A 288358-nucleotide genomic window follows, 5' to 3' on the forward strand; every position below is an offset into this window, starting at 1 on the left:
TTGTTGTGACACGTCTGAGAGTCAATGCTGTTGCTGAGTTAATATTTTTCAAAGCCTCAGACATGAGCTGATGCTGATGCGTTGAAACTGAAGAAGAGGAACAGCTTTTCAAGGAAGTCAAACAAATGTACAGCACTCAAGCAGCTTTCTACAGCATTTTTAGCAACCAGATTTAAAGAGTGTGCCGTACAAGGAATCCAGGATGCAAGATTGTTCTCTCTCACTTTGGCTTGCAGGCCATTGTATTTGCCACTCATTGCAGATGCATTCTCATAACTTTAACCGCGGCAATTTCCCAGGTCTAGGTCATGTCTCTTCAAAAATTCCAACAAGGCATTGAACATGTCTTGAGCGCCATAGCCTTCGTTTGCCATGAATGTTACAAAGCTTTCCACAGGGCCATCTTTCTCCATATACCTCAATACAAGGGTTAGTTGGTCAATGTGAGCTGCATCTGGTGTGGAGTCCAAAGAGATGGAGTAGTATTTTGATTTGTTAACTTGAGAAATAATTTCTCTGAGGACTTGTTCACCCTTTACTTTGATAATTTCTTCCATAATTGTAAATGGCAGGTAGTTTGTATGACCCTGGCTGCGATTGGCTTGAGTTTTGATATGCTGTGCAAGAAAGTCGTCGTACTGGGTGATGAGTTCAAGAATGCACCGAAAGTTTCCATTTCTAGGTGATCCAACCAATTCGTTATCTCCTATAAATGCTAAGCCACGCTCGGCAATAAACTGAATAAAATTTGCTACTCTTTTCAATACTGACCTCCAAAAACGCTCCTGAGCCTCGACCTTGTTGTGTTAGCTCCGTATCAATTCGCCCAATTGCTTTTAACCTCATATTGAAAGCAACTGTAGAGTTCAGATTCTGCTGACTGCTCATGACTTTTTATAAGTTCTTGTGAATGTTTCCAATCACAGAATCTATTAGACGAAAGGTAAGAAGTCTCAGATGCTGTAATAAAGCACATCAATCTGCACATGAAGCAGTAAATGTGTCCTTTAGAGGGAGAGAAGTATAACCAATTCCTCGTTATGACTTCTCCATTATGATTTTGACAACGGAAAAGCCCAAGTGTGCACATTCTTGGAATAATGCGGACCTTTCTAGGTTGCTGGACCGAGTCTGCAATGAACAAACTTTCATCACAGTGCAGGATTGTTGATACACCCCTTTTCAGCCATTAATCTTGCATCTGTTCCGAAATAATGGATGGCTAAAGTCCAATGTCATCACCCCCTGATGGGCCCTCATCTTCACCTTCTTCATAAGATGTGCCACTATCAGTCTCCTTTTCTTTGTGTTCTTCAGTTGTACACATTACTATTTCAGTTTTTTCTTTGCCAGGATCAACAACCATTTCCATTGAAGCATTGTCAGGTTGATCAGATTCTACAAGGTCATTACTCCTTTCCGACACTTGCTTTGAATGAACAGTGAAGAACTCGTCCAATTTTCTTGTCTTCGCTATCTCTTCTGTTGATTTCATTGTTGCTTCTTTTGCCTTACGTCCCTAAATTCTTGTGCGATGTCTGTGCCTATCTCCTTCACGATTGTCCATGATGGTAATCTAAAAGTAACAAAATGACCTTGTCAACCCTTGAAGTCCTGAAAGGTAATTAAAGATTAAAATATGTACATATGTATGTATGTATGTATGTATATTGTAGAAATTTGGGCTGCCTATATCAAAGACTGCTGCTGGGCTCTAAATGTCAGTGGCTGCTGCTGGGCTGTATATGTATGAGAGGCTTTTGATGGGCTGTATATGTATGTGAGGCTTTTTCTGGGCTGTATATGTATGAGAGGCTTCTGCTGGGCTGTATATGTGTGAGAGGCTTCTGCTGGGTTGCATATATATGAGGGGCTGCTGTCGGGCTGTATATATTAGAAGCTGCTGGGCTATATATATATAAGGGGCTGCTGCCGGGCTGTATTTCTCAGAGGCTGTTTACCTGGCTGTATATATAAGAGGCTGTTGCTGTGCTGGCTGTATAAAGTGTATACACAGCACTATACTGTAAACAGGTCCACACTATATACATACAGTATACACAGACACACTGTAATGCAGGATATAGTGTGGACCTGTATATACAGTATGGTACTGTGTAGGACAGGAGCTGCAAGAAAGATACACACACAGACACACACAGACAGACAGAGATCATACTCACCGTGACACTGTGAAGACAGAACCACTTGCCAGCACTCGCGGGTGACGTTCACCCCGCGTGTGCCATACCGCCATATTGTACGTCTGCCATTATATAGCAGCTGTTTAACACCTCTGCACGGTGGACCCCGGGCGGCGAATGCACTTTCTGTTATTTAATATTTAGTGCATTCAGCCGTCCCTAACTGCCATCCCAGAAACAACAAAGGTGGGAGGCATGGAAGAAGTCTCTGAAGGTCTAAAGGCCCCGTCACACACAGGGATCTCGCTAGCGAGATCACTGATTTTGCGACGCCACAGCGATCTCGCCAGCGAGATCGCTGTGTGTGACGGGGATCAGCGACTGTCCCCCCGCCGGGTATCGCTGATCGTGCACTATCGTCCTGGGCCATTTTTTGATCGTTGCTCTCCCGCTGGCCAGCACACATCGCTCCGTGTGGCAGTGGGAGCCAACGATCAGCGAAGCTCCCAGTGCTCTAAGCAGTCGCTGGGAGCTGGTATCTAAGGTAAATATCGGGTTAGTAGGCGGCGCGTGTCACTTAGTTACCCGATGTGTACCTTAGAAACCTGCGTGCTCGCAGCTCCCGGCGCGAGAATGCTGGTTTGACCTGCATTTTTCCTACGGATTTCTTCCTTTTTTCTTGCGGTTTTCCCTGCGGATTTGGAGAATGGAGCAGGTGGAAAACCACACAAAAGAAGTGACATGCTGCATATTTTGAACCACAAGAAAACCGCGTGGAATAATCCGCAGCGTCTGCATAGCGTTTTTTTTTTCTATTGATTTACATGCTACTGTACATCACAATGCGGATATGCAGCGTTTCTGCGCGGTAAAATCCGCTGCGGATCCGCTGTATATCTGCATTGTGTGCACATGGCCTAAATACACAGTTTCTGCCAGCCAATTTTAAAATGGAACAATCAAAAGCACAGAAAAGGTGCACCAAAAAAACGGTTTCAGCCGGATAAAAGAAGGCTCTTGAAAGACTTCATAACTGACAGTGACCTTTACTTGACCTCAAAATTCTAAAGAAATGAATGTACTATGGCCTTTGCTGCCATGAGACCCCCCTTTATTTCTGCTCTGCTGCGGGGGCTTACATGGCAACACAAGACCCATACGTACGCAGAAATAAAAACACTAAACAGAATATTGGAAGAAATGGCTGTGATAGTTTATTTAGGGTTACTTAAAAACTTCCATATTAAATAGTTCAAATCACCAGTATGATGTATAATATTGCTGGGTATATACACTAGTTTCCTTAATATTGCGTTGATCCAGGGAGCTAGTCTGATTGCCGTATGTGGAGTCGGGAAGGAACTTTTTTCCCCAATGTGAAGCTTACTGTTTACCACATGGGGTTTTTTTGCCTTCCTCTGGATCAACATGTTAGGGCAAGTTAGGATAGGATATGGGCCCCCCAATAACATCCCAGCCATTTCTCCACCACCGACTGTAAGCCCAAATTAAAGATATCTACACCAACATCAGAAAGGTGCCAGCTCTGGCCGCCTTGGTGGTGGCTCCTATCTTAAAAGAATGGGAAGTTATTCTGAGGTCTTCTTTCTGTAAAAAGATTAAACATTTTTTAAGAACAGCATTAAACTGACAAATAGTGACAGGAGAGTTGTCATGGTGAATAAGTAGAGGCCCAGGATAACTGTTCCTGCTCTGTAGCAACTTCTTGATATTTGAGACTGGACAAATTACTGGGTCCGGATTAACGGCAAGTTTAAGTCTAGACCTCCTGCCCAATTGGTCTGTTTTAGATTTTCTGATAAATATTGTGACATAAAGATCCCCAATTTGTACATCACAGAGCATAATACCGGAAGGAGCAGACCTTTTTGCCGATACTAACTCACCATCCTGAAGGGCACTGAAAAAGGCCAGTGAAAAAGTGGAACGAAATAAAATTGTTTTGTACGAACTGAAGCAAATCTTGTTCAAAGCTAAACAAAGATCTTTTAATAAATCAATACTAATCGGGCGTCTCGTATCAGGTTTAAAATTATTCCGTTTGAACCCTTTAAGAAATTGCTTCACTGGAAATAAACTAGTCAACGGATTTTCACCCCATAATTTCAAAAAGAAAGAGATGCCTGAAAAAGCCTTAGACACAGCAGAAAAGGATAGACCTTTATTAATCAAAATTTCTGCAAAATTAAGACCAGCAACAGGATTAGAAACTAAAAAATTAAAATTATATAAATTACAAAATGTCTTGCACTGAAACCATGCAGCCGAATAAACGGCCCATGATCTGTCGGCCAAAGATTGCTTAATAAAATAAGGTATTAAGTCAGCATTAAGTCCCAGAGAGACTGGGGGCAGGGAGTTGCTTCTTGGTCCGTGTCTGGTGCCAATTGACGAAACAGGGACCACTGGCGATGACAAAGAGAGTTACTGTAACTGTTAAAATTAGATTACTTATGCCCCATTTTGCTTTTAACCAGATGTTAAATTTAAGACAAACCAGCACCAACCGTCTCAAAATTTTAGAAGCAAAAGAATTTTTTGAAGAAAGAGTGTTAATTGAGAAAAGGATTCCATTGTTCGAAGATAATAAGTGTCCCCATAAATGTAATCTTAGCAATAAAGCTCCTGCACCATTGTATTGTCAGTTAGTCGGTTATCAAACCAAAATTCAGGCCAACCTGCTGCTGACCAATGAGACGTGACAGAGACTCCATATCCAGACTGATTATCCATGGCGAAAAGAAAGGGGATAGAATCTGCAGATAAAAACGGTGACTGCCAGTAACAACTCCCAATAAAATCGGAGAGAAAAACTAACTAAACCTTGGCATCCTCTCTCAAATCCGAATTTATCCGAATATGAGAATTCGAGGAGGAGAGGCCTTTCGTTGCATCATAAAGGTGCCTTCAAAAAGGACAGCCCATTGGAATAATCCTCAGTGCAAAGTTTAGCAGGCCTAATAAAGTCTGAAGGTCCCAAAGGGTAATTTTTTCTTTCGAAATGAAATTGGACACGGCGGAACGAAGTTTAAAAATTTTATCTTTGGGTAGTCAGGACTTGAGCTTAGTGGAATCTAGTGTTATGCCTAGGAATTCAATAGTATTAGTAGGAAAAACTGTCTTATCTTGAGCAATTGGGACACCAAAATATTGGCAGATAGAAAAGAATTTATTCAGGGTTTCTAAACAAACATTAGAAGCTGGAGGGCCAATAAAAAGGAAATCATCCAAGTAGTGAAGAATTCCAACGTTCGTGGAACCATTTTCAATTATCCAATGCAAAAATGAAGAAAAGCTTTCAAAATAAAAACATGACATGGAGAAACTCATAGGTAGGCAACGATCAAAATAAAATTTATTATCAAAATAAAAACCCAGGGAATTAAAACCGTCTGGATGTACAGGAAGGAGCCTAAATGCCAAGTTAATGTCTGATTTAGACACTGAGGCATTACTTCCGAATTTTTTCAGTAAATCTATAGCTGAATCAAACGATGAGTAATTTACAGAGCAAGTTGACTTAACAACCTCATCATTTAGGGAAAGCCCATGAAGAAAAGAAAGATGGTGAATTAACCAAAATGAACCTTTCTCTCTTTTAGGGACAATTGCGTTGCCCTCCCAGGGCTGTGGGGTACTCGGTACCGGGCCGGTATCAGTGGGATGTGTCACAGCAGCGTTGACCCGGACCGTGGCCCTGGGCACCCAAGTAATAGGAAAATGCGAATGGGAGAATGTAGGTAGATGAATAGTTCGTGACGCCACCTGTGGTGTTCGGCAAGGGAGGTGTTAAGCCGACGCTGCATGCAGATCCACTGGGACTGATGGTATGGTGCAGCAAAGATGTAAAAGCTTTCCACAGGTGAAGCTATAGTCCCAGGGCAGTGTAGATGTGGTCGGCACGGGGATGTAGTGGTGCCAGAAGGGTAGGAAGCAGACAAGACACAGCGGGGTGCAATTTCTGTACCTTTACTTGGTAACTGCAGTCCAGGGTCCTTATTACAGATGGTATTGGAGCAGGCTAGCCTGGAAGCAATTCAGGGATTCCCTCCCAGCAGAAGGGTTGTGCAGTCTCCTTACTAGCACTTATTCGAATTAAGTACTCCCTGTACTGAGTTACACTGGAGTTCCTCCGGACAGATGTTCTCAAGAACCTCACTTGCGCGGCAGACAGCTGTAGCCTATCTCGGGGACTCCTCTCTCCTGAATCCCGGCTCACTATTCAAGCTGCTGTTGTGCCCTTAAGTCTTAGATGGGAGTAGGGCATTTACTCTGGTGTCTGTTGCAGGACGTTAGTATCCGTACAACTGTGGAGACCAGGCTCCAGTTCATGCACTCTCTCCAGAGATGAGCTCGTCCTCTCTGCTCTATCTCAGCGCTCCTTCCACATGTCTGCACACTTCACCCTCCGCAGACTAACTAACTAACCACCCCCTTCTCTTGGCCCTCAGAGAGCACTCCTCCCCTTAATTCCGGTTCAGAGTTCCCCCTGCTAGCCTGGAGTGGAACTGTGTTGCATGCATAGATTGACTGTGAGAGAGATCCATCATTGCCTCCAAGCCTGTCATTACCCTCCCCTGGAGGAAGGCAAAGCCACTGTGGCGACCATACCCCTGGGGGCGCCACATTCCCCCCTAGTGCAAGTCAGCACTCCTGGCCTGAGCAAAAACATGAAACATATAAACAGTTAAACAATAATAATTGTACAAGAGTAAAAAAATGAAAAAGTTACAAAAACCAAGAGCTTCAAAAATGGTCCTATGATGATAAGTCCAAGCATCAATGTCCATGGTTCATTCCTGGGCAAATGGTGAAATATATACAGATTGGTGACCACACATGTCCTGTGGTACATTGTCCATAAAGCAAAACTGGCACATCTAAAGGAAACTCTTACAGGTTACCTGCAGGCACAAAACTTGAAAAACAGTTACATATATACACATATAATTTCAACATTTACATTTATCTATATACGATATCTGATGGGTAGTGTTGAGCGATACCATCTGATATCAAGAAGTATCGGATCGGATTGGATCGGACCGATATCGGGTATCGCCGATTCCGATACCGGAAACCCCATTCAAGTCAATGGGACAGAAATATCGGAATAAAAAAACCCCTTTCTTTACTTGTACATCCAGTTTGGGAGGTGGGCAGAGTGTGGGCGGTGCGTTGGCAGACACTGTGCGTGTCTGTGTGTGCGGATGGGGTCTGTACGGGCCTCTCGGGAGTCTGTGCGGGCCTGCCCGGGGGTCTGTGTGGGCCTGCCAGGGGTCTGTGCGGGTCTGCCGGGGGTCCGTGTGGGCTGTCTGGGGTCTGTGCGGGCCTGCCGGGGGTCTGTGCAGGCTTCCGGTGGTCTGTGCGGGCCTGCCGGGGGTCTGTACGGGCTGCCGGGGGTCTGTGCGGGCCTGCCGGGGGTCTGTGCGGGCCTGCCGGGGGTCTGTGTGGGCTGCCGGGTGTCTGTGCGGGATGCCGGGGGTCTGTACGGGCTGCTGGGGGTCTGTACGGGCCTGCCGGGGGTCTGTGCGGGCCTGGCGGGGATTGTGTGTGTGTGCAGGCATCGTCCGATGTGACTACGAGTCCCATCGCGCTATGCCTGCTACAATGACAGTGACTGACACATTAGCCAATGATGGGACAGTAGTAGTCCCATCATCCGGCTAATGTGTTGAATGTAAAAAAAAAGCAAAAACATACATACTACATACATACTACATATATACTACATTCATACAACATACATACATACTACATACATACTTCATATATACTACATTCATACAACATACATACATACTACATACATACGTCATATATACTACATTCATACTACATGCATACATACTACATACTACATACATACTTCATATATACTACATTCATACAACATACATACATAGTACATACTACATGCATACTACATACATACAACATACATAAAACATGCTACAGACATACAACATACATACTACATACAATACATTCATACATTCATACAATACATACATATAGACATACAGTTCATATAACAGAGTACATACTCACCATCACTTGTCACTTTGATCCCTGAAGCCAGTGTCATCTTTAAAAAATATTAAAATAAACAACCAATATACTCCCTGATCCGCAGAAATCCACGAGTGTCCCACGACGATCTCCCGTGGAGAACAGCATCATCAGCTGATGCCACCGCTCTCTAGGGGCCCCAGGAATACAATGACGGGAGGTAGGTATCCTTCTGCACTGTATTCCTCTGCCACTGTAAAAAAAATAGTCCCTAGTCTCACTTTTGGCACTGCTGTGTGAGAAAGTTCCCACGCAGCTTTTGCCATAAAGTGAGACCAGTGAACTATAGTAACCTCTCAGTGATGCAGTGCAGGAGATCGTCGTGGGACACTCGTGGATTTCTGCGGATCAGGGAGTATATTGCTTGTTTGTTATTTTAATATTTTTTACAGTGAGATGACACTGGCTTCGGGGATCAAAGTGACAAGTGATGGTGAGTATGTACCCTATGTTATATGTACTGTATGTATGTATGTATGTATTGTATGAATGTATGAATGTATTGTATGTAGTATGTATGTATGTTGTATGAATGTAGTATATATGTAGTATGTATGTTGTATGAATGTAGTATATATGTAGTATGTATGTATGTTGTATGAATGTGGTATCTATGTAGTATGTATGTAGTATGTATGTATGTATGTTGTATGAATGTAGTATATATGTAATATGTATGTAGTATGTATGTATGTATGTTGTATTGTTATGGAAATATATATGTATACGTATTTCATATAGATCTCACTTGCCTGCTATAGGCAATATACTCCATATACTGCTATATACTTATGTACTCTTATATATTCTTATATGCACACAGATACATATTTACAGTTTGAACCTTATAACTAGTTGGTGGAAATAACCTGCTACACAGTCATCTCATTGTCTTGTGACTTGAGAAATATCTAGCAGACATAGGGAATGAGGAACTTAGGCCAGGTGGTCCAGCCGATATTGGAGACTTGCTGACAAGTGCAAGACTCCGGACAGTAAATCACGTGGTGTCTAAATAACCCCAGGTCGGACACCCATATATGTTCATGCATTTAAACTGACCAATTAGCTAAGAAGTAAAGCCTTTATGTTAATGAGTAACCACTCCTTTATACGAACTGATAAAAGACCATGAATATGAATAAAGTTTCCAGAGTTCTGCTGGAATGAGTTGTTGCTAACTAAGTGTAGCTTCCTCTTTTCCTTTGAGCGCTCAATAAGACTCTGTCTAATCAGGACAGGCCACAGTATGCACGGGGTAAATTCACCCAACCAAAAAATCCACATCAATTGGCGCCCAACTCGAGGCCGTGGACGAAAACGCACGGGGATCCTGCTGACCGGAGAGGACAGAGGTGCCGGCCAAGGTCTTGGCTCATGGGAACGGAGATTTGCGCAACTCCATAAGTAAGGTAAGAAAATCTAGTTATCTTACCTGAATGTTCCCTGTGCCCAGTCCGGGTCAGCAAATCTAGCCAGTCAGTGTGGTCACCAAACCCAGGTAGTGTTAAAAAGTCCATGCGCAAATCCAAACCCTGGGATAAGCTAAGTGTCTACTGTGGTCCTGTGTGTCTAAGATCCGGGTGGGAGAGTTGGTGGGAAATTGTGACAGATTTGTGTTTATGGTTGATGGTAGATCGATAACGGGGGAGTTTGACCCACTCAGATAGGTCCTCACAAATACACCTGGACACAGGGGGAGGACAGGTGAAGCCTTGCCCAGGGACAGGTGGTGGGGGCCTTATGGAGATATCACAAGGCAAATCTCACATCAAGCTATCACAACAAACACCCGTGCACAGGAAGGGACAACAGCGCCCACGCCAGGCCACGTGGTGGTGTTAGCTTAGGGGAGATACTGCGAGCCAAACCACTTGACAGGTTGCCACCAACACACCTGGTCACAGGGAAGGACAGGAGAAGCCGGCTCAGGCATCAGGTGGTGGCAACATAGTGGGAGTTATCACATTACTGATACTGACGAGCCAGCCAGGACGTCCGGTACAGCGTGTTAACATTCCCGGGTCACCAGCGCAGTGCACCCAGTGTGGTTGGCAGTTATCAGTTACCAGCAGCTGTTTCACAAACGCGTCACAAGACAAGGGCTTTTGATCTCTCTCCCCGGACGTCTATATGTGAATTCATTGCAGGTTTCCGCAAAGATCTGAAGCAGAAAGAGTTTTGCCTTTTTTATTGTAAACTTCCTCTTTTACCTGCAGGGTGTGCGCCTGATATATATATATATATATATATTTTTCATATTGTTATATTTTGTACTCTGCTTTTCCCTATTTTATGTTTTATTTTGCATTTTTGGTAGTGGTTTTTGTTACTGTAGTATGAGAATTTTTGGGAAAGCTGGGTCATTTTGAGCATACCACCATAGTCACAGTCTGTGTTTTTTTTTTTGGTTTTCCATTGTTCTCAGATTTTACAGAGACGCATGCATAAAAAGAGGAAGTTGGGTGCCTGCATTCTGCATTAACCCTTTTATTATTGGAAGTGTACTCGTATTTGTTTTTTTTTATTTTTCTAAGTGGTTTTTTTTAAAGTTTATATACTTTTTGATTTTATCAATTTTTTGGGTTTCATCCTTTAAAAATCTTTTTAAGGAAAAAAAAAGAAAGAAAAATCATTTTTCCCTTTTTATCGCTTTTTAGTTTTCTTCCACTTTTTGTGACATTTTATCAGTTTTTTAAGTTTAGTTTTCACTTCTTTCTTTCAGTTTTGTTAAAAAGAGAATTTTTACCTGCATTGGGTTATTCACTAAATATTCTTGTTTTGTTCCCTTTTAAGCAGGTTAAAAGGGGTTGCAAAGTGTTTAAAGTTTTAATCACCTTTTTCAGTTTTAAAACAGACATACTACGTGTTTTTTCTTTTGCAAGAACAGTTTTTTTCTTTAAGCTGCAGCATGACATGATGCATTGAAAAGAAAAGGGAAGTAGCTAGTTGAGCTCAATTACTGTCTGCATTTTGTTAAAGTGACAGAGGATTTAACAGCGCAATAGGTGCTAGCAGATAGTGTGAACAAGACAGGATTTTTTTTTTGTTTTACGTGTAGGAAAAAGTGTTTTCAGCGGCATACTAATCTGTGCCATCTGAGAAGGACCACAGGTCTAAGAATGCCTTCTGTGACGGCAGGGGGGGAAGCAGTCCGCCCCCCATCTCCTCTCTCCTCACTCTTCCCTCCTCCCATCTCTCTCCTCCCTCCATCTCCGCTATTCTCACAATCTCCTCCCCTCTCTCATCTATCTCTCCTCCTATTCCTCCTCCTCCTTTTCTCTCTCCTATCTCTCCTCCCTCTCCATCTTCATCACCAACGCCCACCTCTCATCCCTCTCCTCTTCCCTCCTCCTTGTCTTCACCATCTCCTCCCTTTTTGTCTCCTCCCCACTCTCCTCCACTATCTCTCACTTCTCCTATTCCAAATCTTTCCTCCACCCTTCCCTCTCTTTCTTTTCCTCACCCACCTCTCAGTTCATCATCACCTGCTGGCCCAGTGCCAGATCCAGACAATGAAGTGTCCCTAGTTCCACAGGGCACTCTCTCTAAAGAGAAGAAAGTGAATCACTCCCCACACATGACAACACAGGTGCCCTCCCGATACAACGTATAGCAGAAGGGAGGTGTGGGCCATCAGACACTGCACTTGCTGAGACTGAAGATCCTATGTGCCACACGGAGCTGCAGTCTCAGAAGGGGGGAGTGCCCTACACACACAGAAAGACAATCACACAATGGCACAGTTCCTCCTCTGATGAACATGAAGAGGAGATTATGCTGCATAGTACTAGGGGAAACTCACAGACACCAACAAGGCAGGGGCAGATAGAGCCAGAACTCTTACACTATGTGCCCTTCACCCCTAGTCAGGTGTTCAGTATTCTAAAAAATCTGCCAGACCCAGTTATGGACCCCATGCCATTTTACCGAAGAATGCAGCAGAGCCAGCAGACATATGCTGCAACCTGGAGTGATCTCTGGTCCATAATGGAGATTAAAGCAGGTGAAACATTCTGGCCAATCATGAAGGAACACTTCAAGCTTCCATCAGAATTAGATGTGCATTCCTGGGAATCAGGATCAAAGCTAATTGAACAGCTTAGAGAGTGGGCCAACGCCAGACAAGCACTCAGCCTGCATAACATGAGCCAAGCCGAGACAGAGTCTGTAGACGAGTTTCATGGCAGAGTGAGGCAAGTATTCCAAATTTTAGGCTTCACTATTCATGATCAGGTACACGGACAAATGTTGGCACAGGCCTTTGTGCATGGACTAAGAGAACCAATCAAGAAACTACTGATAGTGGCCAGGCCTGAGTACAGGACAATAGCAGTAGATGTCCTGCTTACAGTAGCCAGAAGAATTGAGTCCCTCCCAGGAGTACGGAGGACAGGCCCTCCCGTGATGGCCACTGACGTGGAGGAGCAACCACCCTGCAGAGACAGAAGACCTGTCAGGTGTTTCAACTGTGGCAACCTTGGCCATTTCCGGAACCAGTGCACAGCACCCCAGCAACCCAGGTCATCACGCAGAGGAATAGGCCAAGAAAGAAACACAGAAGACAATGAAGAACCCTGTCCATAGGACAGAGGCAAAACCAGGTCCGCCAGACTTCAGGCCCCTGACATGTGAAACCCTGTCAGCGGACCCAATACCTCAAATCACTGGGGGCTGTCATATCTTTCCTTGTGGACACTGGTGCAGTCAGAAGTGAAAATCCCCGACCCCACCAGTCTATCAGAACACTCTGTGTCTTGTATGGGGATTAAAGGTCAAGACAGACGTTCCCCAGCTTGCAAGCCCCTGAGCATGAGGACACTGCCAGGACACTCCATCCTGTTCCAGTTTACGGTGGAGACCTGCCCACCCCACCTGATGAGCGCACACCTACTGCAGGGACTGAAGGTGACCAAAGTGTCCCATGAAGATGTGACCTTGACCTCTTCTCCACCTCAGACCCAAGAAGAATCAATCATGCTGGTGGCCCTACAAGAGCCTCGCTCGAATAACCGGTGCAAGCCTACCCAAGGAGGTGCTGTACATAGCACCCAGAAGCCTATGGCCCAAGGGAGACTTCAAGTTGCGCCAGTGCGGGTGTCACTCAAGTCTACAACCCTGGACGCTCCGAAGGCCCAGCAACCGCTGCTCATCACCCAGAGCTAAACTGCCTCTGACCAACTGGAGGTCTAAGTGAAACTGCGGTTCAAGAAACGGCCTAAGAACTTTGGCATGGGCCAGGAAAACTCTCAACCCGGAGGGACCATACCCGCTTCGTGAAATGGCTGCACTGCTTCTGGCTACAGCGCCAGAGAATCATCTTGGACAAGATTCTGAAGGTGCTCCCTGAAGTTAATCCAGGCCCTGGACCAGAAGACAGCCATTCAGCTCTTCAAATTGGTTAACAAGATGCTGACCTGAGATCAAGCTGGGTGAAAGGAACTGCTGCTGGCTGGTAAAGAAGACGCCCCAGCAAAAAGACCCCCTGTGAGAGCAAGAAAGCTCAGCTGAACGTCACCTCTGATGAAAAAAAAAGGACCCCAGCAAACGGTTTGGTTTCTTGCCAGCCCTGTGCCAGAAGATGGGAGTCACTCACGGCACTGTGAAGAGCAAGGCCAGATTGATCCGCCTCACCCATGGGAATCATCATGCAGTCCCATCTTCTCTCGATCAAGAGGAAGACTGTGAAAGGAGAACCAGACCAGATTGAATGGTGCATAACCTGAGGACTGTGAGTGAAGCAACCGTGTTTGAAACCCCAGTTGTGCCAGATCTGCACACTCTGCTGACAAACGTTCCAGCCACAGCAAAGGCACTCACGGAAATGGATCTGCCAGAAGCTCCCCTCAATGTTCCCCCTCACCTGGACGACCAGTTCCTGAAAACGCACAAGGGGGTGAGGAACAAATGGACAGTGATGACCAAGAGGGCCCGGAACAGCCTTCCACAGCTCGTCAGAGCATTGTCCTCCATCCCCATCAACTGGATTGCGGAGCATGCAGAAGTCATCGACACCGCTACCCGCACAGCGTTTTCCATGCCTCCTCTACTCTGCCTGACGGAGCAGCAACGTAAGTTCTGCAAAAACAGAGTCCAGTGGTGTCAAAAGCAAGTTCCTGAAGACACCGTATCGCCCACTGGACGAAACACTTGACAGATGACCGGAAGACCGCGGAGGAGAAGATGGCTCCCTCAACAACTCCGAAGATGCAGGCCTTCCTTAGTCTAGTCTCATACTGCAGAACTTGGATTCCTGGTGCTCCAGACTTAATGCTGCCTCTGTACAATTGCATCAATGCATTGCAACCTTCATTTCGTACAGGAAACTGAAAGACTTCATAGTCTCTGCGCCAACTCTAGGCCTCACTGAGTACGAGAAGCCATCCCGTCCTGACCAAACGGAAAAAGAAGGACCAAGATGGAGAAGGTCATGCTACTGGCCAGGCTTAAAACAGACCCACGGAGGAAAACCAGAGGCCTCTAGACTACCTCTCAGCCAGCCTGGATCCAGTTGCAAGGGGGGGCCCTCCTGCATGAAAACAATACCCGCAGCACACGCCCTCCTGACAAGGCTGCTCTCCACCACTATTCAGTGCTCTCAGCCGTTACCTGTCTCTACTCCCACTCCCAAGGGGGGATGCGGATACGGACCCTCAGATGAAAAATCTGCAAGATACCGTACATGGCTCCAGTCTTGCAAATGATGAAGGAAAGTTCCACACGGGATGTGCAGCGACCAGCAATCAAGACATTCTATGGTCCAGAAGGTTGTCAGCCCAAGAGCCCAAGAAACGGAGCTGATAGAGCTGACGAAAGACCTGCCAGATTGCGAAGAACAAAAACGTCCAGATACTCGCATGACATGGCACCCGACTTCGGACCCATCTGGACTGCAAGAAACTTCATCACAGCAAGCGGAACGACCGTGAAGCACCATGGAGCCATCAGAGACCTGCTGGACGCCTTTCAACTACTAAAAGTGGTGGCAGTGTTGAAGGTCAAGGCACATGGAAAACTGAACACAGTAGAGACACGGGGCATCAACATGGCAGACGTGGCAGCCAAAAAAACAGCCAGAGGAAGACAATATGGAAAATGGGAGAGGTCGTAGAGCCGGACGGCTACTACATGACGACTGAAGACGAGAAAACCTGGCAAACAGAAGTCAATGGGAAAACCGTTGAAGGTGCCATCTCTGAATTGGACAGAAGTGCTGCCTCCTCCTCCACCATCCAACAAGCTGAATCACTTCGAGGATGAAGACTCTGACGTGGATATAAATTCTGAGGCAGAAGAATGGTGCCCACCTTTACCAGAAAGGACGTATTTGATGGAGAACATTCCAGAAGATTGTCCTCCACCACCCTCTCGTGGGGAAGCTTCTTCTCCAGCACAGTCCTACGATTGGCAGTCCACGGCAACACTCCCCGAGACGAGCTGCATGAGTACGAAGGCATCCCAAGGCTACAACAGTTTGACTTTCCCCCTCATCCCCGGAGAATGTCGGCTGGATCGGTACCAATGCAAAGAGTCCCAAGTCCTCCTCTGACACAGTCTAACCTGAGTCTTCATACAGAGGGAGGCGCGGACAGAGGCGAAACCTCAGCTAAAATCCCACAATCACCTCAGAGAATGTCAAGTACCACCACCCAGTCACTAAACCTGACAAAATGACTTCCTGAAACCTGTACAAAAAGTAACAGGATCAGACTCGGAAGGAGGAGAAGGAAAGCTGGATGCTGAAGGCCAAAAGCACTGGGCTCCAAGAAACCGTCTACATCAAAAACGTCTACCTCAAGACAGACCTAGTCTACCTCAAACTGTCTACCTCAAAACTTCTACCTCAAGACAGACCTAGTCTACCTCAAACCGTCTACCTCAAGACAGACCTAGTCTACCTCAAACCGTCTACCTCAAAAGGTCTACCTCAAGACAGACCCAGTCTATCTCAAAGTGTGTACCCTACGGTGGTTCAATGGGCACATGGCCCCCACACAGAATTGAAGACACAGATGAATGACCTGATTGGACTCAACTCACACCTCAACAGCAAAGATTCCCAGCAGCTGTTCGGCCACCGACAAATTTAACATCGGACAAGCGGGAAAAGTTCCCCCACATCGTCTGGAATGAAGACTTCCCAGTAAGGAACCAGTTGGCGAAGACTGCTGCAAAGAAGCTACTCTCAAAAATAGTGTGCAGATATGGGGTTTCCAGACGCAATAGCAAGTGATCAGGGACCCGCATACACAGCAAACCTAACACAAGAGACCTGATCAGCAGTAGGGTCAGACTTAGGCCTACACACTACTCACCATCCCACACCATAGACTAGGTGGGACACTTAAGAGCAGCATGCTAAAAAATTTGCGCAAGAGACAGACAAACCCTGGCATTAGACACTCCCGTAGGCTCAGAAAAAAGCTGTTACCAATATGAAACTTTATTTGGGTCCAAACCCAGTTTAGGGGTATTCTTCACTTAGCAGTTGACTATGCAATATAATACTTTGTCTGCATGTGTAATTGAATTTATCAAGAATCTTGCTAATGTCCATTCTCGAGTTTTTCTCCTTCATTGCCAGGTCCAGATTCGGTGCCTGGTATGCACGTCCTGAAGTCAGGAGACTGCTGAGTGTTGGTGAAAAAAGTCCGCAAAGAGAAGCGCTCAATCCCAGATCCGATGGCCCTTCTCCAAGTGCCGACGCCACCGACCTGGAGGGAAAACCCCACCTGGATCCACGCATCGCATTGCACGAAAAGGCCTTCATACCAGAAGATACACCTGAGCTGGAATGATGCTGTGGATGACCTACCAGACTGAATAAATTACCTACCTGACAGAGAATACACATGCACTGACTGCATAGACTGCTAACTAAGAGACTTTGATCACATTGCACCACACCCCCTTTAGGGACAGATCTCCTGACCGCCCATTTGCGAAAAGTCTGTACAGAGGAGGATGTATGCACTAGGCATATGTCAGTCCACTGGCAGCATAAAAGAGTTGCAGCGCTTTGGGCCAGGAACAGGATTTTAGGGCAAGTGATATCTAAGGGGGGATTGTTATGGAAATATATATGTATACGGATTTCATATAGATCTCACTTGCCTGCTATAGGCTATATACTCCATATACTGCTATATACTTATGTACTCTTATATATTCTTATATGCACACAGATACATATTTACAGTTTGAACCTTATAACTAGTTGGTGGAAATAACCTGCTACCCAGTCATCACATTGTCTTGTGACTTGAGAAATATCTAGCAGACATAGGGAATGAGGAACTAAAGCCAGGTGGTCCAGCCGATATTGGAGACTTGCTGACAAGTGCAAGACTCCGGACAGTAAATCACGTGGTGTCTAAATAACACCAGGTCGGACACCTATATATGTTCATACATTTAAACTGACCAATTAGCTAAGAAGTAAAGCCTTTATGTTAATGAGTAACCACTCCTTTATATGAACTGATAAAAGACCATGAATATGAATAAAGTTTCCAGAGGTCTACTGCAATGAGTTGTTGCTAACTAAGTGTAGCTTCCTCTTTTCCTTTGAGCGCTCAATAAGACTCTGTCTAATCAGGACAGGCCACAGTATGCACAGGGGTAAATTCACCCAACCAAAAAATCCACATCAGTATGAATGTAGTATATATGTAGTATGTATGTATGTATGTATGTTGTATGAATGTAGTATCTATGTAGTATGTATGTAGTATGTATGTATGTATGTTGTATGAATGTAGTATATATGTAGTATGTAGTATGTATGTATGTATGTTGTATGAATGTAGTATATATGAAGTATGTATGTAGTATGTAGTATGTATGTATGTTGTATGAATGTTGTATATATGTAGTATGTATGTAGTATGTATTTTTTTTTTTTTTTACATCTAACACATTAGCCAGATGATGGGACTACTACTGTCCCATCATTGGCTAATGTGTCAATCATTGTCATTGTAGCAGGCATAGCCCGATGGGACTTGTAGTCCCATCGGACGATGCCTGCACACACACACAATCCCCGGCAGGCCAGCACAGACCCCCGGCAGCCCGCACTGACCCCCGGCAGGCCCGTACAGACCCCCGGCAGGCCCGCACAGACCCCCGGCAGCCTGCACAGACCCCCGGCAGGCCCGTACAGACCCCCGGCAGGCCCACACAGACCTCCGGCAGCCCACACAGACCCCCGGCAGCCCATACAGACCCCCGGCAGGCCCACACAGACCCCCGGCAGCCCGCACTGACCCCCGGCAGGCCCGTACAGACCCCCGGCAGGCCCGCACAGACCCCCGGCAGCCTGCACAGACCCCCGGCAGCCCGCACAGACCCCCGGCAGGCCCGCACAGACCGCGCATCATGATGACATCATTTCAGCAGCCAGTCACAGCCACAACACTGGCTCATTGCATTATGGGAACTTCCAATTCTGGTATCCGATATTGTAAAAATATCGGTACTCGGTATCGGAATTCCGATACAGTGAATATCGATATTTGCAGTATCGGAATGCTCAACACTACTGATGGGTGGTATCCCTTGTGTAATGTGGGTAGACCTGCGTAATACTGGTGCAGTGGGTAATGTACTGGATACACTACTGGGGGTTCTGCATGGCACAGGGATCCTAGATTCTGTGAACTCTTAGACTCACCAGGGGCATAACAGGTTCACCACTGGCAGGGCGAGGGTTCTCTGGCTCCACTGCTGGTGTGGCATCTGCTGCCTGATTTTCCTGATCCTCAGGATCTCCTTGAGTCATGTCTTCCTGTGCTACAAATTGGGGAAATGTCAACACCGGCACCACTATAGCATCATTTACTTTAGTCCAATTCGCAGGGAATTCCCCAAGTATTGTGCTGACCTTCTCTTCTTCCTCTATGGGTTGGATGTTATCTGGTTCTTCCACTCTTTCCTTCAGCAGGTCAGGACATAGTTTCAGGTGATCTCTTGATATTGCTGCTGAGGTTTCCGCTCCATCTTTGCTAATAAGGCATACCTTGGTGTTATCAAAGTTTGAAGGCAGAATGGTAAAAGGTTCAGCTTCCTATTGATCATCCAATTTGTGCAATCTTCTCTTCCTTTTTAAGACCTGTTCTCCCGGCGACAAAGGAACTGCAGGTGCATTTTGATTGTAAAGCTTTTCCTGATTTTGTCTTGCCTGGGCTAGACTCTTTTCCACGCAATCTTGAACTCTTCTGTACTGTTGTTGTCTTTCTGTATCCCAGTCAGCATCTGGTGACGTTACTGCGGGCGTAAGGACTCCCATGTCCAAATCAATAGGCAGTTTACCAGGTCTTGCTCTCATTAAGTAGGCTGGGGTACAGTTAGTGGAATTCACTGGAATATGGATGTAGAGATCCACCAGATCTGGCAACTTCTCTGGCAACAGATACCTCTCCTCCAAGGGCAAAGTCTTCAGTAGGTCAATCACTACCTGGTTCATCTTCTCACACATGCCATTGGTCTGTGGGTGGTACGGTATTGTCCGGATCTTCTTACAACCATATAAGTTACAGAATTCCTGGAGCACTTCTGCCTCAAAAGCTGGACCTTGATCTGTAAGCACTCTTTCAGGATATCGATGTGGTCTACAGAAGTGCTGTTGGAATGCTCTGGCTGCTGTCCTGGCTGTCTGATCTTTGACAGGCACAACTACCAGGAATCTTGAGTAGTGGTCCACAATGGTAAGAGCATAGATGTAGCCGGACTGGCTTGGAACCAGCTTCACAAGGTCCAGGGCTACCAACTCAAGGGGCTGTTTGGTGATGATTGGCTGTAGAGGAGCTCCCTGGCTATTTCAATCCTTTCTGCGCAGGTTACATTGTCCACACTCCCGGCACCACCTCTCAATGGCTTTCCTCATACCAGCCCAGTAGAACCTCTCCCGGAGCAATGCTTCCAACTTCTTCCATCCAAAGTGTCCAGCTCCATTGTGGTATGCCTCTAGGACCATTGATGCCTCTCTCTTTGGGACTACCACCTACCAAATCAGCTCATGAGTACGGGCATTGATACTCCTCCGACACAGCTTTCCTTCATAGATGAACAGCCGGCCTCTCTCCTTCCACAACTGCTGGGTTTCCTCAGGAGCATTCGACTTTGGGCGTGAGTCAGCTTGTGACAGTAGCTCCTTCGCCAGGCAGACTGCAGGGTCACTATCTTGCATTTCTGCCCAGTCATGATGGGGCAATGGATTCAGGGTGACCTCCTTCAAACCAGACCGTCTGTTTCTCACTCTTTGAGCACGCTGGGCCGCAAGTGGCCGGTGGAAGGGAGGTAACTCTATTTCTTCAAGAGCCTCAGGGTCTTCTCCTGCATCTGGTAGTTTAGGCATTCTGGGCAGCGTATCAGCATTGGCATTCTTGTGCCCTGCCCGATACTTGATGGTAAACTCATAGTTAGATAGCCGAGCCATCCATCGCTGTTCCAGTGCACCCAATTTTGCAGTGTCCAAATGCGTCAACGGATTGTTGTCAGTGAAGATAGTGAACTTGGCGGAGGCTAGGTAATGTTTGAACCTTTCGGTGACAGCCCAGACTATGGCAAGGAAGTCCAGCTTAAAGAACTGTAGTTGTCAGGGTTCCTTTCAGTGGGTCGCAGGTTCCTGCTGGCGTAGGAGATCACTCTTTCTTTCCCATTCTGTGCCTGCGACAGTACTGCTCCTAGTCCCACGTTGCTGGCATCAGTGTACAGCACAAAGGGTTTGTCATAATCTGGGTAGGCCAGAACTTCATCTCCTGTGAGAGCCATCTTCAATCTGGTGAAGGACCTTTCCAACTCTTCAGTCCATTCAAAGATGGAATTTTTCTGTTTGGTCTTCTTGGACTGCCCCACCAGAAGATTTTGCATAGGGGTGGCTATTTCAGTAAAGCCTTTGATGAATCTTCGGTAGTAGCCTATCAGTCCAAGGAATTGGCACACTTCATGAAGGTTGCTGGGCTTCGGCCAGTCCCGGATGACTGTGACCTTGTCAGGATCTGGTGCCACACCTTCTGCACTGACCACATGACCGAGGTACTGCACCTTGGGCTTCAGGAGGTGGCACTTGGAGGGCTTCACCTTCAGGCCGAAATTGGACAAAGCTTCAAACACTTCAGCCAGGTGTTCCAGATGATCTTCATAGGTTTTGGAGAAGACAATGACATCATCCAGGTACAACAGGACCGTCTCAAAGTTCATATGTCCCAGGCAGCACTCCATCAGCCGTTGAAATGTTCCTGGGGCGGTGCAGAGCCCGAATGGCATATAATTGAACTCACAGAGACTTATTGGAGTGGTAAATGCTGTTTTCTCCTTGCCTGCCTCTGCCACAGGAACCTGCCAATTCCCACTAGTGAGATCTAAGGTGGAAAAGTAGTTAGCAGTTTTAAGTGCAGCTAATGATTCCTCAATTCTAGGTAGTGGGTAGGCGTCTTTATGTGTAATGCTGTTCATTTTCCTGTAATCAACACACATTCTCATGGTACCATCCTTTTTCTTTACAAAAACTATGGGAGCTGCCCATGGGCTACAACGGTCTCTGATAACGCCTGCCTCCTTCATCTCCCTCAACATACTCTTAGCACATTGGTATTGTGTTGGAGGTATAGGTCGGTACCTCTCCTTTATGGGTGGATGGTCTCCAGTGGGGATATGATGTTGAACCCCTTTTGCCTGCCCAAAAACTAGTGGTTGATAGCTGAATACCCGCTCATACTCTTGTGTCACTCTATAAGCCCCATTTTTCTGGCAGGAGGGCGTAAAGTCAGTTCCCACCTGCAGTTGCTGGCACCACTCCTCCATCTGCTTCACAGAGCCATTGTCCTCCACCTTATCGGATGAGACCAAGAGCTCTGCTGCCTGCAAAGAGTTGTTATTGACAGTGAGCAGCTTAGCAACTGTGGCGTACCGAGGTATCGTGGCGTACCGAGGTATCGTGGCCTCCTCCTCCCCAGAATTCAAAAGGCGTACAGGTACTCTCCCCTTTCGTACATCAACCACCCCTCTGGCTGTCAGGACAGTGGGCCTGCTATCGGAGCATACTGGCTCTACCAATGCCTGGTAATCTCTCCCTCTAAGACCTATAGCTGCCCGACACCAAACCAACATTTCACATCTGGGGGGTATTGCAATGGGAAAGGGATCACTCACTCTGACACTGCCAATTTCTCCGCCAGATAGTTCCACCTGTTGTCTTTGCATTAGGGTTCTGATCTCCTTCTGCAGGACTCGTTGTTCACTGGAACCAGCAGTCTCAGCCACCTGTTGCAACAAGACAATAACCTCGGACAGACAGTTTTCAATTACATTTGTACCAAGAGTCATCATGGGATTACATTCACGTCGGTCAATATCAACAACTATCAGTCCTTGAGACTCTAGCTCTACCCGACCCACTTTAACAGTAATTTCTTTACATCCTATCTGCGGCAAAGACTGACCATTACTGGCAACTACTGTCAGTTCATCAGTGGGGACACGGGTAAGTCCTGTATCAGCCCAATACCTCCTGGAAAGAATGTATGGCATAGTGGTCACCTGGGAGCCAGTGTCCAGCAAAGCGTTCATGGGGATGCCGTCAATCACCACAGGAATGATCGGTCTCCCACATACTTGGCTCGCCAGTTCCTTGGGCCTTGTGGTCCTACTTCTGGGGGTTGGCCCTCTCCCCAGGGGTTGCTCGTTTAAAGGACAAGATCTTGCAAGATGACCGGCCTTGTAGCAGCGACGACAGATGGGACGTCCGTCCTGGTCATAGCGATCGTTGTTCTTCCCTCAAAGTGGCGGGGCTCTCCTCCTCCAAAGCCACGGGACATCCTCTGGACTGGAAGCAAGCTGGATCTTTTCCTTGGAGGACACCTGCAGGGACTGCACGGTTTTGGTAAGTGCAGCCATCCCTTTGGTCAACTCCTGGACCTGAAGACGCAGCTCTTCAGTTGGATCTTTATCCAGAGTCTGTGCATCAGCCTCTACAGGGAGGGAAGGGAAAGATGTTGCTTCCTGGTGGTAAGTGATTGCTAGGCGCCTAGGGGGCGCTGGGCGGCTGTCACTTGATTCCTGCAGTACCCGAATAGCCCTGTCCTTAAAATCAGCAAAGTCCAGATCAGGGTTTTGCAGGGTTATGATACGCAACTGTCCTCTGTGGGTACTGGATAGGAGTCCTTCAATGAACTGCTCCTTTAACAGCTTATCATCTTCCTTCACACTGTCAGGATCAACTTGCTTAACTGCCCGCAGCGCCTCCTGCAGGTTGAGAGCATAGTCCCTTATACTGTCCTGCGCCTTCTGTTTACAGCCAAAGAACCTCATCTTGATTTCAGCTGCAGTGCGAGTGTCAAAGGTGCTTCTCAGCTGGGCCAGGATCTTTGCAACAGTCTCTTTGTCAGTGTCCTGCCAGGCTTTCACTTCTCTCTGTGCTGCACCCGTTAGCTGTCCAATCAGGATATTCACTTTCTGGCTCTCAGACAGAGGGGAGACTTTAAACAAACTACACAGTCTCTCTTTAAATTCACTCAGGGTATGTGACTCACCCGAGTATTGCGGCAGCCAGGCCGCTCCCGGTATGTAGGGCATAGACAGCGGCATTATGGGGACCGCTGCGGTAGGCGCTCCTCCTTGCGGCGCTACGGGGTTGGCAACGGCATCCACCACTGCATTGCCGTGTGGCGCGAACATTCTCTTCCTCCCCCCTAGTTAACATTAGCCAGGGCCGGGGGTTGTGTGAGCTCACCGGCGACCGCTTCGCAGGCCCGACGCTCCGGGCTGTAGGCCTCAGCTCCTCCTCTTCTCGCGCGCTGTCCTCTCTTCCCGCGTGGCACTTCACTTCTTCGCGCACTGTGGCAGGCTCCGCCCATGAAGGCCTGCCCCTTTTCTTCCCACGCGCGCCAAACAGCGCAGCAATGGCGGCAATTGGCGCCAATTTCACACACAATCTTTTACTCGAACACAGTCTATGGCACACAGGACCCGGGGATACCGGGCTCTGTAATCCTGTTCGTGACGCCAAATTGGGCCGCCCTCCCAGGGCTGTGGGGTACTCGGTACCGGGCCGGTATCAGTGGGATGTGTCACAGCAGCGGTGACCCGGACCGTGGCCCTGGGCACCCAAGTAATAGGAAAATGTGAATGGGGGAATGTACAGTTGTGGCCAAAAGTATTGACACCCCTGCAATTCTGTCAGATAATACTCAGTTTCTTCCTGAAAATGATTGCAAACACAAATTCTTTGGTATTATTATCTTTATTTAATTTGTCTTAAATGAAAAAACACAAAAATAATTGTCCTAAAGCCAAATTGGGTATAATTCCACACCAAACTTAAAAAAGAGGGTGGACAAAAGTATTGGCACTGTTCAAAAAATCATGTGATGCTTCTATAATTTGTGTAATTAACAGCACCTGTAACTTACCTGTGGCACCTAACAGGTGTTGGCAATAACTAAATCACACTTGCAGCCAGTTGACATGGATTAAAGATGACTCAACCTCTGTCCTGTGTCCTTGTGTGTACCACATTGAGCATGGAGAAAAGAAAGAAGACCAAAGAACTGTCTGAGGACTTGAGAAACCAAGTTGTGAGGAAGCATGAGCAATCTCAAGGCTACAAGTCCATCTCCAAAAACCTGAATGTTCCTGTGTCTACCGTGCGCAGTGTCATCAAGAAGTTTAAAGCCCATGGCACTGTGGCTAACCTCCCTAGATGTGGACGGAAATGAAAAATTGACAAGAGATTTCAACGCAAGATTGTGCGGATGTTGGATAAAGAACCTCGACTAACATCCAAACAAGTTCAAGCTGCCCTGCAGTCCGAGGGTACAACAATGTCAACCCGTACTATCCGTCGGCATCTGAATGAAAAGGGACTGTATGGTAGGAGACCCAGGAAGACCCCACTTCTTACCCCGAGACATAAAAAAGCCAGGTTGGAGTTTGCCAAAACTTACCTGAAAAAGCCTAAAACGTTTTGGAAGAATGTTCTCTGGTCAGATGAGACAAAAGTAGAGCTATTTGGGCAAAGGCATCAACATAGAGTTTACAGGAGAAAAAAAGAGGCATTCAAAGAAAAGAACACGGTCCCTACAGTCAAACATGGCGGAGGTTCCCTGATGTTTTGGGGTTGCTTTGCTGGCTTTGGCACTGGACTGCTTGACCGTGTGCATGGCATTATGAAGTCTGAAGACTACCAACAAATTTTGCAGCATAATGTAGGGCCCAGTGTGAGAAAGCTGGGTCTCCCTCAGAGGTCATGGGTCTTCCAGCAGGACAATGACCCAAAACACACTGCAAAAAGCACTAGAAAATAGTTTGAGAGAAAGCACTGGAGACCTCTAAGGTGGCCAGCAATGAGTCCAGACCTGAATCCCATAGAACACCTGTGGAGACATCTAAAAATGGCAGTTTGGAAAAGGCACCCTTCAAATATCAGGGACCTGGAGCAGTTTGCCAAAGAAGAATGGTCTAAAATTCCAGCAGAGCATTGTAAGAAACTCATTGATGGTTACCGGAAGCGGTTGGTCGCAGTTATTTTGGCTAAAGGTTGTGCAACCATGTATTAGGCTGAGGGTGCCAATACTTTTCTCTGGCCCATTTTTGGAGTTTTGTGTGAAATGATCAATGTTTTGCTTTTTGCGTCATTCTCTTTTGTGTTTTTTCATTTAAGACAAATTAAATGAAGATAATAATGCCATAGAATTTGTGTTTGCAATCATTTTCAGGAAGAAACTAAGTATTATCTGACAGAATTGCAGGGGTGTCAATACTTTTGGCCACAACTGTAGGTAGATGAATAGTTCGTGACGCCACCTGTGGTGTTCGGCAAGGGAGGTGTTAAGCCGACGCTGCATGCAGATCCACTGGGACTGATGGTATGGTGCAGCAAAGATGTAAAAGCTTCCCACAGGTGAAGCTATAGTCCCAGGGCAGTGTAGATGTGGTCGGCACGGGGATGTAGCGGTGCCAGAAGGGTAGGAAGCAGACAAGACACAGCGGGGTGCAATTTCTGTACCTATACTTGGTAACTGCAGTCCAGGGTCCTGATTACAGATGGTATTGGAGCAGGCTAGCCTGGAAGCAATTCAGGGATTCTCTCTCAGCAGATGGGTTGTGCAGTCTCCTTACTAGCGCTTATTCGAATTAAGTACTCCCAGTACTGAGTTACACTGGAGTTCCTCCGGACAGACAGCTGCTGTTGTGCCCTCAAGTCTTAGATGGGAGTAGGGCATTTACAGCCTCCTACTCCTCGGGTGTCTGTTGCAGGACCGTTAGTATCCATACAACCGTGGAGACCAGACTCCAGTTCATGCGCTCTCTCCAGAGATGAGCTCATCCCCTCCGCTCTATCTCAGCGCTCCTTCCACACGTCTACACACTTCACCCTCTGCAGACTAACTAACTAACCACTCCCTTCTCTTGGCCCTCAGAGAGCACTCCTCCCCTTAATCCCGGTTCAGAGTTCCCCCTGCTGGCCTGAAGTGGAACTGTGTTGCATGCATAGATTGACTGCGAGAGAGATCCATCATTGCCTCCAAGCCTGGCATTACCCTCCCCTGGAGGAAGGCAAAGCCACTGTGGCGACCATACCCCTGGGGGTGCCGCACAATACCAAGGGGAGAGATTATAAAATCAACAAAAGGAGGGAAAGAGAAAGTGCCAGCCACTCTACCCAATTCCACTTCTTTAACCCCTTTCTGCCATATGACGTACTATCCCATCCATGTGCCCTGGGACTTAATTCCCAAGGACGGGATAGTACGTCATAGCGATCAGCGGCGCTCACGGGGTGAGTGCCACTGATCGCGGGTGGGTGTCAGCTGATTATCACAGCTGACACCCGGCACTATGTATACACGTTAACCCCTGGCACACTGCAATCAAACACGATCGCAGTGTACGGGGGTTTAGGGAAGCATCAGCAGGGAGGGGTCTCCCTCCGTGCTTCCCTGAGCCCCCCGGAGTAGCGCGATGTGCTGTGCTGCTCTGGGGGCCTCCTTCCCTGCAGGTCCCCGGATCCAATATGGCAGTGGGACCTTTGGGGGTCTGCAGGGAGCCGGCTTCCTCACTGCCTGCAGAGCGCAGGCATGAGTAAGCCTTGTGCTGTGCCTGTGTGAGATTGCTGATCTGTCACAGCGATCTGTGATGTGTCAGATCAGCGATCTGACACATGACAGTTATGTCTCCTCTGGGACAATGTAATAAAGTTAAAGAAAAAAAGTGTAAAAATAATTTATAAAAAATCGCTAAATAAATATAAAAAAAAATTCCCTAATTCATTTTTTGGAAACAAAAATACACATATTTACTATCGTCGCGTCCGTAATGACCCGCCCTATAAAACTGTCCCATTAGTTAATCCCTTTAGCGAACCCCTTAAAAAATAAAAATAAAAAACAAAGCAAAAAATAATGCTTTACTATCATACCGCCGAACAAAAAGTGCAATAACGCGCAATCAAAAAGATGGATATAAATATCCATGGTACGGCTGAAAACATAATTTTGTCCCGCAAAAAATGAGCCACCACACAGCGTCATCAGCAAAAAAATAAAAAAGTCATAGATCGCAGAATAAAGCAATGCAAAACTAATTATTTTTTATATAAAATTGTTTTTTCATTACATAAAAGCGCCAAAACATAAAAAAAAATAAATGAGGTATCGTTGTAATCGTACTGACCCGAGGAATAAAACTTTCTTATCAATTTTACCGCACGTGGAATGGTGTAAGCGCACCTCCCTAAAGAAATTCTTGAAATGCTGGTTTTTGTGCATTCTGCATCAAAAGCGATCAAAAAATGTCACGTGCCCGAAAATGGTACCAATAAAAACGTCAACTCGTCCCACAAAAAATAAGACCTCACATGACTCGGTAGGTCAAAATATGGAAAAATTATAGCTCTCAAAATGTGGTGATGCATAAACTATTTTTACAATAAAAAGCGTCTTTTAACGTATGACAACTGCCAAATATAAAAATCCACTATGAATAGTAAATCAAACCTCCCTTTACCACCCCCTTAGTTAGGGAAAAATAATAAAATTAAAAAAATGTATTTATTTCCATTTTCCCGTTAGGGCTAGGGCTAGGGTTAGGGTTAGGGCTAGGGTTAGGGCTGAGATTAGGATTAGGGGTGTGTTGGGGTTAGCGTTGGAGTTAGAATTGGGGGGTTTCCACTGTTTGGGCACATCAGGTGCTCTCCAAACGCAACATGGCATCTGATCTCAATTCCAGCCAATTCTGCATTGAAAAGTCAAATGGTGCTCCTTCCCTTCCAAGCTCTGCCATTTCTCCTGTTACCCTTGGGAAAATAAAAAAAAATTGGAGACTAAAAGATCATGTTTGTGGAAAAAATATGATTTTTTTATTTTCACACCAGGGCGTTATAAACTTCTGTGAAGCACTGGGGGGTTCAAAGTGCTCACCACACATCTAGATAAGTTCCTTAAGGGGTCTAGTTTCCAAAATGGGGTCACTTGTTGGGGGTTTCCACTGTTTAGGTACCTCAGGGGCTCTCCAAAGGCAACATGACACCCGCAGACCATTCCATCAAAGTCTGCATTCCAAAACATCACTACTTCCCTTCCGAGCCCCGACGTGTGCCCATACAGTAGTTTTCTCCCTCATATGGGGTATCAGCGTACTCAGAACAAATTGGACAATAAATTTTGGGGTCCATTTTCTCCTGTTACCCTTGGGAAAATATAAAAATTGGGGACTAAAAGATCATGTTTGTGGAAAAAATATGATTTTTTTATTTTCACACCCTAGCGTTGTAAACTTCTGTGAAGCCCTTGGGATTTCAAAGTGCTCACCACACATCTAGATAAGTTCCTTGGGGGGTCTAGTTTCCAAAATGGTGTCATTTGTGAGGGGTTTCCACTGTTTTGGCACATCAGGGGCTTTCCAAACGCGACATGTTGTCCGATCTCAATTCCAGCCAAAAAAGTCAAATGTCGCTGCTTCCCTTCCGAGCTCTGCCATGCACCCAAATAGTTGTTTACACCCACATATGGGGTATCAGCGTACTCAGGTCAAATTGCACAATAACTTTAAGGGTCCTGTTACCCTTGGGAAAATAAAAATTGGGGGTGAAAAGATCATTTTTGTGGAAAAAAATATGCTTTTTTAATTGTACGGCTGTACGTTATAATCTTCTGTGAAGCCCTTGTGGGTTCAAAGTTCTCACTACATTTCTAGATAAGTTCCTTAGGGGGTCTAGTTTCCAAAATGGGGTTACTTGTGGGGGGTTTCCATTGTTTAGGTACATCAGGGGCTCTCCAAACGTGACATGGCGTCCGATCTGAATTCCAGCCAATTTTGCATTGAAAAAGTCAAATGGCGCTCCTTCCCTTCTGAGCTCTGCCATGCGCTGAAACAGTGGTTCCCCCAATATCAGGTATCAGCGTACTCAGGAAAAATTGCACAATAACTTTTGCAGTCCAATTTCTCCTGTTACCCTTGGTAAAATAAAAAAAATTGGACATGAAGTAATTTTTTTGTGAAAAAAAGTTAAATGTTCATTTTTTTTAAACATTCAAAAAATTCCTGTGAAGCACCTGAAGGGTTAATAAACTTCTTGAATATGGCTTTGAGCACCTTGAGGGGTGCAGATTTTAGAATGGTGTCACTTTTGGGAATTTTCTATCATATAGACCCCTCAGAGTGACTTCAATTGTGATGTGGTCCGTAAAAAAAAAATGTTGTTGCAAAAATGAGAAATCGCTGGTCAATTTTAACCCTTATGACTTCCTAACAAAAAAAATTTTGGTTCCAAAATTGTGCTGATGTAAAGTAAACATATGTGAAATGTTATTTATTAAGTTTTTTGTGTGCCATATCTCTGTGATTTAAGGGCATAAAAATTCAAAGTTGAAAAATTGTGAAATTTTCAAAATTTTTGCCAAATTTCTGTTTTTATCACAAATAAACACAAGTTATTTGAATGAAATTTTACCAATAACATGAAGTACAATATGTCATGAGAAAACAATGTCAGAATCAGTGGGATCCATGGAAGCACTTCAGAGTTATTACATCATAAAGGGACAGTGGTCAGAATTGTAAAAATTGGCCCGGTCATGAACGTGCAAACCACCCTTCTGGGTAAAGGGGTGAAAAAAAATTTCTCTTGCGATATCGGGGAACTTCAAAATAGACAGCAAATTTTTAACAATATGACAGCCCGTCCCTTTAAATGGAGGAATGTAAAAACCCGAGGAAAAGCTATTAAATATTAAATTACTGATCGCCTTGTCTGGGTATCTGTTTAGCCAATAAATTAGGTTTTCCAGTCTCACTGGAATCTGCGCTTTTTCCTGAAGGGTCCCTAAATGGTAATTGTTGGGAGGATTGCTTCTTGAAGCATCTTGTCATAGAATGCGCCCCTCTGCAAAAGGAGCATTGATTACGAAATCTGCAGCTGCTAGCCCATTTGCAAGATGACTTGAATACAAAACAACAACCTTTTTTTATAAATGTCGACACATGCTTTTTGGGCTGAGGTTGATCCAAAGGCCTATATCCTTAGAACCCAATTTAACTTCAGGGTGCACTGCTAGTTTTTTGCCTAAAAGCCTCATCGCAATTCAGCCTGGCGATGCCTACAAAATTACGATAAGCCTCAAGGAAAATATCAATGTGTTGAAACAGCTGGCTACGTAATTTAGGGTGTTTCTCTCCTAGGACCCCTGAATAAATAGAAAAGGCTTGAATCCAGTTATTAAATGATTTGTATGTTCTACGCTTCTTTTCGTCAGCATCAAACCTATCATCTCTCTTTTCAAATCTATTCAGCTGATCCCTCAGAGGAAGTAAGGAAAATAAATCAACGTATTGGTTGTTCCAAATTAGGTCTTTGGTAGAAGCACTCAGGTGAAAGCCAAGAGGAGAAAGCTCGCACCTGAGTGCCTCTTTAAAGGGATTGTTAACAGTTAAATTAGACTGAATAGGGGCCTTATCAGTGATAGGCCTAGCAATGGGGGGTGGAACAGTGCTCACAACATCCCCCAAAGCTTCTGATAACAAAATCCTAATTAAAGATTTAATCTAAGCGGGGTTAACAGACAGGGGAATATTCATTGTCTCACCCCTGTCAAACACTCCAATGACGTTGTCCATGTCCTGTTTGCAGCCAGCCTGTTTCGAGCCCTGCCTGACGGACGAGCACAGCTGATGGGAAGTAGAGGGAGATGCAATGTCATCATCTTCTGAATGCGTTGCTTGAAGATCCACTGCTCCTGATATATGGCAGGAAGCTGAGGCAAAGGCAAAGGCCGCCGCCGCCCGTGATGAAGATGTCGCTGCAGCGCTTTTACGGCTGCGGTGTTCACAGGTTCTGCCAGCAGCCTCAGATGATGTAGCCATCGCAGGTAGTTGATGGTGTGGAGGATACCATGGTGGACTGCAAGATTTCGCGGTCTTGGAGCGGTGGGACTACGACCTCCCTTCCGCCGTGCTGCTTCCTGTCTTTGAAGATGCTGAGCGGGGAGAGTAAGGAGACCGGGGTTTCCGTCTCTGGGACCCGACACTCAGCGACTGAGTCCTGGAGCTGGGGGGAGCTTCTTGAAGGGGAGGGAGAGCATCAGAGGCTGCCAAAGAAGGTCTTATAGCAAGGCAGCCCCTCAGCCACTCCTCTCCGCCTTCCTCACCGGCCCAGGATATCAGCTGCCACAGGAGCTCTTCCATAATCAGGTAAACTTGATGTTCTTTTCTTCAGTGGTGTCTGACATTGAGGAGAATACTGCAACAGCTGGGTTTAAATACACAGTTTCTGCCTGCCAATTTTAGAACGGACCAATCAAATGCACAGAAAAGTGTGCCAAAAAAATGGTTACAGCCAGATAAAAGAAGGCTCTTGACAGACTTCATAACTGACTAGTGACCTTTATTTGACCTCAAAATTCTTAATCCATTACAAATGAAATCTTTTTGCAGAAATTTTAAGCCTTACAAATCCATTAGATTCCATAAAAAATGTTACAAATCTTCAAAGAATTTTCTAAAGTCTCATATTACAAAATTAATGAAACTAGGTCTAAAATTCTGGATTTCCTCCCAAGTAATACGGTAATACTGGATATTAAAAATTGTTCGGATTTTGAGTGGCAGAAAGAAGCTATTACCTTCCTGGGAATCTCCATTACTAGAAATTTTCGTAAAACGGTTGAATTTAACCTACAAAAAAATATTAAAGATACTCAAACGGAGCTGACCAATTTGGCGAAACACAAAGCATCATGGAAGGGTAGGATTATATTACTCAAACTTTTCACACTTCCGAAAATCCTTTACATTTTTAGAGCCATTCCATTAGTTATTCCATTAAAATTTCTTAGAAAGTTATAAAAAATAGTGAACAATTTTGTGTGGAATAAGAAAAGAGCCAGGGCAGCTTTTAATATTCTTTCCAAAAATAAATTAAGGGGAGGTCTTGCTCTTCCAAATGTAATAAATTTTTATTATACTAATCTAATTATACAGTCACTAGATTAAGGCCCGATGCTATCGCATCGAGAGGATAGTGACACACCTCTTGCCATGTTAACCCTCAATACACACACACCTCCTCAACACACACTCCTCTCACCTTTCACCATCTCCACTCACATCCACTCACTCTTTCACTCCACATACGACCCTTTCTCTCACTCCGTCTCTCATACTCACACTGTCATCGTCGCTGCTCCATGATCCCCGACATCTTCTTCCGCCGGCGCCATCCTGGATCCTGACGTTGTCCACGCCGGCGACATGTTCTTGCGGCCATGCCATCTTGAGTATTCTGAAATCCTGCGAGTGGACATTAGTGGCTCACCATTGTCATTTTGAAACACGACTGCTACTTCACTGACAGTGGGATTATTGTAGCGTCGAGGGTCTTGAGTACGATCTTGTTTAATAGCCATAGTGATGTTTGGCATGACAGTTCCGTTTTGTAGAGATTTAATTTTTTCTTGTTCTTCCACATCACGTAACATTTGATAAGCTTCCACAAAAGGATTAATAGTTTGGATTTGAAGGGCAATAATGTTCATCAATGTAGGATGACATTCTTGATTTTCTTTACATCGTAAGCGTTGTTCGTTTGCGGTAGTGGTATCGAGAATGTAAAGTTGGGCAAATGCGCGTTGCTGGTCATCTGAGGGATGTAGTGTTCCAGTTCTATGATAGATCTGGCCATGTATGCGGAAACAGTATGGGCCATATCCAGGAGGTGGTGAAATATTTGCACCCATGGAGGCAAAAGCAAAGGAACTGTTAATACTTCGAATATTATCCATGAAATTTTTGCTAAATTCACTTTGCCCTTTCAGCAAACGTGTAAAGACATCAGGATATTGTAGTATGGGTACATGGACTTTACCCTTCTGACAGCAGAGCGTAAAGTTGTTATCAGAAGGTATCTCTGCTACAAAATGCAAAGCTTCGCAATGCTCACATACATGGGTCATGTCACCACAGCTGTGTTCGGTAATACTATTTTCATCATTAGTGAAAATGTGAGGTTGTAGTAGAAGTGCATGTCCAACCGATGGGGTGCGCCTAGTTTTGAGACCAACGTATATTTGTCTTGGTTGCACTTTCTGCGGGCTAACTGCAGCTTGTATGTGAAGAAACTGTGCGTTGGTATTGACTAATGGTGGTTTTGATAGGGCAGAAACAGATTGCTGATTAGTTATGTCAGTGAACGGCATATAGGATGAAGTGTGGTAGTAACTTGTTCCACATGCTGATGTGGAAGCATCCTGTTGTGAGTCTACTAATAATGATGAGGAAGAAGCCGTCTGTTGTTGGCAGTGATGGCGTGTAGAGGCTTCTTCAGCCAATGTAATAGATTTAGAGTTAGGGGATTCGTGTGTGAGACGACGGCGTTTATAAGCCTTAATCATGTCAAGTCGATGCTGTTTTTCCTCAGGAGTCTCATTAGCATGGCGTTGTTTTTGTCGTAGTGCTAAAGCTGCTTTCCTTTCACTGGCATTGGCATACTGTGCATCGGTATTGAGTAATGGTGGTATTGATAGGGCAGAAACAGATTGCTGATCAGTTATGTCAGTGAACGGCATATGGGATGAAGTGTAGCAGTAAATTGTTCCACATGCTGATGTGGAAGCATCCTGTTGTGAGTCTAATAATAATGATGAGGAAGAGGCCGTCTGTTGTCGGCGGTGACGGCGTGCAGAGGCTTCTTCAGCCAATCTTATGGATTTAGAGTTAGGGGATTCGTGTGTGAGGCGACGGCGTTTATAAGCCTTAATCTTCTCAAGGCGATGGTGTTTTTCCTCAGGAGTCTCATTAGCACGGCGTTGTTTTTGTCGTAGTGCTAAAGCTGCTTTCCTTTCACTGGCATTGGCATACTTTTTGTTATGACTCATGTTGGCACAGGTAAAGGAGTCTATTTGGCAGTTATCTGGCAGTGAAGAAGGCGTCCTGGAGTATTGTAGAGTAAACAGATACTAATTGACCCTGTAATTGCCCAGCAGTAGTTATGAAGTGGTAGTGGCAAATTGGCCCTGTAGTTAGACACCGGCAGAGGAGCAAGGCAGCAGTAGTTATGGCGGTAGAGGCAAATTGGCCCTGTAATTAGACACCGGCAGAGGAGCAAGGCAGCAGTAGTTATGGCGGTAGAGGCAAATTGGCCCTGTAATTAGACACAGGCAGTGAACAGTCAGAGGAGCAAGGCAGCAGTACTTATGGCGGTAGAGGCAAATTGGCCCTGTAATTAGACACCGGCAGAGGAGCAATGCAGCAGTAGTTATGGCGGTATTGGCAAATTGGCCCTGTAATTAGACACCAACAGAGGAGCAATGCAGCAGTAGTTATGGCAGTAGAGGCAAATTGATCATGTAATTAGACACCGGCAGAGGAGCAAGGCAGCAGTAGTTATGGCGGTAGAGGCAAATTGGCCCTGTAATTAGACACCGGCAGAGGAGCAAGGCAGCAGTAGTTATGGCGGTAGAGGCAAATTGGCCCTGTAATTAGACACCGGCAGAGGAGCAAGGCAGCAGTAGTTATGGGCGGTAGAGGCAAATTAGCCCTGTAATTAGACACCGGCAGAGGAGCAAGGCAGCAGTAGTTATGGCGGTAGAGGCAAATTAGCCCTGTAATTAGACACCGGCAGAGGAGCAAGGCAGCAGTAGTTATGGCGGTAGAGGCAAATTAGCCCTGTAATTAGACACCGGCAGAGGAGCAAGGCAGCAGTAGTTATGGCGGTAGAGGCAAATTGGCCCTGTAATTAGACACCGGCAGAGGAGCAAGGCAGCAGTAGTTATGGCGGTAGAGGCAAATTGGCCCTGTAATTAGACACAGGCAGTGAACAGTCAGAGGAGCAAGGCAGCAGTACTTATGGCGGTAGAGGCAAATTGGCCCTGTAATTAGACACCGGCAGAGGAGCAATGCAGCAGTAGTTATGGCGGTATTGGCAAATTGGCCCTGTAATTAGACACCAACAGAGGAGCAATGCAGCAGTAGTTATGGCAGTAGAGGCAAATTGATCATGTAATTAGACACCGGCAGAGGAGCAAGGCAGCAGTAGTTATGGCGGTAGAGGCAAATTGGCCCTGTAATTAGACACCGGCAGAGGAGCAAGGCAGCAGTAGTTATGGCGGTAGAGGCAAATTGGCCCTGTAATTAGACACCGGCAGAGGAGCAAGGCAGCAGTAGTTATGGGCGGTAGAGGCAAATTAGCCCTGTAATTAGACACCGGCAGAGGAGCAAGGCAGCAGTAGTTATGGCGGTAGAGGCAAATTAGCCCTGTAATTAGACACCGGCAGAGGAGCAAGGCAGCAGTAGTTATGGCGGTAGAGGCAAATTAGCCCTGTAATTAGACATCGGCAGAGGAGCAAGGCAGCAGTAGTTATGGCGGTAGAGGCAAATTAGCCCTGTAATTAGACACCGGCAGAGGAGCAAGGCAGCAGTAGTTATGGCGGTAGAGGCAAATTGGCCCTGTAATTAGACACCGGCAGAGGAGCAAGGCAGCAGTAGTTATGGCGGTAGAGGCAAATTGGCCCTGTAATTAGACACAGGCAGTGAACAGTCAGAGGAGCAAGGCAGCAGTACTTATGGCGGTAGAGGCAAATTGGCCCTGTAATTAGACACCGGCAGAGGAGCAAGGCAGCAGTAGTTATGGCGGTATTGGCAAATTGGCCCTGTAATTAGACACCAGCAGAGGAGCAATGCAGCAGTAGTTATGGCGGTAGAGGCAAATTGATCCTGTAATTAGACACCGGCAGAGGAGCAAGGCAGCAGTAGTTATGGCGGTAGAGGCAAATTAGCCCTGTAATTAGACACCGGCAGAGGAGCAAGGCAGCAGTAGTTATGGCGGTAGAGGCAAATTAGCCCTGTAATTAGACACCGGCAGAGGAGCAAGGCAGCAGTAGTTATGGCGGTAGAGGCAAATTGGCCCTGTAATTAGACACCGGCAGGCAAAGGAGCAAGGCAGCAGTAGTTATGGCGGTATAGGCAAATTGGTCCAGTAATTAGACACCGGCAGTAAACAGGCATAGGACCAAGGCAGCAGTAGTTATGGTGGTACAGGCAATGCCAAGCGTCCGCACAGCAAGTCGGCGTGAGGTAAATGACGCAATTTCACGAATGCAAGATGGCGTCGGCGAAATCTCGTGAGATTTCGCCGACGTCGTTAACACCTCTTGCCATGTTAACACTCAACACACCACACCGCCTCAACACACACTCCTCTCACCTTTCACCTCCACTCATGTCCACTCACTCTTTCACTCCACATACGTTCCTTTCTCTCACTCCGTTTCTCATACTCACACCGTCATTGTCGCTGCCCCGACATCTTCCTCCGCCGCCGCGATCCAGGATCCAGACGTTCTCCAGGCCGCCGACATGTTCTTGCGGGACGCCATCTTGGATTTCGTGAAATCCCGCGATATTCAAGATGGCGTCGCCGCAACAACATGTCGCTGGCGTGGACGACATCGGGATCCAAAAAGATGGCGTCGGCGAAATCTCGCGAGATTACGCCGACGCCATTTTGGATCCCGATGTCGCCCACGCCAGCGACATGTTCTTGCGGGACGCAATCTTGGATTTCGTGAAGTCCCGCGATATTCAAGATGGCGTCGCCGCAACAACATGTCGCTGGCATGGGCGACATCGGGATCCAAAATGGCGTCGGCGTAATCTCGCGAGATTTCGCCGATGCCATCTTTTTGGATCCCGATGTCGTCCACGCCAGCGACATGTTGTTGCGGCGAAGTCATCTTGAATATCGCGGGATTTCACGAAATCCAAGATGGCGTCCCGCAAGAACATGTCGGCGGCCTGGAGAACGTCTGGATCCTGGATCGCGGCAGCGGAGGAAGATGTCGGGGCAGCGACGATGACGGTGTGAGTATGAGAAACAGAGTGAGAGAAAGGAACGTATGTGGAGTGAAAGAGTGAGTGGACATGAGTGGAGGTGAAAGGTGAGAGGAGTGTGTGTTGAGGCGGTGTGGTGTGTTGAGGGTTAACATGTGCGTGTGTGTGTGGTGACGTCACCGGTTACAACTGGACGGAAGTTGTTACAACCGGAAGCTGGTTAGGGCATTTATTATTATAGATTACATTGGATTAATGCTAACAATACTCCAGCATGGACAGAGGTTGAAAAATTTTACAAGAATAATGATCCTCTTTCTAAACTAATTTTGAACTTCCTTTTATTTTCAAGTCCAATTACTACTATTTCCCCAACTATGTGGGCTACTCATCCGGCTTGGAAATATTTGGCCAAATCTCAATCTCATAATAAAAAAGTTACGAGATATCTGCAACTTAAGAATGTTTCTTTGAAATTCTTTGGGCTAGTCTTGGGGATGGAAATTCCGAATCGTTGGAATCAGGCAAAGGTCACTTTAGTCAAAGATCTATTTGATGGGAAGGAGTTTATGAGCAACGAATTATTGCATCTCCAATGTAGTTTCTCCTCTCAAGATCTTAAATTATGCCTAATGATTAAAGAATACATACTGAAATTTTTAGGAAAAAATTGCTTATCACAGAATCTACCAGCTTGCTGATTTGCAACCCTAAAAACATGGCACACTGGAAATCAAGAAACATTTATAATTTTCTAAATTCGAATCAGGAGATTGAGAACACTCCATATATGCTTAGTTGGGAAAAGGACCTCAATATTACATTCTCTCTTGAGCAATGGTATTGTGCTTTTAGAACAACATATTCTTCGAATATCTGTGCCTCCGTTCACGAGTCATACTACAAACTCACATCTAGATGGTACTTTACACCCTCTAAATTGGCCCAGATTTTTCCAGGCAAATCTCCCGACTGCTGGAGAAACTGCGGTTTCTCGGGCAACTTGATTCATTTGTTTTAGGAATGCCCTAAAATCAGGCCTCTGTGGATAGAAATCGCCAAAATAGTAAACAAAATTATCAAACCAAACGTAACTTTGACACCTCAGATGGCCTTACCGTCGTTAGAGCTAGATGGAATTCTCCCTTCTTATAAAGCTACAGTAGTACACCTTTTCTTGGTCACCAAAAATGCTATAGCAGCTTTTTGGAGGGACGATACTATTCCAAATATAAGTGACATAACAGACAAAATGACGTTACACAGTCAATACGAGAAGCGTCATGCTACAGCAAATAACTATTATGAAACCTATCATAGAAGGTGGAAACCCTGGTTAGACTTCGCCTCCTGATATGTACTTTGTTATTTCTCTCAATCTCTCTTAAATTCGGAAACCAAATTGTTGTCTCTGACTTTATTGTTTAAGGATAGCACAAAACTGTTAATGTTTTTATAGATAGGCATTTTATAAATATTACTGAGTAATAAGATGTAACACATTACTGTTATATTTTTCTTGTAAACCTTCTAATGCTACAGTTATACAATACTGTTCATTTTAATATAGATAGGTATTTCAATTTTTACTGATCAAAATGATGTAACACATTACTGTTAAATTTGTGTAACCCTTTCTAATATTACTGTAATGGTACATTACTGTTAAATTTGTATTTTATTTTTATGTAAAAATTTAATAAAGAGATTTTGAAAAATGATCAATATATCCTCACAGTCTGAGATTAGGGTATTCTCGGATAAAGAACAGATATATGCTCATAATAAAAAATAGTTTATTTTATTCAACAAAATTAAAAATGACTGCTATGTGAAAAAGCAGAAAGAACCTGCATGAACATTCAAAATGCAGAATCATAAATGTATCACAGTATAGAGAGCCTCATGAGGTCTGTAACTAGCAATAACAGCAACAACTGGATCCAATCTATGAATGTGTAATCGGACAAAAGCAAGGTGAAATGTAAACCCATATAAAGTGCATAGCGCAATTATGAACACCCTTCATTTGTCCGAAACATTCAGCTTGATGTTCACAATTAGTAATGATTATATGGTTTCAACAACTTGAAATAATATTTGAGATGAAACAACCTATTTGTGAGAAGCTTAGTGCAGTGGATAGGGTACTCAGCAAATAAGATGTTAACTGCGTTGCTGAAAAGACATTTAAAGAGAGGAAAACTCAACTTACTTAGGAAAAATGCATCATGCTGGCATGTGAAGAGATGACCCCGACGCCGCCGTTTCGCCAATGCTTTTTCCAAGGGGTGTTAATAGAGAAGAGAAGGAAGCTCAGTAAGTATTAATGTCTCAATATCAGGTAACGAATCATCGCGCAGAGAGTGGGCGGTGCATGGATCACTCACTAGTCACTCGTAGCTAAAAAAGTGACTCTCTGGACTTGGAACGTATGCTTGGAACGCACGCTATCCGGGTGTGCACGACTGGTAGTCATCGAGTGCTGTGCGTGTACATGAGCACGATCTCAGCGTGATGCTTATGTAGCAGGACGGATAGCGTATCCTAGGAGGAGCAGTGTACAAAAAGGAGGAGATAAGAACCCATATGGCTCAATGTTTCCAAAAATGGAAAATGTATATAATTCAGCCTAATAAGAACAGGAAATCTCTTTATTTAGCTTGCAATATAGATTTATTTAGATTTGCAAGCTAAATAAAGATATATTATTTAATTTAAAAAAAAAAAAGAATTGTGATGTCATTTGCTTGTCCAACCTCTTCTTTTACATTCTCCATTGAAGACCATAATACTATTACATACCATGTTCCAATATAATGTTTACACACAAAACAAATATAAAAGAATATAATACAGTCATATGTTAAAGTTTGGGCACCCCTATTAATGTTAACCTTTTTTCTTTATAACAATTTTGGTTTTTGCAACAGCTATTTCAGTTTCATATATCTAATAACTGATGGACTCAGTTATATTTCTGGATTCAAATGAGGTTTATTGTACTAACAGAAAATGTGCAATCTGCATTTAAACAAAATTTGACCGGTGCAAAAGTATGGGCACCCTTATCATTTTCTTGATTTGAACACTCCTAACTACTTTTTACTGACTTCCTGAAGTACTAAATTGGTTTTGTAACCTCATTGAGCTTTGAACTTCATAAGCAGGTGTATCAAATCATGAGAAAAGGTATTTAAGGTGGCCACTTGCAAGTAGTTCTCCTATTTGATTCTCCTATGAAGAGTGGCATCGTGGGCTCCTCAAAACAACTCTAAAATGATCTGAAAACAAAGATTATTCAACATAGCTTTTCAGGGGAAGGATACAAAAAGTTGTCTCAGAGATTTAACCAGTCAGTTTCCACTGTGAGGAACATAGTAAGGAAATGGAAGAACACAGGTACAGTTCTTGTTAAGCCCAGAAGTGGCAGGCCAAGAAAAATATCAGAAAGGCAGAGAAGAAGAATGGTGAGAACAGTCAAGGACAATCCACAGACCACCTCCAAAGACCTGCAGCATCATCTTGCTGCAGATGGTGTCACTGTGCATCAGTCAACAATACAGCGCACTTTGCACAAGGAGAAGCTGTATGGGAGAGTGATGCGAAAGAAGCCGTTTCTGCAAGCACGCCACAAACAGAGTCGCCTGAGGTATGCAAAAGCACATTTGGACATTTTGGAAGAAGGTCCTGTGGACTGATGAAACAAAGATTGAGTTGTTTGGTCATACAAAAAGGCGTTATGCATGGAGGCTAAAAAACACAGCATTCCAAGAAAAACACTTGCTACCCACAGTAAAATTTGGTGGTGGTTCCATCATGCTTTGCGGCTGTGTGGCCAATGCCGGCACCGGGAATCTTGTTAAAGTTGAGGGTCGCATGGATTCAACTCAGTATCAGCAGATTCTTGACCATAATGTGCAAGAATCAGTGACGAAGTTGAAGTTACGCAGGGGATGGATATTTCAGCAAGACAATGATCCAAAACACCGCTCCAAATCTACTCAGGCATTCATGCAGAGGAACAATTGCAATGTTCTGGAATGGCCATCCCAGTCCCCAGACCTGAATATTATTGAACATCTGTGGGATGATTTGAAGTGGGCTGTCCATGCTCGGCGACCATCAAACTTAACTGCAATATATAGAGACGTTTTGGCACAACTTCAAGAGTGGTGGTGCACAAGTAGGATCCCAATCCGTATACTAGTATAGAAGAACTTGGCACACACGTGAATGATTGCAAGTGAAAAAGGGAGTGTTTTAATAAGATACAGTACATACAGTAAACGTTTCGGTCACAACGACCTTCGTCAATGTACTGAAAATAAAAAATTACAAGACTTTACAAAATTTCAAAATAAATTAAACAAAGTATATACAAAATGGATAATCTTGGGTACAAGTATATGCAGAAATTTAAAGTTATGCCGTATACCAATAACAGCTTATAGCAAAATTGTGATACAAGATTTGATAATCACTGACACCCTGAGGACTCAAGATTGTAGATACGCACATACCAATATAATGTACTGACTGCACTTGTATAGAGGGCAACCTGTTCTATAGAGAAGAGATATTATGTAGTATGTGTTTATTATGGATGCCCATACCACAGTCACCATGTGCCCATAATATCAAAGAGGTGCTACATACCATAAGGAATAATGCTAAAGCATGGAGGGTTAATTTGTCTCCTTAGAAGAGACTGAAAATAAGAGGTACTAGAGTGAACTATTCGTGCCATGCTGCTGATCCAGAAGTTAGTAGCAGCAAAAAGGTTTCTTACCGTTGGTGATAACGTGGAACGGTAACTAGTCTGGACGCGGTTTCCATCGCTTGTCTCCCGTGGTGTGGGGAGTGCGCACGGACCGTGTTATATACATGGTGATAATCACCGCTAACCGGAAGTGCTAGGGCGGAAGTGCCTTAGCGTGCGGTCCAGCCATGCCGGCTAGTGTGTTCCACAGGCAGGAAGGACGTAGACAAGGGGCGTGTTCAATGTCCGTCAATCATAGGTTACCAACATAGGCTCTGCTATACTTAGCGTGCTGATGTATCAGGCGGTGACTTAGTGCAGCGGTATAAAGGCTCTCTATCATTGTGCTGATCAAGTGGGAAGGTGATTATTGTGATTCCATGTTTTACTGAGAGTGAGTTCAATTCCGAGGATTCTGTAATGAAGATTGATAATATTAGTATGATGTATATTATAAGCTGTGTCACAATCTCAATGTATACCATGAATAAAATAAAATAAACATCACAATAGACAGCCACTTAATGAGATTAATATCTATGATGATAGAAAGGATTGCACATCATACTCTTTATTTAACCCCTTAGGTGCTAATGTATTCAATTCATGAATCCAAAACGCTTCTCTTCTTTTAAGTAATAAAATGCGATTACCTCCCCTGCGTGGTGTATGGACCTGCTCTATTACTTGAAATTTTAACTGGGCAATGTTGTGGCCTGCTGTGATAAAATGGAATGGAATAGGGAGAAGTAAGTTTTTACACCTGATTGTGGATTTGTGTTTGGAAATCCGGTCCCTGATGGGCTGTGTGGTTTCTCCTACATAGAGTAGCCCACAAGGACATTTAATGAGATATACCACAAAGGACGTGCTGCAGGTATAAAAGTCCTTGATATTATATCTTTTGCCAGTGTAAGGATGAAAGAATTGGTTACCTTTAAGTACATTGTTGCACTGTGTGCACTGTAGGCAAGGAAAGGTACCAAATTTTGGATTCATGAGGAAGCGCTGTTTTTTAGGAGATTGTGATGAGCCAATATCAGCTCTTATTAGATGGTCACGTATGTTACGTGGGCGCCTGAAACAGGGTAAAAAAGGTTCTTTGAATTCCTTAATATTCGGATGTGCCGTGCTAAGAAGGTGCCAATGTCTACGTATGCTTGTGTGGAGGCGGTATACTAAGGGGTGGTAATCATGAACAAAGGGGATACTTTGGTTCATGTTTGATTTAGGTGGGGTGGTGGAAGGGGCCATAGATTTTTTGGGGTATCCCCTTTCTACAAATTTTTGGCGCATCTCCTCCATGCGTTGTTCACGAATTTGTTGATTGGACACTATTCTTTCAACCCTTTTCATTTGAGATTTGGGTATGGCGTCTTTCATTTTAGTGGGATGGAAGCTCTCATAGTGGAGCAGACTATTCCGATCAGTAGGTTTGACATAAATGTCAGTTGAAAGACTGCCCGTTTCATCTTTAATGACAAGGGTATCCAAGAAATTGATCTCCCTGTAACTGTATGACATGTAAAATCCAGACCAGGCCAGGAGGAACGTAGGCGAGAGAAGAAACAATTTAATGTGTTGAGAGTACCCCCCCAAATACAGAATATATATCTTCGATATACCTTTTCCACATCACAACATGTGTGCGGAAAAGGTCATCCATGTAGATTATATCTTCCTCATAATGTGCCACAAAACAGTTGGCATACGGGGGCGCAGTATTTGAGCCCATAGCTGTGCCTTTGACTTGTAAATAGAAAGTGTCCTCAAATAAAAAGTAGTTTTTTGTAAGGAGGACACATAGTATGTCACAGCATAGGTTCACCTTTTCTGGGTGGAAATGTGACAATTCCAATAATCTACGTACTGATCTTAGACCTTCCGTGTGTGGTATTGACGTATACAGGTCTTTAATGTCAAAAGTGACCAGTAGAGCTTCATTAGGGATCTGGCCTAAATTACGTATTTCGTCAAGAAATTCTCCCGTATCCAGTATAAAAGAGGTTGTGCGTCTTATGAGGGGGGGTTAGGATTTTTTCGAGATATTTCGAGACAGGCGAAAAAATAGAGTCTGTGGAGGCCACAATGGGTCTACCAGGTGGGTTGTCAAGGCTTTTATGAATTTTAGGTAGTATGTAAAATACTGGGGTGATGGGATATTGTTTTGTGAGATATTCGCAAGTTTTTTTATCCAGAACTCCTCTGTTGGTATATTTCAAGAAAATTTCTTGAAAGAGGTTTTTTATTTCCTGAATGGGATCGCCCCTTAAAGGTTGATATGTGGATTTGTCCCCCAACTGACGGTATATCTCTTTCAAGTACATAGATTTGTCAAGGACTACGACTGCTCCCCCCTTGTCCGCGGGTTTATTAATTATGTCCCTGTTATCCTGTAAGTTACCTAATGCTTGTTGGTCTAATCCCGACATGTTCCTAGGGAAGTGAACTTTGCCCCTATTTATATCATCCCTCAGTTCCTCAAATGTACCATTAACAAAAGAGATAAACGTCTCTAACGCATGGGAACCTGGAGGGGGCCTATAGTTACTTTTGTTTCTGAGGCCAAGTTCTTCTATACTAGTATATGGATTGGGATCCTACTTGTGCACCACCACTCTTGAAGTTGTGCCAAAACGTCTCTATATATTGCAGTATAACCCTTACGTTGAGCACACTTCATTGGGCAAATGACCTCATTAACGTTCTCATATAATGCCGAAGAAACCTCTAACATTATAGCACAGTCCACTTTATCCTCTGACTTTCTTAAAATTCCCCCCAAGAAAACACGGGGACGGGATCTAGAGAGGGAACTCAGACGGTGCACCAATCTTGAACTTCATTGTGCTACGCTCACTGAGTATCTAAAAGTGCAAAGGATACCTAGGGGTCTACGTGTTCCTTTACGACCCACCCTCTTTAGTGATTCTCAGGATTTTTGCTCACGCTTTGAACAAATTATTAATAAATGTTCTTTTGATCTCATGACCCTCACGGTAGAGCATCTTCATCGAGGAATCTCCAAGTGTAAAGAAGAGATCAAGAACATTGAGAGCCAATTAACCTCTTCCATTCCTATAGAAGAATTCAACACCCTGAAGACCAAGATAAACGGGATTATAGAACAGCACCGGCAGGATACGGAAGCAAGAAAAAGAAGTAAATTTGCCAGAGACACAGAAGATTACGAACTCAATAGGGTCTATAAATGGCGGGAATCTTCCAACTCTGTAAATCTCTTTCCAGGTTCCAACTACAGGTCCTCAACAGATGTCTCCACGTCGGGATCGGACCACGAGAGATACTCTCCTATGAACCGTTTTTTAGGACAAAGACGTCGACCTACCAGAAGAAGAGGACCCGTAGAGGAAAAAGATCCACGGAAAAACATGGACTACAATCGAGTGACTCGCTCCCAGGTAACAACCCGCTTGTAATTAATTTGTCATCCAAAAGTCTTAGTATAGCGGAACATCAGTTACTACAAAAGGGCCTTTCCTTTTGCCCAAGTTATAAATTTAACACTTTTAATCTTGACATGGACCTACAAAGGTTCTACAGACTACTTAGACTGAAATTACAATTTTCTGACAATGATAGTAGTATTGGTCCTGTTACCACCCCATCCAACATGGTGATTTCTTCAGATAGTTTAGGCCTCAGAAATAAAAGTAACTATAGGCCCCCTCCAGGTTCCCATGCGCTAGAGACATTTATCTCTTTTGTTAATGGTACATTTGAGGAACTGAGGGATGATATAAATAGGGGCAAAGTTCACTTCCCTAGGAACATGTCGGGATTAGACCAACAAGCATTAGGTAACTTACAGGATAACAGGGACATAATTATTAAACCAGCGGACAAGGGGGGAGCAGTCGTAGTCCTTGACAAATCTATGTACTTGAAAGAGATATACCGTCAGTTGGGGGACAAATCCACATATCAATCTTTAAGGGGCGATCCCATTCAGGAAATAAAAAACCTCTTTCAAGAAATTTTCTTGAAATATACCAACAGAGGAGTTCTGGATAAAAAAACTTGCGAATATCTCACAAAACAATATCCCATCACCCCAGTATTTTACATACTACCTAAAATTCATAAAAGCCTTGACAACCCACCTGGTAGACCCATTGTGGCCTCCACAGACTCTATTTTTTCGCCTGTCTCGAAATATCTCGAAAAAATCCTATCCCCCCTCATAAGACGCACAACCTCTTTTATACTGGATACGGGAGAATTTCTTGACCAAATACGTAATTTAGGCCAGATCCCTAATGAAGCTCTACTGGTCACTTTTGACATTAAAGACCTGTATACGTCAATACCACACACGGAAGGTCTAAGATCAGTACGTAGATTATTGGAATTGTCACATTTCCACCCAGAACAGGTGAACCTATGCTGTGACATACTATGTGTCCTCCTTACAAAAAAACTACTTTTTATTTGAGGACACTTTCTATTTACAAGTCAAAGGCACAGCTATGGGCTCAAATACAGCGCCCCCGTATGCCAACTGTTATGTGGCACATTATGAGGAAGATATAATCTACATGGATGACCTTTTCCGCACACATGTTGTGATGTGGAAAAGGTATATCGATGATATATTCTGTATTGGGGGGGTACTCTCGACACATTCAATTGTTTCTTCTCTCGCCTACGTTCCTCCTGGACTGGTCTGGATTTTACGATGTCATACAGTTACAGGGAGATCAATTTCTTGGATACCCTTGTCATTAAAGGTGAAATGGGCAGTCTTTCAACTGACATTTATGTCAAACCTACTGATCGAAATAGTCTGCTCCACGATGAGAGCTTCCATCCCACTAAAATGAAAGACGCCATACCCAAATCTCAAATGAAAAGGGTTGAAAGAATAGTGTCCAATCAACAAATTTGTGAACAACGCATGGAGGAGATGCGCCAAAAATTTGTAGAAAGGGGATACCCCAAAAAATCTATGGCCCCTTCCACCACCCCACCTAAATCAAACATGAACCAACGTATCCCCTTTGTTCACGATTACCACCCCTTAGTATACCGCCTCCACACAAGCATACGTAGACATTGGTACCTTCTTAGCACGGCACATCCGAATATTAAGGAATTCAAAGAACCTTTTTTACCCTGTTTCAGGCGCCCACGTAACATACGTGACCATCTAATAAGAGCTGATATTGGCTCATCACAATCTCCTAAAAAACAGCGCTTCCTCATGAATCCAAAATTTGGTACCTTTCCTTGCCTACAGTGCACACAGTGCAACAATGTACTTAAAGGTAACCAATTCTTTCATCCTTACACTGGCAAAAGATATAATATCAAGGACTTTTATACCTGCAGCACGTCCTTTGTGGTATATCTCATTAAATGTCCTTGTGGGCTACTCTATGTAGGAGAAACCACATAGCCCATCAGGGACCGGATTTCCAAACACAAATCCACAATCAGGTGAAAAACTTACTTCTCCCTATTCCATTCCATTTTATCACAGCAGGCCACAACGTTGCCCAGTTAAAATTTCAAGTAATAGAGCAGGTCCATACACCACGCAGGGGAGGTAATCGGAAACCTTTTTGCTGCTACTAACTTCTGGATCAGCAGCATGGCACGAATAGTTCACTCTAGTACCTCTTATTTTCAGGCTCTTGTTAAGGAGACAAATTAACCCTCCATGCTTTAGCATTATTCCTTATGGTATGTAGCACCTCTTTGATATTATGGGCACATGGTGACTGTGGTATTGGCATCCATAATAAACATCTACTACATAATATCTCTTCTCTATAGAACAGGTTGCCCTCTATACAAGTGCAGTCAGTACATTATATTGGTATGTGCGTATCTACAATCTTGAGTCCTCAGGGTGTCAGTGATTATCAAATCTTGTATCACAATTTTGCTATAAGCTGTTATTGGTATACGGCATAACTTTAAATTTCTGCATATACTTGTACCCAACATTATATCCATTTTGTATATACTTTGTTTAATTTATTTTGAAATTTTGTAAAATCTTGTAATTTTTTATTTTCAGTACATTGACGAAGGTCGTTGTGACCGAAACGTTTACTGTATGTACTGTACCTTATTAAAACACTCCCTTTTTCACTTGCAATCATTCACGTGTGTGCCAAGTTCTTCTATACATCAAACTTAACTGAACTGGAATTGTTTTGTTAACAGGAATGGTCACAAATACCTTCATCCAGGATCCAGGAACTCATTTATAGCTACAGGAAGCGACTAGAGGCTGTTATTTTTGCAAAAGGAGGATCTACGAAATATTAATGTCACTTTTATGTTGAGGTGCCTATACTTTTGCACCGGTCAAATTTTGTTTAAATGCAGATGGCACATTTTTTGTTAGTGCAATAAACCTCATTTGAATCCAGAAATATAATTGAGTCCATCAGTTGATATATGAAACTGAAATAGCTGTTGCAAAAACCAAAATTGTTATAAAGAAAAAAGGTTAACATTAATAGGGGTGCCCAAACTTTAACATATGACTGTATATATTTTCTCTAACATTTGCCATACTACCATATCAGCATATAGTGCTCTTATACTGCTATATAGTGCTCATATACTGCCATATAGTGCACACATACTGCCATATAGTGCTCATATACCACCAAACAGTGCTCATATACTGCCATACAGTGCTCATATACTGCCATATAGTGAACACATAAAGCCATACATTGCTCATTTACTGCCACATAGTGCTCATATACTGCCACATAGTGCTCATATATCGCCATATAGTGCTCATATACTGCCATATAGTGCTCATACACTGCCATATAGTGCTCACATACTGCCATATACTTGTCATATACCACCAAATGGTGCTCATATACTGCCATATAGTGCCCACATACCGTCTTATAGTGCTTACATATTGCCATATAGTGCTCATATACTGCCATATAGTGCTCACATAATGCCATATAGTGCTCACATACGGCCATATACAGCTCTGGCAAAAAATAAGAGACCACTGCACAGTTTTACAAAAATCAGCTTCTCTACATGTCTGACAGTCATTCCAACCAGAGTACACCTCATTCTACTCAATGTGCTACTGATTAGGTGATCACCTGAACCAAATCTTATTTAACGAAGGAAAGTATAAAAAACCCTGCTGTAGTGTTCATATTCCTCTTGCAATAGGACAAGCAAGATGGCAAAACAAGTGCTAATAATATCCCAATAGTAATAGGAATGAAAAAATAACTTATAACTATGCCAAAGGAATTGAAAAGAAAAGTCTTGAGTAAGGAAAAGAAGGGCTCAATTCTGGCTTTACTAGCAGAGGGATACAGTGAGCGTCATGTTGCCTCCATCCTTAAAATTTGTAAGATGGCAGTCCATTACAACAAGGTCAAACATCAGACATTGGGGACAACAAAGCTACAGACCGGCAGAGGGCGAAAACTTCTCTCCACTGACCGGGATGACTGTCATCTTATTAGAATGTCACTCAGCAACCGCAAGATGACATCAAATGGCCTACAAAAGGAATGGCAGCTGGGGTGAAGTGCACGGCAAGAACAGTTCATAACTGGCTCCTAGAGGCAGGGCTCAAGTCATGTAAAGCTAGAAAAAAACCTTTCATCAATGAGAAGCAAAGGAGAGCAAGGCTGAAGTTTGCCAAAGACTATAAGGATTCGTCCATAGAGGACTGGAGTAAGGTAATCTTCTCTGATGAGTCTAATTTTGAGCTTTGCCCAACACCTGGTCATCTAATGTTTAGATGTAGAGTTGAGCGAAACGGGTCGAAAAATTTCAAAAGTCGCCGACTTTTGGCAAAGTCGGGTTTCATGAAACGAAACCCGACCCTAGGATGAGGTCGGCCACGAGGTCGGCGACTTACGCGCCAAAGTCGCGTTTCAAAATTTTGTTTTGCGCTCTTTCTCAGCCAATCAGGATCCATGGACACTGTGGGCAACGTGATGACATAGGCAGGGGTCACCACCATCTTTGAGAAGGGCATGCAAGTGATTGGCTTGCTTTGGTGGGCGTCACAGGGGTTATAAAAGGGCGTGCACGCCGACCGCCATCTTACTTCTGCCGATCTTAGCATAGGGAGAGGTTGCTGCTGCTGATTCTGTAGGGAGAGCGTTAGGCAGGGAAGAAGAAAAAAAAAACTGCTTCTGCTGCTAGCGATTTTGCCTGTACAACACACCAGTCACTGTGTGTGCAGTGCAAGGGGAGGCTATATTGTGGTGGATCAGCGGTGTTGGTTGTTAGGCTGCCTTCTAAGGCTTCCTGACAGCTGCATTGCTGTTTACCCACTGCTCTGCAAACTGCTTTTTTAAAAGCAATCCCAATTTTTTTTTTTGGCCTGCTGAGGTACTGAGCGTGCATTTTTTCACACCATACAGCGGTGTACGCTCCTCACACAGTACCGTGTAACGGCTGTTATCACAGCCACAGTGAAGCTATCTGTGTGTCCCTCTGTGAGAATAAGTCGACGACATGTTCCATTCTTACAGACCTGCACCTACTAGTTTTGTCTAGCTTTCAAATAGTTAAATATATTTGCTGTTTGATCACATTCAAAACTATAGAGAGACAGCGTGTGTCAGTCCGTATACTTAAAAAACACGGAGCTTGACAATTTTACGTACACCGGACAGCCGTGTACGTGCACGCTCCTCTCAGTACCGTGTAACGGCTGTTATCACGGCCACAGTGAAGCTATCTGTGTGTCACTCTGTGAGAATAAGTCGAGGACATGTTCCGTTCTTACAGACCTGCACCTACTAGTTTTGTCTAGCTTTCAAACAGTTAAATATATTTGCTGTTTGATCACATTCAAAACTATAGAGAGACAGCGTGTGTCAGTCCGTATACTTAAAAAACACGGAGCTTGACAATTTTACGTACACCGGACAGCCGTGTACGTGCACGCTCCTCTCAGTACCGTGTAACGGCTGTTATCACGGCCACAGTGAAGCTATCTGGGTGTCACTGTGGAAGGATAAGTGGAGGACTTGTTCTGTTCTTACAGACCTACACTCTAGGGAGATTCCTATTCTGCCCAATTCTACATACACCTTGTAGTTTGTGATACACTAGCCAATTTCTGCCTGTGACATAGCGCTCTGATATTCAGTGGGCCTCACACAATCCAAAAGTGTCCAGTGTCCACTAGTGTGTGCAGAAATTCAAAATCTCCCTTATCCTGTAGTCACTTTTTTCACACCTGTGCCATCGAGCCTGTGACATAGCGCTCTGATATTCAGTGGGCCTCACACAATCCAAATGTGTCCAGTGTCCACTAGTGTGTGCAGAAATTCAAAATCTCCCTTATCCTGTAGTCACTTTTTTCACACCTGTGCCATCGAGTCTGTGACATAGCGCTGTGATATTCAGTGGGCCTCACACAATCCAAACGTGTCCAGTGTCCACTAGTGTGTGCAGAAATTCAAAATCTCCCTTATCCTGTAGTCACTTTTTTCACACCTGTGCCATCGAGCCTGTGACATAGCGCTCTGATATTCAGTGGGCCTCACACAATCCAAAAGTGTCCAGTGTCCACTAGTGTGTGCAGAAATTCAAAATCTCCCTTATCCTGTAGTCACTTTTTTCACACCTGTGCCATCGAGCCTGTGACATAGCGCTCTGATATTCAGTGGGCCTCACACAATCCATAAGTGTCCAGTGTCCACAAGTGTGTGCAGAAATTCAAAATCTCTGTGATCCTGTAGTCACTTTTTTCACACCTGTGCCATCGAGCCTGTGACATAGCGCTCTGATATTCAGTGGGCCTCACACAATCCAAAAAGTGTCCAGTGTCCACTAGTGTGTGCAGAAATTCAAAATCTCCCTTATCCTGTAGTCACTTTTTTCACACCTGTGCCATCGAGCCTGTGACATAGCGCTCTGATATTCAGTGGGCCTCACACAATCCAAAAGTGTCCAGTGTCCACTAGTGTGTGCAGAAATTCAAAATCTCTGTGATCCTGTAGTCACTTTTTTCACACCTGTGCCATCGAGCCTGTGACATAGCGCTCTGATATTCAGTGGGCCTCACACAATCCAAAAGTGTCCAGTGTCCACTAGTGTGTGCAGAAATTCAAAATCTCCCTTATCCTGTAGTCACTTTTTTCGAGCCTGTGACATAGCGCTCTGATATTCAGTGGGCCTCACACAATCCAAAAGTGTCCAGTGTCCACTAGTGTGTGCAGAAATTCAAAATCTCCCTTATCCTGTAGTCACTTTTTTCACACCTGTGCCATCGAGCCTGTGACATAGCGCTGTGATATTCAGTGGGCCTCACACAATCCATAAGTGTCCAGTGTCCACAAGTGTGTGCAGAAATTCAAAATCTCCCCTGTCCTATAGACACCTTGTACCTTGTTTTACATTACTATATAGTTTGTTGGATTTTGTCTACATTTCTACAAAAAATGAGGAAGGCTGGTGGAAGAGGCCGTGGAATTGGGCGGGGGTTGGCAGCTGGTAATGATGGTGTTGGTGGTGGATCTGATGGTAGTGGCAAGAGCAAAATAGGACCGAATGCAGCAGGTGTTGAGCCTGCGTCATCGTCTGGCTCCATAAGGCTTCGAAGGCTTAGTTTTCTAGGAGTTGGCAAACCGCTTTTAAAGCCAGAGCATCAGGAAAAAGTTTTGTCTTACATTGCTGACTCAGAATCCAGCTCTATCGCCTCCTCTTCTGAAGTTGTAAAAAGTAAAAGCACTGAGTCGTCATTGGAGGCTCATGTTCATGAACCACACCTTTCCTTGTGTCCTTCACCCCAACCAAGATTGAAGGATGACGCAGGCCATACTACTGATTACTCCATGGAGCTGTTTTCACATACCATGCCTGGATTATCAAGTGAAATGGTGAATTACCCAGGCCAAGATGAATCTGACATGGAGTGCACTGATGCACAGCTGCTGATAGATGATTCTGCTGGTACATTCACTCAGAGCACTACATTGTCCTCGCAGTGTACAGAGACAGATTCTGACCCTGATGAGACTCAGGTGCCCCTTCCCACACACTATACCACCATACACGGTGACACAGAGGAAGGTGCACATGACATTGAAGAGGAGGTAATGGATGACCCAGTTGTTGACCCAGATTGGCATCCATTGGGGGAAGAGGGTGCTGCTTCCAATAGCTCAGATGAGGAGCATCCACAGCAGACATCGACATCGCAACAGCTGTTATCTGGCAGGCCCGGAGCACTCCAAAGACAGGTTCCAAAAATCAAAAGAGTTGCTGGACAGCTTGTCCAGAGGGTCAAAAGATCACAGCGTGCTAGGCCGCAAAATGTCTGCCAAAGTAGGAAGAGTGCAGTGTGGCACTTTTTTGAACAAAATCCTCATGATCAGGCCAAGGTTATCTGTAAGAAGTGCGCAAAGACCTTTAGCCGAGGGAAAAATCTGAAAAATTTGAATACCAGTTGCATGCTTAGACATTTAACCACCATGCACTTGCAAGCGTGGACACAACACCAAACCTCAAGTGCCACATGTGCAACTGATCACAAAGAAGGTAGTCAGCAACACTACATTGTTTCCCCCACTGTAAGCCCACCGGTTAGCACAGCAGCAAATGTTGAGGTGTCATTGCAAGGCCACAGCAGTCAGGGAATCCCACTGTTATATCAACGAAATACTGAATCTAGGCCATCAGAAAGAACACCAACTCCATCACCATCATCAACCCTCTCTCAGTCCGCCCTGTCCACAGCTACTTCCACCATATGCAGCTCTCAAGTCCAGCTCACCCTCCCAGACACTATGAGTAGGTCAAGAAAGTACTCAGTCTCTCATCCGCGTACACTGGGTTTGAACGCCCACATTGCCAAACTAATCTCGTTTGAGATTATGCCCTATCGGTTGGTGGAAAGCGCAGCTTTCCGCGAACTCATGGCCTATGCAGTACCATGCTATGACCTACCCAGTCGCCACTTCTTCTCTCGCAAAGCCATCCCAGCCCTCCACCATCATGTAAAAGACCGCATTGTCCATGCACTCAAGCAGTCAGTGAGTGGAAAGGTGCACCTCACAACTGATGCATGGTCCAGTCGGCATGGCCAGGGCCGTTACGTGTCCATCACTGCGCACTGGGTTAATGTGGTGGATGCAGGGTCCACAGGGGACAGCAGTGGTGGGACAGTGCTGCCTAGCCCACGGTATAGGAAACAGTTGGCTGTAGGCGTTCGACCCTTCTCCTCCTCCAGAAGCGAAAGCTCGTCCACAGAGTGCAGTCGTACGAGCACTCCATCTGCAGCTGCCACTGTTGCACATGAGGTGTCCCCCTATCGAGCAGCTAGTGGAAAGCGTCAGCAGGCTGTGTTGCAGATGATGTGTTTGGGCGACAGACACACCGCCGAGGTGCTGGCCGAGTACTTGAAGCGACAAACTGAGTCATGGCTGGGCAGTGTATATCTTGAGGCAGGCAAGGTAGTTAGTGATAACGGCCGTAATTTGGTGGCAGCCATAGCCCTTTCAAAACTCAGCCACATACCTTGCTTGGCTCACACCTTGAACCTGGTGGTGCAGTGCTTCCTCAAAAATTATCCGGAGTTAACAGCCCTGCTCCAGAAGGTGCGAAGACTGTGCGCGCACATCCGCCGGTCGCCTGTACACTCCGTTCGTATGCAGAAGCTGCAGCGATTGCTCCACCTTCCCAACCACCGCCTCATTATCGACATTGCAACAAGGTGGAACTCCACCCTGCACATGGTGGAGTGGCTGTGCGAGCAGAGGCAGGCCATAATGCATTTGTGGGAGGATACACGGCCAGGCACTTTGAGAGCAGACATGGAGTTGACAGGTGTGCAGTGGTCGAAGCTGAAAGACCTCTGTAAAGTCCTTCAGTGTTTTGAGGAATGCACACGGCTGGTAAGCGCAGACGACGCCATCCTAAGCATGAGCATCCCACTTATGCGTCTGCTCATGCAAACTTTGACGCATCTTAAGGAGCAGGCGTCTGCAGCCAATGTTGATGAGGAGGAAGAGGAGGAGGGAATCCTTGATGACATTCAGCCATTGTCTGCTCAGGGATCTCTCCTGGACGAGGTGGAGGAAGAAGAGGAGGAGCAGGATGATGATGGGGATGATTACTTAGGGGCGGAGGATGCATCTCGTGGGGCAAGTGAAAATGTTGGCGTGGCAAGGTCTGGTACAGGGTTTGTGCGTGACTGGAGGGATGTGGATTTGCCAGAAAGTGCTCCTCCAACCAGCACTCGCAGTGCATCATTGACACCGGGAACATTGGCCCACATGTCAGATTATGCCTTGCAGATCCTAAAAAGGGACCCCCGCATTGCCAAAATGATGAACGATGACGACTACTGGTTGGCCAGCATCCTGGATCCACGCTATAAAGGCAAATTACAAAACATCATGCCACAGGAGAACCTTGACCTAATATTGGCTAATAAACAAGCAACTCCGGTAAATCGGTTGCTTGAGGCATTCCCAGCACACAGCAGTGGTGATGGTTCTCACACGAGCCGTACGGGCCAAGGGCAGCTTGGCAGAGGTGTTCATGGTGCACACAGCAGAAGTGGCGTTGGAGACAGGGGTTTTGTGACAATGTTGTGGACTGATTTTTCAAGTACCACTCACACAACTCGTAATACTGCATCGATGGAAAGTGACAGGAGACAGCAGTTGTCAACTATGGTTACAAACTACTTTTCCTCCCATATCGATGTTCTCCCACACAGGTCATTCCCCTTTGACTATTGGGCCGCTAAACTGGACACCTGGCCTGAATTGGCACAATATGCCTTACAGGAGCTCGCTTGCCCAGCTGCAAGTGTGCTATCGGAAAGAGTCTGTCCAAAATGTGGATGATCTAACCTTCATTAAAATGAACCATGCATGGGTTTCCAAGGATTTTGTCCCACCTTCCCCTGATGACACATAGGGTGACAGAAAAATGGCTTGCTTTGGTCCACCTCTTCCTGGGACTTGACCTATTTCGCCTTTTGCATCAGCTGAATGTCCAACATCAACATATGCCACTTTCAAAAACTCCCTAACTGTGCTGCTGCCTCCCCCCCCCATGGCCGGGGTCACCACCTAGCGCATGACACCGTGCGAGTGCCGTTGCCCTGGACAGGTGGGTAGGCCGACTCTTGGGCGCGGGCACTGGCACAGGGTCCCTCATAGTGCAATCAAGTGTCTCTGACGGTGGTGGTGCACACCCGCCGTCAGACACACCGCCGTACTATGAGGGGCCCAGTGCCAGTACCGACGCCCACGAGTGGGCCCCCCTTGCTTGGGCAGGGCCCCAGCATTTGCAATCTTTACCTCTCCCTGCTCCTCCGCTGTGTAGTCTGGGCCGTCATATCCATACTGTGCCTGACACCGTCTGAGCCTGCCTCCTGATGTATAGACATATATTTTGAATGTGTACGCTATCCTTACATGTTATCCGGGGATACGGTACCCTTTCTCACCTTTGTGCAATCACGTGCAATCCATACTGGGCCTAACACCGTCTGAGCCTGCCTCCTAATGTACAGACATATATTTTGCATGTGTACGCTATCCATACATGTTATCCGGGGATACGGTACCCTTTCTCACCTTTGTGCAATCACGTGCAATCCATACTGGGCCTAACACCGTCTGAGCCTTCCTCCTGATGTATAGACATATATTTTGAATGTGTACGCTATCCATACATGTTATCCGGGGATACGGTACCCTTTCTCACCTTTGTGCAATCACTTGCAAGCCATACTGGGCCTAACACCCTCTGAGCCTGCCTCCTGATGTATAGACATATATTTTGAATGTGTACGCTATCCATACATGTTATCCGGGGATACGGTACCCTTTCTCACCTTTGTGCAATCACGTGCAAGCCATACTGGGCCTAACACTGTCTGAGCCTGCCTCCTGATGTATAGACATATATTTTGAATGTGTACGCTATCCATACACGTTATCCGGGGATACGGTACCCTTTCTCACCTTTGTGCAATCACGTGCAAGCCATACTGGGCCTAACACCGTCTGAGCCTGCCTCCTGATGTATTGACATATATTTTGAATGTGTACGCTATCCATACATGTTATCCGGGGATACGGTACCCTTTCTCACCTTTGTGCAATCACGTGTAATCCATACTGGGCGTGAGAACGGCTGGCGAGCTGTTAAGCAAGCTACAGCACCTGTGGTTTGCACACGTAAGTTTTTCATTTTTTCAGGAATGACGGTTAGGCCTAATTCCGGAACTGCGGTTGACCTGCACTTACTGGGAAATCATCGTTCGCGGGTAATAATTGTAATCAGTGATCCCCATCACTAACGTTGTTCAGCGGGTTATCTGCACCTGTAAGCGACAAACGCTGGCCTTTTCAGTGTAGCGCACATGCAGCCACGGACATGTAAGGGCATGACACACCAGTTATTGGCCAATCTCATGTGCCAGAGCCTCACGTGTCCCTCTAGTAAGCCAGACTCAGACCGCGGGGCATGACGGAGTCTCGTTTGTTAACGGAATTAAGCTTGCAATGTGTGCATCTTTTCTGTAGCTGGCATGGTTGAGGTTTCCCAGGTGGAGTCGAATTTAACCGTAGGCTCCACTCCTGGTGGTGCCCTTCTGGACATTCCTTTAAGGTTCAGCTTTGCAACCATACTGCCCACGTAAAATAAACACTTTGCCTTCATGAACGCTGTTTGGAGGGTCATGACTCGTGGGAATAACGCCGCCCAATCAGTTAACCTGCTAGAGAGATCCTTTGTTGCTCTCAAGCATGACATCACACTCCCTAGGAGGAAGGTAATGCCACTGTGGCGACCGTACTCCTGGGGGCAACACAAGTGCACTGATGCCCAGCCACTGCTCGATGAATATGCTGGTACATTGACCCAGACCACTACATTCCCCTCACACGCTACATGGCCTGAATCTGACCCTGATGAAACTCAGGTTACCCTTCCCATATACAGTTCCATCTTACACGGTGACAAAGAGGAAGCTGCAGATGAAAGTGCAGGTTCGGCCCACCCGCCATCAGACACACCACCGTACTATCAGGGGCCCTGTGCCAGTGCCGTCGCCAACGAGTGGGCCCCCCCTGCTTGGTCAGGATCACAGCACTTGCAAGGTTGATATACTGTGCAGTGAGATGGAAGATGGGGACGACGAGGAGTCCAGACTAGTACAGGGATTCCCTAGCGAGGAGACTTATTTGATTGTTTTCAATGTTGGGACAGCAATTTTTGGGGAGCACTAAACTCTGGAGAATGATAGATGGGGCCCACCATACACTGGAACATTCCAAAGGTGGGCATCAGACACTGGAGCAGCATTTACAGGGCCCATTATACACTAGAGCATTAGAAATGGGGCCCATTATGTTTGGAGCATTATTTGGGCCCATAAGACAGTGGAGCTTCATCCATGGGGACCAACATATACTGTAGCATTATGTGGAGCTCATCATATACTGTTTCAAACATTATACGGGACCAATGATTCTGTATGGAGAAATAGATGGGCCTCGTCATGAGATGTAAAAAGTGAAGTATTTTTCATTGTACTATACCGCTATTTCTCTGCCGTATCGGAGCATAATGAGTTGTGGTATGTGTTAAAGGGGCGCTCTTTCGCCCAGGGCACATGAAAACCTGGAGCCAGCCCTACCCCCCCACAACTGTAGCCAAATAACCCCCATTTTTCAGTGCGTAACTTGTATTATGAAGTTAATTAAGGTTGACAAGCTTAAGTAAGAAGAATTGATGCTTTTGGCATTCAAATGGGCACTGTAGGTGTGTTTCCTGTCCTCCTCTCACTGCCGACTTTAATTCCCCATTGACTTACATTGGGTTTCGTGTTTCGGGACGACCCCGACTTTTCCCTATAATTGGCCGATCTTGCTCGACCCGACTTTTGGAAAAGTCGGGTTTCACGAAACGAAACTCGACCCTAAAAAAACAAAAGTCGCTCAACTCTATTTAGATGGCGATCTGGAGAGGTGTACAAGCCACAGTGTCTTGCACCCACTGGGAAATTTGGTGGGGATGCTTCAGCAAGGCTGGAATTGGGCAGGTTATTCTTTGCGAAGGACGTATGAATCAAGCCGCATACAAAGTTATCCTGGAAAAACAGTTGATTCCTTCTGCTCAGGCAATGTTCCCCAACTCTGTGGACTGTTTTTTCCAGCAGGACAATGCGCCATGCCACACAGCTAGGTCAATCAATGTGTGGATGAAGGACCACCACATCAAATCCCTATCATGGCCAGCCCAATCTCCAGACTTGAACCCCATTGAAAGCCTCTGAAATGTAATCAAGAGGAAGATGGATATTCACAATCCATGAAACAAAGAACTGCTTACATTTTTGAACCAGGAGTGGCATAAGGTCACCCAAAAGCCGTGTGAAAGACTGGTGGAAAGCATGTCAAGACGCATGAAAGCTGTGATTTGAATTAAAATCATAGTTATTCCACAAAATATTGATTTCTGAACTCTTTCTGAGTTAAAACATTATTGTTGTTTATAAATTATTATGAACTTGTTTTCTTAGCATTATTTGAGGTCTGCAAGCACTGCATTTTTTTTGTTGTTTTGACCATTTCTCATTTTCTGAAAATAAATACAAAATTTAGTGCTTGGAAATTTTGAACACATGTTGTCAGTAGTTTATAGAATAAAAGAGCTGTAGTGCTCATATACTGCCATATAGTGCTCATATACTGCCATATAGTGCTCACATACTGCTATATAGTGCCCACATTCATCCATATAGTGCTCATATACCATCTTATAGTGCTCACATACTGTCATACAGTGTTCACATATAGCCATATAGTACTCATATACTGCTCATATATACTGCCATATAGTGCTCACATACTGCCATATAGTGCTCACATACGGCCATAAAGTTCTCATACAGTATATTGCCATATAGTGCTCATACAGTGCTCACATGCTGCTATATAGTGCCCACATACTGCCATATAATACTCATATACCATCTTATAGTGCTCACATACTGCCTTATAGTGCTCACAAACGACCATATAGAGCTCATATACTGCCATATAGTGCTCAAATACTGCCATATAGTGCTCATATACTGCCATATAGTGCCTACATACTTCCATATAGTGCCCACATACCAGCTTATAGTGCTCACATATTTCCATACAGTGCTCACATACTGCCATATTGTGCATGTAGCGCAATGTTTATTTAAAAAAAATTGTGTGGGCTCCTGCATAATTTTCATAACCAGCAGAGGGAAAGCTGATGGCTGAGGGCTGATGTTAATATTCTGGGAAGGAGCCAGTAGCCAATAAGGTTCCCAGGCTATTAATATCAGCTCACAGGTATTTGTTTAGCCCTTACTGGCTATTTTACAGGGGAACCCTAGAAAAAAATTGACATGGGGGTCCCCCTATAAAAGCAAACCAGCAAAGGCTAGGCAGACAGCTGCGGTCTGATATTAATTGCCTGGGAAGGGGCCATGTATATTGACCCCCTAGGCTAAAAACATCAGCTCTCAGCCACCCCAGAAATGGCGCATCTTAAAGATGCGCCAATTCTGGCACTTAGCCTCGCTCTTCCCACTTGCCCTTTAGTGGTGGCAAGTGGGGTAATATTTGTGGGGTTGATGTCACCTTTGTATTGTCAGGTTTACATCAAGCCCACAGATTAGTAATGGAGAAGCATCTATAAGACACCTATCCATTACTAATCCTATTGTTATATGGTCAATAAAGACAAAGCCAGAATAAAGTCCTTTATTAGTCTTAATTAACCATACTTACTGCATTGCCTAATCCCCGACTCCCTTGTCTCCTGCAACGAAAATAAAATAATAAACCAGCATATAATATTATCCTGTCTGCCATAGTCCATTTACCGAGTGTTCCATGACAATCTCACGTGTAGAACAGTCACATCGGGAGATGTGACTGCTCTACCCAGCCTCTGGTGATACACCGATTTCCACAGTTTGTAGACCCTCAAAAGACCTCCGGGGGTGGTTGCGGCAAAAATGCTTGGGTCTCCCATAGGCTTACATTGGGCTCGTTGCTCAGGTCAAGCACCCGAGCATTCCAATTTGCTCGACCCGAGCAACAAGCACCCAAGCATTTTAGTGCTTGCTCATCACTACATACAATTCTTTTTCTCCAGACACACACGCACGCCACATCATGTCCTATCCTGCTCCCACCTTCTAATGCTCTGTCTACTACTCCTCATTGCTGATGACGCACAGTGGGGAAATAAGTATTTAGTCAGCCACCAATTGTGCAAGCTTTCCCACTTTAAAAGATCAGAGAGCCCTGTAATTGACATGATAGGTAAACCACAACTATGAGAGTCAAAATGAGAAAACAAATCCAGAAAATCACCTTGTCTGATTTGACAAGATTTATTTTGCAAATTATGATGGAAAATAAGTACTTGGTCATTAACAAAAGTTAATATTTTGGCACATAATCTTGGTGGTATGTTGGCCAATTCCTCCATGCAGATCTCCTCTAGAGCAATGATGCCACACGCCCCCTGATGAATCCTCAGGGTGAAATGTGCGTTGGGGCAGGTGGACCAGGATGCATGTACCATACCCCTCCTTTTCACTGACATCTTTTGTGTAAGTTCTTACCTTATGCATTTTTTCACGAAACTATTTAGTACCAGTCATGACACTTGTTAGTTGACTTGAATTATTACATAGATGGGATTCTTTGTCCTATTTGGAATCTGTTGTGCTACTTTACATCTCTTATTTTGTACGTGTTACAGGTGACACTTTTAGGAACATTCTGTTTTGGTATATGTATGTCTTTTGTATTTAAATCTTTTTTAAGTACAGTATATTTAATAACATGTTAGTTTTTATGAGACCTTTGTGTGCACAAATTTTCACATGTTGGTTGGTAAATTAGTTTCGAGTGTGTCTCGCTAATATTTTCTTCCTGTTTGCTCAGTCTTTTGTGTTGGTGTATTCACAGATATTCTTACTCTGGATCTTTGGCGGTCAAGGACACATCAGGATGTACGGAAGTATGTGGCTGTCTGCAGTGTCTGTGCATTCTAAGACCTCTCATACTTGTCCAGTTGTGTTCTCCAACCACTGACAAATCTCAGTAGACCTTGGACTCATTTATCGGTTGATTTTATCACTGATCTCCCCATTTTGGCAGGTAATACTATAATTTTGGTGGTGGTGGACTGATTCAGTAAAATGTTATCAGTTATGTTCAGTAATGTTATTGTTAGGCATCAGGTTTCTGTGTCTGCTCTGCAGGAATCCAGACACTTACATTCTGCGGTCTCTTGCTGTTTATCTACCGCAGAGGAGATTGCCTTGCAGCAAATCTCTCCAGGGACTAAGTCCCTCTGTTCTCCTGCTGAGCATGCTCATGAGACGATTTCCCATTGGAGTTCGGGAGTTATGTGCTCAGGTCCTGCTCCAGATCTCATTGGTCCATCTCGGAGATCTGGAAGCTTCCAGAAGGTCCCGGCTGCTATAAAAAGTGCTCATGGCCATTCCGTCATGAGCTAGTATAGTCTCTAGTTGATACTGTGTGAATGATGATGGATGTATGATTCTGGTGAATGACTCATATGAAACCCTTTCCTTTTGATATTACGTATGTGGACAGGGACTAAGATTAGAGTCAGCGCCAGCGCGCCACTACTATATCATCCACAGTTGCTAGCGTCTGACATTGCACTTGCGTACTAGCTTTGTTGTCTAACAGCAGTGTTCTACGCCGCGCTGCAGTTGCAGCCCTCCTTGGCATCTGCTGTAGCGACGTCGCACGCACAGTAGGTCTAGACGGACGCAGTTCCGCTGTCTTTGGCTCTGCTCCTGTGACCAGATACCGTGTGTGCATTTACTCTGAGTACTGTGACTCCAACAGGCTCAGCCTTATTGTATTTGTCTTTGTTGGCACCTCTGTGACTTATCAGAGATTGCTCTGCGCACCTTGTTGACGTTTAACCCACGTGCGCATTTCCACCATAATGGTTGCCTGCCACCACTTAGCAGCAGTCATATCATCTACTGCACGGTGGACCCTGAGCGGCGAACGCACTTTATTATTATTTTTATTTAGTGCGTTCCGCCGTTCCTAACAGTTATTTTATCACGCTGCCTGATTTACCTAATACCAAGACTTAGGTGCAAATTTTCATCAGTGAGATAGAAAAATTACTTGGGATTCCTACCGATATTGTGCCTGGCTGCAGGGTGAGTTTGTTTCCAAATTTAAGAGTGCATTTTTCACTAGTTTGAGGGTCCACCTGTCCTACTCACAACTCTGTTGTTGGGTGACTGGATGAAAGGGAGCAGATACAGATCCCGGACTGTGATATGATTGAGTTAACAGAAATCTAGACGGGGCGTAACCCTCTGTCTTTCTTTTGTACAAAGAAAAAAATCCCAGCAATGGGGGTTGAGGATGGTCTAATATTACGGTTTGTCAAACTTTCCTCATTAAAGTCTTTCATGGTCTGCCTCTCTGGACCAAAGATATTATATAGTCTGCTCTTTGGCAGCATGGCCCCAGGGACAAGATTTATGGCGCAGTCATAAAGACGATGAAGAGGAAGTTCTTGGCACTCCTGCTCTGAGAACACATAGTCAACGTCCGACAGTTATTTAGCCACAGACCCTTGCAAGCTGGATGTCCAAGTAGTGTCCTTGACAATACTCACTCCACTTTATCACCTCCCGAGATTCCAATTTACCACTGGGTTGTGCACAGAGAGCAATGGAAGTCCAAGAACCACAGGAGAGGGCAGACTCTCTAGCACATAACAGTCAATACCTCTTTAGTGCATGGCCCCTACCTGTAGATGTAACCCCTGGACGGCTTGAGTAAAATACTCCTGGCTCAAGGGTGCAGAGTCAATGGCAATTATTGGTATAAGTCTGGACAGTGAATGTGGTTTCAGGCCATGGACCTGGATGAACTTAGCGTTGATCAAGTTAAATCCCACCCCACTGTCCAGAAACCACCTTATTTTGGCCCAGATGGATTTCAGCAGGCAGAAAAAAATGTGTCCTACCCACGGAAGAGATATGTACACCTGTGTTGCGAACTGCGAGTCAGATGGGAGAGAGAATGCCCATGCCTAGGGGTCACCCTGAAGGAGCGAGATTATTAACCCCACCCGTTGCTTCTCGGTTCTTGAGGAACAAAGACCAGGGGCACACCTATAATGAGGAAAGTTGAGCCTGTTGCCTCAGGTGGCAGGCAGCTGCTGTGCAGAGGGGGCGGCATATGCGCTCTGCTACTCTCAGCACCTTAAATGTAGCCACTGAACACTCATGGGCAGGCTGGGCCAGGGGACCACACTGTTACCTTTGAATATGTATTCTGCTGTCCTGGCCACATGACAGAGATGCAGACACATCCTCTGCACGCTATGTGGGCTGCATCTCTGAAGTGACATCACACAGTGCGCCTGGCACGGCTGTCTGCTTCAGTCTGCGGGAGAGAGATCAGCCTGCGTATCGGATACCTCAGTGGAAAAGTCAGGTAAGGACTCACGAGGTCTGCAGTGAGGGGGGCAGCAGGACACTGCTCATCTCATCACATGGAATTGTAAAGTGTCCGGTCGGTGGACCCTCTGCTGGGGCTCAGTGTGAGTTATTGCAGTCTGAACTTAGATGCAGATTAGGGTCGTCCTGTCAGTGTGGAAAGTTCAGTCTTGTTCAATAAATCACACTGAGTCCCAGCAGAGACACCACATACATCACTATACAGGATCCTGCACTGACTGATCACAGCATGGGGGGCAGAATGGAGCACAGAATGGCAGAATGGAGCATGGGGGCCAGAATAAAAGAATGGAGCATGGGGGGCAGAATGGAGCACGGGGGGCAGAATGGAGCACGGGGGGCAGAATGGAGCACGGGGGGCAGAATGGTTCACGAGGGCAGGATTGGTGACACAGAGGGCAGGATTGGAGATGCAGGGGGCAGGATCATGGGGCAGGATTGGAGACAGATGGGGCAGGATCATGGGGCAGGACGGAGACAGAGGGGTCAGCATCATAGGGCAGGATGGATACAATAGAGACAGTTGGGGCAGGATGGGACATCACATGGGGACAGAATGGATACTCATGAGGGCAGGATGGCAGAACATATGGCTGGAGCCAGGAATTTGACACAAGGGGGCCAAGATATACCATAGGGGCTAATTATGGGATTATCTGTGTAGCAAGATGTATATTAAAACTTAACCTTTAGTAGGTAAAATTGTAAAAAGCCAAATTAGTCAAACAACATAAACAAAGGGGTACCACAATAAAGGAAGTGCCCTATAACCAATGAACAAAAAAGGGGGGGTTGTTAAAAAGGTACTACTGGCCTCTCAGATCCTCAATATTAATCTCACCTGATAGTGGGTCGCCCTCGCACGCCCAGGGCAGCGGGGTACTCGGTACCGGGCCGGTGTGAAGGCGGGAATGTGTCACAGCAGCGGTGACCCGGTCCGTGGCCCTGGGCGCCCAATATCAATGGCGGTGATGTTAATGGTGTTAAAGTTTATATGAATAGTTCATGACGCCACCCGTGGTGTTTGGCAAGTAAGATGGCAAGCCAACGCTGCATGCAGATCCGTTGGGACTGATGGTGTGGTGCAGCAGAGATGGTATAGCTCCCCACAGGTGGAGCTGTAGTCCCAGGGCAGTGTAGGTGCAATGGATGAGGAGAGGCGCAGAATGGTATGGAGGCTGGTACCCAGGTGTAGTGGTGCAGGAATAACTGGAGGACACCAGAGTATGCGGTTCCAAAGCTTTACTCACTGTTTGCAGTTCACACCATTGCCTGCCTCCGTACCGTGTTCTCCAGGTCAGGGCTCCAGCCAACCTCCAGGCAGGATAGGATTCTCCCTTCCCCCTCCGCCAACATGTACCTTACTGAACGACTCCTCCAATGCGCCTTTAGGTGCGAAGCACTCCAGTACTTAGTTACCCTGGAATGCCTCTCTCTAGGTGTTCCTAGTCTTTACTTGTATGACAGACAGCTGTAGCCTGCGTCGGGGACTCCTCACTGCGTCCCGGCTCTCTATTCAGTTGCTGTTGTGTACCAAGTCTATGATGGGATCAAGGCGTTAGCGGCTCACTACTCCTCCGGGGTCTGTTGCCGGACATAAAGATCCAATCAACCTCGGAGACGGGGCCCCGGCCTTTGCGCTCTCTGGACTGGAAGGGTTCTCTCTCTTTCTCAACCTGCTTCCCACCGTTCTTCTATTCTCCTTCGTTCTGATCTGTTCTCTCTCTCTCTTATGGAAGGTTAGGTTATCAATCTTATCAGTCTCTTTCTCTGGTCTTTCTCGTGCCAGCAGCCCAGATCACTGGGACCTGCTGCAGCACGTCCCTCAGACACCCATCTTCTCTCTTCTCTCTCCTCTAACCAAATAACCAACAACTTTCACTCTTCCCACTCTTTTGTATCATCTTACTCCACCCGCCACCCAGCACATCTCGTGTTACGAAGCAGGGTTCCGCGAGGGGTGCTCTGCTAACCCCCTGTCTGAAGCTGTTAGGTGGCCCCACTGAACTATCCTGTGTGTGGAATGCAGGTGTGGAGCGTGGTCAGGAGTTCCCACCTTACCTGGATGGTGGGGCACTACACCTTAGGAGAAGATGCAGTACCTCTGTGGTGACTGAAGCCTCAGGGGCGCCACAATAGCAAAATAACTATAATTTTGCGAACCCCCTCCTGTGTATGTCACCAGTGATCACTGTATTACCTATACATAATATACAGAGCTCCTATGGAGTGAAGAGCGAGTATACTTGTTGCTCGGGTCTCCCCAAGCATGATAGGGTGATCTCCGAGCATTTTGGTGTGCTCGAAGATTAAGTTTTCATCGTCTCAAGCTGCATGATTTACGGATGCTGGAGAGCCTGAATACACATGGGAATTTCCTAACAAACAGGCATTCCTCACATGTATTCAGCCTGTCCAGTAACCGCAAATCATGCAGCTGCATCGACAGAAACTAAATCTCCGAGCATGCTAAAATACTCGGAGGCCACCCGAGCAACGAGTATGCTCGCTCATCACTACTCCTGTGTATAATGTCACCGGTGATCACTGTATTTCCTGTACACTGACACTATATACAGAGCTCCTGTGTATAAGGTCAGCGGTGATCACTCTATTACCTGTACACTATACACTATATACAGAGCTCCTGTGTATAATGTCACTGGTGATCACTATATTACCTGTACACTGATACTGTATACAGAGCTCCTGTGTATAATGTCACTGGTGACCCTTGTATTACCTGTACACTGACACTATAGACAGAGCTCCTGTGTGTAATGTCACCGGTGATCACTGTATTACCTGTACACAGATACTGCATGCTAACTACAGATCTTATGTGTATAATGGCACTTAATGTGATATTAGTATTGTGGGTTTTTTGTTAATGATCAGTATTGTAGTATTCAGTCACTATGGGGTGGTAATATGTTGTCCGGCCATGGTGTGGCGATATTTGTTCCTTGTATGTGCTATTATTTGGTCACCATGTGGTGGTAAAATGTGGTCTGGTCATGGTGTGGTGGTAGTTGTTCCTTGTATGTGGTATTATAGGTCACTATGTGGTGGTAATATCGTGTCTGGTCATGGTGCAGTGGTATTTGTCCTCTGTATGTGATACTTTTGATCATTATAAAAATATACCTAAATTGTATTGGATATTTTAACAAATGTTTAATAGGTTAGAGTAGAGTAGGGTCCGGCCAAAAGAGCATACCTTTTTGTGGTGGCGGCTTAAAAAATCTTTTGGCCAAAACAAAAACTGCTGAATATATGTGTGATCTGGTGATGGGAGCTGTCAATGTGTGATAGATGAGAAGTGGAGTTTTTCCAAGAGAGAGCGGTGGGACTGTGGACAGTTTGAGGAGTGGAGGCAGGCCTGGGGTGGAGCCTGGGCGAAGTCTCAAGGGGGCCCCGAAAATTTTGTTAGTATGGGGCCCCGAAATTCCTAGTGGCAGCCCTATCTGTGTGTACACGGGCAATGTTTGCTCCCAGGAAGATGCGGAGCCGGGACAAAGAAGGAGGAATCTCCATTGTTCTTACAGCATTTGTTACACTATTACTAAGCACTAATTTATAAGATTTATCACCAGTTTTATTCACAAGTAATTTGTGTCAGCAAAATGGCACCAAGTCCTACACCCTGGGTACTGCGGATTTATCCAGGTTGTTGATATATCTGTGCCATGGTCCTAAATGCAGAAGCACTGCGTTTTTCCACATTTCATCTTTAATATATATATATATATATATATATATATATATATATCTTATCAATCTGCTCTGATTATTGGGTCTTTGCTGTAGTTTTAGGTTTCCCAGTGTATTTATTTAGGTGGAGATTTAATGCTGGGATTCTGCACTTTAAGCACCACTTTGTGTTTTTTTGGGGGGTTGCCTTGGAGTGGTGCTTCTAACCTAAGGTCCCTGCCCTGCTACTATGCTCCCTGCTGCCATCTTCACCTTTTATCGGCGCCATCTTGTGGCTGCAATTTTTGTCTGCGGGAAGTCAGAAGTAACAGAAACATGCCATCAGGACACGTTCACACGTTCAGTATTTTACATCAATATTTGTAAGCCAAAACCAGAAGTGGAATAATCAGAGGAAAAGTATAATAGAAACACATCCCCACTTCTGAATTTATCACCCACTCCTGATTTGACTTACAAATACTGATGTAATATACTGACCAAATACTGAACTTGTGAATGTGGCTTTAGGCTGAAATCACACATCCTGATATTTCCTGTACCGGAAAAAACGATACCTGAGATATCCGTGTCCGTGTGTGTAATACGTGTGGCAACTGTGTGCCACCCATGTGCCGCATCAGTACTACAGGGGCATCCGCCGGGGAAGAAGCGCTACAGTAAACACTGTTCTCCGGCCAGGGGTGCCTCAGGTGGCATTGAGTCCCTGAAGACAAGTGTAAGGTTTAATGTTTCAAATATATTCCTATTTAAAACTGTGTGTATTTTACATGTGCCTCAGGTTAGGCTAGTAAAGAGTAAACCAAATTTATTTGTTCTGATTTTACTACCGGGGGCGCGTCGTTTTGCAGTTCGCGTCAGGTAGCAGAGAGGCTAGGTTCACCCCTGACAAAGAGATAATCTGAAGTATAGTTTACAGACCTCATTGAAAACAACAAACTTATCATGCCCCCAGAGAACCTGTCAGTAAAAGCTATCTTGGGCTCCACTAAGGGTTGCCTGGGAGTCATGGTCCCTAAACCTGATGCTTGCTGCAAAACGATGCAGATGCCCTGTTAGAGCAGTGATAGGATCCATAATGGATCAAAAAACAGTTTCGGTCAGACCTAATGCTATGACTATGTCGTCGGGTGTCTCAGAACCAGGGGCTCCTTCCCTGTCCCTAACACTAGGGGGCGCCCTAGCTCGTCCTGTTTCCCTGATTACTTCTGATGGTGAAGACGCCGGGGCCAAGTACCTTACTTTAACTCTTGAATGTAGGTGAAGTGTTTCTAATCAGTTCAGGACCAAGAGAAATCAGATGCTGCAGTCTTCTGGCTCCTCTCTGTCACAGTAACCCTGTGACAGGCCCCATCCTGGTGTATGGCTCAATCTGTTTGAAGACTTCCATTGAAGGAGAACTCACCACCTCTCGTGGTAGCCTGTTACACTCATTGATAACCCTCACTGTCAAGAACTTTTTTCTAATATCTAATCTGTATCTTCTCCCTTTCAGTTTCCTTCCATTGCTTCTCGTGTTTCCATGTGTGTGCAAATGAGAATTAATAATTAAGTCTCCTTTTAACCTTCTTTTTTGCAAGCTAAACATCCCAAAATCCTTTTACCTGTTTCTCATAGGACATACGTTGCAGTTCGCTCACCATCCTCATAGCTCTTCTCTGAACTTGCTCCAGTTTTTCAATATCTTTTTAAAAATGTGGTGCCCAGAACTGGACACAGTATTCCAAAGGAGGAATAGAGGGGGATAATTACTTCACAAGATCTAGACTCTATGCTTCTCTTAATACATCCCATAACTGTGTTTGCCTTTTTTGCTGCTGCATCACACTATTGGCTCATGTGCAGCCTGTGATCTATTAGTATACCCAAGTCTTTTTCACACATGCTGCTGCTTAGTTCTAATCCTCCCATTCTGTAGATGTATTTTTTGTTTTTCTTGCCCAGATGTAAACTCTTGAATTTCTCATTATTAAATACTATTCCATTAGTTGCTGCCCATTGGTCAAGCTTATTTAGACCCTTCTGAATCCTTTCTCTGTTTTCGCTAGTGTTAGCTATCCCTCATAGCTTTGTATCGTCTGCAAATTTGATCAGTTTACCTTCAGTTACCTTATCTAGATCATTTATAAGAATGTTGAACAATACTGGGACCAGGACAGAGACTTATGGTACCCCACTTGAAACACTCTTCCAATTGGATGTGCAACCATTTATTAACATTCTTTGAGTATGCTCCCTGAGTCAGTTATGAATCCACTTAACCATAGCATTGTCAATCTCATACTTGGTCATATTTTTAATAAGGATAGTATGAGATACTTTTGGGTCGCCCTCCCAGGGCTGTGGGGTACTCGGTACCGGACCGGTGTCAGGGGAATGTGTCACAGCAGCAGTGACCCGGTCCGTGGCCCTGGGCGCCAAAATCAATGGTGGTTTGTAGTTAATGAAATGGAATAGTTTGTGACACCACCTGTGGTGTTTGGCAAGCAAGATGTTAAGCCAACGCTGCGTGCAGATCCTCTGGGGCTGATGGTGTGCTGCAGCATAGATGGTGTAGCTCCCCACAGGTGAAGCTGTAACCCCAGGGCAGTGGAATTGCAATAGATGAGAATAGGCGCAGGCGGTGTGAGGAATGCTGGTACCCAAATGTAGCGGTGCTGACGGTGTTAACGCACAAATGAATGGAGGACACCAGGGCTTACAGTTCCAAAGCTTTACTCACAGTTCATGGTACACACTGGTGCCCGCTTCCATGCCGTGTCCTCCAGGGCAGAGACTCAATCAGCCTCCCGGGCAAGTCAGGATTCTCCTCTCCAACACTCCGTCAACATGTACCTTTCCTGAACGACTCCTCTATTACGCCTTAAGGTGCGAAGAGCTCCAGTACCGTGGTACCCTGGAGTTCCTCCTGTCAGATGTTCCTAACAACTCTATTCGTATGGCAGACAGCTGTAGCCTCTCTCGGGGACTCCCTTCTCCGGAGTCCTTGCTCTCTATTCAGTTGCTGTTGTGCCCCAAGTCTTAGATGGGAGCAGTGCATTTACAGCCAACTACTCCACCGGTGTCTGCTGCAGAACCATAAGTGTCCATACAACCTCGGGGACCAGGCCCCGGCCTTGCGCTGAGAACGTATAGGCAGGGTTCCTCTTCCAACTCACGTCTCCTCTCTGTTCTCCTACTCCTTCTTTCCACACTGTTCTTTCTCTCTCTTATGGAAGCTTAGCTTCTCCTCGGACCCGTCCTCACACTCTCCTGACTGACTGTCCTTCTCCCACCTGACCTCCCGCCAGACTGACCTGTAATTCTAAACCTTCCCCATCTTTTATATGGATCTCAACTCCACCCACCTCCCGGCACATCCAGTGTTCCATGCAGGGAACCACCAGAGGTGCTCTGCTACTCTCTAAGCACTGAGCCGCAATGTGGTTGTGCAGAACTACCTTGTTGTGTGGGATGCGAGTGTTGGAGTGTGGAAAGGAGCTCCCAACTTACTTAGATGGTGGGGCACTACACCTTAGGAGAAGGTGCAGTACCTCTGTGGCGACCGTGCCTCAGGGACGCCACACTTTACCAAATGTTGTGCTGAAGTCAAGGTATAGTATATGGAGTATAGTATATGTTCCGCATTTCCCTGATCCATCCAGTCAGTTATTCCATCATTGAAGGAAATTAGATTAGCCTAGTATGACTTATTTGCTATAAACCCATGCTGGCTCTGGTTAATTACTGTATTCTTATCCTTACATACATGCTGTTTAATAATTTGTTCAAAGATCTTTCCTGGTATTGAAATAAGGCTTACTGGCCTGTAATTTTCTGGCTCCATCTTCTTTCCTTCTTTGGAGATAGGGGCAATATTTGCCTTCTCCAATCTTCTGGGACTTCCTCTGTTCTCCAAGATTTTCAAAGATTCTAAGTACTGGTTCTGCTGTTTCCTCTGCTAACTTTTTCAGTACTATAGGATGTAAAACATCTGGACCAGGAGAATTTAATTAATTTAAATTAGCTCAAAGTGTTCCATCATCATGTCTCTGTTTATACATAGTGTGGATTAGTTTCTTCCTTCAATGGTACTGTGAAAGATCAGGTGATATTACAATTGTTTTCTTAGAGAACACATGCAACATAGGAATTTAAAAGTTCTGCCTTCTCAACATCATTTGGACTACTTCACCCTTTTCACCCTGTACAAATCCTATAGCATCTTTGACTTTTATTTTGCTTTTGACATACCCCCAAAATCCTTTTTTACTGTTTTTGGTCTCCCTTGCAAGCTTCACTTCATTACTAGCTTTATCTCTTCTAATGCTTTCCCTGGATTCAAACAGCATTTTATTCTTCTGTAGATACAGTGGGTACGGAAAGTAATCAGACACTTTTAAATTTTTCACTGTTTGTTTCATTCCAGCATTTGGTAAATTCAAAAAAGTTCATTTTTTTCTCATTAACGCACACTCTGAACACCATCTTGACTGAAAAAAAAACAGAAATGTAAAAATTTTTGCAAATTTATTAAAAAAGAAAAACTGAAATATCACATGGTCATAAGTATTCAGACCCTTTGCTCAGTATTGAGTAGAAGCACCCTTTTGAGCTAGTACAGCCATGAGTCTTCTTGGGAAAAATGCAACAAGTTTTTCACACCAGGATTTGGGGATCCTCTGTCATTCTTCCTTGCAGATCCTCTCTAGTTCCGTTAGGTTGGATGGTGAATGTTGGTGGACAGCCATTTTCGGTTCTCTCCAGAGATGCTCAATTGGGTTTAGGTCAGGGCTCTGGCTGGGCCAGTCAAGAATGGTCACAGAATTATAATAATAAATAATAATCTTTATTTTTATATAGCGCTAACATATTCCGCAGCGCTTTACACACACATTATCATCACTGTCCCCATCGGGGCTCACAATCTAAATTCCCAATCAGTATGTCTTTGGAATGTGGGAGGAAACCAGAGTACACCCACGTAAACACAGGGAGAACATACAAACTCCTTGCAGATGTTGTCCTTGGTGGGATTCCAACCCTGGACTCCAGCGCTGCAATGCTATCCACTGAGCCACCCTGCTGTTGTTCTGAAGCCACTCTTTTGTTATTTTAACTGTGTGCTTAGGGTCATTGTCTTGTTGGAAGGTGAACCTTTGGCCAAGTCTGAAGTCCAGAGCACTCTGAAAGAGGTTTTTATCCAGAATGTCTCTGTACTTGGCCGCATTCATGGTTCTTTCAATTGCAGCCAGTCGTCTTGTCCCTGCAGCTGAAAAACACCCCTATAGCATGATGCTGCCACCACCATGTTTCACTGTTGGGATTGTATTGGGCAGGTGATGAGCAGTGCCTTGTTTTCTCCACACATTCCGCTTAGAATTATCACCAAAAAGTTCTATCTTCGTCTCATCAGACCAGAGTGTGATGGTGTGATATGTTATGTGGATGTCATTTTTTGTATATTCCTATTTTTAACAATTCCAGTTATTTTCATAGTGTTTTTCTTATTACATTGTAAGTCTACAGCCTCACTGTATCTGTCTCTTGATGACCCCCTGTATTGCATTAATCCCTAAGGCCTTTTGTTCTCCTCTGGGAGGTAACTTGTTTGACTACCCCTGGACAAGGAAGGGGGTGGAGGAAAGAACAGCAGCTGGACAACAAGTCAGTTCCGGTAGAGACAAGATGGTGAAAAGGCTGCATTTCAGAGAGAAGGATCTATTATTATCCTCTGGTGCTAGAGTGTTTTGGAATCTCGTTTCCCTGGACATTTTATCCTGATACTGGACTGCATTCTTATTCTGGACTATCTTATCCTTTGTGTGGTGGACTGAATATGGACCTTTTTGTATTTTTGCCTGAATAAAGGTCTTGGAATTGTTCACTCTTCACTCGCTCTGTTGATTGTGTGATACCAGAGAAGGACCCCGTGACAACTGGTGGCAGCAGTGGGATCAACAGAGCGTAACCCAATGGAGTGAGTACCCACAGAGTGAGTACAGAAATTGGACTGTATGCAGTTTACAGGAGAGAGCCAGAGACCTGGGCCTGAACTACCAGGGACTGACTAAAGAGGCCTTAATCGATCTACTGGTGGGTGCTAGCCCGGCCACCTCCTCCCAGATGTCTGAAGGACGAGCACTGGAGACAGGGATCCCCATCCAGAAAAGCCAGTGGTTGGTGTGGTATGAAGAAGAGATGGCGGTTCTGGGCCCCGGTGTCTCTCAGGAGTACAAGGAGGAGGCTGCCCGCCGGGCACAGCGGAGACAGGAAGCAATGGAGCTTGAAAAAGGGAGTAACGCAATGTGGAGTGTAACCCCAACAATCCGGGAGCCTGTACGGATCACCCGGACAGAGTTTAAGCCGTTTGATGAGGCTTCTGGAGATGTGGAGGGGTTCTTCAAAGACTTTGAGCTACAGTGTGCTGTGATGGAGGTGCCCCACTCTAGCTGGATGCGTTTGTTAGTGGGGCTCCTGAACGGAAGCATGGCGGAGGCTTACCGAACCATTGATGCACTGCGGAATCGGGATTATAACATTGTAAAGCGGACTATCCTGGATTACCATGCTATAACCCCAGACTCACATAGGGCCAAGTTCCGAGACCTCCCATGCACCACGGGGGGATCGTTTAGGATGTATGCACATAAGTTGTCCGAGGCATGTTGGAGATGGCTGGAAGCAGAAAACGCCTTTACTGTGGAAGATGTTATACAGGCGTTCCTTATAGAACAATTTCTTGCCAAGTGCCCTGCAGAGGTACGGGAATGGGTCCGGGAGCGCACGCCGTGTACCATGGATAGAGCTGCAGCCCTGGCCGATGAAGCCCTTACTATCCGGCCGCAATGGAGGAGGCTTCTGGACAATGAACCACGGCCTGCTCCCGCGCCCCGTCCCCCTCCAATTATATCTGCCCTTCCACCTAGTCGCAAGCCGATGACAATCACACCTCACAATCCTAGGCCCCAACAGTTCCGACCACGACCTGGGGGTATCACAAAGAGGAGGTGTTATGGGTGTGGGCAACCTGAACATTTGCAGTCTGGCTGTCGCTCTAGGATTCGGAGGGAGCCCCACGCAGCCCCACCTCGTCCAGTGCATCTTGTACATTCCACCACACCTGAGGAAGAGCTACCACCACCCCCACCAGAGTGGACCACCGACCACGGCACCATAGATACCCCTCCTGGAGTGTACGGACTCCGGGCTCTGTCCTTTAGCTACTCAGAGCAACGGCAACGCCACCTGCAGGATGTCTTTATTGATGGGTACAAAGTGTCAGGATTTAGAGACACGGGGGCATTCTTGACTATCGCTGACCCCCGTGTGGTTCGACCCGAGGCAATTTTTCCAGGGTCCGGGAATTCCCATTGTCCTGGCGGGCGGTGACCGCAAATATATACAGCGAGCTTCTGTGCGTTTGGATTATGGTTGTGGAGAAAAACTGTGTTGGATTGGAGTTATGGGAGGACTTCCTGCAGATATCCTCCTTGGGAATGACATTGGGGAGTTACAGTGCCAATTTGTGGGAGCAGTCACCCGACTACAGGCCCTTCAAGCACTATGTCATCCGGACCCCACCGGGGAGCAACCACCACGAACCGCATCAGAGTCGGTAAGCAATACTTTCGCTGCTACTACATTGGGAGAGTCTTGGGACAGAGAGGAGTTTAGGAGAGAAATAGAGGGTGACACTACCTTAGCAGCCCTCAGGCGAAAGGCAGAAACTGGGCACATGGGAGATAATGGGGATGGCTTCATTCGAGAAAACGGACTGTATTATCGTGTAACAAAGGGCAGTGACCAGGGCAACCCTGACGCAACGACCAGGCAACTCATTGTCCCTCAGAAGTACAGGGCACAGCTACTTCAACTGGCCCATGACATCCCCTTGGCTGGGCATCAAGGGAGAAAAAGGACTGAAAAGAGACTCACCCAAAGTTTTTACTGGCCGAGCGTCTCGCAGTCGGTAGCCCATTATTGCCGCACCTGCGATGTGTGCCAGCGAATGCGGCATCCAGGAGCTCGACATAAGGTACCCCTGCAATCCCTGCCCATAATTGAGGAACCATTTCAACGTGTAGCTGTCGACATCATAGGTCCTCTGGCCCACCCCAGCAGGTCAGGGAAAAAATATATCCTGACCGTGGTGGATTATGCCACTAGGTATCCTGAAGCTGTGGCCCTGTCCAGTATTACAGCAATAAAGGTAGCCGAGGCCCTTGTTACCATCTTTACCCGGGTAGGGTTTCCTAGTGAAATATTGTCGGATCAAGGCACTCAGTTCATGTCAGATCTGGTCCAGTCCCTATGGCATAACTGTGGTGTTCGAGCCATTCGCACCACCCCATACCACCCGCAGACCAACGGACTATGTGAACGCTTTAATGGAACCCTGAAAAATATGCTGAGGGCTTTTGTTGACGTTGAAAAAGACTGGGAAAAGTACCTGCCACATCTCCTCTTCGCCTATCGGGAGGTTCGCCAAGAGTCCACAGGGTTCTCTCCCTTCGAACTACTGTTTAGCCGGAAGGTCCGTGGGCCTCTCACGCTTCTGAAAGAACATTTGAAGGGAGACATCTCAGATACCGGAATGCCCATCGTTCCCTATGTTCTAGACCGTCTCGCCCAGCTAGCTAACTTCGCTAAAGAACATCAGCGAATGGCCCAGTCCAGACAAAAAACCTGGTATGACCGTAATGCCAGGAACCGGGAATTTATGGAAGGACAGCAAGTGCTCATGATTACTGCTTCCCCTGCCAACAAGCTTCAAGCAGTGTGGGAAGGCCCTTATCAGGTTGTCAAGAAAATTAATGACACTAACTATGTTATTGCCCTGGACTCTAGTGGTCGATGACAGAAAACCGTCCACATTAACATGCTGAAAGACTACCACGACCGATCTCTGCCTGTTCTAGCTGTCTGCCACCCCCCTAGTGATACCGCCGACGACGAGTATCTCCCAGATCTCCTCCAGGTTGCCCAAGCGGGAGGATCACTGGAACAAGTGCCCCTGGGCTCCCATTTATCGGATATACAAAAGGACGATATTGTCACCGTACTAAGGCCGAGGGCTGCTGCTTTCTCCTCAAAGCTGGGGAAGACTACTCTCACCAGTCACCATGTGGAAACCCCCGGACAACGCCCCATCCAGCAGGCTGCCTACCGGGTTCCAGAGGCTGTACAAGGCATGATAAAGAACGAACTGGAGGAGATGAAACAACTGGGAGTTATTCAGCCATCTCACAGTTCTTGGGCCTCTCCTGTCGTCCTGGTCCCCAAGAAGGATGGTACAACACGATTCTGCGTTGATTACAGACGACTAAATGATGCCACCAAGAGTGATGCTTATCCCATGCCCAGGATTGATGATCTATTGGATCGTCTGGCCAGTGCCCAATTTGTGACTACGTTAGACTTGATCAAGGGGTACTGGCAGATACCCCTAACGGAGGACGCTCGGGAGCGCTCAGCCTTCATTACTCCATTTGGGCTTTCTGAGTTCCTGGGAATGCCCTTTGGGATGAAAACTGCCCCCGCTACTTTCCAGAGACTGGTGGATCAGCTGTTACAACAATGTCAGGACTTTGCCTGTGCTTATTTAGACGACATCGCCATTTTTAGCACAACCTGGGAGGAACATCTTAAACACTTGGGCATAGTGCTGGACTGTATCCTTACTGCAGGACTGACCACTCGCCCTGATAAGCGCCAAAGAGGGATGGCTGAGGTGCAGTACCTCGGGCATAGAGTAGGGGGTGGGACACTAAGGCCAGAGCCTCCCAAGGTGGAAGCCATTAGCAACTGGTGTAGACCCCAGACTAAAAAGCAGGTACTTGCGTTTTTAGGAACTTCTGGTTACTATCGCAAATTTGTTTCTAACTTCAGCACCTTGGCCAAGCCCCTAACCGACCTGACCCGCAAGAACATGCCTAGGAATGTGACATGGATGCCTGCATGCGAGGATGCCTTTTCAGCGTTAAAGACTGCCCTCGTCACTAGAGTTGAGCGATACCGTCCGATACTTCAAAGTATCGGATCGGAATGGATCGGCCGATCTTAAAAAAAAGTATCGGTATCGCCGATTCCGATACCGGAAGTCCCATTCAAGTCTATGGGACTTCCGGTATCGGAATAAGAAAAACCCTGTTTTTGCCTTGTACAGCCTCTCTGGGGTCTGTACGGGCCTTTCGGGGGGCTGTGCCGGCCTGCCAGGGGGTCTGTGCAGGCTCCGGTGGTCTGTGCCGGCCTGCCGGGGGGCTGTGCCGGCCTGCCGGTGGTCTGTGCAGGCTCCGGTGGGCTGTGCCGGCCTGCCGGGGGGCTGTGCCGGCCTGCCGGTGGTCTGTGCAGGCTCCGGTGGGCTGTGCCGGCCTGCCGGTGGGCTGTGCAGGCTTCGGGGGTCTGTGCAGGCATCGTCCGATGGGACTACAAGTCCCATCGGGCGATGCCTGCTACCATGACAGTGATTGACACATTAGCCAATGATGGGACAGTAGTAGTCCCATCATCCGGCTAATGTGTTGAATGTAAAAAAAAAAAAAAAAAAAAATTACATGCTACATACATGCTACATACATACAACATGCATACTACATACATGCTACATTCATACTACATACTACATACATGCTACATTCATACTACATATATACTACATGCAACATACATACTACATATATACTACATGCATGCAACATGCATACTACATATATACTACATGCTACATACATACTACATATATGCTACATACATACTACATATATACTACATGCATGCTACATACATACTGCATGCTACATACATGCCACATACATACCACATACATACTACATGCATGCTACATGCTACATACATACCACATACATACTACATACATACTACATGCATGCTACATACATACTGCATGCTACATGCATGCTACATACATACTACATACATACTACATGCATGCTACATACATACTACATGCTACATACATACTACATGCATGCTACATACTACATGCATGCTACATACATACTACATGCTACATACATACCACATACATACTACATACATACTACATGCATGCTACATACATACCACATACATACTACATATATACTACATGCATGCTACATACATACTGCATGCTACATGCATGCTACATACATACTACATACATACTACATGCTACATACATACCACATATATACTACATACATACTACATACAATACATTCATACAATACATACATAGACATACAGTACATATAACATAGAGTAACATACTTACCAATACTTGTCACATTGTTCCCTGAAGCCATTGTCTTTTACGGAATAAATATTAACATAACAAACCACAAAAATACTCACCCACGATCCGAAGCAGTCCACGAGTGTGTCCCACGACGATCTTGGGTAGAGAACTGCAGCATCAGCTGTTGCTGCCGTTCTCTACGGGCTGCAGGAATCCAATGACGGAAGGTAGGTATCCTTCCGCACTGTATTCCTCCGCCACTTAAAAAAAAAAAAGTCCCTAGTCTCACTTTATGCCATTGCTGTGTGGGAAAACTCTAAAGTGAGCAGGCTGGTGGAGGGCTGAAGTGATACTTTGTGGAACTTTCTCCCATCTCCCTACCGCATCAGTAGAGCTCAGCCACAGTGTTCTTGGGGTTCTTTACCTCTCTCACCAAGGCTCTTCTCCCACGATTGCTCAGTTTGGCTGGATGGCCAGGTCTAGGAAGACTTCGGGTGGTCTCAAACTTCTTCCATTTAAGGATTATGGAGGCCACTGTGCTCTTAGGAACCTAGAGTACTGCAGAAATTCTTTTGTAACCTTGGCCAGATGTGTGCCTTGCCACAATTCTGTCTCTGAGCTTCTTGGCCAGTTCCTTTGACCTCATGATTCTCATTTGGTCTGACATTCGCTGTGAGATCTTATATAGATAGGTGTGTGACTTTACAAATCAAGTCCTATCAGCTTAATTAAGCACAGCTGGAATCCAATGAAGGAGTAGAACCATCTGAAGGAGGATCACAAGATAATAGCATGTGACTTAAATATGAGTGTCTGAGGAAAGGGTCTTAATATTTATGACCATGTGATATTTCGTTTTTTCTTTTTTAATAAATTTGCAAACATTTCTACATTTCTGTTTTTTTCAGTCAAAATGGGGTGCAGAGTGTATATTAATGAGAAAAATGAACTTTTTTGAATTTACCAAATGGCTGCAATTAAACACAGAGTGTAAAATTTAAAGAGGTCTGAATACTTTCCGTACCCACTGTATGCCCCCCACTTTCCATTCAATATACATTTCTTTTTTTCCTTTTAACAAGGGACTAAGTTCTGTGTTCATACATTCTGGTCTCTTTAAATGCTTCCAATTCTTCCTTCTTTTTGGGATTGTTATCGATTGTGCCATCTTCCCAAACAGGTCAGAGCATTTCTGGGAATTAGAGGCTACTACATGAAGTTCATCCTTAATTTTGCCATAATGGGAGCACCTCTAACTGATCTATAAAAGGGCGCAAAATTAGTTATGGTTAAGTGGTCTCCAGATGTTGAGAGGGCATTTCAAGAGCTTAAACTGGCCCTCTGTAGGCATAGGTAGGTTGGTAAGACCTGGTAAGCTACATGGAAATGCAGATGCTTAGATAAGAGTATACTGCTTATGGATAGACATTGCTGAGCCCCAGCTTTGGGCAGATGGGGTTTATGTAAGAAAGCAGGAAGTAAGATCCTTGATGGCTGATATGTTCCACCGAGGTGGTTGGCCTCGGTAATGTAAAATCTGTGCAAGTACACTAGGTTACTGAAAGGGTTAATTTGACTGGATTTTGGGTCCGGAATTTAAGAGCAACCAAAAGAGTCTGGTTGAAAAAGGTAATTCCCATTACCCAGCCCAGGGTTTTCATAGGCAGGTGGGTTAGCTCAATAGTGTTGAGTTGTGCTGGAGCTAAACAGAGGTGTGTTTGTCTTGTGAATGCATTTAACCCCTTCACCCCCAAGGGTGGTTTGCACGTTCATGACCGGGCCAATTTTTACAATTCTAACCACTGTACCTTTATGAGGTCATAACTCTGGAACGCTTCCATGGATCCCGGTGATTCTGACAATGTTTTCTCGAGACATATTGTACTTCATGCTAGTGGTAATATTTCATTCAAATAACTTGCGTTTATTTGTGAGAAAAATGGAAATTTGGCGAAAATTTTGAAAATTTCGCAATTTTCCAACTTTGAATTTTTATGCCCTTAAATCACAGAGATACGGCACACAAAAAACTTGATAACTAACATTTCCCACATGTTTACTTTACATCAGCACAATTTTGGAACCAAAATTTTTTTTTGTTAGGAAGTTATAAGGGTTAAAAGTTGACCAGCGATTTCTCATTTTTACAACACCATTTTATTTTTACGGACCACATCACATTTGAAGCCACTTTGAGGGGTCTATATGATAGAAAATACCCAAAAGTGACACCATTCTAAAAACTGCACCCCTTAAGGTGCTCAAAACCACATTCAAGAAGTTTACTAACCCTTTAGGTGCGTCACAGGAATTTTTTTGAATATTTAAAAAAAAATGAACATCTAACTTTTTTTCACAAAAAAAGTACTTCAGGTTCAATGTTTTTTATTTTACCAAGGGTAACAGGAGAAATTGGACTGCAAAAGTTATTGTGCAATTTGTCCTGAGTACGCTGATACCTGATATGTGGGGGGGAACGACTGTTTCGGTGCATGGCAGAGCTAAGAATGGAAGGAGCGCCGTTTGACTTTTTCAATGCAAAATTGTCTGGAATTCAGATCGGACGCCATGTCACGTTTGGAGAGTCCCTGATGTACCTAAACAGTGGAAACCCCCTACAAGTGACCCCATTTTGGAAACTAGACCCTCCAAGGAACTTATCTAGATATGTGGTGAGAACTTTGAACCCACAAGGGCTTTACAGAAGTTTATAACGTACAGCGGTACAATTAAAAAAATCATGTTTTTTCCACAAAAATGATCTTTTCACCCCAATTTTTATTTTCCCAAGGGTAACAGGACCCTAAAAGTTATTGTGCAATTTGTCTTGAGTACGCTGATACCCCACATGTGGGGGTAAACCACTATTTGGGCGCATGGCAGAGCTCGGAAGGGAAGCAGCGCCATTTGACGTTTTTGGCTGGAATTGAGATCGGACACCATGTCGCGATTGGAAAACCCCTGATGTACCTAAACAGTGGAAACCCCCCACAAATGACACCATTTTGTAAACTAGACCCCCCAAGGAACTTATCTAGATGTGTGGTGAGCACTTTGAACCCCCCAGTGCTTCACAGAAGTTTATAACGCCCGGGCGTGAAAATAAAAAATTCGTATTTTTGCCACAAACATGATCTTTTAGTCACCATTTTTTTATTTTCCCAAGGGTACCAGGAGAAATTGGACCCCAAAAGTTGTTGTCCAATTTGTCCTGAGTTTTCTGATACCCCATATGTGGGAGAAAACTACTGTATGGGCACACGTCGGGGCTCGGAAGGGAAGTAGTGACGTTTTGGAATGCAGACTTTGATGGAATGGTCTGCGGGTGTCATGTTGCCTTTGGAGAGCCCCTAATGTACCTAAACAGTGGAAACCCCCCATAAATGACCCCATTTTGAAAACTAGACCCCCTAAGGAACTTATCTAGATGTGAAGTGAGCACTTTGAACCCCCAAGGGCTTCACAGAAGTTTATAATGCCCGGGCATGAAAATAAAAAAATCGTATTTTTTCCACAAACATGATCAATTAGTCCCCAATTTTTTTATTTTCCCAAGGGTAACAGGAGAAATTGAACCTGAAAAGTTGTTGTCCAATTTGTCCTGAGTACGCTGACACCCCATTTGTGGGAGAAAACTACTGTATGGGCACATGTCGGGGCTCGGAAGGGAAGTAGTGACGTTTTGGAATGCAGACTTTGATGGAATGGTCTGCGGGTGTCATGTTGCCTTTGGAGAGCCCCTAATGTACCTAAACAGTGGAAACCCCCCACAAGTGACCCCATTTTGAAAACTAGACCCCCTAAGGAACTTATCTAGATGTGAGGTGAGCACTTTGAACCCCCAAGGGCTTCACAGAAGTTTATAACGCCCGGGCGTGAAAATAAAAAATTCGTATTTTTGCCACAAACATGATCTTTTAGTCACCATTTTTTTATTTTCCCAAGGGTACCAGGAGAAATTGGACCCCAAAAGTTGTTGTCCAATTTATCCTGAGTTTGCTGATACCCCATATGTGGGAGAAAACTACTGTATGGGCACACGTCGGGGCTCGGAAGGGAAGTAGTGACGTTTTGTAATGCAGACTTTGATGGAATGGTCTGCGGGTGTCATGTTGCCTTTGGAGAGCCCCTAATGTACCTAAACAGTGGAAACCCCCACAAGTGACCCCATTTTGAAAACTAGACCCCCTAAGGAACTTATCTAGATGTGAGGTGAGCACTTTGAACCCCCAAGGGCTTCACAGAAGTTTATAACGCCCGGGCGTGAAAATAAAAAATTCGTATTTTTGCCACAAACATGATCTTTTAGTCACCATTTTTTTATTTTCCCAAGGGTACCAGGAGAAATTGGACCCCAAAAGTTGTTGTCCAATTTATCCTGAGTTTGCTGATACCCCATATGTGGGAGAAAACTACTGTATGGGCACACGTCGGGGCTCGGAAGGGAAGTAGTGACGTTTTGTAATGCAGACTTTGATGGAATGGTCTGCGGGTGTCATGTTGCCTTTGGAGAGCCCCTAATGTACCTAAACAGTGGAAACCCCCCACAAGTGACCCCATTTTGAAAACTAGACCCCCTAAGGAACTTATCTAGATGTGAGGTGAGCACTTTGAACCCCCAAGGGCTTCACAGAAGTTTATAACGCCCGGGCGTGAAAATAAAAAATTCGTATTTTTGCCACAAACATGATCTTTTAGTCACCATTTTTTTATTTTCCCAAGGGTACCAGGAGAAATTGGACCCCAAAAGTTGTTGTCCAATTTATCCTGAGTTTGCTGATACCCCATATGTGGGAGAAAACTACTGTATGGGCACACGTCGGGGCTCGGAAGGGAAGTAGTGACGTTTTGTAATGCAGACTTTGATGGAATGGTCTGCGGGTGTCATGTTGCCTTTGGAGAGCCCCTAATGTACCTAAACAGTGGAAACCCCCCACAAATGACCCCATTTTGAAAAGTAGACCCCCTAAGGAACTTATCTAGATGTGAGGTGAGCACTTTGAACCCCCAAGGGCTTCACAGAAGTTTATAATGCCCGGGCATGAAAATAAAAAAATCGTATTTTTTCCACAAACATGATCAATTAGTCCCCAATTTTTTTATTTTCCCAAGGGTAACAGGAGAAATTGAACCCGAAAAGTTGTTGTCCAATTTGTCCGGAGTACGCTGACACCCCATTTGTGGGAGAAAACTACTGTATGGGCACATGTCGGGGCTCGGAAGGGAAGTAGTGACGTTTTGGAATGCAGACTTTGATGGAATGGTCTGCGGGTGTCATGTTGCCTTTGGAGAGCCCCTAATGTACCTAAACAGTGGAAACCCCCCACAAGTGACCCCATTTTGAAAACTAGACCCCCTAAGGAACTTATCTAGATGTGAGGTGAGCACTTTGAACCCCCAAGGGCTTCACAGAAGTTTATAACGCCCGGGCGTGAAAATAAAAAATTCGTATTTTTGCCACAAACATGATCTTTTAGTCACCATTTTTTTATTTTCCCAAGGGTACCAGGAGAAATTGGACCCCAAAAGTTGTTGTCCAATTTGTCCTGAGTTTGCTGATACCCCATATGTGGGAGAAAACTACTGTATGGGCACACGTCGGGGCTCGGAAGGGAAGTAGTGACGTTTTGTAATGCAGACTTTGATGGAATGGTCTGCGGGTGTCATGTTGCCTTTGGAGAGCCCCTAATGTACCTAAACAGTGGAAACCCCCCACAAATGACCCCATTTTGAAAACTAGACCCCCTAAGGAACTTATCTAGATGTGAGGTGAGCACTTTGAACCCCCAAGGGCTTCACAGAAGTTTATAATGCCCGGGCATGAAAATAAAAAAATCGTATTTTTTCCACAAACATGATCAATTAGTCCCCAATTTTTTTATTTTCCCAAGGGTAACAGGAGAAATTGAACCCCAAAAGTTGTTGTCCAATTTGTCCTGAGTACGATGACGCCCCATATGTGGGAGAAAACTACTGTATGGACAAACGTCGGGGCTCGGAAGGGAAGTAGTGACGTTTTGGAATGCAGACTTTGATGGAATGGTCTGCGGGTGTCATGTTGCCTTTGGAGAGTCCCTAATGTACCTAAACAGTGGAAACCCCCCACAAGTGACCCCATTTTGAAAACTAGACCCCCTAAGGAACTTATCTAGATGTGAGGTGAGCACTTTGAACCCCCAAGGGCTTCACAGAAGTTTATAATGCCCGGGCATGAAAAGAAAAAAATCGTATTTTTTCCACAGACATGATCAATTAGTCCCCAATTTTTTCATTTTCCCAAGGGTAACAGGAGAAATTGGACCCCAAAAGTTGTTGTCCAATTTGTCATGAGTACGCTGACACCCCATATGTGGGAGAAAACTACTGTATGGACACACGTCGGGGCTCGGAAGGGAAGTAGTGAGGTTTTGGAATGCAGACTTTGATGGAATGGTCTGCGGGTGTCATGTGCGTTTGGAGAGCCCCTGATGTACCTAAACTATTGAAACTCCCCACAAGTGACCCCATTTTGGACACTAGACCCCCCACGGAACTTATCTAGATGTGTGGTGAGCACTTTGAACCCCCAAGTGCTTCACAGAATTTTATAACGCTCGGACATGAAAATAAAAAAATCATTTTTTTTCCACAAAAATGATTTTTTTGCCCCCAATTTTTTATTTTCTTAAGGGTAACAGGAGAAATTGGACCCCAAAAATTGTTTTGCAATTTGTCCTGAGTAGGCTGATACCCTACATGTGGGGGTAAAACACTGTTTGGGCGCATGTCAGAGCTTGGAAGGGAAGGAGCACCATTTGACTTTTTCAACTCAGAATTGGCTGGAATTGAAATCAGACGCCATGTTGCATTTGGAGAGCCCCTGATGTGCCCAAACAGTGGAAACCCCCAATTCTAACTCCAACCCGAACCCCAACACACCCCTAACCCTAATCTCAGCCCTAGCCCTAACCCTAGCCCTAACCCTAGCCCTAACCCTAACCCTAATGGAAAAATGGAAATAAATACATTTTTTTTATTTTATTATTTTTCCCTAACTAAGGGGGTGATAACGGGGGGTTTGATTTACTATTTATGGCGGTTTTTATGTTTGGCGGCTGTCGCACGCTAAAAGACGCTTTTTATTGTAAAAATAGTTTTTGCATCACCACATATTGAGAGCTATAATTTTTCCGTATTTTGACCCACCATGGGTCATGTGAGGTCTTATTTTTTGCGGGACGAGTTGACGTTTTTATTGGTACCATTTTCGGGCACGTGACATTTTTTGATCGCTTTTAATTCCAATTTTTGGGACGCAGAATGAACAAAAACCAGCGTTTCATGTATTTCTTTTGGGGGGGGTGCGTTTACAACGTTCCGCGTGCGGTAAAATTGATAAAGCGGTTTTATTCTTCGGGTCAGTACGGTTACAGCGATACCTCATTTAGGTTGTTTTTTTATGTTTTGTCGGTTTTATGCAATGAAAACTATTTTATATAAAAAATAATTATTTTGCATCGCTTTATTCTGCGAGCTATAACTTTTTTATTTTTTCGCTGATGATGCTGTGTGGTGGCTCGTTTTTTGCAGGACAAGATGACGTTTTCAGCGGTACCATGGATATTTATATGCGTCTTTTTGATCGCGCGTTATTACACTTTTTGTTTGGCGGTATGATAATAAATCATTATTTTTTGCTTCGTTTTTTATTTTTATTTTTTAAGGGGTTCGCTAAAGGGGTTAACTAATGGGACAGTTTTATAGGGCGGGTCGTTACAGACGCAGCAATACCTAATATGTGTACTTTTATTGTTTTTTTTTTTATTATTTTCAAAAAATGGATTTATTTGGGGAAATATTTTTTTTTTGTAATTTATTTGGCGATTTTTTTAAAATTATTTTAACACTTTATTTTTATTTTTTTTTCACTTTATTAAATAGTCCCAGGTGGGACATCACTGTTCTGTGACAGATCGCTGATCAGCGATCTGTCACAGGCAGTGCACAAGGCTTCCTCATGCCTGCGCTTTGCAGGCACTGAGGAAGCCAGCTTCCTGCAGGCCCCCGAAGGCCCCCGTCACCATCTTGGATTCGGGGGCCTGCAGGAAAGGAGCCCCCTGCAGCAGCGCTGCACATTGCGCTGCCGTGGGGGGCTCAGGGAAGCACGGAGGGAGTCCCCTCCCTGTCGATGCTTCCCTTTAACTCCCGGTACACCGCGATCATGTTTGATCGCGGTGTGCAAGGGGTTGACGTGTCGGGGGTGGTCCGTGACCGCCCCTGACACATTGTGCCGGGTGTCAGCTGTGATAATCAGCTGACACCCGGCCGCGATCAGCGGCGCTCACCACGTGGGCGCCGCTGATCGCGGTAGACGTACTATCCCGTCCATGGGCATAGGGGCCCGGGTTCCATGGACGGGATAGTACGTCTGATGTCAGGAAGGGGTTAAACTACTTGAAATGATACTGTCTGGAATACTGAGGTTGGTGATGCTGCTACATTTACTTTGTTGAAATGTTTCTCTTTATGTTATTAATTAGTGCTGGAGAAAAGATGACTGATCAGTTCCAAGAACACCTGTTTCTAACTATTATTCTTTTTGACTGTTTGATATACTGCTTTAAAACTAGTTTAACCCCTACTGCTTTCTCCATGCGAGGAATACCATATCCCTGTAAATAAAACCCTTTAACTTTTGATCTGTTTCGGTTCTGTGGTGACATACCAGCATCTGCACATTTATTACATTTGGTGTAGTCGGCAGGATGTCACACAGTAGCACGGATGGGGCACATCAAGCAGTTGGGGAGGCCCCAGGTCTAGCATTTCCCTGGGAGCCATGTTGAATAATCTGCTAAAGTTTACTGGGAGTAATGTGATGTTGTGGAGTTGGACGGAGCGTATCCGGGCACTGATGGGGATGCATCCCATGACACTGGCCCTGGAGGTCTGCATTAATGGCCCTGGAGGGAGAGGCACGGGATTCTGTTATGCTTAGGTCCCCCCAACAAAGAGATACCCTGGACAAAGTGCTGCGCATACTTGAGGAGACACATGGGGATCCCACTGACGTAGGAGAATTGCGCATGCGACTGTTTCACCGGGTGCAAAGAGAGGGGGAGACTGTGACACAATTTATGAAAGCCCTGCAAGAGTTCCATATTTCCATCAAATGGAAGGATGGCGTAGGTGTAGGATCAGTTGACGTTGTGCTCCAGGACCAGCTGGTGATGGGTTTGCGCGATATATTGATGAAACAGGCCCTGCGAGAGCGCATGCAGGTAAAGCCAGAAATAACTTTCTCTGAAATTGGCAGTGAGGCATGTGCGGGAGAGCAAGAGCAGGGAGTGTCAGGGCCAGTGGGGAAGGTGCGGAGTGGGGAGGTAACCACCCCCACGGACACTATCTCTCAATGGGTGGAAGACCTGAAGATGGAGATTAGACAGGTCGTTGAAGAAATGGTGGCCTCAAGAAGAACTTGGGCGATAGAGCCCATCCCTATGGTATGGGACAGAGAAGCTGCCCCCCGACGTGAGATTGATACTACCCGGACGAGAAGCCCTCGTACGTGTTATACCTGTGGAGAGCCCGGCCACATCGCCCGGTGGTGTCCCCAGCGGAGCCGACCATCCCCACGCCATCCGTTAAACTAGGTGGCTCCGAGCCCGAGGGACACCACCCGGAGCGTGAAGATTGGAGGAAGAGTAGTAGAAGTCCCACCAGCCTTGTTTCCACATGCCCCCTGGTCTTGGCAGAAATCAATGGAAAAGCAGTGCGGTGCCTGGTAGACACTGGCTCACAAGTGATCACCATGCCTGAAGGATATTTCCGCCATCACTTCACGGAGGCACTACAGCCAGAATGGGGCCCGGTGATCAAACTTATGGCAGCTAACCACTTACCCATCCCGTTTGCTGGGGTGGTATGGATGAATTTAGAAGTCTACGGTAAAGATGTAGGAAGAAGGGGCATAGTACTGGTGGATGGAGAAGCAGCTAAGGACCATACCGTGACCCTGGGCATGAATGTGCTTAAAGATCTCAGGAGTCTTCTGTTTAACGAGTCCCTGAAGCAGTTCCTGCAGCAATGGAGTGACCAAACCCCTCAGAGGAAGGTCTTTCAGCAATTGATATGGACAGCTCAGGCCCCAGAAGCATATGGTAATGGAAAGGAACTCGGCAAAGTCACCTCCTTTAATTGTGTGTTGCCCCCTGGACAGACTGTGCTGCCCCTGCCTGTCCAAGCTGGTATTCCTCTGGAGGAGGTGGAGATACAAATTGAACCCAGCAGAGTCGACCAGGTGCCGTCGGGAGTAATGGTCGCACGTTCCCTGGCTACCGTGCGGGATGGCACTGTCCTCGTACGATGTTTAAATTTGAGGGAAGCTGATGTAACTTTACCCCCGAAGAGTGAAGTCTCCCACGTCCTGGGTCTCCCAGACTAGCTGATCCCGACTGAGACAGTACAGCTGACTGCAAGGTCAGAAGATCCGTGGCTAGTGACCTTCAAGGCGGACGCAGCACCAGACCCCAGAATGCTGCAAGAGGGGCGACGGATACTGGAACACATGAGGGCAGAGCTCACAGAACTGACCCCTCACCAGGTGCCCCAGGTGGAAGCCTTCTTGGGAAAATACCAGGAAGTGTTCGTGAAGAATGAAGACGACTTTGGGCGCACCACGGCCATCACCCATGAGATACCCACCGGGGATGCGGCACCAATCCGGGATGGGTACCACCAGATACCTCCACAGATGTACCAAGAGGTAAAGGGGATGCTGACACAGATGATGAGGAAGGGGGTGATACGTGAGAGTCAACGCCCATTGACTGCACCCATAGTCTTGGTGAGGAAGGACGGGTCCCTACGTTTCTGTGTGGTCTACCGCCGGCTCAATGCTTGCACAGTGCGAGACTCGTATCCACTGCCGAGGATAGAGGAGTCCCTGTCGGCGCTAGGGAATGCCAGGTACTTTTCCACGTTAGATCTGGCCAGCGGTTACTGGCAAGTACCAATGTCCAAACGAGATCGAGCCAAAACAGCTTTCATCCTTCCGATGGGATTGTATGAGTTTCACCACATGTCCCAGGAACGTTTCATCGCCTCATGGAGAGATGTCTGGGAGACCTGAACTTTGAAGCCACTGATCTACTTGGACGATATCATTGCGTTTGCCCCCACATTTGAAAAACATCTGCAGAGGCTGGAGCAGGTTCTGAGTCGGCTACAGAGGTACGGGTTGAAAGTGAAGCCCCAGAAGTATCACCTCTTCCGGACTGAGATTGAGTACTTGGGGCACGTTGTTTCAGCTGAGGGAGTGAAGCCTTCTCAGGAGAAGATTGCTGCGGTACAAGAGTGGCCGACCCCAAAAACTGTGAAAGATGTGCGTGCATTCTTGAGACTCACCGGATACTTTCGACGCTTCGTAAAAGACTTTACCCACCGTGAAAATCCTTTTCTGGAGCTCTTAAGGGGAGTACCCTCGTGTGCCAAAAACAGTAACACACAGTTTAACCCCTACTGCTTTCTCCATGCGAGGAATACCATATCCCTGTAAATAAAACCCTTTAACTTTTGATCTGTCTCGGTTCCATGGTGACATACCAGCATCTGCACGTTTATTACATTATGAGCACCACCATAGACTAATGTGTGCCTGTTATATAAGTGAAGAACATGGATAAAGCATGTATGTGAAAATGGATGTCTGAATGAATACTTAGAGAACTACACTCATTTCGTTGGCATCTATCAATTCCGACTGCCTTAAATACTTAAACGCTCAGTGTGCCAAGCACGCATGTGTTTTCCATGAAGTATGAAGATATGTTTAATAGGTGTTTACATTGTGTAAAAACAAAAATATCAGACATTCTGAATTCCAACATGCCAAACCACACTTTTCTCCATATTTTTTCAATGAGGGATAGTCAAGAAACACCCCCACATGCTTTAGGTGGTTATCAAGTCCTTTCCAAAGCGGCAGATAAGACAACATTCATCGAATGTATATGTGTTATCTTTTGTGTTGGCTGTATATAATTTGGGCAGGGCAACTTGGTTAGTAGAAAGGCATCATGTATTTGAGACACAAATGAATACTCTACAGTAAAGCTGGCCATAGACATTATTTAACAGTCATCTGAACATTTGTTCAGTTGACAACTATCTCACCTGACAGCTGCCATACCTTCTCTCAACTCCTATCTTTCTTGACAGTTTGCATTGGATGGGGAAGAGTCAAGAGGCCCCTGTACACAACAGCGGATCAGCTGGTCCTGCCAACTCACGTCTAATCTGTATTTGGCGTTAAAGGGAACCTGTCATTTCAAAAACGTTATTAGATATGAGGTTATTCCGCAGGTTAATAGGGTTCTGAAGCAGTGCGGCAGTCACACTGAAAGCCCTGCTGGCAAGGGGAAATTAAGTTTATTCCTCCAGGTAGTTCCGAGCTTTCAATCATAGAGGAGCGACTGGCACGGCTTCATTCACCACTGAATATACCACAGTATACAGAGAAAGATGGCTTTAACAGCGCCCTGACTGACAGCCAGCTCAGCAGTGCATCAGTGCACTGCCTATATGACTGAAAGCCCAAGACTTCAGGGAGGAGTAAAGTTCATTTTCTACAGGCCGTCGGGCTGCCGATGTGGCATCCTTGCAGCTTTAGACCGCTATTAGCTTGCAGATAATCCCGTATCTGCAGATTAATATTTTTTTGGAGCATGACATGTTTCCTTTATGTAAAATAAGGTATTATACAAAACAATATGTGATTAGAGATGCAAAAGTACAGTGCTGTGCAAATTAATTGGGACAAAGCATTTTTTTAAGTAAAATCATAAGTTGGTTACCAGTCAGTGATTCAAACCAGTTTTAACTGCTTTGAACAGATGTGGCGCCCCTGAGGCTTCAGTCGCCACAGAGGTACTGCACCTTCTCCTAAGGTGTAGTGCCCCACCATCCAGGTAAGGTGGGAACTCCTGACCACGCTCCACACCTGCACCCCACACACAGGATAGTTCAGCAGGGACCCATCCATGCTTTATGCTGGAAAGGTCATAGGGTGCCTTTTGTGGTCCCTGGCTTCGTAACACGAGAGGTGCTGGGGAGGCGGGTGGAGTTAGATATAAAAGAGAGGGAAGGTGTAGGATTTCAGGTCAGTCTGGGGTGAGTCCCAGAGAAGGAGGTCAGTCAGATGAGGGTCTGAGAGAGAGAGAGAGAGCAGGCTGACAGCAGGTCAGCCTGAGAGGAGCTCAAGGCGGAGGAAGGCAGTCAGTCAGGAGAGGCTGTGGACTGGTCTTAGTGGAATGAGCTCCCTAGGGAAGGAAGAGAAGGAGAAAGAGACGTAGACTGGAGACTACAGATTCCATAAGAGAGATAGAACAGATCGGAACGAAGGAGAATAGAAGGACGGTGGGAAGCTGGTTGAAGAAAGATAGAGAACCCTTCCAGTCCAGAGAGCACAAAGGCCGGGGCCCGGTCCCCGAGGTTGATTGGATCTTTATGTCCGGCAACAGACACCGGAGGAGTAGTGAGCCGCTAACGCCTTGCTCCCATCATAGACTTGGGACACAACAGCAACTGAATAGAGAGATAATTATATTCATGTCCACTTGTATATGCGAACAAGATGCGCATGCGTAAATATATTTGGTTTGCTCTTTGTTTTCATTTGGATATGTGAACAATATGCGCATGCGTAAATATATTTGGCTTGCTATCTGTTATTCAGTGGTGCCACTATTCTAGTCTTAGTTGTTGACAATATGGTCGCCGCTCAATTGCGCATGCACCAGTGTATTTAGGGGCGCTCTGATTATACAGAGCTTTTTGATTATACCATCATTATTATTTTTTTGAATTCCTTCATCTATTTAGGACTTTGATAAGGTAATCAGTGCGACATTTTGTGTATGTGGGCGTTTCCATCATATCGCTTTAATAAACTTTATTTGTAAGGGGGACTTACAATATGGCCGCCGCCAAACTGCGCATGCGCCTGTGTACTCAGAGGCGCTCTGACTGCACACAGCTCTTTGATTATACCATCATTTCTTATTTGAAGTCCTTTATCTAGGACTTTGATAAGGTAACCAGCGCGATACTTTGTATATGTAGGCGTTTCTATTCTATTATATCGCTTCAATAAACTTTATTTGTTCACCTGACAATGTGGACAAGATGGCTGCCGCTGAACTGCGCATGTGCTAAAGTTTTTGGCAGTGCTCACAACTTTATTCATACACTAATAACGCCGACAAGATGGCCGCTGCCACGCTGCGTTCATTCGCCTTATGGGTTAGTATCATGCTAATTAATTAATTATTCATCATGTGTTTTCTTCTCATTTAATGACGCTATGCATGTACCAGCTCTTCATTCTCCCTTGAGAAAGCCACACAGGTGTGGCGATATGCGTGGGGTGTGCTTACCCACATTTCTTCCCCGCAGGCTACTGCTTTCATCTCTGGACCTCCGTCTCAGCACTTCATTTTTGGATACGTAAGGGTTCTTTATTTGCCTTTTCCACCATTTTCTAACTTAGGGGCTATTAGACCTCTTCTGAGCAGTTCAATATTTGCTGACTGTCTCAAATAATTGGCAACATTTATATATATTTCCCCCTCTTGCATGGTGCTGTGTTTAATGAGTCATCTCCTATGGCCTTTTAACCAGTTATGGTCAAGTGCTCATATATTGAGCACCACATCTATTGTTTTTCAGTAGCCTGTTACATATATATGCATATATATCTATTTAACATCAGATAATAGGGATATTTGTTGTGGGAGAGTCACTGTGTCAGCATTACATGGCTGTGACTTGATTAATACTTTTCTGTGTTTTTAAATGTTTTTATCTTTCTTTGCTGCTTTGTGTACATGTAATTAATAAAGATTGTTGTATTTTTGTTACAGTTGTTTGCTGGAGTTTCCATTTTGTGGATGTACTCTCTTGTTCACTTTTTTCATATATTTTGTTTTGTACATCTGTGGTGAACCCGCATTATTTAAGCTGTGCCCTCCATTTTGTGTATTCATGAATAGAGAGCCGGGACGCAGTGAGGAGTCCCCGAAGCAGGCTACAGCTGTCTGTCATACAAGTAAAGACTAGGAACACCTAGAGAGAGGCATTCCAGGGTAACTAAGTACTGGAGTGCTTCGCACCTAAAGGCGCATTGGAGGAGTCGTTCTCTTGAAATGATTCACTTTATTTCATATTAATAAAGCATAGGCAATGGCATGGGAGAAATGCAAAAAGACAGACGACAGCCGTTTCGTGCACAATGCACTTCAACAGGTCCCATCATTTCAAGAGAACGGTGAGTGCCATCCTGCTGTCTTTTTCTACTATGATATTTCATGTTTTTTCTTTACATGGATAGAGCACCCGTTCAGCAAGGGTTACAGGTGTCACACTGATAGCGGTTATAAGTGACTTTGTGGGTATTTCTTTCTCAGGGACAGTGCCGGATGTTTCTTTTTTCTTTGACTGACTATTGATATTGGGCGCCCAGGGCCACGGACCGGGTCACCGCGGCTGTGACACATTCCCACCTTGACACCAGCCCGGTACCGAGTAACCCGCTGCCCTTGGCATGCGAGGGCGACCCAATTTTGGCGCCACGAACAGAATGACGAGACCCGATGCAATCGGGTTCTGTGTGCCTTGGATTTACAACTTTTGAAAATGTGCAGAAGACCAAATTTAATAGACTGTAAAATGGACATTAGAAATGGCCGCTGGCGTGGAGAAGAAGGGCGTGAAGAGATGGGAGGTCCTAAGAAAAGACCGCAAAGAGTCTTGGGCCGTCCCTGCCTGAATTACTATGTGACCGATGCATGGCCCACCCCCCGAGGGGTTCGTATACTGGCTTGGTATGGAGGCGCTGGAAGAAGACGCCGCCCCCGGAAGGAAGGGCAGAGAAAGCCAGTGGCGAGCAATAGGGCGGAGCAAGAGGAAGAACTCCAGAACGCCATTTTGGAGAGCAAGGGAAGGAGGCCAGCTGAGCACGGGGAACTGAATCTCCCTGGCGCCATGGCTGAAGGCTCCTGTCATGATACCAGTGCTGGGTGACTGGCACTGCTGGGGTTAATGTTCTGACCTCAGTGCAGACTCTCACCTGCACACCTGGGACCTATTGTGGTGGCCTCTCATTGGTTCTGGGGAGGCTTCTTATAGCCTCAGGAAGCTCCCATCCCCCGTCAGTTATACTTTCGCCCTTGGCATTGTGTGGTGACCCCTGAGTGTGTTAGTGCTGTGTTCTGGTTGCTTGATTCTCTGTGTATGACTCGGTCTGTTCTCTGGATTCTGCCTGGTACCTTCTACGTCTGTTTGGTTTTGATCTCTGCTTGGCTCTGACTATCCGTTCTGTCTCATCCCTGGTACTTTACTGAGATCTTGTGTATGACCTTTGGCTTTGTCTGACCTCCCGTCTGTTTATGCCTCCTGTACCTCGCTTGCCTGTATTGTGCATGACCCCCGCTTTGCCCGACTTTGAGTTTTCTACCTTCTTTGACAGCAGGACGCTAAGCCCCGCCCCCTTGCAGTCACATGACCGTTCACATGACCATAGGTCCTGTGCCTACTTTCTAAACTTCTACATTCAGGTCCCGTGCATCTTTATTTTCCGGCTGTTCTTGTTCCCAGGAGTCCCTACGGTGCAGGTGAGTCCCTGCCTAGCGGAGGCTGTACGCCGGCGCTATCAGGACCCTGACAGCTCCGACCCGATCTCAAGAATGAATCCCCAACAGCTGGAGGACGAGATTATCCACCTGACACACCGCCTGCGACTGAGGCGAGAAGCGCTATGGACATTAAACCTGCAGCGCGCCCAGGAGGGGCCCACACCTGCGGTACCTGCAACATCGGTACCCGCCACTGCCGCACCAGATCTTTTCCTGACAGACCCTGCTGAGCTCGGAGCCGCTGCCATGCCATCGGCAGCGTACTCCGTCCCCTCTTTGCCACTGATACCGGAAGAGTTATACACAGCTCCAGGAGCTGAAGTGGAGGAAGAGAAGCTCCTGCCCAGACCTGGCGCGGCTGCGCAGGTCCTGCCAGCGACCTCTGCGGAACCAGGGCTGCTGCTGGCTCCACCGCCGTCCCCGATGTCTCACCGGATCGCACCCGCTGCCGCCATGCCTACATCGGAGCAGAGGCCGCGCCACCGGGAACTCCCAGGTATATACCCTGGCCTTCCTAATGGGTTGATGGGGAGGAATAGGACCATGCTGGAGGGAGTACGGTTGGAGTCGGCGTGCCCGATCCAACATCTACAGGTCAGAGGGGGTCTGGATCGTTTTGGGACGGTGATCTCGGGATCCCTTTACTGCCAAATCCCCAGGCAGTTGCTCATCAGCACCAACACACTGCGGAAGCCTTAGGAGCTAGACCTCGTACCAGAGCAACGGAATCCCCTATTGAGGAAGAACAGTTGGTGGGCATTGAGATACATCATGGATTCCATTTACCACAGTTTGAAGACCCCATAGCAAGGAACCAGAATCAGGATGAGAACAGTTCCAGTTCAGCTTCCAGAACCCCAGGAGGGGATCACCAGTAGAAGAATTATAATTTTCTAAATCTCGTTACCCAAGACGGTTTGTTGCACCAGTTGTGCCTTTGCCTTTTTGTTCATCATGTTGCCCAGTTTTTGATTGACAGCGTTGTTTTTGAAATGGAACTGTGGAGATCATAGACGCTGATTGATCCAAAAACTTTTATTGTAAATAGTTGCACCTCTTTAGGTGCCCTTTCTTGGTTTTACATATAAAAACACTTTGCGAAGATAATGTTTTTGCATGGACACTTTACGAAGAATGATGTCTACCTCAAGGGACACTGCAAGAAAGCCCGGCTGGGAGCAGTGTTCAGCACTTTGCAAGAATATTTGAATGTTTTATGATAACGTATTTGATAATGTTGTGTCTTATGAAAAGTAAATGTCTTTTATAGAATGTTTGATACAGAGAATTAGAATAGAATGTGAGAATTGAATAAAGAAAACAGAATTGAAAGTGACAGGTGACAGGCCAAGAGTAGATGGTCAGTGTCTTGTGTCCAGTAGAAGAAAGAAAGAAAAAGAGAATAATTGATAGAAAATGTACTAAAGAAAATGTGTTGAGTATAGCACTTTGAACTAGGAATTGCACTTAAGTAAATTTTTGATACTAAGATAGGAAGTTAACCTGTTTGTAACGTTTAAGAAATGTGCCTCCTACATTAGGAAGATTAGATAATTATTGTTGAATAGCATTTAAAAATTTGTGTGTGTTCCTGTATTGTACCTTTTATTGTCTTACAGCCCGCGGACGTGCTGTGTTTAACGGGGGGTATGTGGTGCCCCTGAGGCTTCAGTCGCCACAGAGGTACTGCACCTTCTCCTAAGGTGTAGTGCCCCACCATCCAGGTAAGGTGAGAACTCCTGACCATGCTCAACACCTGCACCTCACACACAGGATAGTTCAGCAGGGACCCATCCATGCTTTATGCTGGAAAGGTCATAGGGTGCCTTTTGTGGTCCCTGGCTTCGTAACACGAGAGGTGCTGGTGAGGCGGGTGGAGTTAGATATAAAAGAGAGGGAAGGTGTAGGATTTCAGGTCAGTCTGGGGTGATTCCCAGAGAAGGAGGTCAGTCAGACGAGGGTCTGAGAGAGAGAGAGAGAGAGAGCAGGCTGACAGCAGGTCAGACTGAGAGGAGCTCAAGGCGGAGGAAGGCAGTCAGTCAGGAAAGGCTGAGGACTGGTCTTAGTGGAACGAGCTCCCTAGGGAAGGAAGAGAAGGAGAAAGAGACGTAGACTGGAGACTACAGATTCCATAAGAGAGCTAGAACAGATCAGAACGAAGGAGAATAGAAGGACCGTGGGAAGCTGGTTGAAGAAAGACAGAGAACCCTTCCAGTCCAGAGAGCGCAAAGGCCGGGGCCCGTTCCCCGAGGTTGATTGGATCTTTATGTCCGGCAACAGACACCGGAGGAGTAGTGAGCCGCTAACGCCTTGATCCCATCATAGACTTGGGACACAACAGCAACTGAATAGAGAGCCGGGACGCAATGAGGAGTCCCCGAAGCAGGCTACCGCTGTCTGTCATACAAGTAAAGACTAGGAACACCTAGAGAGAGGCATTCCAGGGTAACTAAGTACTGGAGTGCTTCGCACCTAAAGGCGCATTGGAGGAGTCGCTCAGTAAGGTATATGTTGGCGGAGTGTGGAAGGGAGAATCCTATCCTGCCTGGAGGTTGGCTGGAGCCCTGGCCTGGAGAACACAGTACTGAGGCAGGCAGTTGTGTGAACTGCAAACATTGAGTAAAGCTTTGGAACCGCATACTCGGGTGTCCTCGAGTTATTCCCGCACCACTACACCTGGGTACCAGCATCTATACCAATCTGCGCCTCTCATCATCCATTGCACCTACACTGCCCTGGGACTACAGCTCCACCTGTGGGGAGCTACACCATCTTTGCTGCACCACACCATCAGTCCCAGCGGATCTGCATGCAGCGTTGGCTCAACATCTTAATTGCCAAACACCACGGGTGGCGTCACAAACTATTCTAATAAACTTTAACACCATTAACATCACCGCCATTGATATTGGGCGCCCAGGGCCACGGACCGGGTCACCGCTGCTGTGATACATTCCCACCTTGAAACCGGCCCGGTACCGAGTACCCCGCTGCCCTGGGCGTGCAAGGGCGACCCACAGACACACCTGTTCAAAGCAGTTAAAACTGGTTTGAATCACTGACTGGTAACCAACTTGTGATTTTACTTAAAAAAATGCTTTGTCCCAATTAATTTGCACAGCACTGTAACACATCAGGACCAGAATTCCCAGGAAAACAACTGGTTCATATCTAAAAGAATCAATAAAGAAAAGATTTTTGTACCGGTCTAGAAAAAGAAATCTTGCAGACGCATCAATGCAAAAAGAACTTTTTAAAGGAAATAAGGAAAAAGCAGGCATAAATTAGGAAAAAACAAGCATAAATTAGAAAAAAATAAACAAAAAAACAAGCACAAAAATACATATAGTAATGATCACATCTTAGCATACTAAGGTTCATTTCATACTTTAAATTATGAAATGAACCTAATAATTCTGTTCTGCTGTGAACGTCACTCACACACCAGTCTGCATATGACAGCGCACAAAACATGTAAAGTCACTTGGATTGTGACGTCTATGGATAAATTATTTAAAACAAGTAGCTGCTGCTGACGCCAAGAGAAGAGGAGAAGAGCAGAGGATGCATCTATAATCCTAGCTTAGACTCAGCATCTCTATGGATATAACACTTCATGAAGGCTTGTTTCATACATTTCGATAGTCACAAGTACAGTTAAAGGGCTGCCAAAGACATTCAGCAATGCATTCTACCTTTGTGATGAATATTCTCATTATGTGAATGCTACATGCAATCGGAGGCATCATTAGAAATGCTCATTTTGTTTCAGAATTGCAGTTTATTCATGTAATAAAATTGCAGTATTGGGAAAATCTATAAATTGTATGCACATAAACCCACATACACAATCACTTAGGACCCCACCGGCATGTAAGAAGTTTGCCGAATAGGACTGCGAAGTGAAGCAGGGGGGCCGGGGTGTGTATGGGAGTGGGGGTATGGTGACTGGGAGGGGGAGTGTGACCCCAGGATGCTTTGTGCGTTAATAGCCACTTCCTAAGATGTGAATGTGCGGCTTGATTGAATGAGCATAACAGCCAGAGGATAGAGGAGGGAGGGCGCAGAGACTATTCAGTGTAGTAAGAAATAATGCAGAGAGGATGGCAGAAAGAGAAGAGAGAGTGAGAAATGGAATCAGTTTAAAGAAAGGTCTCAGATGAACATAACGCTAAGGAAGCAGTAGAGGATTTGAGCGCCATGATCCTGGTAGAGCACTTGCTTCAGGGGAATAAGATGAGTTGATGGTGTCGGGTACAGAATGGGCCCTGGGCCCTATATACCCAGTGGGGCAAGGGTAATAGTGCAGCTTTGTGTATCAAGGATAATGTGGGTGACGTCTTACTGCAGCCCCTGGAGGAAACATGTGATTTGGGGTCTTTAATCAGATCCTAATCACATGGCAGGGCCACGAGTTGCTTCATGTGAATGTATCTGCATCTTTCACGTTTTCAGCAGTGAAAGCTAAATATATCATTTCTTTTAACTTGGCATTGTGACAACCATCTCATTCATTTCACTCTGCTGTAAACCACCCACTCTACAGTCACCTCTTTACCTTCCACCCCCACCTGCAATCATCTCTCTCTCCCCCACCTCACACTTTTCCATTCACTCTTTACAAGTTAGACATGATAAGATGTCAGATATTCCCAAAGTCACACACAGAGCCACAAGCAGGGTCTGTTTGTACATGTTGGGAATTTATAGATCTGCCCCTTGCTAAATTCAGTAAATGCCACTTTGGAGATCTGCGCATAGAGGGAGTGATACAGCCTGACTCTGAACCTCAAGAGGTAAACATCAAGTAAATAGAGAGATTGCATTGAGAGCTGAGATCCCTCCTAATAGCAGCTGTGAGAATGAGCGAATATAAAACATGAACATGAAGGTATTTCAAATGCAGAATAAAGACACAGGAGAAGGCAAGACAGAAACCAGAGAGAAATTAAGTGATCGAATAAACATTAAAGGGAACCTGTCAGCAGGATTGTGCTCTGTAACCTACAGACAGTGTCAGGTCAGTGCCGTTATACTGATTAAAATGATACCTGGGTGATGAAATCCGACTTGTGGTTGTTGCTTAATCTTTATTTTCAGTTAATAATATGCCTGTGCTACGAGGCGGCATGTGGGGTCTTCATGTGGTGCTCGGATTAGGTACTCATAATGCAGACTGCTGACAGGTCATTGATCCCTCAGTGACCTGCTCCCTAGGTTACATAATGAATGCTATATACAGTATATCTTGAAAAAAAAATCCCCTTCTGCAGGCAGGTGCCAGCTGTGGCACCTGCACTGCAGCCTGATTACATATGCAATGTGTATATAATTCATTTGTTTTAGGTTATCCTGAAATTAATAAAAAAACATCAGTTTTAAAATGGCATCAGCCACACCTGCACCGGAGCAGCTATCGGTGACCCGATAGTTGCTACTGCGCAGACATCGGCAGCGCCATCTTTGTGGAGAAAAAAATTTCCTCCTCCAAGATGGTGCTGGTGGCACTTGTGCAATAGCAGTTATCGTCGATCACCATTGGCTGCTACTGCGCAGGCGCCACCAGCGCCATCTTGGGGAAGGAAATTTATTTTTCTTCTCTTCAAAGATGGCACCGCTGGCGCCTGTGTAGTAGTGTAAGGGTCAGACAGGACTGTAGTCATGGCCGAGGACACCTGGGCATTAGTGTCCGGGCCTCCACTCACAGAAAAATAATGTTCACTAGTTAGCATACCTGTGTCTTCAAGTCCATCACCTTCAGGATCTTCCCTATGCCGCAGGGGACACTCTCCAGGCGGATTTGCATTAACTGAGACACAGTCCTTTTCAAGTTTAACAAGAACATCTTTACTCTACTCTCTTTTCTCTACACAGCACATCCATAGTCTTCACAACACTTGCAAGTGGCCACCTTAAATACCTTTTCTCATGATTTGATACACCTGGCTATGAAGTTCAAAGCTCAATGAGGTTACAAAACCAATTTAGTGCTTCAGGAAGTCAGTAAAAAGTAGTTAGGAGTGTTCAAATCAAGAAAATGATAAGGGTGCCCATACTTTTGCACCGGTCAAATTTTGTTGAAATGCAGATTGCACATTTTCTGTTAGTACAATAAACCTCATTTGAATCCAGAAATATAACTGAGTCCATCAGTTATTAGATATATGAAACTGAAATAGCTGTTGCAAAAACCAAAATTGTTATAAATCAATCAATCAAATCAAATTTATTATCGCCAAGTACATATTACATATATACAAGGAATTCTTTGTGGCAAAGAGGCAACATAATATATAACAACAGATACAACAAGTAACATCTAACAAGACAGATACAGTATATAGTCTACACATGACGATTTAATTGTTGAACAGAGAGTGGATAGAAGCTGTTCATATGGCGGTTGATGCTGCATTTGGGGACTCTGAAGCGACATCCTGAAGGGAGTAGTTGGAATGAGGAGTGTCCCGGGTGAGAGGGAACGGATGAAATTTTCAATGCGTGGGATCGAATACTCTTATCATAAAGATCCTGGATTTTAGGCAGGGGGGAACCTATAATTCTCTCTGCTGTTCTGAAAGTCCTTTGTAAGCGGAGTTTGTCATGCGCAGTGGCTCCCCCATACCAGACTATCAGAGAGGAACAAATCACAGATCTGATGACAGCATTAAAGAATAAGATCAGCAGATTCTTAGACAAACCATATCTTTTCAGCTGACGCAGGAAGAACATCCTCTGTTGTGCTTTCCTTATAACAGCATCCACGTTTTTCCCCCATTTAAGATCATGAGAGGTGATAACACCAAGAAATTTGGTCTCTGTGACCCTAAGAACCACTTAAAGAAAGAAAAAATGTTAACATTAATAGGGGTGCCCAAACTTTAACATATGACTGTATATACTGTTATGAATGAGTCACCGAAGGAGGAAAAAACAAAAATACAAGCTAAGTCCAGAAAACCGGAGAGGTTGGTAGCTATCGGATTGCAGACCCCTGATCCTATTCACACAACTAACAGTAGCCGTGGGGGGTTCCTACGGTGCCCTAGACCCCTCGTTCACAGCCGGAGAACTAAATAAGCCTAAAGAAAGAAAGGGGAAATCTAAACTGTCCCAGAGGAGACCCCAAAGCAATAGACAGCCCCCAACATGTATTGCCGGTGAAAAGCAGATGAAAACACAAACACAGACAGAAAGACAGGTTGAGCAAACGATGGGGCCCAACTAACTAAATAGGAAAGGACAGAAAAGATGCTGGCTGCAATCCGCAAAAATACTGCCAAAAATAATGTCCAACATGTCTGATAGAAAAAAGGCCCTGAAGTCACTAGACTTCAAAAAACACTATATCAGCACTCAGGTATATTCTGAAGACTGAGCAAAAGATCAACTTGACCAGAGACAAAAATGGAGCTCAGCCTGTACTAACAAGGGCAGGCAGAACACAAACACTAAGTAAACAGACAATATCTCATGGAAAAATAAGAGAGCAAATACTTAACTTTCAGAAGACAGGTACTGAACTGGTTTGCAAGAGCTCAGAGCAGAAAGGATCACCAGCAGCCCTGTAGGGCATCGGCTGCCTTATATCCACTCAGTGATTCCGGGTGTCCAATCAGGCTCCACCTGTTCAGATGACAGGTTCTTCCCAACCCAATCAATTTCACTACTTCTCTTCACCAGCAGAGGGAGTTCATCAGACATCAACGGTGAAGGGGAAAATGAACTCACAACAGTACCTCACCCTTGAGGAGGAGTCACCGAACCCTCATCCACGCCACCAGGACGATCAGGATGGGCCCGATAAAAAGCACAAACCAATCTTTCGGCATGAATATCAGATGCAGGGACCCAAGAATTATCCTCCTGGCCATAACCCTTCCATTTAACCAAATACTGGAGTCTCCGTCTAGCCAGCCGAGAATCCAGTATCTTCTCAACCTCATATTCCACATTACCTTCCACCAATACAGGGTCAGGAGGTGCCACCACAGGAACTACTGGCTCAACAAACCTCTTTAACAGAGACTTATGAAACACATTATGGATTTTAAATGTAACAGGAAGAGCCAATCGAAAAGAGACAGGATTAAGAATCTCCAAAATCTTGTAAGGTCCAATAAATCTAGGTTTAAACTTTGGAGAAGACACCTTCATAGAGATATTCTTTGATGACAACCAAACCATATCACCCACCTTAAACTGGGGACCAATGGTCCTATGATGGTTGGAAAACCGCTGGGCCTTTTCCTGGGAGAGAGACAACCTATCCACCACTTGGTCCCAGATCTGGTGCATTCTCTCCACCACAGTGTCAACACCTGGGCAGGCAGAAGACTCCATCTGCCCTGAAGAGAATCGAGGATGAAACCCAAAGTTACAAAAAAAAGGTGACATCAAAGTGGCTCTATTATTTAAAGTGAATTCGGCCAAGGGCAAAAATGAAACCCAATCATCCTGATCAGCAGAAATAAAACATCTCAAATACGACTCCAAAGTCTGGTTTGTTCTCTCCGTCTGCCCATTGGTCTGAGGGTGAAACGCAGAGGAGAAGGACAACTGAATTCCCAGTTTGGAACAGAAAGTCCTCCAAAATCTAGAAATAAACTGAACTCCTCTGTCAGATACAATGTTCTCAGGAATCCCGTGCAAGCAAACCACCTGTTGCAAAAACAAGGGCACCAACTCTGAGGAAGATGGCAACTTAGGGAGTGGTACAAGATGGACCATCTTAGAGAATCTATCACAAATCACCCAAAGAACAGTCATTCTCTGAGAGACAGGCATATCAGAGATAAAATCCATTGAAATATGGGTCCATGGCCTCCTGGGCACCAGCAAAGGCATCAGCAACCCACAAGAGCGAGAACAAGGTTTAGACCCGGAGCAAGTCCCACAGGACTGCACAAAACTCCTGACATCACGAGACAAGGCGGGCCACCAAAAAGACCGACTCACCAAATCTCTAGTACCAAAAATACCTGGATGACCAGCCAATGCAGAGCAATGAACTTCAGACATCACTCTCTTCCTCCACTGGTCAGGAACATACAATTTTCCAATGGGACAACGCTCAGGTTTGTCCTCCTGAAATTCTTCCAGAGCACGTCTCAAATCGGGCGAGATGGCAGAAAGAACTACCCCCTCACCTAAGATGGTAGCAGGCTTGGTCACAACAGGAGAATCAGCAAAGAAACTCCTAGAGAGGGCGTCTGCCTTGACATTCTTAGTGCCCGGAAGAAAAGAGACCACAAAATCAAAACGTGTGAAAAACAAGGCCCACCTAGCCTGTCTAGGATGCAAGCATTTGGCCGACTCCAGGTAAATCAAATTCTTGTGGTCAGTAAGGACCACGACTTGATGTTTAGCTCCCTCCAACCAATGTCTCCACTCCTCAAATGCCCATTTCATGGCCAACAGTTCCCGATTCCCCACATCATAGTTACGTTCAGATGGGGAGAACTTTCGGGAAAAGAAAGCACAGGGATTCACCTTAGATGTTACCGGATCTTTTTGGGACAAAACAGCGCCTGCACCAATCTCAGAAGCATCCACCTCTACCTGAAACGGGAGTGAGACATCAGGTTGCCGCAAAACCGGAGCAGAAGTGAACCTTCGCTTCAGCTCCTGAAAGGAAGCAACAGCCTCCGGAGACCAATTCAGCACATCAGCAACCTTCTTAGTCAAATCAGTCAATGGTTTGGCAATACCAGAAAAATTAGCTATAAACTTACGATAAAAATTAGCAAAACCCAAAAACTTCTGGAGGGCCTTCAAAGAAGTGGGCTGAACCCAATCATAAATGGCCTGTACCTTGGCCATGTCCATTTCAATAGTTGGAGACAAAATAAATCCCAAAAATGAAATCCTCTGTACCCCAAAAAGGCATTTCGATCCCTTGACATACAGGGAATTCTCCCTCAAAATCCGGAACACAGTCCGAACATGTTGCACATGAGAGTCCCAATCCTTGGAAAAGATCAAAATATCATCCAGATAGATGATCAAAAATTTATCCACAAAGTCTCGGAAAATATCATTCATGAAGCACTGGAAGACAGAAGGGGCATTAGTGAGCCCAAAAGGCATCACCAGGTACTCAAAATGTCCCTCTGGAGTATTAAACGCCATCTTCCATTCATCCCCATGCTTAATGCGAATAAGATTATACACCCCCCTGAGGTCAAGCTTGGTAAACCAGCAAGCACCTTTAACTCTAGAGAATAGATCAGAAATCAGGGGTAACGGATACTGATATTTAACAGTAATTTTGTTGAGGGAACGATAATCAATACAAGGCCTTAATGAACCATCCTTCTTGGCCACGAAAAAAAAACCAGCACCTAAGGGTGAAGAGGATGGTCTAATATGACCCTTCTCCAATGACTCCTTAATATAGGATCGCATGGCCTCGTGCTCGGGTACAGATAAATTGAAAAGTCGACCCTTGGGAAATTTACACCCAGGGCTCAGCTCAATTGCACAGTCATAACTCCTATGAGGAGGCAAAGACGCAGACTCATTCTCACTAAATACATCATAATAATCAGCCAAATAGTCAGGAACATCATGCGACTGGGGAGAGGTGGAGAAAACAGGAGCGTCACTAAGGGCACACCGACAACCCCAACTCACCACAGACACAGATTTCCAATCCAAAACTGGATTATGGATTTGTAACCAGGGAAACCCCAGAACAATGGTATCATGCAGATTATGCAACACCAAGAATCTGCAATTTTCTTGATGATCTGGGGCGACCCGCATTACCACCTGGGTCCAAAACTGAGGTTTATTCTTCGCCAAAGGAGTAGCATCAATACCCCTCAAAGGGATAGGCATCCGCAGAGGTGTCATAGGAAATCCACAACGTTTAGCAAAATCCAAGTCCATCAGGTTCAGAGCTGCTCCCGAATCCACGAAAGCCTTAGCGGAAAATGTGGACAGGGAGCAGATCAGAGTAATTGCCAGAAGAAACTTAGGTTGAACACCGCCCACAGCAAATGTGTGTGCAAAACGTTTCTCTCGTTTAGGGCAGACAGAAATAATATGCGAGGCATCTCCACAGAAAAAACACAGCTTATTAGGCCTTCTGAACTCCTGACGTTGCGCCCTAGACAAAATAGGTTCAGACATTTGTTAAACAGGTGGCAACACCTCTCGTGCAGTTTTGCGTTCGCGCAAACGCCAATCAACCTGAATGGCTAATGACATAGAATCGTCAAGACCAGAGGGAACAGGAAATCCCACCATAGTATCTTTTACGGTTTCTGACAAACCCTTCCGAAAGAGAGCTGCCAAGGCACCATCATTCCAAGTAGTAAGAACCGCCCACTTTCGGAATTTTTGACAGTACAACTTTGCAGAATCCTGACCCTGGCTCAATGCCAACAGGGCCTTTTCAGCCTGATCAATAGCATTAGGTTCATCATACAACAGCCCTAAGGCTTGAAAAAATGCGTTCACATTAGCTAGAATAGGATCATCTGGTTTCAAAGAAAAAGCCCAATCCTGAGGATCGCCGCGCAGCAAAGAGATGACAAATTTAACCTGCTGCGCGGAGCTCCCTGATGAGTTAGGCTTCAAGGCAAAAAATAATTTACAATTATTAAAGTTCAAAAATTTAGACCGATCCCCAAAAAACACATCAGGAGTAGGGATCTTTGGTTCAGCAACATGTGAATGAGCAAGATAGGCGGAAATTCCCCGCACTTCAGCAGCGAGCTGCTCCACACGATCAGACAATTGCTTCATCTCCATTGAGAAGAAAAAAATTCCCCCTACGGCCTCAAAGACATAGAGGAAAAAATATACACAAAAAAAAAAATTCTGACACTTTTTTTTTCTTCTTTTTCTTCTTTTTTTTTTTTTTCCTTTACAATTCTTTCCTGCTATTGAGTACCCTAGAATCTGCGGGATGGCTGGTGATTCTGTTATGAATGAGTCACCGAAGGAGGAAAAAACAAAAATACAAGCTAAGTCCAGAAACCCAGAGAGGTTGGTAGCTGTCGGATTGCAGACCCCTGATCCTATTCACACAACTAACAGTAGCCGTGGGGGGTTCCTACGGTGCCCTAGACCCCTCGTTCACAGCCGGAGAACTAAATAACCCTAAAGAAAGAAAGGGGAAATCTAAACTGCCCCAGAGCAGACCCCAAAGCAATAGACAGCCCCCAACATGTATTGTCAGTGAAAAGCAGATGAAAACACAGACAGAAAGACAGGTTGAGCAAATGATGGGGCCCAACTAACTAAATAGGAAAGGAAAGAAAAGATGCTGGCTGCAATCCGCAAAAATGCTGCCAAAAATAATGTCCAACACGTCTGATAGAAAAAAGGCCCTGAAGTCACTAGACTTCAAAAAACACTATATCAGCACTCAGGTATATTCTGAAGACTGAGCAAAATATCAACTTGACCAGAGACGAAAATGGAGCTCAGCCTGTACCAACAAGGGCAGGCAGAACACAAACACTAAGTAAACAGACAATATCTCATGGAAAAATAAGAGAGCAAATACTTAGCTTTCAGAAGACAGGTACTGAACTGGTTTGCAAGAGCTCAGAGCAGAAAGGATCACCAGCACCCCTGTAGGGCATCGGCTGCCTTATATCCACTCAGTGATTCCGGGTGTCCAATCAGGCTCCACCTGTTCAGATGACAGGTTCTTCCCAACCCAATCAATTTCACTACCTCTCTTCACCAGCAGAGGGAGTTCATCAGACATCAACGATGAAGGGGAAAATGAACTCAACAATATACAAGAAAGTTCATGGTCACACTTAGTCCTGTGGCCCAACTGTCCTTCAACAGGTTACAAATTTTTTTTTAAGTTTATACAGTAAGTGTCACGATATGTCTGGCTCTGCATGACACGACACGACGATCGGTCGGTCACAAAACCACAAGACAGGGGACACCGGGGAAACAATTACAACGTTGGGCCCTATAATAGGGAACGGAGAAGTGGACAACTCCTGCACTCTCCTAAGGAAGAGCCCTGAACTCTCCTCACATTCCCTATACAGGTTCTTTCAACCTTCGCCGACCAGAATACCTCAGTCCCTCACTTGACCTGCACCTATCCCTTACTAGGGAACTGGCAAGTGCGGACACTGGTCCTCACCGCTGTACTAATAAAACACCAGGGAAAACAACAGACAGGGAAAAACAAACAACACTTAGCTTGCTCTGCAGTCATGCACCGGACCGCAGAGTAAGTCACCCCGACACAGCTTCCAGCAGAAACACCAAGGCTCCAGATAAGCTGCAACAGCACTGCTCCAGATAGCTCCTCTCTTCAGAAAGGTTGGTTAGTGAATGACCAATATTACCAACAGGGAGCTGCAGCAGCTGATGGCCTTTTATAGGAAGGAGGGGGGAAGTCACCACCTGCTGACTAATTAAAACTGTAGTAACACCAGCGGCCACGGGAGGGGGAAAACCCCAGCAGCCGACCAACTACAGTTGTAGTAACACCAGCGGCCACCAGGGGCAAAAACTCATATTAACCTCCAAGGGCCCGAAAGGAAAAAGGTTTATAAAAGAGATTCCAGACTCTGCCACAGATCCAAGAATGGATCGTGACAGTACCCCTCCTTCAATGAGGGGCCTCTGAACCCTCAATACCACACCTCACTGGAAAACCACCTACAGTGAGGATGCCTAGATCCACCAGAGTTCGCTTCAGCAACTACCTGACTCTCAGGTTTATGGCAAACGTGGGCAGATGGAAGTGGCAATGTATGCTCCAGACGCACCACAGATCTCCAGAGCGCCAACCTGGCGAATGAATTGTGTATGGACATTACTGGTGGTAACTCCAGCTGGTAAGTCCCCGGGCCGAGAATGGCCGACACCTGATATGGCCCGATCACCCAAGAACTTCAGACCCCAGCAGCACACTTCCACTGGATGTTTTTGGTGGACACCCATACATACTCGTTCACACACACGTCCGGACCTGAACGTTTATTGCCACACACACGTTTGCCACAAGACGGTGAACTCTTCCAGGAGCTGACAACAGAGGCTTCCCCCTGTGTCACCACACTCACACCCCCACCATACTCAGAGGGAACTACAACCCTCCTCCGACCCCTCCTACGAGGAGTCCACCTCTCAGGGTTGGCTAATGGTGAGGGTTGAGACTTGCCTCTACTCCCTGGCAGCACCTCTGCTGCCCCCACTGGAGAAGAAGGGGATGGTTGTAGAAAGACGGCAGAGACAGTAGCTCCCAGGCAGCAGCCCTCACACGACTGATCCCAGCTGACTACTTCCCTAGACCGACAATCTATGACCGAGTTGTGTTTTTCCAACCAAGGGAGGCCTAAAACGATAGTGATGGCATTCCCCCCAAGACGTAGCATGACAGGGACTCTACATGATGAGTCCCTATGCGCAGATGTATATTTTCTACAACTTGGTTCACCCTCCCCTGGCTTAGTGGGACCGTCAATGACCTGGACGTTTAGGGGTTTGGTCAGCATCCTACACTTCACAAAGTGAGCATCCACCAAATTGACTCTCGCTCCACTGTCCACAAACACCAGTATGCCCTCAGGTACCCCACCAACCACCACTTCAGCTGATAAAATACACTGAGAGGGCAAAATGGAGGAAGTATACACTCCCTGGTGGCCTCCCTCCACACGACCAGGGGGACACAGCTTCTTAGGTTCTACCGAAGATTTGGCGCGCGCTGGGCAACCGCTTAAAAAATGGCCTGTCTGCCCACGGAAAAAACATGCCCCCACACCACGGTGAATCGCAGGCAGCCCTTTTTTGAATTCAACTACTCCGTGTCAGAAACACCGCACTGTACTTGCTCACTGAGCCAGTGCGCGTGTCCTGAGTGTCAGGATCCTGTCAGTGCCAGCGTGCAGCCTCTGCTGAGCAGGGACTCACCCGCACTGTAGGGGTACCGGAGTCAGGTACAGCCAGAAAGTACCGATGCACAGGACCTGTGGATGCTGAAGTTTAGCAAGCAGACAAGGGACCTATGGTCATGTGACTGCAAGGGGGCAGGGCTTAGCGTCCTGCTTAGTGAGATGGAAAGACACTATACAGAATTACTCAGAGTCAGGCAAAACGGGGTTCATACACAGAGATAGCCGTAACGTACCAAGGATGAGACAGAGCGGATAGTCAGGGCCAAGCAGCTGTCAAAACCAAACAGACATAGAAGGTACCAAGCAGAATCCAAAGCAATATCCAGAGAACAGACCGAGTCATACATAGATTATCAAGCAACCAGAACACAGCAAAAACACACTCAGGGGTCACCACACTATGCCAAGGGCGAGAGTATAACTGACAGGGATGGGAGCATCCTGAGGCTATAAGAAGCCTCTCCCAGATCCAGGGAGAGGCCATAATCATAGCCCCAGGTGTGCAGGTAAGCCTGCACCAGGATCACAACCTTTAACCCCAGAAATGCCAGTCATCAGCACTGGTTCCAGACATTAACCCCATGTGTGCGAGTCAAACCCGCACTGAGATCATGACAGTACCCCCCTCTCAACAGGGGGCCTCTGAACCCCCAGGCTTGCCTGGGTACTTAGCATGGAAAGCCCGCACCAGGCGATCAGCATGCATCAACCGGGCCAGTACCCAGTACCTGTCTTTCGGTCCATACCCCTTCCAATGAACCAGGTACTGTACCGACCGCCGTAGCAACCTGGAATCTATGATATGACCAACCTCGTACTCCACCTGCCCCTCGACCAAAACAGGAGAAGCAGCAAACTCGGAGTCTCTCCGGACTGCTTCAAAAGGTTTCAGTAGAGATTTGTGGAAGACATTAGGGATCTTGAAAGAGGGTGGAAGGCACAGCCTATACGCCACAAGATTGATTTTTTCCACAATCTTGTATGGGCCAATGAATTTGGGCCCCAACTTGACTGAAGGAACCTTCAACTTAATGTTTCGAGTGGAGAGCCAAACCTTGTCTCCAACCTGAAACGTGGGCCCTGGTGTTCGTTTCCTGTCCGCGAAAAACTTATACCTGCCCAGAGACCTAGATATACTCCGCTGAACTTCTGCCCACGTATTCTGTAATCGCTGAACAGAGCCCTCAGCCCCGGGACGAGAAAACTCACCAAAATGAGGACTGAACCCATAATTGATCAAAAAAGGAGTCATACCCGTGGATTGATTCACCTGACTATTGAAGGCAAATTCAGCCAACGGCAGTGCATCGCACCAGTCATTCTGTCTAGCAGAGGTTAGACACCTGAGGATCTGTTCCAGGGACTGGTTAGTGCGCTCTGTCTGACCATTGCTCTCAGGATGGTATGCAGACGAAAAGGACAGAGACATCCCTAATTTTTTGCAGAAAGCACGCCAAAACTTAGCCATAAACTGCACACCACGATCAGACACCACATTCAGGGGTACCCCATGCAACCGGATCACATGCTACACAAACAACCTGGACAACGTCTCATCAGCTGACGGTAGTGCGGACAGGGGTACAAAATGAGCCTGCTTAGAAAACCTGTCCACCACTACCCATACCACTGTATTACCCTTAAATGGAGGGAGATTGGTAACAAAATCCATGGATAAGTGAGTCCATGGTCTTTCGGGCACTGCCAAGGGCATCAGCTCCCCTGCCGGCCGGCTATGAGAGCTTTTAGAACGAGCGCAGACCCCACAACGAGCAATTAATTTTTTTATGTCCGAACCAAGGGTAGGCCACCAAAAGATCCTAGCCACCGCCAGACGTGTGGCTGAAATACCAGGGTGAGCACTCAGCTTGGATTCATGGAACTCCTGCAAGAGTTTCAGGCAAAGTTGCTCTGGGACAAACAACTTCCCCTCCGGCTTGGCCGCCAGGGCCCGCGACTGGGCCCCCTGAATCTCCCGTTCCAATTCAGATGAGACCTCTGCTATCACAACCCCAGGGTGAAGAATGGAGGACGGTGGCTCAGGGGGCGACACCGGCTGAAAACTGCGCGATAAGGCGTCAGCCTTGACATTCTTAGACCCTGGACGAAATGTAATCGTAAACTGAAAAAAAAAGTGACCAACGGGCCTGTCTGGGCGTTAGTCTTTTAGCAGACTCAATGTATGACAAATTTTTGTGACCCGTGATCACCGTAACCGTGTGACTGGCCCCCTCCAAAAAGTGCCTCCATTCTTCAAACGCCAATTTGACCGCAAGAAGCTCTCTATTGCCTACGTCGTAATTTCTTTCCGCAGCAGAGAACTTCTTGGAAAGGAAAGCACATGGCCTGAGGTTGGTTAGAGCGGCAGGCCCTTGGGACAACACCGCCCCCACCCCCACCTCAGAGGCGTCCACTTCCACGACGAATGGTTTGGACAGATCTGGCTGTACTAACACAGGAGCAGCCATAAAGCTTCTTTTCAGGGTCGCAAAGGCCTCTTTTGCGAGCGAGGACCAGTTTCTCACATCCGCACCTTTACAAGTAAGATCTGTGAGTGGTTTGACCACCTGTGAAAACCCCCGAATAAATTTGCGGCAATAATTGGCGAACCCCAAGAAGCGCTGAAGACCCTTAAGGTCTCGGGGTTGCACCCAATCTGCAATGGCCTGCACCTTCTTGGGGTCCATGTGAAAACCCTCACAGGACACAATTAATCCCAAAAAAGACAATTCTTGAACAAAAAACACACATTTCTCCAATTTGGCATACGGATGATTTTCCCTCAGTCTTTGGAGAACGGTTCGTACATGATTCAGATGAGATTGACTGTCGTGTGAGTATATCAGAATATCGTCTAAGTAAATGACAACAAAACGACCAATGAGATCCGAGAATACCATGTTGATGAAATTCTGAAATATGGCTGGGGCATTGGTAAGACCAAACGGCATGACTACATTTTCAAACAGTCCCTCGGTCATGAGGAACGCGGTTTTCCATTCATCCCCCTCCCGGACCCTTATCAAATTATATGCCCTCCGAATATCCAGTTTGGAGAACCATTTTGCCCCTGAAAGTTGGTTACACAAATCGGGAATCAACGGAAGGGGGTACGTATTTCGTACAGTAATCTTGTTCAGCTCACGAAAATCGAGGCAGGGATGTAAACCACCATCTTTTTTCTTAACAAAAAAAAACCCTGCCACCACAGGTGAGACTGAGGGACATATGTGTCCTTTGCGAAGGCTCTCAGCAATGTAATCTTTCATGGCCAAGCGCTCAGGGCCAGATAAATTAAACAGACGGGCTTTAGGCAATTTAGCCCCTGGGACTAACTCGATAGCACAGTCAAAGGGTCTATGTGGCGGCAACGTCTCAGCCTCGCTTTCAGAGAACACATCTTCGAATTCTTTCAGGTACTCCAGAATACCTTCCAGCTCGACAGATGACACAGATACAGATTTAACAGGTTCAACCAATAGTGCAGACTTATCACATAACATCGAATCATTAAAACCCCACCGAACAATCTCCCCCATTTTCCAGTTAATGACTGGGTTATGGCGTTGTAACCAGGTCATGCCCAACGCCAATCCTGCTGGTAGATTGTCCAGAACCAAACAACTTAATTTTTCCACATGGGTAGCGCCCACTTTGAGTGAAAACAAGTCAGACATAAAGAGAATTCCCTCTTTAGTGAGGGGGAAGGAGTCAATGGCCACCACTTTGATCGGAACCTTAAGTCTAACTGTCCCTATCTTACAGCGTGTGACCAATTGGGAGTCAATGAGATTGATGGATGATCCGCAGTCCATGAAAGCTGTAGAGGGAAAACAACAATCGTCCACTAACAGTTCCACATGAAGCAACACCTTAAAAAACGAGGAAAAGGGTACCTGAGGGTCTGAGTAGTCTCCCCGCTGACTACCCAGACCTAGTCGTTTCCCGTTGACCGGGTTGAGGATGGACAATCAGGACACTCCCTTTTCCAATGTCCCGTTTTACCACAGTAGAAGCATAACTGCTTTTCTCTCTGGCGTTGTCTCTCCTTTTCCTTCAGGGAGAGAGCCCCACGTCCATGGGTACAGAAACAGTCTCTTTTCCACTAGGGAACAATGGAGTCTCCACCTGCATCACCCCCCTGGCCCACAGCCTGCGGTCCATCCGGACGGCCTGGGTCATGGCGTCCTCGAGAGAGTTAGGTGGGGGATGTAATGCCAAGGCATCCTGTAACCGCTCGGACAAGCCTCTGCGAAAGAGTCCTCGGAGTGCGGCGTCGTCCCAAGAGACCTCTGCGCCCCAGCGGCGGAATTCTGTGCAAAACCATTCAGCCGAGTGTTTCCCCTGACAGACACTCATCACCATGTCCTCTGCCAATCGCACTCGGTCCGGCTCATCATATATGTGCCTGAGGGCCTCAAAAAACACATTCACAGACACTCTCTCAGGGGCAGTGGGAGGAAGGGTGAAAGCCCAAGCTTGTGGGGACCCTCTTAACAGAGACATAATGACCCCAACCTTCTGATTTTTGCCCCCAGAGGAACGTGGCCTCAAACTAAAGAAGAGTTTGCACCCCTCCATGAAGACCCTGAACTCCTTTTTGTTCCCAGAAAAAAAATCAGGCAGTTTAACAGGTGGTTCTGGGGACACCAAAACAACATCACTCGCCCCAGCCCCCAGAGATCCAGTAGCTAAAGCCCCCCGCACTGTCTCAGAAACCTGCTGCTGAGAACGAGCCAGAGCTTGCTGCTCCAGAGATAAACCCTGAAACATCTGACTCAGATTTTTCATTTGCTCAGCAAGAGATTGTATGGGATCCATATTTCTCAGCAGAGAAAAAAAAAAAACAAAAACTTAATGGTCAGTTATAATGTCAGGAACACCGCACTGTACCTGCTCACTGAGCCAGTGCGCGTGTCCTGAGTGTCAGGATCCTGCCAGCGCCGGCGTGCAGCCTCCGCTGAGCAGGGACTCACCCGCACTGTAGGGGCGCCGGGGTCAGGTACAGCCAGAAAGTACCGATGCACAGGACCTGTGGATGCTGAAGTTTAGCAAGCAGACAAGGGACCTACGGTCATGTGACTGCAAGGGGGCAGGGCTTAGCGTGCTGCTTAGTGAGATGGAAAGACACTATACAGAATTACTCAGAGTCAGGCAAAACGGGGTTCATACACAGAGATAGCCGTAACGTACCAAGGATGAGACAGAGCGGATAGTCAGGGCCAAGCAGCTGTCAAAACCAAACAGACATAGAAGGTACCAAGCAGAATCCAAAGCAATATCCAGAGAACAGACCGAGTCATACACAGATTATCAAGCAACCAGAACACAGCAAAAAACACACTCAGGGGTCACCACACTATGCCAAGGGCAAGAGTATGACTGACAGGGATGGGAGCGTCCTGAGGCTATAAGAAGCCTCTCCCAGAACCAGGGAGAGGCCAAAATCATAGCACCAGGTGTGCAGGTAAGCCTGCACCGGGATCACAACCTTTAACCCCAGAAATGCCAGTCATCAGCACTGGTTCCAGACATTAACCCCACGTGTGCGAGTCAAACCCGCACTGAGATCATGACACTCCAATCTGCATGGGTTCTTCCGTCAGCACTGGTGTGTCCTCCTCCCTAGCAAGGACTACAGGGATATCAAGGGACATGGCGGCCTCCAACAACCTGGGGGTGGCGTACTGCACCCGAGTATCCTGCAACTTTGAAGACAGACCCTGCACAAAATGACTCCTAAGTGCAGGGTTATTCCACTGTGTATCAGTGGCCCACCTCCTAAACTCTGAGCAATACTCCTCAGCAGGCCGGCCTCCCTGCTTGATCTTATGGAGTCAGGTTTCCGCCATGGAGACGCCAACAGGATCTCCATACACCAGCGCCAATGCTGCAAAAAACTCATCCACTGATCGTAGAGATGGTGAATCGAATGGCAGGGAGAAGGCCCAGGATTGGGGATCACCCTTAAGAAGGGACATAATGATTCCCACCCATTGTTCCTCATTCCCTGATGAACGAGAATGGAGCCTGAAGTATAACTTGCAGGCCTCCTGAAAAACCAAGAATTTATATCTCCCTCCAGAAAACCTGTCAGGGAGAGATATCTTGGGTTCTGGTTGAGCCTGCACCTGAACCAAGGCCCCAAACCCCATCAACTGCTGCAGCTGCTGCACCACCTCACCACGCAGCACCATAAGCTCATCAGTCTGGGGCCTTCCCTCTGACTCAACTGGAAAATCAAATAGCAGCTGGCAATGAAGCCCCCTACTGGCATTGTATCCGTATTAATTTATAAGAGCAAATATCTAGATATTGATCCATATAGACATATGTCTGTTTCAGTGTAGTGATCTTTTTGTATATGTCGTTGTGAGCTGGTTATATACTTCATTGTTGTTCACTAGTAATTTGGATCATACTTGCCAACTTTTCCTGTGAGTACATTTAATATTTTTTGCCTCCATATTCTTATGTTAAATGATATTTGAACATCTTGATAAAGTTTTTTTGGCCGTGGCTAGTCCTGCACGTCCACTTGCACTGCTGCACTTTGTCTGGTCTTTGCACATGTTCCCCATTTTTTCCGTTTCTGTCCTTTCCCCAATAAAGATGATATATTTATATTTACTAATATGGGATCTTTGGTCGTAATTTTTTGTGGTTTCCACACTCCCGTTCTATGATTTGTAGCGACTAGAGTTGAGCGATACCGTCCGATACTTCAAAGTATCGTATCGGATGGTATCGGCCGATCTTTAAAAAAAGTATCGGTATCGCCGATTCCGATACCGGAAGTCCCATTCAAGTCTATGGGACTTCCGGTATCGGAATAAGAAAAACCCTTTCCTGCCCTTGTACAGCCTCTCTGGGGTCTGTACGGGCCTTTCGGGGGGCTGTGCCGGCCTGCCAGGGGGTCTGTGCAGGCTCCGGGGGGCTGTGCCGGCCTGCCGGGGGGCTGTGCCGGCCTGCCGGGGGGCTGTGCAGGCTCCGGGGGGCTGTGCCGGCCTGCCGGGGGGCTGTGCCGGCCTGCCGGGGGGCTGTGCCGGCCTGCCGGGGGGCTGTGCAGGCTCCGGGGGTCTGTGCAGGCATCGTCCGATGGGACTACAAGTCCCATCGGGCGATGCCTGCTACCATGACAGTGATTGACACATTAGCCAATGATGGGACAGTAGTAGTCCCATCATCCGGCTAATGTGTTAAATGTAAAAAAAAAAAAAAAAATTACATGCTACATACATACAACATGCATACTACATACATGCTACATTCATACTACATAAATACTACATGCAACATACATACTACATATATACTACATGCATGCTACATACATACTGCATGCTACATACATACCACATATATACACTACATACATACTACATGCATGCTACATGCATGCTACATGCTACATACATAACACATATATACTACATGCATGCTACATACATACTACATGCTACATACTACATGCATGCTACATACTACATGCTACATACTACATATATACTACATATATACTACATGCTACATACATACTACATATATACTACATGCATGCTACATACATACTACATGCTACATGCATGCTACATACATACTACATACTACATATATACTACATGCATGCTACATACATACTACATGCTACATACATACTACATATATACTACATGCATGCTACATACTACATGCTACATACATACTACATATATACTACATTCATACTACATACTACATATATACTACATACATACTACATGCATGCTACATACATACTACATGCATGCTACATACATACTACATGCATGCTACATACATACTACATACATACTACATGCATACCACATATATACTACATACATACAATACATTCATACAATACATACATAGACATACAGTACATATAACATAGAGTAACATACTTACCAATACTTGTCACATTGTTCCCCGAAGCCATTGTCTTTTCCGGGATAAATATTAACATAACAAACCACAAAAATACTCACCCACGATCCGAAGCAGTCCACGAGTGTGTCCCACGACGATCTTGGGTAGAGAACTGCAGCATCAGATGATGCTGCCGTTCTCTACGGGCTGCAGGAATCCAATGATGGAAGGTAGGTATCCTTCCGCACTGTATTCCTCCGCCACTTAAAAAAAAAAAAGTCCCTAGTCTCACTTTATGCCATTGCTGTGTGGGAAATTCCCACACAGCAATGGCATAAAGTGAGACTAGGGACTTTTTTTTTTTAAGTGGCGGAGGAATACAGTGCGGAAGGATACCTACCTTCCGTCATTGGATTCCTGCAGCCCGTAGAGAACGGCAGCATCATCTGATGCTGCAGTTCTCTACCCAAGATCGTCGTGGGACACACTCGTGGACTGCTTCGGATCGTGGGTGAGTATTTTTGTGGTTTGTTATGTTAATATTTATCCCGGAAAAGACAATGGCTTCGGGGAACAATGTGACAAGTATTGGTAAGTATGTTACTCTATGTTATATGTACTGTATGTCTATGTATGTATTGTATGTATGTAGTATATATGTGGTATGTATGTAGCATGTAGTATGTATGTAGTATGTATGTATGTTGTATGAATGTAGCATGTATGTAGCATGTATGTAGTATATATGTAGTATGTATGTAGCATGCATGTAGTATGTATGTAGTATGTATGTAGCATGCAGTATGTATGTAGCATGTATGTAGTATGTATGTAGTATATATGTAGTATGTATGTAGCATGCATGTAGTATGTATGTAGCATGCATGTAGTATTTTTTTTTTTTTTTTTTAACATTTAACACATTAGCCGGATGATGGGAGTACTACTGTCCCATCATTGGCTAATGTGTCAATCACTGTCATGGTAGCAGGCATCGCCCGATGGGACTTGTAGTCCCATCGGACGATGCTTGCACAGACCCCCGGACATCAGCACAGCCCCCCGGCAGGCCAGCACAGCCCCCCGGCAGGCCGGTACAGACCCCCACAGGGTGCACAGACCACCGGCAGGCCGGCACAGCCCCCCGGCAGGCCGGTACAGACCCCGGGCAGTCCACACAGCCCCCCGGGCAGTCCACACAGCCCCCCGGCAGGCCGGCACAGCCCCCCGGCAGGCCGGCAGAGACCCCCGGAAGGCCCGAAATGACGGCGCATCATGATGCGCACACACCGCGCATCATGATGACGTCAGGCCGTCAATCAACTGAACTTCCGATTCCGATGCCGAATTCCGATATTGAAAAAATATCGGAAGTCGGTATCGGCCGATACCCGATACTTGCGGTATCGGAATGCTCAACACTAGTAGCGACTGATCCTTTATTGTCCAGGATTAACAGCACCTGTATTTTGCACTGTCATATACACGATGCTGTTATATACCTTTGCTATTGTGTTTTGTCATTATTGTTCTGTGTTTTGCACAGGGATTTGCTCTGGTAATATGGACTACAGGGCCAGGGAAAAATCCTGGCTGGGGCAAGTTGATGAAGTCTTTGGACAGGACGGAACCAGTGGTACGCGGGTTGGCGATCACAGGAATGATGTTTTATTTGAGTCTATGAAGAAAATGCTAATCAAACGAACCAAAATTTGGTGGAATAGAATCTTTTAGGAAAAATATATTGCTAAGAACATGGTACCGAGGGGCCTTCGGGTCCGGGTTCTACCTACCTTCCCCATTGATAATACTGGATTTGTGTTTAGTTGGGAGGATGCATGTGGGACATGTTCTGTTGTTTTAATGAAATTGCTTGTGGGCCTTAATACGAAATCGATCAATTGTTTGGATAAGGATATTGACCAGGCTTTGGTAGACCTTCGTGCCAATTGCTCTGCAGAACAATTGAAGTCTCATGAGGATAATCTTGAAAAATCGGTTGAAGAAAATTAATGAGACGCAGGCCTCTAAATTTAATGGAGACCTGAAGGACTACCAAGCGAAAGTGGTTTACCAATGGAAAAGGTATGCTGGTAATCCGTCATCTATGCATCGCAGTGTTTCTAACACTTCGGTGTCATCACTCTGTACCCAGTCTGATGTTTCCACCTCCTCGATAGTCACCCGATCAAGGGTTAATTATGGGCGAATGAGAAACCACAATTTTCACCCATATAAAAGGAAGAAAAATCGTTCACCTGAAGGCCCTGGTAGAAACAACAAGGTAATTAATCTTAGTAAACACACACTCACAAGAGCTGACTGTGCACTATTGCATAAAGGCCTGTCCTTTTCACCAGTGGCGGGGTTTGATAGATTCACGGTAATTAAAGACCTGCATATTTTTGCTAGGTCACTTTTACTTAAACGTTTTTTCTTTGATGATAATGTGAGCAAATTGTTCCCCACAGAAAAAGAACAATCAGCTCTGAGGATTCTTGAAGAATTGCTTGATGAACATCTGTCTACTGAGGGAGGTAAGATACCTCCGTCCTTGAGGGTGCGCTCCAAAAAGTTCCCCCCTCTCTCAAACTGTAGTGTCATTGACCTTTTTGTTAAAGTGGTCAGTAATGTATTCCTGAAGGTGCCACAGTACATACAGAGGGATAATTTAACTGGGGAGGAGGGGAAGCGTTTGATCTACCTAAAGAGTCTCCCCGACATTGTGATTAAACCGGCGGACAAGGGGGGTAACATTGTTTTATGGCCTAAACAACTTTATGAGAAGGAAGCCATGCGTCAGCTCTTTAACACCACATGTTATAAGAGACTGATGTACAACCCCTTGTCCGCCTTTTGAACACAACTAAAGGGGATTCTGACAAGAGCCAGGGAAGCTGACATCATTTCCAAGGAGCTCTTGACGGCATTAATGGTAGTTGAACCAACTATACCTACCTTCTATCTCCTCCCCAAGACTCACAAGAACATCCAAACTCGTCCAGGCAGACCTATAGTTTCGGGGCGGGGGGGCTATTTGGAATGTGTCAACAGGTGGCTGGATTCTCTACTCCAGACACTTGTGGAGGATTTGCCCTCATACCTCAAGGACACAAATCAGTTGTTACACAAGACAGATGGCCTCACCTTGGATAGTGATACGGTTCTAGTCACTATGGACGTTGAATCGTTGTATACAAATATCCGTCATAGTGACGGGTTGCGAGCTACTGAATTTCTTCTATCTACATCTAGTCTCTCTCCAGGTTTGAGGGCTCTCATCTTGGAAGTTCTGGAATTTACTCTTACGCATAATTTTTTTACTTTCAGGGGGTCTTTTTTCCTGCAGCTCCAGGGGACAGCCATGGGGGCGGCGTTCACGCCTTCCTATGCTAATCTGTTCCTGGGGCTGTGGGAAAGAGACCTCCTGATGTCGGATCGTCTGTCATCTATGGAGCTTTTGGAGGCGCCACATAGATGACATTCTATTGATCTGGCAGGGGAACATGTCATCACTAGAGAGTTTTATTTTGGAGTTAAATGATAATGGCCTGAGCATTCATCTCACCGCCACTTTTGATAAGGATAGGGTAGAGTTCTTGGATGTCTCACTGAGTAGGAGCGATGAAGGGACCATCCAAACAACTATTTTTAGAAAGCCAACAGCCACAAACATGCTCCTACATGCATCCTCTTCACACCCGACGCATATGGTGCGATCCGTACCTGTAGGCCAGTTCCTACGTCTCCGACGTCTCTGCTCAACCGATGAAGAGTTTGAGATTCAGGCTAGGGACTTGAGGAGCCGTTTTTCTGAGAGGGGTTATAGCAATCGGTCAATTAAAAGGGCTTATCTATGGGCCAAGTACAGTAATAGAAACTCCGTCCTTTATAAGGCTAATGATGAACCGTGTAAACCTGACATAGTGAGATTTATCACTAATTTTTACTCTCGGTCAGAGCAGGTACGTGGCATTTTGAATAAATCCTGGAATATCTTGAAGACGGACCCAATTATAGCTAACATTATCCCTGATAAACCCCAAATTACTTTTAGGAGAGCTAGGAATCTATGGGATCACCTGGTACATAGTCATTATGTTGGAGATCCCCCTAAGACCTTTTTGGATGATTTTGCCCATAATAGAAGGGGACGTAGTGTGGCTTGCGGCCATTGTGTGGCATGTGTTAATATGACCAAAGATGACACCTTTACGGATTCCTCTGAACAGAAACAATATAAGATTGGTAAAACTATTAACTGTATGTCCCGTAATGTCATCTAATATGCCACATGCCCCTGTTCTCTGATTTATATAGGGCTTACCACCTGACAATTGAAGGTCAGGGAGCATGTTTTAGGCATACAAGCCGCTGCCAATGAAGAAGATGTACATCTACTCAAAACATTACCCAGGCATTTTAAGATCTATCATAACTGTGACAGCAGTGGCCTGAAGGTTAAGGGTATTGACAAGATAGATACTGGGATTCGGGGTGGGAGACTATCCCAACGTCTAGCCCAAAAAGAGACGCGGTGGATATGGACCTTGAACACGGTGCATCCCTATGGGTTAAATGAGAGTTTGTCATATATTCCATTCCTGTGACTGTGTTGTCCGCTTTGGGACTGTGCTTTGGCACACATTAGTGTAGCGTTTTTTTATGGATTTTCAACATTGTTTTTAATATGATTTCCTTTTTTAGTTTTTCACTATATGTCTTATTGACTGGAATTGCCTTGGGACATCCATATCCACTACTTATGGTTTTTACGGAGGAAGAATTCCATGCATTACCTAGTATATTATTGGAAGAAGATGAGAATATTAATAATAAAAAATATATATATGCCTGGTGCCTGTTGTTACCTATATACATTGTATGTAAATGTATTTTACTCTGTTTTATATTCATATAATTTACATATATTCTGACTCATGGATATGTAGAACGTATGGTGCCTGGATAGACCTCTCTTTCTGGGCCCCTTCCGTATCGACCTGTACTCACGTTCATACCGATTAATCAGACAGCTTAACTCAGCCACGATCTCATGTAAGAAGACTCCAGGAAAAGAGGGATGCTTTAACTGAAATTCTTGTATTATGATGAAAGCAGCAGGTAAAAAGGAATATTCTTCAGAGGACATGTAAGAAGATGCATACAGGTGGAGGGACGATCACAAAATGGAGAATGAAGGAGGGAACAAACATACATCACAGGACTACAGGGAGAGAGTTGGGACAAAATACAGGGAAAGGCAAACTTCTGCCTAGCAACAAGGATACAACACAAGTAATGCAAATATTAAATGATTTCCCAAGTCGTGGGACATGACTCTCCCCGTCTGAAATCCTTGGATTTCACGATGTCCTTAATTCTTCGAAGTCGTTCGAACCTGAAAAACAAGAGAAAAGAAAAACATGCATGCAATAATAAACATTTTTAAAGTCCAACTCGTTGTTGTTGACCCGTAGATCACACCGGAAGATAAGACCAAGACTATAAACCCATCTTCGGATTGGGGAAGCCGGAAACATGCCAACACTTCCACCACCCCAGCAATCCAATGGCAATGTTCAAAGTTCAATCCAATGGAAAATGTCAATGTTCAATAAAACTGGGGAATGAGGAGGAATGCTCCCCGCCGTGAGCAACGTCCAGGAGCAATGTTCAGTTCATGTGACGTCCTCCTTTGGCAGTAGCAGCACGAGATCAGTGACCGGACGGAAGAAGGTTCGGGTAGAGCCCCCTTTTGTCACCTTAACTTCTTTCTTACTAGTCTTTCCGTCCTCGCTGGGCATGACCTTGGTGATAAGACCCATTGGCCAGTCGTTACGATGAGCCTCTTTGTCTTTTAAGAGAACAAGGTCTCCTTCTTGGAGATTGGGACTGGGTGTCTGCCATTTGTGACGGTTTTGAAGCAGGTGCAAGTATTCGGTCTTCCAACGGTGCCAAAACACGTTAGCTATGTGTTGTACTTGCTTCCACTGACGTTTGTAAATGTCCTTGTTATCGAAATTCCCGGGAGGAACTGTAGCAGCTCCAATCTTCTGTGTAAGAAGTGTAGCTGGGGTAAGAATCATTGGAGAATAACAACGTGGGACTTGGAGTTGCTCTAAGAACTTCAAGGACTTCTTCCATGTCTCCCACCTTTGCTGTTTCTGAGTCGGAAGCGGGGTGTCCCAATCAGTGTTCTCGGCAGTGAGCTGTCTTAACAGTATCTTGCCTTGAATAGTGATGGATGCTACAAACCCGAGAGGATCGTAGATGCTGTTTATGACAGATAGGACTCCTCGTTTGGTAAAGGGTTTGTCACAGGGCGACACTTGGAAGGTGAAGGTGTCCTGTTTGATATCCCACAGTAGACCAAGGCTGCGCTGTGTGGGAGGAACATCAGAACCTAGGTTGAGGTCCTTTAGGTTCGTGGCATGGTCCTCAGATGGAAACGCGCTCATTACTTCTTGACTGTTAGAGATGATCTTGTGGAGTCTGAGGTTTGATGTGGATAGCATTTCCTGTGTCCTGGAGAGTAGGTCAATTGCCTCTTCACTTGTGGGCAAGGACTTGAGCCCGTCGTCTACGTAGACGTTCTTCTCTACGAATTGACGAGCATCGGATCCGTACTCTCTCTCACCTTCCTGGGCTGTCCGTCTCAGTCCGTAGATCGCCACGGCAGGTGAAGGACTGTTGCCGAAGATATGGACCTTCATCCGGTAGTCTATGACTTGATTGTTGACATTGTTGTCTTTGTGCCATAGGAACCTAAGATTGCTTCATCATGAAGGAAGACAGCAGAAACTATGAAACATCTGCTGGATGTCGGCCATTATAGCAACAGGTTCTTGTCTGAAGCGGATCAATACTCCAAGGAGGCTGTTGTTCAGGTTGGGTCCAGTTAGTAGCAGGTTGTTGAGAGAGAGGCCTTCATACTGAGCACTGGAGTCAAACACCACTCTGATCTGGTTAGGCTTGCGAGGATGATAGACACCAAAGGATGGAAGGTACCAACATTCTTCTCCTTCCTTCAGTGGTGGCGCAGGTTCAGCATGATCTTTGTCAAAGATGTTCTGCATAAAGTCAATGAAATGCTTCTCCATCTCTGGTTTCCTCTTTAGAGTACGTTTTAAGGATGAGAACCTTGCAGTTGCTTGCTGCGGTTGTTTGGCAACCTCGCTCTTGAGAAACGAAAGAGTAAAGGAGCTACCCAACTGTTGGAGTCATCTTGAACAAATTCTTTGTCCATAACCTTTATGAATTCTTTATCTTCCCTTGTGGGTGCTAGCGTGTTGTCTTCACTTGTGGAATCGAACACTGTTGACCCGAGGTTTTCGTCCCAGGGCTGAAGCATGTTCATGTTGTTGAAGGATTACTGTTGCCTCTTGGTGTTGCTCACTTTCTCTTTCACCCAGTAATGATGTGGGCATGGCTGAAAATGAGTGCTGCGACCATTTGGCAAGATGTGTGTTTTGTAAGAGGAGATGTTATTAGGTCTCTTCATCTTGTGTATGCAAACATCGCCTATAATTACCCAGCCTAGATCAAAGCATTGGGCAAATGGTGCGTCGTGTGGTCCGTTAATTTGCTGACGTACCTTGTGCAGCCAGAGAATGTCTCTGCCAAGCAGAATCAGGATATCTGCGCTGTTGTTGAGGGCTGGTATCTTGTTTGCTATCCCCTTGAGATGTGGGTGATGAAGAGCAGCCTCTGGCGTTGGGATCTCTTCTCGATTGGATGGAATCTGGTTGCACTTGACAAGTGTGGGTAAGGGTATCTCCACGGTGTTGTCGAGGGATGTCGCTATAAGACCACTGGCCCTTCTCCCAGAGACCTTTGTAACACCGCTGCAGGTACCTAAGGTGTAAGGGTAAGCATTTCCCTTTAAGTTAAACATATCAAAGAGTTCTGACCTTGCAAGTGATCGGTTGCTCTGATCATCCAAGAGGACGTACACCTTCGCGGCTTTCTCTGGGTGACCGTTGGGATATACGTTCACCAGGCAAATCTTCACACAGGACTTGCCCAGAGACCTTCTCAGCAGACTTCTGTGCATGAAGAAGATATTGTGGTATGACTTGCAGTTTGAGCTGCATCCTCCCCGCCATGGCTCGTGGTGGGGGAAGGACTACGTGTAGAGTCTGGACGGTATGGGTGGAGTGCTTGTACGTGATCCTCACTGTCACACTCCATACACTTAATTGTAGTTTTACAGTCTTTAGCAAGGTGTTCAGTAGAAGCACAACATCTGTAGCATACCCCAAACTTCTTTAGAAGTTCCTTGCGTTCTTGGAGCGGTTTCTTCTTGAAGCCGATGCACTTTTTTAAGGAATGTGGCTTCTTGTGGATGGAACACTCACGATTTGGGTTCACTATCTTTTCACCCTTGTTGCTCTTGCCTGGGGCTGATGTTGGTAAGGGAAGAATATCCGTCTTCTTCACTGACACTGGACCCCTGCGGTTTCTGTCATTCGAGCGTGTGCTCACGTATTTAGAGGGAGGTGAAGCTGGGCCACTGGATTCTCCGTAGGAAAAGCTTGGGTCGTTCTTACGTTCTGCAATGTCTTTTATAAACTCACAGAAGTAGGAGAACGGAGGAAATGACACTTGATGGTCTTTCTTGTATTTTGACCCTATTGTAGTCCACTTCACTTGTACATTGTATGGTAGCTTGGAGATAATGGGGTTTACTCCACGAGCAGTGTCCAGGTAGCTGAGGCCAGGTAGGTGGGTGTCTGCCTTGGCCAGCTGGAGCTCTAACAGCAGGTCACTGAGCTCTAGGAACTTTGAACTGTCCTTGCTGGATATCTTTGGAAAACTCTGTAGTCGCTTGAACAGTGCATCCTCTATGGCTTCTGGACTGCCAAAGTTTCTCTCTAGCCTTTCCCATGCAGCCATGAGACCAGCCGTTGGATTACTGATATGTACAGACCTGAGTCTCTTGACACGCTCAGTGGATTGTGGTCCTAACCATCTGATCAGCAGGTCCAGCTCTTCCGCAGCAGTGATGCCGAGGTCACCAGTTACGGTTCTAAAGGCACTTTTCCAACCTCTGTAATTTTCAGGTTGGTCGTCGAACCTTGTGAGACCAGTTTTAGTAAGTTCACGGCGAATCATGTACCTTGCGAAGTCGGACATGTCTGTTCTTTCTGACTTAGGATGCACAATTGTAGGCTGAGCGGTGTTGTACATAGAGGTGGAGACGTCTTGGCCTTGAAACATGGGGAAGTATGGTGAGGCATATGCATTTAGTCCAGCAACTGGTTTGGTGGGTATAGTTTCTGCTACATGTGGAGGTGGCACTGTGTGGTTGTCGAGGGTATAATGACCTTGAATGCAGGATTCTGTAAGTGGATCGGCATCCTGGTGCTCTAGAGAAGCGTCAACACCATCAAGAGTGTTAGTGATGATCTGCGGTTCGCCATCTTGGCTTAGCACGTAGTCTCTTGTGCGTTCAATAGGGTCTTCTGCCTCCATTTCACACAAACTGACGCTGTCTCTTTGACTCCCACTGATAGCCTGCTCGAGTACCTTTAATTCTGCCATGGCTGTTGCATGCTCACATTCCTTCTCTAGAGCTTCCTTTTCCGCTTTCACGCGTGCCGCTTCTGCATCCATTTCTGCTCTCTTTTGTGCAAAAGCAGCTTGTACCTTAGTAGTTTCAGTCTTAGCACGTGCTCTTATAAGCTGCTCACTAAGAGTAGAATATTTTGATGAACTTGACCTAGATGAACGTTTTGAGTGCTTACACGATTTGGATGTGCGAGTTGATGCATCTGGTGTTCGTGCGATTCTAGCCTCTATCTTGGCTTTAATGTCACGTACAGTGCAGTCTCTTTCAGAATTAAGCTGCTGGAAACCTTGCAATTCGTTTAAAGTCTCTGGGAGATTGAGTTTCTTCAGGAGAATAATGTATTGGTCACTCTTCTCCATATACATTTGGTATGCTGTGCATAATTGTTCTAGGACTCCCTCTGGTGGTAACTCATGAGAAGCAGGCCTTGATGCAGTGTCTATATGACTCAGCACTTTCTTCCATACTGAAGACACATCACTATATAATTCACATTTTGCAGTCTCTAAATTCTCCATGACTTTCCATGTGGGTTTGACTGTACGTTTTCCCCTTTCGCTAGATGGTGGATGGGGGTCTGGGTCTCTTTCCTGTGTTTGTAAGTCTGGTAGGGACATTGTATTCCTTGCTTCAGACATGATTAGATTGCAGGCAGGAAGAGTTGATGATGGGGGTTATACTTCCCACTGTTCAGCAACAGGAAATACACAGACTCTGCACAGAGTTAATACTTTGTATCTAATGCTGGAGCAGCTGCAGGGTCCTCTGTAATGATGGGAGTTATATTCCTCTCTGTTCAGCTGCAGTGTGTAGCTTCTATGCACGCTGGGGTCTGGCTGGAACTGGGTTACAGTCTATCTGGGAAATGTCCTTTTCCACTGAGATTCAGCACAGACCTTGAGTTACTGTCTCTGAAGGCAGGTTATTCCTTTTTACTATTCTGACTCATGGATATGTAGAACGTATGGTGCCTGGATAGACCTCTCTTTCTGGGCCCCTTCCGTATCGACCTGTACTCACGTTCATACCGATTAATCAGACAGCTTAACTCAGCCACGATCTCATGTAAGAAGACTCCAGGAAAAGAGGGATGCTTTAACTGAAATTCTTGTATTATGATGAAAGCAGCAGGTAAAAAGGAATATTCTTCAGAGGACATGTAAGAAGATGCATACAGGTGGAGGGACGATCACAAAATGGAGAATGAAGGAGGGAACAAACATACATCACAGGACTACAGGGAGAGAGTTGGGACAAAATACAGGGAAAGGCAAACTTCTGCCTAGCAACAAGGATACAACACAAGTAATGCAAATATTAAATGATTTCCCAAGTCGTGGGACATGACAACATATATTGGCAATTGTATATAATATCTGGCATGATTTATAGCCTTCATTGTCAGATTTTTACGTGTTAAGTATATAAGGTATCATTTTGTATATTTATGACCTATATGTTTTGATCCTTATGCACTATGGATATAACATGGCATTAAGGGTATATTTTCTCAATTGGGGTATTACTTCTGTAGGGATATATCGCCACTGGTAGTATATTAATATTCTATGGATGCCTTCCCCCATTAACTGCGGTGGTTTGAAATGACGTGGCGATTGTCCTGTACACTTGCGCGTTGTGCCCGGGCATGCCTGATGGTCTCGGCGTCTTCATATGTGTTGGGAGTGCCTTTAATCTCTGGCGCCTCCCATCTCATGACGCGGCCATCTGGTATCCTCGGGTTACCACGGCGCTTCATGCGTCACTTCCGGTCCGCGTCATGGGCATTTCCGGTCTGGCGGTTTTTAAGCATCACGTCTTCACTTTACTCCACGCCCCTTGACGAAGGAGTTTAACTCCGAAACGCACGTCGGGGAGACGTGCGACCCGCCCGGCCATCCAAATTCTCGTTTGGAGGTAATGCTGTCTCGGGGTTATTAACCCCTATCTGGGTGGGTGCTATTACATGTCCCTCAGTGGGAGGGATAAGAGGTCTCTCTGGCATAATGTGTGCTCACCGGCTATATCTTTGTTCCTATGGCAGCAGCACTAAGTGGCCCTACTGGCATTGTAGCTGTATTAATTTATAGGAGCATATATCTAGATATTGATCCATATAGACATATGTCTGTTTCAGTGTAGTGATCTTTTTGTATATGCCGTTGTGAGCTGATTATGTACTTCATTGTTGTTCACTTGTAATTTGGATCATACTTGCCAACTTTTCCTGTGAGTACATTTAATATTTTTTGCCTCCATATTCTTATGATAAATGATATTTGAACATCTTGATAAAGTTTTTTTTGGCAGTGGCTAGTCCTGCAATCCCTCTGGCACTGCTGCACTTTGTCTGGTCTTTGCACATGTTCCCCATTTTTTCCGTTTCTGTCCTTTCCCCAATAAAGATGATATATTTATATTTACTAATATGGGATCTTTGGTCGTAATTTTTTGTGGTTTCCACACTCCCGTTCTATGATTTGTAGCGACTGATCCTTTATTATCCAGGATTAACAGCACCTGTATTTTGCACTGTCAAATACAGGATGCTGTTATATACCTTTGCTATTGTGTTTTGCTACCACTGGTGTAGTGTGCTTTTTTTCAGCTACGCTACAGGTGACTCTACATAGCACAGGTATACCAGATTTTCTACGACTACTGAGGCTCACTGTGGGCATGACAGATTTGCCGCTGGCAAGGATTAAATTTTCTTGCTCCTCCACTAGTGTGGCATCTGTTGCTTGAGGCCGCTGGTCTTTAGGCTGGTCTTGAGTGGTATCTCCTTCTGGAACTACTGGCTGGGGAAAGATCAAGATGGGCACAACTATGGCCTGGTTCAGTCTTGTCCAATCTGGAGGGAACTCTCCATGTACTGTGCTGATCTTTTTCTCCACCTCTTCCACTGGCTGAGGAATGTCTGGGTCTTCAATTCTTTCCTTTAGTTGGTCAGGGCACGGTTTTAGATGATCTCTTGACACAGCCGCTGAGGATTCTCCTCCATCCTTACTGATAACGCACACCTTGGTGTTATCAAAGTCTGAAGGTAAAACGGTGTATGGCTCAGCCTCCCAATGGTCATCTAGTTTGTGCACATGTCCAAATCAATGGGTAACTTACCAAGTCTTTCCCTCATCAGGTAGGCTGGAGTCAGTGGCGTAGCGTGGGGGGGGCGGTCCGCCCCAGGCGGCACGTGTGGGGGGGCGACGCAGTAGCAGCAGCAATTCCTCTCCTCTGTGGGAGAAACGCAGAGCCTGGACTCACTGACTGTACATTTCCACCTTTCTATGACTGTCGTACGATTTCTGTTTTATTTCTGTCTCTGGAGATTCTCTTACATCTGTCCACGACGTCCACTGGGCGCGCAACAGTAAAGTCCACTCTGCACATGTGTCAGCACAGCAGCAGCTCTGCTTTCCTAGGTTTTCTGTCCCTTCCTGGCACCGTAGCAGCTGCAGAGGCTCCGCCCTATTGATGCTCCCGGGAGGAGGAAAGAATATGGCGGTGCTGCTGCCCCGGCTGGGAGCGAGAGGAAAAGGGTAGGACAGTACTGCACGGGGTGAGGTGGGATACTGGGGAGCATGGTATGGGGGCGACTTGTGGGAGAGGCTGCTGGGTGCACCGCGGCCATTACCGGAGAATGCACCACCAACATGTGGAGAAGCCACAGTCAGCTGTCACATGCCACATAGACATCACACCACAGGTGTCCTAATAATCATCCCCCATCTAAGTTTTCTCGTACATCCCCCCATATATACGTGTCCTCTAACATCTCACATATATACGTGTCCTCGTACATCCCCCATATATACATGTCCTCGTACATCCCCCATATCCATATATACGTGTCCTCGTACATCCTCCTATACGTGTCCTCGTACATCCCCCTCATATACGTGTCCTCATACATCTCCTCCCCATATACTTTCTGGGGTTTTTTCTGTCACATTAAAAATTATTATTAAAAAAGCCATTAGGTTTTCATCCAGCATCATCAAGCCAATACATACATACAGTATATACTGTATAGAGAACTGCAAGAAGATGAAAAACTAGAAATGTAGAAACAATAACTGCAGAGTTAGTAGCATACTAAAATTTGATCTTTGAGAGTAGTGTGGGCTCTTCGGATGCTTCCAGATTATCAACGACCAAAGGGGCGGCAAATTTTTCAACCGCCCCGGGCGCCACAAACAGTGGCTACGCCACTGGCTGGAGTGCAGTTGGTGGAGTTTACTGGGATATGGTTGTATAGTTATACCAGATCCAGCAACTTCTCTGGCCATAGGTTTTGCTCTTCCAGGGGAAAGGTCTTCAATAGGTCAATTACCACCTGGTTCATCTTCTCACACATGCCATTTGTCTGTGGATTGTACAGCGGCGTCCTGATTTTCTTGCAACCGTACAGGTTACAGAACTCCTGGAACACTTCTGCCTCAAAGGCTGGTCCTTGGTTGGTGAGCACTTGTTCGGGGCAACCATACGGTCGAAAAAAGTATTCTTGAACTGCTTTGGATGCCGTCTTTGCTGTTTGGTCTTTGACAGGCACGACTACCAAGAACCTTGAGTAATACTCAACGATGGTCAGAGAGTAGGTGTAGCCAGTTCTACTCAGAGTCAACTTCACATGATCCAAAGCTACCTATTCAATCGGCTGTTTGGTGACTATGGGCTGTAATGGGGCTCGCTGGTGGTTGTGGTCTTTCCTATGCACATTGCATGGGCCACATTCTCGGCATCACTTCTCAATGGCTCTCCTCCTGCCAACCCAGTAGAATCTTTCACAAAGTAGGACCTCCAACTTCTTCCACCCGAAATGTCTTGCTCCATCTTGGCATGCTTCCAAGACCATAGGGGCATCCCACTTCAGGACTACCACCTGCAAGACCAGTTTGTGTGTGCGCGAGTTGATGTTCCTCCAACACAGCTTACCCTCATAGATCAACAGCCTGCCCTTCTCCTTCCACAACTGCTGTGCTTCCTGTGGAGTATCTGGACCAGGGTGTGAGTCAGCTTGTGTAAGCAGCTCCTTTACTAGGCGGACTGCCGGGTCGCTATCCTGCATCTCTGCCCACTCATGGTGGGGCAATGGGTTTAACGTGGCCTCTTGCACAATGTAGCACTTGTTCCTCACCCTTTGGGAGCGCTGGGCCGCAACTGGATGGTGGAAGGCTGGTAACTTGATTTCTTCTGGATCTTCTCCCCCGTCTGGTGAATTGGGTATCCTGGACAGTGCATCAGCATTAGCGTTGTTATGCCCAGCTCAGTACTTAATGGTAAACTAGTAATTGGACAGCCGGGCCAAACATCGCTACTCAGGGCACCCAGCTTAGCTGTTTCAAGGTGGGTTAGCAGATTATTGTCCTTGTAGATGGTGAACTTCTCTGAAGCCAGGTAGTGCTTGAAGTGTTCCGTTACCACCCAGACTATGGTGAGGAACTCCAGCTTAAAGGAACTGTAGTTGTCGGGGTTCCTTTCAGTGGGATGAAGCTTCCTGCTGGCGTAGGTAATCACTCTCTCCCTGCCATTCTGCATTTGTAACAGCACGGCTCCTAATCCTATATTGCTGGCATCCATATAAAGTATAAATGGTTGGTCATAGTCAGGATAGGCTAGGACTTCATCTCCCGAGAGAGCCAATTTCAACCGAGTAAAGGATTCTTCTATCCTTGGGTTCCACTCGAATGGAGGACTATTGTTTCTGGACCTCTTGGATTGGCCCACTAGCAGGGTCTTTCAGAGGTGCAGCTATCTTGGTGAAGCTCTTGATGAATCTTCGGTAGTAGGCCACCAACCCAAGGAACTGCCGTACTTCATGAATGTTGCTGGGTCTTTGCCAGTCCCGGAAAGCGGTGACTTTGCCAGGGTCTGGTGCCACGCCTTCTGCACTTACCGTATGCCCTAGGTGCTGCACCTTGGGTTTCAAAAAGTGGCATTTCGATGGCTTTACTTTCAAGCCAAAGTTGAACAGGGCTTCGAATACCTCGGCCAGGTGCTTCACGTGGTCTTCATAAATTATGGAGAAGACGATGATGTCATCCAGGTACAGCAGAACGGTTTCAAAGATTTATGTCCTAGGCATTGGTGTTGTAAACGCTGTCTTCTCTCTGTCTGCTTCTGCCACGGGAACCTGCCAATACCCACTGGTGATATCTAAAGTCGAGAAATAGTTAGCGGTTCTCAATGCAGCCAATGATTCCTCAATTCTAGGTAGTGGGTAGGCATCTTTATGTGTAATCTAGTTAATCCGCCTATAGTCAACATACATTCTCATGGTACAATCTTTCTTTTTAACATGTTGATAGTGTGCTGGGGGTACAGGCCGGTACCTCTCTTTTATGGGCGGATGATTTCCAGTGGTGATATGGTGTTGGACCTCTTTTGTCTGCTCTAAGTCTAGAGGATGTTTGCTGAAGACCCACTCATACTCTCGAGCCACCCGGTAAGCCCCATGCTTTTGGTGCGAAGGGGTGGAGTCAGTGCCTACGTGTAGCTGCTGACACCAATCCTCCAGCTGCCCCTCAGAGCCATTGTCCTCCACCTGGTCGGATGGAAGCAAGGGCTCTGCTGCCTCTATGGCATTGTTACTGACAGTGAACAGCACAGCAAGGGTGGCATACCGGGGTAATTGGACCTCTCTCTCCCCACAATTCAAGATGTGTATTGGTACCCTCCCCTTGCGGACATTGACTACCCACCTGGCTGTCAGGTTAGTGGGCCTACTTTCAGAGTACACTGGTTCTACCAGGGCCTGATAATCTTGACCCCTGAGGCTTATTGCTGCCCGACACCAAATTAACATTTCACTCCTTGGGGGTACTGCAATGGGGAATGGATCACTCACTGCCGACTTCTCCACCAGACAGCTCTATCTGTTGTCTCTGCATCAGTGCTCTGATCTCCTTTTGCAGGACTCGATGCTGACTGGAACTGGCGGTCTCAGCTACCTGTTGCAACAATACAATTATTTCTCCAAGACAATTTTCTATTACATTGGTGCCTAAAGTAATCATAGGATGGCATTCTCTTTTGTCGATATCAACTATAATCAAACCTTGCGACTGCAATTCTACCCAGCCAATCTTAATGGTCACATCTTTATACCCCACCTGAGGCAAGGGCTGACCATTACTGGCAAAGATGGCAAGGTGTTCATCTGGGATGTGAGTAATGTCTGTATCAGCCCAGTACCGCTTAAAGAGGACATATGGCATTGTTGTCACGTGGGAGCCGGTGTCAGGGAAGGTGTTCATCAGTAAGCCATCAATCACGAAGGGCAGGACCAGCCATCCTCCCACTTACTTGTCTCGCCAGTTTTGTGGGCCTGGACGTCTTACTCCTGGGGGTTGGCCCTCTGCCCCAGGGGTTGCTCATTTAAATTACAGAATCTTGCGATTTACCCCGCCTTGTTGCAGCGGCGACAGATGGGCTGTCCGTCCTCGTCATAACAATCACTGTCTCTCTTTCTGGTCAGTGGGATTCTCCGTTGCCTGGGACGTCATCCGGACTGGAGGCCACCTGACTCTTCTTCCTTGGGGTCTCTTGCATGGACTGCACAGTTTTAGTTAGTGCAGCAACACTTTTGGTCAGCTCCTGGACCAGGAAACATAAGTCTGCAGAAGAGTCATTATCTTTGGTTGGTGTGTCGGCCTCAATGGGGTCCAGGGAAAGGATGCTGCCCCCTGTTGGTATGTAATGGCTGTGCGCCTAGGGAGCACTGTGCCGCCAAGATTTGGTTCATGCAGCACCCGGATGGCCCTATCCTTAAAGTGTGCAAAGTCCAGTTCTGGATTTCGCAGGGCCATTGTGCGCAGCTGTGTCCTTTGATTGTTAGACAGTAGTGCTCTATAAACTGCTCCGTTAACAACCTATATTCATCTTGCAAGCTGTCAAGGTCAACCTGCTTTACAGCCCATAGCGCTTCCTGAAGGTTAAGAGCATAGTACCGTATACTGTCCTGTACCCTTTGTTTGCACCCGAAGAATCTCATTTTTATCTGCTGTAGTGCGGGTGTCAGAGGTGTCCTTCAGCCTTGCCAAGATTTGTTTGACACTTCTTTTATCAGTGACCCACCAGGACTTTACTTCCCTCTGGGCCGCATCGGTTAACTGGACAGTGAGGATGCTGCCTTTTTATTTGTCAGACATGGTATCTCCTTGAAATCACTCAGGGTGTGTGACTCCCCTGAGTACTGCGGTATCCAGTCCGCTCCCGGTATGTACGGCATCGATAGCAGCATTATAGAGGCTGTAGCTGCAGTTAATTCTGACTGTATCATGGGCGATGCGGCAGCCACTGGGTCTGGCTGAATCATGGGAACTGTGGCTGCCGCTGGATCTGGCTGCACCATGGGGGCTGCGGCTGTAGCCGCCACTGGGTCTCCACCCGGATTGGACATTTTTTTCCCCCCTAGTGAACCTCAGCGTGCGTGTTGTTACCGTTGCAAGCAGCTGCTCCGCAGACAGGATTGATGGAGTGCCTCCAGATTTTCCCCGACCGGGCCTCTTGCTTCTGCTCACCACAGAGCGTGGCCCATGCTTCACTTCGCAACCTTCTTCCAGGATCCGCCCATGAAGACACGCACCTCTCTTCAGCGCGCCGTGTGACCCAACAATGGCGGAGATTTCACAATTCAACCAAATCTCTGACGCACAGTACCCAGCAATGCCGGGCTCCGAAATCCTGTTCGTGATGCCAAAATGGAGTGCCCGCCAGGGCCATGCGGATACTCGAGACCGGGACGGTTCTTAAGGGGATGTGTAAAGGCATCAGTAACCCGGTCCGTGGCCCTGGGCGTCCAATGAAAAATTATGATTAAAGGGGAAATAAAGTTTATAAGAGAGGGTTTGTGACGCCACCTGTGGTACTCGGCCAAGGATGGCCAACGCTGCTTAAAGAGACCGCTGGGGCTGATGGTGATGCAGCAGAGTTGATACAGCTCTCCACAGGTAGAGCTTAGTCCCAGGGTAATTATATTGTTAAAGATGGTGATGATGGATGTAGTACAGGGTGGATGGTGCAATAAATAACTCCGAGGACACAGCAGGGTGCAGTTTTCCACACTTTTACTCATGGTTTGAAGTGCAGGCCGGGGCAATAGTTACAGATGACAATGGAGGTCCGGGGAGCCTGGAAGAAACTTAGGATCCACTAAGCCAGATGGGTTTTGAAGCCTCCTTACTGTGCTGTGCTCTGAGGTCCTTGCTGCTTAAAGCTATGCTCAGTCCTCTGTTCCTTATTGTTCTGAAGTACTTGCCCGTATAGCAGGCAGCTTGAGCCTATTAACAAAACCCAGTTGCATACCACTGCAAGGGAAAGGGACACCCAGTGATGTACCTCCCTAAAATAAACCACACCAACTCCAAAATACATGAGAGACCAGAGAATGAAAGGAGTACAAGGTGAAAAAATATCATGAACAATAGTATAAATTTTATTAAGCTAATAATATACTATAAGATCACACAGTAACCAAGTAACAAAACAGTGCACCAAGATTAGTACAGACAGGAAGGGAAACATCCCTATAGGAATACCACCACTACATGCATAGGCATCATAGTCAAGTGACCAAAGAAGTATACACAGCGCTGCTATAGGGCAAAAAATTCTTGTTAGGAGTGGCGGAAGGCACCAAATAAAAATATAAATGAAGTGCTTTCGCCACCCGGGGTCCACCGTGCGGTAGATGGAAAAACCACAGCTAAGTGACGCAGAGCAATCTGGCGATAATGTGCACAGGGTTTAGATAGCACCCAGGTGCACAAGGAATCTCTGTTAAATGCACAGAGACAATAAAGTGTGAAAAGTTTGGAATATTTTTATATATATACTTTTTAATTGTTTTTTTATGTGAAAAATTTTTGGGTGAAACTTTTTGTGTAACATTTATTTGGTATATGGGTTTTGTTCGATTCCTCAGAGTGCAAAATCCTGCATATCTGAGTATCTGGAAAACAGACCTTTCAGCCCCCACCCAAAACCACATGCAGGGAGATCTGCTATAAAATGTGTTCAGACAGATCCGTTTATATTCTTGACATTATACCTGAGGAAGTCTCTTAGCAGTCGAAACCGGTTGTATTCTATTTTGAATTAAAAATAAAAATCATCCTTGAATCTAAATATCAAGTTCCATCATCATCCTTCAGGAGCGCATATTGCTGGGAAAAACATTCACCAAGTGTTACTACCTATGAAAGCACTGTCCAGTGCTCTCACTAGTTCCTAGATCTTTGCCGCAAACTGAATGGAAGGAGGAATGGAGTGATCCAGGGATTGGATCTACAAGCAGTATCTCAAGACACCAAATAGGTGAGTGTATGAAAAGGAGGATGAATGAACTCATGGAGATCAACATCCGACACTGCGGAGACACCATCACGTGTTTCTCAACGCAGTGATTCTAGAGCACTGCCCCCATCCCTTATGGGAAATATGTAAAACATGCAAAACAGAAGCCGCGGAGACACCATCACGTGTTTCTCAACGCAAGCAATGACCAGCCAGGTCTTTGCCCGGGAAGGAACAACCAAGGGAAGGGCAGTCTCCAATGAAGGAAACCACCTATGCCAAAACATGGTATCCATCCACATACAGCTGTTTCTGGGTATTGCCCCTCATCAGTGTGGAGTAGGAAACTGGCTGGTAGGAGCAATGCCTAGTAAAAAGACTATGAAAAGGAGGATGAATGAACTCATGGAGATCAACATCCGACACTGCGGAGACACCATCACGTGTTTCTCAACGCAGTGATTCTAGAGCACTGGCCCCATCCCTTATGGGAAATATGTAAAACATGCAAAACAGAGGCTGCGGAGACACCATCACGTGTTTCTCAACGCAAGCAATGACTAGCCAGGTCTTTGCCCGGGAAGGAACAACCACGGGAAGGGCAGTCTCCAATGAAGGAAACCACCTATGCCAAAACATGGTATCCATCCACAAAGGTATCCATCCACAAAGGTATCCATCCACATACCTTTGATAATTAACTACTACACTTAGAAGCTTGCGCTTCCCATTTTTCTCCCTATAATCCCCTCTTGTTTCATGTACAGAGACAATAAAGAAAATATAACAGCGCTGAGCCTGTTCAGATCACAGGAACTCAACGGTGCATGAGCGGTATATGGTCACCGGAGTAGTTAAAAACGGCACACATTCCGCCAGGACCTACCGTACTCTCGTGGAAAACTGCGCTGCAACTGCAGACGCAAATAATAGCTGCTACAGCAGTGCGGCGTGAGACTTGCCGCAAGGTAACACCGCAGTAATGCAAGCTCGATGTTAGACGCTAGCAGGTGCAATAGTGGAGCAATGGCGCTGACTACTGGCTATAAGGCTGTGTGCACACGCTGCGGATTAGGTGCGGATTCATCCGCGCGGATTTTGTAAAATCCGCAGGTGAAACCGCAGGTCAAAAGACCTGCGGTTTTACCTGCGGATTGCTCTGCGGTGTGGCCCTGCGGTTTTTCATCTCCTCAATGGAGGAGATGGCAAACCGCAGGGGAATCCGCAGAAAGAATTGACATGTCAATTCTTTCTGCGGATTGAAAACCGCAGATAATCCGCGCGGAAAGTTCCGCACCGTCTGCACTGCGGTTTTTGATTCCCATAGGGAATCATAGTACTGTACACCGCAGCAAAAACTGCTGCGGGTCCGCAGCGGCCAAAACCGCTGCGGAACCGCAGCAAAATCCGCAGCGTGTGCACACAGCCTAACTCGTTCCCTCACACATCCGTAATATCAAAGGAAGGGGGTTTCAAATGAGTCATTCACCAGTCCATGCATCCATCCACATACACACAGCAGCAAGTATGACTATACTAGCGCATGGCGGAATAGCCATGCGCGCTTTTTATAGCGAACGGGACCTTCCGGAAATCTCCAAGTCTCCAAGAGGAGCCAATGGGATCCGACACAGGAACTGAACACCTGACTCCCGAACTCCAATAGGAGTTCGTCCCATGAGCATGCTCAGATGCAGGGATAGAGGACTTAGTCTCTGGAGAGAGTTGCCGCAAGGCAATCTTCTCTGCAGTCTCCTCTACAGCAGGTGAAGAGCAGGAGGCTGCAGAATGTGAGGATCTAGATTTCAGCAAAGGAGAGGCAGAAATCAGACTCCTAACATCACCCCCCCCTCCTAGGGCCCCCCTCCCTGAGCCTTCCGGACCATCAGCCTGTGCCCTACAGTGGCATAGGGCTCAAACTCGCCCAAAGGCGAGCTTGGTGTCCTGGTGGGTGATACAGCGAACCGGGACACCGGGCAGGCATCAGTGGAGGCAAGGTCACCAGGTTTCAGAAGGGACACCTGGGAGATAGTAGGAGTGGGCGATGCAACAGAGCGCCGCCGTGAGTCGGCGACCGTCACCACTCTCCGCCTAGGAAGGCTATCCTGAGCACATGAGGCTCAGGACTGAATAAACTTTTTGATGTCCCGAGCCCTGTGGGGCCACCAATACGCGCCGGCCAACAGCTTCACAGTTTGCATATAGCCCCGATGGTTTTGCGCATTGGATGCATGTGCCCAGGCGAGAACCTGAGCCCTAAGTGAGGAGGGGCAAAGTGTGACGTCTGCCTGCGGTCTGGACTGCAGCCAGACAGCACCCCGAGAAACACTGAGACCCTTTACCCCTATACAGGGATCTGGATTTATAGCAGAGCCCAGGAGGCGCTGTCTGAATAGGAGCAATGACCAGAGCAGGACGGTCGCCAGAAAGGTGTTCCAATACAGGACACCGAGGCAATGATATCCGAGACTAAACCAGTCAGGCAGAAATGGTATAAAAACAGTAGACAGTAGCAGAGTCAGATTCCAGGTCGAAGCCAGAGTCATAAACCGGGAGGGCAGCAGAGGTACAGAATCGTTAGGCAAAAGCAGAGTCAGAATCCAGGCCAAAGTAAGAGTCATAAACCAGGAGGGCAGCAGAGGTACAAAGTCGTTAGGCAGAAGCAGAGTCAGAATCCAGGCCGAAGTCAGTGTCATAAACCAGGAGAGTCGCAGAGGTACAGAATCGTTAGGCAGAAGCAGTCAGAAGTCCAGGCAAAAGTCAGAGTCAGTAAAACAGCAATTCACACAGTAACACGCAGGGGAACCAAGAATATATCCGGCGGCCTGCAAGAGCAGTCCCAAGGTATTTGAGGGATCAGGTCATCCCTTACAGGCCCGTGGCCTGATGATGTCATCCGGACCGCCCCCAAGACCAGGCTGGATGGTAATGCACCAGCCCCTTCATGACTGACCGAGGAGCGAAGCCTGCGTCCAGCGGACGCCTGCGCAGGAGCCTCATGACTATCGCCGCCACCACTCGGGGTTGAAGCACAACGCCTCCCAGAGACCAAGGCCGAGACTGCAGGCCACGGGTCAGACGGTGATAGGACAGTCCGGCGCCTCCTAGTGGTCGAGGCCGGAACAGCAGGCCCTGAGTCTGGCGGTGATGTGATAGTCCGGCGCCTCCTACTGGCCGAGGCCGGGACAGCAGGCCCTGAGTCTGGCGGTGCCGTGACAGTACCCCCCCCCTCTAAGAGGGGCCTCCGGACCCTCAAAACCCGGTTTGTCAGGGTGGAGGAGGTGAAACCTGCTAATCAACCGCTTTGCACGAATGTCACAAGCGGGGACCCAGGACCTCTCCTCTGGGCCGTAGCCCTTCCAATGCACCAAGTATTGTACCGAGTTTCTCACTAGACAGGAATCAAATATGCCTTGGACCTCGTACTCTAAGGCGCCCTTGACCAAAACTGGAGGAGGAGGGGACCGGACGGGACGAATTGGGGAGCGGTATACCTTGAGGAGGGACTTATGAAAAACGTTAGGAATTTTAAAAGACTGCGGGAGTTTTAACCGAAACGCTACTGGGTTAATTACCTCTAATATTTCATATGGTCCGATGAACCTGGGACCCAGTTTGGCTGACGGTACCTTAAGTTTGATGTTTCTTGTAGAGAGCCAAACCTTGTCACCAACTCCCAGGTGCGGCCCCTGGGATCGTCGTCTATTGGCTGCCGAAGTCTGTCTAATTTGAGCCCCTTTTAAATTAGAGTTTACTTCGGACCAAATAGTCTTTAGACGATGTATACTTTGCTCAACCCCTGGGATTTCCGACATCTTGGCCGAAAATGATCCAAAGCGCGGATGTAGACCGAGGTTACAGAAGAAGGGGGTGGTTTTGATGGAGTCTTGGTATCTATTATTGAGAGCGAACTCTGCCAATGGCAAATGTTCCACCCAATCTGACTGATGTGCTGAGACATAGCAGCGGAGGTATTGCTCCAGTGTTTGGTTGGCACGCTCAGTTTGACCATTCGTCTCGGGATGGTATGCCGAGGAAAAAGACAACTCAACACCAATACGTCTACAGAACGCCCTCCAGAACTTCGAGACGAACTGGGTACCCCTGTCGGATACGATATTTGCCGGAACGCCGTGCAGACGTACAACGTGAAGAACAAACAACTTGCTTAAGGTTTCAGAGTTGGGTAAGCCGGACAGGGGAACAAAGTGAGACTGTTTACTGAACCTGTCCACCACCACCCAAATACAAGTTTTCCCCTCGGAAGGTGGCAGGTCTGTAATGAAGTCCATGGAGATGTGGGTCCATGGACTTTCAGGGGTGGGCAAGGGCTGAAGCCAGCCGGCAGGACGGTTATGGGGGGACTTGGCGCGGGCACAGACTTCACACGCTGAGACGTACTCCTTGCAGTCCTTGACCACCGTTGGCCACCAAAAGTTCCTGGTTACCAGCCTAGTGGTATTATTAAGACCAGGGTGGCCTGCCAGGACGGAGTCGTGAGATTCTTTTAACACTCGTAAGCGAAAAGTAGCTGGGACGAATAATTTTTTGGGGGGCGTAGAGTCAGGAACTTGTTCTGATGACCTACAGATCTCCTCCAGAAGGTCCAGAGATACTGCCGACACAACAATGCCATTTGCCAATATGGGAGCTGGTTCATAGTCCTCGGTGTGTGTGTGACAAAAGCTGCGGGAGAGGGCATCTGCCCTCACATTTTTGGTTCCGGGGCGAAAGGTGATTAAAAAATCGAACCTGGAGAAAAACAAGGCCCACCTGGCCTGCCTAGGGTTTAGTCTTTTAGCCGACTCTAGGTAGGTTAGGTTTTTGTGATCGGTAATAACAGTAATTTTGTGTTTGGCGCCTTCGAGGAAGTGGCGCCATTCCTCGAAGGCCCACTTAATTGCCAATAATTCTCGGTTGCCGATGTCATAGTTTCTCTCCGTGGCAGAGAATTTGCGGGAGAAAAAGGCACATGGACGAAGCTGAGTGAGGGATGCAGAGCCTTGTGAGAGCACTGCTCCCACTCCGACTTCGGAGGCATCCACCTCCACAATAAACGGGTGGTCCAAGTTTGGTTGAATCAACACCGGGTTGGCCACGAAGCACCCTTTTAGTGTGGAAAAAGCCCTGGTTGCCTCAGGATTCCAATTAGTCACGTCCGCCCCTTTCCGGGTAAGGTCCGTGAGTGGCTTGGCAATCTCTGAGAATCCCCTGATGAATTTGCGATAATAATTCGCAAATCCCAAAAATCGCTGGAGTGCTTTCAGCGATTTGGGTTGTACCCAATCCTTAATGGGTTGAATCTTGGCGGGATCCATGCGGAACCCCTTGCCTGAGACCATGTATCCTAAGAACTGCACCTCTTCGGCAAAAAAAAAAACACATTTTTCAAATTTCGCGAACAAAGAGTTTTCGCGCAGTCTTTGCAGTACTGAACGGACGTGTTGAGCATGAGTCACAGGATCAGCAGAATAAATCAAAATGTCGTCCAGATATACGACGACATACACCCCACAAATATCTCTAAAAATATCATTGACGAAGTGCTGGAACACTGCAGGAGCGTTACTGAGTCCGAAGGGCATTACCAGGTACTCAAAATGGCCAAGGGGTGTATTAAAGGCCGTTTTCCATTCGTCCCCATCTCTTATGCGGACCAGGTTATATGCCCCCCGGAGGTCAAGCTTAGTAAACCAGCGAGCTCCCAGTAACTGGTTAAACAGATCAGGAATGAGTGGCAGCGGGTATTGATTTTTTACCGTTATGGCGTTCAGCTCACGGTAGTCAATGCATGGTCTGAGTCCACCATCTTTTTTCTCTACAAAGAAAAACCCAGCTCCTACAGGTGAGGTGGAAGGTCTAATGAAGCCTTTTCGAAGGCTGTCTGCAATGTATTCCTTCATGGCTACACGCTCAGGACCAGAGAGGTTGAATATTCTCCCCTTAGGGAGACGGGCACCAGGGACCAATTCGATAGGACAATCGTATTCTCTGTGAGGAGGTAGTTTCTCCGACTCCACTATAGAGAAAACATCTTCATAATCCCTAAACGCATATAGAATAGAAGGTGTTTTAATTTTAATCTGGTTCACTGAAAAAGACATACAGTTACTCTGACACCATGGACTCCAGCGTACAACGTCACCTATGCGCCAGTCAATAATCAGATTATGTTGGTGCAACCATGGCATGCCTAACACCACTGGATCTGATAAATTGTATATAACAAAAAATGACATTTGTTCGTTATGTAACGTCCCCACTGACATAGAAATTTCGGCAGTAACGAATTCCACGCCTCCTTGGAATATAGATGTACCATTAATAGCAGTAGTCTGAATAGGCACTTTAAGCCTTGACAGAGGTACACCAAGGCTCTTAGCAAATAAAAAATCCATAAGGTTGACGGCAGCACCACAATCCACATAAGCCTTCACACACAGACGTTTCTTAGCAAAAGAAAGGGAAACTGGTAACAACAGTTTGGCCGCATTTGCGGGCAATACCTGACCCCCAACGCTGTCCAGGGGGTGATGGTCCAGGAATGTGGATTTCCAACAGCCAGCATTTTCCTTGAAGCTTCCAGGCTGCAGCATGTTTGAGCCTGAGAGTGACTTCCCAGGCTGAGCAATGTAACAGGTGTTTGGGCCAAGAATCAGCTCAGTCAAGAGGAAGGAAAAAAAAAGGTGAGGAAAACTGCTTTTATCTGTGTTAAGTATAGACACAAAAAGCCGTTTTATTTTTATGGCCGGATATAATGTGACGTCTGCCTGCGGTCTGGACTGCAGCCAGACAGCACCCCGAGAAACACTGAGACCCTTTACCCCTATACAGGGATCTGGATTTATAGCAGAGCCCAGGAGGCGCTGTCTGAATAGGAGCAATGACCAGAGCAGGACGGTCGCCAGAAAGGTGTTCCAATACAGGACACAGAGGCAATGATATCCGAGACTAAACCAGTCAGGCAGAAATGGTATAAAAACAGTAGACAGTAGCAGAGTCAGATTCCAGGTCGAAGCCAGAGTCATAAACCGGGAGGGCAGCAGAGGTACAGAATCGTTAGGCAAAAGCAGAGTCAGAATCCAGGCCAAAGTAAGAGTCATAAACCAGGAGGGCAGCAGAGGTACAAAGTCGTTAGGCAGAAGCAGAGTCAGAATCCAGGCCAAAGTCTGTCATAAACCAGGAGAGTCGCAGAGGTACAGAATCGTTAGGCAGAAGCAAAGTCAGAAGTCCAGGCAAAAGTCAGAGTCAGTAAAACAGCAATTCACACAGTAACACGCAGGGGAACCAAGAATATATCCGGCGGCCTGCAAGAGCAGTCCCAAGGTATTTGAGGGATCAGGTCATCCCTTACAGGCCCGTGGCCTGATGATGTCATCCGGACCGCCCCCAGGACCAGGCTGGATGGTAATGCACCAGCCCCTTCATGACTGACCGAGGAGCGAAGCCTGCGTCCAGCGGACGCCTGCGCAGGAGCCTCATGACTATCGCCGCCACCACTCGGGGTTGAAGCACAACACCTCCCAGAGACCAAGGCCGAGACTGCAGGCCACGGGTCAGACGGTGATAGGACAGTCCGGCGCCTCCTAGTGGTCGAGGCCGGAACAGCAGGCCCTGAGTCTGACGGTGATGTGATAGTCCGGCGCCTCCTACTGGCCGAGGCCGGGACAGCAGGCCCTGAGTCTGGCGGTGATGTGATAGTCCGGCGCCTCCTACTGGCCAAGGCCGGGACAGCAGGCCCTGAGTCTGGCGGTGCCGTGACACAAAGGTCTCGTAGACCGGCTCAGAGTCCGACCATTGCGGGGAGCTGGCCTCCTGAGAAGCAGCACACACATGATTACAACCTCAAATGGAAACTTGAGCCGGAGCTGTATCAAAACTGGTACAAGACACCTCCATGGGCTCTGGGGGTAGAACCTCTGGCTCAGACAGCTCCAGAGGTTCAAAAAATTTGAGAGCCGGACTAGCTCTCCGCTTGGAGTGAGCACGCTCCATACCGCGCTCCGAAAAACAGAGGTCAATGCGTGAGGAGACAGAAATTAGCTCCTCCAAGGTAGTGGGAATCGCTCTAGTAGAGAGAGCATCCTTGACATGCTCCGCTAGCCCTCGCAAAAAATTGGGAATAAGGGCCTTATCGGACCATTCCAACTCAGACGCCAGTGTCCGAAAACGGACGGCATACTGGCTAACCGAGAGGGATCCCTGAGTAAGAGCGAGTAACTGCAGCGAAGTGTCCTGCGTGACCCGTGGGCCGAGGAAAACCTGCTTGATAGCCATTAACAGGTGACCTGCGGTCCGAATATCAGGATCACCATGCTCCCACAAAGGCGTAGCCCATTCCAAGGCCTTGCCCGACAGTAGGGAGATAACAAATGCCACCTTGGCCCGTTCCGTAGGGAATTGAGCGGCCAGTAGCTCCAGGTGGATTGAGCACTGGCTGATGAAGCCCCTACAGGAGGCGCCATCCCCGGAAAACTTATCGGGTAGCGGGAGGCGGGTGAATGTTGGTGCGAGGGTGGACATGGACATACAGCCTACCGCATCAGTTAGAGCCTGTACAGCAGCATCAGTAGCATGTGCAGCAGCGAGAGCCTTCTCTAGAGTAACTAAGCGATTCTCAAGCTGCCGTATGCACTGCATGAGTTGCTGCTGATCTGCCATCACTAGCCAGACCCTGGCGCTAGTATAATGTTAGGAGTGGCGGAAGGCACTAAAGAAAAAATATAAATGAAGTGCCTTCACCACCCGGGGTCCACCGTGCGGTAGATGGAGAAACTGCAGCTAAGTGACGAAGAGCAATCTGGCGTTAATGTGCACAGGGTTTAGATAGCACCCAGGTGCACATGGAATCTCTGTTAAATGCACGGAGACAATAAAGAAAATATAACGCTAGCAGGTGCAATAGTGGAGCAATGGCGCGCTGGCGCTGACTACTGACTATAACTCGTTCCCTCACACATCCGTAATATCAAAGGAAGGGGGTTTCAATTGAGTCATTCACCAGTCCATGCATTCATCCACATACACACAGCAGCAAGTATGACTATACTAGCGCATGGCGGAACAGCCATGCGCGCTTTTTATAGCTAACGGGACCTTCCGGAAATCTCCAAGTCTCCAAGAGGAGCCAATGGGATCCGACACAGGACCTGAACACCTGACTCCCGAACTCCAATGGGAGTTCGTCCCATGAGCATGCTCAGATGCAGGGGTAGAGGACTTAGCCTCTGGAGAGAGTTGCCGCAAGGCAATCTCCTCTGCAGTTGTAGTGTCGGTGGTGGGGTGCCGAGCTGGGGGGGTGGTCCTACTTTTATACCGCGCAGAGATGACAACAGAGACACGATGGAGGCAGATTCTGGGTGCAACAGGTCCAAGTTTATTTCTTCACTTGCCGTCCGACTGACGGCACACCTCGCGGCCCTCCGTTTCCAGAGCCGCTTCTCACACCGTACACTGTAGACGTGTCTGCACACACCGTCCCCTCCTTTACTGTCGACGCTCCTGACAGTTCCGTCACTGTGGCCGCCTTAGGCCCATTAACCAACAGCGCTTCTACTGCTCAGTCGTCGTGTCACATACGGTGTCTTACACCCAGTACCTCGTCTCAACTGCGGTCCTTTCCTGTCAGGACCACCCCCCTGACGTCCTCTCTCCTCAGTCCCCCTGGTCTGGATTCTCCTCAGAGTGCACAGACTGTCGTAGTCCTCCTGTTACTTGAGCTCCCCCTGGGGACTGGAACCTTCTGGAACCCTCCCTCAGTATTTATAACTCTCCCGGTTCCTTGAAACTGTCACTCTAGCTGTCACCACGCCCCCCATGACCAAGGGTTTCTAAAGCCCTAAGCTGCTGTAAAGTCCTTTACTCACACTCCACCCTGCCATCTAATGGTCATCCCAAGGTACTGCACGTCCACTACACTTTCCTAGTTGTTTCCCCACTGTAATCACTGACTCCTACCTACACTGTGCAAACCTATCTTTCTTCACTCTGACTAGTCCGTCCGTCCGTCAGGTCACTTTCCCTACACTCCCCCTTCCTTTGTCCATTGTCGTCCTCGACAATCGTCATCCCTTCCTTCGTCGTTCTGAATCTACACCTACATTCTGTTGTCGGACCAGAAGTTGAGCCAAACCCACTATCTGCGGGGGCCGAACCATACTGGGAGCACTATGCTCTGAGCAGCCTACTGCTACTCACCAGCGCGCACGCCACATGACAACGTCTTTCAAATTGGGCAAGGTACACCCGTATTCTCTCTACGGCGTGTATCTTTCCCCTACTCTCCCCTACTGTTACCTTTCACTATCCGGTACGCCATGATCGAGGCCACTCACCTACCAGATCATTGCCGGCGCCCGCCTTTCCTTCTTCAGGGGTGTCCGTGGTGTTGGGGACCTGACCTAGGACGGCTGTCTTTCTCACGTCTTCCCACTCATTTTCCTTCTTTCAATTACATGTCATGGTCGGCGTCCCGGTCTCCCAGACCTCAACTCTTAGATCCCTACCGGATCTCACACTTTCCTTTGGTCCCGCAGACCTTCCCTTACCCGGACCTGTTGCATTTACTTTGGCATATTATACATTAAACAACTTTATAATAGCACAAGTACCCATTTTTATAATTTTTTTTTTTCATTTTCTTTTGCTTTAAAACTCAACGTTCAACAATAAACATCTCCAGTACTCCTTTTCCCTCCCCCTTCCTTGGACATGAACACTCCCTCTTGTCTTCGTATCCCCGTTCTGTCAAGTTTAAAAAGTAAACACAATCTATCCTGTAAGAGGAACATAGAAAAACAGACATAAAAATCACAGATAAACATTTCTTTTTTTTTTAAAAGCTGACCGCGAACTGTCCTTTTGACCTGCACAACGGTGCAACGAACTCCTGACAGTTCAATCCTCCTTTCGGTGGTCAGTAGTATGGGACCCCACAACCGTGGAGCTCCCAGGATGCAAGAAGTGTCCCTTTCTGCAAGATAATATAAACGAGCCGTCCCGGGGGTCGTGCAGCCGCCATGCCAGCCTCTCCCCTCTCATGGAGCAGGTTCCAGACTTCCTGCCCCCTGGCCGTTTTCTCTATAACTCCTGCGACCCAAACAGAGGGTCCGGCATGAGCCCTGGAGTCCGGTGGGCGGGACTTAACCGAGGAAGGACGTGGATCAGAGGCGGCCGATGATTCCTGCGGCTCAACAGCCGCTGGGGCCAGGTGGCATATGGGGACAACCGGGTCCTTGGAGGCTGGAATCACAAGGCCCACTAAGTCGGCCGCAGTCGACTTCAGCAGCGGCATAACCGCGGCCTCAGGACAGGCCGCATCCACTACTTCCAATGGAGCTGGAGTAACGGCCGGTTCCAACGACGCAGCTGCTATCAGCAGGGGGAACGCAGCAGCGTCTTCTTTGGATGACTTCCGCACTGGCGGCTCCAGGTGGGGTACCTCAGGGACTTGAGCAGGGGCCTCGCACAACTCTGCATACACCACTGGGCCCGATGTACCCAGGCCTTCCGGTGCGCAGGGGGCAGCGTGCTGCGGCGGAATGATGAGGGCCGCTGGCGGAGGCACTGGTGGTGCCGGGGGTACTCTCACCTTCCCCGGCGCTGCGGCCTCCATCACATCAATACGTGGCTTCACCCGCAGCCTCCGTCCCTCGCTCCACTGTCCCGCGGGTTTTTCCCCTAAACTCGGGGGCTCCGCTGAGAAGTCCTCTGCTGGTATTGGTGGCAGCCGTTTTCGCTGACTCCGCTCAGGCTCCGCTCCCCAGCTCAGCATCCCGCTGCTCTCCTGTGGCTCTGAGGGCGACTTCTGGCACAGCTCCATCCCCTGCCGCCACTGCCACTCTAGGCGGCCGATGCCCCGACACCTGCAGAGTCTCATACCGTCCGTTGGGCAGCACTCGAATGGCATCAGACAGCCGCAGCCAAGTTTTTCTTCTGTGCCACTCCCTCTGTGAGGTGAGGTGTCGGCAGGCCTCTCCACCATCCTGTCAGGGTCCAATATATGGAAGCGTCGATTTCCAGGCACATACTGCTTCCTTTTGGGGTACGTTGGAGGGGGTCCCAGTCCATTCAACACGACTGCAAACACCCGGACCTCTCCTCTGCGCTGAAGTAATACCGCCATCTTGGGCAGAATCAGCTACTGCCTTGGATCCTCTGCAAGCAACACAGATCCGACACAGCGTCCCAATTTGTAATCCACAGGTCAGTAATTGGTAGTCCACAGGTGTTTATAATCCGAAATAGAGCAGTCCAAGTTTTCCTCAGTCCTTCAGTTGCAGGCCTGCCGCAGAAGATAGCGTATTAGCGGCGGCGATCCTGCCGACTACGCCAAATGTAGTGTCGGTGGTGGGGTGCCGAGCTGGGGGGGGTGGTCCTACTTTTATACCGCGCAGAGATGACAACAGAGACACGATGGAGGCAGATTCTGGGTGCAACAGGTCCAAGTTTATTTCTTCACTTGCCGTCCGACTGACGGCACACCTCGCGGCCCTCCGTTTCCAGAGCCGCTTCTCACACCGTACACTGGAGACGTGTCTGCACACACCGTCCCCTCCTTTACTGTCGACGCTCCTGACAGTTCCGTCACTGTGGCCGCCTTAGGCCCATTAACCAACAGCGCTTCTACTGCTCAGTCGTCGTGTCACATACGGTGTCTTACACCCAGTACCTCGTCTCAACTGCGGTCCTTTCCTGTCAGGACCACCCCCCTGACGTCCTCTCTCCTCAGTCCCCCTGGTCTGGATTCTCCTCAGAGTGCACAGACTGTCTTAGTCCTCCTGTCACTTGAGCTCCCCCTGGGGACTGGAACCTTCTGGAACCCTCCCTCAGTATTTATAACTCTCCCGGTTCCTTGAAACTGTCACTCTAGCTGTCACCACGCCCCCCATGACCAACGGTTTCTAAAGCCCTAAGCTGCTGTAAAGTCCTTTACTCACACTCCACCCTGCCATCTAATGGTCATCCCAAGGTACTGCACGTCCACTACACTTTCCTAGTTGTTTCCCCACTGTAATCACTGACTCCTACCTACACTGTGCAAACCTATCTTTCTTCACTCTGGCTAGTCCGTCCGTCCGTCAGGTCACTTTCCCTACACAGTCTCCTCTACAGCAGGTGAAGAGCAGGAGGCTGCAGAATGTTAGGATCTAGATTTCAGCAAAGGAGAGGCAGAAATCAGACTCCTAATAATTCTATTGTAACCAAAGAATTTTAGGCTTACCAAAGGAGTGGGGGCATCCAAGAAGTGATCCCGGGTGGCCCCAATGACTGCCTGTTTGGCAGCTTACTAGCGACCATTTAGCGATGCACCAGTGACTCTTTCCAGGTCGTATCGTTGTCGGGATCGCTAGTGTGTCGCTAAGTGAAACGGGACCCTTAGCTGCTCCTCGAGGTAGACAGGCACACGATTGGTTAAAGTCTCTGGGTCGTTTATTGCATCATAAACCAAAAAACGAAACTGGTAACAGAAAAACAGTCTGACTCAAATGAAAATAAAAAGTTCATATAAAGTCCTGCCCGGTGCCTCTGAGACAACACATATGGCAACTCTCACAGGAACTGCATGTCTGGAGGCTTCCTCTCCTCCACACAACACACCTCGAGTTAAAAAAAAACTGTCTGGACATTTAACTCCCTCCAGCCACACCCTGGAGGTGGAGATATGGTGGGTAGGTGTCCAACTCACCTCTGACCCACCCACCATGAAATCCAGGCCTATATAGTGACTGTATTGCTGTCAGCACATATCATGCTGGAGAAAACACTTATGGCTTTCACATCATGCAGGAAAGCAACCTTTGTGACACATACTGTATCTCCCCTCAAGTACAGCACCAGTGAAATCAAATATCTCACCCCCTCTGCCAAAAGCCGGTAACCTTGGCACCTTCGGACACCAAACAGGTAATTCAGGAGAGGTCATCTACATTCCCGTGTAACTTCACGGGTCTATGTTCTACGTGGAACCTGAAATCCTTGAGGTTTAAGAACCACCTAGTCACCCAGGCATTCTTACCCTTTTTCTCCCTTAACCATCTCAGAGGGGCATGATCGGACATGAGGTTGAACCTCCAGGCCTAGTAGATAATACCTCAATATATCCACTGCCCATTTTATGGCTAGAGACTTTCTCCACAATGGTGTAATTTTTTTTCGCATGACGAGAGCTTCCGTCTCAGACACAGGATGGGATGCTCTTCCCCATTTATTTCCTGATACAGCACGGCTCCCAACTCGACTTTTGAGCCATCTGACTGGACCACGAACTCCTTGCTTAAGTCTGGTGCAACCGCTATCTCTGTGTCAGCAGTCCATTTAACTATGGTCGACTTGGTACCTTTAAGAAGATCCATCAATTGTGCGGCGATTACAGCAAAACTTGGGATGAACCGCCAGTAATAGCCCAGAATTCTAAGAAATGCCCTCACTTGCTTCTTGGAAAGCAATTGCGACCACTTCTGAATTGCCTCAATCTTATTTAATTTCGCTCCTTCTGATAACATAGCCTAGGTACTTGGCCTCTTCCAGCCCTATGGCACACTTTTTCGGATTTACAGTGAACCCTGCACTTCTTAACCCCTTTCTGCCATCTGACATACTCTCCCGTCCATGTGACCTTGGCTTTACTTCCCATGGATGGGATAATACGTCATAGTGATGGGCCGCGCACACGGGTGGTGTGCGGCCGATCACGGCTGAGTGTCAGCTGATTCTCACAACTGACACCCAGCACTAAGTGCCAGGAGCGGTCACAGACTGATCCAAAGCCCCTCCTCTGCCTTTGGATGGGAGACCCCAGGGCTAGTAAATCCAGAATTGAGCCCTTCTTTTCCTCACTCAAGACTTTTCTTTTCAACTCCTTTGGCATGGTTAAAAGTTATTTTTTCATTCCTATTACTTTTCGGATATTACTAGCACTTGTTTTGCCATCCAGATTGTCCTATTGCAAGAGGATTGTGAACACCACAGCAGCGTTTTTTTATACTTTCCTTTGTTAAATAAGATTTGGTTCAGGTGATCACCTAATCAGTAGCACAATAAAGGGAAGGTGCCAAATTGAAAAAATGTTAAGAATTAATGTTTAAATTTTCATAAAAAATGTTATCATTTGTTTATAATTTAGTCAAATATTAAAAATAATTTTAAAAGGTTTGGTATTTCCACTTTTAAACACTAGGGGGAGCAGCTACTGAAATTTGACAAAAACCTAGTGTACAACTATCTCACTGCAGTAAATATGGGCTGAGTCTGCTGATATGGATGTGATGTCACTCCTCTCCTCCCCTTCTGGGTGTTTGATATACACATGGATGGACCGTCTTCTTGTCTACTCGACAAATTTAGGAAACATTTCTGCTGATTGATGGCCTGTTCTGATCCAGACTTTGCATGCAAAGACCGCATTCGCCTTCTCAGATCCTGTCTTCTCCATTCTGTCCTAGCGATGTGTGAAAGCGAGGCTACAGGCTCAGTCTGGGGTGATGCTGGGAAGCAGGATGGGGGGAAATGTAGCTATATAGTAACAATAAAAATGAGACACCCTCTCTTCAGCTGCCTCACCAGCTTTCCCCTGACTGCACCTAATTGGAGGTCATGCTGCCCCCTCTATTACCCCAGACCCATGTGCAGACTCTCAGCCAGAAGCACCCTAGCATGGGTCCCCTTTCTGCAGATAATACTGCCATAGTATTCACACATAACAACGCCATATAGATCACACACGATACCACCACAGTGTTCTCACATAATACCGCCATATAGTTCTCACATAATACCGTCATATAGATCACACATAATACTGCCATAGTGTTCTCACATAATACCACCATATAGATCACACATAATACCGCCATATATAACACATAATGCTATAGTGTTCTCACATAATACTGCCATATAGATCACATATAATACCGCCATATAGATGCCACATAATACCGCCATATAGATCACATATAATACCGTCATATAGCTCTCATATAATACCACCATATAGATCACACATAATACCGCCCTAGTGTTCTCACATAATACCACCATACAGATCACACATAATATTGTCATATAGATCACACATAATACCGCCATTTAGATCACACATAATACCACCATATAGATCACAAATAATACCATCATATAGCTCTCATATAATACCACCATATAGATCACACATAATACCACCATACAGATCACACATAATATTGTTATATAGATCACACAAAATTCCTCCATATAGATCACACATAATACCGCCATATAGATCACACATAACACCGTCATAAAGATCACACATAACACCGCCATACAGATCACACATAATACCGCCATATAGATCTCACATAATACCGCCATATAGATCACACATAATGCCGCCATATAGATCACACATAATACCGCCATATAGATCACACATAATACCGCCCATATAGTTCTCACATAATATCACCATATAGAACGCACATAATAATACCATTGTGATCACATATAATACCGCCATATAGATGCCACATAATACCGCCATATAGATCACATATAATACCGTCATATAGCTCTCATATAATACCACCATATAGATCACACATAATACCGCCCTAGTGTTCTCACATAATACCACCATACAGATCACACATAATATTGTCATATAGATCACACATAATACCGCCATTTAGATCACACATAATACCGCCATATAGATCACAAATAATACCGTCATATAGCTCTCATATAATACCACCATATAGATCACACATAATACCGTCCTAGTGTTCTCACATAATACCACCATACAGATCACACATAATATTGTTATATAGATCACACAAAATTCCTCCATATAGATCACACATAATACCGCCATATAGATCACACATAACACCGTCATAAAGATCACACATAACACCGCCATACAAATCACACATAATACCGCCATATAGATCTCACATAATACCGCCATATAGATCACACATAATGCCGCCATATAGATCACACATAATACCGCCATATAGATCACACAGTATCACACAGGAGAGATTTAGATACATTTATCAGCAGTCAATATCACACATGGGAGGATTAGATACATGGCTCAGCAGACAGTATCACACAGGAAAGGATTAGATACACGGCTCAGCAGTCAGTATCACACAGGATTGGATTAGATACACGGCTCAGCAGACAGTATCACAGAGGACAGGATTAGATACACGGCTGAGCAGTCAGTATCACACAGGATAGGATTAGATGCATGGCTCAGCAGTCAGTATCACACAGGATGGGATTAGATACCCGGCTCAGCACAGTATCACACAGGATGGGATTAGATACATGGCTCAGCATACAGTATCACACAGAAGAGGATTAGATACACAGCTCAGCAGTCAGTATCACACAGGATGGGATTAGATACACGGCTCAGCAGACAGTATCACACAGGAGAGGATTAGATACACGGCTGAGCAGTCAGTATCACACAGGATAGGATTAGATGCACAGCTCAGCACAGTATCACACAGGATGGGATTAGATACACAGCTCAGCAGACAGTATCACACAGGATGGGTTTAGATTCACGGCTCAGCACAGTATCACATGGGAGAGGATTAGATACACAGCTCAGCAGTCAGTATCACACAGGATGGGATTATGTGGCACCCCTGAGGGTTCAGTCGCCACAGAGTTACTGCACCTCCTCCTGAGGTGTAGTATCCCACTTCCCAGGTAAGATGGTAACACCTGACTAGACTCCAGCACCTACATCCATCACAGACACCTTAGAACAGCAGAGCACCCTTTATGGCAGCTGCTTTGGTTCATGAAGGGTGCTGGGTGGTGGGTGGAGCTTAGAAACACTAAGAGGGGAAAGCTGACAGGAAGATAGGTCAGAATCCCCTGAGAGGAGGAGGAAGGCAGAGGTTCTCTTTAGGGGGGAGCGGAGAGAACTCTCAAAATCCCCGGCGGGGGATAGATAGAGGAAGTGTTTGCAGCAGCTCCCTGTGAGCTGGAGCTGTTGTCAAGGAAAGAGAAGGAAAGAAGGATCAGTTGTTCAGAAGGAAGATAGATAAGAACGGAACGTGAGGAGGAGAGAGACTGCGGACAAGGGCTAGTGCGAAGCCTTTCCCTTAGTTAATTGCGCCAAGGCCGGGCACTGGTATCCGAGGCTGTGTGTGATACTAATGATCCTACAGCAGAAACCGTAGGAATAGGAGTTGAGACCGCTCTATTCCCACCAAAGACTCGAAGACACAGTGGCAACCTATGTGTGAGCCGGGACATGATTGATGGAGTCCCCAAAGCAGACTACAGCCATCTGTCATACGAGTGGAGTTTAAGGCCTCTTTCACACTTCAGTCTTTTACAATCAGTCACAATCCGCCAGGTTTTGAAAAAAAACGGATCCTCAATTTTCTTTTGAGGATCCGTTTTTTTCCCCATTGACTTTCATTAATGGCGGATTGTGATGGATTGCTGTCCGTTGTATCCGTTTTTTTTGAGGATCCGCCAAAAGTTTCTGTCCGTCACCATCCTCAAAGATTTCAAAACGGAGCTTGCAACGTTTTTTTCTCTGGCGGATCCTCCAGACACTCATTTAACCCGAAATTCTTTCTGGGTGCTGGACAAAAAAAAATTCTCTCTCTCTCTCTCTCTCTCTCTCTCTTCAGATTAGCGCTAGAAAGGAGACGTTCAGAACAGGCACATGGAAGGGAGTGCTGGAAGGGTTAATCCATCTGCCTGAGTCCCTGACCTGGAAGCTGCAGCATTGAAGCGGGCACCTGTCTGCGCAAGAAACGTGAGTAAAAGAATTGGAACTGCATTCAGCTGTGTAATTGTCTTCTTCCTATGCCAACCTACTCAGCTTTGCTACATCTCTGTGCCTAACACTACCCCATCTACCTCAACACCTATTACTACTGCCCTGGGACCACAACTCTGCCTGTGGAGAGCTATTACATCTTTGCTGCGCCCCACCATCTGTCCCAGAGGATCTGCACTGCAGCGTTGGCTTAACACCTTCCTTGCCGAGCACCACAGGTGGCATCACAAATCATCTACCTATGAACTTTATTCAGCTACATTTCACCCATTTTACATTGGATGCCCAGGGCCACGGACCGAGTCACCGCCACCGTGACACATCCCTCTGAGACACCAACATGGTACTGAGTATCCCACAGCCCTGGAAGTGATCCAATTAGATACACGGCTCAGCAGACAGTATCACACAGGACAGGATTAGATACACGGCTCAGCAGACCGTATCACAGGATAGGATTAGATACACGGCTCAGCAGACAGTATCACTCAGGATAGGATTAGATACATGGCTCAGCTGTCAGTATCACACAGGAGAGGATTAGATACACGGCTCAGCAGTCAGTATCACACAGGAGAGGATTAGATATACAGCTCAGTGTCACACAGGATAGGATTAGACACACGGCTCAGCAGTCAGTATCACACAGGATAGGATTAGATACACGGCTCAGCAGTCAGTATCACACAGGATAAGATTAGACACACGGCTCAGCAGTCAGTATCACACAGGATAGGATTAGATACATGGCTCAGCAGTCAGTATCACACAGGATAGGACTAGATACACAGCTCAGCAGACAATATCACACAGAATAGGATTAGATACATGGCTCAGCAGACAGTATCACACAGAATAGGATTAGGTACACTGCTCAGTATCACACAGGATAGGATTAGATACACGGCTCAGCAGTCAGTATCACACATGATACGATTAGATACAGTGTCAGACTCGGGTGCTAAGGGCCCACCAGTAACTGACTTTGTGGGGGTCCACTTTTCGCCTGCATACCAATATTACACTACCATCTTTCACAAATTTACCTATATCTTTATATAATAGTAAACTGGGTAGTTTGGTAAATGAATGATGATATGCTTTTTTTTCTGTACAGAGTGAATCAAGTGAATTATGCTAAGTACTCTCCATACAATGGGGTTGGTGGCCAAGATTTGCAGTGGGGCCCACCGGGGGATTCCCCTGTTCCCCTATTGGCCAGTCCAAGCCTGATTAGATACACAGCTCAGCAGACTGTATCACACAGGATAGGATTAGATACACAGCTCAGCAGTCAGTATCACACAGGATAGGATTAGATACACAGCTCTAAATCACACAGGATAGGATTAGATACATGGCTCAGCAGTCAGTATCACACATGGGAGGATTAGATACACAGACGTTAACAGAAAATAGGACTGAGCTGTGCAGACTCCTCACCCCCCACAGCTGCAGGAGCTGAGACAACTCACTGCTGTTCGTGTGTGAGTGAGAGGAGCACTCACAGGTCAGCTGCTGCTGTCTCTTGAATCTTAGCCAACAGTTTAGAGGAGGGAGATGGGTCTATAAGGCTGAGTTCACACGTGGCGTTTTTTTCGCGTTTCCGCGGCGGTTTTAACCGCGCGATTTTGCCACGAAAACGTGAAAAATAAGCATCCCATGCATTCCTATGGGATTCCGCAATGCTGTGCTAATGCTGCAGTTTTTACCACGGCGGAATCGCTTCACGGTAAAAAACGCAGCATGCTCATTAATTTGCGGAATCGCGGCGATCCCGCACCCATAGGAATGCATTGTTCCGCTTACTTCCCGCATGTGGCTGTGCACACCATGCGGAAAGTAAGCAGAACAATTGCGGATGGTACCCACGGTCCAGAGGAGAGGAGACTGTCCTCCGGGCTTTGGGTACCATATCCCTGTAAAAAATAGAATTTAAAATAAAAAATATTGTTATTCTCTCCTTCCGGCATCCCGCGCAGCATTCCCGCCTCTCTCCACGCTCCCGGTCCCAGTAAGCCTTTGCAAAAATGCCCGCGATGGCGTCCGTTCTCGCGGGATCGCGATCCCGCGAGAACGGACGTCATCGCGGGCATTTTCGCAAAGGATTACTGGGAACGGATGCGCGGACGTCGGAAGGTGAGAATAACACTATTTTTTATTATTTTTTACATTCTATCTTTTACTATTGATGCCGCATAGGCGGCCTCAGTAGTAAAAAGTTGGTCACACTCGTCAAACACTATGTTTGATGAGTGTGACCAACCTGTCAATCAGTTCTCCAAGCGATGCTACAGATCGCTTGGAAAACGCTAGCATTTTGCAAGCTAAATACGCTTGCAAAATGCGTTTTTCCGCGGGAAAATCGCGGGAATTTAAAATGCGATTTTCCCGCGGAATGGAATTCCGGAATTCTCGCGGTAATTTCCGCGAGAGTTCCGGTACGTGTGCACTTAGCCTTAGAATCAGGCAGGGATGGATCCTTTCCAGCTTTCAATTTTTAAAACCACCACCGACTCTTTCATAGGTTCCGGGAGGTTACCAATTCTTACACATTCTTGAAAAACTACCAGTAAATTTGGAAGCAATATTTCTTGATATGTTTTGAAAGAATTGCCCTGGTAACCCAACTGAGCCTGGGGCCTTCTTTTGGGACCCTTGAATGGCCTCCTCAAGTTCAATTGGCTTGTCTAGAACATCCCTCTCTAGATTTGATAATTGTGGTAATGAAATGGTTGCTAAAAAGTTCTCTATTTCTTTTGAATTGGTGACGCTTCAAGAAGAATAAATACTTGAAAAGTAATTATGCAGAGTGAGGAGAATATCTCCCTCCTCCGTAACCATGACCCCAGTGTCAAAGACTAGTCTGAGCTTTAACAATAGTTGCTAGCAAGTGCCCCGCACTTTCATCCTCCGTAAAATATGTTTGTTTGGCAAAAAAAAAGAAAAAACGTTTTTGTGCAGCTAGTCCAAATGAGGGATTTTTCATTAGTTTTTGAGCTTCCTTCATATTTTCCGCAGTGCTAGCTGAAGGGATTGATATAAATTCTGATTCTGCTAGGCTCACCTGCTCTTGTAACTTTGGGTGTATTCTCTTGTTTTAGTTTTCCGTTTACTAATTTCACCAATATAGAGCCCTCTAACAAATGCTTTCAAAGCATCCCATACTATTAACCTCAAACTGGAGTCCATATTAATATTAAAGTATTCCCACAATCTATTGTGTAGACTAGAGAACCCCCAATAGTCTGAATCCCAAATGGGTTTAACCGCCATATGTTCTTGGTGACCAAGCCCTCCATGCCCAACCTCAGTTATACCCTTTTGGGGGAATGCTCCATCACAGTTCTTGGTAAATATTCAATCTCCTTTACCAGAGACTTCATATTCACATTTCCATACCGCCAAGTCAATTCTAGATAACGAATGGTAAGATGTTGAATAACAAGAGTATTGTTTGATATTGGGGTGCTTAGTGTGCCAAATATCTATCAATTTCCGCTCTGATAGAACTCTGGATAGAGGTGTGTGAGGCTGACTCCGATATGGTTCCTGTTAGAGGTAAGCGACTTTGGTCGGATCGGGTTTCATGAAACAAAATTTGTTTCAGATAAAACTCGTCCGACTAGGGCAAAAAAAGTCGGAGTTTCGTCCGAAACCCAACCCCAATGCAAGTCAATGGGGAATAAAAGTCGGCATTGAGCGGATGAATGTCATCCACTCAATGCCGACTTTTATTCCCCATTGACTTGCATTGGGGTCGGGTTTCGGACGAAACTCCGACTTTTTTTGCCCAAGTCGGACGAGTTTCATCTGAAACAAATTTTGTTTCATGAAACCCGATCCGACCAAAGTCACTCAACTCTAGTTCCTGTATAAAATTTATTCTAGTACAGGTGGAAATACATATTGAAATCCCCCATTATGCGCAAAGGCACATGTGGAAGTATTTTTTTCAGCAAATTACCAGAGTAAGGCTAGTTCCACACTAGCGTATGAAGGAGCTGCGGACGGCTGCAGGCTTCTTCCGTGAATCCCCGCCCCCTGCCATGCCTCCTCAGCACCGCCTCTGTCGGCATGCGGCCTGCGTACTCTATCTTTAGCATTAGGTATGCAGGCCGTGCCAATGAATGCAGATGCATCTTTTTGATGGTGCGGCGACCTGCGCCAAGCGCAACGTGTTGCATTTTGGTGCGCTCGCGTACCGTGTCCATCCTGGCTCTGCTTGTACTCCGCACTCTTATGGCTCTGCTTGTGCTCCGCACTCTTGCGGCTCTGCTTGTGATCCGCACTCTGGCGGCTCTGCCTGTGCTCCGCACTCTGGCGGCTCTGCCTGTGCTCCGCACTCCTGCGGCTCTGCCTGTGCTCTGCACTCCTGCGGTTCTACCTGTGCTCCGCACTCCTGTGGTTCTCCCTGTGCTCTGCACTCCTGTGGCTCTGCCTGTGCTCCGCACTCTTGCGGTTCTGCCTGTGTTCCGCTTCTGCTGCTGTGTAACCTCTTGCTGCAAACTGCAGCTCCTCTCTGCAGTCTTGCGGTTCTTCTGTAATATGTACAGGTCCAAACCTGTTCCCCCATACCTGTGCATATTTCCATCCTATCTGTCTGGAGACCCACTGTAAAAACACTGCTGGCATCACTGCATGGCCACCCATCCCCCGCACACCAACTTACTGCTGCAGGTCATGCTGTGATTTCTGCCTGCTGCCAGCTCCATGCTCTGTGCATCTTGCTTCCTGTCTGCTCTCTGCAAGCCTCCTGGCAGTGTGCATAGGGGGGCGGCACCAGAACTCTCTGCTTCTTATGGAGTCAGGGTGCACCTGTCTAATTACTCAATTAGCGTCTTGCTACTGAGTTGCCAGGTCTTTCTCTGTGTTTCGCCTTCTCTGGAGGCTCTATTCCTAGCTTTGTTTTGTACTTGTCTGTCTGCCCTCCAGGAGGCAGTATATCCTGGCCTCTGTGCTTTTGCTCCTAGCCTTGCCTTGTATCTGTGCATACCCTGGTCCCTGTGTCTTTGTTCCTATACCTCGTCTTCTACCATTACCTTGTGTGAACTCAGTCCTACCTCTGTCTGTCTGTCTCCTTGTCTTTGGCTTCTTTCCCTGCTGTGCCTTTCCTTGTGTATTCTCTGTCTGCTTGTGCTCCGCACTATTGCGGCTCTCCTTGAGCTCCGCACTCTTGCGGCTCTGCCCTTGCTCCACACTTTTGCGACTCTGCCTGTGCTCCGTACTCTTGCGGCTCTGCCCGTTATCCATACTCTTGCGGTTCTGCTTTGTTCTGGTTCTGCTGCTGCAGAACTTCTTGCTGCTCTACAGTTCTTCTCCGCAGTCTTGCGGTTTTCCTCCTGTGTGAACAGGTCCAAACTTGTTCCTTCATACTCCATTTCTTCTTGCCTGTACCAGTACCTGTGTTTGCTGTGTGAACAGGTCTCTAACTTTTCATCCATACACCATTCCTTCCTGTCAGTACCAGTACCTGCACCCGCTGTGTGAACAGGACCCTACCTAATCCATACACCACTCCTGCCTGTCCTGTGTCCCAGCCGTGCCTGCCTGCCCTGTGTCCCAGCCGTGCCTGCCTGCCCTGTGTCCCAGCCGTGCCTGCCTGCCCTGTGTCCCAGCCGTGCCTGCCTGCCCTGTGTCCCAGCCGTGCCTGCCTGCCCTGTGTCCCAGCCGTGCCAGCCTACCCTGTGTCTCAGCCATGCCTGCCTGCCCTGTGTCTCAGCCGTGCCTGCCTGCCCTGTGTCTCGGCCGTGCCTGCCTGCCCTGTGTCTCGGCCGTGCCTGCCTGCCCTGTGTCTCGGCTGTTCCTGCCTGCCTACTCATCCGAGTATCAGCTGTGCTCATCTGCCAGTCGTGCCTGTCACCTGAACCTGTCCTAGTGTTCCTGTTCCCCATTGGGATCAGCAACCAGACACCACCCTGGAGTGGCACCTGGCAGCTGCCTACCGCACAAGCCTGACCTCACCATCAGAGGCTCCAGTGAAAACCAAGGCAGCTGTCTTAGTCACGCTCCTTCCAGGGTAGCTTGGTTTGTGGCACAGTGGGATCACAACCCCCTGGCTCACGCCCACCAATCAGGGCGTGAGCGTGACACCCAGTAAGGTGCTTTGGTTGAAACAAACAAGTTGCAAGAGGTATCTGGTTCCCGTGCATCAGTCAGTCAGCAGTCTCGTCTTCTTCCTCTGGTCTGCTAGTCAGTGAGTCTAGGTGTGATGATGTCTTCAATGAAGGGGAAGCAGTGGCGTTCTCTCTACACGGCTACAACATCTATACCAGTGTTCTGATCCCAGGAGCATCCCTGCATCTTGAATATCTTCCCCTTGGTAATAGACTGAAGATGTTTCCTGAGTGTATGCCTTCAGCTCCCATGTGGCCAGTGGGTGAAGATACCAAGACAGAGGTTTACTCATCCTCTAACCTGGAAGAGGTGGTCCAGTTTTTTCAGGGTAACGAGCTGAAGATGCTTTCTAAAAGTATGTCTTCAGTTTCCAGGTGGCCGGTTGATATAGAGGTCCAAACAAAAGCTTCCAAGTCCCTGCCTTCTACAAATCTTCAGTGCTGGAAGCTGACCTCGCCAGGCGCAAAGAAACTTTGCAATCTGGCTTTCCCGATGTCACACCTACCTCGCTCTACCTGAGGGATATTGTGATGGCTCTAACTGTGAGTGCTCCTGTACTTCTTCTACAGGTCATTCTAGCGGGCTTGAAGAAGAGGGGTCGTAAAGGGGGGTACTGCAACAACCCTGCCGGCTTCACTCCGTGTCCTCCCGTCCCCCACCTGCCTTACACACCAACTTACCCACTACTCCAGGCCATGCTATGGGTTCTGTCTTCTGCTGGCTCCATGCTGTATGCCTCTTGCCTCCTGCCTGCTCTCTGCATGCTTCCTGGCTGTATGCATGAGGGGGAGCCAGAACTCTGGTTCTTATTGAGTTTGGGTGCACCTGCCTAATCTGTCCCTGGCCAATTGTCAAGAGGTCTCCACTACTTAAGGCATCCTTGCCCATTGAAGGATGCCTGAGCAATGTCTTAACTTAGTTAGTGTCTTGATGCTGAGTTGCCAGGTCCTGTCCTGTGTTTCGCCTTCTCTGGAGGATTGATTCCTAGTCCTGTATCTTGTACCTGTCTGTCTGCCCTCCCGGAGGCAGAATATCCTGGACTCTGTGTCCTTGTTCCTAGCCTTGTCTTGCACTTGTCCATCTGCCCTCCAGGAGGCAGAATATCCTAGTCCCTGTGTTATTGTTGCTGACCGTGTCTGAACTCAGTCCTACCTCTGTCTGTTGGTCTCCTTGTCTGTACTCTTTTCCCTGCCGTGTCTATCCTTGTGTCCTCTCCATCTGCCTGTGCTCTGCACCCCTGCGGCTCTGCCTGTGCTCTGCACCCCTGCGGCTCTGCCTGTGCTCCGCACCCCTGCGGCTCTGCCTGTGCTCCGCACCCCTGCGGCTCTGCCTGTGCTCCGCACTCCTGCGGCTCTGCCTGTGCTCTGCACTCCTGCGGTTCTGTCTGTGCTCCGCAATCCTGTGGCTCTGCCTGTGCTCCGCACTCCTTTGAATTTGCCTATGCTCTGCACTTCTGCGGCTCTGCCTGCTCCTCTCTGCAGTCTTGCGGTTCGTCTTCAATGTGAACAGGTCCAAACCTGTTCCCCCATACCTGTCCATATTTCCATCCTACCTGTACCAGTTCCCCATACCTCCTGTGTGAGCAGGTCCCTACCTATTCCATACACCACTCCTTCCTGCCCGTGTCCATGTGCCTTTCGAGTTAGTCACTGCCCCTGTGTCTCAGCCATGCCCGCCTACCAGTGTCTCAGCCGTGCCTGCCTGCCTCTCAGCCTTGCTTGCCTGTGTCTCAGCTGTGCCTGCCTGTGTCTCAGGCGTGCTCATCTGCCAGTCGTGCTTGCCGCCCTCACCTGTCTGAGTGTTCCATCTCCCCGAGTGGGATCAGCAGCCACAGCCAGACACCACCCTGGAGTGGCACCTGGCAGCTACCTGCCGCACAAGCCTGACCTCACCATCAGAGGCTCCAGTGAAGACCACGGTAGCTGTCCTAGTCACGCCCCTTCCAGGGAAGTCTTGTTTGTGGCCCAGTGGGGCCACAACCCCCTTGCTCACACACACAAGTCAGGGCGTGAGCGTGATAGCCTCTATTGTTGCTATGTAGCACACCATCAATTTGAATTCCAGCCACTTCGCTCATCTAAACAGGTATTAAGTGGCTACCATCCATAGAACAGAGTGACATAAACTGAAAAATTGTGGATAGGATATTCAAGATGCTGACTATTCCGCGCTCCTCCAAAATCAGGCAAGGGAATCACAGAGTTCAGAAGAGTTGCATACTTTATTCAGGGCTATAAAAGTACGTGTTTAGTGGACGTCCTGTCCACTTCCTCAGGTACACAGTCAATACTAACCACATTGTATAATTCACATACTGTATATTGGGTGGGCTGAACATAGAAAAAGTGGGCGTCAAACACACCTCACACCTGGCACCCTAAACGCTACAGTTATATTTAAAATACAAACATAAATTTGTTGCATATCTGTACGACAGTGATTAAAAATGCAATTTGTTAGCATAAAAATTATATATGGCATTAAAATGTAAGATTTTTCTGCAAATAAAATTAAAAGGAAATGAAAAGTCTGCTAGGATTGAAAAACATTTTTCTTTTAATATTCTCTTGTCTTAATTGCAGACCAGGATTAGAGCATTACCATCCTTGGAAACATCGTGGAACTGAAAGGACCTCGGGGCCCGACCTCTTAGGTATTCTGTTAGTGACCCTTGGAGCTTAAAAAAATTGAATACCTAAATAACCATCGATATTAGTAGTATAAAAATCAAATAAAATGTATATTTAATAAAATTCATTTATAAAAAATGTATGCAAAAATAAAAATGAAAGTAAAAATTAAAATTGTGATGTTATTATAAAAAAGAAAATGTGAATAAATTATTGAATAAATTAATTTATGAATTGTAATAAAATGATGAGTGAATGACGAGTACCACTACATTATCTTTAATAAAAAAATATGATACAAAAAATATATACCGCATATACTGGTGTATAAGCCAAGTTTTTCAGCCCGTTTTTTGGGCTGAAAAAGACCCTTTCGGCTTATACACGAGTCATACACCTGAAAGCCGATGAGGGAGGGGGAGCAGGAGACATGATACTCATCCTCCCGACGTCTGCATATCTAGTCCAGTCAAAATACGGTTTGACCCGGAACAAATTCCAGGAAAGCGTTTCATGATTTTTTTTATTACTATTATATGTGGGGAACAACATATTAAAAGTTTTCCAAAAATTGATCACCACAAAGGTCCTAACTATGACGTCATAAGACGATGATAGCCATCGCACTAAAAATAACGAATATTTCCCTATTTCAAAGCTCTAGCTTTAGGCTACAGAAGAGTTTGTCATTTTGTATACTATATATTTTCATATAACAATTTTTATACAAAGCTTTATACTAACTACATGGACAGGCGAGGTCATGACGTCATCAATGACGTCATGACATATATGTACATTTCTAGAAATTATAGAATTAATACACAGTGCATTTTAACACCTACTTCATCATTGAATAAGCGTGTCAGGTCAATAGTCACTATTTTCATCATCAGACACTGCTTCCTCACTCATATTGTCACAATGCCCTTCTTGACATGGTCCGCATACCCGTGAACAGGTAAGTCCGTGTCTTTTGCAAGTGCACCGAAGTGTACTACAACCACGAGTACAATTGCAGTGAATTATTTTCAGAAGTGTTTCTGGTGCGGATGAAGTATCCATCATCACTGGAACTAGACTGTTGTTCTGCAATTCCCATCCCCATTCAGTAGTGTCCATGGCCTCACCATTGTCCATCCAAAGCATCACTTGGAGGTAACTCCGAAGGGCATGATACTTCGTTGCAGAGGAGGTCGGTGGCAGTCGTTCAGGTGTAACAAAGATTTTGGCTGAACCAACTTTTTTGCAGAGAGTAGAATACCTCATTGCAGACAGATTGTCTCCAGGTTTGCCCCCGAACAATGCCACCATCGCTTTACACCCAGCGTCTTCAATCTCAGCTCTGTTTTTGTTAGGTGTGGAAAAGATTTTAGCACAGCTATTTAAGATCGAGTCTCCCTTCAAAACCTTGTGTAGACCGAGTTTTTTTCCGATTCCAAAAACCACGGAAGTGGTATCGCAACCCGTGAATGCATGAAGGAACAGAAGACTGCTGCAGACATGGTTTCCCTGGAACTTCTTCATAACCTTAATGTCGTATACTGTTGCAGGACTCCCTTTATCCGAGTAGAAATAAAGCTTGTTGCCATCACTGGTTGACGCGTGATGAAGTAACAACACCAAAAGATCTGTATCTTCGCCAATGAGACTAGTACTTTTGTTGGATGACATTGACACTGCTGCCTTAACAATCTCCACATCTGCATCCCTCTCTGATTGTATTACGTGGCAACCTCTGTCATTCATGCGCTGTGAAACAAGATTGATAAGAGATTGTTTGTTCTCCACATTTGAAAGGAAGTCCTCCTTTTTCCCGACAAATTTCGTTCCTTCAGCAATGTTCACTATGTTACTTGTTTGTTTTTTGCGCTGTCGCTGATGGGTAATGTCCTTAGTGTTTGGTCCTCCAATGTAACCATCAAATACTATCGTAGCCTTACCATAGTGCTTTAGTGTGAAAGATGCATAGTCTTTAGCGATTGAACAATATGTCTTTCCTTCTCACCACTTCAGTCGATGGAGAAGAGAACCTCCATCAAGAACATAATGTTCCACTTCTGGTACATCCTTGAGTACTGCGTCATCTAAACTCTGTTCTTTTATAGCAGCCATCAGTTGTGCTTTGTTTGGTTTGTGTAAGAGATGTTTTGCCTCAAAGAGGGATGGTGGGTATGGTGAAAGTTCATAGGCCATCACCTCATCAGGGGAAAGATCAGCAGTTTGAGACACCACAAGAAACCTTTGGAACAAAAGAGCGGGGTCTATTGTTTTGTCCTTACTAACGTCAATAGCCTCACTGGATGCCAGGGTCTTGGCTTTCATTGACCGCTTGTACTTAACTGAAAACAGTGATTGACCCTCCATTGTTGCCACTATTTCTCTGCCAATGGTGAATAGGTTATGGACATTCACATCCTTATTTGCATTGACACCGGTGATAATGTTGTGAAGAGACACTTCATCAGAGAAAGGTGAAAAGGTCTCAAGTTTATCTGCAATTTTCTCCAGGTCTTCACGATCTCTTCTCGTCCTTGACGTTCTTGCCTCCTTGTGTTGTTCACTGGTGACAAAGCTCTGGCGAGTGAAACCCTGCATTGCATCACTGTAGGAAGAGGACACTGGCACAGACAAAGTCCATAAGGCCCTCTGATGTTCGGACATTCCACTTCCTCTGGTGAGTCCTCCTGCAGTTTTTAGGGAGCGCATCAGAGCTTGCTCGATGACTAGGTCGCAACCCAGGCCTGCCCAGTACTGATCATTCCGCCTTACAACATGCAAGCCATTCATAAATCTATGGAAGACTGATGGCATATCATCCAGAGTGGTCATAGACTGGACATAGTCTATTTGCTTCTTGTTTATGTAGTTCACATCTCTTGTGCACCACTGCTCCAGCAGCTACCACAGTGCTAACACCCCTCTCAATACTGGCTTTATTGATCCCTTCAGCTCCTTTCGCACCAATCACCACTCTTTCTCCGTCATCTTCTACTTCATGGCTGCATAAGGGGCAAGTTTCTTGACTTTCCATCATTCTCAGCTCTGTAAAAGAAGATAAATAAATGGTTAAATAATAAATATAATAATAGTAGTAATTGTAAAAGAAGTATGATAGACACTGAAAGGCGAGTCGCATTTAACATTTTACAGCTTTGGCGGCCATATTCTTTGACGTCACATTTGGACCCTTTGTGGTAACCCTATCTTGGTAAACTTTTAGTATGTTTTTCCCTACATGTACTACCAAAAAAAAACAATGAAACGCTTTCTTGGAATTTGGTCAGGGTAAAGGATTTTTTTTTTTCGTATTTTGACTGGACTAATCTGACTCTGCTACATCTCGGTCCTGGCTGTCTGCATCTCCCTTCCTGTCTTCTTCCCATAGGGGAGGAGCTGCATATTCATGACTTTAATGAGCGGTACCATGTGACCGCACAGGAAGAAGACAGGAAGGGAGATGCAGACAGCCGGGCCTGAGATGTAGCAGAGCCGGATATGCAGACGCCTGGAGGGTGAGTAGAACTGGGGGAGGGTGAGCCAGCCATGCCATATTCACCTCTCAGTCTCCCGAGTCCTGCAGGGAGCCGGCGATGCTGAGGAGCAGCGGGCAGCTGATGAGAGGTGAGTATGTCATTTTTTTTCTTAGTCGCAGCAGCAGCATTATTATATGGGGCATATACACTCACTGGCCACTTTATTAGGTACACCTGTCCAACTGTGTGTTAAGACTTAATTTCTAATCAGCCAATCACATGGCGGCAACTCAGTGCATTTAGGCATGTAGACATGGTCAAGACAATCTCCTGCAGTTCAAACCGAGCATCAGTATGGGGAAGAAAGGTGATTTGAGTGCCTTTGAACGTGGCATGATTGTTGGTGCCAGAAGGGCTGGTCTGAGTATTTCAGAAACTGCTGATCTACTGGGATTTTCACGCACAACCATCTCTAGGGTTTACAGAGAATGGTCCGAAAAAGAAAAAAAATCCAGTGAGCGGCAGTTCTGTGGCCGGAAATGCCTTGTTGATGCCAGAGGTCAGAGGAGAATGGGCAGACTGGTTCGAGCTGATAGAAAGGCAACAGTGACTCAAATTGCCACCCGTTACAACCAAGGTAGGCAGAAGAGCATCCCTGAACGCACAGTGCGTCGAACTTTGAGGCAGATGGGCTACAGCAGCAGAAGACCACACTGGGTACCACTCCTCTCAGCTAAGAACAGGAAACTGATTCTACAATTTGCACAAGCTCATCGAAATTGGCCAGTAGAAGATTGGAAAAACGTTGCCTGGTCTGATGAGTCTCGATTTCTGCTGCGACATTCGGATGGTAGGGTCAGAATTTGGCGTAAACAACATGAAAGCATGGATCCATCCTGCCTTGTATCAACGGTTCAGGCTGGTGGTGGTGGTGTCATGGTGTGGGGAATTTTTTCTTGGCACTCTTTGGGCCCCTTGGTACCAATTGAGCATCGTTGCAACGCCACAGCCTACCTGAGTATTGTTGCTGACCATGTCCATCCCTTTATGACCACAATGTACCCAACATCTGATGGCTACTTTCAGCAGGATAATGCGCCATGTCATAAAGCTCGAATCATCTCAGATTGGTTTCTTGAACATGACAATGAGTTCACTGTACTCAAATGGCCTCCTCAGTCACCAGATCTCAATCCAATAGAGCATCTTTGGGATGTGGTGGAACGGGAGATTCGCATCAGGGATGTGCAGCCGACAAATCTGCGCCAACTGTGTGATGCCATCATGTCAATATGGTCCAAAATCTCTGAGGAATGCTTCCAGCACCTTGTTGAATCTCTGCCACGAAGAATTGAGGCAGTTCTGAAGGCAAAAGGGGGTCCAACCCGTTATTAGCATGGTGTACCTAATAAAGTGGCCAGTGAGTGTATATTAACATGGAGCATGTTATGGACCACCAATAACCTTTGTGCAGCATTATTATTTGGGGCATATATATTAACATGGAGCATGTTATGGGCCACTGTTAACCTTTGTGCAGCATTATATGGGGCATATTTTAATATGGAGCATCTTATGGTGCCACCAGTTTACTTTTATTAGTATCTATTTTTATTTTTGAAATTTACCAGTAGCTGCTGCATTTCCCACCTTAGGCTTATATTCGAGTCAATAAGTTTTCCCAGTTTTTTGTGGCAAAATTAGGAGGGTCAGCTTATACACGGGTCAGCTTATACACGAGTATATATGTATATTTGAATTAACATACACATTGTAAATCAATTTAGTGAAGATTTTACTTAATGTGATGTTAAATATTATTAGTTATGGATTTATATATATTAGTTATGGAGTTGTATTCTTATCACACTCAGTTCTGTACTGGACATTGCCTTCCACTGACACTGCATGTGCTATTTTAGCAAGTGGTAAATGTCAGCTCCACTACATATTTAAGTTTAGCTTGAGGGAAATGTCAAACTCCATATATACAGAGATCACGTGCTTTAAGAGACGTATATAATTCATGGCTCACTCTAGAGGTCGCTCGCTCGCTCCTTCCCTCACCATCATGAGACACAGACGCAAGATGTCATCTCTGCACGGACATAGCTGAACAGCTGGTATGTAACTTTGCTATTTGAGAAGCCGAACAGAGCCAGTCGCCATTTTACCTGTTATGCCGCGCTCACCAGGAGGCGGGGCTTCGGCCCCGACGTCACTCCCTCCGGTACGGCGGTCCCTCAGGGGTCCCCATCGGGTGCGCACGCGCAACTCTCGTCCCCGGGTCTCCTCCTCCATGCCACGTTTGCGCTTGCGCGCTCCTGTCAGTGCTGTATAGGGCTCGGTCCTCTCTATGGTATTGGAGGACCTGACCCGGAACCACTAGTGGTCATGTGCTTTCTGGCTAGGTCCTGACCCGGAACCAGTAGTAGTCATGTGCTATATCAGACGACCTCCCCCTAGGGGAGGTGCCTGATTATTGTTGTGCTTCCTGGCTGGGTCAGCTGTGTCCCAGCCTGGCTGTGCGCTGTTCTCAGGTCCTCTGCTCTGTCTGCTATTCTGTGGTGCTCCTAGCACTTGCTCTGAACCCTTGTTGCTTCATGCTCAGTTGTGCCTCCTGGCACATCCTCTCGTATCCTGTCCCTTGTTTCTTGCTCCGCCGTGCCTCCTGGCACTCACTCTATTCCTGTGTTCTGTTACTTGCTACACGCCTTATGTGCCCACGTGTACCCGTCTAGCACTACCCTGTACTCAGCGCACTCCCGTGTACTCTCCTGTGTTCCCTAGTATCCTGCACCCTCCAGTCACATAGTCTCGTATCTCCTGTGAGCCGGCCGCCTGGTGCCAGCAGTCGTGGTATCGTATCCCCTGGGGCTTGCTCCTGACACTCCCTGTATAGGGGGTGGTCCTCACTAGGCTAGCTCGCCCTGGGAGGGTTGGTGCCGCGACCCAGAGGGTCCACTCCAGGAGTCGCTAACACTCTAACACCCTAACATTACCATTTGCCATCCCAGAGAAAGAAGGTGACAAGCTTTTGCTATGAACTAATGGACAATCTCTCTTTCACCTATTTTTATGTTTTTCTGTAATAATCTTTTCTTTGATGGAAGAATCCAAATAAACCACTATATTTTTATCTGGTAACTAGTCCTAAGTATTTTATAAGAATACACATTATTTTACATGTGAATAAAATAATTTCAAACTTTTTGTGTGTGTGTTTTGCTCTATTTATTATAAAAACATTATAGAACACTATAGAAATACTTCTGATATTTCATTCAGCCCTTGTGGTTTCAGGGTGTTGAGTTTATATATCCAGAAAACCTCCTTTCTGTTGAGACACTGGATTCTATTGGAGCTCTCAGGTGGAATATATTCGATGGGTGAGATTTTTATACACCTAAAATCTTGTTTATGGTGCATACAAATATGTTGTGACAAACAGTGTTTTAGAAACCCATTAACCGCATTGTGTCTATGGGATTTCAGTCTCTTGTGGAGCGGCTGGGTAGATCTACCCACATATTGTTTGGGACAGGGGCACTCTATAACATATATGACATATTCAGTGTCACAAGACATTGGAGTGGTTATCTTGAATTTTTCACCTGTAACCACAGAGCTGAAGTTATTGGCAGTGTGTGTAATGGATTTACAGCACAAACAACCCCTTTTACCACATTTGGTAATACTATTTTTAGGGTTGCTCATAAGACTGCCCCCAGATTAATCAGGGTCTCATAATCTGCTGGGTGCTAGTATGTTCTTTAGTGATGGGGCTTTTCTAAATACAAGAGAAGGGTATTTAGGTAATGCTTTGTTTTTTTTAATATAGGATCATTTGCCAAAACATGCCAATTTTTTCTTACTATCTCCCGAATTTCTTTGTGTTGATGGTTAAAAGTGGTGATAAAATTAAGACTATGTTCAAGGGTATTGTCACTGCCTTTCTTGTTGTAACCAGATAAGAGTGAAATCTGGTCATTGTTCTATTTTACATTTTTAAAGGAATTATGGACCAGATTTTTGGGATGTTTTTGTTTTAAAAATCTCTGTTTGAGAATATCTGATTGTTCAATAAAATCAGATTCAATGGTACAGTTTTTCCTGATTCTTTGAAATTGGTTGTGAGGGATATTGTTCAACCATTTCTTGTAGTGCCCACTGGTATAGTGCATATAACTGTTTGCATCAACTGCTTTAAAATATGTTTTAGTGAGAATCTTTTCTAGTGAAAATAGTGATGTCTAGAAAATTGATATACTCGTCATTAATTTCTGAACTAAAAATGCCTACTGGCAGTCAGGCTACCTCTGATGAGCACATGGAGGGCTGTGCACACCTATAATGACCCACTGCCAAACCGGTCATGCTGAAGAATGTTGCAGGCAGCAGATCGCTCTCTGCGACGTCTCCAGACTCTATCATGTCTGTCACGTGCTCAGTGTGAACCTGTTTTCAACTGTGAAGAGCACAGGGCGCCAGTGGCGAATTTGCCAATCCTGGTGTTCTGTGGCAAATGCTAAGCATACAGCATGGTGTTGGGTTGTGAGCACAACCCCCATCTGTGGACGTCAGGCCCTCAGTCTATTCTCATGGCGTCGGTTTCTAACCGCTTGTGCAGACCACATGCACAGTTGTGGCCTGCTGAAGGTCATTTTGCAGGGCTCTGGCAGTGCTCGTCCTGTTCATCCTTGCACAAAGGCAGAAGTAGAGGTCCTGCTGCTGGGTTGTTGCCCTCCTATGGCCCGCTCCATGTCTCCTGGTGTACTGACCTGTCTCCTGGTAGCGCCTCCAGCCTCCGGACACTACGCTGACAGACACAGCAAACCTTCTTGCCGCAGATTGCATTGATGTGCCATCCTGGATGAGCTGCACTACCTGAGCCACTTGTGTGGGTTGTAGAGTCCGTCTCATGCTACCACAAGTGTGAAAGCACAACCAACATTCAAAAGTGACCAAAACATCAGCCAGAAAGCATTGGTACTGAGATGTGGTCTGTGGTTACCACCTGCAGAACCACTCCTTTATTGAATGTGTCTTGATAATTGCCAATAATTTTCATCTGTTGTTTATTCCATTTGCACAACAGCATGTGAAATTGATTTTCAATCAGTGTTGCTTCCTAAGTGGACAGTTTTATTTCACAGAAGTTTGATTTACTTGGAGTTATATTCTGTTGTAGTGTTCCCTTTTTTTTTTTTTTTGAGCAGTGTATGTGGGTAATACCATGTGGTTAGTATTGGCTATGTACAGTACCTGAGGAAGTGGACAGGACGTCCACGAAACACATAGTTTTATAGCCCTGAATAAAGTATGCAACTCTTCTGAACTCTGTGATTCCCTTGCCTGATTTTGGAGGAGCGCTGAATTGTCGGCATCTTGAATATCCTATCTAGAATTTCTTGATGATCCTTCGTGGGTCCGGCGCCATCTGCAGCTCTCCTATCATACTTACTATATGTGTTGTGCATACTCACAATGTGTAAAGGTGAGTATTTTACCTTACAGTAAACGAATTGTTAATTTGGTAACTGCGCTATTGTGCCCCTCTCTTTACCGTTTCTAATAAATTGAAAAATATTATATGCAGGAAAGGGGTAAAAAAAAGAAACCACAGCCGTCCTCTTGTGTCAGAACCATACACCTCTCAGGAGCACCGGTTCCGTAGGTCTATTTTGTTATTGTCCAGCGACACCAAAGCATCATGTGGGGTCTCAAAGACATGTATCTCTCCTTTTGCAGCTACACGGAGTTTAGCAAGATAATGTATGGAGTGGGGCACTTAACTATCTCTCAGTCTTTTTTTAATATCAAAAAATGTTGTATTTCTGCAGAAAAGTCCGAGTAAATGGAAGTTTTACATCCATTAATAGAGAGATCTTTAAGTTTCCTGGTTTTCTGTAGAATAGCATTTCTGGCACTGTAGTGCAGTTTGCGGATAATGACTGGACATGGGGGAGCATCTGGTTCAAGGGGTCTGCTGGTCACCTTCTTTGCTCGTTCAATTACAAAAACTGACAAGAACGCCTCCATTCCTATGGTGCTATATAGCCACAAGTGATGAGCAAGCACTAAAATACTCAGGTGCTCGTTGCTCGGGTCAAGCAAATTGGAATACTCAGGTATTCGACCCGAGCAACGAGTCCAATGTAAGTTTATGGGAAACCCAAGCTTTTTTGCCATGACTCTCCCAGGAGGTCTTTCTATGGTATCAAAGAGTGATGAGCGAGCATGTTCACCACTGCTCGGTACTCGCCTGATTTTGGCTGTACTCGCAGTACTCGATGAGCACCGAGCATTTCCAGGATTATTCGGCGGGAGCTCGGGTCTCTGCCCTGCAAGTTTGGAACTCTTTAGAACACCAATCAACATGCAGGGATTGTCTGCCATGCACTGTAATGCCACAGCCATCATTGCTGTGGTATTACAGTGATTGGCTGGCTGCACAGTGTCATCAGGTCTATATCAGACCTGGTGCCGCCCTGCTCAGCCCAATCGTCTCCGGAATCAGACAGTGTAGGGAGAGCTGCTGCTGAGCTAGGGAGAGATTTGTGCTTTTATTAGTTAATGTGGGTATACCATCGCTGAATCCACATATCCAGCTAAACCAACATTCCTTCTTAGGACTAATTTCGGGGTATATAGAGTGCAGTGTGCTAGGTAGGCAGGGGAGTGTATGTGGCTATATACACATCAGTGCAAGGCATGCAGGCACTGTATGTGAGTATATAGATATCATTGCATACATCAAGAGGGTCCATTCCTTCACTGTCTGCTGCTGCTGCCTATTACATATATTGACCGTATATACATAGCCCCAGGTTTCAGTGGGCAGGAATGATTTTTTTGGTATCTGAATCCTGATTATTTTATTCCAAAGCAATCCAGAGCTCCCTTTTTTCTCCATTTGCTTGTTGACACAGCAGAATACAGCCAGAGCCTTTTCATAGTACAGCATGAAAATCCAGCTATTTTAAATGGGGTTGTCCATCCCAGCCATCACATCTGAGTGCGCAAAAATTTCTGACATTTTTGTGGTACTGTTAAATTTTTTTGGAGTGTCTTATAGAATTTCTTGACACCATTTTGCTACCAAAAAAATACTTAGCTGCAAAAAAAATATTTAGCTACAAGGAAGATACTGTATCTTACACCGTGTTTTGTCTGCCACACGGATCGCATATCATTGCGCTCAAAATTGTGCCATTTCAGGCCTCCATAGAATTTTTCTTGTTGTGTCTTATCTTAGCCTACTTGTTGACACAATTTAGCAGGGCAAAAAAAATACAGGACACATATTAAACAGTCTGGTATCTCCGTCAGACACCTGATCTATCTGTGGGCTACAAATTGTGGCATTTCAGGCCTACATTCTCCTTTTTGGCTGTGTCGTACCATAATTCTATACAGTATTTTTCTGCAAGAAAAACAAAAATACAAGCCACATAGTGAATAGTCTGGTATCGCCGTCAGACGCCTGATCTATATGTGGGCTACAAATTGTGGCATTTCAGGCCTCCATTCCACTGTATTTGCTGTCTATTACCCATGGTCTATACACTATTTTGGGGTAAAAAATAAATAAATACAGGCCACATATTGAACAGTCCGGTTTCTCCGTCAGATGCCTGAATATCTGTGGGCTAGAAATTGTGACATTTCAGGCCTACATTATACTGTTGTTGCTGTGTCTTCCACTAGTTATTGACACCAGTTTGATAACCAAAAATACATTTTTACCTACAGTCCAGATATTTTAAAGTGTGGTTTTCCCGCACACGAATCACATACAAGTTCACTACTAATTCAGCCATTTGTAGTGAACGTGGAAAATATTGTAGTTCATTTAAAATGGGAAAGGTGCGTGGCAAGGGACGAGGAAGTCGACGTGATGGTGATGGTGCATGCAGGCACTGACGCCGTGGGCAAGATGAAATTGTGCCACAACAAACACCCACAATCTTCCCGCCTGACTTTCAAGACCCATTTTAAAGGGACCTGCAGCAGGACATCACTATTGAAACCAGAGCAATGTGAAACGGTTGTTGGTTGGTTAGCGGATAATGGCTCCGGTCTTTTGCCACCACCACCACTACCACCCTGTCGTCCACATGGTCAAATCTGAGTAGCTGTGAGTCTGAACCGCCGCACCCTGATCCTTCTTCCTCCCACCATGCCAAGTGCCGGAGACAACTGATCCCACACTTGGACACTTCGAAGAGCTGTTCACTATTCCATTGATAGATTTAGGCCTCTTGCCTGATGCACTTGAAGAGTGGTAAAATGAGATTGCATGTAGCGATGCCCAAATATTTGAGCAGCCATGGTCACAAGAAGGCAATGGTGGGAACGTGTCACAAGAGGTGGACAATGATGAGACACAATTTCCAGCAGTCAGGAGGAGGACCAGGGTGCGGAAGTGGAAGCTGAGGTGGTGGATGATATAGTAACTGACCCAACCTGGCAGGAGGACATGCAGAGCGTGGACAGCAGCACACAGGGGGAGGAAGGAGTAGCACCCCAACAGGCAGGAAGAAGCAGTGTGGTGGCCGCAGACAGAAGGCGGGCAAACATTCCTTGTAACACCAACACAACAAAAGTTGGTGGTACAACTGTTAGGTCTTCCCGAGTCTGGTTGTTTTTTAAAGACTCTGCCAATACCCCCAAACAGGCCATTTTCACCACCTGCCATGCCCATATCAACAGGGGTAGCAAAACTAACAGCCTGACCACCACCAGCATGATCAGGCACATGGCACCAAAGCACCCAACTTTGTGGGCTGAACCCCAGGCTCCAGGAACAGTGTCTGTGGGTGAAAATTCTGCTTCTTCCACTGTTGTGTGTGAAAGCCAATCCCCTGTCCATGGTGCTTGCGAAGATGCTGTCACGGGGCAGTAAGGGGAAAACAGATGATGTGGATCCAGGGCCCCTGAACTGCCCCTCAGGCTAAGGGGGTGCCCTGTATTTCCTTAACTTGGGGGTACACTTAATGGTAGTGAGGCCCAAGTCCCCGACCTGTCCCTGTCTCCTGTTTAGCCCTAAGCTTAAAGGCCCCAACCCCCTCCCCAGGAGGTGAGACAGGGAAAAAGTGTACTGCACAAACCCAATGGAAAGGTACAACAGACAGTATAAAACAAAACAAAACTTAGCTTGCTCTGCAGCAATGCTCCTGGACAGCAGAGATAGCCACTTGACAAAAGCAAACAACTGAAGCGCCACAGAACTCTGTAAGCTCCTGAACTCCAGCTTGGTTAGTCTCCCAAGAGCAAGTGTATAACCAACAGTGATCTACAGCACCTTTTATAGGAAGGAGGGGGGAGTAGTCACCACCTGCATAGATAATAAATCACCATGCAGTAACCATGCAGTAACACCAGCAGCCACCGGGGGGGAAACTCATCAGCAGACCAACTACAGTTTTAGCAACACCAGTGGCCACCGGGGGCAAAAACTCATATTAACCCCCAGTGGCCGAAAAGGAAAAAAGGTTTAAATGTGAGGAAATCCAGATCTGACACAGATCCAAGAAATGGTCGTGACAGTACCCCTCCCTCAAAGAGGGGCCTCCGGACCCTCAACAAAGTGCCTCACCCCAAAAAAACCTATGATGAGGACACCTGGACACAGTTGAGTTCATCTAGATAAACACCTGACTCACAGGTTTAAGGCAAATGTGGTTATATATATGTTCCGTAGGCGGCACACATCTCCAGAGCGCCGACCTGGGGAATGAAATGTGTATGGGCATGACAGAGGGTAACTCCAGCTGGTAGGTCGCTGGGCCAAGAATGGCAGACACCCGATAAGGACCGATAACTCGAGAGTTCCAGAATCCAGCTGCACACTTTCACTAGATGTGATTGGTGGACACCCATGCAAACTTGTTAACACACAGACCTGAACGTTTATTACCACTCACGCGTTTGCCACAAAATGGTGAACTCTTCGAAGGACTGACAACAGAGGCGTCCCCCTCTGTCACCACATTCACACCCCCACGATTTTCATAGGAGACCACCAGCCTCCGCTGACCCTTCATCCTAAGAGGACTCCGACTAACAGGGTTAGCTAATGGTGAGGGTTGAGACTGGTCCCTACTCCCGGGCAGCACCTCCGCTGCCCCCACTGGAGAAGGAGGGAACGGTTGTAGCAAGAAGGTGGAAACAGTAGCCCCCGGGCAGCAGCCCTCGCACGACTGCCCCCAGCTGACCACTTCCCTAGACTGCCAATCTATCACCGGGTTGTGTTTCTTTAACCAAGGGAGACCTAAAACAATGGGTGATGGTATTCCCCCCAAGACGTAGCATGGCAGGGACTCCTCATGATGAGTCCCTATACGAAGATGTATATTGTCCACGACTTGGGTAAGGCTCCCCTGGCTTAGTGGAACAGAGTCAATGGCCTGGACGCTTAAGGGTTTGGCTAGTGTCCTACACCTGAGGCCATGGGTCTGGACAAAGTGGGCATCCACCAGGTTGACTTCAGCTCCACTGTCCACAAGTACCGGAAGACCCTCAGTTTCCTCACCCACTGTAACCTCCGCCGACAGGGTACACTGAGGGGAAGAAATGGAGGAAATATACACTCCCTGGTCATCTCCCTCCACACGACCAGGGGGAGGCGGCTTCTTCGGTGGTACGGAAGATTTGGCGCACACCGGGCAGACTCCTATAAAATGGCAAGTCTGCCCACAGTAAAAACATGCCCCCACACCACGGCGAACCGCAGGCAGCCCCTTTTTGGAACCCATTGCTCCGAGCTGCATGGGTTTCTCCGAATGTTCAGGTGTGTCCTCCTCCCTAGCAAGGACTATAGGGGGCACATATGGTGTATGTCTCTCTCTGAGGCGTCTATCCACCCGGATGGCAAGGGACATAGTGGCCTCCAGCGACCTGGGGGTGGCGTACTGCACTAGAGTATCCTGCAACCGGGGGGACAGACCCTGCACAAAATGACTCCTAAGGGCAGGATCTTTCCACTGTGTATCTGTAGCCCACCTCCTAAACTCAGAGCAGTACTCCTCAGCCGGCCGCCCCCCTGCTTGATTTTACAGAGTCAGGTTTCCGCTAGAGAGATGCCATCTGGATCGCCATACACCAGCGCCAGAGCTGCAAAAAACCCATCCACCGACAATAGCGATGGTGAATCAGTCAGCAGGGAGAAGGCCCAGGATTGGGGATCACCCTTAAGAAGGGAAACAATAATCCCCACACGCTGTTCCTCACTCCCTGATGAATGGGGGTGGAGCCTGAAATATAATTTACAGGCCTCCTGGAATGTAAGACATCTTTCTATCCCTCCCGAAAACCGGTCAGGGAGAGATATCTTGGGTTCTGGTTGAGCCTGAACCTGAGCCGAGGCCCAGAACCCCACTAACTGCTGCAGCTGCCGCACCACCTAATCCCACAGCACCTTGAGCTCATCCGTGAGGGACTGAAGCAGTGTGGCAAAGGCCTGCATTTGGGCCATGGCTCACCAGGCAGAATGTGACGGTTGGTTATAATGTCACGGGACAGTAAGGGGAAAACAGATGATGTGGAACCAGGGCCCCTGAACTGCCTCTCAGGCTAAGGGGGTGCCCTTTTTTCCTTAACTTGAGGGTACACTTAATGGTAGTGAGGCCCAAGTCCCCGACCTGTCCCTGTCTCCTGTTTAGCCCTAAGCTTAAAGGCTCCAACCCCCTCCCCATGAGGTGAGACCGGGAAAAAGTGTACTGCACAAAACCCAAAGGAAAGGTACAACAGGCAGGGTAAAACAAAACAAAACTTAGCTTGCGCTGCTGCAATGCTCCTGGACAACAGAGATAGCCACTTGACAACAGCTGAAGCACCCCAGAACTCTGTCAGCTCCTGAACAGCTAACAGAAAAAATTCAGAAATTCAAAAAACTCACAAGATATGGCTTTACCAAAACCCTGTCCGATGACAGATGCACATAAAGCAGGATGCAGCTGGCCTCCACTAATAGAGGCAAGGGGGCAGCTCAGGTGCAAACTACTGCTAAAAACAACCACCCCATATCTAACAAACCATGGTGGGGTTGGCTGCCTAGTAGGATAAATGCACATAGATAAGGCTTGCATAGGACGCCAGTCACACATATGTAAGTGTGATGCACAGTGTCTGGTTTGCAACCTATTAATGACCCCCATAGTATTTTCAGGCGGGCTGCTACAGCACTAAAATATGCAACACACAGTGGCAGATGCCCCATTAGTCCAAGCCAACAAAAAGAGGCCCAACTGCATCCCGCAAAAAATGATATGAGAAGTGCAAAAAATTAATGCATATGATGAATACATTAAATGAGGTATTGGTTAATATTTTGGCCAAAATAGATAAAGCCTGCAAGCCAACGTCAAGGCTCCTCATGATATTGCAGGTCCCTGACACTAATATCAAAACAGCTAACATAGAAAAAATTCAGAAATTCAAAAAAACTCACAACAAGATATGGCTTTACCAAAACCCTGTCCGATGACAGATGCACATAAAGCAGGATACAGCTGGCCTCCACTTATAGAGGCCAAGGAGGCAGCTCAGGTGCAAACTACTGATAAAAACAACCATCCCATATCTAACAAGCCATAGTGGGGTTGACTGCGTAGTAGGATAAATGCATTTAGATAAGGCTTGCATAGGACGCCAGTCACACATATGTAAGTGTGATGCACAGTGTCTGGTTTGCAACCTATAATGACGCGCATAGTATTTTCAGGCGGGCTGCTACAGCACTAAAATATGCAACACATAGTGGCACAGTGGCAGGCGCCCCATTAGACCAATCCAAAAAAAAAGAGGCCCAACTGCATCCCGCAAAAAATGATATAAGTGCAAAAAATTAATGCATATGATGAATACATTAAATGAGGTATTGGTTAATATTTTGGACAAAATAGATAAAGCCTGCAAGCCAATGTCAAGGCTCCTTGTGATATTGCAGGTCCGTAACACTAATATCAAAACAGCTAACATAGAAAAATTCAGAAATTCAAAAAAACTCACAAGATATGGCTTTACCAAAACCCTGTCCGATGACAGATACACATAAAGCAGGATGCAGCTGGCCTCCACTAATTGAGGCAAGGGGGCAGTTCAGGTGCAAACTACTGATAAAAACAACCACCCCATATCTAACAAACCATGTTTTTTTCAGCTCCTGAACTCCAGCTTGGTTGGTCTCCCAAGAGCAAGTGTATAACCAACAGTGATCTACAGCACCTGATGACCTTTTATAGGAAGGAGGGGGAGTAGTCACCACCTGCATAGATAATTAATCACCATGCAGTAACACCAGCAGCCACCGGGGGGAAAACCCATCAGCAGACCAACTGCAGTTGTAGAAACACCAGCGGCCACCAGGGACAAAAACTCATATTAACCCCCAATGGCCGAAAAGGAAAAAAGGTTTAAATGTGAGGAAATCCAGATCTGACACAGATCCAAGAAATGGATCATGACAGATGCCTCCTGTCCTGCACCTGTCGTTGCTCACACTCAACTACCACCATCATCAAGCATGTCCATGTCCTTGTCCCAGCGCAGCCTTCAGTTGTCCATACCCAGTCATTGAAACGCAAGTGTAAATACGCAGCCAATGCCACACAGGTCACAAATTTCTCATCTGCTTGCAGTCGAAATATTGCCTTTTAGGTTTGTGTAGATGGAAGCTTTCCGCAACCTGATGACGGCGGCCGTCCCAAGGTACTCGGTCCCCAGCCGCCACTATTTCTCCTGGTGTGCCATCTCGGCATTACACAAGCACGTGTCCCTCAACATTACCCATGCCCTGAACAATGCTGTTACTGGGAAAGTCCACCTAACCACGGACACGTGTACGAGTGCTTGTGGGCAGGCATGCTACATCTCTCTGACAGCATGCTAGGCTAACATAGTGAAGCCGGGACCCAGACGGACCTTGGAATATAACATGTCCTCCCAACGCGGAGGATTGCAGGCCCTATGTCAGTCAGGGTTGCCCCCACAGTCTACAGTTCCTACACCTCTTCCTTCTCCTCCTCCTCCTCCTCCTCTTCATCCTTCATCTCCAAACTGACCACATCAGTCACAAGTTGGAAGCACTGCAGCACTGCCTCAGCCAAGTGTCAACAGGCTGTACTGAAGCTAATAGGCTTAGGTGACAAACCGCACAATGCTAAAGAGTTGTGGACAGCTCTGAAAAAGCAGGCAGATGTGTGCCTGACACCGCTGAATCTACAGCCAGGCATGGTCGTGTGTGACAATGGCTGGAACCTGGTGGCGGCTCTGAGGCGAGGCGAGCTCACACACATACCATGCCTGGGCCCATGTGCTTAACCTCATTGTTCAGCGGTTTCTCAAAAGCTACCCAGAGCTGCCAGATCTGCTTTTCAAAGTACACCGCCTGTGTGACCATTTTAGAAAGTCAGCTCCAGCTTCCTCCACCCTTGCCGTGCTTCAGCAGCGTTTGCAGCTTCCGGATCACCGGCTGGTGTGTGATGTCCCCACGCATTGGAACTCAACACTGCACATGTTGGAAAGGATTTGTGAGCAGATGAGGGCAGTTGTTGACTACCAGCATCAACAAGCCCATCGGTATTCAGGTCAGACTGTTAAAATGATGCAGTACCAAAGGGTTCTTGTTGCGGAATTATTTAAAAAATTCCCATCTGAAAATGCTGGCGGCAGACGTCACAGGTATCCAAGCTGGACACGTAGCATCAACTGCCTCTCTATGCCTTGGAGGTCCTGGCCTGCCCTGCCACTAGCATTTTGTCAGAGCGGGTTTTTAGTGCCGCTGGTGGAATTGTAACTGATAAGCGCATTCGCCTGTCAACTGAAAATGCAAACAGGCTGACTCTAAGGGTAGAGACACACTGGCGTATTTCTTGTGCGATAATCGCATCGCACTGAACAGACTGGCCAGCACCTCTCCTGACCTGAGCATGACAGCATGATGGATTACTATGCAGCTGTCAAGCTCAGGTCAGGAGAGCAGACAGCCAGTACGGGTTTTACAATGCAATTCTCGGGCAAAAAACAAGGCAGTGTGCCTCTGGCCTTATAAAAATGAACAAGGGCTGGATTGTAGCATTTAACAACCTTAGCTGGCCATGTGGTGTTTGACACATCATCAGACATATTTTGCTTCATTTATGAAGGAGTGACTCTTAAAGTCACAAACCTATTTTTATAGGGGCAACAGTCAGCATTACTATTCTTAAAGGGCCATTATTAAACTGTGGGTTTCCTATACTGTTATTGCCTATGCATTGAGTGGCTGGGCTGCCAAAAATTAGGACGCACCCCAATACCCCTTTCACGAGATGTACAGGAGGCCCTCCAGAAAAAATGTTCCCATTATAAGAAAGTGGGTCTCCCATAGTGTTTGCCTACGCATTGAATGCAATGGCTGCCTTGCCCCAAAGTTACACGCAGCCCAATAACTCTTGGAACAGACATCCTGAATGGCCACATGAAGTAAAAGTTCCCATTATTTTTCATTTGGTACTCCCATACTGTTAGCCTATGCATTGAATGCAAGGCCCGCCCCGGCCACAAAGTCACATGCACCCCAATAAACCTTTGAACCCATGTACTGAAGGGCCACAGGAAAACCAAATTCACATTATTCTTTTGGTCCTGCCATACTGTTAGCCTGTGCATTGAATGCAAGGCTCACCCTGCCACAAAGTTGCATGCACCCCAATAAGCCTTTGAACCAAAGTACTGTATGGCCACAGGAAATCCAAATTCACATTATTCATTTGTTACTGAAACACTGTTTGCTTATGCATTGAATGCAAGGCATGCCCTGTACCAAAGTTACATGCACCCCAATAATCCTTGGAACAGATGTATAGGTGGGCCTCCTGAAAGCAATGTTCCCATTATTAGGAAGTGGGTCTCCCATAGTATTTGCCTGTGCATTGAATGCAAGGCCTGCCAAAAATTAGGAGGCACTCCAATGCTCCTTGAAAGAGTCAAGGAGGAAGGCCTCATAAAAAAATGTTCCCATTATAAAGGAATGCCCATACACTAAGTGTATAGGCTGACTAACATTTTCCCCTGTGGGGTAAATACTTTTTAAAAAATTTTTACGGGCATCATAAACATCCTTTCAAAAACCAGAGTGGCTGTAGCATCACGGAACATGTTCACCCTGGTGTTCTAGTGGTGGTTTTGAAGAGAAGTGGAGGATGTCCTCCTATGAATCTTTTCCCAATTTAAAGGAGCGGGTCTCCTATATGTAGGAATGCCGGAATGCCCATACACTAAGTGTATGGGCTGACAAACATTTCCCCCTGAGGGGTACATATTTTTTTTTATTTTTTTACGGGCATCATAAACACCTTTGAGAAAACTAGAGTGGCTGTAGCATCACGGAACACGTTCACCCTCGTGTTTGATATAGAAGAGTTAATGGTTTGCCTTTCTATCCCTTTAATTGCCTTTAAGACTTCAATTGCCTTTTGCCTATTATTGCTAGAATTATTCTTATTTAGACTAATAGTCTCTGTTTCAAGGAAACTATACTTGTTATCATATATGTTCTCAATAATCAGCAGCAACATGTACTGGGTACACTGTAAACAAGGTATGACCCTGAGGGGTAGAGAGCTACATGAGCCACATAGAAATACATTTGTTGTAAATGGTATAAAATATTGCCTTGTGTTGCATTACGTCAGATAAAGTGATCTGAGCACGGCCCGTGTGTGAGCAGTCTCTTTTGTCTCCAAGCGCTGGTAAATTAAGGGCGAAACTCCTAATCTGGACTCACTGGTGATCTAGCTTACCTGACTTTGGGTCAGAACGAAAAGCAGCTACGACAGTTTTGGCGCCCAATGGGGACCGTGGAAACCAGTCTATTCGGAATCCGTATGTGGGAGCTTCCTGGTGAGAACATTTATTCTTACATAGATTTTGCATTTGCAACCTCTCTAAGGATGTCTACATGTCTCTGGGTAAGGTTGTACAACACGGTTCAAAGGAACCTACATCACCAGTGAGCAGTGAGTATGTCTATATGAGAGTTGAATAATAGAATAATAAGATAATAATTGTCATCTGTATTATCTGTCAATCTGTTCTGGCAATATACTAATATACTAACTGGTGTACTGTGTAGCACAGAGCCTGGGATAGACTGTGTGCAGGGTTAAAGTTGGCTTTGGTGTTCTCAGAGTGTCAGTGGACACTGCTGTAGGTTATGGTGTCAAATCCAAAGTGCAAGATAGGCAGGCTGTGTGAATCCTTGTATGTATGTCAATGAGAACCTCTGAATGAGATGAGAGATGAGTAATTTAGTATAAGGGATTTTTGTTATCTTCTCTTTATAAAATCAAATGACCACTGAAAAGTAAAAGAAAAAATCCCTGAATGAGCACGTATGAATGAATCATCACACATCATTTTGTGTCAAGAGATTGTTACCTTTCTAGTTTTTGTGGGAGATCCCGGACAGATGCGTTATGGATATTTCAATCTACATCTGAGATTGAATGAATTGAGTAATGATATAGCTCGTGTTATATGTGGCATTACATTGTTAAGTTTCCTGGATGCATTTGGTCAGAAAAGGGTAAGACTCGATTACTCACATTATACAGTTACCTGCTCTTACAGTGAAATCCCGTGATTTTGAGTTTTTTTTGTAGAAATTGATTTTGATTAAGTCTAAAGAGCTACGGCATTCTGTTACTTTATGAAGGACACTACATTCTGATGGGAGGGGGGAATGAAAGGGCTGCGCAGTTTCTCTTCTCCTCTCCTCTTGTCTTATCTTTCCTGAGTGTCTAATGGGAGGGGGCACAGAGCTGCGCTCAAGATTCTCTGTGGTTGTCCTTGGTGAAATGCTCGCTATTAGATTTGTGCATTTTAAAGCAACAGTACTTAATTGAAGTGGAAATTTTCTAAGTTGAAGTTGGAAGTTGAAAGTAAAATATGGTGCCTAATTTAGAAGGAAATTGTAAGTAATTGTTTGGTCATTAATGTCTTTGAACCTGCTTCTAGTTGTGTGATTAATTTGTATAGCATGTTGTGGATCAACAAAGGAGGTAGCCGACTGTATGGCTGATAAAGTAGGTTAGAGGCCTATCACACCAGGGCCTTCTTACTTTAGTCAGCGGGTTTTTTTGTTGTGGGTGAGAGGCGAGGGCAAAGAGCCTTCTGGATACACCTTGGCAGGCTCACTCTGACTTGCTATGTGTGGGCTGTAAGACAGAGGTCCAGGCACACAGAAGGGCATTTCAGAAGAAAGATGAGCTGTCTAAGTTGAAGCAGCCTTCCCACGTTCCATGAAGCTGGGCTGGAAGGAAAAAGGCCTATTCCTATTCTAGCCAGCTGATCTAACAGGTGAGAGGCAGAGAGCCTTCTCGTTACATCCTGTAGGTCTACCGGGTGAGAGGCAAGGAGCCTTCCTGCTACACCTTGGCAGGCTCTCTCTCTCTGACTATATGTGGCCTGTAAGACAAAGTCAGGCACACTGAGAGGGTATTTCAGAAGAAAGGTGAGCTGTCGGGAGGAAAAGTTGAAGCCATGGGCAACTTTTTCTGTGTACAGTCGGTGCCCCAAATGGGATCCAAGACAGCTATGCAGATTGTAAAAGACAGAGAAGGAAAGGAAGCAGTGAAAGATGTGGGACCAATATTGAAAAAGGCAAAAATGCCAGAGTGTGGATGTTTGGATGTACAGAAATGGCACAGTTTCAGAATAGGGGGTGGATAAAAGACAAAAAGAAAGAGCAACAAGTGAATAAATGGTGTTGTGTGGCAGAGGAAATAGAACAGTATGGATGTAAAGAGACTACAGTGGGAAGTAAGGTGTATTATGACTGTTTTGATACACAAAAATCTATGACTGCTAGCACCCCACCTCTGCATAATCAGAGACTGAGACAAGACAGTTGGACTTGCAAACACTATGGTCAGTCAAACTTAGGCTGGAGAAACACTTGTATGACCTGTACTGCAACCTGACCTAAGCAAATTGCACTAAATCCTGTCCGGACAAGATCACATGTAGTGACAGAGGAAGCTGACTCACTAGAGAGCGCATTGACTTTTGGGGAAGAAGCTAGCAGTGGTCCTGAGGAAGAGGAAGCTGGGGAACAGCATGTCACCCCCACCGATCATCCAGTCACCTCTATGACCAGACCCATGACCAGAGAAACATCCACATCGAGACTGAGAAGGGTGATTAGAATAAGACAGATACAGGAGTATTATCCCTGGAGCCCCTCTGATCAGCTGGATATGTTAAAGCAGTTGCCTAACCCTGAAAACCAACCATTCCCATTTTATAGACAAATAAAGAAATACAGCGGGCATAATTGTACCTGGGCATACTTAGAGAGCTTGGTGAGTTCAAAGGCAGGTGACGTACTAGGACACATAATTAAGACACATACAGATGTGGCAAAGGATCAAGCTCGGGGCATGGATGATAAATCTGCACGGTCATACTGTGAATCACTAAAACAATGGGCTATAGTGAAACAATCAGAGCAGTCTGTACTCCTGACTGACATAACACAGCAAAAAGGAGAGAGTGTAGAGATGTACTTTGGACGGTTACAGCTGAAATGGGCAGACATGGGGTACAGTCCCATAAGTCCACTCGACGTTAAAATACTGGTAAATGCATTCATTGACGGTATGAGCAAAGGCTTACGAGACGCGGTACAGACAGCCAGACCTGAATGGAAAAATGTAGATCCAACAGATCTCCTGAAGGTGGCTAAAGGAGTTGAACAAACAAGGACAATAAGAAGACCTGTCATGTATGCTGGAACACAAGGAAAACAGTGGAGACGTAGCAAGGGACCTAGGGACATAGAAACAGTGAGGCGCTGGAATTGTGGTGAGAATGGGCACTACGCCAACCATTGCAAAAACCCTATAAACGAGAGTAAGCAGACCAATCTTCCACTTCCTCCACATACAGACTAGGAAACTGGCAACCCAGTGACAAATGTGTGCTGTTATGAATGGGTCACCGAGGAGGAAAACTAAACAAGCTAAGTCACAGAAAACCAGAGAGGTTGGTAACTATGCAGATTGCAGACCCCTGATCCTAACCACACAACTAGCAGCAGCCGTGGAGCATTCCTACGATGAATCTAGACGCCTCGTCACAGCCGGAGGACTAAATAAGCCTAAAGCAAGAAAAGGGGAAAACTAACTGCCCCAGAGCAGACCCCAAAGGAATAGACAGCACCCACACATGTATTGACGGTGAAACAAGATGAAAACACAAACACAGGCAAGAAAATAGGCTGAGCAAACGATGGGGCCCAAACTAACTAGAAAGGACAGGAAAGGCAGGAAAGGAAAGACACTGTCTGCAATCTGCCCAAAAAACCCTACAAAAATAATGTCCAACACTTCTGATAACAAAATTAACCCTGAAGTCTCTAGACTTCTCCCACTATATCAGCACTCTTAAATATTCTGAGACAGAGCAAAAAAGTGGCTAATCTAATAAGGGACAAAAAGCAAATTGGTAAATACAGATAAATAAGAGTGGGAATTCAGCTCAGACCCACCGGGGCTGGCTGACCACACAAAAAACTGAATAGACCAACAAAATCAAGTGTGAACATTAGCAGAAACACTTAGCTTGAGATGACTGGAACAGAGCTGAAAACCAAGACCTGAAAAGCCAGAAGGAATCACCAGCACCAGAATAGGGCGTCGGCTGTCTTAAATCCAGTCTGAGATTCCAGAGATCCAATCGTAATCCTCATCATCAGGTGGCAGATCTCTACTAAATAAATCAACCTCACTACCTCCTGTTACCACCAGAGGGAGCCCGGAAGGAGAACTCACAACTGGTAGACCAGAAAATGTGTTCACAACAGTACCCCCCCTTGAGGAGGGGTCACCGAACCCTCATCCACGCCACCAGGCCGATCAGGATGGGCCCGGTGAAAAGCACGAACCAATCTATTGGCATGAATATCAGAGGTAGAGACCCAAGAATTATCCTCCTGGCATCAGGTGGCAGATCTCTACTAATTAAATCAACCTCACTACCTCCTGTTACCACCAGAGGGAGCCCGGAAGGAGAACTCACAACTGGTAGACCAGAAAATGAGTTCACAACAGTGTGCCCTGTTCTTGTCCCCTCCGGACCTGGTCCTCCCTTGATGACCACCATAACAATGCCGGGAGGGAAAGAGGCAGAATTTTTGATTGACACTGGGGCAGCCCGGGCTGTGGTACACAAAGATTTGATAATGCCAGACATGATTACTAATGAGATTGTGGAATGTGTGGGGGTAGAGGGGCAAGTGACAGAAGCCCCTATGACTAAACAAATAAGACTAAAATTCCAAGATAGCCAAGAGATGCTTACAAAACTTATTGTTAGTGACAATACCCCTATGAATTTACTGGGAGCAGATGTGCTGAGTGCGATCCAGGCCACCATACAGTACTCTCCTGAGGGAATTACAGTCACAAGTCCCCTCTCAGATAAACGTTTGTGTAAGATTGCAGCAATGGTGTATATGACAAAAGCGGTGAAACTAACACCTGACACCAAAATGCCTGAGGATGAGGAAATGGGACAGGTGCCCGACACTGTTTGGGCAAGGGGAAAAACTGATGTGGGTCGGCTGCCCATTCCCCCTGTCATGATTAAATTGAAAAAAGGAACCACTCCTCCTTGTTTAAAGCAATACCCCTTGAGCCTAGCCATATCAATGGCCCTGAGCAGAGATATTGAAGGGTATGTTAAGGCAGGGGTTCTGGTGCAAAGATCTTCCTTCTGCAACACCCCTTTGTATCCCATTAAGAAAAAAGGACCGAAGGGTTCCCCTGACACTTATAGAATTGTTCATGACTTAAGGGCTATTAATGATGTTACAGAAAGTGTGACCTCAATTGTCCCTAACCCACACACAATAATGGCCCAGATCCCAGCAACGGCAACATGTTTTACAGTCATTGATCTGGCAAATGCATTTTTCTCTGTACCCCTGCACCCTGACTGTCAGTATCTTTTTTCCTTTACTCATGAAGTAAACAATATTGTTGGACAGTCCTCCCACAAGGAGGAAAGAACTCCCCTACCATCTATTCAACAGCAATGGCAGGGGTCCTTGAGCAATGGCAACCACCTCATCCACAGGTAGTACTTTTGCAGTACGTGGATGACCTTTTGCTCTGCTGCCCAGACCAGACGTCCTGCAAGGAAGCTACAGTTTCCTTGCTATGTTTTTTATCAGAAAAGGGCTGCAAGGTCTCACGTGACAAATTACAGTATTGCACACAAAAGGTGACATTTTTGGGGCATTGTATTGCCGAAGGTAGGAGACACCTGACTGAAGACAGAAAACAGGCAATTCAAAATCTCCCTCTACCCAGGTCACATCTGCATCTACGCACCTTCCTAGGTTTGGTGACCTACTGCAGACCTTGGATAAGGTCTGCATCACAAATGATACAACCACTTTATGACTGCTTGTCATCAGACCCCTATGATCTCACTCAAGAAGCAATTGATTCCTTCCATTCTCTCAAACTGCTCATTGTGTCAGCCCCAGCCTTAGGCATTCCAAACTATGACCAGCCATTTTTCTTGTTTTGCACAGAGCAGGGAGGACATGCTACCGCAGTACTGACACAACAACATGGAGGGAAACAGAGACCAATAGCTTACTACTCAGCACAATTAGACCCAGTGATCAGAGTGTCAACTACGTGTGTCCGTGCGGTAGGAGCAGCTGCACTACTACTAGGAAAGGCATGTGAGATCACACTGATGTTTCCTTTGACAATCTATTCCCCACATGACATCCATTCCATACTCGTACAAGTTCAACCAAAACATCTGTCTATGGCCAGACAGCTCCGACTTGAGTGTGCTCTACTAATTTCTGAGTATGTCACCCTCAAAAGATGTAATGTTCTGAATCCAGCCACCCTCCTGCCTGTGGATTCAGAAAAGGGGGAATTGGTGACCGTATTAGCAAGTGAGGAAGAATACTTTGACGCATGAACATGACTGCATTGAACTGATGAGTCAGGAGACAGTGGGTTTTGCACATGTTCATGAAAAACCTGTTCCTAATGCAGATTTTGAGTTTTTTTTGTAGATGGCTCCAGATACCACCAGGATGGATGATTCTACACTGGATAAGCAGTAGTATCATCACATGAGGAAAAATCCGAGCGGAACCACTCTCCCCTCACATGTCGTTGCAGGAGGTAGAGTTGAAGGCACTCACTGAGGCGTGTAGAGCCGCTACAGGTAAAGTCGCTAATATTTACACATATTCGAACTATGCATGGGGAATAGCCCATGATTATGGCCCTATCTGGAGAAGCAGAGCGTTCCTTACATCAGCCGGTAAGCCCATTAAAAATGCAGAGCTGGTGAAACAATTAATGGAGGCATTGATGTTACCAGTCCAGGTTGGCATTGTCAAGGTAAAAGCACACACAAAATGTGACTCCGTGGAGGTAGAGGGCAACAGAAGGGCGGACGAGGCTGCTTAAGTAGCAGCAAGGCAGCCTAGGGAGCAGTGGACGGTGGCGGGGAGTCAGCGTATTCCAGTCACACTGAGCCTAGATGTCCTGAAATCTCTCCAGCAACAGGCTGCCAAAACAGAGAAGGAACATTGGGGGAGACTGGGAGCTGAGCTGAACTCAGACGGAGTATGGGAGAATAAGAATAAATTGTGCCTACCGAAGTCCCTGTTCCCAATCATGGCACAAGCAACACATGGCCCCACTCACACCTCAAAAAGTCACATGTGTGCCATGGTAGATGCCTTCTGGATCGCTCCTGGTTTCAGTTACGCAGCCGCGAAACTTGTACAATCATGCCTCATCTGTGCACAGCACAACCCAGGTAAAACAGTAAAAATCCCTAAGAAAGCGACACCTAGGCCTTTCTACCCGTTTCAGAGACTGCAGATTGACTACATACAGCTACCAAAGGTAGGAGTGTATGCAAATGTCCTAGTATGTGTAGATCTCTTCTCTGATTGGCCGGAAGCCTATCCGGTAAAATGTGCAACTGCTAAAACGACTGCAGACAAACTGATGAAAGAACTGATCTGCAGGTATGGTGTCCCAGAAACCATAGAAAGCGATAGGGGTACACACTTCAAGAGAGAAATAATGAGGGAAGTCATGCAGGCCCTGGGTGTACAGCAAGCATTTCATACACCATATAGGCCACAAAGTAGTGGGAAAGTGGAAAGACTAAATGGGACACTTAAACTGAAAATTCAAAAGGCTGGGGCAGAGACAGGAAAGAGCTGGGTAGAGTGCTTGCCGCTTGCACTCTTTTCAGTCAGACACACTCCAAATAGAAAGACAGGCTTGTCTCCCTTTGAAGTCCTGTTTGGTAGTGCACCAAAGACTGGTCTGTACTTCCCTCAGGTGCTACAAATGCAACATGGTTCTATGACAGCCTATGTCCAGGCCTTGCAGGAAAGACTTAATGTGGTGCGTAAACATGTGTTCTCATCCATTCCAGATCCTAATGAAAGTGCAGATGTGCATCAGCTGAATCCAGGTGATTGGGTGGTTATACGCAGACACGTGAGAAGGAACCTGGACCCACGAGTTGACGGGACCTTCCAAGTCCAGCTGACCACATCCACCTCAGTAAAACTTGAGAGAAAACCCACCTGGATCCACGCCAGTCACTGTACTCCTCATCACCTTGCTGGCAGTGACAGGGTTACTACACTCTACAGAGACACAGGATAAACTCTTAAATGCTGACAGGGACAACAAACTTATTCGGCATCATGCTCTTCTTTTAAAGGACATGGAAGGACAGAAACCGAAAGACTGTTGGATCTGAACACACTGCCCAGTATCTGCGAGGACTCTGCCGTACTTCGCCTTACCTCTAGAGCCATGCAAGGTATTAACCCCACACTGCATATACAATGAGACTTGGACTTAATCTAGGTTTTGGGGAAAATATGTGCCCCGTGATATATCAGCCTCATTGGCACCCCAGACTGAACTGTGAACTGTGGTTCAGTCTTCAACACACTGGAGCAAATACCTGTGGTGAGGACAATAATTGCTTCCGTATATACACTCATGATCAAACACAGGTTAATGAGACGGTGTTCCAAGATGGTGTTGAAGGCTGTAAAGCATCTACAGGTAAAATAATAAGGAAAGAAAGGGGTAAATGTACATCTGGTATAAGGGAAAAACAAATAAATAATACCTGGTGTGCCCATAAGCCCTTTCTTGGATTTTTTTTTTTGCATTTTACAGACTTGTATGCAAATTTTGTTGTTTTGCTTAGTATTTTATGTAGCTGTAAAAGCGCCAATATATGTATTACTTAAGCTACTGAATAATGTATGTGTGAAATAGGAATCTGAGGCTGAACCTTCCGTAGTGTATCATAGAACCCAGGTAGCCATTGCTGATGGGGAAAGTGAGTGTCCACACTGAGGGTGGATGGATGAAGCAGGTAGGAAGCCCCCTTATTGGTACTAGACCCATGAGACAGTAGCTCCTTTGTGGACATCAGCTGACCCTGTGGCAAATGTTATACCATTTACAAAAGGGGGAAATTGATATAGAAGAGTTAATGGTTTGCCTTTCAACCCCTTTAATTGCCTTTAAGACTTCAATTGCCTCATGCCTATTATTGCTAGAATTATTCTTATGTAGACTATTAGTCTCTGTTTCAAGGAAACTGTACTTGTTATCATATATGTTCTCGATAATCAGCAACAACATGTTCTGGGTACATTGTAAACAAGGTATGACCCTGAGGGGTAGAGAGCTACATGAGCCACATAGAATTACTTTTGTTGTAAGTGGTATAAAATATTGCCTTGTGTTGCATTACGTCAGATAAAGTGATCTGCCCACGGCTCGTGTGTGAGCAGTCTCTTTTGTCTCCAAGCGCTTGTAAATTAACCCCTTCACCCCCAAGGGAGGTTTGCACGTTCATGACCGGGCCAATTTTTACAATTCTGACCACTGTCCCTTTATGAGGCAATAACTCTGAAACGCTTCCATAGATCCTGATGATTCTGACATTGTTTTCTCGTGACATATTGTACTTCATGTTAGTGGTAAAATTTCATTCAAATAACTTGTGTTTATTTGTGAAAAAAATGGAAATTTGGCAAAAATTTTGAAAATTTCGCAATTTTCCAACTTTGAATGTTAAATCACAGAGATATGGCACACAAAAAAACTTGATAAGTAACATTTCCCACATGTTTACTTTACATCAGCACAATTTTGGAACCAAAATTTTTTTTTTGTTAGGAAGTTATAAGGGTTAAAATTTGACCAGCGATTTCTCATTTTTGCAGCACCATTTTATTTTTACGGACCACATCACATTTGAAGCCACTTTGAGGGGTCTATATGATAGAAAATACCCAAAAGTGACACCATTCTAAAAACTGCACCCCTTAAGGTGCTCAAAACCACATTCAAGAAGTTTATTAACCCTTCAGGTGCGTCACAGGAATTTTTTGAATATTTAAAAAAAAATGAACATCTAACTTTTTTTCACAAAAAAATATTTCAGGTTCAATTTTTTTTAATTTACCAAGGGTAACAGGAGAAATTGGACTGCAAAAGTTATTGTGCAATTTGTCCTGAGTACGCTGATACCTGATATGTGGGGGGAACCACTGTTTCGGCGCATGGCAGAGCTCAGAAGGGAAGGAGCGCCGTTTGACTTTTTCAATGCAAAATTGGCTGGAATTCAGATCGGACGCCATGTCACGTTTGGAGAGCCCCTGATGTACCTAAACAGTGGAAACCCCCACAAGTGACCCCATTTTGGAAACTAGACCCCCCAAGGAACTTATCTAGATATGTGGTGAGAACTTTGAACCCACAAGGGCTTCACAGAAGTTTATAACGTACAGCGGTACAATTAAAAAATCATATTTTTTCCACAAAAATGATCTTTTCACCCTCAATTCTTATTTTTCCAAGGGTAACAGGACCCTAAAAGTTATTGTGCAATTTGTCCTGAGTATGCTGATACCCCACATGTGGGGGTAAACCACTATTTGGGCGCATGGCAGAGCTCGGAAGTGAAGCAGCGCCATTTGTCGTTTTTGGCTGGAATTGAGATCGGACACCATGTCGCGATTGGAAAACCCCTGATGTACCAAAACAGTGGAAACCCCCCACAAATTACACCATTTTGGAAACTAGACCCCCCATGGAACTTATCTAGATGTGTGGTGAGCACTTTGACCCCTCCAGTGCTTCACAGAAGTTTATAACGCCCGGGCGTGAAAATAAAAAATTCTTATTTTTTCCACAAACATGATCTTTTAGTCACCAATTTTTTTTATTTTCCCAAGGGTACCAGGAGAAATTGGACCCCAAAAGTTGTTGTCCAATTTGTCTTGAGTACGCTGATACCCCATATGTGGGAGAAAACTACTGTATGGGCACATAACGGGGCTCGGAAGGGAAGTAGTGATGTTTTGGAATGCAGACTTTGATGGAATGGTCTGCGGGTGTCATGTTGCCTTTGGAGAGCCCCTAATGTACCTAAACAGTGGAAACCCCCCACAAATTACCCCATTTTGGAAACCAGACCCCCTAAGGGACTTATCTAGATGTGTGGTGAGCACTTTGAACCCCAAAGGGCTTCACAGAAGTTTATAATGCCCGGGCATGAAAATAAAAAAATCGTATTTTTTCCACAAACATGATCAAAAAGTCCCCAATTTTTTTATTTTCCCAAGGGTAACAGGAGAAATTGGACCCCAAAAGTTGTCGTCCAATTTGTCCTGAGTACACTGATACCCCATATGTGGGAGAAAACTATTGTATGGGCACACGTCAGGGCTCGGAAGAGAAGTAGTGACGTTTTGGAATGCAGACTTTGATGGAATGGTCTGCGGGTGTCATGTGCGTTTGGAGAGCCCCTGATGTACCTAAACTATTGAAACTCCCCACAAGTGACCACATTTTGGACACTAGACCCCCCACGGAACTTATCTAGTTGTGTGGTGAGCATTTTGAACCCCCAAGTGCTTCACAGAAGTTTATAACACCCGGGCGTGAAAATAAAAAAATCATTTTTTTCCACAAAAATTATATTTTTACCCCCAATTTTTTATTTTCCCAAGGGTATCAGGAGAAATTGGACCCAAAAAGTTGTTTTGCAATTTGTCCTGAGTAGGCTGATACCCCATATGTGGGGGTAAAACACTGTTTGGGCGCATGGCAGAGCTTGGAAGGGAAGGAGCACCATATGACTTTTTCAACTCAGAATTGGCTGGAATTGAGATCAGATGCCGTGTTGCATTTGGAGAGCACCTGATGTGCCCAAACAGTGGAAACCCCCAATTCTAACTCCAATCCTAACCCCAACACACCCCTAACCCTAATCTCAGCCCTAACTCTAGCCCTAACCCTAGCCCTAGCCCTAACCCTAACCCTAGCCCTGGCCCTAGCCCTAACCCTAACGGAAAATGGAAATAAATACCAGCCAGGAAGAAGTGCGTCGGCAGCCTTATATCCAGTCCTCAATTCCAGCCACCCAGTCATCATCTAGCTGCCCATGTGTTTGGTAATCAGCCTCTCTACCTTCCTTCACCAGAGGAGGGAGTTCATCAGACCTCAATGGTGAAGGGAAAAATGAACTCACACCAGCTTTATTCTGCGAGCTATAACTTTTTTATTTTTTCTCTGATGACACTGTATGGTGGCTCGTTTTTTGCGGGACAAGATGACGTTTTCAGCGGTACCATGGATATTTATATGCGTCTTTTTGATCGCGCGTTATTGCACTTTTTGTTTGGCGGTATGATAATAAATCATTATTTTTTGCTTCGTTTTTTATTTTTATTTTTTAAGGGGTTCGCTAAAGGGGTTAACTAATGGGACAGTTTTATAGGGCAGGTCGTTATGGACGCGGTGATACCTAATATTTGTACTTTTATTTTTATTGTTTTTTTATTTCTAAAAAATAGATTTATTGGGGGAATATTTTTTTTTTCGAATTTATTTGGCGATTTTTTAAAAATTATTTTAACACTTTTTTTTTAACTTTATTACATAGTCCCAGGTGGGACATCACTGTCCTGTGACAGATCGCTGTGACAGATCAGCGATCTGTCACAGGCACTGCTGCAGACTTCCTCATGCTTGCGCTTTGCAGGCATTGAGGAAGCCAGCTCCCTGCAGGCCCCCGAAGGCCCCCGTCGTCATCTTGCATTCGGGGGCCTGCAGGGAAGGAGGCCCCCGCAGCAGCGCTGCACAATGCGCTGTCGTGGGGGGCTCAGGGAAGCATGAAGGGAGCCCCCTCCCTGCCGATGCTTCCCTTTAACCCCCGGTACACCGCGATCATGTTTGATCGTGGTGTGCAAGGGGTTAACGTGTCGGGGCGGTCCGTGACCGCCCCTGACACATTGTGCCGGGTGTCAGCTGTGATAATCAGCTGACACCCAGCCGCGATCAGCAGCGCTCACCACGTGGGCACCGCTGATCACTGAGACGTACTATCCCGTCCATGGGCATAGGGGCCCAGGTCCCATGGACGGGATAGTACGTCAGATGTCAGGAAGGGCTTAAGGGCGAAACTCCAAATCTGGACTCACTGGTGATGTAGCTTACCTGACTTTGGGTCAGAACGAAAAGCAGCTGCGACATGTTCTAGTGGTGGTGGATGATGAGGATAAGGAGGATGATGACACAAAATAGCCAAAATCAGGAAGCATATACCCATGTGTGGCTGTGAAGAGGTGCATGGGAATACACCTCCCAAAAAAAGACACTGTATTGGAGGTTATGTTTCGCTGTTATCATTTGGTGGTGTAGAGAAGTCTGGCCCAATCCAGCCCTTGTTCATTTTAATAAGAATCAGCCTGTCTGCATTTTCAGTTAACAGGTTATCAGTTATAATTCCACCAGCGGCACTAAAAGCCCACTCTGACAAAACGCTAGCGGCAGGCAGTCCAGGACCTCCAAAGCATAGAAAGCCAGTTCATGCCACGTGTCCAGCTTGGATATCCAACAATTATAAGGCACAGAGGAATCACGGAGGATGTTGACACGTTCAGCAAGGTACTCCCTCTGCATCTTCCAAAACATTACATTCTTTGTGACATTACCCCATGCCTCATTACCAGGGCGATGGGAGGGTCTGAGAAAACTCTCCCAGAACTTTTGCCAGTGTTCCCCTGCCTCTGCTGGATTGGAGTTGTGTCTCTCACCTGTACTCCTTGGTTGTCCAACTAACTATGACGTCTGCTGCCAGCGTTTTCAGATGGGAATTTTTTTAATTATTCCGCAACAAGGGCCCTCTGGTACTGCACCATTTTAATAGACCTGTCTGCCTCTGGAAGAAGAGATTGAAAGTTCTCCTTGTAGAGTGGGTCTAGAAGTGTCACCAACCAGTAATGAGTGTCACCGTAAATTTTCATAATGTGAGGGTCACTGGAAAGGCAGCACAACATAAAGTCAGCCATGCGTGCCAGACTGGTAACAGGCAAGCCTTCTGTGTCCTCACCAACAGGACTGACCATGGTGTCCTCCTCCCTGTCTTCAGGCCATCCACACTGAACAGACGGTATGACAGTTGTGCTTGTAGTACGATCTATAGCGCATGAAAGTAGCTCCTGTTCTTCCTCCTCCTCCCCTTCCTCATTGTCAACCAATCTACTTTGGGATGATATTTGGCTGGGCTGTGTGTAATTCTACATGGTTCCTTGCTCCATGTCCTAATGCTCCGCCTGCAATGCATCCTCTTTCATTGTGAGCAGAGAGCTTTTCAGAATGCAGAGAAGCAGGATGGTGACGCTAATTATGGCGTCATCGCCGCTCACCATATTGGTGAAATCCTGAAAGTTTTGGAGAATGGTACATATGTGTGACATCCATGTCCACTCCTGAGGTCTTATGTGTGGAGTCTGACCTGAATACCAACAGCCTTGTTGATGCTGGTAGTCAACAACTGCCCTCATCTGCTCACAAATCCTTTCCAGCATGTGCAGTGTTGAGTTCCAATGTGTGGGGACATCACACACCAGTCGGTGAGTGAAGCTGCAAACACTAGTGAAGCACGGCAAGGGCAGCAGAAGCTGGAGCTGACTTTCTAAAATGGGCACACAGGCAGCGCACTTTGAAAAGCAGATCCGGCAGCTTCGGGTAGCTTTTGAGAAACTGTTGAACAATGAGGTTAAGCACATGGGCCAGGGATGGTACATGTGTGAGCTCACCTCGCCTCAGAGTCGCCACCAGGTTCCAGCCATTGTCATACACGACCGTGCCTCGATGTATGTTCAGCGGTGTCAGCCACATATCTGCCTGCTCTTTCAGAGCTGTCCACAACTCTTTAGCATTGTGCAGTTTGTCACCTTAGCCTATTAGCTTCAGCACAGCCTGTTGACGCTTGCCTGAGGTAGTGCTGCAGTGCTTCCAGCTTGTGACTGATATGTTCATTTCGGAGATGGAGGCTGAAGAGGAGGATGAGGTGCGGGAGCTGTAGGCTGTGGGTCCAACACTGATTGACGTAGGGCCTGCAATCCTTGGCGTCGGAGGACGTGTTCCATTCCAAGGTCCGTCTGGGTCCCGGCTTCCACTATGTTAAGCCAGTGTGCCATCCGCGGGATGTAACATCCCTGCCCACAAGCACTTGTCCATGTGTCCGTGGTTAGGTGGAATTTCCCAGTAACAGCATTGTTCAGGGCACAGGTAATGTTGAGGGACACATGCTTGTGTAATGCCGGGACAGCACACCAGGAGAAATAGTGGTGGCTGGAGACAGAGTACCTTGGGACGGCCACTGCCATCAGGTTGCGGAAAGCTTCCGTCTCCACAAGCCTAAAAGGCAAGATTTTGACGGCAAGCAGACGAGAAATGTGTGAATTTAGTACTGTGGCCTGTGGGGCGTTGGCTGCGTATTTACACTTGCGTTCCAATGACTGGGGTATGGACAACTGAAGGCTGCACTGGCACAAGGATGTGGACGTGCTTGATGATGGTGGTAGTTGAGTGTGGGCAACGACAGGTGCAGTGCAGGAGGCATCTTCGCATGCACCGTGGACAGGGTATTGGCTTGCACGCACAGCCGTGTAAGAAGCAGAGTTTTCGCCCACAGACACTGTTCCTGCAGCCCGGGGTTCAGTCCACAAAGTTGGGTGCTTTGGTGCCATGTGCCTGATCATGCTGGTGGTGGTCAGGTAGTTAGTTTTGCTACCCCTGTTGATGCGGGTATGGCAGGTGGTGCAAATGGCCTGTTTGGGGTTATCAGCAGAGTATTTAAAAAACAACCAGACTCGGGAAGACCTAACAATTGTACTGCCAACTTCCATCATGGTGGTGGTGCAAGGAATAGTTGCCCACCTTCTTTCTGCAGCCACCACACTGCTTCTTCCTGCCTGTTGGGGTGCTACGCCTCCCTCCCCCTGTGTGCTGCTGCCCTCGCTCTGCATGTCCTCCTGCCAGGTTGGGTCAGTTACTATATCATCCCCCACCTCAGCTTCCACTTCCACACCCTGGTCCTCCTCCTGACTTGCTGGAAATTGTGTCTCATCATCATCGTCCACCTCTTGTGACACGTTCCCATAGTTGCCTTCTTGTGACCGTGGCTTCTCAAATATTTGGGCATCGCTACATGCGATCTCATCTTGCCCCTCATCAAGTGGACTGGGCGAGAGGCCTGAATCAACAATGCTAGGCGTTGGGTTCCTGTCGCTGCACAGCGGGAATACCGAGCCTTACTTCCGGCGGTCTCCCATTCCTCTCCAGCCGCAGAGGAAGTTGCTCAGCAAACTCATCAGTCCCGGCGCTCTGCCCAGACCAGCTCTGTGGGTTTGCTTGCTGCTGCCACCTCTGGCACAGCTATGGCAATGCATGCTGCTCAGCAGCGAGATTCTCCAGGAACTAAGTCCCCATGTCGGGCCACTGAGCATGCCCGTGGAGTGATCTCCCATTGGAGATCAAGGGTCCTGCTCGGGTTCGGATTGGCCCATCCGAGAAGCCAGGAAGGTCCCGGATGCTCGCGGCTATAAAAGGTTCGCATGGCGGCTCTGCCATGCGCTAGGATAGCCTGTATTTTCAGACTATAAGGAGTGAGTGGTGTATGCACGTATGAATGTCTCTGGTGATTGACTCATTATGAAACCCCTACCCTTGGTACGCATGTGTTGTGCAGCCTAGCCTGCTAGAGCCCAGGCTTAGGCATAAGTAGGTCAGAGTTTGAGTCAGGCATTAGCCATCATCAGTGACTCGGCACGCCTCAGTGCTCCGTGCTCCACGCTCCATAGTCAGCGTCTATAGCGGCGCTCGTGGCAGCGACGCCGCACGCTCAGTGGGCCTAGAAGGACTCCAACCCCGTGCCCTCGGGGTAGAGTTCTGTGGCCACTTGCTGTGCGCTCTTTGGCTGGGCTCTGTGAGTTAAACAGGCCCCGGCATCCACGTTCAGCGGCTGGGCGGCTCTGTGAATTAACAGAGTCCGCTCCTGTTCACATTGGGTGACGTAACCCACGTGTGACTGTTTTTACGCCGCTCTATTCTTCCGCCATTACCTAGCAGCAGTGTACCACCTTTGCACGGTGGACCCCGGGCTGTGAACACACCTACTATTATTTTATAATTTGGTGCGTTCCGCCAGTCCTAACATTATCCTAGCGCCAGGGTCTGGCTAGTAATGGCGGACGACCAGCGACTGCTGCAGTACATCCGGCAGCTGCAGGGCAGGTTGGCGGCTCTCGAGCGTCCAGCCTCAGCTGCGGATGTTACTGCCGTCGCTGTTCAAGCAGCTACAGAGGCTGTCTCCCCTGTGACCACTGCCATCCCTGCCCCGACTTTGTCCCGCCTCCCACTGTCCGAGAAGTGCTCGGGTGATAGTGCCTCTTGTAGGGGTTTTGTGAGCCAGTGCTCGGTACAGCTGGAGCTGCTGGCAGCACGATTCCCCTCCGAGCGGGCCAAAGTGGGATTTATTATTTCAGTCTTGTCGGGCAGGGCTTTGGAGTGGGCCACACCGCTGTGGGAGCGTGGTGATCTTGTGGTGCAGAGTGCCTCTCGGTTCTTGGACACTCTGAAGCATGTCTTCCTGGGACCGCGAGTCACCCATGACACCTCGCTCTGGCTGCTGGCATTGTCACAGGGTTCGTCCATGGTCAGCCACTTTGCCATCCAGTTCAGGATGCTGGCCTCGGAGTTAGAGTGGCCAGATAAGGTCCTCATTCCGGCATTCTGGAGAGGTTTGGCTGGCCATGTGAAGGACGCTCTGGCCACCAGGGAGATTCCTGCTACACTGGAGGAGCTTATCACCGTCTCCACCCGTATTGCCGAGCGAAGGTTGGAGCTGTCTCAGTGTAGGCAGAGGTTTAGGTCGGCACCCAGTTTTGCTAAACCTCTGGAATCTCCCGATTGGGCGTCCGAGCGTCAGGGGGCTTCCCGCGAGGGATCCAGGCCCTGGCCTGCTCGAGCCCCTGTGATCTGTCATGGTTGCCGGCAGTCCAGTCACTTTGCCAACCAGTGCCCACAGCGGCTGGGAAGACGCTTGCCCCTAGTGGCCATAGGAGGCGGCTCACTAGAATCCGCGGCGTTTTCCTCTAAGTTGTCCTTTAAGGGGACACTTGGGTTTGGTTCTCCCACTCTGGCGGTGGAGGTTTGCATGGATTCCGGAGTGGAGGGCAATTTTATGTCATCTACCTTCGCTCAACGGCACGCGATAGCACTGCTTATGATGTCCAAGCCAATCACCGTCAGAGTAGTGAATGGCGCAACTCTGCCCTCACAGATTACCCACCAAACCGCTCCACTGTTACTCTCGGTGTCTCCATCTCATCAGGAGACGATATCCCTCCTCGTCATGCCCGAGGGTATCGACCAGGTCCTTCTAGGGGTCCCTGGTTGCGGTATCACTCTCCCCATATAGAGTGGTCCTCGGGGAGAATTCTTGGTTGGAGTAAGTCATGTGAGGGTAGATGTCTGAGGGAATGCATCTAGGTTGCCTCCACCGAGGTCTCCACAGATCTTTCCTCGCTTCCCAAACACTATCGACAGTATGCGGACGTGTTCTCCAAAAAGGCGGGTGAGACACTTCCACCGCATCGCCCCTATGACTGTCCTATTGACCTCTTGTCTGGTGCTGAGCCTCCCCAGGGTCGACTCTATCCCCTATCTCTCCCAGAGACAGAGGCCATGTCTCAATACATCAGGGAGAATCTGGCAAGAGGATTCATTAGGAAGTCAGTCAGTGTCACCAGCGGGGACGGGATTCTTCTTCGTCCAGAAGAAGAGTGGGGAACTACGTCCTTGCATCGATTACAGGGGTCTTAACGCCATCACCATTAAGAATAAGTATCCTCTACCCCTGATATCGGAGCTGTTTGATAGGCTATGGGGAGCGAGAGTGTTTACCAAACTTGATCTGCGGGGGGCTTACAACCTGATTCACATCCGTGATGGGGACTAATGGAAGACGGCATTTAACACCAGAGACTGGCACTATGAATATCTGGTGATGCCCTTCGGGCTCTGTAATGCCCCAGCCGTCTTCCAAGACTTTGTGAACGATATCTTCCGGGATATGCTTACCACCTCGGTTGTAGTCTATCTGGATGATATTCTCATCGTCTCTCCAGATATTGACTCCCACCATAGAGATGTTTGCAAAGTTTTCGACCTCCTGCAGGCAAACTCCCTCTATGCCAAGTTGGAGAAGTGTGTGTTTGAGCAGGAGTCCTTGCCTTTCTTTGGCTATATCTCTGCCCAGGGTTTGGCCATGGATCCTGCCAAGCTACAGGCGGTAATGGATTGGCAGGAACCCCATTCTCTCAAAGCGGTGCAGCGCTTTATGGGGTTTATAAATTACTATCGCCAATTCATTCCCCACTTTTCAACTTTGGTAGCGCCCTTGGTAGCCCTCACCAAGAAGGGTGCAAACCCCAAGTTGTGGTCAGAACCTGTCTTCAAGGCCTTCTCCTCTATTAAATCCCATTTCGCTAGCGCTCCCATTCTACATCGCCCCGATGTGGATAAACCCTTCATTCTGGAGGTGGATGCCTCTTCCGCCGGTGCTGGAGCGGTCCTGTTCCAGAAGGACTCGCAAGGTCGGAAGCACCCATGCTTCTTCTTCTCCAAGACCTTCACACCGGCGGAGAGGAATTATTCCATCTGGGACAGGGAGTTGCTAGCAATGAAGTTGGCCTTTTCAGAGTGGAGACACCTCCTGGAGGGGGCTCACCACCCTTTCCAGGTGTTGACCGACCACAAGAATTTGGTCTATTTACAAACAGCCCAGCGGCTGAATTCTCGCCAGGCCAGATGGTCCTTGTTCTTCTCCCGATTCCACTTCACCATGCATTTTCTCTCCGGGGAGAAGAACGTCCGGGCGGATGCTCTCTCCCGCTCCATGGCGTCATCGGAGGAGGAAGAGCCTCAGCTGATAGTCCCGTCTGAGAGCCTGAGGACCGTGGCTCCGGTCGCCCTCGAGTCTGTACATCCAGGCAAGACTTTTGTCCCTGCCCATCTGCGAACGGAGGTCCTCTCTTGGGCTCATTCGTCCAGGCTGGGTGGACATTTTGGGACCAAACGGGCCTCTGAGCTTCTGGCGAGGACATACTGGTGGCCGCATATGGCCCGTGACGTCAAGGACTATATACGGGCGTGCGTCTCTTGCGCCCAGAATCGTCCCTCTCGGCAGCAGCCCGCTGGGTTACTCTATCCTCTGCCGGTTGCTGACAGGCCCTGGGAGATGGTCGGTATGGACTTTGTGGTGGGTCTGCCCAAGTCCAGTGGCAGCACCGTCATTTGGGTGGTCACCGATCATTTCTCCAAGATGGTGCATCTGGTACCACTCTCTCGGCTACCTTTGGCATGGGGCCTGGCAGCGTTGTTTATTAAACATGTTTTCCACCTGCACAGCATGCCGGATAAGATTGTCAGCGACCGGAGTCCTCAGTTTGCATCTCGGTTCTGGAGAGAGCTCTGTTCTCTGATCAGCATAGAGCTAAATCTCTCCTCGGCCTATCATCCCGAGATAAACGGGTTGGTTGAGAGGGCCAACCAGACCCTGGTGACATATCTGCGACATTTTGTCTCGGCCAGGCAGGATGATTGGGCACCCTTGCTGCCATGGGCGGAGTTCGCCTTGAGCAATGCTGTGGCCGACTCCACCGGTCAGACCCCATTCCTGGAGGCACGTGACATTTGGGATCGCACGCAGGATGCTATCCGGGCCTTCAAGGAGAGAATGAGGTCCTCCGCTGACACTCGCCGGCGCCTGGCTCTGACCTTCACCCCTGGCGACTTAGTGTGGCTCTCCACTCGAAACATCAGGCTGCGGGTGTAATCCGCTAAGTTCGCACCGTGCTATATTGGCCCTTTTAAGGTCCTCGAGCAGATCAACCCTGTGGTCTACCGCCTGGCTCTTCCACCACACTTGGCTATCTCGGACACATTTCATGTGTCTCTCCTTAAGCCGGTGCACATGTCCCGGTTTTCTGAGCCATCTGCCGGGACATCAGACCTGTCGTCAGACAAGTTTGAGGTCAATGGCATCGTGGGATGCAAGATGATGCGGGGCAAAAAATTTTACTTGGTGGATTGGAAGGGTCATGGTCCAGAGGCGCGGACCTGGGAGCTGGTGGAAAACATCCACGCTCCTCTTCTCATTGCGGAATTTGAGCGAAGCAAGGCTCAGAGAGGAGGGGGCCCTAGGAGGGGGGGTAATGTTAGGCATCGGGTTCCTGTCGCTGCACAGTGGGAATCCCGAGCCTTACTTCCGGCGGTCGCCCATTCCTCTCCAGCCGCAGAGGAAGTTGCTCATTAAACTCATCGGTCCCGGCGCTCTGCCCTGACCAGCTCCGTGGGTTTGCTTGCTGCTGCCACCTCTGGCACAGCTATGGCAATGCATGCTGCTCAGCAGCGAGATTCTCCAGGGACTAAGTCCCCATGTCGGGCCACTGAGCATGCCCGTGGAGTGATCACGTGCTCAGGTCCTGCTCGGGTTCGAATTGGCCCATCCGAGAAGCCAGGAAGGTCCCAGACGCTCGCGGCTATAAAAGGTTCGCATGGCCGCTCGGTCATGCGCTAAGATAGCCTGTATTTTCAGACTATAAGGAGTGAGTGGTGTATGCACGTATGAATGTCTCTGGTGACTGACTCATTATGAAACCCCTACCCTTGGTATGCATGTGTTGTGCAGCCAGCCTGCTAGCGCGCAGGCTTAGGCGTAGGTAGGTCAGAGTTTGAGTCAGGCATTAGCCATCATCAGTGACTCGGCACACCTCGGTGCTCCGTGCTCCACACTCCATAGTCAGCGTCTATAGTGGCGCTCGTGGCAGCGACGCCGCGCGCTCAGTGGGCCTAGAAGGACTCTAACCCCGTGCCCTTGGGGTAGAGTTCTGTGGCCACTTGCGGTGCGCTCTTTGGCCGGGCTTTGTGAGTTAAACAGGCTACGACATCCACGTTCAGTGGCTGGGCGGCTCTGTGAATTAACAGAGTCCGCTCCTGTTCACATTGGGTGACGTAACCCACGTGTGACTGTTTTTACACCGCTCTATTCTTCCGCCATTACCTAGCAGCAGTGCACCACCTCTGTACGGTGGACTCCGGGCTGCGAACGCACCTACTATTATCTTATAATTTGGTGCATTCCGCCAGTCCTAACAGACATTATGTTCCAAATAATTATGCATATGAAATTTTTCTCTGATTTTCCCAAATGGTCGGTGCAAATGACGGTCAGTCTAATAAAAGTAATCACCCGTTAGAGTATACATCTAATTTTATTGAAGAAACCTGCCAATGATAACAGAATAATCTCCAAAATGAATAAAAACTCAAATTGCACTGTTCCAAATGATTAGGCACAGTAGAATTTCTGAACATTTTATATGTTTTAAAGAACTGAAAATGCTCATTTGTGGATTTGCAGCATTAGGAGGTCACATTCACTGAACAAAAAAGCTATTTAACTCCAAAACATCCTAACAGGCCAAGTTACATGTTAACATAGGAACCCTTCTTTGATATCACCTTCACAATTCTTGCATCCATTGAACTTGTGAGTTTTTGGAGAGTTTCTGCTTGCATTTCTTTTCATGAAGTCAGAATAGTCTCCCAGAGCTGCTGTTTTGATGTGAACTGCCTCCCACTCTCATAGATATTTTGATTGATGGTACTCCAAAGATTCTCTATAGGGTTGAGTCAGGGAAGATGGTGGCCACACCATGAGTTTATCTCCTTTTATGCCCATAGCAGCCAATGACTCAGAGGTATTCTTTGCAGCATGAGAAGGTGCATTGTCATGCATGAAGATGATTTTGCTCCTGAAGACACGTTTCTACTTTTTATACCATGGAAGAAATTTGTCAGTCAGAAACTCTATACACTTTGTAGAGGTCATTTTCACACTTTCAGGAACCTTAATGGCCCTACCAGCTGTTTCCCCATGATTCCGGCCCAAAACATGACTCCTCCACCTCCTTGCTGATGTCACAGCCTTGATGGGACATGGTGGCCATCCACCAATCAACCACTACTCGATCCATCTGGACCATCAAGGGTTGCTCGACACTCATCAATAAACAAGACTGTTTAAAAATTAGTCTTCATGTATGTCTGGGCCCACTGCAACCGTTTCTGCTTGTGAGCACTGTTTAGGGGGTGGCCGAATAGTAGGTTTATGCAGCACAGCAAGCCTTTGAAGGATCCTACACCTTGAAGATCGAGGGACTCCAGAGGCACCTCAGCTTCAAATATCTGTTTGCTGGTTTGTAATGGCTTTTTAGCAGCTGCTCTCTTAATCCAATGAACTTGCCTGGCAGAAACCTTCCTCATTCTGCCTTTATCAGCACGAACACGTCTGTGCTCAGAATCAGCCACAAATCTCTTAACAGCACGATGATCACGGTTAAGTTTTTGGGAAATATCTAATGTTTTCATTCCTTGACCAAGGCATTGCACTATTTGATGCTTTTTGGCAGCAGAGAGATCCTTTTTCTTTCCCATGTTACTTGAAAACTGTGGCCTGCTCAATAGTGTGGAACATCCAGTTTTCCTTTTATTGGGCTCACATGGCAAACTAATTATCACTGATATCTGAGATTGATTTCAGTGATCCAAAGAACCCTGAGACATACAGTTGTGGCCAAAAGTATTGACACCCCTGCAATTCTGTCAGATAATACTCAGTTTCTGCCTGAAAAAGATTGCAAACACAAATTCTTTGGTATTATTATCTTCATTTAATTTGTCTTAAATGAAAAAACACAAAAAGAATTGTCCTAAAGCCAAATTGGATATAATTCCACAACAAACATAAAAAAGAGGGTGGATAAAAGTATTGGCACTGTTCGAAAAATCATGTGATGCTTCTCTAATTTGTGTAATTACCGTATTTTTTGGACCATAAGACGCACCCCAATTTTCAGTAGGAAAATAGGGGAAAAAAAATAATGTGTCAAATGGGGGTCCGTCTTACAGTCCAAATTCAGCTTACCTGGGAAGGGATCCGGCACAGATGGAGAAGTAGTCACAGGGGTCATTCAGTGGTCCAGGCTCGTGCGGTGGCGGCTCTGTGCTGGGGCAGGTTGGTTGTGCTGGGGCAGCTGCGCTGGGGTAGGGGCAGCTGTGCTGAGGCAGGGGCAGCTGTGCTGGGGCAGGGGCAGCTGTGCTGGGGCAGGGGCAGCAGTGCTGGGGCTGGGGCAGCTGTGCTGGGGCAGGGGCAGCTGTGCTGGGGCAGGGGCAGCTGTGCTGGGGCTGAGGCAGCTGTGCTGAGGCAGAGGCAGCTGTGCTGGGGCAGGTGGCTCTGCGGTGGTGGCAGCTGTGCTGGGGCAGGGGCAGCTGTGCTCTGCGGTGGTGGCAGCTGTGCTGGGGCAGGGGCAGCTGCGCTGGGGCAGGGGCAGCAGTGCTGGGGCAGGTGGGCTCTGCGGTGGTGGCAGCGGGCGGCTCTCTGCGGTGCGATGGTGGCAGCGGGCTGTGCTCCGGTGCAGGGGCCGCGGCTCGGCCGGCATTTCTTCGCAGCCCGGAGGCCCCCGCAGTTCCCTTGCTGGCCGCCGCCATGTTGTGGTGGCCTCCGGGAGCATGGACGCCGGAAAGATGGCCGCCGGTCCGGGGACGGCGCATCCGCGGGATCAGATCTCGTCCCAAGATCTCGGGGGACGAGATTCAAATTTCGGCAACGAGATCTCGTCCCGCCAGGTCTCGGGACGAGATCTGAAGCTGCGCATGCAAGTGCGTCTTATGGTCGGAAAAATACGGTAACAGCACCTGTAACTTACTTGTGGCACCTAACAGGAGTTGGCAATAACTAAATCACACTTGCAGCCAGTTGACATGGATTAAAGTTGACTCAACCTCTGTCCTGTGTCCTTGTGTGTACCACATTGAGCATGGAGAAAAGAAAGAAGACCAAAGATCTGTCTGAGGACTTTGGAAACCAAATTGTGAGGAAGCATGAGTAATCTCAAGGCTACAAGTCCATCTCCAGAGATCTGAATGTTCCTGTGTCTACCGTGCGCAGTGTCATCAAGAAGTTTAAAGCCCATGGCACTGTGGCTGACCTCCCTAGATGTGGACGGAAAAGAAAAATTGACAAGAGATTTCTACGCAAGATTGTGCGGATGTTGGATAAAGAACCTCGACTAACATCCAAACAAGTTCAAGCTGCCCTGCAGTCCGAGGGTACAATAGTATCAACCTGTACTATCCATCGGCGTCTGAATGAAAAGGGACTGTATGGTAGGAGACACTTCTTACCCCGAGACATAAAAAAGCCAGGCTGGAGTTTGCCAAAACTTACCTGAAAAAGCCTAAAACGTTTTGGAAGAATGTTCTCTGGTCAGATGAGACAAAAGTAGAGCTTTTTGGGCAAAGGCATCAACATAGAGTTTACAGGAGAAAAAAAAGAGGCATTCAAAGAAAAGAACATGGTCCCTACAGTCAGACATGGCGGAGGTTCCCTGATGTTTTGGGGTTGATTTGCTGCCTCTGGCACTGGACTGCTTGACCGTGTGCATGGCATGATGAAGTCTGAAGACTACCAACAAATTTTGCAGCATAATGTAGGGCCCAGTGTGAGAAAGCTGGGTCTCCCTCAGAGGTCATGGGTCTTCCAGCAGGATAATGACCCAAAACACACTTCAAAAAGCACTAGAAAATGGTTTGAGAGAAAGCACTGGAGACTTCTAAGGTGGCCAGCAATGAGTCCAGACCTGAATCCCATAGAACACCTGTGGAGAGATCTAAAAATGGCAGTTTGGAGAAGGCACCCTTCAAATATCAGGGACCTGGAGCAGTTTGCCAAGGAAGAATGGTCTAAAATTCCAGCAGAGCATTGTAAGAAACTCATTGATGGTTACCGGAAGCGGTTGGTCGCAGTTATTTTGGCTAAAGGTTGTGCAACCAAGTATTAGGCTGAGGGTGACAACACTTTTGTCTGGCCCATTTTTGGAGTTTTGTGTGAAATGATCAATGTTTTGCTTTTTGCTTCATTCTCTTTTGTGTTTTTTTCATTTAAGACAAATTAAATGAAGATAATACCAAAGAATTTGTGTTTGCAATCATTTTCAGGAAGAAACTGAGTATTATCTGACAGAATTTCAGGGGTGTCAATACTTTTGGCCACAACTGTAATACCATCAATGGGTTTCATTAAAAAAAAAAACCGCTATGACACTTAAAAACAATTTGCATAATAATTTGGAACATGATGTATAATTGGAAAAGTGAACAGCACTTCGGAGTGTCCAAGTGTGGGATCAGCTGCTTCCGGGCACTTGGCATGGTGGTAGGAAGGAGAATCAGGGTGAGGAATATGCTGTCCAGACTCACAGCTACTCAGTCTTGACCATGTGGAAGACAGGGTGGTAGTGGTGGTGGCAAACTGACTGGAACCATTATCTGCTAACCAACCAACAACCGTTTCACATTGCTCTGGTTTCAATAGTGATATCCTGCTGCAGGCCCCTACTAATTGGGTCATGAAGGTTGGGTAAGATGTGGGTGTTGTGGCACAATTTCAGCCTAGGTGTCTGCATGCACCATCACCATTACATCCACTTTCCCGCCCCTTGCCACATGCCTTGCCTATTTTAAATGGACTACAACATTTTCCACGTTCGCTACAAATGGCTGAAAAAATGTATTTTTGGTTATCAAACTGGTGTCAAGAACTAGGGCAAGACACAGCAAAAACAGTAGAATGTAGGCCTGAAATGCCACAATTTGTTGCCCACAGATAGATCATGGGTCTGACGGAAATACCAGACTGGTCAATATGTGGCCTGTATCTGTTTATTTTTTTAACCCCAAAATAGTGCATAGACCTAGGGTAACAGACAGCAAATACAGTGGAATGGAGGCCTGAAATGCCACAATTTGTAGCCCTCAGATAGATCAGGTGTCTGTCGGAGATACCACACTGTTCAATATGTGGCCTGTACATGTTTGTGTTTTACAGAAAAATACTGTATAGAATTGCGGTAAGACACCGCCAAAAAAGGAGAATGGAGGCCTGAAATGCCACAGTTTGTAGCTCACAGATAAATCAGGCGTCTGGCAGAGATAACACACTGTTCAATATGAGGCCTTTAGGTTTGTTTTTTTACAGAAAAATACCATATAGAATTGCGGTAAGACACAGCCAAGAAAGGAGAAAGGAGGCCTGAAATGCCACAATTTGTAGCCCACAGATAGATCAAGAGTCTGATGGAGATACCACACTGTTCAATATGTGGCCTGTATTTATTTATTTTTTACCCTAAAATAGTGTATAGACCTAGGATAACATACAGCAAATACAGTAAAATGGAGACCTGAAATTCCACAATTTGTAGCCCACAGATAGATCAGGCGTCTGACGGGGATACCACACTGTTCAATATGTGGCCTGTATTTATTTATTTTTTACCCCCAAATAGTGACAGCAACACAGCAAATACAGTGGAATGGAGGCCTGAAATGCCGACAGATAGATCAGGCACCTGACGGAGATACCAGACTGTTCAATATAAATTCACATCCAGGAATTTCTTATACGCTCTGTTGCTTTTTTGTTATCTCACAATTATGTTTCATTTGAAAGGGGTTTTTTTCTACAGACCAAAGGTGTCAGCATGGGAGGGAAATTTTCACCTTCCCTCGCCAATTTGGTTGTTGCAGTTTGGGAGGAATTTTTTCTATTTTCTTAAAATAACATTTTTCATGCTAATATTTATTTTTAAGGGCGTTATCTTGATGATATAATAATAATATGGACAGGCAGTGATGTAGAGGCCAATGCATTTATGAAGTACCTTAATGACAATAAATTTAATCTGAAGTTCACACATCAAATTACTCAGACACATGTTAACTATTAGGACGTTACCATTACAGGTGACCATGTGGAGAAAAAAAAAATTTCATGCCATACAAAAAACCAAAGGATAGCAACTCTATTTTGAATGCTAAGTCATGCCATCCCCCACACATCTTACGTAATATTCCTGTAGGAGAATTAATTCGGATAAAAAGACATTGTTCTTGTGATGAAATTTATTTTTCTGAAAAAACTAAAATTATTAGTAGATTACAACAAAGGGGATATACTAATCGACATTTAAATAGAGCAACATCGATTGTGGACTTTATCAATAGAAGTGATCTATTATTGGATCGATCTGGAGCCGCAGACAATGATTCTCTTATTACTTTTTACACTGAATATAGCCCTCAATATAGGAATATTATTCAAATTATACAAAAATATTTACCTATATTAAATGAAAATTTTCTGAGGTTCTAAAGCGATCTCATATTCGCTTTGTGGCTAAAAAGAAAATTGCAAACTCTGGGAAACATTGTTTCGCCCAGTTTTTTTCCTGAACCAAGTGCATCTACACAACCCACATGGCTTTTGCATAAAGGTTTCTGTAAATGTGGACATTTAGGGTATGTGCACACGCATGCAGAAAATTCCTGACAGAAAACAGAACTCCTTCCCTGTATAGAATTACGGTAAGACACAACCAAAAAAGGAGAATGGAGGCCTGAAATGCCACAATTTGTAGCCAACAGATAGATCAGGCATCTGACGGAGATGCCACACTGTTCAGTATGTGGCCTGTATGTTTGTCTTTTTACATGAAAATACTGTAAAGAATTACGGTAAGACACAAACAAAAAAGGAGAATGGAGGCTTCAAATGCCACAATTTGTTGCCACAGATAGATCAGGCATTTAGCGGAGATACCAGACTGTTCAATATGTGGCCTATATTTTTAAAAAAACTTTTTGCGCCTCTTTATTGTTTCAACAAGTAGGCTAAGATAAGACACAACAAAAAAAATTCTATTGAGGCCTGAAATGGCACAATTTTGAGCGCAATGATATGTGATCCGTGTGGCGGACAAAACACAGTGTAAAATATCTGCCCTGTAGAAAAATATTTTTTGGCAGCAAAATGGGTCAAGAAATTCTATAAGACACTCCAAAAAAATTTAAAAGTACCACAAAAATGTCAGAAATTTCTGCGCACTCAAATGTGATGGCTGGGATAGGCAACCCCATTTAAAATAGCTGGATTTACACTATAAAAAGGCTCTGGCTATATTCTGCTTTGTCAACAAGCAAATGGAGAAAAAAAAGGGGGCTTTGGATTGCTTTGGAATAAAATAATCAGGATTAAGATGCCAAAAAAATTATTCCTGCCTACTGATACCTGGGGCTATGTATATATGGTCAGTGTATGTAATAGGCAACAGCAGCAGCAGACAGTAATGGTATGGAGCCTCTTGATGTATGCAATAATATCTATATACCCACATACAGTGCCTACATGCCTTGCACTGATGTCTATATAGCCACATACACTCCCCTGCCTACCTAGCACTGCAAGCTATATACCACATAATTAGTCCAGGGCGGAGACCTGAGCTCCCGCCAAATAGTCCCGGAAATGTTCAGTGCTCGCCGAGTACCGCAAGTACAGCGATACTCGAGCGAGTACCGAGTAGTGGCGAACATGTTCGCTCATCACTAATAGCCACTTTTCAAAAAATCCCACAGGATCCTTACCTTCCACTTTTAGGGGACATCTTGTTTTCTTAATCGTCTGTTTTATCCAACAGTAGGGAAATGTTCTGCCCAGATTTCTTAACATCTCTAATGATTTGAGGCATTTTATCCTCCATACATCCAACCCTTCTCTCCCATTTTCCTGTCATAATTTATCTCCTCCGTGATGTCACTGGAGCACAGACCGCAGATAGAAGAGACACACTGATCTGATCTGAGTTGCAAGAGTGAGTCTAAAGCCGGGTGAGTGAGGATCTTTCACGATGGAAAGCAGGAGCTGTGTAAAACACTTCTTCACATGCTGTCCAGGCCCACCCCCAAAAAGTTAAATTTTAGTGTTATCTGACCACAGGACGTCTCCAAAACTTAAGGTCTTTCTTCCTGTGTGCATTTGCAAATACAGTTAGGTCCATATATATTTGGACAGAGACAACATTTTTCTAATTTTGGTTCTAGACATTACTACAATGAATTTTAAACAAAACAATTCAGATGCAGTTGAAGTTCAGACTTTCAGCTTTCATTTGAGGGTATCCACATTAAAATTGGATGAAGGGTTTAGGAGTTTCAGCTCCTTAACATGTGCCATCCCGTTTTTAAAAGGGACAAAAAGTAATTGAACAGATTAAAATAATTGTAAATAAAATGTTCATTTCTAGTACTTGGTTGAAAACTCTGTTGGCAATGACTGCCTGAAGTCTTGAACTCATGGACATCACCAGACACTGTGTTTCCTCCTTTTTGATGCTCTGCCAGGCCTTCACTGCGGTGGTTTTCAGTTGCTGTTTGTTTTTGGGCCTTTCTATCTGAAGTTTAGTCTTTAACAAGTGAAATGCATGCTCAATTGCGTTGAGATCAGGTGACTGACTTGGCCATTCAAGAATATTCCACTTCTTTGCTTTAATAAACTCCTGGGTTGCTTGGCTTTATGTTTTGGGTTATTGTCCATCTGTAGTATGAAACGACGACCAATCAGTTTGGCTGCATTTGGCTGGATCTGAGCACACAGTATGGCTCTGAATACCTAAGAATTAATTCGGCTGCTTCTGTCCTGTGTCATATCATCAATAAACACTAGAGACCCAGTGCCACTGGAAGCCATGCATGCCCAAGCCATCACACTGCCTCCGCCGTGTTTTACAGATGATGTGGTATGCTTTGGATCATGAGCTGTACCACGCCTTCGCCATGCTTTTCTCTTTCCATCATTCTGGTAGAGGTTGATCTTGGTTTCATCTGTCCAAAGAATGTTCTTCCAGAACTGTGCTGGCTTTTTTAGATGTTTTTTAGCAAAGTCTAGTCTAGCCTTTTTATTCTTGATGCTTATCAGTGGCTTGCACTGTGCAGTGAACCCTCTGTATTTACTTTCATGCAGTCTTCTCTTTTTGGTAGATTTGGATATTGATACGACTACCTCCTGGAGAGTGTTGTTCACTTGGTTGGCTGTTGTGAAGGGGTTTCTCTTCACCATGGAGATTATTCTGCGATCATCCACCACTGCTGTCTTACGTGGGAGCCCAGGTCTTTTTGCATTGATGAGTTCACCAGTGCTTTCTTTCTTTCCCAGGATGTACCGAACTGTAGAATTTGCCACTCCTAATGTTGTAGCAATTTCTCGGAGGGGTTTTTTCTGTTTTAGCAGCTTAAGGATGGCTTGTTTGACCTGCATGGAGAGCTCCTTTGACCGCTTGTTTCCTTCACAGCAAAACCTTCCAAATGCAAGCACCACACCTCAAATCAACTCCAGGCCTTTTATCTGCTTAATTGAGAATGACATAACGAAGGGATTGCCCACACCAGTCCATGAAATAGCCTTGGAGTCAATTGTCCAATTACTTTTGGTCCCTTTAAAAACAGGATGGCACATGTTAAGGAGCTGAAACTCCTAAACCCTTCATCCAATTTTAATGTGGATACCCTCAAATGAAAGCTGAAAGTCTGATCTTCAACTGCATATGAATTGTTTTGTTTAAAATTCATTGTGGTAATGTCTAGAACCAAAATTAGAAAAATGTTGTCTCTGTCCAAATATATATGGACATAGCTGTACTAATTTGGCTTTTTTATGTTTCTTTTGGAGTAATGGCTTCTTCCTGGCAGAGTGGCCTTTCAGCCAATGATGATACAATACTCATTTCACTGTGGATATTGACACAATCTTTCACCATCATCTTCACAAGGTTTTTTGCTTTTGTCCTTGTTTTGATATGCACATGTCGAACAAAAGCACATTCATCTCTGGGACATAGAACCCGTTTCCTTCCTGAGCGGTATGATGGCTGGACATTCCCATCTTGTTTGTACTTGCGTATAATTGTTTGTACAGATGAATGAGGCATCTTCAGGTATCTTGAAATTGTACCCAAGGATGAGCCAGACTTGTGCAAGTCCACAAATGTCTTCCTGATATCTTGGCTGATTTCTTGAGACTTTCCTTTGATGCTACACAAAGAAGCAGTGTTTTTCAGGTGTGCGTTAAAATAAAACCACTGATGTGTCTCTAATTAACTCAGATGTTGCTGAGAAGAATCAGAAGCTTCCAAAGACATGACATCATAATATGGGCAGTCCAGAATTGTTTGAAGGCATTGTAATCTTAAGGCCCCGTCACACACAGCGATCTCGCTAGCGAGATCGCTGATTTTGTGACGCCACAGCGATCTCGCCAGCGAGATCGCTGTATCTGACAGGGATCAGCGACTGGCCCCCCTGCCAGGTATCGCTGATCGCGCTCCATCATCCTGGGCCGTTTTTTGATCGCTGGTCTCCCGCTGGCCAGCGCGCATCGCTGCGTGTGGCAGCAAGAGACGAGCGATCAGCCACCCTGGACGCTGGTTTCCAATGTAAACATTGGGTATCTAAGAGCCGCGTGGCTCTTGGATACCAGCTGTTTACCTTGGAGACCAGCGTAGATGCTGGTTTCCAAGGTAAACAGCGGGTATCCAAGAGCCGCGTGGCTCTTAGATACCCGATGTTTACATTGGAAACCAGCTTGCTCGCTGGTCCTGATCGCTGGAGGGGCTGTCTATGTGAGAGCTCACCAGCGATCAGCCTAACGATGTCCCAGCAATCTCATCCATGTTGGATCGTTGGTGGGATCGCTGGGACATCGTTATGTGTAACGGGGCCTTTAGTGTATGTAAACCTTTGACTTTGCAGTAAGAAATAAAAATGCCTTAAAACATTTTCTCTGTCTCATTATTCTGGTATTTGGTAAATATTAATAATTATTGTAATCCTAATTGACCTAAAACGGGAAAGGTTTATTCGAATTTCATGTCAGATATTGAGAAAAACATGCATATGTGTCTTTTTATAATGTATGTAAACTTCTGGTTTCAACTGTATAATATCTGAAGAGGTTTTCTAAAACATGACTCATTAAGTCAGTGTTTCATGGAGCACAATAGGGATTACAAACAATTAATGATCAGCCCTACTGAGCACATCCCTTGTGACATGCCCAACCACATCCATAATCTAAACAAAAAATAGATCTACTGGATGTATAGGTTAAACACACTGAAACCTCACGATTTAAAAGAGGTATCAGAAGCCTCTCTATATCATCCTTAGACTATAAACGTCCACATTATCTATAGACCATCGATCCTAAATCACAATTACTTCATAATTTTCATCCAGCAGTACAAATATCTTTATGAATTCCCTCAAGAAATTTCCACACCAGATATATAGTCATATATATTTTATTTTATTGATGCGTTTGCATCTTTTTATAATTTTTTATACAATTTTTCCATTTTTTTATTTGTAATTTCAATAATTATCATTAATTGACCAGTATAATGTTAAACTCTTTTTTAATATTGTATGTTTCATATCATATCATGGTTCCCTTTTTTTCATGAATGATCAACTCATCTACATACATACATCTTCTAATGAGATAAGATTCTATTAACTAAGCATCATTTTCAGTTATTCTTAGTTTTAAATAGGAACTTAATGTTCAAAACTTTTTATTACTTTATATATACTTTTTGTCTGTTTCTGAGAAATATTCTAAGTATTTGAAATATACACACACAGGTTATAAAAATATATAAATTGTACCTTTAACTGTCCATTTTCATATTGTTTGATCACCGTGGTACATAGACACATTGGTATATTGTTGTACCGATACTATATTGAGGTGTCAGGGATTCTATTTTATGATCCCACCTTCCAGTTCCATAAGTAGTCACCAGAAGGGCTGCCTGGTTGTGTATTGACTATTGGCACTCTGAAGGGAGTGCGGTATGTATATTCCCAGTCCCAGGCGGTTAATATACACTCAAATCCTCCATTCCATCCATGCCAGAATCTACCGAAAACCCCAGGACAAACTTTGCTGCCACCAGCTCCTAGTTTTGATATTTAAAATCAATATCGGATCAGGAGCCAACCCAACAGTAGCGTAGTTTTAGCACGGAGGTCGTGGCAATACATTTAGAGCAAGGAAAACAAAGCTAGTAAAGTTTTATAGTTTTACTCCAGAAAGATAGGCAGTGTTGACAAAAATATAAAAAGATGTTACAAACAAGACAATTACAGTATATACAGACAATTACAAAATAAGAATGGATTAAAATGAGAACTTACACTTATCAGTCAATGGGACGCCATGTGGAGTTGGGGGAGGGGACCTTCCCAGAGCGGTATGTCAAAATGCACAGCTTGCCACAGCTGATCCCCAGGCAGAAAGACAACTTCCTAATTGGGCTTCATAGCCTGAAACTCTCTGTCCCATGACCTCAATGAGTGGGCAGAGCTATGGCATGCACTCACCTTTTGAAAGTTATGAAAAAGCTTGAGTGCCATAACTGGGGCTGCGAGACTCACAGTGGGATGACAGAAGTATTGTAGGTTTTAGGGCAAAATTAGTTTTCACTTAAGTCTAAACATGTGTGTTTGGCTGTGTGGCTCGGTCGGGTCGAAATCCGTTTCTCTGTTCTTGCTGGTCGCCGGCATTTCAAAACCCACCGGTGGGCAGCTCTACCGATGCAGATGCCAAAAATATAAGCTTCTCACCTCTACAAATACTTGGCATTATGATATTCAAACTTGCAAGGACAAAGAGAACATTTGCTTCAAGAACTGCTTCCAACCAGTTTAGGGTCATAACTGCTCTTTGTGCTGCTGGCTCACTAGGGTCTCATGATACACAGCGCTATAGCAGGGGATAGGGAGGGGGGCCACAGCTTAGTGAGAGGGAATGTCTGTGAGCTGTGCCTGACTGTTACTTTCAAACCCAGGAGGTGCAGCAGCGCCCAGTATGTGTGATTGAACACTAAGACATTACATCATATTTCCTGACACCTCCCCCTTTTGGACTGCGCTATGGATGCAGGACCTCTACGTACTCATCCATGTGCACCACGGCAGGCTTGCCCTGCCGGAATAACCCATCTGCGTTGCCATGCTCGCTGCCCTTTTTGTGGGTCACGGTAAAGTTGTACTACTGGAGGGCCAGGCTCCAGCGTAGCAACCTTCCGTTAGTACCAGACATGGTGTGCAGCCAGCAAAGCGGGTTGTGGTTGGTCACCACAGAGAAGGTGCGTCCGTACAGGTAGGGCTGCAAACGTTGCAGGTCTCAAACCATGGGCAGTCACTCATTCTCTAGGGGGGGGAATAGGCCACTTCCCTCAGCAGAAGCTTCCGGCTCAGATACAACATGGGTTGCTCTTGGTTCCCCGGGTTGACCTGGTTAAGCACAGCACCAAGGCCAAACTCGCTGGCGTCAGTCTGTACCAAGAACGGCCGACTGCTGTCGACTGCCTTTAGCACGAGAAAGCTGCTCAGGGCTGTTTCCAAAGCCCCGACAGCCAACTCACAGCCGTCTGTCCAGTTAACTGTTTGGGGTAGCTTCTTCCGGGTGAGGTCCGTCAAGGGCTTTGCAAGGCTACTGTAGTTTTATACAAAGCGCCTATAGTACCATGCAGTGCCCAGGAAGGACATCACCTGTTTCTTGGTCCTGGGGGTGTGCCAGGACACGATAGCATCCACTTTCCCAGGCTCTTGTCTCACAGAACCCCCACCTAACCAGTCCTTCTGGTTTGGTTGGTAAACACAGCCTAGAAAGTTTTCAGCATGGCTTGCAGCAGCGACCACTGGGGTGCAGATAGCTCAGCGCTTACCTCCACATCCTCTGTGGACCCACTGGCCTTAGCTTGGGCCAGCATGTCCAGGAGGGGGTATTCCTCCCATCCACGGGTAGGTTGCAGACCGGTAGGACACAGGCTCCATGTTCTTGATGAGCCTTCAACATATTGACGTGGAAGGCCTTGCACCTACCCCGAGCGTGGTCAAGAGTGACCAAGTTGGTGACTGGGTTGAGCTGTTGGTGTACGACATATGGCCTTTCCATCCGCCTGAAGCTTATCCTTTGGTACAGGGACAAGCACCCACACCTTCTGACCCACCTGGTAGGTCCGGGCTTTTTGGTCGTACCAGGGCTTCTGGTCAGCCTGAGCCTGCACCATGTTGTCGTGCACCAACTGCGTCAAGGTCTGCACGGACTTACCTTCCATACAGTGGCTCGAAGGGGGAGAACCCCGTCGAGGCCTGCGTAACCTCTCGGTAAGGGAATAGCAGGTGTGGGGGTACTGCTCCCAGTCGTGTCCCTGGGTCTTAACCAGCATTCTTAGTATCTGTTTGAGGGTACCGTTGAAGCACTCACACAAACCACTGGTTTGGGGGTGGTACGCGCTCAATACCAGATGCTTCACCTTTATTTTCTTACAGAGATCCTCCATTAGGCGAGACATGAATTGAGTCCTGGTCGGTAAGCATCTTCCTGGGAAATCCTACCCATGAAAAGATGGCCAACAGGGAATCCGCCATCTTATCTGCCCTAGTTGAGGACAGAGCCACTGCCTCCGGGTACCGGGTAGCATAATCTACCACAGTAAGGATGTACTGCTTTCCAGCGCTGCTGGGTACAGCAAGTGGTCTTACAATGTCCACAGCAATCCTCTGGAAAGACTCCTCTATGACTGGCAAAGAGATCATCGGAGCCTTGGGAACAGGCCCTGACTTCCCTACTCTTTGACAGGTGATACAGGAGCGGCAGTAGTTTGTCACATCTGTCCCCAATTTGGGCCAATAGAAGTGTTGAGACAGCCGGGCCTTAATTTTGCTGATCTCCAAGTGTCCAGCGAGTGGGATCTCATGGGCAATCCACAACAACTCACCCCTAAATTGGTACGGGATGACCAGCTGTCTTTCCCTCAACCACTCCTTTTGGGACTTACCAGGAACTGTCTCCCGATACAAACTCCCGCGTTCCCAGAACACCCTCTCCTTATCAATCACGGAGGTGGGCGTGTCGGCGAGGTGTCTCAAAGTCTCCAGGCTCACATCTGAGTGCAGAACAGCCTGTAACTCCTGGCTGGAGGCAGCCAGAAGTGACATAAGCGTCCCTCCCTCACAGGAACTCTCTGGGATCTGCTCGGGGTCCTTCTCTGGTTCAATCATCCCTCTGACTCAGGAGGGTCCTTTTGACAGGGTGTTACCTACCTTCTGGGCACTGACTGTGGGTGACAGCAGCTACGTAGGCTGTCTCCCCGGGGATTTTCACAGACCCATTAGCCGGCGCTGCTATGGGTACTCCCTCCCCATACACCCCCATTACCTCATGAGCAGCGCTATTAATGGGGCAGTTACCTCCCTCTGTGGCACTGGTCAGTTGCACGGCATCACCTTCCTTATGGTTCCTGTGCCTCTCCCCATTTCCTTTAGCACTGCCGATTGCTCCTGTTAGGGGTTCCTCAGCCATTTCACCCCACAGCGTGATGTGGCTGAGTACTCCTGCACCTGTAGGCGCATCATCATTATCAGGATAAAGCATTATCAGGTAAATGACTGTCAGGTAAAACATCATCAGGTAATTCACTGTCAGATAAAGCATGCATATTCACATCATTATCATTAGCAATACCCTCAGTGTCAGATCGGGGAGGGGTGTCAGGGACATAATACGCAAACATCCTCCCCAGATCCGTCCCCAACAAAACGTCGGTGGGCAAGTTTTCGGACAACCCCACTTCCTTCACACCGCTCCCGACACCCCAGTCTATAAACACCCGGGCCATCGGCAAGGAGCAGCGGATGCCCCCAATCCCGGTGACAGTCAGGATTTTCCCTGGAATAATCTCTTCAAGGGCCACCAGATCGGGTCAGATAAGGGTTCGTTCAGCCCCAGTGTCCTTGAGGCCTGTAGCGACATGACCCCCCCATGGTGACATGCTACAAATTTTCACAGGCCCTCCGAACTGCCCCACACACAAAAAGAAAAGCTGCATTAGGCCCTGAGGCATTGGCTGGGGGGTTCTTCTGCTTCTCCGGACTAATGGCACTGAGATGTCCAGTTCAATTGCAGTACTGGTGTTGGCAAAGGGTACAGGGCCTCTGATGAGTCAGCTGGCAGGGGTACTGGGGTTGTTTGATGGCTTACCTCCTTTCCAGCTGGCGGTGACTGGCTTCTGCACTTCCGGTTTACGATTGGCTTCATAGGTGTCGTCAATCTGCGCTGCTTTATCCACGTCTTTTGGCTCCAGGTCCATCACAAACTGTCACACCTCAGCTGGGCAAAGATGTAGGAACTTGTCTTTTATCAACAGGTTGCGCAGCACCTCAAAGGTGTCTGCTGACAGTCCTTGGATCCACTGCTCAAAGTGGGTCCAGAGTCTATGCACTACATCGCTGTAACTGTCGTGTGGGCCACGTTGGAGGTTCCGGAACTTTTTACGGTAAACCTCAGGAGCTAGTTGTTACTTCTCATTCAGGGCCTGCTTGTTGGCCTCATAGTCTCAATCTTGGTCTGGCGAGAGAGAAGAAAACGTCTCCAGAGCTTTTCCTTTGAGCCCTGGGATCAAATATCGGGCCCATTGGTCCACAGGCAGCCAGTACTGCAGGCTTTCTCAAATCCTCTCAGAAAAATGTCCATATCCCCATCCTTTTCCATCACAAGAAAGTGCTCTGGTTGGGGTTTGGGGAACTGAGCGTTGCTGGACTCGTTGCAGCGGGTGGTGGATGGTACTGCCCCAAGTTGGGCCAGCCACAGTTCATGGTCTCTCTGAGCTTGGGCCTCCCTCTCAGCTCTCTCCGCCTCCTGGGGGCTTCGGCCTCCTGCTGGGCTTGCTGGATCAGCTGCAAACGCCTCTCAAAATAGTCTGCGGGGCATTGTTGTAGGGCCATTTGAAGATAGCGGTCCATGCTACCCTGGTTGCAAGTAGGCCCGGCATTCAGCAGTTGTACCACCACAGCAGCACCATTTGCGCTTGGGCTGACTCCTGTGTCCTGTGTCCCCTGGGCTCTGGGAACAGACTGACTCTGCTTCAAGTCGCACCAGTTCTGCAACCATTTGGTCTGTGCTTTTTCCCGTGGGGTTAATCTGCTTTGACGTGCAAAGGGCACTAAGAGTGTCCTTGGACTGCAGCCTATACCCTCTCCCAGCATAACTATGGTTGCTAAATATACGATAGTACAGAAAGACCAAAAGAAGGGGAGGGGGTAATCGCTATATACACCATATTGACTCAGAGCTAATAAACACCGAGTTCGTTCTCCAAAACATTTTGCGCAGGGTCCTCGCAAGAACCATGCAAGTTTTTAGTGAGAGGAATGATTGCTCAAACTAGATCACTAGTGCTCTATTATCCCACCGCTCTGCCACCAATATGTCAGGGTTCCTATTTTACAATCCCACTTTCCAGTTCCGGTTTGGAACTTGCAACTCTCTGGCGCCCCCCCTTATCCTCAGGTCAGTAAGGGAACTACAGCTTAGATAAGTAGTCACCAGAAGGGCTGCCTGGTTGTGTACTGGCTGTTGGCACTCTGAAGGGAGGGGGGTATGAATATTCTCAGTCCCAGGCAGCTAATACACACACAAAACCTCTGTTCTATCCCTGCCAGAATCTACCAAACACCCCAGGACACACTTTGTTGCCACCAGCTCCTAGTTTTGATATTAAAATCAATATTGGGTCAGGAGCAAACCCAACATTAGAGCAGTTTTAGCACAGAGGTCGTGGCAATACGTTTAGAACAAGGAAAACGAAGCTAGTAAAGTTTTATAGTTTTACTCCAGAAAGATAGTCAGTGTTTACAAAAATATAAAAAGATGTTACAAACGAGACAATCATAGTATATACAGACAATTACAAAATAAGAATGGATTAAAATGAGAACGTACACTTATCAGTCAATAGGAAGCCATGTGTAGTAGGAGGAGGGGACTTTCCAGAGCGGCAGTTCAAAATGCACAGCTTGCCACAGTTGATCCCCTGGCACAAAGACAACTTCCTAATTGGGCTTCATAGCCTTATACCCTTTGTCCCATGACCTCACTGAGTGAGCAGAGCTATGGCGTGCACTTGCCTTTTGAAAGTTATGAAAAAGCTTATGAGTTCCTTAACTCGGGCTGCGAGGCTCACAGCGGGATGACAGAACTATTGTAGGTTTTAGGACAAAATTAGCTTTCACTAAAGTCTAACCATGGTGTGGCTATGTGGTTCGGTCGGGTCAAAATCTGTTTCTCGGTTCCTGCTGGTTGCTGGCGTTTCAAAACCCACCATTGGGCAGCTCTACCAATGCAGATGCCAAAAATGTACTGTAAGTAGTGTTGAGCATTCCGATACCGCAAGTAACGGGTATCGGCCGATATTCACTGTATCGGAATTCCGATACTGAGTTCCGATACTTTTAGCATATCGAATACCAGAATCGGAAGTTCCCATAATGCTATGAGCCAGTTTGATTTGATTCAGCCAATGACAATCCTCAGAAGTGTGGGCACATCCTGTTAGGCATGTAGGCATGTTAACTAATGGCATGGCTGTGATTGGCTGCTGAAATGATGTCATGATGCACTATAAAAGCCGCCGCCGCCATTTCTGGTTTACTCTGCTGTGAATTCAGTTAGGGACAGGCTGCTGCTCAAGACTCCGAGGGACAGTTAGTGATAGCGATTTTCAAAATCATATTGTGCTTTACCCAGGCTACATTCTCAATAAGTGTAGCTTTCTTTTGCCTTGCAGCAGTGTTCACAGCTGTCTGCAAGGTCTGTGTGAGTGCAGCTCATGCTGTGTAGTGTGTCCTGCAGGCACGTCTGCTTGTAGGCCGCTCAGCGTGTCACTGCCTCATACATATTTTTCTTTTATTGCTGCAAATTTTTCATTCTCCTATTAGTGTGCAATTGCATCCATCCGTATCCATATACGTTGGTTGCAACCACTATAGGAGTAGACAGCGGAGCCTTTCTGCAGCCTTTCAGTGCTAGTGACCATTTATCTGCACTGTTCACGGCTGTCTGAGAGGTCTCTGTGTGAGTGCAGCTCACGCTGTAGTGTGTCCTGCAGGCACGTCTGCTTGTAGGCTGCTCAGCTTGCGTCACTGCCTCACACATATTTTTCTTTTATTGCAGCTAATTTTTAATTCTCCTATTAGTGTGCATCCATCCATATCCATATACGTTGGTTGCAAACACTATAGGAGTAGACAGCGGATCCTCTCTGCAGCCTTTCAGTGCTAGTGCACACTCATCTACACTGTTCACGGCTGTCTGAGAGGTCTCTGTGTGCGAGTGCAGCTCACGCTGTAGTGTTTCCTACAACTACGTCTGGTTGTAGGCCGCTCAGCGTGCGTCACTGCCTCACACATGTTTTTCTTTTATTGCAGCTCATTTTTTATTCTACTATTAGTGTGCATCCATCCGTATCCATCTACATTGGTTGGTTGCCAACACTATATAGGAGTAGATAGAGGAGCCTTTTTTCTGGCTTGTGCCCTTTAGCTGCAGCCAGATTAGTATTACCCTATTTTTTGGAGCCTCATCTTTTGCATTGTAGGTTACCTTCCTGCATTGTAATAGCTCCAAAAAGTTTGTGATAATATCGCTTTCAAATCTTTGGTCACATCCTTTTAGTTTTTTTTCAAAAAATAAAAACAAAATAAAGTTCACCAAACACTACATTTGACAGTTGTGTAGGCCACATTAGCTCCTATTAAAGTGTAGTCCACACACACACTTCATAAAATTAGTGTTTCTTATACCTGTTACCAGCTGTTCAGGAATAAACACACTAAGCCCCCCCTTTGTACTTTTCTGCCTATCTTTATCAGTCTACCAAGATGAAGAAGGCAGGGAGTAAGGCACGTGGGCATGGGCATAGAGTTTCAGCAGGGAGAGGACGTGGGGTTTCTGCAGGGAGAGGACGTGGGGATTATGCAGGGAGAGGATGTGGGGATTCTGTGCCTGCTGCGGGCACCAGTGAGCCAGCATCCCCCAGTTTTAGCAGGCACAGTCCTTTATGCGCAGCTTTGTAGGACCTCGCCGTACCCCACTGCTGCAGGAGGAACAAATTGAAGCCGTTGTCGGATGGATGGCAGCTAACGCATCGACTTCAATGACTTCCACGTCCTCTCAAGGCCAGAGCACTGAAAAGCAACCATCTGTCTCTTCACCACCTGCCAAAGTGCCCAGGCAGTCAGAGTGCCCTGGACAGGAGCCATCACAGTCTCTACTTCTGTTCTCTGAATCTGTTGGCTTGGAAAGAGGGGGCCAGCCCAGCAGCATTCAAGAATGTGAAGAAGAAGGAGTATGCAGTGACGCGCAACTTCTTTGTCCCTCTGAATCTCAAGAGGCGGGTGGGCCAGTGCCTATGATCAGCACACCTCAGTACGCATCAGATGATGACGAGACTCAGGTGCCACTTTCTGGTGCATACGGTGCTGGCGAGACAACCCAGGAGAAGCAGGTGTTTGAAGAGGGGAGTGTAGATGATGAGGTCCTTAACCCATCATGGCGTGAGGAACAGGAAGGTGGTGGGAGCAGCTCTGAGGCAGAGATTCAACGAATGGCCAAAACAGGAGGGAGAGGGAGGGGGCAGACTTGGTTGCCTGTAGCCTCCACTTCGGCATCCGTTAGGAGCATTCCTCTTCCAAAAGCCAAAACGGGCGCTCCCAAGACTTGCAGTGCCTGGTCCTTTTTTGACACAGTTGCAGATGACATTTGCTTTGTCAAATGCAAGCTGTGTCATCAGAAAGTCAAAAGAGGGAAAAATGTCAGCAACCTCAATACCACAAATATGTGGAAACATGTGCGGACCAAGCACGAGGTGGAGTCACACAGACACACTGAAGACGTAGGCCAATGTACAGCACCACCTACCACCTCTTCAGCTCGTGTTGGGGCCTCTTCCTCCAGCTCACACAGAGCTGGTTCGGCTTCCTCACAGGATCGCCAAGGAAGAACCTCTGGCACTGTTGTTCGGAGACCCAGTGACAATCCACCCACAGCATCACGTTCCCAGTCATCCTCACACTCCCAGGTCACTCTACAGCCATCGGTAGCACAGGCATGGGATAAAAGGCGGCCATACTCAGCAAACCATCCCCGAGCACAGGCTCTGAATGCTGGCATTGCCAAACTACTGCCCCTTGAAATGCTCTCTTTCAGGTTGGTGGAGACTGACACTTTCCGGAACTTCATGGCATTGGCAGTCCCACAATACACCGTGCCCAGCCGCTTTTATTTCAGCAAGCCGTCCCTGCCCTGCAAAAGCATGTGGAGGGAAAAATAAAACATGCGCTACTAAACACCGTCAGTAGCAAGGTCCACCTGACCAACGATGCGTGGACCAGTAACCATGGACAGGGACGATACCTTTCCCTCACTGCCCATTAGGTCAATGTTGTGGAGCCGGGTACAGATCTGGAGAGTGGCGCTGTACGTGTTCTGCCAACTCCACGGATTGCAGGAATCCAGTCTGTACACATTGACTCCTCCTCCTACTCAAGTTCCTCAGAAACAGCGCTGTAGGAGCCTGTTACGACCGATATGAGCACAGCCGTGGCCAAACGTCAACAGGCCGTACTCAAATTAATTTCTTTGGGGAATCGAAGCCACACAGCGCAGGAGCTCTGGAATGCCATCAAGCAGGAGAGCGACGTGTGGATTGTGCCAGCGAATCTCCAGCCAGGCTTCGTAGTGTGTGACAATGGCCGAAATCTGGTGGCAGCTCTGGGCCTAGGCAACCTCACTCACATCCCATGTCTGGCACATGTGCTGTACTTGGTCGTGCAGACCTTTCTGAGGGACTATCAGGATTTTGATGCACTGCTGCACAAGGTCCGCATAGAGTGCGCTCACTTGCGGCGTTCCAGCACGGCAAGATCGCGCCTTGCTGCTCTGCAGCGCCGATTACACCTTCCGGAACATCGCATCATATGTGACCTACCCACCAGGTAGAACTCAACGTTACATATGTTGGAGCGGTTGTGTGAGCAGCAGGCAGCAGTCATGGAGTACCAGCTGCATCAGGCGCAAACAAGTCGCACTGTGCGCCGGTCACACTTCAGCACCACTGAGTGGGCCTCTATGAAGGACATCAGCTTCGTTTTGCGTGCCTTCGATGATTCCACGCGGATGGCGAGTGCAGATGATGCACTAGTCAGCATGACTGTCCCCCTTATCTGCCTGCTTCAAAAAACACTGCAAGCACTAAGGGAGGAGGTTTTGGAAGAGGTGGAGGATGAGGAGTCACATATGCCATCTGCTTCTGGACAGTCTGCGCTACGTGGTTCCTCACAAAGGCCTAGGCAGGGGACACTTTGTAAGGAGGATGAGGAGGAGACAATGGAGGAGGAAGACATCTCTCCAGAGGAGGGAGGTACACAATGCTCTAATCAGTATGTACAGCGAGGGTGGGGTGATGCAGAGCAGGCAGAGATGACGCCTCAAGCAGGGGACAGCGTTTCTTTGGCAGTTGGGAGTCTGCAGCACATGGTTGATTTCATGCTGCAGTGCCTGAGAAACGACCGCCGCATCGCCCACATTCTCAGCACGGCTGATTATTTGGTGTACACCCTCCTAGATCCTCGCTACCGGGACAACTTACAAAGCCTCATACCACCGTTGAACCGGGAGCGTAAAATGCGGGAGTACCAAGACACACTGGTGCAGTCCATCATGTTCTCCATTCCACCCGACAGCAGTGCTGCTAGTGCTTTACAAAGCAGCTCTGTGCGTCGAGGCAGTAGAGGAAGCTCTGCACAAAGAGGGAGCAGAGGCAGTGCCTCAGCACAAGGCAAGACCAGTATGGCCCAAATGAGGCAAAGTTTGTGTGTCCGCCACAAATGTCTACACCATCACAGACGGCTCCAGTCAGCAGGAGGCAACGTTTCCGTCAGATGGTGACAAACTACATGTCTTGCCGTGTCAGTGTACTCCCAGTTGGCTCTTCCCCCTTCAAGTTTTGGGTCTCTAAGCTGGATACATGGCCAGAGCTTAGCCAGTATGCATTGGAGATGCTGGCTTGCCCTGCTGCCAGTGTATTATCAGAACGCGTCTTTAGTGCCGCAGGTGGTGTACTAACAGACCATCGCACGCGACTATCCTCCGATAAGTTGACCGTCTTACTTTTCTGAAAATGAACATGGCCTGAATCTCGCCAGAATTTGCCAATCCTCTTCGAGAATAAATAATTGGTTGGCAACAGTATCCAGGTCTCCTGTTGTGTTCATTTTTCTACCACCTGAACTGTAATCCCTGGGCTTCAACACAGCCAGTTGTCGCTCAGAAGTGCCGTCTGCACAGAGAAAAACACTAGCTCCTGTGTTAGTGGGGTTCAGTAACGCCAGCTGCTCCCCTGCTGTGTGGACGGCAAAGTCTCCTGCTCCCTCCACAATCGAACTACTACTGATTTTTAACCGTGCTCCACTTAGGCCTCTGGCTCCACTGTCTCTAGTATTTCCCCTGGCCTCCAACCCCACCAGTTGCTGCTCAGAAGTGGCGTCTGCACAATCCACACTTGTTCCTGTGTTACTGGGGCTCAGTCACGTCAGTTAATCCCCTGATGTGTGTCCGGCAATGTCTCCTGCTCTGTCCACATTCCCATTACTAGTAGTGGGAATGTGGACAGAGCAGGAGACCTTGCTGGACACACATCAGGGGATCAACTGACGTGACTCAGCACCCATTAACACAGGAACAGGTGTGGATTGTGCAGATGCCACTTCAGAGCAATAACTGGCAGGGTTGGAGGCCAGTGGAAATACTAGAGACAGTGGAGCCACAGGCCTAAGTGGAGCACAGTTACAATCAGTAGTAGTCTAAACCTATATAAAACTTGCTGCAAGTAGGCCTCCGTCTGCTGCATGATTGATCCTGGGCTTCAACACAGCCAGTTGTCGCTCGGTAGTGCCGTCCGCACAGAGAAAAACACTAGCTCCTGTGCAAGTGGGGTTCAGTAACGTCAGCTGTTCCCCTGCTGTGTGGACGGCAATGTCTCCTGTTGCCTCTACATTCAAAAAACAGCAGGCCTCAGCCTGCTCCTTGCTTGATCCTGGGCTCCAACAACGCCAGTTGGTGTTCAGAAGTGCCGTCTTCACAGAGAAAAACACATGCTCCAGTATTAGTGGGGTTCAGTAACGCCAGCTGCTCCCCTGCTGTGTGAACGACAAAGTCTCCTGCTGCCTACACAGTCACACTACTACAGATTTTTAACCGTGCTCCACTTAGGCCTTTGGCTCCACTGTCTCTAGTATTTCCCCTGGCCTCCAACCCCGCCAGTTGCTGCTCAGATGTGGCGTCTGCACAATCCACACTTGTTCCTGTGTTACTGAGGCCCATTCACGTCAGTTGATCCCCTGATGTGTGTCCGGCAATGTCTCCTGCTCTGTCCACATTCCCACTACTGTTAGTGGGAATGTGGACAGAGCAGCAGACATTGCCGGACACACATCAGGGGATCAACTGACGTGAATGGGCCCCAGTAACACAGGAACAAGTGTGGATTGTGCAGACGCCACTTCTGAGCAGCAACTGGTGGGGTTGGAGGCCAGGGGAAATACTAGAGACCGTGGAGCCAGAGGCCAAAGTGGAGCATGGTTACAATCAGTAGTAGCGTACAACCGATATAAAACTTGCATCAAGTAGGCCTCAGCCTGCTCCTATATTGATCCTGGGCTTCAACACAGCCAGTTGTTGCTCGGAAGTGCCGTCTGCACAGAGAAAAACACATGCTCCAGTGTTAGTGGGGTTCAGTAACGCCAGCTGCTCCCCTGCTGTGTGGACGACAAAGTCTCCTACTGCCTCCAAAATCACACTACATCTTATTTACTACTTGCTCCAAGTAGGCATCAGCCTGCTGCATGATTGACCCTGGGCTCCAACATCGCCAGTTGCTGCTCAGAAGTGTCTTTGGCACGGGTACTCCCTCCTGCCCAGCCTGGTTCCAGCACGCCTGCTGTTTCCGGGGAGTGTCAACGTCACTTTGCCACCAATACATTGTCCTGTCGTGTTGCGGTGGGGTTAGCCGAGTCTATGGTGCCTGCAGTTTTGGTGCTTCCTATGTGGGCTGCGGGTTCTGGTAATAAAGGCTGGTTCCATAGTGCCAATAGGACTAGCACCCCCTGTTGGACTGTGGGTTTCGGTAACTGCGGCCTGCTCGCGGCCTTGCAACTTTGTTTATTATGGGTACCTTCTGCTACCCATCCGGGTTCCAGCACTGTCAGCTGGTTCTCAGCAGTGCCTTTGGCCGAGGTGCCTTCTTCTCGGTATCCGAGTTCCAGCAACGTCTGCTGGTCCTTGGTAGTGCTTTGTAGCACAGGTACCTCCTGCTTAGTAACCGTGTTCCAGCACCGTCAGCTGGTCCACGGTTGTGCCATTGGCTCTTGTTCCTTCTGCTGCCCCTCCAGGTTCCAGCACCATCAGCTGGTTCTCGGTAGTTCCATTGACTATTGTAGCTTCTGCTACCCATCGGGGTTCCAGCACCATCAGCTGGTTCTCGGCAGTGCCTTTGGCCGAGGTGCCTCCTTCTCGGTATCCGAGTTCCAGCAACGTCTGCTGGTTCTTGGTAGTGCTTTTTAGCACAGGTACCCCCTGCTTAGAAACCGTGTTCCAGCACCGTCAGCTGGTCCATGGTTGTGCCATTGGCTCTTGTTCCTTCTGCTGCCCCTCCGGGTTCCAGCACCGTCAGCTGGTTCTCAGTAGTTCCATTGACTCTTGTAGCTTCTGCTACCCATCCGGGTTCCAGCACTGTCAGCTGGTTCTCGGCAATGTCTTTGGCACGGGTACTCCCTCCTGTCCAGCCTGGTTCCAGCACTGCCTGCTGTTTCCGGGGAGTGTCAACGTCACTTTGCCACCAATACATTGTCCTGTTGTGTTGCGGTGGGGTTAGCCGAGTCTATGGTGCCTGCAGTTTAGGTGCTTCCTATATGGGCTGCGGGTTCTGGTAATAAAGGCTGGTTCTGTAGTGCAAATAGGACTAGCACCCCCTGTTGGACTGTGGGTTTCGGTAACTGCGGCTTGCTCGCGGCCTTGCAACTTTGTTTATTATGGGTACCTTCTGCTACCCATCCGGTTTCCAGCACCGTCAGCTGGTTCTCAGCAGTGCCTTTGGCCTAGGTGCCTCCTTCTCGGTATCCAAGTTCCAGCAACGTCTGCTGGTCCTTGGTAGTGCTTTGTAGCACAGGTACCTCCTGCTTAGTAACCGTGTTCCAGCACCGTCAGCTGGTCCACGGTTGTGCCATTGGCTCTTGTTCCTTCTGCTGCCCCTCCAGGTTCCAGCACCGTCAGCTGGTCCTCGCTAGTTCCATTTGCTCTTGCAGCTTCTGCTACCCATCCGGGTTCCAGCACTGTCAGCTGGTTCTCAGCAGTGCCTTTGGCCTAGGTGCCTCCTTCTCGGTATCCAAGTTCCAGCAACGTCTGCTGGTCCTTGGTAGTGCTTTGTAGCACAGGTACCTCCTGCTTAGTAACCGTGTTCCAGCACCGTCAGCTGGTCCACGGTTGTGCCATTGGCTCTTGTTCCTTCTGCTGCCCCTCCGGGTTCCAGCACCGTCAGCTGGTCCTCGCTAGTTCCATTTGCTCTTGCAGCTTCTGCTACCCATCCGGGTTCCAGCACTGTCAGCTGGTTCTCGGCAGTGCCTTTGGCCTAGGTGCCTCCTTCTCGGGATCCGAGTTCTAGCAACGTCTGCTTGTCCTTGGTAGTGCTTTGTAGCACAGGTACCTCCTGCTTAGTAACCGTGTTCCAGCACCGTCAGCTGGTACACAGTTTTTCCATTGGCTCTTGTTCCTTATGCTGCCCCTCCGGGTTCCAGCACCGTCAGCTGGTCCTCGCTAGTTCCATTTGCTCTTGTTCCTTCTGCTAACCATCCGGGTTCCAGTACCGTCAGCTGGTACTCAGCAGTTCCTCAGCCTTCTCGTACCTTCTGCTACTTTTCCAAGTTTGAGCTTGTGGAAATGGTTTTTGGTTCTCACTCTGGATCTCCCTGACGATGACCCTGAAGACCACACCGAAGAAGACCAAAAAGATGACCCTGAAGAAGATGACCAAGAGAACAAAGAACATGAAGACAACCACCAAGATGCAGAACAACAAGAGACAGAAGACCAAGAAGCTGAAAAACCAAAAGCAGAACATTAAGCATAATACTAAAAATCAGAGCAAATTATATTATCTAAATTGTAAGCAGAAGAAGACTAAGCAGTGTATGGGGGGGAGTACGTTCCTGCTCGTGGTGCCCCTGGAAAATGCCTGCTGCTGCAGGCCAAACTGAACGCGGACAAATCCTGTTGAAGGTGTTATCTTCAAACTTTTATAGATAACAACTACAGGAATGCCTGTCACAAATAAGAATATGATGAAGGAGAAGAAGAATAGGAAGAAGTTGAAGAAGTAGAATATGAAGAAGAATAATAGTTGAATAAGAAGAATATAAAGAATGTAAAAAAAAAAGAATAATAGGAAGAAGGTGAAGAAGATGAATAAGGTGAAGAAGAAGTTGATGAAAAAGATGCTGCTGCTGAGGATGATGAAGGAGAAAGTGTGGGAGAAGTAAAAATGAAGGTGAAGAGCATGGAAGTAGTGAAACATACATATCTGACAAAATATAAAAGAGGTTAACATAGTCAATATCTTTGTAACTCCGAACGTCTTTAAAAAAATTTTTTAATTCCTGCTATTCCATTTGATTGGTCTAAACCTCTATGGCTTTAATGTCTCCTACACCTCCCACAATACATTCTACATTATTATTAGTTGTTTTTCTTCATGTAGAATTAACCTACAAGGAAAGAAAGGGTTTTTTTAAATTCCGATATTTCTGTTCCATTGACTTGAATGGGACTTCCGGGATCGGAATCGGCGATACCCGATACTTTTTGGATATCGGCCGATCCAATTCGATCCGATATTTTTCAATATCGGGTGGTATCGCTCAACACTAACTGTAAGTTTCTCACCTCTACAAATGCTGAGCGTTATGATATTCAAGCTTGCAAGGACAAAGAGAACATATGCTTCTAGAACTGCTTCCAACTAGTTTAGGATCGTAACTGCTCTTTGTGCTGCTGGCTGACTAGGGTGTCATGTTACACAGCGGTATAGAAGGGGAGAGGGAGGGGGCTGCAGCTTAGTGAGGGGGAATGTCTATGAGCCGCGCCTGCCTGTCACTTCCAAACCCAGGAGATGCAGCAGAGCCCTGTATGTGTGATTGAACACTAAGGCTCCTTTCACACATCAGGGTTTTTCTGACAGGCAGGATCTGGCTATTTGTTAAAAAACCGGATCCGGTGAAAGCTGCCGCTGGATCCAGTTTTCTCTCATTGAATTGTATTAGTGCCGGATCATGCCGCACGGCCTTCTGTTTCTTCCGGTTTTCGCCGGATTGGGCTAAATGTTTCATTCTGGCGTCTGGAAAAAACGTCTCTAGTAACATTTTTTGTCTACGGCGAAAAACCGGACAGCTTCCGTTGTTTGCTATAATGGAAGCCTATGGGCGCCGGAATGTGCCAGATCCAGAAAAAGACGGATCCGGCCACCGGATCCGTTTTTTAAGTCTGCGCATTTAAAATAACCAATAAATTTCGTTCAACTTCACAATTGTATTCCACTTGTTGATTCTTCACCAAAAATTTACATTTGGTATCTTTATGTTTGAAGCATGATATGTGGGAAAAGGTTGAAAAGTTCCAGGGGCCAAATACTTTCGCAAGGCACTGTATGACCTTCATCATCTCTCCAGTCTGTGTTCAATAAGGCAGATTGCAGCGACGGTGGAGATAATACAACTAATATTTATATCACCTGGCCTGATGTTACAAATAGTGATTTTGGGATGCACTAGCATCCTTCACTCTTTGTGACACCTGACCATGTGAGTATAAATATAAGTTGTAGTACCTCCACTGTTGCTTCAGTATGCATGCAGACTAGAGAGATGATGGAGACGGGCGGGGCCTAGCTCTTGATGTGAGAAGTCGGGTGGCTGTGCTTCTCTGCCACCATTAGCCTCAATTATCCTGCACAGAGCCTGAACCAGCTAATTCCTTTACCAGGATCAGATGTCTGAAGGTCCCAGGAGTCAGGGGCGAGCTTCTGCCAGACTCAGAGAGACAGACATGGGCCGCAAAAGGCAGAAAGATGCCGGAGCCTGCAGCAGTGCCTCAGTCCAAGATGGTGCTGAGAGAGAGGAGGAGGCGGGAAGAAGAAACACAGCCTATGCACAGAGGCTGGAAGTCTCAGCCTGGCTGAACAGGTATGTGAGGGGCATAGAGACAGATGAAGAAGGAAATGGAGGGAGTGAGAAGCACAGAGATGAGGAGGAAGACGATGAGGAGATGCCTGTGCTGAATGCAGAGCTGGAGCAGGAGGAAGAGGGGGATGGTGACACTGTGCAGTTAGCTGAAAGTGCAGATGTAGCAGAGCCCACCCTGCGGGATGTATTCCAAGCTGTCTTATACTGCAAGACTGCCTTAACTGCTCTAACAAAGCAGGTGAATTGCCTGAAAGAAGAAATGGGAGGCATAAAAACATCTATGCAGAAAGTTACAGCCAGATTAACTGAGGTGGAGGACAGAGTTGGTGTAACAGAAGATCACTTAACCTCAGTGCAAAAGACACAACAACAGCACACTCAGAGGATCACGGTAGTAGCCAATAAAAATGATGACCTGGAAAACCGGTCACGTAGGAACAATTTGCGCATTGTGGGCATCCCTGAGAGAGCTGAGGGTGCTGACCCCACAGCCTTTATTGAAACCTGGCTGCTGGACAAGTTTGGTGCTGATAACTTGTCGAGAGTGTTTGCGGTGGAGCGTGCCCATCGCGTACCCATGAGACCCCCAGTGCCGGGAGATGGACCTCGCACGATGCTAGCCAGAATCCTGAATTGCAGAGACAGGGACACTATCTTACGAAAGGCTGGAAAGTTGACAGATCTTAACCTGGAGGGCAAACGAATCGAAATATACCCAGATTACTCAGCCGAGGTGCAAAAGTTGCGACAACGGTATGTCGAAGTGAAGAAACAGCTCCGCTCTTTGCATTTGAAATACTCTACAATTTATCCTGCTAAATTAAGAATGGAAGCTTTTGGAAAGGTCATTTTTTTCCCGTCACCGGTTGAGGCTGCTTCGTGGTTGGAGCGCAACCGGAGCAAATTGAGAGAAGATAATGACAATATGACCACATGACCCTGCTAGACTGATCACTGGACAGGGTTGTGGCGCTGCTTTACTCTGCGAAATAGGAGCGCAGAGGAGGGGGAGAACTCCCCACTGGGATCTACGTATTATGGTTAATTGTTTGACTAATGGTTCGGGACTATGCATACTGTTGACAATATGGCGGAGAGGCTGCCAATGATGGAGGAGGACACGACGCATGTTGAAGTGCGGAATACTGAGAAGTTGCTCAGGTTCTTTGAGCTCCCACTCTCACGTTGGGGAGAGAGTGACAACTGCAAAAGGGGAAAGGTGGGGGGAGGGGAAGCGGAGAGGGATGGGGGGAGGTGGGTGGGGCGGATTTGTAGGGAGATGGGGGTTTTCATGCTGTTTGACCGGGTATGATTGGGACCACAATGTAATGATGTTACTTGATGATGATGGATTGTTCTTAGCACAATGAGTAACCGCACTGTTCGGATGTTAAGTTGGAATGTACGTGGTATATCTGATAAGGTTAAGAGGGCGGCTGTTGTGAATCATATCAAATCCTGTGAACCTATGATCGCGTGCTTGCAGGAGACACATCTCACTAGAGACACTATGCACTGGTTGTCAAGAGCCTGGATGCTAAAGACATATCATTCTACTTATTCCTCGTACTCCAGGGGGGCGTCAGTCCTAATACACAAAAACACACATTATGAAGAGCTGCAAGTGCATGTAGACAGTGAACGGCAGTATGTATGGATTGCTTGCAGATTGTTCGGACACAAAATGATTTTAGTGGCTTTATATATCCCTCCACCTTACTCTAAAAAGAAACTACAAGCAGTACTGGAACAGACGGGCAGATGGGGGGAGACTCCATTGTTGATTATGGGAGATGTTAACAACACTATGAATGATTATTGGGATAAAGTAAGACCGGCAGGTACGGAAGCTGGACAGGACAGGATGACTGCCTTTGGCAAGTATGTAGGGGAACTTGGGCTGGTAGATCTGTGGAGAGTACGAAATGAGGGTAAGAGGACTTTTTCATGTCATTCGGCAACACATGGAACACTGTCGAGGATAGACCTGGCTTTGGGGGATACCGCTATGGACGGGATGGTGGGGGAGGTGGAATACCTACAGAGGACTCTCTCAGATCATGGTCCTATGGTGGTCACGCTTCTGGTGAGATCTGCTCAGGGTCAGAGGGGAGGTTGGCGTCTTCACCTGACGTGGCTTAAAGTGGTGGACATGGGTGGCATAACCAAAGAGCTAGAGCACTTCTTCCAAATGAACGAAGGGAGTACTGAGACCACAACGGTATGGGATGCCATGAAGGCGTTTACGAGGGGACTTTTTATAAGTGAGATTGCGAGGTGTAAGACCAAAACTAAATTGGCAGATCAACAAATAATAAAGGATGACCTGACAAGAGCGGAGGCAGACATGATTTTGGCGCCAACGAGTGAGATCATTACATATCTGTTCAATATGAGCCTGAGAATGGGTATAGTACCACAACTGTGGAAATTATCGTGTGTGGTACCAGTTCCGAAGAAACCTTATCCGAAAGACCTTAATGACTATAGACCTGTAGCATTGACATCACACCTGATGAAGGTATTAGAGAGATTGGTTCTCACACGTCTCCGTCCTCTAGTGAGCTCGGATATGGACCCTCTCCAGTTTGCCTACAGGCCGGGCATTGGTGTGGATGATGCCATTATCCACCTTCTAGATAGGACTCTCTCTCACCTGGAGAAACCTGGGAACACTGTGAGAATAATGTTCTTCGATTTCTCTAGTGCTTTTAACACCATACAGCCAGGTCTACTGAGAGACAAGCTGGGCCTTGTTGGTGTGGACCTCCAACTCTCCACCTGGATCCTTAACTACCTCACGTACCGACCTCAGTTTGTAAAGGTTCGGGACAGTGTGTCAGACACAGTGATCTGCAATACAGGGGCACCTCAAGGTACAGTTCTTGCCCCTTTTCTCTTCACACTGTACACTGCGGATCTTAGGTGCAACTCATCTAGCTGCTACTTGCAGAAGTATTCTGATGACTCTGCAATAGTAGGCCTCATCACAGGAGGAGATGAAAGAGAGTACAGAGATACTAACCAAGCTTTTGTGGAGTGGTGTCAGAGGAACCACCTTAGGATTAATTCCGGGAAGACCAAGGAATTGGTGGTGGACTTTCGCAAGGGCAAAAATCCACCAGTAGTGGTGAACATTCAGGGAAATGACATTGAGATAGTCGACACCTATAAGTACCTTGGTGTGATCCTCAATAATAAGCTTGACTGGGCCCATCACTTGGATGCAGTGTACAGGAAGGGCCAAAGCAGGCTTTATCTGCTCAGAAGGCTGAGAGCCTTCGGAGTTAGAGGGGCACTCCTTGCATCCTTCTTCAACTCTGTTGTGGCATCAGTCATCTTCTTTGGTGTGGCGTGCTGGGGTAGTGGCATATCAACCAGGGACAGGAATAGGCTGGACAAACTGATTAGAAGGGCCAGCTCTGTCCTGGGATGCCCCCTTGACCCAGTTCAGGAAGTAGGCGACAGGAGGATACTGGCCAAGGTGAGCTACATGGTGCAGAATGATTCCCATCCCATGCATGAGACCGTGACAAAGATGTGCAGTACTGTCAGTGACCGGCTACTTCATCCTAAATGTGAGAGGGAGCGCTATCGAAAGTCCATCCTTCCTGCTGCAGTTAGGCTGTATAACCAGCACTGTCCAAAACGGAGAACGACCCAAACAGAGAACTGATAGATCCAAAGTTGTGACAGTCCGGTTACATTTTTTTTTTTTTTTTTTTTTTTTTTACATATATGTACCTACCTACTGTCAATGTAATGCCTTTTATGCATCTGTATTTGTACTTGTTCCTGCCTTGCTGCTGTAATGCTCTGAATTTCCCCATGGTGGGACAATTAAAGGATTATCTTATCTTATCTTATCTGAAGCTCACAATAGACTAAAATTGGCTCAGGAGGCAGTTGATAAACTGCACATGATGCAAGCTGAGAGGAAAAGGGCATTTCAGCAAGCCCAATTCTTTGAAGAAGGACAGAGAGTAGGTCACTTGTTGGCGGTGATATCTGCGGCACAAAGGGAGTCTTCCAGGGTGTATAAACTGAGAGATCAAACAGGGGCGACTCTGACAGACACAAAGGACATACTGGAGGTCTTCAAGGCATATTACATGGCACTGTACACTTCGAGAGCACGGGACACAGAGGGGGATGTGGAGAAATTTTTGGAAGGCATTTCACTACCTAAATTGTCTGAGGAAGATAGGTTGAGGTTGGAAGAACCTGTGAGTGTGGAGGAGGTGGAATGTGCAATACTGTCTATGCCCAATAACAAATCACCGGGAGCTGATGGTCTACCTGGGGAGGTGTACAGGGAGTTAGTGGAACTGCTGGCTCCAAAATTGAAATCTGTGTTTGATGAGGCTTTAGTGACGGGGGCACTGCCGAGATCAATGGAGGAAGCGGTGATAGTAGTTCTGCCGAAGGAGGGAAAAGATTCCATGGATGCGGAGTCGTACAGGCCCATTTCGTTGTTGACAACGGATGTCAAAATACTCGCTAGGATCCTGGCCACCCGGCTCACCGGGGTTGCGCATACCATTATACACGAGGACCAGTCGGGCTTTATGCCTAACCGCTCCACGGCTGTTAACTTAAGAAGATTATTTCTTAATATGCAACTGCCTGCTGATAATGGTGGCAGGAGAATAGTGATGTCATTGGACGCTAGGAAAGCATTTGATAGCGTGGAATGGCAATACTTATGGAAAATCATGGAACTGATGGGATTCGGCCCTGCGTTCATGGCCTGGGTGAAGTTATTGTACTCATCCCCAAAGGCGGTAGTTAAGGTGAATGGAGAACAGTCCGGGATGTTTGACTTGCATAGGGGCACAAGGCAGGGGTGTCCGCTGTCCCCGCTATTGTTCGCGGTGGCAGTGGAGCCCCTGGCGGCCAAGATCAGAGCTGAGAGGGGAGTGGTCGGATTTAAATTTGGGAAGCTGGAAGAAAAAATATCATTGTATGCTGACGACATCCTGTTGTTTTTGGAAAGTGCATGAGAGACACTGGGGTGCGCGATGGATGTAATTAAACAATTTGGGAGCATTTCGGGACTGGAGATAAATTGGCACAAGTCTTATGTCATGGCTGTGGATAGAGCAATAGAAGCGGAGGAGATAGATGAGAGGGGGAAACAACTCCAGCTAGTTTCACAGTTTAAATACCTAGGGATATGGGTAGCTCTTCCACTGTCCCGATTCACGGGTCTGAATTTGGTTCCTCTGCTAGAGAAATTTAAAGGGAAAATAGGTGCATGGTGCAAATTGGCTTTAACGGTAACGGGTAGAACTAACCTGATTAAGATGGTCCTTATGCCACAACTAATGTACGTTTTGCACAATTCGCCGATATGGCTACCAAAAAAACGGTTTCGGGGCATTGATTCTATCTTCAGATCCTTGATATGGGGCAAGAAGCAGGCACGGATTAAATTTGGAACTCTGCAAAAAGGAAAGGAAGAGGGAGGACTGGCCGCACCAAATCCATGGGTCTATTTCTTGGCAGTACAGGGCCAGCATGTCAGGGGATGGAGAGAGCTCGATTGTGGAGGAGCAGCTCACCGGGTGCTGGTACATGTGACGGGGAGATGCCCACTTATCCAGGGTCTAGAGGATGGTACCTTTAAGAAACTGGGAGCACCATATCCTACCATAGGCATGATTCAGAAGGTATGGGACACCATTAAAAGGATCAGAGGGGTGGATGAGCTGACTAGGTACTCACCGGTGTGGGACAATAAGCATCTGCCGGAACTTAATAAGCTGCGTCAAATGGGCAATTGGAAGGCGAAAGGAGTGAGATATGTGTGCCAGCTGCAGAGTGGAACGGACCTGAAGACCTTTGAGACATTGAGAGAGGAATTTGATTTGCCTTCGGTATGGGGGTTTCAATACTATATGCTTCGACATGCTTGGAGGGCACAGTGTAGATTGGGAGCCATGACGGTTCAGGGCGACATTGTACTAGACTTTGTGTGTATGAAGGGAGGGACGAGGGGAGTTATATCGAGCATATATCATGATCTACTACACTCCTATCTGGGGGACAATCACCTCACTGCAAAGAGTAAATGGGAAAGGGAGGTGGGTACCCTCGCAACAGAACAATGGGAGGCTATTCTTGAATATGTCCCGAAGATCTCTCTAAGCGAGCAGGCACGGCTCTCCCAATTATATGTAATACATAGAACATACAAAACACCGCTGGTCCTATTCAAGGCGGGCTTGAGGGGAGACTCTAGCTGCCCTAGATGTGACACAGACCAGGCCGGACTGTTACACATGCTATGGTCGTGTCCGCGGCTGGTGGCATACTGGCTGGTCGTTATCAACAAAATTGAGAGAGCTTATGCATATACGCTCGACAGGAATCCAGTGCTGTGTGTTTTGGGGGAGGTGGATGGGATACCTGTCTCAGAACATTACAAAGTGGCAATAGCGAGGTTGCTGTATGTGGCACGCAAACTAATAGCACGAAAATGGAAGGATTCGGAACCCCCCACTAGGAGGGAATTTATTGCTCAGACACGTACGGTAATGCATTTAGAGGAAAGCATTTACAGGCGAAGGCATGGTGAAAGAACTTTCGAAAAAATATGGTCCGCCTGGATGGCGGTGATATGATTGCTAAGACTCTCAAGTATACCCGGCATAAGGAGTATTGGGGGAGGGGGGAGGGGGGGATGGCTTTGATTGTATTACTACAAGATATGTGAATTGTTACATGTATATTGATATCCACTGTTTATTGTTTAAAATCTTTTGAAACCTAAATAAAAATAACTGGTTTAAAAAAAAAAAAAGACTAGAGAGATGATAAAGGTTTATACAACTTCTTCAATCCCCTCATCTGGTGTAATGCTGAAGTGAGGATGCCCAAAAAAACGCATCATGACTTCAGACTTTTATGACACCTGGGCAGGTGAATACATATGAGTTAACCTCCAGCATCTCTCCAGTGTGCCTTCAATAGATAATGCAGACTGAAGTGATGCTGGAGATGACACCTCATAGGTATACTCACCAGGCGAGGTGTGCTAAATAATTATGATACCAGGCCAGGGTATTGTAGATATGATGTGTATTTTCTCCATCATCTCTTCAGTCTATTCGCCACAGACTGAATAGATGATTGGTTAATTACAAGGTATATCTAGAATCCCCTGGCCTTGTGTCCCAAAGAGTGAAATGATGATGGTCAAAACACACCATCAATTCACTCTTTATGATACCTGGCAAGGTAAGAATGCCTTGCACTAAGCACCATCCTATATTCAGTCTGACCAATATTAGCAGACTAATGAGACTGGTGGTGAAAATTCAAGTCATATATTTGTGTTTTTGACAACACATACCTCCAGGACTGACACAAGAAACATGTGTCAGTACTGGAGCTATGTGGTGGCAAAAACATAAAGTGTACGGCGCAGTGTGTGTAGGCGGCAAAAGACACAATAACCAAACAGTATGAGGGGTAACAAAATGACATTTATTTAAAAAAAAATTCAAACAATTCACTGGGAGCGACTTTTGGGGGAAGATGGTGGCAACTTGGGGTGTGGAGGGATGAGGAATGGCTTACAGAAGAGGAAGGGGTTCTAGGGTAAGGGGCAATGGAAGTAGTGGGGGAAGGGAGCTCAGGGATGGAACTGGAGGCATGGAGCAGGTCAGACACAGTGTGAGGTGAGGGGGAGGGAGTGTAAGAGTTTTTCTCTTTTTTGTGGGCACTTTTTTGTCTTCTGTGGCCCGTCTCTGTTGTGTCCTGTCTGGAGTGCCTGGTGCTGGGGGACCTCCTGGAGCTGGGGGACCTCCTGGCAGGATCCTGTAGCTGCTGCGGCATGCTGGTAGTGGTGGTGGAGGTCCTGCCAGGGTCCGTGGTGGGGTTTCTTATACGCTATAAGCACTCAAATTGACAAAAACTTTATTGTTGCGCCTTGCTAATAGGCCCTTTTTAAGGGGATACCATAGGTTCATTCTACTAAGATATTAATTTTTTTTCTATCACGAATGCTGTTGGACCCATCATTGGTATTGTATATCTACCATTACTCTGTTTATATTATCATTTAAGGAGGTCTGTGTAACTATGCACATTTACGGTTGCAGGTTTATCTATAATAATAAATGCCCTAAGCAGCTTCCGGTTGTAACAACTTCCGTCCAGTTGTAACCGGTGATGTCACCGCACACCTCTTTCCATGTTAACCCTCAACACACCACTCCTCCTCAACACACACACTCCACTCACCTTTCACCATCTCCACTCACGTCCACTCACTCTTTCACTCCACATACGACCCTTTCTCTCACTCCGTCTCTCATACTCACGCCGTCATCGCCGCTGATCCACGATCCCCGACATCTTCTTCCGCCGGCGCCATCCTGGATCCAGACGTCCTCCACGCCAACGACATTTTGGATCGGCAAAATCCCGCGATAGTCAAGATGGCGTCGCCGCAAGAACATGTCGCCGGCGTGGAGGACGTCGGGATCCAAAATGGCGTCGGTGAAATCTCGCGAGTTTTCGCCGACGCCATTTTGGATCCCGACGTCGTCCACGCCGGCGACATGTTCTTCCGGCGACGCCATCTTGAGTATCGCGGGATTTCACGATACTCAAGATGGCGTCGCCGCAAGAACATGTCCCCGGCGTGGACAACGTCTGGATCCAGGATGGCGCCGGCGGAAGAAGATGTCGGGGATCGTGGAGCAGCGGCGATGACGGCGTGAGTATGAGAGACGGAGTGAGAGAAGGGGTCGTATGTGGAGTGAAAGAGTGAGTGGAGATGGTGAAAGGTGAGAGGAGTGTGTGTGTTGAGGGTTAACATGGCAAGAGGCGTGATGCTATCGCATCCTCCCGATGCGATAGCATCGGGCCATAATCTAGTATATGTATATTTTCAAGCTAGCTATTTCCATTGAGACAGCACCCTTATGAGAACTATGTGTGGTTTACCATAACCTTTATATTAAGGCATGGTATATCTTTGAGTCTCTCTGTTTGCTATCTTAGATGCAATTTTAATTGATTTTATCTTGTGTGTATATGTGTGTCGTTTTGTCATATATATATATACCCCTCTTGTTCTTGGTGAATAATAAAGTGATACTTTTATTATATGTATATGTAGTTACTTTTCTGCAATTGAGGTGTTCCTTCTTATGGGGTTGCTCTTTACTTTGTTTCATTATATGCTTTTTGCATACCCGATGAACCCTCTTGCCTTTATTTGCTCTCATATATTTTGCTAGTGGTGCCTTCTATTCTCTCTATACATTCTGAAAGACTGAGCTCAAGTGAAGAAACTCGGGCATGACGGTCCTGACCGAGGCCTTCTGCCGCTGGCAGGAAGTACCCGCAAAACCAGTGGCAGAGACCTGGGACAGGGGAACACCTGACATACCAGCTGCCTGGTCTCCAGCTGTCTGTGGTGCTAACCCGCAAGCTGCTTCTTGGCTGTCAGATGGCTGGGACAGGTCCAAGGCAGCTCGATGAAGGATCGCTCCAGGACCAGGTTGCAGGGTGCTAATCCTGGTGCTGTGAAAAGAGAAGAAAAATTTTAGTATCATGCATTTACAATAGTCAAAGCGCCAACTCCTGTGGAATAGAAACATGGATTTTTGTGAGTACTCACCGTAAAATCCTTTTCTCCGAGACGCTCATTGGGGGACACAGAGACTGTGGGTGTGTGCTACTGCCATCTGGAGGCTGACACTAAGTATACAAAAAACAAGTTAGTTCCTCCTCCACCGCATACACCCTCGCCCCGAGAGCGGGCGGAAACCAGTTTAGTGCAAAAGCAGTAGGAGAAACTGAGAGCGAATTAGCCTTACCGCAGAAAATCATATGTCTGAAAAAAGGACCACCCTACAATAAAGAATTACACTAATCAAAATAAACCAAAGCCAACTGGCTATCAGGGTGGGTGCTGTGTCCCCCAATGAGCGTCTCGGAGAAAAGGATTTTACGGTGAGTACTCACAAAAATCCATGTTTCTCCTTCGTCTCATTGGGGGACACAGAGACTGTGGGACGTCCTAAAGCAGTCCCTGGGTGGGAGCCACTCACCAATCCAAACCGCATGCCCACCTGTTTAAAGGTGTGCTACTGCTGCCTGAAGAATTTTCCTACCCAGGCTCGCATCTGACGAAGACTGAGTATGCACATTGTAATGCTTAGAGAACGTGTGCAGGCTTGACCAGGTTGCCGCCTTGTATACTTGCTCTGCCGAAGCCTGGTGCCAAAGCGCCCAAGAGGCGCCCACTGTCCAAGTAGAGTGCGCCCCTATTCCAGTTGGAATCGGCGTGCATCTGATACGGTAAGCCTCTTGAATAGTTAGGCGAATCCATCTGGCTATGGTCGACCGTGAGGCTGCGAGCCCCTTCCTGCACCCTTCGGGGATCACAAACAATGAGTCTGTCTGGCGAAAAGGTGCTGTCCTTGACACGTACCTCCTGAGGGCCCTTACTAGGTCCAACGTGTGGAGCGCCTTCTCCACTCTGTGTACCGGAGCTGGACAAAACGAAGACAAAACAATGTGGAAAGAGGACACAAACTTCGGCAGAAACGGCGGCGGTGGTCTAAGGACTACCTTATCCTTAAAAAAAAGTCAGAAACGGAGCTCTACAGGATAGGGCTGCCAATTCCGAGACCCGCCTAATGGAAGTTATGGCTACCAAAAACACGACCTTCCTGGAAAGGTATGACAATGCGACTTCCTGTAACGGCTCAAACGGAGCTTCCTGCAGGACACCCAGAACCAGATTAAGGTCCCAGGCATCTATGGGCGCTCTAAAGGGGGGACCAAATGAGAGACCCCCTGAATGAATGTCTTGACCTGCATATTGGTAGCAATCTTTCGCTGGAAAAGAACCGACAAGGCCGATATCTGTCTCCTCAGGGAACTCGGGGCCAAACCTGCGACTAAGCCTGACTGCAGAAAAGCCAGGATGTTGGGAACTGAGAAGGACAAAGGCGCAACCCCGTGCTCTCGACACCAGAAAAAGAAAACTTTCCAAGTGTTATGATAAACCCTCGCCGAGGCCGGCTTCCGGGCGCTAACCATTGTAGCAACCACTTCACGCCCAAACCCCGCCTGGGTCAGAATCCAAGATTCAACGGCCATGCCGTCAAACACAGGGCCCCTAAGTTTGGGTGGTAGATCGGCCCCTGGGACAATAAGTCTGGCCGTACCGGTAGACGCCATGGCACGTCTGCGAGGAGCTGTACTAGATCCGCGTACCAAGCTCGACGGGGCCAGTCAGGAGCCAGCAGAATCGCCGGGACCCTCTCTGTCTTGATCTTTCTGATGACCCTCGGGAGAAGTGGCAGAGGGGGAATCAGGTATGGGAGCCGAAACTGGCTCCATGGAATGACCAACGCATCCACTGCGATTGCTCGCGGGTCCTGGGACCGAGCGACAAACATGCCCACTTTGGCGTTCTCCCTGGAGGCCATCAGGTCCACGTCCGGAGTCCCCCACCGTTGGCAAATCTGCTGGAAGACCTCGGGGTGCAGGGACCATTCCCCGGCCACGACACCCTGCCGACTCAGGAAATCTGCTGCCCAATTTTCCACGCCTTGTATGTGAACTGCTGAGATTACTGAGTGGTGCCTCTCGGCCCAACGGAGTACATGCTCTATCTCGCACATGGCTGCCCTGCTGCGCGTGCCTCCCTGGTGATTCACGTACGCCACCGCCGTGGCGTTGTCTGACTGGACCCGGACTGGGCGTCCTGCTAGCCAGTGCTGAAAATGCTGCAACGCCAACCGCACCGCTCGAATCTCCAACAAGTTGATCGGAAGACGAGCCTCCTGGGGTGACCACTGCCCCTGTGCCGTGTGATAGCGAAATACTGCTCCCCAACCGAGAAGACTCGCGTTGGTTGTGATCACCAACCATTGATCTGGAGGAAAGGGTTTCCCCTGAAGGAGAGAGGAGTCGCGCGTCCACCATTGAAGTGCTCGTCGGACCTGAAAGGACAACCTGTACAGATGATCTAGGGAGAACGGACTCCTGTCCCACGCTGCCAAGAGAGCGTGCTGCAGGGGACGAAGATGAAATTGAGCAAACGGAATTGCTTCTATTGCCGCTACCATCCTCCCTAGAACCCTCATCCCAAATCGAATCTTGTGAGGGCCTGGTTGCTGAAGACTCCGAACTCCCTGCCGGAGCGCCCGAGCCTTGTCTTGAGGGAGAATTACCAACCCTCGGGAGGTGTTGAAAATCATCCCTAGGAATGGAATCCTCTGAGCCGGGATAAGAGATGACTTTTTCCCATTGACCAACCATCCTAGGCGAGATAGGGTATCCAGTGTGATGCTGACATTCTCCTTGCATGCTTGAAAGGACGGCCCCTTTACTAAGAGGTCGTCTAAGTACGGCAAAACCACTATGCCCCGAGAATGAAGAATGGCCATGACGACTACCACTACCTTCGTGAATACCCTGGGAGCCGTGGCTAACCCGAACGGCAGAGCCACAAATTGAAAATGCTGGCCATTGATTGCAAACCGAAGGAACTTCTGATGCGAGGGAAAAATAGGGATGTGCAGGTAGGCATCCTGGACATCGATTGAGGCCAAATATTCTCCGTGCTCCATGGCCGATATCACTGACCTGAGGGATTCCATCCAAAAGTGCCTGACTCTGAAGAACCTGTTTAGGAGCTTTAGGTCCAGAACCGGTCTTAGTGTTCCGTCCTTCTTGGGGACCGCGAACAGGTTGGAATAAAGTCCTTGAGCCTTTTCGCCCTCTGGTACCGGGACAATGACCCCGTTGCACTGAAGAATCCTGATGGCTCCTAGCAATGCCTCTGCCCGGGATTCCGATTTGGGAAGCCAGGAAAGAAAAAATCGTCTTGGAGGATGTCCGATAAACTCTATTTTGTACCCGGATGACACTAATTCCGCCACCCATGCGTCGTGTGCCACCTTGACCCAGACGTGGCGGAACCTGAGCAGACGACCGCCTACTCTGCTGTCTTCGGGTACCTGATGCCTCGAGTCATTTTGCTGAGGGCCTCTGGGACCTGGCCCCCCTAGACCTGGGTGGTTGGCCCCGCATCCTCCCCAGCGGGTTGACTTTATACGTGACCTGGCGCTCTCTGTCTTGGTTGTAGTGAGCTGGGGCGGTAGAACTGGCCGCTGTTGCCCATCCGGGGGTGCGAAATGCTCGAAAGCGCGCCTGCGGTTGACGAAAAGGCAGTCTACTCTTCTGCTGTGGGAGAAAGCTGCTCTTTCCCACTGTGGCATCCGAAATGAGTTTGTCTAATTTCTCTCCAAATAGTCGGTTACCCTGATATGGCAGGGACGTTAACAATTTCTTAGAAATTGAATCAGCCCGCCATAGCCTTAGCCACAAGGCTCTCCTAATGGCGATAGCGTTTGCCGCCGCTAGTGCCACGCAATTAGCCGCATCCAAGGATGCATTAATTAGATAGTCACTCGCCATCGCGATCAGATTTGCCATCTCAGATACCTCTATCGGCAAGTCTCTATCTTGCAGGACTTTATTCAACGACTCTGACCATGACATCATGGCCTTGGCCACCCATGTTGCCGCGAATGAAGGCAAAAGCGCTGATCCCGATGCCTCATACACTGAGCGGGCTAAACCTTCTATGAGCCGATCCGTGCGGTCCTTAATAGAAGAACCACTAGGCACTGACAACAACGATCTTGAGGCCAGGCGTGACACTGGGGGATCCACAATTGGAGATTCCGCCCATCTCTTACAGAGCTCTGGTGCAAACGGGTATCTCGTCTCTAGCGTTTTTTGTCCCGAAAAACGCTTGTCTGGACGTTCCCTGTGCCGTTGCACCATGTCCTTGAATTCTGGATGAGTGCTAAACACCCTATGTGGTCGCCTGGCCTTTTTAAAAGATATTTTATGCCCTGCGGTTAGGGAGACATCCTCCTCAATACATAGAGTCTGATTGACAGCCTCAATGAGACTGTCTACCGTCTCCCGACACCCCGGGGTATCCAGGTCCAAGGATTCCTGCACATTCTCATCCCAACTCTGCTGGCTCCCAGACAATGGTGACGGTGAGCGAGACGCCGCATTCACGGATGTCGAAGCTCCGGAGGGGCCCGGAGACGCCATATGGGATCTCTCCCCGTACATCTGCTTAGAGAGAGTGCGGCCCCTGCAGGCCGGCGGCTCTTGTGAGGTGGATGAACCCTCCCAAACAGGCGAGCCGTCGTCTCTACCCCTATCCGGGGCCTGAAGGGTCTCAATCGCCTTCGGAAGCGAAACCATAGACCGAGAAAGTGATAACGCCCATTCCGGGGGGTCCGAACCCCTGGGCTCCGTTGGAGGGGAGGGCTCCTGGGCGCGTTCAGAACTACAGGCTTCACATAACTTAATAATCTGCGCTTGCGGGAACACAACCCCACAGGAAACGCATGGAAAGGACGTGTGCTTTTTCCCTTTCCCAGACATACTGCAGAAAAAAAGGCCAATTTTCTCTCTCTCTCTTTTCCCTCTTTTTTTTTTTTTTCTTTTCTTTAAGGCATAAGGGTGAATGAGGAGAAGGAGGATAACTTGCCCTAGTGTGGCTCCGGGACGGGGTCGCACTTACCCGGCTCCTGCTGTCTCCCCGCGCTCCTGATCCTCGCTCTCTGTCTTGGTTGCAGCTGTTCCTTCCTCTCTGGGTAGGCTGCGATGCTCTCCTGATCGCGGCCTACCCTGTTCTGAAGCCGGGGCCTCGATTTAATCCAGCGCCCGCCCCGGACCTGGGGACGGCGCCGGATCTGACGTCACGCCGGGGGGGCGGGCCTTCCCCCGCGGCCTAGGCCGAAGCCACGGGCTAAATTTGACACTGCCCGCCCGCCGAGCATGGGCGTGCTATCCTGGCGCTCCCCCGGTACCGCCCTGAGGCGCCCTCCTTCCCCAGCTGGGGAACCTTGGCAAAACCACTATGCCCCGTGCGGGGCCTCCACACACCCTGGCTACAGGTATGGGAGGAAGGAAGGAGGGATGGAGGAAGGAGAGAGGAAGCGGGGAGGAGAGAAGAAGGAGGGAGATGGCTGCTGATCACAGCCCCATGGTAACTCTGCGGCTCCAGCACCTGAGTTGCTGGGGCATACGGATTGCTGACCTCTCTTCCCTAAGCCAGCGCTAGCCTGGAGCCACTCGCTGTCCAGGGGCCCTCCCAGCCCAACCATACCTCCTTGCCATGAGGTAATCCATCTTCGGACAGTGCAGGCACCCTAGCTCCGTCCGCCTTGTCTGGGCGAGGAGAGGGACGTCCGCCGCCATGCAGCACCGCCGTCATGCGTTGGTGGAGCAGTGGGGGCGCACAGACTAGTCTTGTGCCTCTGTGCAAGCCCATGGTTTCACTACCTAGGGGTGGACAGGGCTAAGTCTGGCATAATGTCCCACGTCGCGGGAGAGGAAACGTGGAGGGACACGCGCACGTGGTCGCCCGTTGCTGGTTTGGGGAAATCGGATCCTTTCAATAGGATGCGTTGCCCCTGTCATATCTTCTTAAAAAATAAAAAATAAAAATAGATGTCTGGGGAAAAGTCCCAGAGATGTCCCTCGGTGCGGAAAAGGATACGCGGAGGCGATACTCGCGCGTGCTCGCCCGTTGATGTTTTGGGGAGATCGGACCCTTTCAATAGGGTCCGTCGTCCCTGTCTCCTCTTCATAGCGAGAAAATATAAAAAAAAAAAAAAAAATAGTCTGGAGAGATCCAGACTGCGTGTGCCTCCATCAGACACTAAGCAAATAACTGGTTTCCCCCCGCTATCGGGGCGAGGGTGTATGCGGCGGAGGAGGGGCTAACTTGTTTTTTGTATACTTAGTGTCAGCCTCCAGACGGCAGTAGCACACACCCACAGTCTCTGTGTCCCCCAATGAGACGAAGGAGAAAAACACAGAGTAAAACACAATACATTACAAAAACAAAATACTTACGATCTGGTGGCAAGGAGTGGTCTGAAGAAGGCCAACGCCCCATGATATCTGTATTTGGTTGAGGTCCTTGCCACAGCACCACTGGGAACCCAGCTCTCCTGACGGATATCCCTGTTGAAGCGGTCCTTCATCGAGCGCCAACGGGTTTTGACTTTGTTCACTGTGGGAAAAAAGAAAATTAGACAATGCACTGTAGGCCGGGACAACACAAATGTGTGTGATGCTAGAAACTTGCAGGACTTACTAGCATTACACACAGTTGTGTGATCCCGGCCAAGGTCACTGCAGCATCACATAGCATTGAAATACTTATGAAATTCCTTGCGGACCCGTGGAGAGGCATTGTCCCAGCCATCCATCAGCACTGCGGCCACCTCATTCCAGAGCCGCCGGAGCACCACGTTGTCCGAGTGCAGTGGATCACGGCTGTCCCACAACAGGACTCGCTCCTGGACCAAACTGATGAGGGCCTCATTGTCCAAGGCGAGTTCTTCATCCCGTTGTGGAGCCTAGAAAAGAAAGAAAAACATTAATCTTGTAAAGATTTGGAAATGAAAAAGATAGAAAACAAGACAGAAAAGAAGCAAAATTGAAGAGGAAAAACAGGCCAGAAAAAAGTCAGGGGAAAAAAAAAGAGCGAGTACGATCAGTCAGTCTAAACTTACACGCCGTCTCCCCGCCTGCACTTGGACTGGCTGCTCCTGCTGTTCCTCCGGTGATGTGGATGATGAGGTCTGAAAAAGAAAAAAAAAGGGAATTAGACCTACTGGTAATTCTGTTTCCAGGTAGTTCCTCAGGACAGCACCATGGAGGTAGTCCTTCCTTGACCTATAGCGGGACAGGATCCAGAGAGGTTAAAAGGCACCTCCACCCTCCAGTGTTTTTTCAAAGTACAACCGAGGATGGATGGAAATGGTCTAAACGCGCCCTTACAAACGTGTATGTAAGACCATTTAACGGCTCCATCCCAATCTCGAACCATGATGACCTGATGGATGAACAATCTGCCGGACGATCGATCCCATGCAAGCCTAAAGACAAACATAAGGGAGGGAATTAAGGGTGCTGTCCTGAGGGACTACCTGGAAACAGAATTACCGGTAGGTCTAATTCGCTTTATCCATTACGTCCCTCCGGACAGCACCATGGAGGATACCAAAGCAAAGGTCCCAGGGTGGGTACAGAAGCCCAAGGATCAAAGTCCTAGGTAAGAACCAGGCTAGATATAGAAATTATCTGAAAGATGAGAAGAAATATAGATATTGAAAGGGATCTACAAAGGTAATCACCGTAGTGAGTGATATATGTCTATAATGGCCAATTTCAGTATGAACGTGGTAAACAAGATCTGCAGTGGAAACAAACCCATTGTACCCCAATACCAATAATGAACCGCAGTGAATTACAGTTGTTATTGTGATAGACACTTATGAACACCGCAGCCACAGAATAGGTTTAAAAACCTTATTGCCCAGCAAAAGTATGGTGATAACCACCGCCACAATACAATGAGGAGTGTACAGACCAGTAATCCGCTGCATGCGCTTATAACACAGGACTGTTCCTTCGTCGGTCCTCCTGGGCTTGGATTAAACCTTGGCGAGAGACCAGCTTACCATACTACAAGGAGACCTGCTGGACAGAGACCCTGCACCGCTGGAAGATCCAAGCAATAACGGTACATGGAAAATAGCGGAGCATTGGGACGTATGTACCCTACTCATCCAGGAGATCACGTCTATTCTGAATCATTTAGATGTCTAAACCCCAAGAAACTGTTGGATATTATTTGAAACTAAGGAAATACTCCATCTGGAAGGTAACATCTCCTGCCACTACCAACATTGGGCTTCTCATTAGAAGCATTGAAAGGGAAATGTGGATCCTCACTCCTCTTTTACTGATGTTATACACAGGGAGTCTGGACTCTGGAATTGAGGAGAGTAAGTGGGGTGTGTGTGTGGGGGGGGGTTGTTGGTAAGAATCCTTTGACACAAGATATTATTTGAAACTGCCTCTATACAAGTCATTAGCCCAGACATTGTAAATGTGTCAACTTATTTATAAATGATATCCTAAAAGGCAATCTTCTTAGAGATATTTATACCCCTGACTGCCATGGTGGGAGAAACCACACTCTATAACTAGAGGGAAGTAGGTTTCCTCCCATCACAGAGGGTACTGTCTACTGCGAGGCAGAAGGACTATGGGTTCTCGACTGTAAGAGACCTGGATACAGCTTCTTTTACCTTAGGAGCCCTGACTGCTGTAAAAGCAGCGAGTATGGGATCCTCTGCCACATGACACAGAGCTGCTGATTCGCCACAAGGTACAAAAAGCAGGGATGCCATCCCTGCTAAACATAATACAACGGATTTATGGTGCAAGAATCTGTCTACCGGGTGTTGATCAAGGAAACTAGTCCGACTGCTCTATGTGGAGTCGGGAAGAATTCTTTTCTTCCACCTCGTGGGATTTCCTGCATCCAGAATAGTATGTCCACTTAAAGGATAAACCCCAAAGACGTATGTCTCCCTTTAAAAGCTAACTATGAGAGAGACCTGCCTTTAGCACTCAAGGCAGTAACTCACTTGAGAGTTCTGTTCCAAACAGAAGAAGTGCTAAGTTACTAGGCCAATTCAAGCATAGCTGTTCGTCTGGCTAAGCCCAGTTGAAAAGAATGAAGCAACAGAAGCTGGATCTGGGTCCCGAAACACGAAGACCGGAGTTGGAGCCTGAGACAAAATGTGATGTGGTAGGCCGACAGCCAGAGGCACAAAGCCACAATGCCTGAGGTACTATGAAGCACAGAGGTACTATGACAAACATGACACCTTGAGGCCCAGAGGTACCAAAGCCTTATGACGCAATATGATGCACAGAAGCACAAACTGTACAGAAGCACTATGACGCAATATGATGCGCAAAGATGCTATGGGGCACTATGAAGCAATATGATGCATTGAGTCACTATGAAGCCTTATGATGCAATATGATGCACAAAGGAACTATGAAGCCATATGATGCAGTATGATGCACAGGGACTCTATAAAGCACTATGGTGCAATACGATGCACAAAGGGACTATGAATCCATATGATGCAATACGATGAACAAAAGCACTATGAAGCCATATGATGCAATATGATGCACAATGGCCCTATGAAGCCATATGATGCAGTATGATGTACAGAGGTACTATGAAGCCCTATGATGCAGTATGATGTATAGAGGCACTATGAAGCCCTATGGTGCAGAGGCACTATGAAGCCATATGATGCAGTATGATGCATAGAGGCCCTATAAAGCCATATGATGAAGTATAATGTACAGAGGCACTATGAAGCCATATGATGCAGTATGATGTACAGAGGCACTATGAAGCCATATGATGCAGTATGATGCACAGAGGCACTATGAAGCCATATGATGCTGTTGTGAGTTCATTTTCCCCTTCGTCACTGAGGTCTGGTGAACTCCCTATTCTGGTAAAGGAAGGTAATGAGCCTGATTATCAGGCACCTGAGCCTAATGATGATGACTGGCTGAGTGGAGTCACGGACTGGATATAAGGCTGCCGACGCCCTTCTGCCCTGCGGGTGATTTCTCTGTGGACTTCTAGGAGACCAGTCTGATTCCTGCTCCTCTAAAGCTAAGTTTTCTGCTTTGCCTTTTTGCATTTGTGTTTTGTTTTTGTTTGCCTTGCTTTTTTGGATTCTGCCATTCCCTGCTGGGGTGAGCTGAATCTCCTTTTGCCTGTCGCTCTGTCTTCAGAATATTCCTCAGTACTGACATAGTCTTTTTGAAGCCTAGCGTCTTCAGGGCCTTTTTCACTGTCAGTCTGTTGGCTCTTATTTTCACAGGGTTTTTCATGGATTGCAGACAGCAGCCTTCCTGTCCTTTCCTATCTAGTTAGCTTGGGCCCCGTCTTTGCTCAGTCTTTCTTTCTGTCTGTGTTAGTGTTCTTTCTTCTTGCTTCACCGTCATTATATGTTGGGGGCTGCCTTTTGCTTTGGGGTCTGCTCTGGGGCAGTTTAGATTTCCCTTTCTGTTTTTAGGCTATATAGTCCTCCGGCTGTGATGGAGGGGTCTAGGGCATCGTAGGAACCCCTCACGGCTACTGCTAGTTGTGTTGATAGGTTCAGGGGTCTGCAATCCGATAGCTGCCAACTTCTCTGGTTTTCTGGACTTAGCTAGCATTTCTGTTTTTGCCTCCTACGGTGATTTTTTCATAACAGAATCACCCGCCATACCTCAGATCCTAGGGTACTCAATAGCAGGGAAGAATTGTGTTTTTTTTTTTTTTTTTTTAAAGAGTGTGTATATTCTTTCCTCTATATCTCTGAGGCCGTAGGGGGAATTTTTTTTCTCTCAATGGAGATAAAGCAATTGTCTGATCGTGTGGAGCAGCTCGCTGCGGAAGTGCAGGGAATTTCCGCCTACCTTGCTCGTTTGCATGCTGTTGAACCAAAGATCCCTACACCTGATGTATTTTTTGGGGATCGATCTAAATTTTTGAGTTTCAAAAATAATTGTAAATTATTTTTTGCCTTGATGCCTAACTCGTCAGGGAGCTCCGCGCAGCAGGTTAAAATTGTCATCTCTTTGCTGCGTGGCGATCCCCAGGATTGGGCATTTTCTTTGAAACCAGATGATCCTATTCTGACTAATGTGACCGCATTCTTTCAAGCCTTGGGGTTGTTGTATGACGAACCTAATGCTATTGATCAGGCTGAAAAGACCCTGTTGGCATTGAACCAGGGTCGAGATTCTGCAGAGTTGTACTGTCAAAAGTTCCGAAAGTGGGCGGTCCTTACTACCTGGAATGATAATGCCTTGGTTGCTCTCTTTCGGAAGGGTTTGTCAGAAGCCGTAAAAGATACTATGGTGGGATTTCCTGTTCCCTCTGCTCTGGACGATTCTATGTCATTAGCCATTCAGGTTGATCGGCGTTTACGTGAACGCAGGATTGCACGAGAGGTGTTGCCACCGGTTGAACAGACGTCTGAACCTATGCAATGTGATAGAGTTTTGTCTAGGGCGCAACGTCAGGAGTTCAGAAGGCGTAATAAGCTGTGTTTTTTCTGTGGAGATGCCTCGCATATTATTTCTGTTTGTCCTAAACGAGAGAAACGCTTTGCACACACGTTTTCTGTTGGTGGTGTTCAACCTAAGTTTCTTCTGGCAATTACTCTGATCTGCTCCCTGTCCACATTTTCCGCCAAGGCTTTTGTGGATTCGGGAGCAGCGCTAAACCCAATGGACTTGGATTTTGCTAAACGTTGTGGATTTCCGATGACACCTCTGCAGACGCCTATCCCTTTGAGGGGAATTGATGCTACTCCTTTGGTGAAAAATAAACCTCAGTTTTGGACCCAGGTGGTCATGCGGGTCGCCCCAGACCATCAAGAAAATTGCAGATTTTTGGTGTTGCATGGTCTGCATGATGCCATTGTTCTGGGGTTTCCCTGGTTGCAAATTCATAATCCAGTTTTGGATTGGAAATCTGTGTCTGTGGTGAGTTGGGGTTGTCGGTGTGCTTTTAGTGAGGCTCCGTTTTTTTCCACCTCTCCTCAGTCGCATGATGTTCCTGACTATTTGGCGGACTTTTATCATGTATTTAGTGAGAATGAGTCTGCATCTTTGCCTCCTCATAGGAGTTATGACTGTGCAATTGAACTGAGCCCGGGGTGTAAATTTCCCAAGGGTCAGCTCTTCAATTTATCTGTACCCGAGCACAAGGCTATGCGATCCTATATTAAGGAGGCGTTGGAGAAGGGTCATATTAAACCATCCTCTTCACCCTTAGGTGCCGGTTTTTTTTTGTGGCCAAAAAGGATGGTTCTTTAAGGCCTTGTATTGATTATCGTGCCCTCAACAAAATTACTGTTAAATATCAGTATCCGTTACCCCTGATTTCGGATCTATTCTCTAGAGTTAGAGGTGCTTGCTGGTTTATCAAGCTTGACCTCAGGGGGGCGTATAATCTTATCCACATTAAGCAGGGGGATGAATGGAAGACGGCGTTTAATACTCCAGAGGGACATTTTGAGTACCTGGTGATGCCTTTTGGGCTCACTAATGCCCCTTCTGTCTTCCAGTGCTTCATGAACGATATTTTCCGAGACTTTGTCGATAAATTTTTGATTATCTATCTGGATGATATTCTGATCTTCTCCAAGGATTGGGATTCTCATGTGGAACATATTCGGACTGTGTTCCGGATCTTGAGGGAGAATTCCCTGTATGTCAAAGGATCGAAATGCCTTTTTGGAGTACAGAGGATTTCATTTTTGGGATTTATTTTGTCTCCATCAACTATTGAAATGGACCCGGCCAAGGTACAGGCCATTTATGATTGGGTTCAGCCCACTTCTTTGAAGGCCCTCCAGAAGTTTTTGGGTTTTGCTAATTTTTATCGGAAATTTATAGCAAAATTTTCTAGTATTGCCAAGCCATTGACTGATCTGACTAAGAAGGGTGCTGATGTGTTGAATTGGTCTCCTGAGACTGTTGCTTCCTTTCAGGAGCTGAAGCGAAGATTTACCTCCACCCCGGTTTTGCGGCAACCTGATGTCTCACTCCCGTTCCAGGTAGAGGTGGACGCTTCTGAGATTGGTGCAGGAGCTGTTTTGTCCCAAAAGGATCCTGTAACATCTAAAATGAATCCCTGTGCTTTCTTTTCCCAAAAGTTCTCTCCATCTGAACGTAACTATGATGTGGGGAATCGGGAACTGTTGGCCATGAAATGGGCATTTGAGGAGTGGAGACATTGGTTGGAGGGAGCTAAACATCAAGTTGTGGTCCTCACTGACCACAAGAATTTGATTTACCTAGAGTCGGCTAAACGCTTGAACCCTAGACAGGCTAGGTGGGCCTTGTTTTTTACACGTTTTGATTTTGTGGTCTCTTTTCTTCCTGGAACTAAGAATGTCAAGGCAGACGCCCTCTCTAGGAGCTTCTTTGCTGATTCTCCTGTGGTGACCAAGCCTGCTACCATCTTAGGCGAAGGGGTAGTTCTTTCTGCCATCTCGCCCGATTTGAGACTTGCTCTGCAAGAGTTCCAGGAGGACAAACCTGAGCGTTGTCCCAGTGGAAAGTTGTATGTTCCCGACCAGTGGAAGAAGAGAGTGATGTCTGAAGTTCATTGCTCTGCATTGGCTGGTCATCCAGGTATTTTTGGTACTAGAGATCTGGTGAGTCACTCTTTTTGGTGGCCCACCTTGTCTCATGATGTCAGGAATTTTGTGCAGTCCTGTGGGACTTGCTCCCGGTCTAAATCTTGTTCTCGCTCTAGTGGGTTGTTGATGCCTTTGCCGGTCCCCAGGAGGCCATGGACCCATATTTCAATGGATTTCATCTCTGATATGCCGGTCTCTCAAAGAATGACTGTTATTTGGGTGATTTGTGATAGGTTCTCTAAGATGGTTCATCTTGTACCACTCCCTAAGTTGCCGTCTTCCTCTGAGTGGGTGCCCCTGTTTTTGCAACAGGTGGTTCGCTTGCACGGGCTTCCTGAGAACATTGTATCTGACAGAGGAGTTCAGTTTGTGTCTAGATTTTGGAGGACTTTCTGTTCCAAGCTGGGAATTCAGTTGTCCTTCTCCTCTGCTTTTCACCCTCAGACCAATGGGCAGACAGAGAGAACAAACCAGACCTTGGAGTCGTATTTGAGATTTTTTATTTCCGCTGATCAGGATGATTGGGTTTCATTTTTGCCCTTGGCCGAATTTGCTTTAAATAATAGAGCTAGTTCTGCCACTTTGATGTCACCTTTTTTTTGTAACTTTGGGTTTCATCCTCGATTTTCTTCAGGGCAGGTGGAGCCTTCTGCCTGCCCAGGTGTTGACACTGTGGTGGAGAGAATGCACCAGATCTGGGACCAAGTGGTGGATAAGTTATCTCTCTCCCAGAAAAAGGCCCAGCGGTTTTCCAATCGACATAGGACCATTGGTCCCCAGTTTAAGATTGGTGATATGGTGTGGTTATCATCAAAAAATATTGCTATGAAGGTGGCTTCTCCTAAGATTAAGCCTAGATTTATTGGACCTTACAAGATTTTGGAGATTATTAATCCGGTCCCTTTTCGTTTGGCTCTTCCTGTCACATTTAAAATCCATAATGTGTTCCATAAGTCCTTGATGAAGAGGTTTGTTGAACCAGCTGCCAACTTCTCTGGTTTTCTGGACTTAGCTAGCATTTCTGTTTTTGCCTCCTACGGTGACTTTTTCATAACATGATGCAGTATGATGCACAAGGGCACTATGAAGCCATATGATGCAGTATGATGCACAGAGACACTATGAAGTCATATGATGCAGTATGATGTACAAAGGTACTATGACGTCATATGATGCACAGAGGTACTATGAAACACAATGATGCAATATGAAGCACAATGATGCAATATGAAGCACAATGATGCAATATGATGCACAGCGGCAATGTGATGCACAGCGGCAATGTGATGCTCAGCGGCAATGTGATGCTCAGCGGCAACATGATGCTCAGCGGCAATATGATGCACAGAGGCGATATGATGCACAGAGGCAATATGATGCAATCTGATGCACAGAGGTAATATGATGCAATCTGATGCACAGAGGCAATATGATGCAATATGATGCACAGAGGCACAAAGATGCAATATGATGCATAGAGGCACTAAGATGCAATTTGATGCAATAAGCTGCCCAGAGGCACTATGATGTAATATGATGCAGACTACGGCCATGCTTGAAGGTGCCAAACGAGAGACCAGGCCCACAGTTACATCCAAGAGAGCAATCAGAGATCCAGATAAACCTCCGCTCTGAATCGTACATCTCAATTGTCAGACCGGCTCCAACTGAAGGAGCTAATTAATGAGCCGCAGCTGGAGGGCAGTCTTCCTGGAGACCATGTGCTGCATTCCACCATGTGTCCAGCCATAAGGCTCTGTGCAGACATGGCCTGCAACTAACTGAAGTCACATTAAGAGATGTAGTTTGGATATATGGCCTTACTGTAGCCTAGAAGTCCAAGGCCTAGCTGCTTATATGTGAAAACACATCTCAGCACATGAGGCTCTAGGCCCGGCTTTGGCACCAAGGCATGAGACTAGTGTCAGCCCAGAGGCCTAGTCCATCAACACAACATTCCAACGTGCACTCACCTGTGCTGGCTCCACACCTGATAGAAAGCCAGGGGGAGTTGGTAACGCCGAGAGCCTACCATGGAGGGAAGTGGCGTCCTGTTTGGAATGTTGTATACTGCCAGTGATTTCCTCTCCTGTGCCCCACGAGATCCAGGAAACTAGCCTGTTGCCTGTCTCATTCTGCACTTTCGCGTTCTACCGTGGAACGCACGCTGACCTTATGCTGACGTCACCGGAGGCGCGACGGGCTTCTCTATCTCGTGATTTCCAGAAGTAGCAGTGTTTTGCTGGCCGGCATCCGAGCCGAGAGCCTCCCACCGGGAGGAGCGGCTCAACCCAGGAGCACGTCCACTCGACTGGTCTTTGGGGCAGAGGAACTCCCCACCGGGGAGTGTCGGCGTTGGGCCACTTGACAGGGGGAAGGATTGGACGTGCCGCACGATCCCCCTGACCCCATCATGCAGGCTGGCTGAGGAACTTCTCCAAGAGGTGTCAGCCGCGGTCCGCTTGACAGGGGGTAAGAGAAGGCTGAGACCCCCAGTCCCCGAGACCATCTGGTACAGCGATTGATGGCTGAGGGCCCTCTACCCAGAGAGGAATCAGCCACGGACCGCCTGCCAGGGGGAATGGAAAGCCATAAAACGTCCACAGGCTATCTTCACTCTAGGAGCAACCTCTCATACAACCGTCCCCTGCTGGGACAGGAAAAACATTGGAGGGTGGAGGTGGGAGGGGCCTTTTAACCTCTCTGTGATCCTGTCCCGCTATAGATCAAGGAAGGACTACCTCCATGGTGCTGTCCGGAGTGACGTAATGGGAAATTAATTTGCCACATGTGTATATGCGACAGCAATTACTTACCACTCACTTCACTCTCCGCTTGTGCCAGTTCACCAGGGGCCGGTGTAAATTCCTCTCCAGAAGACATGCTGCAATAAAAAAAGAGACATTAGTACATAATAAATTGAGAACAAAGGACAGCAGACATTAGGTTTTATACTCACATTATTCCACATGCTGCTAGTCTCCAAGGTCCTTCTCTCTTGCAGGCTGTAGAGTAGTTGACTGCCAGGGCCAACACCTTCTTTTTATATACACTACCCCCCAATGTTTCTTTGTGTAGGGGGTGGTTTAAACCACTGTCTAGACAAGTTAATTAAAAAAACGCATGTCCATGCGCATGCATGCGTTTCCATAGACTGCAATGTGTTGTTTTGACGCATTCCGTGCGCAAGCGAACGCATGCGTTTTTTTAACGACTTTGGGCAGACCTAAAAATGCAACAAGTTGCATCCGGTGCGTCTAGTCGCACACCTGGAAAAAAACGCATGTGCACGAAATCACAGACGAACGCGGTGAAACGCAAGACCATGCGCACGCCATGTTAAACATTGCTGCGCATGATGCATGTGATCGGATGCGCACGATGCACTGCGCAAAAAAACGCTAATGTGAAACCAGCCTTACTGCTGGTTCGCACAGCTCCCTGCAATCCATCACACTCAGTGAACACCAGAGAAAGGATCACATCCAGCATCTCCTGTCTTTCATCTACATGCCTGTCTTTATAGGATTTAGTACTGGCAATGTGCATTATTAATTATTTAATACAAGTGAATTAGTTATATTGATCTAATTGCACAAATAATTTGAGCACCTTACTTACCTATTCCATCACAGCTTTTTGTAAGCCCTATCAGATAATCTAATTTTAACAGAAAAATTAATCTCACATGTTCTCACACATTTCATTTTTATGGTTCATATATCACATTATTTATTTCTTCAATTTCCTATTCTTCCTCCCTCAGCTTGTATGTTCTTTTGTATCTTTATTTTTTTTCTGTAGGAGTAATGAATTGCAAGAAAAAAAAGACATGGTTGTGAAACAACATTTATTGTGTGAAGTTTTTGTACAATGATATATTTGATGATATGCATTATTTTTAATTACCTCCATTTCTGTTTTGCCGATCATTTATTCTTACACATTTTTTTTCCTCTCACTTGAACCGCATTATGTGTCTACCCTATGAACTCTGACACTATCATGTGTCTGTCTCTTTTCTTTCCTCAAGATGTTCCTCTATATAAGCCTTTGTGAACCCTGTGTATGCATATAGTTTTTGTTTCCCGAAGAAGTGGGCTACACTTCGAAACGCGTAGAAAAATAAAAAACTTTTTTTTACGTTATCTCCATCAGTTGATGTTTCTTCATCACCTGGCAGCGCAGATATAGACCACAAACCTACCACTTATTACATATTTCTCTGTAATCACCTGTGGATCTGCAGCAGCCACACACCCTGGGATCAGGGGAGCATATATTGATTCCATTTTTAGTAATTACTATCGGATAAGACCCTATTTTGCACTATTTTTTCTCCTCAGCAGTTTATAGTCTTCAGTAGTGTTGAGCATTCCGATACCGCAAATATCGGGTATTGGCCGATATTCGCGGTATCGGAATTCCGGTACTGAGTTCCGATACTTTTAGCATATCGAATACCGGAATTGGAAGTTCCCATAATGCTATGAGCCAGTTTGATTTGATTCAGCCAATGAGGAATCCTAAGAAGTGTGGGCACATCCTGTTAGGCATGTAGGCATGATAACTAATGGCATGGCTGTGATTGGCTGCTGAAATGATGTCATGATGCACTATAAATGCTGCCGCCGCCATTTAGGGTTCACTCTGCTGGGAATTCAGTTAGGGACAGGCTGCTGTTCAAGACTCTGAGGGACAGTTAGAGATAGCGATTTTCAAAATAATATTGTGCTTTACCCAGGCTACATTATCAATCACTGTAGCTTTCTTTTGCCTTGCAGCGCTGTTCACAGCTATCTGCAAGGTCTGTGTGAGTGCAGCTCACGCTGTGTAGTGTGTCCTGCTTTGTCCCTCTAAATCTGAAGAGGCGGGTGGGCCAGTGCCTATGATCAGCACACCTCAGTACGCATCAGATGATGAGACTCAGGTGCCACTTTCTGGTGCGTACGGTGCTGGCGAGACTACCCATGAGAAGCAGATGTTTGAAGAGGGGAGTGTAGATGAGGTCCTTGACTCATCATGGCGTGAGGAACAGGAAGGTGGTGGGAGCAGCTCTGAGGAAGAGATTCCCCGAACGGCCAAAACAGGAGGGAGAGGGAGGGGGCAGACTTGGTTGCCTGCAGCCTCCACTTTGGCACCCGTTAGGAGCATTCCTCTCCCAAAACCCAAAACGGGCGCTCCCAGGACTTGCAGTGCGTGGTCCTTTTTTGACACAGTTGCAGATGACATTTACTTTGTCAAATGCAAGCTGTGTAATCAGAAAGTCAAAAGAGGGAAACGTGTCAGCAACCTCAATACCACAAATATGTGGAAATATGTGCGGACCAAGCACGTGGTGAAGTTACAAAGACACACTGAAGACGTAGGCCAACCTACAGCACCACCTACCACCTCTTCAGCTCATGTTGTAGACTCTTCCTCCAGCTCACACACAGCTGGTTCAGCTTCCAGACAGGATCGCCATGGAAGAACCTCTGGCACTGTTGTTCAGAGACCCAGTGACATTCCACTCACAGCACCACGTTCCCTGTCATCCTCATACTCCCAGGCCACTCTACAGCCATCGGTACCACAGGCATGGGACAAAAGGAGGCCATACTCGGCAAACCATCCCCGAGCACAGGCTCTGAATGCTGGCATTGCCAAACTACTGGCCCTTGAAATGCTCTCATTCAGGCTGGTGGAGACTGACACCTTCTGTAACTTCATGGCAGTCCCACAAGACAACGTGCCCAGCCGCTTTTATTTCAGCAGGCAAGCCGTCCCTGCCCTGCAAAAGCATGTGGAGGGAAAAATTAAACATGCGCTACTAAACGCCGTCAGTAGCAAGGTCCACCTGACCACCAATGCGTGGACCAGTAACCATGGACAGGGGCGATACCTTTCCCTCACTGCCCATTGGGCCCAATGTTGTGGAGCCGGGTACAGATCTTGAAAGTGGGCGCTGTACGTGTTCTGCCAACTCGAAGGATTGCAGGAATCAAGTCTGTACACATTGACTCCTCCTCATACTCCAGTTCCTCAGAATCAGCGCTGCAGGAGCCTGTTATGACCGATATGAGCACATCCGTGGCCAAACGTCAACAGGCCATACTGAAATTAATTTCTTTGGGGAATCGAAGCCACACAGCGCAGGAGCTCTAGTAGTGGGAATATGGACAGAGCAGGAGACATTGCCGGACACACATCAGGGGATCAGCTGACGTTACTGAACCCCAGTAACACAGGAACAAGTGTTGATTGTGCACATGGCACTTCTGAGCAGCAACTGGCGGTGTTGGAGGCCAGGGTAAATACTAGAGACAGAGTGGAGCCAGAGGCCTAATTAGAGCACGTTTAAAATCAGCAGTAGTTTACAATCGATATTAAACTTGATGAAATTAGGCCTCAGCCTACACCCTGATTGACCCTGGGCTCCAACATCGCCAGTTGCTGCTCAGAAGTGCCGTCTGCAAAGTCAACATATGCTCCACTGTTATTGGGGTTCAGAAATGTCATCTGATCCCAAGCTGTGTGTCCTGCAATTTCTCCTGCTCTGTCCACACTCACACAAATACAGATTTTAAACTTGCTACAATTAGGCCTCTGTCTCCACTCTGTAGTTTTTTCCCTGGGTTCCAGCACCGCCAGCTGTTTCCCGGCATTGTCTTTGGCACGGGTACTCCCTCCTGCCCAGCCTGGTTCCAGCACGTCTGCTGTTTCCGGGTAGTGTTAACGTCACTTTGCCACCAAAACAATGTCCTGTCGTGTTGCGGTCGGGTTAGCGGAGTCTATGGTGCCTGCAGTTTATGGGCTTCCTATGTGGGCTGCGGGATCAGGCAACAAAGGCTGATTCCGTAGTGCCAATAGGACAAGCACCCCTGTAGGACTGTGGGTTTCGGTAACTGCGGCCGGCTCGCGGCCTTGCAACTTTGTTTTTCATGGGTACCTTCTGCTACCCATCTGGGTTCCAGCACCGTCAGCTGGTTCTCATCAGTGCCTTTGGCTTAGGTGCCTCCATCTCGGTATCCGAGTTACAGCAACGTCTGCTGGTCCTTGGTAGTGCTTTCTAGCACAGGTATCTCCAGCTTAGTAACCGGGTTCCAGCACCGTCAGCTGGTCCTCGGTAGTGCCATTGGCTCTTGCTCCTTCTGCTGCCCCTCCGGGTTCCAGCACCGTCAGCTGGTCCTCGCTAGTTCCATTGGCTCTTGCAGATTCTGCTACTCATCCGGGTTCCAGCACCGTCAGCTGGTTCTCGACAGTGCCTTTGGCTGAGGTGCCTCCTTCTCGGTATCCGAGTTCCAGCAACATCTGCTGGTCCTTGGTAGTGTTTTCTAGCACAGGTACTTCCAGCTTAGTAACCGGGTTCCAGCAACGTCAGCTGGTCCTCGGTAGTTCCATTGGCTCTTGTTCCTTCTGCTGCCCCTCCGGGTTCCAGCACCGTCAGCTGGTTCTCGGCAGTGTCTTTGGCACAGGTACTCCCTCCTGCCCAGCCTGGTTCCAGCACGCCTGCTGGTTCCATGTAGTGTCAACGTCACTTTGCCACCAATACGTTGTCCTGTCGTGTTGCGGTCGGGTTAGCCGAGTCTATGGTGCCTGCAGTTTATGGGCTTCCTATGTGGGCTGCGGGATCTGGCAACAAAGGCTGGTTCCGTAGTGCCAATAGGACAAGCACCCCCTGTAGGACTGTGGGTTTCGGTAACTGCGGCCGGCTCGCGGCCTTGCAACTTTGTTTTTCATGGGTACCTTCTGCTACCCTTCCAGGTTCCAGTACCATTAGCTAGTTCCCAGCAGTGTCTTTGGCACAGGTACTCCCTCCTGCCCAGCCTGGTTCCAGCACGCCAGCTGTTTCCGGGTAGTGTCAATGTCACTTTGCATCCAAAACTTTGTCCTGTCGTGTTGCGGTCGGGTTAGTCGGCTCTAGGGTGCCTGCAGTTTAGGTGCTTCCTATGTGGGCTGCGGGATCTGGCAATAAATGCTGGTTCCGTAGTACCAATAGGACAAGCACCCCCTGTAGGACTGTGGGTTTCGGTAACTGCGGCCGGCTCGCGGCCTTGCAACTTTGTTTTTCATGGGTACCTTCTGCTACCCATCCGGGTTCCAGTACCGTCAGCTGGTTCTCGGCAGTGCCTTTGGCTTAGGTGCCTCCTTCTCTGTATCCGAGTTCCAACAACGTCTGCTGGTCCTTGGTAGTGCTTTCTGGCACAGGTACCTCCTGCTTAGTAACCGGTTTCCAGCACCGTCAGCTGGTCCTCGGTAGTGCCATTGGCTTTTGTTCCTTCTGCTGCCCCTCTGGGTTCCTGCACCGTCAGCTGGTCTTCGCTAGTTCCTTTGGCTCTTGCAGCTTCTGCTACCCATCCGGGTTCCAGCACGTCAGCTGGCTCTCGGCAGTGCCTTTGGCTGAGGTGCCTCCTTCTCGGTATCAGAATTCCAGCAACATCTGCTGGTCCTTGGTTGTGCTTTCTAGCACAGGTACCTCCTGCTTGGTAACCGGGTTCCAGCACCGTCAGCTGGTCCTCTGTAGTTCCATTGGCTCTTCTTCCTTCTGCTGCCCCTCCGGGTTCCTGCACCGTCAGCTGGTCCTCGCTAGTTCCATTGGCTCTTGCAGCTTCTGCTACCCATCCGGGTTCCAGCACCGTCAGCTGGTTCTCAGAAGTGCCTTTGGCTGAGGTGCCTCCTTCTCGGTATCCGAGTTCCAGCAACATCTGCTGGTCCTTGGTAGTACTTTCTAGCACAGGTACCTCCTGCTTAGTAACCGGGTTCCAGCACCGTCAGCTGGTCCTCGGTAGTGCCATTGGCTCTTGTTCCTTCTGCTGCCCCTCCGGGTTCCTGCACTGTCAGCTGGTCCTCGCAAGTTCCATTGGCTCTTGCAGCTTCTGCTACCCATCCGGGTTCCAGCATCATCAGCTGGTTCTCGGCAGTGCCTTTGGCTTAGGTGCCTCCTTCTCGGTATCCGAGTTTCAGCAACGTCTGCTGGTCCTTGGTAGTGCTTTCTAGCACAGGTACCTCCTGCTTAGTAACCGGGTTCCAGCACCGTCTGCTGGTCCTCGGTAGTGCCATTGGCTCTTGTTCCTTCTGCTGCCCCTCCGGGTTCCAGCACCGTCAGCTGGTCCTCGCTAGTTCCATTGGCTCTTGCAGCTTCTGCTACTCATCCGGGTTCCAGCACCGTCAGCTGGTTCTCGGCAGTTCCTCAGCCTTCTTGTACCTTCTGCTACATTTCCAAGTTCAAGATTTTGGAAATGGTTTTTGGTTATCATCACTCTGGATCTCCCTGACGACAACCCTGAAGACGAAGACCCTGAAGACCACCCCGAAGAAGACGACGACCACGAAAACGATGAACCTGAAGACAACGACCCGGAAGACCACCCCGAAGACCAAAAAGATGACCCTGAAGAAGATGACCAAGAGGACAAAGAACATAAAGACAACCACCAAGATACAGAACAACAAGAGACAGAAGACCAAGAAGCAGAAGACCAAGAAGCAGAAGAACAAAAAGCAGAGAATAAAAATCAGAGCAAAAGATATTATCTAAATTATAAGCAGAAGACGACTAAGCAGTGTATGGGGGTGAGTCCGTTCCTCCTCGTGGTGCCCCTGGAAAATGCCTGCTGCTGCAGGCCAAACTGAACGCGGACAAATCCTGTTGTAAATCTTTTGTGACAGGCAGAACAGAAGGTGTAATCTTCAAACTTTTATAGATAACAACTACAGTCATGGCCAAAAGTTTTGAGAATGACACAAATATTATATTTTCACATGATCTGCTGGCCTCTGGTTTTTATGTGTGTTTGTCAGATGTTTTTATCACATACAGAAATATAATTGCAATCATATTATGAGTAGCAAAAGGTTATATTGACAGTTAGAATGAGTTAATGCAGAAAGTCAATATTTGCAGTGTTGACCCTTCTTCTTCAGGACCTCAGCAATTCTCCCTGGCATGCTCTCAATCAACTTCTGGATCAAATCCTGACTGATAGCAGTCCATTCTTGCAAAATCAATGCTTTTATTTTGTCTGAATTTGAAGGTTTTTGTTTGTCCACCCGTCTCTTGATGATTGACCACAAGTTCACAATGGGATTAAGATCTGGGGAGTTTCCAGGCCATGGTCCCAAAATCTCTATGTTTTGCTTCCTGAGCCATTTAGTTATCACCTTTGCTTTATGGCAAGGTGCTCCATCATGTTGAAAAAGGCATTGTTGATCGCCAAACTGCTCTTGGACGGTTGGGAGAAGTTGCTCTTGGAGGACATTCTGGTACCATTCTTTATTCATGGCTAGAGTTGAGCGATACCATCCGATACTTCAAAGTATCGTATCGGATGGTATCGGCCGATCTTTAAAAAAAGTATCGGTATCGCCGATTCCGATACCGGAAGTCCCATTCAAGTCTATGGGACTTCCGGTATCGGAATAAGAAAAACCCTTTCCTGCCCTTGTACAGCCTCTCTGGGGTCTGTACGGGCCTTTCGGGGGGCTGTGCCGGCCTGCCAGGGGGTCTGTGCAGGCTCCGGTGGTCTGTGCCGGCCTGCCGGTGGTCTGTGCAGGCTCCGGGGGGCTGTGCCGGCCTGCCGGGGGGCTGTGCCGGCCTGCCAGGGGGTCTGTGCAGGCTCCGGTGGTCTGTGCCGGCCTGCCGGTGGTCTGTGCAGGCTCCGGGGGGCTGTGCCGGCCTGCCGGGGGGCTGTGCCGGCCTGCCGGGGGGCTGTGCCGGCCTGCCGGGGGGCTGTGCCGGCCTGCCGGTGGTCTGTGCAGGCTCCGGGGGTCTGTGCAGGCATCGTCCGATGGGACTACAAGTCCCATCTGGCGATGCCTGCTACCATGACAGTGATTGACACATTAGCCAATGATGGGACAGTAGTAGTCCCATCATCCGGCTAATGTGTTAAATGTAAAAAAAAAAAAAAAAAAAAAAAAATTACATGCTACATTCATACTACATACTACATACATGCTACATTCATACTACATACTACATACATGCTACATTCATACTACATGCAACATACATACTACATATATACTACATGCATGCTACATATATACTACATGCATGCTACATACATACTACATGATACATACTACATATATACTACATGCATGCTACATACATACTACATATATACTACATGCATGCTACATACATACTACATGCTACATGCATGCTACATACATACTACATGCTACATGCATGCTACATACATACTACATACATGCTACATATATACTACATACATGCTACATATATACTACATGCTACATGCATGCTACATATATACTACATACATGCTACATATATACTACATACATACTACATATATACTACATGCATGCTACATACATACTACATATATACTACATGCATGCTACATACATACTACATGCTACATGCATGCTACATACATACTACATGCTACATACATACCACATATATACTACATACATACAATACATTCATACAATACATACATAGACATACAGTACATATAACATAGAGTAACATACTTACCAATACTTGTCACATTGTTCCCCGAAGCCATTGTCGTCTACGGAATAAATATTAACATAACAAACCACAAAAATACTCACCCACGATCCGAAGCAGTCCACGAGTGTGTCCCACGACGATCTTGGGTAGAGAACTGCAGCATCAGCTGATGCTGCCGTTCTCTACGGGCTGCAGGAATCCAATGACGGAAGGTAGGTATCCTTCCGCACTGTATTCCTCCGCCACTTAAAAAAAAAAAAAAGTCCCTAGTCTCACTTTATGCCATTGCTGTGTGGGAATTTCCCACACAGCAATGGCATAAAGTGAGACTAGGGACTTTTTTTTTTTTTAAGTGGCGGAGGAATACAGTGCGGAAGGATACCTACCTTCCGTCATTGGATTCCTGCAGCCCGTAGAGAACGGCAGCATCATCTGATGCTGCAGTTCTCTACCCAAGATCGTCGTGGGACACACTCGTGGACTGCTTCGGATCGTGGGTGAGTATTTTTGTGGTTTGTTATGTTAATATTTATTCCGGAAAGACAATGGCTTCGGGGAACAATGTGACAAGTATTGGTAAGTATGTTACTCTATGTTATATGTACTGTATGTCTATGTATGTATTGTATGAATGTATTGTATGTATGTAGTATATATGTGGTATGTATGTAGCATGTAGTATGTATGTAGTATGTATGTAGCATGCATGTAGCATGTAGTATGTATGTAGCATGCATGTAGTATATATGTAGTATGTATGTAGCATGCATGTAGTATATATGTAGCATGTATGTAGTATGTATGTGGTATGTATGTAGCATGTAGTATATATGTAGCATGCATGTAGTATATATGTAGTATGTATGTAGTATGTATGTAGCATGTATGTAGTATATATGTAGTATGTATGTAGTATATATGTAGCATGTATGTAGTATATATGTAGTATGTATGTAGTATATATGTAGCATGCATGTAGTATATATGTAGTATGTATGTAGTATATATGTAGCATGTATGTAGTATGTATGTAGCATGCATGTAGCATGTAGTATGTATGTAGCATGCATGTAGTATATATGTAGTATGTATGTAGCATGCATGTAGTATATATGTAGCATGCATGTAGTATGTATGTGGTATGTATGTAGCATGTAGTATATATGTAGCATGCATGTAGTATGTATGTAGTATGTATGTAGTATGTATGTAGCATGCAGTATGTATGTAGTATGTATGTAGTATATATGTAGTATGTATGTAGCATGCATGTAGTATGTATGTAGCATGTATGTAGTATGTATGTAGTATATATGTAGTATGTATGTAGCATGTAGTATGTATGTAGTATTTTTTTTTTTTTTTTTTTTTTTTTTAACATTTAACACATTAGCCGGATGATGGGACTACTACTGTCCCATCATTGGCTAATGTGTCAATCACTGTCATGGTAGCAGGCATCGCCCGATGGGACTTGTAGTCCCATCGGACGATGCTTGCACAGACCCCCGGACATCAGCACAGCCCCCCGGCAGGCCGGCACAGCCCCCCGGCAGGCCGGTACAGACCCCCACAGGGTGCACAGCCCCCCGGCAGGCCGGCACAGCCCCCCGGCAGGCCGGCAGAGACCCCGGGCAGTCCACACAGCCCCCCGGCAGGCCGGCACAGCCCCCCGGCAGGCCGGCAGAGACCCCCGGAAGGCCCGAAATGACGGCGCATCATGATGCGCACACACCGCGCATCATGATGACGTCAGGCCGTCAATCAACTGAACTTCCGATTCCGATGCCGAATTCCGATATTGAAAAAATATCGGAAGTCGGTATCGGAATTCCGATACAGCAAGTATCGGCCGATACCCGATACTTGCGGTATCGGAATGCTCAACACTATTCATGGCTGTATTTTTAGGCAAGACTGAGAGAGAGCCCATTCCCTTGGCTGAGAAGCAACCCCACACATGAATGGTTTCAGGATACTTGACAGTTGGCATGAGACAAGACTGGTGGTAGCGCTCACCTGGTCTTCTTCGAATAAGCCATTTTCCAGATGTCCCAAACAATCGAAAAGGGGATTCATCAGAGAAAATGACATTACCCCAGTCCTCAGCAGTCCACTCCCTGTACCTCTTGCAGAATATCAGTCTGTCCATGATGTTTTTCCTGGAGAGAAGTGGCTTCTTTGCTGCCCTCCTTGAGACCAGGCCTTGCTCCAAGAGTCTCCGCCTCACAGTGCGTGCAGATGCACTCACACCTGCCTGCTGCCATTTCTGAGCAAGCTCTGCACTGCTGGTAGCCCGATCCCGCAGCTGAAACACTTTTAAGAGACGGTCCTGGCGCTTGCTGGTCTTTCTTGGGTGCCCTGGAGCCTTTTTGGCAACAAGGGAACCTTTCTCCTTGAAGTTCTTGATGATGCGATAGATTGTTGACTGAGGTGCAATCTTTCTAGCTGCGATACTCTTCCCTGTTAGGCCATTTTTGTGCAGTGCAATGATGACTGCATGTGTTTCTTTAAAGATAACCATGGTTAACAGAAGAGAAACAATGATACCAAGCACCAGCCTCCTTTTAAAGTGTCCAGTGGTGTCATTCTTACTTAATCATGACAGATTGATCTCCAGCCCTGTCCTCATCAACACCCACACCTGTGTTAATGGAGCAATCACTGAAACGATGTTAGCTGGTCCTTTTATGGCAGGGCTGCAATGATGTTGAAATGTGTTTTGGGGGATAAAGTTCATTTTCTAGGCAAATATTGACTTTGCAAGTAATTGCTGTTAAGCTGATCACTCTTTATAACATTCTGGAGTATATGCAAATTGCCATTAGAAACAATGAAGCAGTAGACTTTGTAAAAATTAATATTTGTGTCATTCTCAAAACTTTTGGCCATGACTGTACAGGAATGACTGTCACAAATAAGAATATGATGAAGTAGAAGAATAGGAAGAAGATGAAGAAGTAGAATATGAAGAATAATAGTTGAATAAGAAGAATATGAAGAATGTAAAAAAAAAAATAATAATAGGAAGAAAGTGAAGAAGAAGAAGATGAATAAGGTGAAGAAGTTGATGAAAAAGATGCTGCTGCTGCTGAGGATCATGAAGGAGAAAGTGTGGGAGAAGTAAAAAAGAAGGTGAAGAGCATGGAAGTAGTGAAACATACATATCTGACAAAATATAAAAAAGGTTAACATAGTCAATATCTTTGTAACTCCGAACGTCTTAAAAAAAAATTAATTCCTGCTATTCCATTTGATTGGGCTAAACCTCTATGCCTTTAATGTCTCCTCCACCTCCCCCAATACATTCTACATTATTCTTAGTTGTTTTTCTTCATGTAGAATTAACCTACAAGGAAAGAAAGGTTTTTTTTAATTCCGATATTTCTGTCCCATTGACTTGCATTGGTTTCTAAAACGGAATCAGCGATACCTGATACTTTTTTGGTATCGGTCCGATCCAATCCGATCCGATATTTCACGATATCGGATGGTATCGCTCAACACTATTCTTCAGTTATGAGTAGAGAAACACTCTACCACAAAGGTGCACTTAAATAAGAAAAACACCAATATCCACAATCACGTCTTACATGTCCTTCCCCAGACTGGGAGCACTTTCGAAGAAGCTCAAACCTTACTAAAACGCTTCCTAAACTATTAACCATCTAAATCACTGCCTGCTCCAACAACCAGGTTCTGTTCTATGTTTTAGAGGATTTTTCTCTTCTGCATACACATTGGTTGTCTAAAATATGTCACCTTAGTGGCATAAATATTCAAATCCAGCAGCTGTACAGTCACAGAATAAATATTTTATAATAACTATTCTACAAACAAATATAATATAACATAGAAAATAGCTATTGCCCCTTTTAAAATACTTAATTAAAAATTGTATATCTTTGACCTTTAAATGTAAGATCATGGCATTATCCCAATATTATGCATGTAAGGAATGAGGCATGTGATTATTCATCAGGAATGTGGTACAGGTGTACAGGAGGGCTTTTGGAGGAGCTGTGCTATTCAATATTCCCCAGAAAGTTGTTTGGCAGTAAAGCCAATAAATCTCTTAACAAATGTTCTGTGATTTACATGGAACAAGCCCAAATAGCTAAATACAGAGAGGAGCAAAGACAGGAATAATATTTTGTCAGATAGTTGTATCAGAGAGGGAAGTGCATACATAAAGGTGAGATTAGCATAGATTACAAGAAGAATGTATCCTGCGGTTCTTTGCTTATACTAATCTGACCTTTATCTGTGAACCTTTCAAGGTTCGATGTTTGAAGAACATGTTCTCTGAACGGTTTGTCGAACGTACCTGACCCTCATTGAATTCAATGGGAGGCAAAACCAAACTTTTTTGGCCCCCCTTAAGGGGGGGCCAAAAAACTTTCCAGACAGCTAAAATTAGGGGCAGACACCAGAAAAGTTAACATCAATTGACCCTGAGTACAACTAATATAATTGTGCATAAATATCACAAATTTATATATCGCCTAGAGAATAGGCACTTCCAATTACATATAAATCCTAAGAAAAACTAGGAAGCTTAATGCCATAAAAATCAATGAAATACATTTTAAAAGACATTACAAAAATAATGCAATGCAAATGGGGACAACAGATGCAAAAGAAAGGCCATAAAAAGGTACAATGGGGTTTCAAAAATACATACATATATATGTGAATCTTATTGTTTAAACCATGGATGGTGTAATACAAAAAAACAACTTCAAAGATGGTAAAAAGAGCTTATAATACAAAGCTTCTAATATATATAATCTTAAATTAATCCATTATCCAAGCAGACAATAATGATGCTAGATGAACAAACGCCTTAAAGTAAAGAGCCAGCAAAAAAATCCTGTCTACAATGGCTAAGGTATATCTCAGCTGCCTATATACATAGTGTAATGTTAGCGCTCATGCCACAAAAGGTGGCGTATATCATTAGCCAAACAAGAGGAGGAATGACTGCTGCTGCTTAGATGAATACTGTACTTTGGAGGCCGTGGCACCCCTGACACGCGTTTCGTGGCAAGCTTTTTCTAAAGGAAGCATGCGCTCCCTTTAGAAAAAGCTTTCCGCGAAATGCGCGTCAGGGGTGCCATGGCCTCCAAGGTACAGTATTCATAGCTTTTTCCCTAGAGTAAAATTAATTTATTTGCGCAGGTTTTTGACAACTTCTGTTACTGGATGGGCTACTCGACTCCCTTCCTTTGGCATCCACACAGCAGTATTATTATTTATTGTTATAGCACCATTAGGTCCATGGCGCTTTACATAAAAAGGGGTATACATAATGTGACGTGAGTCACTTCTCACGGCCAAGCCGTGAGTCAGGAATGTCATGGAGACCAAGGTCAAAAAGCCAAGAGTGTACATCATAAACAGAAGGAAGAGAAAAAAGCATAGTCAGGTAGCGTTCTGAGGTCAGAATATCAGGAAAATAGCGGATCAGAGCAGAAGGGGTTAAATAGACAGATGGCTAGAACGAGATCCAAGGTCGATCAACAAAAGATCAACATACAGAACACAAGGCACAGAGGAATAAACCACACTTAGCTGAATGTACGTCTGGCAGAAGTCTGGGAGAAACAGCTCACTTAAGTAGCATTGCAATCACCTGGGCTAAAAATTCTTGGAGATGGCCAGCACCTCCCAGTCTCAGACTGGACAGTCAAGCTGTCAATGAACACACTGACAGCTCAACACGTCATTGTACCATACTGGATGACTAAACAGTCTATCAAAGCTTCAGCATGCCCCTACACCAGATTGGATGGCTGACCTGTCAATAACTGTATCCCAGACACAGAGGAGTGGAACCGTGGCACATAATAAAAACAAGTACAATAATCTTAAACAATAAAAGTTACGACTGGTACTGGAGGAGAGATGACCCTGCCCGTGAAGGCTCACAGTCTGCAAGGGCTGGGTAAGGATACAATAGGAGAGGGTAGAGCTGCTTGTGCAGCGGTGTGATGAAATGATGGTTACTGTAAGTTGTAGGCTTGTCATAAAAGGTCGATCATCAGGTTACTTTTGAAGGATTCCATGGTAGGCATGAGTATGATATGTTGGGGTAGTTTCAGAGTAGAGGGGGATGTATGGGAAAAATCTAGTATGCGATTGTGGGAAGAGGAGATAATAGGGGAGTAGAGAAGATCACATGAGGATTGGAGGTTGTATGCAGATAAGTACAGGGAGACTAATTACAGATGTACGGAGGACACAGGTTGCGGATGGCTTTGTATGCCTTGGTTAGTGTTTTGAACTGGAGTCTCAGCGTAATGAGGAGCCAGTGAAGAGATTGACAGAGAGGAGAGGAAGGGGAATAGTGGGAGATAGGTGGATTAGTCAAGCAGCCGACCTTAGGATAGATTGGAGGGGTGCGAGACTGTTAGTAGGGAGGGCACAAAGCAGGAGCTTGCAATAGTCGAGGCAGGAGGTGACGATTGCATGGACTAGGGTTTTTGCAGATTCTCAATTAAGGAATGTACGGATCTGGGAAATATTTAGGTGTTATAGTCAGCAGAAAGTGAAAACGGCATGGGTACAGTGGGTACGGAAAGTATTGAGACCCCTTTAAATTTTTCACTCTTTGTTTCATTGCAGCCATTTAGTAAAATCAAAAAATGGCTGTCCAACAACGTTCACCATCCAACCAGATGGAACTGGAGAGGATCTGCAAGGAAAAATGGCAGAGGATCCCCAAATCCAGGTGTAAAAAAACTTGTTGCATCATTCACAAGAAGACTCATAGCTGTACTAGCTCAAAAGGGTGCTTCTACTCAATACCGAGCAAAGGGTCTAAATACTTATGACCATGTGATATTTCAGTTTTTCTTTTTTAATAAGTTTGCAAAAATTTCTACATGTTTTTTTTCAGTCGAGATGGGGTGCATAGCATACATTAATTAGAAAAAAAATTAACTTTTTCAGGTCTCTCCAGAGATGCTCAATTGGGTTTAGGTCAGAGCTGACTGGGCCAGTCGAGAATGGTCAGAGTTGCTCCGAAGCCACTCCTTTGTTAATTTAGCTGTCTGCTTAGGAGCATTGTCTTGTTGGAAGGAGCACCTTCGGCCAAGTCTGAGGTCCAGAGCACTCTGGAAGAGGTTTTCATCCAGGATATCTCTGTACTTGGCTGCATTCATGTTTCCTTCAATGGCAACCAGTTGTCCTGTCCCTGCAGCTGAAATACACCCCCATAGCATGATGCTGCCACCACCACGTTTCATTGTTGGGATTATATTGTGCAGGTGATGAGCAGTGTCTGGTTTTCTCTACACATACCAATTAGACTTATGAAAAAGCTCTTTTTCTCATCAGACCAGAGAATCTTATTTCTCATAGTCTGGGAGTCCTTCATGTGCTTTTTAGCAAACTATGCGGGCTTTCACATGTCTGGTACTGAGAGGCCTCCGTTGGGCCACTCTGCCATAAAGACCTGACTGGTGGAGGGCTGCAGTGATAGTTGACTTTGTGAAACTTTCTCCCATTGCCCTACTGCATATGTAGGAGCTCAGCCACAGTGATCTTGGGGCTCTTCTCCCACGATTTCTCAGGTCAGGTCTAGGAAGACTTCTGGTGGTCCCAAACTTCTTCCATTTAAGGATTATGGAGGCCATTGTGCTCTTAGGAACCTTGAGTTGTGCAAAAATTATTTTGGCAATTCTGTCTCTGGGCTCCTTGGCCAGTTCCTTTGACATCATGATTCTCATTTGGTCTGACATGCACTGTGCGGTCTTTAGACAGGCGTGTGCCGCTACAAATCAAGTCCTATCAGTTTAGTTAAACACAGCTGGACTCCAATGAAGGAGTAGAACCATCTCAAGGAGGATCACAAGGAAATGGACAGCATGTGATTTAAATATGAGTGTCTGAGCAAAGGGCCTGAATACTTATGACCATGTGATATTTCAGTTTTTCTTTTTTAGCAAACATTTCTACTTTTTTTCAGTCAAGATGGGGTGCAGTGTACATTAATGAGAAAAAATGAACTCTCCCATTTACCAAAGAAACAAAAAGTGAAAAAATTAAAAGGGGTCTGAATACTTTCCATACCCACTGTGTGTGTTTTGAAGGAGAGAACAAAGTCCAGCTTTACCCCAAGACACAGAGATTGTGGGACACCCTCATCTGCACCTTTGTAGATGAGGGATAGAAAGAGCATTTGCTCCAATGGATGGCAAGTGCTACATCAAGTGGCCTCTCCTACTATTACTCCATATCACACATGGTGCAGTCCTCAGAGGTAGCACCCCAATTACCCTTGTTTACCCCAGCATAACTCTCCAAACACCCAACTGACAGAGCTGTTCACACATTCTATTCCAAGGGCATCAGAGGGCTCCACCAAAGAATCACAGGCTCAAGAGTAAAGCATCTGCACAGATGACCAAACTTTTTTCACTTGGATCGGTGCCGGATGAAGTAGGGTCCGAGCAGAATCCAGACCCTTGCCACCAGAACTTATCCCCCAGGGGTGGTGATCCTGAGGAGAGTCAGCTACACGAGGCACATGCGGACTGTACTGTGTGGACAGTGCAGCAAGAGGAGATTGACTCTCAGAGCGAGGAGTGGGAGAACAGAGAGGATGATGATGAGGTTGTAGATCTCAATTGATGTGAATCCAGAGGCTCGTAGCCGAGTAGCTCAGCAGAGGAGCTGGAAGAGGAGGATGAGGTTACGTTGCGACTTGCTTCACAGAGTGATGCAACTCCGAAAAGCACTGCGTCCTCAGCCACAACTCTGGCTGTGCCCAGCAGCGCTAATGGGTCTGCAGTTCGCATGGGCTGCTTAGCCTGACCCTTTCTTGAGACAGAAAAGGATAACCCAGCTCATGTTATCTGCCAACTTTGTAAAAAAATATTCAGTAGAGGCAAAAATTCCAATAATTTGAGTACTACATGCATGAACCGACACCTGCGCAATCAACAGATGTTAGTCTGGAAATATCATTCTGCATCTGCTGTTTCTTCCTTCTCCATCAGTATTCTCACACAAGTCTCCGGCCACAAAACCTCCTTATTTACCTGCAACAGTTGGGGTGACAACTTTCAACTGTTATGGAAAGTGGACATGTGTTATGATTAGGTCACCGAGGAGGATAAGCTTGGCAACCAGATAGTTTTAGGGGTCTGGAATCCGCTAAGAACCAACAACACAACTAGAATTAGCTGTGGGACGTACCTATGATGCCCTAGACGCCTCGGAACAGCCAAAGAATTAACTAAGCCTAAAGCAAGAAAGGAGAAAGCTAAACTGCCCCAGAGTAGAAACATATATTGCCAGTGAGACAAGATGAGGCACAAAAACAGGCAGAAAATAGAGTAAGCAAATGATGGGGCCCAAAACTGTCTAGATAGAATAGGACAGGAAAGATACTGTCTGCAATCATGCAAAAAACCCTAAAAAAAATCCAACATGTCTGATATACAAAAATACTGAGGCCACATGACGTCTCCCCTACTAGATCATAATTCTGGTGTGAACTGGAAGCACAACAAAAGATACCGATATAACAGGGGATTAGCAATACTGAACAGACTGACATAAGCTGTGGCATATGGAACGGGGTCCAGCATCGGTCCCAGCAGGGAACAATGCTGAACCCACACAGCAAAGCAGAAAGCAGAGAAAGGCTGAATCAAATGCCAAAAGATTCCAGCAAACAAATAACTTATCTGAACGATGCAGGACCAAGCAGGGGACAAGCGGACTTCAAAATGCACAGGAAGAAAACCAAATCACCAGCAACAACTGAGAGAAACTTGCTCACTTAAATCCTCCCAGTCTAACACCTGAACTCCAATCATCCTCTTCAGGTGATTGACTTCTGTCAACCCGACCAGCTCCATTACTCGCAGCAACCACCAGAGGGAGCCCAAACTCAAGTCAGGTCCAAAGTGTTCACAACAGTACCCCACCCTTGAGGAGGGGTCACTGAACCCTCATCCAAGCCACCAGGCCGATCAGGATGGGCCCGGTGGAAGGCACGAACCAATCTTTCGGCATGAATGTCAGACGCAAACACCCAAGAATTATCCTCCTGACCATAACCTTTCCACTTGACCAAGTACTGGAGTCTCCGTCTAACCAGACGAGAATCCAATCCCTTCTCTACCTCATACTCCAGATTACCCTTAACCAAATACAGGATCAGGGGGCGCACTCATGGGAACTACTAGCTCCACAAACCTTTTCAACAAAGATTTATGAAAAACGTTGTGAATCTTAAACGTTCCTGGAAGAGCCAAACAGAAAGAAATGGGATTAAGGATTTCCAAAATCTTATAAGGTCCAATGAACCTTGGCTTGAATTTTGGAGACGCAACGGTCATAGGAATATTTTTTGAGGACATCACCCCCTTTAAACCAGGGACCAATAGTCCTATGCCGGTTGGCAAACCGTTAGGCCTTCTCCTGAGAGATCCCAAATCTGCTGCATTCTCTCTACCACAGAATCCACACCTAGACAGGCCGAAGCCTCCACCTGCCATGAAGAAAATAGAGGATGAAACCCAAAGTTGCAGAAAAAAGGAGACAAAGTGGCAGAACTAGCCCTATTATTTAGAACAAATTCAGCCAAGGGCAAAAATGAGACTCAGTCATCTTGATCAGCAAATATAAAACATCTCAAATAGGTTTCCAAAGTCTGGTTTGTTCTCTCAGTCTGCATGAAACAGAGAAAGACAGCTAAATTTCCAGTTTAGAACAAAAAGCTCTCCAAAATCTGGAAACAAACTGGACTCCTCTGTCAGACAAAATGTTCTCAGGAATACCGTGCAAACGAACCACCATGTGGTAAAAACAAGGGCACCAACTCAGAAGAAGATGGCAACTTCGGGAGTGGTACAAGATGGACCATCTTAGAAAATCTATCACAGATCACCCAGATAACTGTCATTCTCTGAGAGACAGGGAAGTCAGAAATAAAATCCATTGAGATATGGGTCCATGACCTCCTGGGCACCGGCAAGGGCACTAACAAACCACTAGAACGAGAACAGGATTTGGACCGAGAACAAGTCCCACAGGACTGCACAAAATTCCTGACATCACGAGATAAAGCAGGCCACCAAAAAGACCGACTCACCAAATCTCTGGTACCGAAAATACCAGGATGACCAGCTAATGCGGAGCAATGAATTTCAGACATTACTCTTCTCCTCCACTGGTCAGGGACATACAATTTCCCCATAGGGCATCGTTCAGGTTTGTCCTCCTGAAATTCCTCCAGGGAAAGTCTCAAATCGGGTGAAATAGCGGAAAGAACCACACCCTCATTTAGAATGGTAGTAGGCTCGGTCTCACCCACATGCCTTGCATGACTCGTCCATGCTGCAGAAAGCATGATTGCTGTGTGCTCACTTCCGTTTGCACCCCACAGGTCACTGACTTGCCGCGCTACAGGTCTTTCAGGCTACCGTTTAACCGGTTGACATGTGATGTGCTGACACATTGGAAATCCACTCTACACATGTTGCAGAGACTGTGGCAGCAGCAAGAGTACTGATGCAGTATGCCTTTTTCAAAGCTTGATCCAATGCAGTATGGACGTGGCACAAATCAGGCTTGCGGACTGGACTCAGATGAAGGACCTCTACACCCTTCTGCAGTTTCAAAATGGTTACCAAGATGGTTAGCGCCAAAAATACCATCATCAGAAACAATATTCCACTCCTCTACATGCTGGAGCACACTTTGAATAGTCTGCAGTAGGAGGTGGTCGTCCCAGAGGATGAGGAGGAAGCAGAGGATACGGAAGGGATAACAATATCTGAAAGTTACAGACTGTCATTGCACAAGCAGGTGCTATGGGAGGGTCGATTACAGCGATCAAGGTGGGGTCATGGTACCAAACTATTAGTGGGGAAAAAAAAAAAACAGAAAACTGAGCCAGAATGACTTGAAAACATGCATGATGTAAAGTCATCTTCACACTAGCCATATGATAGGGAAACCATGATTCTATGGGGTCCCTTCATACCCTCATACTCATACACCATATTTTCATATTCCTATAAAATTAGCTGACTGCAGGAATCAACTCTCACCTTAATCTTGTCATTCTGTGCTCTTACCGCTATAACACTTATGATTCATGTAGCTTAATGATTTATCAATGTTCCACGTACCACTAATGGGTACAGAGTCTTAGAACTACAGATAAAGGGGCTATGAACACTTAGTAAGACAGGTTAATGAGGCTAATGAGGGTAATATTAGAGTATTGTATAACAACCAACCTGTATTAACCTTTTTCTGGAAATTCCCGAAATGTATCTAATAATTAACGGCCGAATACAATCTGATTGGTTAACGAATATGAATATGATTGGTTGAAACCATTTATGCTTACTGTTGAATAATCAATTGTCCAATGGAATATGATGATGTAATGTAACCGCCTACTCAAATGAGCATATAAGCTACCCATTAAATGGACTTTGGGTGTGACATCCTACAGATACAGACCCTGTCTCTGTGTGTGTTTGTTCACCGCTACTCGAGTAGGCCTCAAACCAAAATCTGGCAACCTTCCAGCATATCGATCTCCCATTGAGAGATAAAGATCAAAGTTCAGACTCTTCAGTTGGCGTCCCGTTAGGGTGGCCTGGTCACAACAGAAGACCCCAGTATCCTGAGATCCGGCACCCGCAGACTGAGGCCTAGAGGACACACAGACCAAAATCACCGGTGAAGGTAAGAGCCATTGTTTCTTACAAAATTCTGTGTCTCCCCTTTGCTACATATTCTGAACCGGCTGTTGGGATACGGTATAGTCTGTCTTCTTACATACCAGCGCTAAGAACCGTAGAATATCCTTGTGATACACAAAACGTATGCTGGAGGGGGAAACCTAAAAGCTGCTGCGTATGATTGCAACATGCATGAATGACCCAACGTTGAGGGTACCAAGAATTCTTTATTGTGTTTTTGCCCTTTAGGAGCGTTTCTCCATGATAACTGGCTTGCCAGGATTCATGTGAGCACACGTCTCTGGTGGCATACGCATAAAGAAGGCTGTGTACGTCCTCTTGGGGAGTGCTAGAGGTACTATTACGGTGTTACAACGCCGGTTGAAGACAGGATAGGTCTATCTACCTTCTATCCTGTCCGATACGCACAAACTGCCCCCTAATGGTGCTAAAGAACTTTGAGGTAGTAGGGATTACATTAGCCTGCATATTAATGAGAGCTTTAGTCTTCTGGTTGATAAATAAGATCTCTGAGTATACAAGGCTCAGCAGGTCTAGCTGAGGGAAAAGAATTCTTCCTGGGCTAATGAGAAAATTTGGGCCATATTAGTCTGCCTATAGTTAATTGAATTTGCTCTCTGGTATATATATATATATATATATATATATATATATATATATATATATATATAGGTTTATTATAACTGCAGAGAAGTGCCATCTCATACTGAGTACGTAGAGATTTAGTGTGTTATATGACCGGGTGGGTCAGGTTGGTCAGCCACTAAATAGTTAAACCTTCCTTATTAGGGTTCCTATGGGTTTTTGATGCCTACTAACTGATGACGTCACGTCAGTTTTAGGACGTAAGTTCGGACACTGAGCAGGAACCCCTTATAACAACGGCACGCAAGCCTATGCATCGAATTAGCGAAGTGCAGTCGGCATAGGTCAGAAATTGCTGGAAAAGTGATAATGAAGAAGTGAGGTGGGCACAAAATAACAGCGCATATTAAGAGAATAGTGAATAGCAACCAGTGAAAGAGGCAGACAGAGAGGGAAAGAGATAGGGAGATACGGTCTAGGTACGGCCTGTACATTGAATTAGCGAAATGCAGTCAGTACGGGTCCGCAAGCCACAGACATTTAGGCATTTTAGGACAGGCCAGGAGAATTTTTAGCCCCCAATACAGGCAAGTATCAACCAGAAAAGGATTTTAATCGAGCACCAGGAAATAGAAAGCAGAGGACAGAGATAACAAGCTTAATGAGTTAAAAGTTTACTGAATCTGTGTGAAAGAATGTGAATGACCTTTGAGACTCTCTGCTGATAAGTGGACCCGCATGATCTCTGTGTAAAAGAAATTCTGTGTGAATGAGAGGCCACTGTAGGTTCTGTCTGCAGACTGCTATTTTCAAAAGAAAATCTGATGCGAATCATGTTTTGTATGACAGATGGATATTTGCTGGGACAGTCCCAGGCACGAATGTGAAGAAAGTTCACTATATACAGCGAGGAGATGATTGGTGGGCGCTGTTAGCATTAAACGCGCATATCCCTTTAAGTAATGTACTGAAGGGACACACTTTACAAGACCTGAGGTTTGGCGAACAGTTTATATTGCAAAGCCCAGACGGACAAGTTTTCCACTATAGACGTTTCCGTGTCAAGAATAGAGCCCCCCCGTTGAGTGGTGTATATTGTGGGTTGCATTATACAGGAAAAGTTCTGTTTGGTGGTCTGAGCTTGCCTTGTGTGCGTGTGCCAAGTATTCCATGAGAAAATGTCATGCCCTAATTGCACATTTGGATTAATGATGATTATATCTCCTGAAGGTTGGAGAACTGTCAAAATTATACCAGGAGGGTATATCCAACAGCTTACTGGTTTTGGATTTCTGTCAGACAGATTTCCAGAGTATAAAGTATTTCGGCTCAATGTGCATGGAATTCCCGCTATTCCCTGGGTTGATGGGATATTATTAAGTGACATAGGGAATTATAATCTTGTCAGATGTCCGTTAAATAATGGAGAGCCAGAATCCTACCTGGTGGAAGCGCAGCTCGCAGCCCTTCTCACTGGATTTGCACTGTAGCATAATACGTATTTGTAAAAGGTATACAGCTAGATTTTTCTCAACCTTAAGTTAAGTGTTTAGAGTGTGTAATGCATGTTGATAAGGAAGGGAGAGGCAGATGGTTCAAAGTACAGCTTTGCCTTTGACTTGAAGCAGTGTCAGATATCCATGAAAAGCAATTGTCAGGTAGCAAAGATGAGGAATGCTTTTAGTATGTTTGAAAAAAAAAAAAAATCCCGTTATATGTGTAATGGAAATCCACCGCTCTGCCCCCTATTCGGTACTAGCATGGTGATTTCCAAAGGGGGGGAGAAGAGAGGAGAATCCGCTATTTTTAAAATATATGCTAATCCATAAGGGTCTCTCTCACTAATCTGGATGTTGAGGTTTTTTTTCTTTCCGGAAGGTCCAAGAACCTGGTTGTTGTATGGCGATCACACAGCATGAGATAGTAGAAAGCAGAACCACTCCTCCCTCATAACTCTACAGGGGAGGTGGAGTTGATGGCACTCATTGAGGCGTTTAGGGAGCTTTAAGGTAAGCAAGACACTACATATACAAGTCATTGTTTTCATGTGAACCCACAACTACAGCCCCATGTGGGGAGGAAAGGTCTTTTCTTACACCAACAGGCCTTGAAAGAGGTTGCCATAGTGAAGGTGAGGGTACATATGAAAAAGAACCCATGGAGCACGAAGCAAACAAAGTGGCTGGGAATCAGCCAGAAGACCAAGGTACTGGGAGACCCCTGAGGCGCCTCCACTGGTCATGGTGAGCATTACAAATAACCAGTTAGAGTTAAGTATCTTACAGGCTCTGACTCGGTCACCAACCGGGGAAGAGACTGAAGTCTGGTCAGAAGCTGGAGCTCAGAACCGTGGATGGCGGGACAGCGGGTATGTTTGCCAAAATCCTTGCACCATGTGATGGCTCATGACTCAACGCACGTGAGTGAAGACAAAAACTATGAAGAAAGATGTTGGGTCCACCTGTTTAGCTTTACATTAACATAGATTAGATGCGCACAACACAGAGACTAGAAAGATGCCATAAACACACACGTGCGCCTGGGCCCTCCTATCCGTTTCAATGACTGCAGATTGACTTCATACAGGTTGCCCAAGGTAAGATGTATGAAGTATGTGCTCGTGTGTGTTGATCTCTTTTCAGGGGACTGGAAGCCTTCCTGATGTCAGAAACTACCACAACTGAGGTACTCTTTTGTCCACACAGATGGTAACTATTTGACAACCCCTGCAGCAGGTCCGGAGTCCAAGAGGGACTCCCATTTGTG

The 288358-nt window shown here is 46.6% G+C and overlaps 1 long non-coding RNA gene across 1 annotated transcript; it reads left to right on the forward strand.

The window, feature by feature from the left end:
- The first annotated feature begins 31533 nt into the window (after positions 1-31533).
- On the forward strand, positions 31534-166818 carry LOC141074853 (uncharacterized). The gene is made up of 4 exons (XR_012227224.1): positions 31534-31925; positions 62304-62495; positions 157780-157907; positions 166631-166818. It is a non-coding gene; the product is annotated as an uncharacterized lncRNA (long non-coding RNA).
- The last annotated feature ends 121540 nt before the right edge of the window (positions 166819-288358 follow it).

This window comes from Dendrobates tinctorius, unplaced genomic scaffold (genome assembly GCF_039654945.1).
Source record: "Dendrobates tinctorius isolate UK_male_01 unplaced genomic scaffold, ASM3965494v1 ptg000015l, whole genome shotgun sequence".
Taxonomy (NCBI): Eukaryota; Metazoa; Chordata; class Amphibia; order Anura; family Dendrobatidae; genus Dendrobates; species Dendrobates tinctorius.